The following is a 288,358-nucleotide window of genomic DNA, read 5'->3' as shown; positions in this document are numbered from 1 at the left end:
AGAGAAGAAGAAGAAGAAGAAGAAGAAGAAGAAGAAGAAGAAGAGGGAGAGAGAGAAGGGGAAGAAGAGAAGAAGAAGAGTGAGAGAGAGAAAGGAGAAGAGGAGAAGAGAAGAAAAGAAGAAGAAGAGGGAGAGAGAGAGAAGGAGAAGAAGAAGAAAAAGAAGAGGGAGAGAGAGAAGGAGAAGAAGAAGAAGAGGAGGAGGAGAGAGAGAGAAGGAGAAGAAAAGAAGAAGAAGAAGAAGAAGAAGAAGAAGAAGAAGAAGAGGGAGAGAGAGGAGGAGAAGAAGAAGAAGAAGAAGAGGAAGGGAGAGAAAGAAGGAGAAGAAGAGGGAGAGAGAGGAGAAAGAAGGAGAAGAAGAGGGAGAGAGAAGGAGAAGAGTTATGCATGTTTGAAGTCGCATTGATTGGCCTTAGATTCCTTGTGAACCCTCGTACCACTTCCTTCTGCCAAGGCAAGAGTTGTCGATTTACCTCAAGGGTTGCAAGACCAAGAATGCACAAGGATGGCACCCAAGAGATGAGTTATAAGGAGCACAAGTGTTGAAGTTGCAAATGGAGTTAGGAACATATCCAACACAAGTGGAGACATGAATACCACCAACCCTCCAGCAACTATAGCTCATATCCAGGTTGTACCAAGATTTAGATTCTTCTCGCGCATCTTGAATTCTTAAATAGAGGTAGAATTGCATGCATAAAATAAGTAAAAGTCATTAGTGTTACATTAGATGAGTAATAGGAAAGGAGATTGAAAAGCAAGTAACAATAGATGTTGCATTGAAAGGAAAACTAGGACTATGATGAATGACCTTTATATGGTACATGTATGAGAATAGAAAAGATAGGATCTTGCACGCATAAAATGATAGATTTTGTATGGTTTTTTGCACACATAAAATAATAGGTTTTACTCACAAGAAATGATGAATGGAAGTTAGGTTTTGTTACATGAAATAGTAGCTTTCATCTTAGAGGTTTAGTCGCATGATAATTAACAAAGCGTAATAGGTTCCAAGTTGAAATTTGCATGCATTGTCATAGAGTTGCATGATGAAACTATATTTAAGCCACATAGCATATATTGAAAAGCAAGAAAAGATAGGGTCGCGTTGGAGGTTGCATTGTAACTCATCCTATTACATAAAGGTTCACTAAAGGCTTAATTTTTGCCATCAAACTTGGATCTTGTTCGCAATATCATAGAAAAACATAGGAATGATATAGGTAAAATTCGTTATGTAGATTTATGTCAGGAAGTTAAACAAAATATGGCTTTTAGATTTCATACATAGAATAGGGGTCATGATACCCTTAGGACCCTACATGATATGAAAAGGGGGGAATGCATATCTCAAGGAATGCGTTAATGTTGTATGTGCTCCATGTGGAAGAGTGTTGAGTCTAACAAGAAAATTCTGCATAGTACCGCACTAAGAGAGATGGAAGGCACACATGCATCTAGACGATATCCTAAAGGCCTAGGTGAAAAGTCTTGCGTTGCCAAGTGTGTTAACTTTACTTGGTTAGAGAGAGATGAGTAAAGAACTGGAAGAATAAAAGGCTCTTGGATGGGTTGCGAATAAGGCTTGTCCATTGCCTTGGTTGACCAGTCAATGCTTTGAGTTAGGACTAAGTTACCACAAGGAAACGCCCAAGGGGAAGAGAGCTTCAGAAGAAGTTAAGAGGTCAAGTATAGTTGCGTGCGAATTGTTTTATCGATCTTGATGTAGACTATCGCAAATGGATACGTTCCTAGCTTAATAGAAGCTGGTGACCTAACTCTAAATGGATTGTTGACCCAAGTTATGCTTGGTTGTTTGAAAAGGGTATCTCCAAGTGAATATCGAACTGGTTGTGTTAGTAAGAGGAGAGAATCTTACTAAGGATAGGTGGATCATAAGCAAGGTGATTGCTTGATGTGGTTTTGGATGCTAATCCAAGTTGTTTGCGATTGATAATTTCATGGTGGGGTTTGTAAGGATAAATTGCCATGGGAACAAAAGGGATGTTTTCCCTAGTAAATGTTATTAGGCTGGTTGCTTCAGCTATGGATGATTTCCTAAAGGGATAATTAAGGAAGGATGGCGCTAGCTACCCCCGCGAACCGCCAAACCCTAACCAAGGGGGTTATGAATCCGCGCCGAGAATGTGGACCAAACCCACCGCGAGAGGTCTCTCTGTGGAAATTACTTGGCATAGGAGGACGCTTGGGTGCCAGGGGGGGCTCTGGCCGTAAATCCCAATGCCTCCGGACCCTACACAAGAGTTCTACGTGACTCGAGATGGGATCTCGAGGCCTTTATACTAGTTACAAGGCAGGATCTTGGTAGGATAAACCTTTGGGTTTTTATTGCTGGGAGATGAAAGGATTTTTTTCCGGAGGTAGAAAGGGACACTTAATTCTCCTGTATGGGCAGGAGACAAACATTAATCTGAGATAAGTTAAGGAAGTGCTTGATCTTCCTTTATCTTGTCTTCGTGTTTGTGCTCTAAATTACGTAAAGGAACCTATGATGAACGGGTTAGTTAAGGAAGCTGCTTTTATGTGTCAAACATAATGTGGTAGGGAATTAGATAACTAAAACAACCCCCGAGGGAAGCATGGTGGATGTGACCGTCGGGTCCATCCTACGGTAGGGTGGTCTTGGTTAGCCGAGAGCTTTCCTCAATGGAATTCATTTGATGCGAACATTAGATAGACAAGGACATTAGAACTTGTAAGTTAAAAACCTGATTCATGCCATTTTAGGGGACCGGAATGGGACTATGCCCTATGGGTAGAGAGGTCGAGCAATGCATCCCTCTTGTTTCCCGTTCTCTTTGAACCAAGTGTGGTATGAGTTTGCTTTGGTCCAGTTGTATTTGTGCAAGTTGGAGTAGTTGTAGACCAATGCTAGAAGGCTGTTAGGAAGACCCGACTATGAGGAACCCGGTCTTTAGGTCCGATCCTAGTGGGAACGGCCGGATACTTCCGCAGGGGGCAGACTCGGGAAGACGTAGATCGCAAACCCTGTGACATTCCTTGCGAGTGCCAGGCGGCGCTTTCTAGACTCTCTTCCCGATGGGCTGCTAAGACATGTCCCACAAGCGGACGAGCGGACACGTTACACAAACTAAAGATAAGAATCATTTTCTATAGAAGTCAGCTTGCTTTCTTCCTAACTTAGAATCATGATCATGAACAACTTTCTTCCCTTGCTATCCAATCATGTTTTGGATTTGAGAACAAGACTAAAAATGCAATAAGTAATGGGGTCCTTTGCAAGTCATGGATGTTGCTTGGTTTGATAGAGTAGCTAGGAATGAGACATCATCATGTGGTCATCTTGAACTTTTGACCTCAATAGTGCTACATGGCTTACGCTTTCAAGCTTCCTTTTAGGAGGTTCCCTCTCTTGTAATTTTTCTCCTTGTCTCTCTCTCTCCTCTCTCTCTCTCTCTCTCTCTCTCCAATAGCATCCAAGCCAATAGTCATCCCCCAGATCCTTACACATTAAGGCTTCTTATAGCCTTAATAAGGGGGTCTCCACCTCTCCATCATTATCAACAAGGCTATAGCATATCGTTGCATGGCCGGGTGATTCTAATCATCTTCTTCTCTTATTCTCTTCATTATCTCTCCCTCCTGTGGATCATCTCGCATGGTGGTTATGGTGGCATGATTGAAGTGGCTGGTAGAGACAACGAATTCTTGCATGTAAGTTCTTTTAAAAATAACTTTTATAACCCTTCTGATTGTCCCCCCTTAAGACCCTATTCATGTGGGGTGAGGGAGAGGATGTAATGTCCTCATCTTGAGGAAAGTTAGGGTTTATCATCTTTTAGGGTGAGTCATGATTATATTAGAGGACCTATAGATTAGCACCCCCATCATGCTTCTACTATGCTAATATGATTATGCAGAAGTATTTAGATTTTAAGATAACTTAATGAGATCAAGAAAAATTTTATTGCAACATTTTATAACTCAACTATTATTACAATAGTAGGGGATCATTACAAGTATGGGTCTTATTACAGTTCATGAATATCTTTCTAGGACTTCTAATTATCTTCAAATATTTCAATGGGCTCTAAGTATTCATCATTATCCGATCCTTGAGGGAAGTCGAATGCTGAACTTGTGCGGCTTCACTTTGTTTCCAGTTCCTCATCTTCTTGATCCAAATCAAGGAAGTCAACTTAGATATGTCCTAGCTCATTACAAAGGAAGCATCAAATGATTGGGACATCTCCTTCAAATGTGCCCTATCTCAAATGTGTACCAGAATACACGTCAAAATATGTGATAGTAATCATGAAAATCATCAACGTTTATTCCATGAAATATACTGACAAACTTTTTGGACTATAGGTTTATTTAATGATGCATATATTGACATTTTATACTTAAATAAAAATGAGTGCCTTGTAGTGTGACTTTGGATGTAGCCATGTCACAATACCAAAGACAACACCATTCATCCAACTATGTTATTATATGTTATTAAATCATTAGTCGATAGTGTGTAATGTGTGAATTTATTTTTTGTTTTCTAGGATTGGTTGCTCATCCTCATCACAATTATGAGCATGTATGATTTTTTGTTTTCTAGGACTCATCGATACTCCTCATTACAATCATTGCCACCATTTAAAGATGCCACCAGAGGTCCCATCTCTCCTACACCCATGATATGCACATATTCAAACTTGTAATGCCAGTTTGACATTGTTCATAGGATGACATACTCAAAAGGTGATCTTATTTTTCATCAGTGCATGTAAGATTTAGTGGACACATATATACCCTGGGCTCACGCATAGTGCATGCAAGTTTTGAATTGCTTATATGTAGTTTCTATTTATATATTTCTGCATTTTTATGAAGTGCCTTATGACTATAATGACTTGTGTTTTATATGTAGAGACCGTCACAAAAAATATATGATCGTATTTTTAAAGCATGAGTTTGGGATTAGATGGAGTGAGGTTTTCCTTCTTTAGGAGATTCGCACGATGCTAAAATCACATCATGACAATGCACCTACTAATAATATTACCTCATATTTTAATATTTAGCTAGAGAGAGACAAAGAGAAAGAGAGATAATGTTTTAGTTGACCACTTGAAAACATCATAGAAAGAATCCAAAAGAGGAATAAAGAAACAGTAAAATTACAACATCCAAGTTATACTTGTTTCACTTCTATATGTATAGAAAAATAAAGATTCACATAGGTAGGCTATGGATAAGGCTGCAAGGAAAATCTAGGATACTACTTTCTTTGCCAAAATTAAATTTTTTTGTGGAGATACTTCTTAAGAAGCTTCCTATTAGGGGTCAACTCCACAAAAAGTGCACTATAGGTTGCATTTTACACTATTTGGAATTCGTTTTTATGCAAATAATGGCAAAATTTTACATTAGCCCCAAAGCTTCAAACACATTATTTGATGACACATCAACTTCTAAAGAAACGATCGAATAGTGATTGCACTACAATCAAATGCTTTTTTATCCCAAGTTGCTCAAACAAAAGTTTTTGCTTTGATCTCTTGTGTTCTTTCATTCCTATAAGCACTTGCGTTTGAGCTTTCAGCTTGAATTAGCATGAAGCTTGCAAATTGAAATTAGATTTTATTTTTTTTAGAGGTCTTTTAATACCTTAAAATATTAGTTAAAATTAGAGGAGTTAAAATAATTAAATATTAAAATCAATACTAAGAAAGTACATCTACTCACCCAAATCCTTCATCTCAAATTTTTTCTTGAAAAGGCATTTACATCAGTAATTCCACTATCACTATCACTGATCATAACACTGTCATCTAGATAAATGACTATGATGACAAAACTTGCATCACTCTTCCACACATAAAGTGAGTGATATACATTAGAATTTTTTAAAAAAATTGAGTATATACTCTCTGATCTCATCAGACCATGCTCTATGTGGTTGCTTTAGCCCATCGAGTGCATTCTTTAATCTACACACATACATGGGATGCTCTAAATCCTCATTACCTACTACTTACTCCATATACACCTCTTCTTGTAAATCATTATGCAAGAAGGCATTCTTCGCATCCATTTATTGTAAACTCCAACATTTAATTGTTGTTAAAACAATCACACATCTAACACTCGTCATCCTAGTAGCTAAACTGAATATCTCTTTATAGTCCTTGCTATATGTCCATGCATCACCTTTCGCAGCCAACTAGGTTATACCCTGCTAATAGAACCATCTACATTATACATTATTTTATAGACCCACTTATAATCAATAACTCTCTTACCCTTAGTCTCCTAGACCAAGGATTGACTACACATCTACTACTAGATGATATCTCTAGTCCACTAAGGGTTTGTAATTACCAATTTTTCATTTGCACATGACTATTATGATCATCAACATCATCCAATGCACCTCCATAAGATGCAAGATTTCTAAAACCTAAGACCGAGAGTCTTTTTGCTTTTAAGTCATAAGTTTTCAAGGCCAAACAACTAAAACGAATCGATTATTACAAGAAAATGTGGCTTTGATGGAATTGAATTTGTTGTCTTTTATTATTACACATGCTTAGTAAATTAGTTCTAGGTAACTAAAACAAAAAAGTATGTCAAAATAACTTATATGGAAGCAATAAAAATATTTACTATCTTTGTTTTTCATAAAAAAATCATTGATTTTGATATCAGAGAAAAAAGTTATAGCCATTTTAGTGACATGAGGTTTATTAGCACTACATTGTAGTAGTGAACAAAATGGCTAGAAACAAAGGAAAGAACAAGGCTAATTATGATGTTTAGCAACAAATCAAGGAAGCACTTGAGGAAATACTTTGAGACACATCATGATGATGAAGAATCTCAAGAGTACGGTGCGTATAGCACTCTCAAGCCCATTCTTTGTAACCATGAGACTAGGCATTCTATCAGACACATGGAGTTAGTCTCTAAACTGGATCAAGTGATTGAGAAAATTTTTAGATCCAATATTTAAACCAAGAAATCCATTGAGCATATGGCCCACTCTACAAGGATTTATTGGAGAAGTTCACCTCTTCTACTAGAGATTCATTGGACAAACATAGTGCTCAAATCTCTATGCTTGTGATAACACAAATGGTAGACAAAGAGAGTAGAGAAAAACAGTCCTCTCAACCATTGAATAATAACCCTCAACCAAGTATTATTGGGAAGAAGGGTATAGCACATAACATTTATGAGATTGGGGAGACTTCTTTCAAGATTCATGAGCCTATTTTGAGTATTCATGCATCAGATCCTCCTCAAAGAGTTAGAAGTCGACCATCTATTTATGTTAGAACAACTAGGACAAAATATATCCTATCCCTAACAATTCATCTTGCATGATTGAATTACAACAATATAAAATTAAGAAGGAAAAACCAGGGTTTGGGGTGAGATATCCACATGGATACCGGGAGATGACCCTCCCGCAGCTACTCCTTGGACTTTCTTAGGAGGCATCGCAATTGTAGTCCTTCGAACGTGGAAGCAGCTTTACACTCTTTTTCGGAATTCCACCGTCGCTCCCTTGCACGTCAATACTCTTCTTCTCTTTTTCGAGTAGGGGAAAAAAAACCAAGTCCCAAGGGTATTTTGGAAATGCAAGGAACAGTTAAGGGTTTAACCACGAGGAGGGGGGTAATAAGACCTTTAAGGTCTTAGTTCTTTTGGGAGGGAAAGGCTTACAAAGCCCAAGGAAAAGGCCCTATAGGGGTTACATAGGGGGGGATTAACAAGCCCAAAAGAAAGGGGCTTAAGGGCTAAATACGGGGAAAAAAAGGTTTAAATTACGGGGTTCCAACACCCATGGGATGAGGGGGCTTAAAACACGGGAGGGGGGGTGTGTGTGTGGTTCCAAAGGCATGCCTTGGGAGATTTTTGGACACGGGAGTGAAAGGTATAGAAAGGGGGATCTTGGAGGGATTTTAGGACACGGGGGGGGGGGGGGGGGGGGGGTGGACACGGGGGTGAAAAGGGCTTAGGGGTTTTAAAACCTAGGGGGGAAAGATGAAGGGCAACACAAGGGGGTGAAGGGAACACAAGGGGGTGAAAGGAACACAAGGGGGATGAAAAGGGGCTTAGGAGGATTTAAAAACCCGGGGGTGAAAGGGGGAAAATTTTAAGCCCCAGGAAAGAAAAAGGGGTGAAAAGGGGCTTATTAAGCCCCTTTGGAAGCTTCCCCCAAGAAGCTTCCAAAGTTTCCCCACGTGGGGGAGACTTACTGGTGGCGTGAACGAACAGGTGGCTCTGCGCGACTAAGGTCGATGGTTGTAGGCGGCGGCTCCTCCCAGGCCGTGAGATGTGGCGACAGCCTTCCCCTCTTCCCCCTTGCGGCTTCAGCTCCTCCGTACGGCGAGTTTTGGGTAGCATAGTCTTCTCACCTTTCCTTCCCCTTCCCTTGGGTGGGGGTTTTTTATAGGGAGAGGGAAGGAAATCCTCCCTCCCCTCATGTCACCCTGCATGACCATGAGGCCGAGCAAGCTCCAGGGAGGAGCTTGCTAGCCTACTAGTTCCTTCTTCATCCTCCAGCATGACCGTCACCGAAAAAGAAAAAAAAAATTACCATAAATTTTTCAACGTTTGATATATTACAATTAGAGTAATCGCCTCCTCCCTTTTTGCCTCAGTCATTCTTTCTCCTCTTTTGGTGTTTGCTTGCGCTCTTCTTCTAATCTCTTTGATTCCTTATCCACCCTTTTCAGCTCTCTATTTTCTTTGGAGGTGGATCAAGTTCTTCTTATGGGGATTTTGAGAGTGTGATCTTTCCTTTCCACTTGACTTGGCAATTTTTTAGTCTTGCTACTCACGGATTGTCCTCTTGCTCTCTTGTTGTTGATATGGTTGGTCATTCTCCTTTTTATTAGTAACTCTCTCCATGTTTTCCTGTTGTTCCTTGTGGACTTTGTCTCCCTCTTGTTCTTGGATTGGTGATTGCTCACCCCCAGCATATTATACACATCCCTCCTTTGATGTTTCTCAATCCTGCTACTGGCTAATAAACCCAGGGCCTTCTCCACCATCGCACGCCTCAGCTCCACCTCTACTTGATAAGCTTCTTCTCATATTCTTACCATGACCATGCCACAGTTTCTTTCGGCATCGAAGTTCCTCGGAAATTCTGCGGACTTGTTGTAATCGATAGCCTACCCAACCTTCTCTACATACTTCTATAGACTGCAGTAGTCTAGAAGTTGTTTTATGGTTGGTTCCTCCATGATGGCATCTTTTAGGTTTAGGGTAAGCTTGAATGTAAACTAGCTGAAACCCCTCGTTTCCACCATTAAGCCGTACTTTGCTTGCTCTTCCGTCATGAATGGGAGCTTGCCACCTTAATCTTGCCCCGGATGTAGAGTCTGGTGGCCAAGAAAGAGAGAGTAGCCAATGACAATGCTTTGTGCCATGCTCAAATGCAATGTGTGCTTTCTACAGGGGTGATTTTCTCTTCCAGCAAGCGAGGCTTCTGTCATGGCTCTTTGTTCTTTGTATTTTTGTCGCTTTCTCCATAATGGTTCTTTGTGGGGCTGGTGGTCTTGTGGTGACTTGGACATTGAACGCTTCCATACAGAGACATGTGTTGTCCTACATTGACTTGGCAACTCGTGAGAATACATGCAAGTCATATGCTTCAATCATAATGAATGAGTGCAGCTCAAAGAGACATCACTTATCTGAATCCCATGGTGTTGACTTCGATGCATATCACCTGCACTTGATTATCATTGCTTATGTGTGTGCTGGCTTTGTTTTTTTTTTAATGTTATCTATACACAATCACAAAACACATTGTTTATTTATATACATGTTTATAAATCCATGTCACTTTGTGAGGATAAAAACCAATTGTAGAACTCAGGATTGTACTGGAGTGTGGCACACACATCTAGTACTCATGGCAGCCTACTCAATAACAACAAATATTTTGCAACATCGAGTAGCATGGTACCTTGTCCTAGTCTATTGGGCAACATGTAGCTCCTCCTCATTGAAAATTTTATCAACCAAAGATTTCTCTTGGCTAGTTTTGGCTAAGTCCATACCCAAATGGCAGCCAATACTCGAAAGGAAGTTAGCGCTTACATAGGTTGGGTCTCTTTGAGACCACCATTTGGCCAATCGCTCCTTTGAGACTGTCATAATCCAGGCTCCAAGTTTGGTCATTTTAGCGCGGTTTTCAAACCAATTTTTTCAAATTGACTTCAACTCTCTGATTGTTGCTTTAGTTGCTCTATCTCTAAAAGATTTGGTTGGCAAAGCGCATCGTTGAATGTCACAGTTAAGATGAGTTGCACGTGTTCATGTAGGAACTTGCCATAGTGCTCGTTAAGATATTCTTGCTCTTCCCAGGATAGCGAGTATGGCAAGTATTCCTTAAGCTACTCCCTAGGGAATGTGCCCATATCTACAAGGATGTACACACGTGCGAATAATTTGAGTTTAGCATCCAACTCAATCAAGCACTTTGTGACAGTTCTATGTTCAATGAGGGCTTGCTCGGTTGCTATATCATGCAAGGTTCTGGGAGTTTCCCTAGGCTTTAGCATAGCTAGGGGTTCATGCCTAGATGAGCAAGATTGGTCAATGCTAGGATTGCTTATTTCCTCGGGGTTTTCATGTTTCTCCTCCTGAGGCTTTGTTGCTATTGTGTCATGGTTTTCCTCAGATGTGACTAGTATAGTTTTGTCAACCTGTTGTGATAGTGTTGTATCTACTCTTGATTGGTCAATGTAAGTTTTGTTGTCGATGGATTGAGCATTGCAAGCAACCGTTGATGGTAATGGTTACATTGATTCATCAGAACACACGAATGTGTATGAGGTTTCACCGCTATTAGGAGAGATGACAATGGGTTCCTTGGTGGGTGGACTTGATGTGTAATTCCTCAACTCTTCAATGCTCTTGGTCTCAATCTTCTTGGCATCTACAATCACTTGTAACTATTGTTGTTGTTTTCGTTGTTTTCTACTCTTTTTCTTAGGCAATCGAGGTGTATCCCTTGAAGACTCGCGACCCTGAACTAGGACAGCCTTTGATGTGCTTGGTTGGGCCTCATCATTCTCTTTCTCTAGTGTGTCCTCGTGGGACATAGTTGCGGCCTACTCAACAATCTTACTAGGTTGTGAGGGTACAACTGCCTCTCTTTTTGGAGAGTCTAGCTCTTTAGCTAATTCCCCTCCGTTTAGCTCCTCATCCGATTGCATTGGAAGTTGCTCCTGGTCGGGAATTTGCTCTAGACTCTTATCCTTACCCATTGGAACATGCCTCCATTGCTTCTTATCAAAGTGGATGTTGTGTTTAGAGATTTTTTTTCTCTTGCTCTAGAGGTTTGGATGACTCTAGTGTAGAATCAAGAGACGGTTTAGGGTTCTTGTCATGTAGGCTTGGACGGAACTAGCTAAATAAGTCAAGGTTGTATTGATGGGAAGCATAGAGATCTAGGATTTTAGGGTCTTGATTAAGGCAATAGACATATGCACTAAAATCAAGAACAATGCTCCCTATTCCTAGCCTACTAGCCACCTGTAGATCTTCTTCTAGAAGTAGTTTATCATACAAGGGATGTTTTTGGACAATGGTAGAAAGCTGGACCTCATGGACTGCTATCAACATTCTTAATGAGGTCGGAGCAACATACATGGGATCATGTATTGATGTCCAAACAGCTTTCCTTTGCTCATCGAGTGCCATGTCGATGGCCAATTTTGGCTACCAAAATTTGGTTGGAGTACCATTTCTGCATAAAGTTGCACTGTCCTTTCCCTTGTCATTTGATTGCTTCAAGCTTTCCCTTGTTTATTTCACATTGAGTAGTATAGAGGGTATCAAATGCAATTCTCTAGTTGTGGCCTTTGGGATTTCCTCTATGACTTCTTCAGCAAAAACAGCTACATAGCGGGAGCAAACATGTTGTTGGTCATCCCAAGTTAGGGGTTCAGCTATGAGCTTTGTGCACTCTGGTGTTGGCCTTTTGATATCCACATGGACGTACGCAGGTGTGATGGTTGTCAGCTTGTGATCAAGGTTCATCATGCACTTCATCTATGGTTCATTGGTCAAATGCGCCATATCCTTGGCCAAATCTTCAAGATATTTCTCCTCAAGCCTAGGCTTTAGGTGCTTCGAAAGTGCTGGAGGTGTCAAGGATGTTGGTTGCGATACCTCTTCCACAAGTGAATTGCTAAGGACACGTTCTACAAGAAGGGACGTCATTATGGCCAAAGGCTTGACTGCTGTGATTCCTGATTGGAAGTATTAGTAGCTAGTTTACTGGACTGGCTATTATTGGTGGATTGTGGTGTCAAGTCCTTAGGCAGAGCACATGCATATCCCTATGTTAAGAATTAGGGATGTTGTCATGTCCCACACCTTTGACATTTGTAAGCTCAGATGGAGATAGAGATTGGGATTGAGCAACTGCACTTGACAACTATTGTTGTGCTTCCTATGTCCGTCTAGGGAAAGAGGGTGTAGGAGATTTGGGACTCCTAGGTGGACTTGGCACTGGCTGGAAGTTTTGCTCATTGCTGTTTGACAATTCTTCCATTTGCTTTGTTGAGCAATCGGTCTTATCATGAGCAACATTGCGCCTGTGGTGCTCATCATCCTCTTGGGAAGTCAAAGGCTCCTTGGGCAAGTGGTCTTTGTGCATACTAGACAGTTACATCTAATATCTGTTTTTTAAGCATGCTAGGATGAGGATCTACCTTTCAAGCAGTCATGTTTGGTTTCTTGATTTCAATCGTGAGGGGCTCAGCCACTTCAATGTTGTTAACTCGAGGCTTGGATTTTCGTTTAGATTTCCTCCTTTGCTTATTTGCTTTTGATATGATCTTGCCTTCAATTAATAGAGGTGGTTTAGCAGGAGGCTTGGTACCCAAATCCATTGGTTACCTGCGTAATACCCTTGAGCACATAGCAACACTTTGGATATCCATCGTGGCATTGTGTTGGCTCTCCATCGATACCTTCATCTGTAAGGCTTGGGCTTCTTTTGTGGTCTTCTACAATATTTGTAAGTCCAAAGCCTGAGTCCAAAGCCTGTCCTTGGCATTGTCTCCTGACCTTCTTGTTTCAAGCATGGCCTTGATCACTAGTTCTCTCTATTCAAGATGCGCTTGTATCAACTCTTTCAACAAGTCCTTGCTCTCGTTACTAGGCTTGCCTTGTACATCAGAATATTCCTTGTCTTTCCCTTGAGGTTTGATGAGGTCACCTTTGCTAAAGGTTGTGATTATCCTCACACCCAGTAGTGTCAAGTGTATCCTCTGTGCTACATAATTGGGCTTACACTTCATCTCCCTTTTGAAGGGTTGTCCTAGGAGGGTTTTCTTTCCACAATTAGCACTATTTGAAGGAACATCGAATAGGATAGGCAAGCTTTTAGTCTCAATAGTTACAAGGATTTTGCACTTCCCTATTGTATTCGATTTTTGTGCGTCCGATTCTGGGAGTCTGATTGTAGGAATCAGACGTTCGATTATGGGGTGTCCGATTTTCAAAATCGGATAGGATGGGTTGGTCCGAGTCTGAAAATCAGACTGTTTGATTCTGGGAATCGGACCATCCATGTCCGATTTTGGGAATCGGGCTCTGGTAACAGTGTCCGATTCCTATGGACGAGTTTCCAGGGATGATGAAAATTACTCACTTTTAACGATTTTGGTCATGAGGAGTTGCACAAACTTCCAGAATGTAAGAATAGACTCCAATGAATGAAAAGGTGGACAAAACTTAGGCCAAAAGGGGGTGCCCTTTCAAAAGATAAGGAAGGACACTTGGTTGCCATGTATCTACTCCTAGAGGCCTCAACTCCTTGTGTGATAAAAACTCATATAATTTAAATCCCTCCAAATTTCCAACCCCTACTCCATAAATTATCATTTGTCATTTTTTATTAATGTGGTTAAATCATTAATAAATATAAAATATTTGATAATAGTACCCTTTCCATTCCTCTCATTTAAATATATAGAAAATAGAGCAAAAAAATTTCATTTCAACTCTTATGGTACACACATAAATTCATTATAAAATCTCGAATTTATGCCCCCTAAATGAGGCATCTAATCCTACACGCTATCCATATTTTCTTGCTAAAAAATGGAGTTATATTTATTCTCAATGACTCTATTTTAAAATCCACCACTAGCATTGAGACTGACCCTCATTGCACCAAATGGCTTCTTACAACTAATTATTAAATATTGATACATAAATTCTTTAGTATGAGAATATGTCATTATTTCTCATTTCAAAAAGAGATGATTTAGCATAAAATAAAATTCATTTCATAATTTCCCCTTAATTTAGCACACATCGAAGTAATTGAAAATATTTCTATTGATGCAAACTAATTAATGGAAGGATTTTTGTATTAAATATGGCTTACAAATTTAATTATAATCATTCATTTCCTTTAAAAATCTAATAAATTGAAAAATTAAAAAATATTATCATTTTTAATAAATTTTTAAATTATTGTAAGTCTTTTTTATAACTTTAACTTAATAAAAACCAAAAGTTTTACAAAAAATACCTAGGTTTTATTTTTAGAAAATATATAATATATTCTAATTTTTTTTCAAAAACTCAATTAAATTAGTTTTAGTATATTAAATATTAAGAAGATATAATCTTTAAGTAATGTATATTATATCTTTTTTTATAAATTGTCAAAGCTCAATTGAAAACCATTTGAATGTATTTTAGATCTTTTCTATTTTTAGAAATTTCAATAGAAGCAATCAATCATGATAGCATATAGAAAATATCAAAAAAATAATTTTATGAGGTGATGACAAATTTCAAACATAAACAATGGTAACATTTTCACACTCATAATTAATAAACAGATATGATACTCACTTGGAAAATCTCGTGCACAAAGTCGTGCCTTTAAAGGGGTTTGTCTTGGAGTCCCCTTCTTCCCAATGACTTGATTCATTTTTCTTCCTTTCCTTAATCTTTTTTCAAAAAATCAAAATCCCCCCCCCCCCCCCTCGAGGCCCGCCACTTACCTAAAACCTTAGACCCTACTAATCTAAGTAAAAATTAAGCTACAATATCTCACTTGTCTAACATAGAAGAGGGCCGAGAGGTGAGAGAAAGAAGAGCAAAAGATAGAGAAAAGAGGAGAGATAATGAATGACAAGGAGAGAAAAAAACTAGAAAGATAGAAAAGAAGAGAAAGAAGCCATGAAAGTTGAGTACAAATAAGTTAGATGAGAGACAATAATTGTAATATGATAAAAGATGTCAAAAATTACATGTCTCACACCTTTTATGCTTATGTTAGTGTGACAAGGTATTATTAATAACTCTCTCACACTAAAACATATCTTCCCAGCTTCTTACAATCCATGACTACCTAAAGGTTTTTACCCACAAAAACGATTTTACAAACACAAAGAAGGATGGATGAAAGAGTACTACTGTGATATCAACTATACAAAAGATGAGAAGTGAATCAAGTATTTAAGTGTTACTTGCTAAAATGAAGGTATAAAGAAAATCATCTACCATATGCGTAATTTGGATGTCTTCAAAAGAAATTTGAGCTTTCAAATCTTTCAAAAATAGACTCTAGAAAAGATAGACAACTTGCTACAAAAAATAGGCCATGCTGAAGAAAACTACAATAACTTTTGATATAAGTATCGAAATAACGTGTGCCACATATCAAAACATAGCTATTAAATATTAATTTGACTCTACATAGGTGGGAGATTTCTAAAAATTAGATAGACTAAAATATGTTCTAATACAGATTGTTGTCCAGACCTTGTTCATAATACAAGTGGCTCCCATCTGACTATATCTCCACCACCAATGCTTCTCGTAGATAGGAAAACTCATCCAAAATAAAATCTCACCTCCATGAAGCTTCCTCAAGTGGTAAACCCTTCCACTTGATCAAATATTCAATGATAGAGTGAGAGCAAAGCTTCTTTTTATGATGACCTATGATCTCCTTAGGAATTTACTTAATAAGTCCTTCTTCATCCATAGGAGACAACTCATCAACTATTTCCACCTAGGTACCCAATGCTGACTAACATGAAATACATTATGAATATTAGTGGAAGAGGGAAGTTCTAATCTATATGCCAAGTCTCCAATATGCTTCAAGATCTTGTAGGGTCCATATAACCTGTGAACAAGTTTGTTGGCGGGATCCATCCTTTGAAGTAGAATATCGAGACTTGGGTACTTTCAGTAAAAATAACTCTCCCAAGGAGAGGGATGAGAGGTGAGAGAAAGAAGTGCAAAAGAGAGAGAAGAGAGAAGAGAGAATGAGTGACAAGGAGAGAGAATGACTAGAAAGATAGAAAGGAAGAGACACAGAAGCCATGAAAGCTAAGTACAAACATGTGAGATGAGAGACAATAATTGTATTATGATAAAATATGTCAAAAATTATGTCTCGCACCTTTTATACTTATGTCAGTGTGACAAAGTATTATTAATAACTCTCTCCCTAACTAAAACATGTCTTCCTAGCTTCTTATAGCATCTAAGGATTAGACCTTCATGCCTTAATTTACTCATACAATCATCATAAAAGTTTAGCTACCTCCACTACTTAAAGCTTACCTTCTACTTTTTAGTGAAGTAACAACTAATTCTTTGTCCAAGAAGGGCAATTTGTACAATTCTCCTTTAAAGCATCATGCTAAATATCACACCACTAAGAAACCGAATTTTGATCTAAGAAAAACACTACCATCTTTCCTTTCTAATAACTACCACTTATGTAACATGAATCTAAGTAGGCAATTGCTCCATCTTTCTATCATGTCAAGTAAACCATAAACAACCCCATATTCTTAAAGAATCACATTTTTGCCTTTGTAAATTTGAACATCATCTACGACAAATAAAATAACATCTAAGAAGTATATGGGATGGAAATCTTGTCATGAGACCATATGGGCCCATTCTTCAACTAAAAATAGGAAATTTCCTCCATGAAGATTTTATCATAGGTTTTGAATACACCTAAATGACCAAATTTTGAGGGAGAATTCATCTCCTTCTTCATAATCTCTTTACTTGAAATAAGAAGTATATGGGATGGAAATCTTGTCGAGACCATATGAGCCCATTCTTCAACTAGAAATAGGAGTTTTCCTCCATTAATAATTGTTATGAATTCTAAAACACATGGCCTTTCCAATGAAAACTCTTGAATAGATTTTGAATACACCTAAATGGCTAGTTGTTGATGAAGAATGCATCGCTTCCATAATCTTTTTGCTTGAAATAAGAAGTATATAGGATGTCAATCTTGCCATGAGACCATATGAACCCATTCTTCAACTAAAAATAGGAGTTTTCGTCCATTAATAGTTGTTGTGAATTCTAAAACACATGGCTGATTTCTTCATCTAAAAGGTAAGTCTCTTAGGGCTCCTTAATCCAATTGCTATGAAGCTCCATTATTGAAGATATAGTGCAAGCTCACATCCTTGATAATAAATCAGCCACTATGTTATCTTCTCCTCTTGTATGAGTGATGTTAAAATCATAATTGTGAAGTTTAGCCACCCATCTTCATTGCTCATGAGTTAGATTGAATTGTGAAATAAAGTATTTCACGACCAAATATTCACTCTTTACTCAACCATTTGCCAATAAAATAATGGTGCCACTTCTTGATTACATGAAGGATATCCAATATCTCTTAATCATATACATTCATCTCCATCTCCTTGCCACTCAACTTATGTCTTTCAAAGGTAATAACCCCATGATCTTGAAGTAGGATAGCACTTATGCCTCATCCACCACTAGCATTGCATTGGATAGTAAAATACTTAAAAAAAACAAGGCACACCAAAGTAGGGGATAAAGTAAATAGTTCTTTGAGTTGATTGAAGATCCATCAGCTATGGTATCCCATTAAAATAATGCTTCTGTATTTAGCATATCGGTTAATGGAACTGCAATTACTACATAATGCCTTACAAACCTCAAATAGAAAGATGAAAGCCTAAGAAAACCATAAAGAGAAGTGGTGTTGATTGTTGTTTGCAATTCTTTGATAGATTGCACTTTCTTTGGGTTAGCCTTTATACCTTCTTCACTCACAATATGTTCCAAAGACTCTATTTTGATTTGCATAAATGGACACTTGCTTTCCTTAGCAAACGATTTGTGCTCCCTTATGGTGAAATATTGAAGGGCTTTGAATTAGGCTCCAAGTCAATGGGATGATTAATTGCTCTTTTAGGTGGGAGAACTATACCAAGAGAGCTTTGATTGCTAACTCCTTTGCTGAGTTTGTGGAGTGTTGAGTAGTTTCATTTTCCATACATAAAAGAAAGATTTGTGACTTCTGTTTGAATTTCTTTTTAAGTTTTTTTGGTGTAATAAGCTAGAAATTTGCTTTTTTATAAACTCCTTCAAGGTGTATGAGGTGTCCTTCAGATAGATATTTAGTATACTTCTAAGAAAAATCTATACTAATATTTGCTAGCTACCTCAATCAATCACAAACCAAAACAATATCAATGGGGCCCATTTCCAATGCTATTAGGTCCATTAGTCCCACATAATTTTCAGCCAAGCATAGAGAAACTTCAACACACATTTGGGTGCTCATTTCTTCATCTTCATTAGCCACTTGTACACTGATATGTCATTGTAAATATGTGGAAAAACATCTCACTCTAGCCATTACTTGTTTGTTGATGAAGTTATGAATACCACTATCAACTAAAATATGAACAACCTTGCCATAGATTCTCCCTTGATTCCTAAGTATACTCATCCATCATGAACCTATCCAAGCATCCATTTATATGGAATATGTTGAAGTAGTAACCCTCAATATATTGTGCTATGATTGTTTCACCCACATCAAAGGGCATTTGACCACCTGGGTCAAAAGGAAATCCATCCAAGGGATCATAAAACTAATCTTGGCCATTGTCATCCTCAAGATCTTCATTTTCAACATGATTCATTAGAATTGGGGATTCATCTTCATCTCTTGATTCCTCAATGACACACATACTATTAACTTTAGCCTTCTTGTGAACACATTTTGTTGCATGATCAGCTGTATATTTCTCTCCACATCTAAAACATCAACCCTTTTCCTTTCACTCCTTGAAGAGATACATTGGTATGAAGTTTTGGCCACATTGAGGTGGAGAAGCTGTTGGTCTATTTTCAACTTTTTTGTTCTCCGAATCTAGGGCTAAATGCTATCCAAGAATTGCTTTGTTGCTCGGAGGCATTAAATGTAAAATAAGTTGGGAATCCTCAACTATTATTGAACATGTTATTTCCACCAAAAGTAACCCATTATTAGCCCTATCTTATAACAATCCTTTGTTGTCAAAAATCTTGTTGAAAATTGACATCTCTTCTATACTTCCTAGTGTATCTTTCAACCAACTCAATTATTTGGAAGAGAGTAGTGGTTTTTTGTGCCATCACATGAGCGAAAAGCTTGGATCCAACCCATAAATGTATTTTTGGAGCTTAATACTGACACTTTTCACATGCATAGTCAAATTCAAAAACGGATTGGTATACTCTCTAACCTAAGTGCCTTAAAGTTATCCCATCCATTTATCAACTAATTTTCCCCCTTAACATACCTCCACCAAATGTGGGAAAATTCTTCTAGATGGAGGGTAGTAAAATGAATCTTTTGGTCATGTGATCTTGGGTATATGTCAAAGTAATATTCTACTTTGCTATTCACTCGTCTACATCAAATGGTGATAATGAATGACTACTATACTTAGTAAAAACTATCTTATCCCAAATCTCTCTTTCATTGAAACCTTATTGTGTCCATTGATGACGAGGACTAATCCATATAACTTCCTTTTGGTCCCACACTATTTGAGAAACTCATTGTTGTGAAAGTTGCTGAAATCCATTCATAGGTGGTTGAAACATCATTGCAAACCTTTTGGGTAATATTTCCTCTTAGGGGAAACATTTGGAATCTTTTTAAAGATTCCTTGAAAATTTACCTATTTTTCATGTAATTTTTCAAAAACCCTTGTTTTTTATTCTATGCTTTGATAAATGATACAAAAACATCTAACTTTTTCAAATGGCATTAGATCTATCTTCTAAAAAAGTGACTGAATTTTGGAAGACAAAATACAAATGAGCCATAAGAGAAAAGTACAACTTTTATCCTTCATGTGAAACTTTCTAATTAAAATGAGACCCATGTAGGCTTGGTAATGAGATTTTGCAGTAGTCATTACATTTGCACTAATTTGTAAAAACAATGGGAATGTCAAAAAAGAAATTATGAAAAAGATTGAAAATTTTTTATTACAAAGAAATTTTGAAAAAGAACTGCATCAAGTTTCCCAAAGATATATAAAAATTTATGGCCAACTTGATGCATTACATTGCAAATAGAATTTGATAATTTTTAAACCAACTTGATGCAGTGCATCAAGTTGCTTAAAAAGTTTGATAATTTTTTACCCAACTTGATGCAATGCATCAAGTTTCCTATAAATTTTGTTAAATTTTAAGTCAACATGATGCATTGCATCAAGGGGAATGGAGCACCACTCCTCCCACTAATCATTGGTCACATCCAAGCATGTTAGGGTGAGTGGGGTTATCCAACCCCCCCGCTCACCCTAGTACATTGCCTCAAAGCATTGTGTTAGGAGTATGCTAGTAGCAAGGGTGAAGAGCATCCTTGCTCTCTAATTGGTTAGTCTTCGAATAAAAAAACAAAGTTTAGAATGTTTGCTCTAATGGCATTATTAGATTTTCAACCTTTATGATAATCCACATGTAGACCTACTCTTTGTACAATGCCACTGCAACCACAATGGAACACAAAAATAATCAACATGCACTTATCCCTGTGACTGGATGCGACCCAACTCTTAGGTGAAATTAAGAGTTAGACCTTCATTATAGTGGGTATTAACTCTTCATCATAGCTCTCTCTCTCTCTCTCTCTCTATATATATATATATACATATATATATATATATATATATATATATATCTCCATAATAACTCTTCATCATATCTCTCTCTCTCTCCAAATCACTCACTTGCTCTGTCTTCCTCTTTCAAAGAATCACACTTAAAAATGAATATATTTAGAAAACCCTCTTTCTCTTTCTCCCTATGTTCTCTCTCTCTCTCTCTCTCTCTCTCTCTCTCTCTCTCTCTCTCTCTCTCTCTCTCTCTCTCTCTCTCTCTCTCTCTCTCTCTCTCTCTCTCTCTCTCTCTCTCTCTCTCTCTCTCTCTCTCTCTCTCTCTCTCTCTCTCTCTTTCTTTGTGGGAGCTAGGGGAAGAAGGCCAAAGTTACTTGGAGCTCATAGGAGTTGGAGGATATGTCAAAGAGAGTTTGTTGTTGCTACTGCTCATGCTACTATGTTTGCTAATGGGAATGGGGTTAGGAAGTAATTTAGGGGACTTAAACAAGTCTACCCATGGCCTCGAGGAAGCCTACACAAGCTAGAAGAAGCAATATATCAAAGCTCACCTTGAATGGAAGAAGCCATGGTTGTCATTAAAACTATGAACTAAAGCTCACCTCGAATGGAATAAGCCATGGATGTCATTAAAACTATGAACTAAAGGTATTCTCCACAAGCTAAAGCAATGACGTAGGTCGATGGGCTCGAGCTTTTGGGAAAGATGGCTCTGATGCCAAGTTAAGGGAGTGAGCCTTGAAGTGGAAGCACTGAGCGAACACAAGAGCTATGGTGCAAGGAGCAAGGGCAAGAGAAGGAGAGAGAGACACAAGATGTGGGAACTCCAATAGTCATAATGTGCAATCAGCCTTCTCTTTATTCAAATATCAATCAAAGAATAAAGAATGAAGTGACAGTGATAGGCACCCACCACCTCCAAGATACATGTGTGCGGGTAACTAATACATGGTGTGAGTACTATTGGGGTAACTAATACACAAGTGGTTGGGCACATGTACCTTTACCCCCAACACGCTCAATACTCTTATGAATAACACGAGGTTTGCTATCTAGACTCTCTTGAGGCCATTTTGCAATGGAAGGTCTTCGTCCTTCCCATGAGAATCGACATGAATTTTTGTTTCTAAGTAAACAGATTACCCAAATTGCAACCGACTCATATCACACTTAGTTCAAGGAGAGTGAGAAACGAGGGGAAGTATGAGTACGTCAACCCCTTTGCCTATACGCAAAGTCTTACTCCATTCCCCTAGAATGAAATGGATTCAAGGTTCTAATTGATTCTAGGAGTCAATATTTCCTATACTTTAGCATATCAAATTTGTGAAGAAGCTCTCAACATACCAAGACCACCTTGCCTTAGGGCTTGCCTTAGGGCCAATTCAGCAGGAATGACACATTTTGCTTTCCTCAATTGGATAGTTTTAGTTGTCTACTTAGCACATTTAAGATATACAAATAAAGTTACTCTCTTAATTAATCTTTTTAATCACAGTGTTCGTTCACATAATGTAAATCGCAACACACAAACAACGAGAATAATCCTTTGAATAAACAACTTTTTTAAGTAAAACACTATATTAGAGATTTTGGGAATCTCCCAAGTTCCACTCTCAAATTAGAAATAAAGATTTGATCATGTGGCTAAATCTTAATCCCTTTTTTCAAGATGGAACTTGGTACTATCATTTATATAGTATCTAGAAAAAGCTTCAGCTTCAAAAAGAAGGGATTAACAATTTGACCATTGACCAAATATTGACCATCCGATAAATTTCCAAAATATATGAAAATTCCCAAACTTTCTAATATATTGTTGTAATAGAAATTCTTGTACAAGTGTTCACCATCCATCCATATGGAAGAACGACATGAATGCCTTTATTTTTTAAAGTTTTTTGTCGCTAACTAGTACCAAGGCCTCAAGAAGTCCATCTTGAGTCATGTAGGGGTTTGGACGATTCTTAGAAGTCTAAGAGTTTACCAACTAGAGCCCCTTAGCACCCTAAACTCCTCTTGCCCAAGGATCCCCTAGAGAGCAACCTCTTTCCATCGAGGTCAGTCCAAAACTCTCTGCATCGGTAGCTAATCTCCCTGGAAAATGGACCCGTAAACTAGCCTTGGGGCAGGTCTAGTATGCTCTCCTTTTTATCCTATTGCAGACTTAGCATATTAGGATTTTTTATTTAATTCAATAAACTTTCTAATTGCATCAAGTTAAATTTATGTGCACCATTACAAACACAAGTAATTCTTCTTTAGGCAATATTCCTACACAAATAAAGAGGCAATTTGAGCAAGATCTTAACTTGGAGGTAATTCTTTCAAACTTGGCCCTCACCTAACTTCTTGGAGTTCTCCTAGTTTCCCTTTGAATATGAATTTTCTAAAGCCCGTTTGTTGAGATCTAAATTCAGATTTAGCCTTCCTTCATTGGATCTTTACTTGGTTATCATTAGTCTTTATTCGTAATTTTTTTTTGTAATCCTTGTTAAAGGTTGGTCCCTTATCCTCATTTTATGAGTCTCAACCAATTAGAATTTATCCTAATTTGTGGGAACTAAGTTGGATCTTGGAATTACAATTTTTCCTTGGAAACTAGGTGAACCAATATTGCGAGTATTTTTCCTAAGTATTTTTAGACTTTTATTTTTCTCAAGGAGAATTATATACTCCCTTTTTATTATTTCATGTACTAGGGCTCATATTTCACCTTGTCATATTCGCAAGTGAATTGGTTTGAATATCTTACGTTTAAAAATAGTCACATATTTAATTTAATAATTTCCAATCAGCTATGTATGCCATAATTTTGACTTAATTAATAATGGTAAATTCTTATTTAAAGTGAGTATATCTAATCAATAATTTTTTATCACCTAACTTTAATTATCTTTATTTACCTTAAATAAATTATAAAGGAGAGCTCTAGGGTGAGAGAACAAGCACTGGAGAAAGCTGATAGACTAGGTATAATAGCCTTAGCCAATGGTTATAAAGGACTTGTTTTAAACCTTAGCTTAGGCTAATACCTTTGTGATTCCTACCAATTGCGTGTGTGCACACGCACACACACACACACACACACATAGAGGAAGAGAGGGTGGAGAAGAGGAGAAGGAGGAGAAGAGAAGAAGAGGAGACAGAAGTAGGTGGAGAAGAAGGGAAGTGGAGGAGGAGACGAGAGGAAGAGAAGAAGAGAAGAGGAGTGAAAGAGAAGAAGAGGAGAAGAAGGGAAGTGAAGGAGGAGAAGAGGGGAAGAAATGCGTTTGAGGTTGTCTGACAGCTATAGTATACTCTGCAATGGCTACAAGGTTCAATGATTGTGAGAGAGAGGTTGATGATAGTTTCGAAAGGGTAGTTGTTAACCCTAGTGCAAAGCAAGAAAAAAGAAAACTAAGAAGACGCAAGGCAAAGCGGAAAAGGCGGCCCCTGGCTTAAAAAATAAGAGAAAAAAAGGTCAAAAGTGCAAGGACAATCTTAAAAGTTCAAGGCAATTGCAAAAGAGGAAAGACTCATTTTAAATATAAAAGTATACTCTAAATCCTTATAAAAGAGTTCCAGGCTCCCTCTTGTGCAATTTGTAAATGTAGATGGGTATGGGTGAAGGCACAATGCAAATAGAAAGGGAACAGGGAAGAGGACCTAGGCTAAAATGGCCGGTCATGTAAAAAAGGGATGGGTGTCCAAAGGGGATTAGGATTAGGGTTTTGTATAAAATGAAAATGTGAATGAAGAAACTCATTCTTGTGTGTGGGGCCAAAGGTAGCTCTCCTCTTCTTCTTGTTCTTGTGTGCTTGAGCTTGTGCTTTGAGAGAGGGAGTGTGAGGGAGTGAGTGTGTGAGGGTGAGGGCCATGGTGGAGAAGCTCTCCATCTATCGGATAGCCAATTCTAAGAATTAGATAGAAAAACCTGCAAATCAAACGGGAATAGAACATCAAATTTTGACAGACTCTGACCTCATGGATCATGTAGAGGCCAAGCCCTAGCTATGGGACACCCTGGTGGATCCCTAGGTGAGTGAACAGGACAATAGAGCCAATTTACTCAAGAGCTAAGATTTGGCAGTCCAAAACATGACTGCAGCACTGACCCTTAAAACCCTATGTCCCGATGACCAAGCCTTCTACCTCTCAGACCACACGTCTAGGATGGTATAGAGACCAGAACAAGATAGCTAGAGTGGTTGCTAAATGCATGAAAGAATTAGGAAAAGTGTATGATGTACTCTATTGTTTTTATTGGATTCGCACGTTGCATTAATTAAACATCAGACATGCACAAAAAAGCTGAAAGCCTGATTTCACACACACACACACTTTGAGGAGCACACCACTAGCATCTAAATGCTTGTAACATTGAGGATTGTTTTTAATAACAAGGAATTAACCTAAGATAAGATGAGCTGAATGAACCCACTAGTAGGAGAAGACCCCAAACATTGAATAGGGGTTAAGTATCCCAATCATTGAACATTGCGAGACTTGAATTATTAAGCCATTTAGGAAACAACAACGACAGGCACGATTAGGGATGCAACTCTACTCAACTTGATCAATCCGATCAATGCCCTAGTTGCTCAAGAAGTCAACAATATATCAAAAACTAGCACCAACCCAAAAAATAACGAGCTTGACTTGGGAGAATTCCCAATAAACACTCAGCAAAAACTAATGACCGAGTATGAATTGCAAACCAAAATGGAGCATCATGGTAGACTAGTGGAGGACATCTTAGTTGATCTAGATGAGGAGAGAAGATTGGCAAGGAAAGTGCTACAAAGTATGGCTACCTATAAATTGAGAGCAGCGAGCTCAAAATCTAAGACAAGACATAGAAATGTGCAAGGTTCAAGTTGTGTTAGCTCTTGCCAATAGAGCCAGGACATGATCAAATGTTGAGAGGAAGGGAGCCTTAATAGAGGCTAATCTTATGCTAAGAAAGCTTTTTACGAAGTGACTCTTAGATAACACAGTTATGGAGCAAAGCAGAGCAACTCTAGTGACATGTTGTTAGTAGTGGGACTATGAATCACCCCAAACTCTAAGAGCTAGACTAAGATAACTATGTGGCAGCTAAGCAACTTGATAAGTATTATCTTGACAATTACCCGTATAGCTTTGTGGAGCAATTTGAGCAAGTATGCAAGGAAAATGGCATCACAGACCTTGCTTAGTGTGCACAAGCTTTTGGACTTTGCCTAGGAGACAAAGGACGGACATGGTACACTAGTCTAGGCATATACTGAATGCAATGACTTTAATAATCTCAAGAGTCTCTTTATCAAGAGATACTTTGAGGTGGGATACTTAGAAAACCTCATCATTAGATTGATGAACGTCACTCAAAAGGACAAGGAAGATATCACATACTATGTCACCCACGTGCGAAGTCTCTTTAAGAGAATCCCAGCTGCTGCTGCAAAATGACCTAGCAAACGAGTAGTCTCCATTGTGTTCATAAGTGGAATCCAAAGCAAAGAGATTTTCGAGGTCTTGGTGAGCAACTCAACATTGCAAAGGGATGTGCTAGCTAGACTCTTTGAAGAAGTCATTTGAGTGGATAACCTACTCAAGGAGAGGAGCTCAAGACCCACAACTCGAGACAACACTATCTCTAGAACTTCAGAAAGGGCTACGACCATTGGTGAAAGATCTAATTGGAGCACACAAGACAAGGAAAGACTCTTGATAAGATCCAAGAGTTGGCAGACATGAAGCTAGAGTTGGCTAGGCTGCAAGAGATGATAAGAAGGCCTACACAACCTCACATGTAATGCATGCATTACAGAGGAAACCACCTTCCTACCAAGTGCATGGATCCTAGATCTAGACCCTTTACCAATTGCGGTAGAGTTGGCCATGATATAATGCATTGCTTATTATCGAGGAGATTACCATACCCACATCCATACAATTAGCCTTACTACCTAGGGAATAGGCTGCCACATTATGGAAGGGGAGGTCCATTACCTCTTTTAGCACCTAATGATTCAAAGCCAATTGTTCCTCACTAGAGAGATGGACAATAGCTTGCACGATTTGAGCCCTCTATGGATTATGTTGTGGTGATTGATGCTTGTGAGTTTCTTACTTATGATGAGACCATGTGTAGAGGTAATACTTACTCTTGGAAGAGGGCCATGTAGTCAGAGTATGACTCACTACATAAAAATCATATGTGGGATTTGGTTCCTTTGCCTAGTGACAAGCATGCTTTGCCATGCAAGTGTGTGTACAAGTTGAAAAGTACCCTTGGCTTCAAGTAGGAACATGGTGTGGACTTTGATGAAGTCTTTTCTCTTATTGTGAAGATGACTACCCTACACTTGGTACTGGCTTTGGTTGCTCAACTTGACTTGGATCTTTACCAAATGGATGTCAAGATGACTTTTCTTCATGGAAACTTGTGTGATGAGATTTACACGGAGCAACCTAAGGGCTTTGTAGACCTTGGTAACTTAGTGTGTAGTTTACGAAATAGTCTTTATGGCCTTCACTTAGTAAAAAGATATCACAAGTTTGATGTCTTTATGCGTTCACAGGGATATTCTCGTAGCGATATGGATTTTTGTTTATACATGAAGAAGGCTCGTGATGGCAACCTTATGATTTTGATCCTCTATGTGGATGATATGTTGATTGCTGGGAGTGCTCATGATGAGTTGGATGCCTTGAAAGGTCAAATCAAGAAGAGCTATGAGATGAAGGTTAGGAGACGAGCCTCACATATTATTGGGATGCACATTATGCACGATTGCTCTAAGGGGCTCCTCTACTTGTCACAAAAGGAGTACATCCAGAAGGTCCTTAAGGGTTTCATCTACATGATGTTAAGCCTATTGTCTATCCTTTACCTTCTCATGTGAAGATTAGTCAAGCTGATTGTTCATATTTTGATGAGTAGAAGGCCAAGATGACCAAGATTCCTTATGCATCTATAGTGGGCAGTTTGATGTATGCCATGATAGCCACTTGTCCTAACATAGCATTTGTAGTGGGAGTTGTGGCTTGCTATATGGCTATACCTTGCCAATGGCATTGGGATGCCATCAAGGGTAAAATGAGGTACTTGAAGGGCACATTAGCTATGTATATCTGTTATGGTGGCCAGGATACAGAGTCATGGGATACACTAACTCTAATTATGTAGGACATATAGACAGTAAGAAGTCCACCTTTGGCTATGTCTTCACATTTGTTAGAGGTGAAGTTTCTTGGATGTTTAGAGTGTAAAAATGCATGACTCTATCAACTACAAAGGAAGAGTATGTTGTAGCCACAAAAGCTTGCAAGGAGGATCTTTGGTTAGGCTATTTGGTTAGAGCTTGGAATTATTGATGTGGTCCCTATACTACAAGGAGGCTCTCTGGTTAGACCTTGGCATTATTGATGTGGTCCCTACACTACATTCGAATTATATGAGTGCTATTCAATTGGCGAGAAATCCAGTCTTCCATAAAAAGATGAAGCACATTGAGGTGCGTTACCACTTTATACGAGAGGTCATTGTGGACAAGTTCCTTGAGCTTTTCAAGATCTTAACTAGCCAAAATCCTATAGATATGCTTACTAAAAGCCTCTTAGCGAGTGTTTTTCCTTCCTTATGAAGTTGATGGGTGTTGGATGAGATGATTTCTGTCCTCATCCTATTGTACTTATGTACATTTGTACTTTGTCACTTTTTTCTTATTTTCTCCTTACTAGGGGCACATTTGCCTTTAAGTGGGAGGTTGTTGGGGGTAAAAGCACATGTACACTGTAGGTGACAAGTGCCTATCACTGTCACTTCATTCTTTATTCTTTCAATGACATTTGAATAAAGGAATGGCCAATCACACATTGTGACTATTGGAGTTCCCACATCTTGTGTCTATCTCTCTCTTGCTCTTGCTCTTTCCATCATAGCTCTTGCTTCCATGCTTTCACTTGAAGGCTCACTCACTTCATCTTCAACTTGTACATCCACTTACATGGCAATGCATGCTTTCCATCAGTCAAGGAAACTAAGTCCCATGTATGGTTATTCTATAGGGTATCAAACTTAGACTACATAGGCCTCTCCCAAGAATGAGAGTCACCTCTATGCATATGCTCCTCATAGATAAGTGGCTTAGTAGAGTCTCACCATGACATAATCCATAAAGGGTTCATAGAAATCAAGAGTATGTGAAGCTATAGTGGAGCATCTCAAAACTAGATGTGGATCCTATAGATCATGTCCTCTTTGTCCAATATCATGATCCTACACATAGTATGTGGATCTTGGGCCACGACATCATCGACAACTTTAGTAGACTATTTTATTAGGACTAGTGGTATTGTGATAGGAGGCTCCTCTTGAAAGATCACCCTGCATACCTCGATCACTTGATCCATTCTCATATGCATCTTCTTTCATGGAAAATAACATCATAGTTATGAATGACCTTCCAAGCATGTGGAACCCAATGACAATATCCCATCTCACATGCATCATCATATCCAAGAAATATGCATTTGACGAACTTCGGATCCAACTTATTGCACTTGTCTTTGGAATATGGTAGAAAGTCTCACATCCAAAGACTCACAAGTGTGTATACAAGGGAGGTTTACCAAACCATAGCTCCTCTACAACTCTACCACCAAGAGCAGTGCATGGGATCTATTAATGAGATGCATGGAAATGCTAATTGCATCAACCCAAAAGTGTTGTGGTAAACCTACATGGCTAAGCATACTACATACTCTTTACTGAATAATCATGGTCATGTGCTCTACAATACCATTTTGGGGTGGGGTGTATGGGGTGGTTAATTGATGCTTTAGACTCCTCTCATCATAAAGTTGTTGAAAAGAGTTAGACACATATTCACCCCCATTGTTAGACCATAAGCATTTCACCTCATACCCAGATTGTTTCTCAATCATGGCAAGAAAGAGTTGAAATGTACACAAAACATCTGATTTATACTTTATAGGACCAAGCCCAAACCTTATGCAAATAATCCAATATGAATGTAACAAACTACTTCACGCGAACCCATGGGGGATACAAATATCTAAATGCACAAGAGCCAATGTCTCACCCACATGCATAGAACCAAACTTCTTATACAAGTTATGAGACATTTTACCACACAAAAAATAATCACATGAATTAAAACAAGAATAATCAAGAGGCAAAATATATTGCAAATGGATCAATAATTTCTTTCAAAGATATGTGCCCAAGATGAGATGTCAAAGAGTTACATATGGAAGATCGGTCACAACCAAAACATGGTCAACTGAACTAGAGATAAGCAAAGGGTAGAGGTTGCCAACCTTGGCACCTCTAAGGAAAATAATTTTTCCACGAATCACCAAAAGATACAGAGTACTTATCATTATCCAAATGTCTAGCTAAAATAAGGCTTTTTGTTAAAACACTAAGACATGATGTACATCATGAAGCACAAAAGGAGCACAAATACCAAATTGTAATCTAACATCACCTATACCAATGATATCCAATGTAGTATCATCTCCCAATCTAACAGACCCCACAATAGTACGGTAGCAATGAAACCAATGATGATACAGAGGTAACATGGAATGAAGCCCTTAAATCATGAAACCAACATTGAGAGTAAGAAGATGGAGCATTGGTCAACTAAGTAGTATCAATTAATAAAAAAACAAGAATGTAATCATTAGAGTTATACTCCAAGGCATTTATCTCATCTATCTTCACACCAGACTCAGTGGACTTTGCATTTTTCTACAATTTCCTCTTGCCATTTTCATCATGCCTATCATTGTGCATTTTATGGCATTGTGGCCTAATGTGACCCTATTGCCCACAATAATGATACGTTAAAGAGGACTTCTGGTTACATGACTTACTATGGGATTGTCCACAATATTGAGACTTTCCCTTGTTGGGCCATGAGTCTCTACAACAATGATTATTACCATTTCTGCCTCTAACTATAAGTGCATGAGAAGTGCGGGCTACATCAATATTCTCCTTGTTTACTTATTTTGTAAGTAAAGCACTCTCTACATCATTGTATTTAAAACCACCTTTAGGAGGCTTAACACTCATAGTAGTATTAAATGTATCCCATGACTCTAGTAGTGTGACAAGCAATAAAAAAGACCTTATGATATCCTCAAACTAAATGTGTTGTGAGATAAGCTAGTTGAAAATAGAATAGAACTTATTTAAATGAGTGGATATAGGGGTGCCTCCTCAAATTTGATGTCATGCGAGATAATATTGCTGTTGAAAATAGAGCGAAACTCATTCAATGAGTAGACATAGGGGTGCCCTCCTTCATGCGAATGCCCACAAGCTTCTGTAACTAATACAACTGATATGCAGGACTCTACTTGTTATAAATATCACATATCTTCTTCCATAAATCTTATGCACCACTAGTAGTAGAGATAACACTGAAATACATCTACTTAAATAAAGAGAGTATGATAGTAGACTTGCGTAACTCATCTAGTTCATCCCAATCATCACTATCAAAATGTTCTACCTTTATGCACTTGGTTTTCAATGGCTTAATCTACTTATTTTGCACCAATACCTACCATATTTGCATATTCCAATATTGGAAGTTGTTACCATCTAGCTTTTCAATGTTGAAAATAACACTATTGACTAATGTATTAGAAGCACATGTCATTATGTCTAACAATGACTACAAATTACAAGAGTATGGGCTCCTATAATTACACCAAAACAACCCCAATATTAAGCCAAAAGGGAGGGCAAGAGGTAGAAAACAAAAGAGTGTATAGCTGTCCACAAAAAATTGCTCATAAACACTATTCAGGATTACTATCTATAAAACTACAGTAAATGACCATACACTAGTAGGCAAATGACCAATGGAGTAAGATCCCACTGCTAGAATATTTGGGTAGCAATCCAAGATATAGAGAATGCAACTAGTAGTGTAACAACCAAGTATTAAGAACAATCAAAGCATATGGAGTATTAGATACATAGATGCATACAATCAATGCATGTCAAGCATCCACCATTGACAATGATAGGTATAGGGTATCCAAATACTCAAAAGCAAATCAATTGAGAATAGTGTATGTATATATCAACTAAGCATGTACATAGGTAAGAAACTCCCATTGTCTCTAAGGAACCAAGCTATGCAGGAAAATTTACAAGTGTCTCCCATTGAAAGGGAATTCGAGATGCCCTCAATACATAATGCTCATAACATCATGGAAACCAAGATACATAATAAGTACATTCGAGAGTATATACATTCTTTTTTAATCTGTAAGTAAAGAAGCACTGAAGCAAATGTCCAATGCCCAAATACATCCAACAACGGAGCACAAATATGAAGCTCAAATGTAATCATAATCATATCTAGGCACATACATTAATGTCAAGCATCAATGTATGCATGTAGAATCCTCAAAGCGCTTGTAGGCATTCAAAGCATAAAGCTTCACTGTTGTATGCTTATTATCTAAACTATTATTACAGCAATAAACCATGCTAAAATTGAGCTAAATGATCTCTATCCAATCCAATTAGCATCTCAAAGCATCCCCATAACACTTGGGTATCAAAGTAGCATCATCAAAGCATTGCATAAGCATTATGGAACTCATTATATACTATTCATAGTGTATACATTAGGTTTGTACCAAAGTATGAGTGTATAATTGAGCAAGAATATAATTGAGCAAGAAGTCCTCAAATGGAGCTCAAGAAGAAGCCCTTTAATTCTGGGGAGATTTCCAAGGGGTTTGCCAAGTGCTAGAAGCAACGGGAAGTGATCTAGAGTAGTTGGACGATGAAGGACAAATGGCTGTCTAGCAGGCACAAATCATGCTAAGTAGTCTAGGGGCTATGGCAATAGCTATTGACACAATGGGATTCAAGCAATTCACAAAAAATGAATAAGGCTTGAAAGCCCTAAAGCAAGCTAAGACTCAATAAATACCTCAGATGGATGAAGGGTGATTAGCCATAAAAGTTTGAAGTGAAGCTCTTTCTCTCGAGTTAAAGCAAGTGATGATAAAGCTCTTTGAATGTCCACTCTGATACCAATTGAAAGGTGGAGTAGAAGTGGAAGTATGAGCAGAAGCAAGAAGAGAGAAAGAGCTATGGAGATTCAAGCAAGAAGAGAGAGATTGGTATGTGGGAACTCCAATGGTCACAATATGTGACTTGCCTTCCCTTATTCTATTGCCACTAAAATAATAAAGAATAAAGTGACAATGATGGGTGCTCACTACTGCAATGTATATGTGTGGGGGTGCAATATACAAGTAAATATAAGTAGCTAGGCACAAGTAGCCTTTGACCCCTATAGTAATTCCCAAGTTTCACTACACAAGCAATCCATATAGCTTCCTTGCAAGCCTTAGTGGCTACAATAGCTCATCCTCAGTGTGGTAGATAAAGTCATACATGGTTGCAAGAGACCTAAAAGACTACACCACCTTTGAAAGTAAAGACGAAACCTTTAGTAGACCTCCTAGAGTTTATACTCCCTACAAAATCAACTAATGATGTACAATCTTTTAAAATTAATTGTATGTTTGCTTGTAAATGCAATGTGGAAGAATATTGAGCCCATGTGGTTAGAAAGGTGGCAATGTTGCGTGCATGCAACCTTGCCACCCAAATTTTTTTGGGTTTGAAACCATCCTTATTAGTGTAACAAATTTATTGCAACTATCATTATTACAATTGCTATTAGCATCACTATTGGCAATGCTAATAGTGACATTTTTAGCAACGATGGGGGAAATTTTTCCATAGAGTAAAGTCTTCACTACAAATGTCAGCTTGAGCCCTATATATTTTAGTGTCATAGTTAAGGGCCTTTGTATGATCATATATTTCACTTGAGTTAATATGATAACTTTGTATTAACTTGAGTGAAATGTTCTTATCACACCAAAGATAACTTAAGTGGAATATTGTGTGTCCATTATCAAATCTTTCAAGTCTTGGTGTGAGGCAAGAAGGTAAGCTTGCTTGAACTCATCATTGATCTCACACACCTTTTTTAAACATTATGTAGTTGTAGTAAATAAATAAAGGTATTTAAATCAAGAATCGACTATTACCAATGATACTTGTATAATGAGAGCCAAGTGACCCAAAAATGAGGGGGGAACATAAAAGCCTATCTAGAGACCATGGACATTAAAAAGGGACAACTATGATAACTAGAGGATAATTGGTGCAAGCGGCATGCTGCAACTGTAGAAACATGAGATTTAGTCAAAATTTTCTTGCATGTGGTAATGATCTCTTACTGGAAGTCATGAAACTCATCAATTTGGGAGCCTCCAAAAACCTTTTACAAATAACTAGATTCTTGATTCTCTAGATCCTCATGATTGTTAAACCTTTGACTAAATCACAAAGGTGTTTATAAGCCTCCTTGTTATGATTGCCCATGTCTTCTCATTATGATTGTCCATGTCTCCAAAAAGCATGGTTTTGAGTGTGATCCTTTCTTCAAAACCAACCTTCTCCAACCATTTGTTAAGCTTGTAACATTCCTTTTTTATCTATATGTAGTCCCCAAAAAGATGGGTAATTGATCCATATTTTCTCTTGCTACAAAGTGTGCATTGTAGGAATACATTCGTAAATATAGATAGTTTATCTTGTGTAGGTAGTCTCCTAGCAATGACTTGCCATATCAAAACATTGGTGTGGTGGGAAGGAGTACTTGACTATACATGCATAGACCTATGCTTCTATTGCCTCAAAGTGATATGACGGAAGAAGTGTTGCTAATCTACCATGGTTTTGTGAAAGATGTCATGCTTAGAAACTTTCAAGTCTTGTCTCTTCTTGCATTTGAGGATCAACTTACCTGATGGGCTAACCAAAATTTGGATAGGATTGGCATTTGATCAAAACTAAAGCATAGGTCAATTCTCATGCACTTGACTTGACAATCTAACATTCTTGCTTTCGTAGTTTGGAAGGGGAGTGTATGGTTGATGTAAGAGAGATATAGCTATGTGAGAGATAGTAATGCTCAGTAGAGTGATAACCCTGACCACACCAAAGACCATAGGTTGTGATTATGGTACTTGATCACACCATAGGATCATATGGTGGGAAGAAAAATAGAAAAAGGGAAAGTGCAAGAATGAGGGAAGAGGGGTAAGGAGGGAGAGTGAGTGTGTGAGCAAGAGAAACTAAGTAATATAGATAAAGAGAAAGTAAGAGTATGAGAGATCATGTTTGTTTTATTTTTAAAAACTGAAGTCGATATCACGAATGCTTAGACCAAATGCATCATTTATGTGATGTTTGCACAATTGTATCGCTTATGGGATACTTGCAACTGAGCATAAATCACACATCGCTTTAAACATCGCTTAAGCAATGAGAAGAAGCAATGCTTAGCAATGACACTTTGTGTCTTTGCTATTATGAAAATTGGCATTGCTATGACCTAAAAATTATAGTGGTAAAAATAGAAATTTCAAGAAAAGAAAGAGTTTATAATTATTTAATGTATTAGTTTTCCAATCTCATCCTAATGAGAAATATGTACTTTTAGATTTAAGGAGGAAAGAAAAGGAACTTAAAGGGCCCTCTTGTGGCTCTCCAAACTCATCCTAATGAGAAATATGATTGATTGAAAATGGAAAGGCTATGTTATTGAAAGTGTGCAAACTGATCAATTCCAAAAGCTATTTGTGATATTTAGCACCCACATATCATGCCTACGAAATTTGATTCATAAGAGCAACAACAAAGATGCCTAAATGTAAAACATGCTAGATTAGCACCATTTAGCATTTGTTATAGGCTAAACTAATGAAGCAAGAATAAAGTCCCATACCTTTACTTTAAGCATAATTTTTTTTTTGATACTATCATTTTTCATTTGGCCTTCTCAAAATTTGGAGGTCAAAATTTTCATCCTTGCAGAACTTGCTCCTTGGTGACATAAAGTGTAACTCATTAAAGGTTGGTGTTTGTACATGGACTTTAATCAAGCTCTTAATTGGAACAATCCTCTTATGTTTGAAGTACCTACAGTGCATGTCAAAGCATGCCCCAAGTTTAAACTTAGGTATTCTTTGATATTGATGGAGGTTTTCATGCAGTTGTCTCCTTGAGTTTGTGGGTAGACATTGTTGGTTTTCTACTTAACCATCCCTAAAATGGCCCTAGATAAATCTTCAAATGTACATGTAGACTTGGGATATATTTGGACACAATCTTCCCCAGTCAATGGCAATGCATGAAGGGTAATTGATGATACATGTCAATATCTATGTGTTTAAGCAACAAAGTAGGCCCTTGAAAGCCTCTAATAGGGTAGATGCATGTCTTGGCTCTATGTTTTGATAGAATGTAATGTGTGCAAAAGAAAAAAGTTGAATGGGTCCTAGTAGGGTACATTTGTTGGCCATGGTGGTTTATGTCACATTAGTAGAGTGTGTACATATACAATTCAATGGTACACTAGTGAAGTACTGTGACCATATCTACACACATTTTACATGTGAAATATTGTACACTTGTGCATCTTTTAATAATGGACATGTCCCTACCAAAGCCTAGTTCATACCTAGGATGGAAATTGGTATGCAAACTCTTTGGGCCATGGGGTGGGAGCATGCCACATGGTTGCAAAGAAATCAAAACAAGCATGCCACATGGGTGGATGCCCTATGGTGAGAAGGGTTAGGCCAACTAGGTGTGCTAATGGGCTAGCTGCTGATTCATTCATATGTGTCATTATCACATTGATTCACAGGTAGGCCAATTAGTATGCTATGTTGATTGGCATTTCACATTTCTTGTAGATAAGTCACATGTAATAGTGCAAGGATAAATCAAACCCTTATTCATGCTTAGTTCACTGCAATTCATATTAACATTAGTATATAGCTAATATTTGATCATGTTCCAATTACATAGCCATGATCGACAGCTAGCTTAATAATATAATTGCACTTCATATTAACATTAGACTATAGCTAATATTTGATCATGTTCCAATTACATAGCCACAGTCAATAGCTAGCTTAATAATATAACGATGATGATGGCAAGATCATGCATTGGGCACAATGATTATATGGAAGCAATGACATTTTTGGTCCTAGTAATGCTCACTATATTAGCACATGTGATGACTAATTATGATTCATGCACTGAGACTATTATGGAGGTTTCCAAGAATGACAATTGTGGAAAGAATGATGAGAATCACATCTTCTAGCAAAGCTACTACCATGACCTGGCTAATGGCTTCACCAAAATTGTCATCATCATTACGGTTTGTAGCCTCCTCCCCATCAACACTAGTGGCATTGCCATGAAATCTTATTGTTCTCAATGTTAACATATCAACCAAAACATACAATGATTTGATTATCAACCACAACACTATTTTTTCCAATGATCAACTAGAGCATATCAACACTACCTGATCTAATTATCAACCAAAACATATGATCTAATTATGTAGCTACCCCAACGGTTGCCCCAACATTTGTGCCCACCACCATCTTCCATATATATCTTTGTAGTAACTTTAAGGACACATAGCAGCATGAGATATCTAGAGTTCTCCAACTTCCAATATAGCATTATAATAATTATGACTCCTACATGTTGATTCTGCTTTGGCATAGCCACATTGAAGATCTAGAATTGGCTAGAGTTTGTTTGTTTTTCTTTTTCTATTTTGAGACACCTAATAGGGCTTCATCCCAATCTCTACACCATAGTTTGTAAGAGCACTACAAAAGCGTCACTCAATCACAAAACTTGAATCCATGACTTGCCATTGCTCAAGCACTTATCCTACCAGTTGATCTTTGCCATATCTAGACTTTGTTGAATAGAAAGTACTACTAAGTGTGAATATGTTGTGACAACTTCACAATCTTTCGATGTTATGTTAATGTATGTCCATCAATACTCCAATCCTTTATTAGCATGGTTTTCTTGTGTTCTTATCATTGTTTGTGATTTTTTCCATTAACACTCAAGCTTTGTTCATTCTTGTCATCAAATCAAAAGGAAAGTATTGCTCTCAAAGCTTTATTGCAATTCTTCTAAAGTTGTGATTCTTGTCTTTGTGAAACTAAATAAAGTTGCATATAATGTCAAAAGGAGTTGTTTATTTTTTTATTTATCTATTTTGAAGATATCATTAAGTTGTCTTAGAAAATAAAGGTAAATAGGTACATCAATAGTCCTTTTGGCATGAAGGCAACAATCAAGATTTAAACACTGTGAAGTTGATCTTCTATAGATTGCTTAGTACAATATTGTAGCTTAGTCTTTTTTGTAGGTTGTTCATATCCTTTTACCTACTATAGTTTTTTCTTGGCACAAGGTTTCCAGAATCGAGGTATGTGATGGTGAATATTGACTCTCGAACATGGCCTCTCTAGGTTCCACTTGCAATCTCTTTTCATCACAAGTTCTAAACTTTTTTATTTCTATGCTCTCTTCTTCTTTCTCTTCATGCTTTTTTATTTTTGCTTGATCCATTTCTTCTTGTCTTATTCCATTTGGTTTCCACCAGAATAACTTGCAACATAATTTTTGAATGAAAATCGTGATGGATAGGATCAGTCAAAGCATGATTGAATATGGATTTGTTGCTGTAGATCCACACATTCCACAAGTATAAACTCCAAATCTAGTTCCAAACTATAGTGGTATCTCATAAGTCTCCCCTAGCAATATTTCTCTCCATGATAGAGTGATTAGGTGGAAGGGAAGTAAATGGAATGGAGTAGCAACCTTAGATTGTTAGAGTAAGCTTTGCACTCACTACAACATATTAGGCCTATAGCGAGGTGCTTAACCATGCTTGTAGTCTAGTAGCCCCCCCCTCCCTCTTCCTCCTCCTAATTGTTGCTATTAACATCGCCATAGAAGTGTCACTATAGGCATTGCAATTAGTATTGCTATAATGATGATGATAATGTTACTAGTGACAATTGTAATAAATTAGCAATACAAATAGTGACAATTATAGAAAAATTAGAAATGCTAATACTAACGGTTACTTTTTTTTTGAGTGGATGGTAGGGCTAACATGACTAAATAAAACTCTATATTCTTCCATAATAAAGAAAGAGAAAACAAATTAATACCACTTTTGGAAAGGCCTGCTTGTCTTGTTCTCTATCTTCCTTCCTTCTTTGTACACATCTTTCTTGTTTCATGAAGACTCTCTCAACCACATTTCTCATACCAATCCTTATCTCTCAAGCATATCTCTCAACCAAGACTTGAGATAGTATAGAAACAATGTGAGTCACCGGCTGTGTGGGTATTGGGATTGGCTCCCTCTCTCCACAAGTACCTACTATGCATGTATGTAGATGAATGATTGACCCAAGAGGAGGGAGCTTGAATATATATACACAAAATAATGCCAAATATTCAGGAGGTTATCCAACTAAATAAAATAATAATAAATAGGTTAGCCTACATAAGAGGATGAAAACCTCATAAATGAAGCACCATTTCCATATCCTCCCCCATATCTCTCTAAGTCTCTCTTTCTTTCTCTCCTTGCTCTCTCACCTATGTGCTCTCTTCCTCTTATTTACTCTCTTTCTCTCCCTTATTAAATTCAAAGATGTCCAAGAAGGGCCTTGCATCTAGATGATAATTGTAAAGTTTACGGACTTGTTCAATCATGTATAGCAATCCTCTTCCAACAAGATAGGATCTCCCACAAGGAAATGATGGCACACATGTTCCAAAATGAGTATCCAAGTTCATTTAGATGACAACCTCATCTACAAGTTGAGTATTGAGAAAACATACTAGACTTTGAGTATTGTGATGAGAGTCTTGAAGCAAGACACAAATGTTGCTTATGTTGCATTATCATTACATTTCCAAACTCTACTTAAAGAGACATTTTGAAAAAAAAAAAGACGATAGTTTTAATCTACAACAAATAGTGATTTTTTAGCAAAATTCTCCTATATGTTTAATTAACTTTGAACACATGTGATAGCTTAAAGATAAGTATACATTGTAGGCTAGAACTATTTAATAAAAATTTCACCAAAACCTCTTTATATAGAGTCCTCTCTCAAAGATAATAATACAGCACAAGCTCCCTCTCTTTCTCTCTCCCCCCCCACACGCACACACACACACACACACACACACACTCTCTCTCTCTCTCTCTCTCTCTCCCCTCTTCCTCTCTCTTTTGATCTCTCTCTTTCTCTCTCTCTCATTCTCTCTTTTTCCATCTATCTCTCTCCCTCCCTCCCTTTCTCACCTCCTCTCTCTATCTCTCTCTTTCCTTCTCTCTCTCTTCTCTTAACAATACAAAGTTTCCAAGTAGACTCTCTAGGTATTTAAGGCTAGTATTAGCATGTTTCTAGCATGATAGGAAACGAATGCTTGATGGGATGATGACATGTTTCATGATAATATTCCTACTTGCAAAACAAAACTATGTCCTCTCTTGAATATGCACGTTTCTTATTGATTTTTTAAAGAATCCACTCCCACCTTTATTTCATTGTAACCTCAAATCTTATTGGAGTGCCTAGCAGCCTAAATACCTTACCTTCTTCTGTCTCCTAACAACCTTCATCTAGCAACCACTATCAAGAAGGAGGGTTAGTAGGGGTTTTAATCCCTCTTTTGGCCCAATTAACTATTAGGCCTAAAGCCAAGAAAAATATTTTAATGGATTGCCAAAAAGTTATGTTTGATGTGGGATCATTATTTACCATACCATTAGTGTCATTTGCAAATTGATTAAGAAACATGTCAAAATTTTTTGGAAGTTTATGAGCCAACCAAGGGTATCAATAGCAATTGTAAAGAGGTGTGGGGCTAAGGGGCACCCTTGCCTTATGGACTTGAACAAAGAAAAAGAGGATGATAATTCTCAATTCACAGTAACTTTGGCATTGGCATTGGCATTGCCAAAATGGGTACTCATATATTTAATGAATTTCTTACCTACTCCCATATCTTGAAGAGACTAAATTATAAAGCACTAATCTATTCTTGCTTTAATAGTCACACTACAACAATAGATGAGGTATTTGATGAAGACTTTTTTGACATAAATACATGAATAAACTTGACGCAAATGTTCACTTGCCACCATTGAAATAAATACCGGTATAAGATAGGTCTTGAGACACCGGTAAGATAATCAGAATATGTTGCAATAAGCATCAAAATATGTGTTGCAATATACAAACATATACTTATGGCTATTTTGATGATTGTACTATAGACAATTTATTCTAATGAGATTATTGCAAGAAACTATATCGAAACATATAATGATGTATACATCAATAATTGCAGAAAAATCTATTGATGCTTACATCGAGATGCATGGAGAAAAAACAATTACAAAGATGTGGGTCCCTAAAGAGGAGATCCCTTCTACCCATATTTACTATCTTGTCACATATGGATTATTGTTGAAAGCTATATAAAACCTCAAGTATAAAGACCTTAAATGTGTAATATAAGAAAGACACTACAAAATACTTGAAAGCAGGAAGAAAATACAATGATGTCTCATTGCATAGCACCAAATGAAAGTATATATCCAAATCACAAAGAGATAAAAAGACACAAAAATACATCTCCATAAAGTCATAACTCCTAATGCTAGAAGAAATTCCTAATCAAATATCCTATCCTTGAACAATCCATCATCAGCCCAATGCTACATGAAGACATAAAAGTAGAGCATAAAAACTCTAAAATAAAACATAAATTGAAATATTGTTAGTATAAAATAATGAGCTATCTCTCCTCCCCCCATGAAAATAGCTTGTCCACAAGCCACATAATCCCATGGCGCCATGCATACTCGTTTCAAACTTGGTCACTAAATGAGTAGTGAAGCTATTTTACAAAAATATAGATAGACAATATTGAATGTTAGGAAAATAGATAGAATATTGAAATGACATATTGAATCCAAACCTAAAATGTAAATAATTTGAAGCATAAAACTTACAAACTCTATCTCTTCCACTCCCAAGCTGTGATGATGAGCCTATTGCAACACAAGCACATTCTATCTCCTTTTGCTAGTTCCACTTATCAAGGTTGTTCTTTATCTCATCCTTGATCTTCTTTCATTGCCCCTTATAAAGCCACCCAAGTTGATCCATTATATAGGAATCATGTACCTCCAAGAAAAGATAGGCTAGGTGTTTGTAAATACATATGCATATGTCAGCATTAAAAAGTCGATCTCAATATCTAGTCTATGTACGATATAATCTTTGTGGGTTGGGTCTTCTTTTCTTTCCTTCTCGATGATGTTATGGTGGTATACCTACACAACAAGATCATGCAACCTTACAATAAATTTTTTCCCTTCGTCGTTCATGACTAATCGGGGCTGCCTTGGCCAAGAGGAGTCTTAGAGCAAGAGGGGTGACCCCCAAATCAGGGCTGCCTTGGACAAGTTGAGTGGAGACAAGGATGCAATCAGGTGTTTAGCCAAGAGTTTAGAAAAGGATGGGAGAAGGAGAGCTAAATGAGTGTCGTAGGTGGCAAATCCTAGAACCAACTCAATAGAATCAAAACTCTTAAAGCCATGTTCCTATAAATCTACTATCGGTCCCCCTAGTGTAGGTGAAGTTCGATGAGAAGTAGTAGGACTACAATGGATTTTTTCTCTATGGTATCTATGGAGGTTATATGGATTTCCTTCTATGATATGCATTTTGCAAGTTGGTTAAGCTTGTATATCATTGAGCAACCCTTTATTATAAAGTACAATTTATCAAAATGGAAACCTATAACATGCATGTCCTCTACCTATAAAGTATTTGCTAAAACACTAGCTAGAAGACTCGGCCCCCACCTAGATAGTTGGCTTAGGAAAGAATAAAAGGATTTCATCAAAGGGAGATATATACTAGATTCAATAATTGGATTGTTAGAAGGGTTTTTAGTTGCATCAGTGGACTCATTTGTAGAGACAATATGTTTATAAAAAAGTATATGAACTAAATTCCATGTGAAGTTCATGTATCTCGTCATGCATGGCTCTACACCATTCCTCTTTGTTAGGTCCTTCAAGGACTTGATAGACACTAGGAGTCTTGTCTTCTTCAATAATGAGAGTTTAGCATCGTGAAGTTCTCTAGCAGTAAGAAAAAGAAAGGCATAGATATTTTCAAGGGTGTGATGATGACGAGGTTAAGAGGATAGAAAGTAGCTACTTGAGACAATGAAAGTGTAAGTAGTGTGAAAAGGGAGGGAAGAGGAGATTTTGGGTGTAGAAGAAATGGAGATAATAGGAATGAGAACATGGGAGAGGATATGGACATTAGAATTGAAATGAGGGTATTGATTGAAGAGAGTGAGATGTGTTGTGAGGAAATGCCACAATGAACAAAGAAGAGTTTATGTAGTGAGGATATATAGTAGAGGCTTGCAAGGCACTCATGACTTTTGAAAGGTCATAATGAAGAAAGAAGAGTTTATGTGATGAGAATATAGAGGTCATGACTTTTGAAAGGTCATTAAGATTGATCATGATGGAAACATGAGGATTTTATGGATGTGATTGAGTTGAGGAATTTGGTGATTGTGATAGGGAATGAGACCTTTTGAGGTTATGATTTTATAGGAGATAAAGATATTAATGAGGAATGTTCTAATGTGTTGTCATATGTAGTAGATCAAATGTTCAAATGCTCTCATATGTTGTCATATGTGGTAGATCAAATTTTGGTAACGATTGGATGAGTATGACTAGTATTCCTAAAGGGGATGGAGTAATTGGTGACATTGACATTGTGGAGCCAAGACAATTAAGGTAGTGCGCTACAATGGGTGGCACTATATTGAGTGTACTAGGGGAGATATCATGTGGGGTATGTAGCTTTACGTCATTCCTAGTGGAACAAAGGGCATAGCATAAACATGGCCTAGAGGGTAGCCAGTGACAAGGGGATGGCTTAGTTAGGTCATTAAATGTGGGGCCCATGTGATACTCATCATGTTTGCATAGTTAGATGTTTTGGATATTGGCAGTCTTCACCCCCCTATCAAGTCTCCACCTAAGAAATCTATGGAAGATGTATCAAAAAGAAAGAAAAAGGATCAGGGGAAATCAAAAGGCCAGCAACTAGTTCACAAACTGCAGTCTGATATTGAGACTATACTGATTTAAAGAGAAGTCTTGGAAGAACAAATTTTGAATGGTAAAGTGGAATTCACCTTGGGTGAAATTCTTGGCATTGCCAAAGTAAAAATTTCATGAGGAGATTATTGATATTATAAAGAGAAACTAGTAGTTTGTTGGACACCCAATGCATGCTATTGTTCAAGGAGAAGAAAAGCCATGTTTGCAAGGCATATAAGCAATGGAGGAAGATGATGAGGATGTTGCAGGTGAAGATATGAAGAGACATGGTTTGCTTGAAGTTGAAGAATATATCTAAAAATCGTAGGATAGGCTATTCTATACTTATACCATAGATAAGCTCTTACTATGATGAATTTTGGGCTGAAATTTGAAAATAGAATGAGTAAAGTATGCTCATTGGATATATATTGGGTGATTGAAGATTTTGTAAAACAAGAATGTATATATTCAGATGAAAGGGATGAAGTAAGGGTTGGTACAAAAGTTTAAAGCTGTGGCAAAACAGGTTAAGCATGTTGCACTGTTGTTTCCTTCTGAGAATAGTGAGGAGAAGATTGAATTAGCTTCTCATAAGTCGAATAAAAGGGACCTAAAATAGCATGGATATTTTGTTTAGACATGGTAGAGCATTCGCATTTCAACTACTTGAAATTGGTTGTATTGATCAAGGTATTGTAGCATCTATGCTTATTTTTTATCTCTCTCATGTACCTTGAAATTCGCATCCAATTCTAGTGCTTAAAGCTCCTCTATCCAAGCTAATTGAGTTACTAAATGAGAAGATTGGAATGGGACTTTTGGAGCCTCCTTTACCTCCATATTCAAACTAGTGGTTATCAGTGCTTGCCGAAGAAAAATGGAACAAAGGTTTATTCAAGACATGTAACCCCAATAAAAAAAGTGACAATCGAAAATGTAGTGGCTAATCTAATTATATACAAATTTGCAAAAACTTCTACTAGGAGGACTATTTATTCTTTGGGTGATCTATATTCTAATTATGATCAGTTTTAATTGGCTATAAAAAATAGAGATCTTACTATGATGAAAACACCATTGGGTTTGGTGCAAACGTGTACTTCACCACAAAGAGCAATGAATTTTGTTGCTCATATGATGAATGCCATGAATAAGGTTTTGGGGGATTATATATCACAACTTACTATGCCTTTTCTAGATGACATACTGATAAAAGGGTGCATAGAAGAGGACAAAGATGAAGAAATGGATGAAAAGGGATGTAGGAAATTTGTTGTAGAGCACATAGTTGATTGTAAAAGGATCTTGACTAGATTGGAAGAGGTGAATCTCACTCTTTTAGGACATAAAGTCAATCTTTGGGGTAAATGAGGACTTGATTGTGGGTCACATGCGTGGTCCATATGGAAGATGTCCATCTCAACTAAGGTGTATGCTATTGAGAAAATGGATTGATTCCAAACTTTCCACATATTGCAAATGCCCTTCATTGATTGTTGAGAAAATGACAAAATTCAGTGGGATAAAATGCATACAAAGGCAATGAGAAATATAAAAAGGTTTCTGGGAATAGCATCCACATCGAGAAAGATTGATTATACACATGAAATACCTATCATTATTACCGATAATGAGTCTTATATGGATTGGTTGGGCCATTGGATAGGATGATGAAGAGGAAAATAGCTATGTTGTAAGATTTTGAGCTAAAGTGCTAGGTGAATGACAAATAAGGTATTTGTAGATCAAAAGAGAAATGTGGGGAGTGGTTACAACCTTGAAGTGCAATAAATAGTATTTTATTGGGGTGCGAGTTATTGAAGAGATGGATTTCTTATTGCTTCTTGCTATGATCACTTGTTGCACCACTCTTGACATTACTATGTTTCGATGGATTGCCTACATTGAGTCCTTAAATCCAAAGTTTTGACATATAGAAAATAAAGATAATCTAGTGGCTAATATGATTTCAAGAGAAAGGATGAAGAAGTTGAAAGTGCAAAGACAACACTTGACCATGTGTGTTATGTCTCTCTTATTGAAACTTTTTTAGAGGAGTTATAAGAGGGTGAGTGACTGCAAATTGAACAATACTTGAGCACTTTGATGCGAAGGGAAGGGTAAAAAGATTTGAGAAGATTCAAGTTTAAGAGGATATAGAGGTCAAGCCTTGCGGACAAAGGCTACTAATGCTGTATGCAGGTTCTTGTTGGAAGATGTGATGTGTTGATACGGATGTATGGGAAAGTTCACATGTGATAGAGGAGAGTTATGTTGATGAAGCTAGAGATTTCTTCTCTACAATGGGTTTTAAGCTTGCTCTCACATCAGAATACAATCCTGAAGGAAATGGGAAGAGTGAAAGATGTCACCCATTGACTATCAAGGACTTAGCAAAGGCATGCAAAAGGACATTATGGGAGTGGTTAAGGCTACTTCCATATGCTTTGTGAGCTGATCGTACTACTCATAGTGCTACTACAACTTATATTCTTGTACAGTTGATGTATGGGCAAAACCTAATCATGCAGACACAAGAAATTGTTCTTCTCATGAATGTGCATGAGTGTTTTTGGATTGTAGACACTTTTTTTTTTTTGTCTAAACTCATGTATGGTGATGCAAATGCATATGGGGGGCTGAATATAATCCGGTTTATGCCGAGCCCATAGTCTAAGATCTTGGTTTATATACTTATGTACATGCAATTTACAATTGTATTTCAACATATTTGGTTTCTTGTTGCTTCTTTTCAACTTATTCTATGAAGATTCTTCACTATATGTACTATGAGCTATTCTTCCTTGAGTCTCTACAAATTTTGGCCATTCATGCTAAATCCCCCAACTACGTTCTCTTGTAACCATCCAACTTTTACCACACAAGTAAACTAGTTACCAAGAATGTCATGTTAATCATACTATTCATGTGCTACACCATTCACATATATAAGAGCACGGGTGCATGCAAATCAATAAGGCGTCAAGCCACTTGAATGTAAACCCACCCTAAATAAGCCAAAAAGGTGAGGCCCCCCAAAACCAAAACATGCCGCATCCCATTGAGTAATAATCTTGAACAAAAGATGCATTCTTTAGCTACTTAAAGCTATGATACAAAATATTATATTACATATAAGCTTAATGTGAGTCAAGCAAGTGTGCGAAGCATATTTCCTTTTTATATTTTGGATTTCATGGAGCCTTGAAGTATGCATCTTTGAGTGACACTCTTTCACCCTCATTGTCACTATTTGTGAACCCTTCAATTATAACTAGGTCTACTTGATAAAAGTACCAAAATACCCCAATTATATTTTTGAATAGTGTATGATGCATATAGTTCAACTATTGAAATAAATTTATGTAACTCATTTGAAGAAAGCTATATAATTAGGAATTGTTAGATGTCACTATATTGGACCCTTCACCACATTTTTGGAAGATGGAGGTATCATAAAACAAATATAGATAATGAAAACTTAATAAAAACTAGTACCATCAATACATCCTTTTGGGCTTGCATCAATACCATCCTCTAATGAAGAGGCAAGCATGCCACAATGCGATAAATCAATAGATAAGAAGGATCATGTATTTTGTCTCCAAAATACTCTACATCAAACTTGCATCCCAAAATAGGCCAAGAAGCAAGAGGTATCAAAACAATTCACTTAAGTTCACAATGCAAGACAACCAAGTGCATCCTCAAATGTAGAATAGAGAGAGAGATCTATGGATAGGAACCAACCCCTTTTCAAATCATTCCATAATAGTCCAAACCTCATGCATTAGTTCACAACCACAAGTCTTACTTTTCTCCCTATCAACTTGCTTTTTTTGGCATTAACTCCCTTTTCACCATGCAAAATAGAGTGCTTTTGACCATGTCGTTCCCAATATTGTAGGCACCTCCATCCAACCAAAAATTCTTGCAAAATCATGGGTTGCTCCTACTTGTCCACATTACACACAACAAAATATATCTATACAACATGTGATCTCTTTCCCTTTAGGAACACCATGCATCCAAGTCCTCTAACATCACATGTTGTGCCACATGTGTGAATCCATGACTTTCTAAGATACACCATGGATTTGTAACCATTTGTGTAAGAGCCTTTCCCTTAAATGGCAATCCTAATAAGATAGACAACACAACTCAATCTTTATGAGAGTGATATGAGCCATATCTAGATTCATTGTACCATGAATTGAACAAACAACTATATGTTTGGAGAAAATTGTGCAATTGAGTTTATAACCTACACATGTTTAAATGCCACTATGAAACACATGGGAACTTTTGAAATTTTGTTATTAATGGAGAAATTTTCTAACAAGTAACAACGGCATCATAGAGTTAATGATTTGGAGGAGAAAGATATCATATACAATACTATATATTTCATAGGTAAGATGAACTTATATATGACTAATGAAGTTTGAACTAAGAAAGAATTCAATGTAGAACATGGCATGATGCATATACATGACTTGGAAGTATTGTTCATTATGTGTAAAGGCTTCTCACACTAGCTAGAGGTCTTGAGCTAATAGAAACCATACACATTGGGATTAGTTGTTGTTAACCCTAGTGATCCCAGTGCAAGGAAGGCAAAAAAAGAAAAGAAAAGGGAAGCAAAAGAAAATTTTAAAATATAGGGCAAAGTGGAAAAAGGCGGTCCTATAGCAGAAATAAGAGGAAAAAAGGCCAAAAGCACATAGACACCTTAAAAACCCAAGGCGAGTGAAAAATTGGAAGAGGTGCATTTTAAAATGCAAAGGGACCCCTAAATCTTTGAAAAGAGCATAAGGCTCCCTCCTGTGCAATTTGTAAAGAGTAAACATGAATGGATGAAGCCACAACGTAAATAGAAGGGAATAGAAAAGGAGGACCTAAAATGGCCAGTCATGTAAAACAGGGATGGGTGCCCAAAATTGATTAGGGCATGTATAAAAGCCAAAAGTGAATAGAGAAACTCATTCTTGTGTGTGGCCAAAAGTAGCTCTCCTCCTCTTCTTCTTTTTGCTTTTGCTTGCTTATGCTTGTGCTTGAGAGAGTGTGTGAGGGAGTGAGTGTGTGAGGGACTGTGGTGGAGAAGCTCTCCATCTTCTTCTCTTCTCTTCTCTTCTCTTCTCTTCTCTTTTCTTCTCTTCTCTTCTCTTCTCTCGCATGCATGGTGATAAAGCATGGAGCTTGGAGCTTGAGGAACCGAGCTCGCTTGAAGCTTACACTTGGATCGTGGAGCTATTAGAGTACTTGAGGGAGGAGGCAACTCGATCGAGCATGGAGGTAAGCTCACTACACTCATAGGTGTCAGAGTGCATACGACTATGTGAGAGGTTGCCATTGCGCTTGGCTTGAAACACTTTAAACAATAAGTGGTTCATGGGTCTTGGCGGTCGAGCATGAGCTTCCACATTTTGTTTCCATTGCCAAGACTAATGGATTCAATCTTTGAGTGCTTGCATGCTCCGAATTGAGCATTGAGGTATGCTTTTCCTCGAACCGGTATGTGAGGTAGAGAAGGAAGTTTGAAGAGGTATTCGATCTCCTTAGCAAGAAAGTTTTTAAATTTTTTGGATTTAGATAAGTAGGCTGGATTAGTGTATGCATTTGATTGTGATTTGAATGCATTAGGATAAAGAAAAAACAAGAAAAAGAAGGTTATACACAATAGGGTTTTTGTTGTTGTAAACATGCCAAACAGAGAAAAAGAGCATTAACGTGCAATGCTTCAAAAGGAAGAAAGGAGGAAAATCAGAATTGAGTAGAGAAGGGCTCTAATAGGCCAAGAATAGATGGAAGAGTTCATTTGCTCATTTGAGAGTGAGTGTGAGAGCTTGAGAGAGAGAGAGAGAGAGAGAGAGAGAGAGAGAGAGAGAGAGAGAGAGAGAGAGAGAGAGAGAGAGAGAGAGAGAGAGAGAGAGAGAGAGAGAGAGCTACAAGCAAGAGGGGAGATTTTGCTTGGTGATCTTCATCGCAGCGCGTTTTGTCCTTCCAGGTATCTTTTGGATGTTGTTTGATGCTTGTTGATCAGTGTCAGCACCTTCGTTGTAGTCATTAGCAAAGCCATGTAGGATTTCTTAAGATTTTTCATTGCTCTATAACTTGCTGCTGCAATCGAATATGCACCGCAAGGTCCGATTACCCTAATTGGACCATCCGATTTTCATCCATTCGGACACCCTTCTTGCATCCAAGCTACTAGACTCGGACCACCCTATTGGACCGTCCTACTCGAACTTGCCAATTGGACCATATGATGCGGATGATAGTCTCAGACCCAAAACACTTGGCCTTGGATAGTCCCCGACTTGACCACTTAGAGAGAGCCAGAATCAGAGAGTTTGATTTTGGAAATTGGATGATTGAAACTCGGACACCAAAAACAAATTTGAGAGTTGACAAAACCAACATACCCTAGACTAGAGAGAGGCCAACTCGAAGCTAAGCAACACCCTCGTAGGCCCCCAAACATGTCAAAAGGCTCATAGAGCCTCCAAACTTCAAAAATCATGACTTAGCGGCCTATAAAGAGACTGTGAACACAACCTCTCAGACCACCTATCTGAAATGTCTTAAAGGGCCCAAACGAAAATGTTAGAGTGATCACCACCTTCAAGAATAGACGAGAAAAGTGTGTGTTGCACCACATTGTTTTCATCACAGTCACACACTACGTAAATAATCACTTGAAGTGCACCTAGAAAGCTGAAAGCCTAATTTTGCACTGTGCCTAAAAGAAGCACCCCAAAAGCACCTAGGTGCACTTAAAATTGAGAATTGTTTAAAATAACAATGAACTCACACGCAAGATAAGAAAAATTGAACAAATCCACTAATAAAAGAAGACCCTCAGATCTTGTACGCACGATCGAGGATAGTAAGCCTCAAATCAAGCCTCTTGGTTGAGAGAAAAAGGAGTTGACATGATTAGGGACTCAACCTTACTGGAGTTGATCAACTTGATCAACACTCTAGTAGACCCAGGAGACCAACAAAATGTCAGGATCTAGCACCAATTTTGAAAGCGGTGAGCTCGACTTGGGAGATTTCCCAGTCGACATCCAATAAATGAAAAATGTATACGGTTTGCATATCAAAATGGAGCACCACGGTAGATGCTGTGAGGACATCATAGCAGACCTTCAAAGAGAGATGAGACTGGCAAGGAAAGCACTGCAAGGCATAGCCGCCTATAACCAAGAGTAGCAAGATCAAAGGCCGAGGCATGATATATAGAAATGTGAGAGGTCCAACGAGTTTTGGCGCTTGCCAATAGAAGCAGGACATGTCTCAATGCTGAGAGGGAAAGAGCGCTTGAAGCTAACCTCACGTTGAGTGATCTTCTCACGAAGTGACTCATAGATAACACGGTTGTGGAGCAGAGCGGAGTAGCCGTAGCAACTTCATTGCTAACAGGACTAGGTATTACTCCAAATTCAAAAAGCCAAACAAACATACCTGTAGTTGCCAAGCAACTTGATAAAGTATCATCCCGATAACGACCCATATAGTTTTGTAGAGTAGTGCAGGTATGCGAGGAAAACGGCCTAATGGACCCTGCTCATCAACGTGCACATGCTTTTGGTCTTTGCCTCTTGGGAATAAAGGATGGACGTGGTACACTAGTCTAAACAATGCCGAATGGAATAATTTCAATAATCTCAAGAGTCTCTTCATCAAGAGACCGTCTAAGGCAAGGTATGTAGATAACCTTATTGTTCAACTAATGAACGCCAGTCAAAAGGATAAGGAGGATATTCAAAATTATGTCACCCATATGCGGAGTCTCTTTAAGAGAATCCCAGTCACCACGAGTGACCTAGTGAGCAAGCGGTTTCTATCATGTTCATAAGCAGAATCAGGAGTGAAGAGCTTTAAAAGGCCTTGGTGAGCAACTCCCAAACTTTCAAAGGGACATAATAGCTAGGGTCTTTGAAAAAGCCATACGAGTGGACGATCTACTCAGAGAGATAAGCTCAAGGACCACAAGTCGAGATAGTGCAACCTTTAGAACCTCAAAGAGAGCCACGACCACTCTAGCAAGAGATTAAGCTAGAGCACCCAAGAGAAAGGAAAGAATGACTATCAAAGCCCAGAGTTGGTGGACATGAAGCTAGAGTTGGCTAAGCTTCAAGAGATGATGAGAAGGCATGCAAGGCCTCACGCGTGCAATGCGTGCATTGTAGAGGAAATCACATTTCCATCGAGTGCATGGATCCTAGATCCAGACCCTGTGCCAATTGTGGTAGGTTTGGCCATTATGCAAAGCATTATCAATTCCGAAGGCAGTTGCCATACCCACAACCATACAATCAGCCTTACTACCTAGGGAATAGATCGCTACTTTATGGAAGGGGAGCTCCATTAGCTCTTCCAGCACCCAATGATTCAAGGCCAGCTATCTCTAGAATGGACATCAAACCCACAAGGATACCTAGATCACCTAGAACACAATATTAGTGAGTTTGGGAATCTCCCAAATCCCATTTTTTGAATACTTAAAAGGTGGCACCCGGATAACATGCCCATAAGTTTCTCAAAACCATATGATGTGATCTATCATTGGAAAGTTTTTGAAAAATGGAATCTATTGAGCTATAGAGCGCTTGATTTGGAGTTATAGTGTTTAAGATATGACAAATCCAAAGACTTGACCACGTGTCCCAAACTTATGGAAAATTTCCATATTCCCCAATATGGTGTTCTAGACCCTTCGCATCCACCAAGCGATGCTTCAGTGCATTATGTCAAGGAGCCAAATGAGGAAGAGGCATATGTAAAACCTTACGTCTCCTATGACAAAGAGGGTAATCCCATTCTAATGGATTCTAGACCAGTACCGGTGATAACGTTAGGTTGGGAAAGGGGTAGAGGCCTAGAAGGTTAAAACCAAGAATCTATCACATGCGACCACCCATGACACATCTCATCTTGTTGCCCTAAACGAGAACAAGCTAATCGAGAAAAGGCCGACTTGAGATGCCCTAAGTGTGGAATCACTCATTTGTATGTCGAGTATCCTAGGCGAAAACCCATCCACTAGTTTAGCTATTGTGCCATTTGTACCTTTGGGGCTATTTGGAGTCAAGACACTTGATGGGGAGGCCACTCCCATCTCATTGAATGCCATGACCAGGGCGTAGATGAGGTAGGCTGGTATCTCATTACCTAGACCTAACAACCTTGACATAGCCTCCATAATAGGGAAGAGGAGTTGTAGGAGGAGAAGGAAGAGAGCTGAGACAAAAGTCGCACTCAAAACTGATAGTGCCACTACACTATCGAAGGGTAAGTAAGTCATGAATGCAGAAGTAGAAACATATACTCCTAAGATAGTGGAGAAGGGAAGTGCCAAGGTTGGGGAATATCCCGATTCAAGGCACCAATTGGAAGTGGTTGAGAAGGTCAAGGAGTGGGTGAGACATGCCCAAGAGCACTTAAAGAATGTTGATCCCATCCTAGAAGACTAGGTCAACGAGATCTCCAGTGTGAGTACGCTTGTCACACCTACTTGCATAGAATCTAGAGAAGCATCTATACTCCATGTAGCACCAAAAAGACAAAGCCTAGGCGCCACATGCAGGAAGACATCCCAAGAGCAGTGGTGGCAAGAGAGTGTAGAGCATAATGAAAGGCAAGCAGCTAGTAGGTTGCTTGCAATGTTGATATCATCCCCTCTTGTGACTCTGCCAATGGGGGATTTTCTTAGGCAAAGTTCATCATTATGGCGAGAGTTAAAGAAGTGAGTAGAGGGATCTAATGAGCCAAGAGCAGCCGATTTGCACAACCACGACATAGCCACACTGATATCAAGCCTAACAATGATTTCAATGCCCAAGTCCTTGCATGTAAATTCTTGCTAGGATGGCACATATATGCATGCAGTCCTATAAGTGGTAGCATTAGGAGACATCACAAGAAAGGGGATCGTAGACACAGGAGTGGAAGTCAATGTGCTTAGCCATGCAGTCCTATAGGCATGGGGTAGCGCACCGGTGGAGACCGCAAGGTTTAACATCACGCTAGCTAATGGCATGAAATTTGGGCCATTCAGAGTGTTGAAGCACTAGCCCTTGAAAATAGTAGGTGTCCAGCTCTTAGTGAACTTCATGGTTATGAAGGGAGCGGGACTATGACATTCTAGTAGGCTAACCCTAGATGTGGAACGTACGAGTAATCGAAGACTGGGGGTAATGGCCTTATATTCATAGGTAACATGTCAGAGGCAGTAAGAGTCAAGATGGACACCTGGAAGACCACACTGGCAATCAACTTGCATATCATCTCTATCTTGAAGGGAAACTCATAGGCTAGGAATTTATATGGGCCATTAACAAAGTATATTCCCTATCTTGAAGACGAGCGGGATTGGATTCATGTACTGGCCACCATCGACCTGCCATTTTTGGATGAAAAATAGGATTATAAGCAAGTAGCAAGGACAATAGGTGAGTCCCGTAAAGCCACCACATCCTAGCTATTGAATGATAAGAACCCACCTTTAGCTCGACTTTGCATGATGGCCAGAAGCCCTAGCACTCTTGCCCCTTTCCATATTCCTTCTAACAGACATGAGCTCCAAGATATTCTTGAGTACTTGATGAGGGAGCTAGCCGGTAACCCAACTGCCAATCTCAAGCCACTCCAGGAGAAGCAATGAAAAGAGGGTTGAGAACAGAGACCTAAAGTAGTCAGAAAATATAGTGGTTCGGACAGACAACAAGTACGCGGACTGCTATTCCTCGAATGAAGGAAGTAAAGAAGAGGTCAAGATGATAAAATACGACACAAAAGACAGTCAAGTGTTTGAGTAGACTCCAAGTTGTAGAGAACCAATACTTTTAGAATTGAAAAAGGGATCTTCAAAATTGAATGTGATCACACTTGGTTGGATCACTTAGGTGTGATAGACTATGAGCAAGCAAGGCTAATCTAGCCTAGTGTCGCATCTCTCTTCATAACAGAATCAGCCTCAGAGCTGCGACCACAAGGAGAGACTCCCTCCTCTCTAGCTAGGGTTGCAAGTTTAACTTGGAATCGAAAGTAAGCTTTAAGAATGACCTAGAAATACCCCGACCACCTAAAACCAGATGCACCAAGGGGAACTTGTCGCTCCATCTAAGGCGCAGACAGTTGAAGGAGAAAAAGAGGACAACCAAAGGGGTCGGAGGCCGAACAACAAAGAAAGCCCTAGGACCTGCCCAAAGGTTTTACTGCAATATACCCAATATACAAGATTTTCTTGAATTCCTTGTGTATTCTTAGAATCAATTTAATCAATTGCAAGAGGTTCATGTCTAGTTTAACTTCGCAAAGAGAACTTGCTAAATCAAAGTCATGGTAGTTAGCCAAAGCTCTCTTCTCTCACCAAACCATTCCCTCCTTTGGTCTTTGGACCCAGATTTGGTGCCTCTTTGTTAACTTTTGCCTTGTGCCTCTTTGTTAACTTTTGCCTTCTTTCTTGGCAATTCTTTATCCTTCTTGGGATCAACAGGCCTTAGAGGTTCACCTTCCATATCCTTCTTACTATCAATAGGCATTAGAGGTCCACCTTCCATATCAAGATTCAGGACTTGCTTTCACCTAGCATCTTGCTTAGGGTTTTCTTCGACAGGTTTTACATTTCCTTTGTCACCCTCTCTAGTCTTTTGACCTCTTGTTACGGCTCCCTTATCTTATGACAGAATATAGACATGTTTACGGAGTCCTTACAGATGAACTCAAAGGAGTCGATTTGAGAGTCGTAACACATAACATTCCGATCACTCTAGATGCAACACCCGTAAAGCAACAACCTTACCCAATGAATTCGAAGCATACTCATGCCATCCAAAAAGAGAGAAATAAACTATTGAAGGCCCATCGTGATTGTCCTGAAAAAAAACAGAAAAATTCAAGTGTGCATAAACTACAAAAAAGTTAATGATGTAACTAATAGAGACAATTATCCATTGCCCTACACGGAGCACATGCTTGAGAGACAATTATCCATTGTCCTACATAAAGCACATGCTCGAGAGAGTAGAGAGAAAAGAAGTTTACAGTTTCCTCGAGACGGCTTCTCGGGCTAGAACCAGGCTCAGGTGCACCTTGACTATAGACACAAGGCATTCGCCATGGAATGGAGCTGACTAATGCACTTGCCACCTTTCAACGTCTAATGTGCACTATCTTCAAGGACATGCTTAGGTGAGAACTAGAGGTATTTGTTGACAAGCTATGCGTACACTCTAGTTCGAAAAAACACCTAAATATGCTTCCCACAGTCTTTGAATGGTGTAGATGGTATAGTCTCTCTTTAAACCCTTTTAAGTGCTAGTTCTGGATAAAGCACGGATGTATCCTAGGGTACGTGGTGTCCAAGAATGGCATTGCTAGTGACTTCTCCAGAATCAAGGTTATTGTCGGCTTGCCACCACCAAGAAATTATAATCAACTTCAGTGCTGCATAGGACACACAGGCTACTATGGGTGCTTGTTCTTGAACTAGGCATTGATTGCTAGACCACTTTACAAGTTGTTGATCATATTCGAGTGGATCGAGGAGTGCCAACGCACTTATGAGGAATTGAAATAGGCTCTCACTACCACACCAATTCTATGAGCCCCACATTGGAGCATAATATTCCACATGCACATAAATGCATCAAAGTTTATTGTGGAAGTTGTTTTATGCTCTTTTGGTTATGCCTTTCACCTTCTTTGTGGACCATCAAGCTTTATCTTCTAAAATAAACCCTATGCTACATGACACATAGCTAGATGGCTGCTTCTGCTTTTAGAGTTTGACTTCTCTGTGGTTGTATGCAAGGGCAAGCAACATTACATGGCTGATCACGTGTTTTGCATACCCATAGGAGAAGCTATTGGACAGGGGATTGTAGATAACATACCCGATGCACACCTATTTAGCATGTCTAGCAAAAAATACTTGATTAGGGTAAACTTAAAGTCATATTGAGCAGATGACATAGTCTAGATCATCTTAGAAAACGGATTACATGAGAGACCTATCAAAAAGGCCAGGCTAAAGTGCCTTATCCTTAAGACTCAACCCTATGAGTTAATTGCTAGCTAGCTCTATAGATTGGGACATGATGGCTTATTGTGAAGATGCATGTGTGAGCATGAAATGCATGATGTGCTAACTGAAGCACATGTTGGAATCGTTGGAGGGGGCTTCAACAGAGATACCACAACCTCCAAGGTGCTACAATCTTAACTGTGGTGACCACCCTATTTCGTGATGCTACCAAATTTGTAAAGCATTGTGACAAAGTGCCAAAGGACCAAGGTTCCTATTTGTAAAGATAAGATGGATTTGACCCTGATTATAGCATGACAACCCTCTGAAAAATAGAGAATCAACTTCAATGGATTGATCAATCCCACAGCACAATACTCCCAGGCCAAGTACATCATAGTAGCCACTAACTATCTCACAAAAGGTGCCGAAGCTCGAGCCACTAGAAAGAACGATGCTAGGCCTACGACTTAGTTCTTTCGGGAGCATGTGATCTCACGAATTGGCTGCCCCATCGAGCTAGTTAGTGACCAAGGCACACACTTCAAGTGATTGCTCATTTGCTATCTACATTCTTGATCATCCATAGGAAATCATCATCTTACTATCCTCAAGCCAATGGTCAAGCAAAATCCACGGACAAAATCCTAGTGAATGTCCTGACTAACGTGGTCTCTGCCTCGTGTAGCAATTGGGATAATATGCATCGCTATGGGCCTATAGGACAGCCTACAAGATGCCAATGGGACAAACACCCTTCAAGCTAACCTACGTGACCAAATGATCCTGCCAGTAGAGTTTTTTATTCCAAGCTTGAGAGTAACAGTACAAGAGAGATGGGATGGAAATGAGGCATGGACGAAATGTCTAGTAGAGCTAGAATATCTTTCTGAGACCCGACTCTTAGCTACCCATGCAGTAGTCTGTGAAAAAACACAACGCAAGAGTTGGTTTGACAAGCATGTCAAACAATGTGATTTCGAGCAAGGCGACCTTGTGTTACTATACTTTGTGAAGGGTCATAAGCAAAAAATGAAGTTCAGAGAGTTGGGGCCTTTCAAATTTTGCAACATTAGTCGAATCAACAATGTCGAGCTCGATACCTAAGAGGGCGAGGGCATAGGCTTCTTCAATATTGATTGCCTCAAGAAGTACTACCCTCCAACCTATCCATTGCATGAGTCGCCAATGCTACAACTACCTATCACTGTGAGAGTGGCCACTATCACAGAGATTGAGGATAGAGATGAGGAAGCAATACCACCTACTTACTTGAGAATCACAATCATTGCTAAAAAAAATACACATCTTTGATGCGCTTATCGACGATGAGGGAGCTGACTTCAACATCCTTACCCATGAGCTCAAAAATTTTGGGAGGCAGTCCTACCCACTATTGGGAAACTACAAAGTAGCCTCACTATCAAGAATTCAAAGCCTCCCTATGATATTCTAATATGATACCTGACACGAAGGCCATTAGTAGAAAATTGTTACTCGGTCGTGCATTCAAGAAGCAAGCCCATTGCAATGTGTTGACTACGACTCGCAGCACATTCACCTTGTTGTTGGCAGTGTTCGCATAATGAAAAGCTTTCAGCAAGGGCAGCATGGCTCCATCTTAGCCCACAGAGCCACCACTAGGGGAACCTAGTGCACAGTTTGAGGGGAGTCCTGGACAAACCGACCGCAACTTGAAGAAGGCATGATCTAAAACATTGAGCCATGGCTCAAATGGGTACATAAACAACAATCACTGTCACCTAAAAGCCAATCGACACAGGCCCATGATGCTTGAACATCACGCCCTAAGCCTAGGAGACAAAGTTGGTGGTATAGAACCAAAGAAACGACCAAGCCGCAATGGGTGCCTAAAGCCATGTTGCGTGCTCAAGGCTAATATGAAAGCAATAACCAGATTTGGTTGCCTAAGATCATGAGTGGCATGTGCGCCCCTCAATAGCCAACTCCTAGCCCATCTCCAAAACCTTCTAAGCCGCTTAAAACTAAGAAGCTGCTTAAACTGAAGGTCACCAAATCCTTAGCACCTCAAAGGGTCTATCGACCAAAACTGCAGCTTGTTGCCCCTAAACCGACACTCCCAGTGTCCATGTCATTCCACAAACATGTAGTGCAAGCTCGAAGCCCCAAGACAAGCCCCTCACACAATTCGCTGATGAGAGCTCTACTGGCCAATCCACGCACCAGGCATCAATTGCTGAGTTATCTAGCCCAATCAAACCCCAACGTCCCGTAGGCCTTCGACCCTCTTACGAGCATCAATCTATTCTCACTTTGGCCTCCAATTTAGTCGAGAACACAGGGGATGACTTGGACACATGCATTAGACATTTGGATGCCACCTTTGCTATGCTTGTTGTTAGAAGCTACAAGCAGTTGGACTTAGGTCTCCTAGAAAAACCTTAAGCAATTGATGTACACACGATGCCATGAACCTAGAAAGGATCTAAATGCATATTCATTAAAGTTCCCATGGTAGCTGAGGAATTGATCGCCAACAATGAGATTTCTTGAGAGCAAGCTAGAGGAGGAGAGGTTGAAAAGAGAAGAGGAGGAGCAACTCACCCTGGCCATAAGGCTGTCAATTGAGGAGGCATCTCGCCCTCAAGAGCTAACTAAGAGAAGCTTGAGCGAAGAACTAAGATTAAGCACTACTGCAGAAGAGAGGGCTTAAGAACCTATCATGATGGGTAAGGGAAAGACCCCCGTGCACCCACCATCTCCACCCTTGATTGTCACACCTGCCACCACTCAAGAGACCTCAAAAATCCAAGTGGACCAAAGCAACATGGTGGCATGGGTGCAGTACATGTTGAGCTCAAAGTAGCTTGGCTCAGTGCAGAATGGTGGAGCTCCTGTGATAAGGACAATCGATGTTGTAGGGGATGTTGAATCTAGAAAGGACCCAAAGAAGCCCAAAGTAGAAACATCAATGGCATCCATGCTGCAAGCCTTGCTACCAGCAATATGAATATGAACAGGAGCTCCAAGGATAGCTAGAAAAAATGAAAGTGAAAAGGCAGAGCTGGAGATTGAAACCAAGGCATTTGTTGCTTATCAGCTCGAGAAGACGAGGCAGATGATAGTTTATCACAAGTAGTTGAATGACCTAAAGGAGTTAGTAGCAAATAAAAGAAGGCGAAGATGAGAAAGTAAGAAAAAGGCACATAAGAACTTTAGTTGCGAAGGATAGAAGAGTAGGCAAAGGAGCTTGAATTCGAGAAGGTGGAGAATGAAACGAGCTTGGAAATGTATTTTTTAAGTCTCATGCAAGGATAGGACATGAAAGAGGTCCTTGAGCAACTGAAGAAGACCACGAATAAGATCACAGAGAAGGTGAAAAGAGTAAAGACTCAAGCTCATGGTATGAGTTTTCCTTGATCTATAATCGCCTCCAGCCATGAAGAGTACCTCGTTTTGGAGCTCAAGATCTCCGATGTTTCATGAGTTCACAACATACCATGATCCTGCCTTCCTTACAACCTATAATTACCACCATCTCTTGTGAATCCTATTGAAATAGAAGCCAATATCACAGGAAGAGTGTCTGCTACCGCTATACTTTGATATCAATTCCCACATAGATAGTTGTACAATGACTCGCCTCATGCTAAGGGCCACTCTCTTGCCAACATTTAGCATGAGTCTCTTAGAAAATATAAGTGATAGTAGATTCTCAAAATGTAACCATCCCTTCCTATCTACTACTACACTTAATGTAAGGATTGATTAGAAGGGCTACACGATAAGCCTTGCATTCCTTAGCAAATCCCTTGGGCCCCCTCATCAAGCTCCTAAAGAGCATGAGAATGGCATCTAGCTTGTCTCCTCCTACTTGTATCAAAAAGAAAAAAAGAAAGGGAAAGAAAAAAAAATTGAAGAAAAAAAAAGAGAATATGAAAAAAGAAAAAGAATAAATAAAGCCCACTATAATAATCAAAGTGCCACAATCACTGCACCTAAGGGTTCTCAAGTTAGGTGCATTCAGTGGCCTCGGTCGACCGGTTCCATACCTAATCCCTTAGCCCCTTTTGTTGTCCCACTTCATAGTTAAGACTCATCAAGGGCAAGACACACTTAAGGAGCTCACTTTCCTATGGTTAGACATGTCTTCCTAAGCTACAAACACCCCACCTCCCCTTTGTACGAACTAGATCCTCGAGTATGAAACAACACTCTAACCTTGACCTAACTTCCAGTTCTACTGCCACACGAATACAATGCACTGCATGACAAGGTAAACACACCTATACAATACACATTTTCCTTTCCAAGAGAATTCGACTAATTGCGACAACGCATCAAGTTTGGAGGCCTCATTACTCACTCAATCCACTCCCGATCTCCATAACCTCAACCATTTTTATATGCTTCTTCTCCAGGGTTTGACACTGGACTAGGAGGGAAATAATGTTAACCATAGCGATCCTAGTGCAAGGAAGACAAAAAAAAAATAAATAAATAAAATACAAAGCAAAGTTAACAAAAGCAAACCGATAACAAAAATTTTAAAAAAAGTGCCAAAAATATAAATATACCTTAAAATCCCAAGCTAAGCGCAAAAATAAAAGAGACGCATTTAAAATCCAAAGGCGCCCCTAAATCTTTGTAAAAGAACGCCAGGCTACCTCTTATGCAATTTGTAAAGAGTAAATGGACATGGATAAAGCCACACTGTAAATAGAAAGAAATAGGAAAATATAACCTAAGCTAAAATGGCCGATCATGTAAAAAAAGATAGATGCGAAAAAAAAATTAAAATATATATAAAAGTCCGAAAGCGAATAGAGAAGCTCATTCTTATGTGTGGCCAAAAGTACATCTTCTTTATCTTACTCTTGTTTGCTTGTGATTATGCTTGAGAAAGAGAGTATGAGAGTATTAAGAACTGAGTGTGTGTGAGTGAGGGACTATGATGGAGAAGCTCTCCATCTTCTCTTCTCTTCTTCTCTTCTGACCTCTCCTCTTGTCTCACGTGTACGTGATGATGGAGCATGGAGCTTAGAGCTTACGGATCAAACTCGCTTAAAGCTTACACTTGGATTGTGAAGCTACCAAAGTGCTTAAGGAGGCAACTGGATTGAGCATGGAGATAAACTCACTACACTCGCATGTGTGAGCACGTAGAGCTATGTGAAAGGTAGTCATTGCACTTGGGATTGAAATGCTTGAAATACTTGAAACAATAAGCAACCCATGAATCTTGGCAATTGAGTATAAGCTCCCACAGTTGTGAATGTTGAAAGGCATGATATGCTTTGTAAATTGACACCCTTACATTCACAATATTGCACAATTTATCTATTCACTTATATAAATACACAAATATTTCTTTTTAGAAGGGAAGCGAAAGAAATATAAATAACCATGATAATAAATATAAATAGCCTTTAACTGTTATCAAAGAATAAGACAAAGCATAATGTAAAGTTGCATTTTATGACATGGAACCCTTCCATCTCCACTAACGGTTTTCTTAAGAGAGATGCATAGTAGATATTGTTGGTCCCACACAACTCCATTCTTGAGCTTGTTGTAGAATATGCATCATATATGCATGCATTCACCCCTCACTTGCCATTGCAAGATTCACTACAATTGGATTTGAGCTCATGGAAGGTAAACATGAAGTGACCTAATACATTGGTTTCTAATGTAAGATATTAATGTTTCCCTCAAATTTAGCATTAAAAATTTTCAAGGTGGGTACTTAAGTATCCAATGTTGAAACTTTGAATCTATTGTTTGATTCTCGTGGATATAATATTATTAAAAAATTTCAACTTATTCCTATTGCATCTTCATTATGGTTCACTTCCCTTGTAAGGGAATCACACACACACACACACACACACACACACACACACACACACACACACACATACGCACACACACACACACACACACACACACACGATTATGTAACCATAGAAAAAGCAATCTTAGATGGACTAATAAAGGCTAAGAGCAAAAAGACCTTAGATGGAGTGAACAAAGCATATTGCAAGGATAAGTTGGCTATTTCCTCATAATCAAAAGGTGAAAAAGGGAAGAAAACTTTCATTCCATGAACACAATGGAGGATGAAATTGTTAATCAATATTCTTTCTTGGAATACAAAATTGCACAACCTAAATTTCTCTTAAACAAGAAAACACAATTTTTGATCCCATAGGTAATACACGCTTCATAATGTCTTCAAAATTTGAACAATTTAGCACATCAAATGTACAAAAGTATCACTATAGCTACCCTATGCCAAGCCAAAAACTTATCCACACAACTTGAACCTCAAAGCACAATAGTGTATATTTGCAAATATGAAATAACCAAGGGTGAAAGAGTCCAAAGTAATGGTATGGTTGATTTGTGTTGAGCACCAAAAACTAAATCTAAACCTCAAGCAAATTAGTTGGTGAGATTCAAAGATGCTTGGCTTTGGATTACCCTAAGTGACAAAGAAATTGCATTAGCTTTTTCATTCTTAATGAACAAAGATCTTAATCAAGTCATGGGCACACTTGTTAATGAGGTTTCAAGAACACAAGTGGAAATCAATTGCACAATTACTTGCTCATGATTTTGTATTCGTGGCTCTTATTTGCTTCAAGATAGAAGCTATATTTTACTTAGTGCAATTTGTAGGACCCAATTTTACAAATATTTTGCAATGTTATTTACTAGTTTCAATGACTTTTTTTCACACATTTACAAAGGTCAACATTCTTTAGAGTACTTTCAATGGGAGATCATGTTAGCATTGTTTTCTAATATAAATTTTACATTGAACACTTGCGCTACAAATAGATAATACAAGTTGACTTCCCAAGCTCAATATAACAATGAAGGGCAACATGTCACATATGCCTCTTGCACACCTTTCAAGATTGTTGGTTTAATGTACCTAGCACTTCCATCACTTTCCCACATTGACTCCCATGATTAAATCGGCCAAGGATAATGCTAGGCTTAGGTTGACAAAGCATTATGGAACTTTTTGCTTTTATAGTTCTAAGCAAAATTTGGAAAGGTTATCCTTCTCTTCTTAAGCATGATCCACACAACTCTAATTATAGGTTCGTGGCTACCTCAACTCAATTATCCATGTAGTTAAACCTTAATATAACCATTGTGGGAGCCTCAAACAATGCATTTGGGACTACCACCAAACCATGCAGAGACATATGAGTAATGATAACTTAGGTAGCCTTTAGTTTTAGTGCATAACTTGGAAAGGTGGTCCTTTTCATCTTGATCATGGCCTAGAGAGCTCTAACTATAGGCTCATGGCTAGCTTCATTACCTTAAAAAAGCACATGTAGCACAATCTCATACTTGTATAAGACAAACAAGTGACAACTTTGGCATACAGACAAACACTGTAGTGAGATCTACCTTCGTACTTGAGGTCCGTTATCATTGTTTTAAAATAAGTGATTTAGTTGCATAATACCACCCATCAACTGGATGCCAATGATAGAAGGACACCCATTCATGAAGCCTGTAGGATCAAAAAGAATATTCATGATTTCAAACCTGCAACTTGAGGCTCACTACTCAACTGGATAGGTATTGCTCTTCCAAGATGAAGCTTGCAACTTAAAGGTTACTAGTCATGTGGGTTGGTATTGCTCTTCCAAGATGTGGGTTCATATTGCAGTTGGCCCATTTGACAACATTTATTACCCGCTTATCCATAGCTTGTATCCTCTTAGGGGAGTTAGTAAGTCTATAATAACTAAAAGAATCGATCTCCAAAGGCGATCATTCAAGCCTGCAACCTTGAAGATTACTAGATAAGCACAGACTAAGAGGCCTTGCAGATGATATACACCAGAAATTTATTTTTTGCGACTCTGCTATTACTTCCCTTCAGGTAAGAGGTTTCCTTCCAGAAAGAAAATGGTGACGTTCGGGAGAGAATCGTCTGCTCTCGCTTACCCTGTTTTGGGAGAAAGTCGTCTAATTCCTTTGGAAAAGAACCTAACCTCGCTACCTTGACCATCCCACAGAAGAGATTTCTGTTATGAAAACCTATCCTCCCCCGTCAATAGAGCTAGTAGAGATTCACCGAAATTACTCTACACGCAACGTGGCTGCCATGAGACCAGAGAGACTATGAACATCTTATCCAAATAAAGCCTACTGACGTAATGAGAGAGCATTCAATTACACATCAGGGAATATTAGAAACCACGCCCTCCCAAGGACAAGGGTTGTATGGCTATTGTTACATGAGAGAGATGGCCATTCAATACGAGCATTATGTTGATACCTTGTGGACTTCACTAGGTGCAATCAATTCATCATAATCACCGACTATAACCTGTGGTCAGATAGTGAAAATATCAGTCTCTCTCTCTCTCTCTCTCTCTCTCTCTCTCTCTCTCTCTCTCTCTGTCGTGAAGAAGTTTGAATTAGTGAACTGATATATTTACAAAGGGCCTTTTCAGTGACCAAACAAACTCAAAGACAGGTAGAAAACAACACATGGAGCCAAAAGGCTACAATATCTCGTCGGCCAGCTTCACACTCTTGTTTTTCTTTATTGTGAAGAGTATGCACACTAGCCACGACACAAGACAGGGTCACGGAAGAGACCGCTTGTTGACACCAAGAAACTAAACATATCTGGACAAGATATCAGCATGCTGAATAAGATCAAGCTGCCACTGAAGAAGTCCCTTAAGCTTCGCACCATGATGCTGGATGCCTGAGGCAGCATAAAAAATGTACGCATTGCAAGTGACCCAAACATGCCAAGAACCCCACAATCTCTCTCTATTTTTGGATTAGATAGGCCACACAAGTGGACAAGTCAATAAACCATTTGAATGCAAATGTGACAGCCCAACTACACCATTGGAGTGGATGTTTGCAGAACTGTACCACATTGCTTTCTCAAGGTCACAACGTACTAAGCCTACCAAAACTTAAACTACATTTCAGTTTAAGTTTGTCCTTACGACGTAGATGTCTCACTAACACACCAGCCTCTATGCATCTCACTATCACACCATTTCTATAGACAATCTAGTAGCAATTTTGGCTTACAAAAATATGCTGCACAAAGACACACATATAATGTTCCTAAAGTTGTTTGCGGGCTGAAATTGGCCACAAGCACCATTGCCCATACCATAGGCAAGTCCAAAAGAAATTGCGTGAACAAACGAATTGATCCTCTGGACCCAAAGAAAAGAGAGGTTTTTGTAAATGCATATGCTTGTGATTTCACAACTTGGAAGCATGGAACACTTCAGCAAGAGGTGGAATTCTGCAAACAGTCAATGTCACATGGAACGCACTTGTGAATGAGAAATCTAGGGCTCAATGCTTGGACAAATGAGTAGTCTTAATGGGCTCTACTTGAGAATGAAGACAGATGGACCATGCTCTGATGCACAAATATAATCAACCTGATCTACGTGGAAAGGATTACACATGTGATGCATATGGCAGTTATTTCATGGTAATAGACCAAGGACCCCAAGGATGCAATGGATGTAAAAAAGGCAAAAATGTTGAGAAGTTATGCCAGTTAGGCTTGGGGGGTCAGTTGGTGTCAATTTTGACCTTGGGATAGTTATTTGGCCAATAAGTGTCAATCGTGATACTAGGGACTACCATTGATTAATTAATTAATGTCAGTCTAAGAGTCAAGAGAGGTTGGGGACCACTCCAGGTTGCAAGTGGCCTAGCCAATTTAATTATGTATGGGCATATTTAATTTTGGGCAAGGTCCAAAGGGCTGAAATTAATTTACAGGATCATTTAAATTTAAAAATTAATTAAATGGATAAATAATGTTGAACAATGGATTAAGAAGATTGCCACTTGGCAAAAATGCCCATGCAAAGTGAAAAAACGTTTTTGGGAGTTGGGTCTCAACCATTCAGTTACTTTATAGCTTGGGGGAGAGAGAGAGAGAGAGAGAGAGAGAGAGAGAGAGAGAGAAAGAAAAAAAGAAAGTTATATTAACGTCTTCTAAAGACCAAAACTGGCCGATGAGACAAACTGTGATGCAACTGATGAGGTCCAGCTATCCAAAATAAAAGTGCTGAATGAAAAGCTAAAAACTGGAAACTGAAAATACGGTGCTGTGAGTGTGATAAGTGTCGTGTATGTGTATGTGCGTATGTAGCTCTGGTACTCCACAGAGAGAGAGAGAGAGAGAGAGAGAGAGAGAGAGAGAGAGAGAGGATGCACCCCAGCCACATAAAGTTCTGGATAAAGGTAACCTGCTTCGGGTTTGGATTCCTGTGGCAATGACTGGGTAGAGGCACATCCCAAAAAAGGTAAAAAGGTTGATGCTGGCCTAGCAGCTACTGGGCCTAATGTTTCACAAGGTTCCATGGGCACGTATATGCGCAGGAAAGAAATGCTGTCTTCAGAGCACGTTGCGCGTACTATGGTTCCTTCTGCTCCCCGTAATCAGTCTGCTAGGAAAGTATATACCGACGGTCCAAAGGGCCCACCTGCTAAGTTGGCTTTTGATACTCGAGGGAATGTGATTACGCCATGGGATCGTCGTTATCCCCGTTCCATCCCCAAGACAGTGGATATTCCGTGTACATCTAAAGCTAGCCGTCACAACTCTTTTGCCGTATTAGCTGATTTTTTGGATGAGGGTGTCCTTGATATTCTAGCAGAAAAGGTTAAATCGAGGCAAGTGGTGCCTCGTTCCTGATTTTCTTTTTCAATCCACATGAAGATAGCCACGTGGAATGTGCGAGGCATTTGTTCTCGCCCTAAGCAACATGCCATGTGGACTGTATTGCATGAGAATCAGTGGGATGTCTTGTGTGCGGTAGAGCACAAGAGTCACGGTGAAGCAAGAAAAGTTGTGGATTGCCATGGGTTTCGCCTATTTTATGCAGGGACACCCGCCGGGCATTATTCTGGTGTGCTTATAATTGTACATGAGAAATATCAACCGGTTCTTATTAAAAATAATGTACATGGCCGCTTTGTGGTGGTTGAAGTTTTATTTGAAGGAGAAATCTTATGGTTGCTGGGCCTATATGCTCCGAATGATCCTTTATCCCGTCGGGATCTTTGGAATACCTTGAAGACCTCCTTGTCACTTGGCAGACGGGGTTTTTTTATGGGGGATTTTAATATATGTGTTGATTCTTCACAATCCACTTCAGGGCATTTGATGATGGACGCTCCAGAAAGTCGGGTGTGGAATCTGTTTGCTCTTACCGTGCTTAAGCAAGATCTATGGTCCTGGCTACACCCTTCTTCTACAGGGTTTACTTTCCATTCGGCGCAGTATGCCACTACATGGTCGCGGTTGGACCGAATGTACATCATACAGGATGATGATTTTCTTCATGAGATGCTGGAAATGACAATCTTGCAGCAATATGCCTTGTCGGACCATTTCCCTCTCCAGCTTGAGATACTTGCACAACCCATTGCACCTTTTATGCAACTGCTGGATAGTCTCCCTTTACATTTAAACTCCTCTTATTTGAAGCATTCGCTCTTTCGAGGCTATATGCAGCAATTGATTGATAGATTTCTATTGGACTTCGCCTCTGAGGGCACTACTTCCTTTGAACGATTGCTCTCTAATGTGCAGCGGATAGCTCAGCAGTATGGGATCCACCATGTCTCTCTTTTTCGGCAGCGTTGACACACAGCGGAGGACTTACTGGCTTTGGTTCGTTCTCTGCTGGTAGATACTCCAGATGATGAATTTCTGTTGTCACTGACAATGCGTTTGGCTGCTCTTATTAAAGAGTTTCAGCTGAAATCTTATCAATAGGCCAAGTTACAAAAGTTGACTGAGAATTTGCAAGATAGTGCTTGTCAAACTCATACGTTCTTTCGCGCGCTGCATGCCTCTCTGGCTCGAGAAAATATGACTAGACTCCAGAATTCAGAGGGTCAAATGGTCACGGACACTCAGACTATTGTTAACATGTGCAGGAATTATTTTCTGGAGCTTCTTGGTTCTTCTCAGTCACCTTCTAACTAGGTTACGCATGCACGTTCAGTCTTCTATGATCTGGTCCGACATAAGGTTCCACTTGATATGCAAACTACTTTGGAGTCTGATATTTGTGAGGAGAAGGTTATGGATGTTTTGTTGCGCCTGCCTAAGGATAAAAATCATTGACGGCTACCCAACTGGTGAAGCCATTGACGGCTATGTTTCAGCAGGTTTGGGAAACAGGGTTCATGCCTTCCTCATGGAAAGAAGGGCTTATCAAATTGCTTCCAACGGTTCCTTCGCCGTAAATGTTGCAACATTGGAGACCAATCTCTTTGATGGGTTCGATGTATAAAATCTTTTCCAAAGTGCTGGCGAATCGGCTCCACAAACATCTTCCGGCCATTGTGCATCCTCTTCAACATGGTTTCATTAAGGGCCGCAACATTCTGCATAATATCTTAAATGTGCAAATGGCTATTGACTATGCAAGGCACTCTAGTCAGGAAGTGGTATTAATCCAATTGAATCTGGAAAAAGCGTTTGACTATTTAGACTGGTCTTTCATTGCAGAACTTATGTCTACAATGGGCTTTGCCACACGGATGTCCCGCTTGATCTACACCATTAGTGCAGCGGCCTCTTCGCGAGTTATGCTAAATGGTGGTGTTACAGAGCCCTTTGTCCTGGCACGTTCTGTGAGACAGGGTTGTCCTTTGACCCCTCTCTTCTTTGCCCTGGCCACTCATTCGGTTCTGTCGATGTAATCCTCTATGGCAGCTTCTGCTCAGTCGGCTGGATTGTCTCTTCCTTTTGGTCAGCACTTCGTTAGTCAATCTTTGGCAGATGACAGTTTTATGATTTTACGTGCGAACAAGGACAATATTCGCAAGGCATTAGATGTCTGGACGCTCTTTGGTCAGGCTTCTGGTCTTCGTATCAATACTTTCAAATCGGCCCTTCTCAGTTGTACGGAGTCCGATTTACAGTCATTGGGCTGGCAGGGACACGTTGTGCCCCGTGGTTCCATTGTCAGGCATCTTGGATACCCTTTGGGTTTTGATGTTTTGGTCAAAACAACTACTACAGTGGATGCCCTTCCATGTTCGCCTCAAAGTTGCTCAAACAATTATGCTGTCAATGCTCACATATTTCTTACCATTGTTGCCTTGGACTCCAACTACTTTGAATGCTCTCACCCGGCCCATTCATTTCATGTTATGGAAAAAGGATTCATTGCATGCCGGTATTTCGTGGATTTCGTGGTCGCATACATGTACCCCCAAACGCCTGGGTGGTGGGGCTATTTTGGATGCCGAAACTCATATGCTGGCACTTCGTTGGTCTCTTTTTCGTGCCATGTGTGTGGAGCATTATCCGTGGCCGCTATAGCCCGTTATTTTCTTGAGGACCGCGGGCGTCTGCATGGGAATACACAAATTCGAGGCTCCTGGTGGCATGTGCTTAATGCAGACTCTCGGTTTTCGAGTCCTTCCCCATCTCTGCTTGTTCATTTGGTCAACTCCTGGCAATTGGTTCTTCAGAAGGCGCATTGGTCTCCAGTGGAGGACCGCGTAAATACTAACTCTTTTCAACTGGAATTGTTGGCAGCCTCGAGATTACTTTCATGGAAAGGCAAACATGAGCTTAGGCCAAAATTTAACCGCATGGCCCGTTTGGGCTTGACTCCGGTTGCGGATGCCACCCTTGCCAGTCGTAATGTCTTCATATCGTTTCGTACTGCCAGGAGGGTTTTCCAAATCCCTCGTAGATACCATGATTTATGGGAACAACTTTTGTTAGTGCTCCAGAGCAGGCAACCCTTTCCTGCCCTTGCTGTGGATCGCCCTTGGCAGGACTGGGTCCTTGCAGGTTGGTTGAATTTGGAAAAAGCCTCCGCTAACCAGGTGTACCATCTTCCGATTAAAGATCATCAATGGCTGATTACTAAAGCTAATACTGTATGGGGGTTGCGGAAATCTCAGTCATGGTGGAAGGCAACTGTGATGGAGGGCTGGGTGAACAAGACACCTTTCAAATGCAAGGTCTTTCTTTGGAGGGTAATGATTGGTGGTCTTCCTCTTGTCTCGGCCCTTTCCAAGCGTCGAATCTCTAACAGCAATTGTTTCTTCTGCACCACTACTGTGGAATCGGCCCATCACCGATTTATCTCTTGCCCTCTCGCTAAGAAAATCTGGTCGCTTTTGTCAGCGGTTTGGCGAGCTGTGGGTGGTTCTCAATGAGCCCTTTCAATTGGGCTTTTATACGCCCAAAATACCCCGCACCGGCACAGTTGCATATGAAGACCTTGTTCCATTTTCTCAGATACTGGGGATGTTGGCATAGTTGGACTACTCGGAATGCCTTTCTTTTTGATTCGGCCTCTAATGTTTCGGGACACATTGCCAATCTTAAAGGCCTCTTGCTTGGCAAATAGATCTCCTTCGGCACTCTGACTTGCTCCCTCGGGAAGACTTGCTTCCCTGGCTTAGGGCAATTTCCTCTGTGTCTTTGCCATGACTTGTGTATCTCAGTCCGTGTTTTGTACTGACAAGTTCACACACGGTGGCTTAGAGCCATCGTGTATCTTGTAATCATGTAACTTTGTACCTTTTTTCGTAATTAATACAATTATCTTTTACGAAAAGAGAGAGAGAAAGAGAGAGAGAGAGAGCTCCTGATCCATTTTCTGATCAAAGAATGGCAATTTGTTGCAAAAGACAGCCATTTGGAGACCTCAACATGCAGGGGACAATAGGAGTCACCTTCCACGGGCTAGCAAGAGCATTGTTAATCAGGTAATAGCTTTTGGAGGTGCCTGGCAATAGGTGACTGCATTAAATGCAAGTTGGAGAAGGCAAAATGCAGATTTTAGGGTTTTCTCGCAAAGAAAATCAGATTTATCTCTCTTGCGTTCTCTCACATTTCTTAATCCAATCTCAAGAGATCTCGGCATTTCTCAGACGTTTTGAGTAAATCGCAGCCAAACGTGGTGGACAACACACAGAGATCTCTGATGTAAATCCTAAACTTTTGCAGAAATCAAAGTTTGACAACCACCTCGAGACCCGTGCCAATTGGTGAAGGCATCGTATACACAATTCAATACTTGAAATTTGTGTAATTGTCAAGGAATTCAAATGCTAGCGCATTCATTGTAATTAGAGGTGGCATTTGGCTAGTTGGTGGTTCCATTTGTGCAGGTCCTAGGCAATCAAGTTAAAGAAATACCAAAAGGGGTACTAGTTATGGGGCCTTACTACCCTTTCCGAGAAGGAAGGCTAGTTTCAAAGATCATACTAACATTACTCCTATACCATCTCCTCAAGGATGTCGGGGTGGCTTCTCTCTCGAGGTGGAGTCGCATTCTAGTGCTCATGTTGTCTTGGATCTCAAGAATCTTTTGCTCTTTCTCCTTACCTCTTTTGACTCCTCTTTCTTCATCCCTTTTTGGGCCTGAGAGAGGCTATTAAAAAACCACTTGTTTATTACGATCACTTCATTTAGGGTTTCAGATTGACAGCCCCAAAATGGGCTGAGTGCCATATTATGGATTAGTGGGGTGCCAACATTGTGGGAGGCACCGTAGACTAGCTAAGGTCTATTTATAGGCCACATCTCTACCCATTCATTCGTCAATCTCACACATTCATTCCTTCTGACACACTATCACTCTCTTCCATATTCTCTTCTCCTTTCTCCATCCTCTCCATTCCCATTCACACCTTGCAAGAAGGACATTATGATTCGTGGCTTCTACATCCATCTTTGTGATACCAAGCACAAACAAAACATCAAGAAGCATGAGATCTGAACCATCTACAACAGTGATTAACACTGAAACAATGCCACATACATCATAGTTACACTTGTTAGCACACGTAGTACGCTTCCCTACAAGGGCTGAATGCAAAGATGTGAACAAACACTTCTATGAAGTGATGTACTTAGATGCCCCAGTGTCAAAACACTAAGTATTCTACATTTCACCCGCATTAAATGCACTATCAAACATGGATATGTCAAACGTGCATGTCAAGAAAGCATAGTCCTCTACAAAGTTGATTGAAGCATCCCCATCTAAAGACTAAGTGGCAGATGTCTCCTCTTGAACAGCCAAACCAAAGTCCTTTTTATTCTTCCTGCCCAACTTTTTCTTGCATTTATTAATGTAATGTCTTGGTTTCTTGCAATAGCATCTTTTCCCTTTTCTCTTTGTCTTCTCTATCGCTTGGGCAACCTTGTTTTATTGTTGTCACGAGGACATGAAATTTTATATATCTAAAAATTAATTTAATAAGCTCAATAATGCAAGCTGCCACTTGGCAAAACTTGCCCATGCAAGTGGCAAAATCCTTTTTCAAGACTACTGGAAGTCTATTCCAGCCATTGCGATAGAGAAGGAGATTGTTAGAGAGGAAGGAGATGGTGTTGATGTGATCGGCGACCACATCGGACCAGTCTTGCAGTAGGTGACAGCTGTTTGGAGCCCTCGAGATGCAAGGGACAACAACCCAAGGTCCTTCTCATGCATGATGGCATGCACAATGAGGCAACAACATTTCTCGTCATCCTCAATTGTAGGTGACAGCTTTCATGGCTGCTTGAGCAGGGTAGCAACACTTTTTCAGCCATTCTCACAATGAAACTCTGAAATTCTTTCTCTAAAGCATTCTCTCGCATCCTATAGCTATCTTTCAAGGCATCTCAACAAAATCTAGCCCTTTGAGTCATTAGAAGAAGTTGATCTCTATTGTAAACCCTAATTTATAGCAAATTTTAGGTTTTGACAGCAATCTCCACATATATGCTCAAAATTGAGGACCTAGGACTTGAATTCCAGTAGCTGAAATTAAAGAATTTCAAGGAGATTCAAGAGGCTAATCAACCCATATCAGATTGGGGCTTAATTTGTCTTTGAAGGGGTGAAGACCAATCCCCAAGCAAACCAAGGGACAAATTGGTTTGAAGGCTTGTTGGTCAATTTTGGCAAGGGGTACTTGGATCAGTAGAGGAGATCATAGAATCTCAATAGTACTCTACCCATTTGCAGTAACAATTAAAGAAATATTGCAAGCGGTGCTAGTTTTGGGGTGCTGGCCTCGATTGTTCAAGGTTAAGTTGGTAAAGTGTGTATTTTCAATTTATGTGAATTTTATGCTTGTCGTAATTGTTCATTAATCAAGTCATTACCACTCTCTCTAAGAAGGAAGGCTGGTTTCAGTTGTTCTGAATTAGCCTTTTGCTAATTTCTGATAACTACATTTTGCCCTTACGCTTATATTTAAATTTTAGAGAGCATGGCACCATCCCTTGATTTCATAGCAACATTCTGCCTAGTCTATTCATCTTGTACCAAGAGGTCTTCCAACTCCACAAAAATAAGCGGCTCCTGCCCCGCCCTAAAATGATAAATTTTACAAGGTATTAAAACCAAGATAAGATTCGAGGAGAGAGTTTAGAGTGACATTCACCATTTCTGCATTCAAAATAACCTCATCAATGTTCAACAGCTACTTAGAGATAATCCTACAAGTGTGTGAGGTGATCACTCATGTTGTCACCCTCATCCGTATGTGCACTAGCCAATTCTCTCCATAAGTAGGAGATTCTGGCTTCATTATGAACTGCAAATATGCATTCCAAGACATCCCATGCTGCTTTAGAAGTCTTGCATGAGCCCATATGAGACATAATTGCTCTCTTAACTGAGAAGGGAATCAATGGCAAAGCCTATGCATCTTTGGAGACCCATCTTTTCTCATCTATTGTAGGAGGAGCAAGGGGAACAATACTAGGAGGAACTGGCTGTCCTCTAGCACCACGCTGAGGTGTCTAAGGAGCGAGCTCACCCTGTCTCGGTAAATCAATTGTACCATAATCACAAAGATCCTTTGCAATGAGAAGACTATGTATCATAAAACTCCATAGAGAATAGTTACATCTAGCTTATCCTCCTGAGTTAGGACTCCCAAAATGTTGGTCTAATCTCGAGTTTCGTGATTTGACATTGTTGCAACTTGTGCACAAAGTGAGTAGCCAAACACTTCTAAAACTAAAGTGTAAAATGTACTCAACTAAGTACCAAAATCCCAGCACCAGATACTAAAGTGAAAAACTGTCAAAACTCTCTCTTCTTGAAAATCATGCTCAAAACTTCATGAGCAGCACCCAAACTGCAATTTACAGCAATTTAGTGCTGTACAACTATGTGTGCCTCAATATGCATGTCCAACATTAAATGCAACAAATTAATGCTGTATGACGTGTCCAATGGTTTGGCATGCCCACCACGCAAAAGCCCCAAATCTCCATGAATAAATTTCGAGAAGTTTCAGAGATTTCTACTTACAGCCTGAAAATCCAATGGAATGTTGCCTCAGGATGTGTGTCCACAGCAACTAGCACCTCTGGGGCACCTTGGGGTGCGTGCCAAATGCAAGAATTACAAAAGCCCCAAATTTGTTATGCAACCCTCGAAGAAATTGCATAATGTTTGCACTTTGGGTGTCGAAATGCACAGAGCTCTTTGATTTAGGCAAGAGCCCCAAATTTATTCAATATGCATGCACAGAGGCCAAATGTGTTGGGCAAACTTTGAGTGGCACTAAACAACGTAGGCAGTAGTAGCAAGTAACCAGTAGAAAAAGGCTAAGGCAATAGAGTTGGAAGATGTGGCGAAGGCATTGTTGATAGGTGGAGCACCGCTGCTTTGACGCAAGCAAGGTGGGCAGAGGCAGCAAAGGCGCTAGAGTAGGGCATCACTATAGGGCATAGGAAGCATGGCAACCAGAGCACAAGCCATGTCAACCAACGCAAGAGACACGTTGGGTGGCATGTTGCAACCGCCTGCATGGGCAGCACTGGGGGCACAAAGCAGTGCTGTGACAACACAAGCAGAGGAGGCATTGAGGCTAATAGAGCTACACAAAGTTGGCGCAAAGCGGGTGAATAGGACCGACCAGCTAACAATGGCTGAACGGAACCCGCATGATGTGTGTTGTTTTGATACCAAATGTTGGAACTGACCAGGTATCGAGGAGAGAAAAATAAGAATCAAAGTAGACAATGAGTAGACAATGTGAGCTGAAAATGATTGATTTTACTAGCTGAATTGAAGGTGATAGAGTGAAAGTACAACCTTAGGTCTAAGGTAGACCAAACCCCTAACTTACCTCAAGTTAGCTAACTCTAGAACTAACTCTAGAAGTGGTGACACAACTTATTAACATAGTTGTGTTCACATGGCAAACCAACTAACTAAAACATTGGGCATTGCCCATAGAATTGGCAAATTTTGACACTAGGAACATCAAAGTAGCATTGAACTAATTTGAAAGACATAACAATCCCACTTGTAGGTAGGAGAGCATCAGCAACAGTGACCAGTCCCAAGCCCACCATTTTATTAAAAATATCAGTCTCTCTTTCTATTCGCCCTGCCAAGTGACAAGTTTCAAAACACCCAGTACTTCAGCTCTCAAGGAGTTTGCCGGCTTCTAATCCCGAGGTGGGTGCCAAGAAGATTTAGAAAGGATCGATTTCCAAGAATGGTCCAAATGATTCAAAAGAATAAAAGACTTAAGATGAAGAGGTTGTTCAACATTAACCTCATGCCACCATGAAGCAAAAATAATAGTGTTTCCATGCTCAATACCCTGAGTCTCAAGGAAGAACCTAGCAATAAAAGACCAAGGCTGTCGACCCTCACACAAAGCTTGAAACACTGACCAACGGAGAGCAATCATATATGTTTCCAAATCTAGAACGGCCCGACCTTGCATTCTTTTGGGAGTGTAAGCATGGTGCTAGGAGATTCAAGGTATGCCCATCCATGTAGAATCCTTCTTCCAAAGCAAGAATCCGATGGGTTGAGAGTAATTTCCCATTGATACAACTTTGGTGAAGAGAGCAAGGGTAGATAATATGAAACAATTGGTAACATGATTGTATGAGCTGTTTTCAATCTTATGTAGAAAGGCCAAGCTTGAGATTTCCAATATACAAACTTGTCTATAATGCATGAGGATATCCAATCCATTAGCATTTCCAACAAGGCATGCACCCCCAAAGGATAGCCCAAATGCCTGAAAGCCTTTAAGCACAACCTCACCTTGCAAGCCCAAGGTTTGAAGATCACTTTTAATGCAATTGTTGATGAGGGCTGATTTAGAGGAATTGATATGAAGCCTTGACACAAGGGCAAACAAGTCCCATGTATACATTGCTCTTCGTATATTATTACGGTCAACTTTAAAAAACATGAAAGTGCCACCAGCCAAGGCCAATGAACTACTCTTCTTAGCTGCCAGGCTTGACAACATTGTCAATATGGGATAAGTGGCCAAAGAATAAACAAAGGACTCAATGAACAACCCTATCTAACAAATGGGTGAAGAGAAAAGGGTTCCATGACGCTACCATTGAGAAAAACTCTGGAGTCGAAATCCAAACTAATGGTGTTAATAAGTCCGCATATTTCAAGATCAAATCCCATAGACTACATTAGCTGGCCAAAGAAAGACCATTCCAAGTAAACAAAGGCTTTTGCCAAATCCAACTGGAACATCACCATTTCTAGCTTTGTGTAGTGGTGAGCATAGTCTATCCCCATTTGGACATTCAAGATAGTGTAAAATATTCATTTTTAATGAATCCATATTGCACAGGGTGAAGAAGATTCCGAAGGTATTTGGACAATCTATTAGCCAAGACCTTTTGGTAAAAATCTTGTACACATAACCCATCAAGGAAATCGGTTGCATGTCCAGCATTAATACCATGAGTCCCAAACTAAGTGGGTTGCACATATGCATCACCAAACTTGCCACTTTGTGCCCTAGGATCATGCCAACATTATTATACATTGGGTTATGCATATTACCAACCATACTCAAATACATTGGGCCTTCCACACCACGCATTGATTGTTACATACCATAAGGAGTTGTGCCATACATCTCCGTATGCGGTTCCAAGCTCACCATAGCATGGAAAATAGTGCCACCACCAAAGTACCATGGTTGCCCCATCATTGCGTGTATGACCCACTCTCCAAAAAGCATTGGATTGGCACTTCCAAGTTGACCCTACATATGCATCAATTACCCCACAACATCATATGTTATGCTCACTAACTACATTTCAAATATCATGCTATTGTATATTGGCTCTTCCTTTGATGCATCTTTCTATCCCAGAGCTCTTGAAGACAATTTCATCTTCTTACCTTAGCTACCTTCCTTTAAGGGTTTACAAAGCGCATAAACTATGGATCATTTGCAAATTCCACAAACATTTCAGCTGTTGTCCTCAGCTAATCTTTACACTAGTCATCAAATTCCTCTTCCTCCTAGTGGTCATCAGCTTTAAGAGACTTAGAAGGATCCATATTTTGGTATAAACCAACATTATTAGATGATTGTCCATGTTGGGTGTTTTGTTCAAGATCAAGCATTGCATTTTTTATTCCATCTAACTATCTAAAGGCATTATTGATGTAATGCTTAACTGAAAACAAATTCAGCACTAGGACAACGAGACATCCACACTCAAGAAATTTCTCCTTCTCAGATAAGAGTGGTAAATAACCTAAATTAACAATAATTACAGCAAGCATAAAATTCACATAAACTGAAAATGCAAATATTACCACTTTAATCTTGGACATTGAACACCCTATTGCCTAAAATTAGCGCCCCTTGCGGTATTTCATTATCTCATATTGCAAATGGAACGAGTAAAACTGCAATCCTCTGATCTCCTCCACTATTCCAAGTGCCTCTTGCTATCAAAACTGACCAACAAGCCTCCAAACTAATTTTCCCCTTGGTTTGCTTGAGGATTCACCTTCACCCTACTCCTTAAAAGACAAATTCAACCCCAAATTTGATATTGGCTAGCTAGCCTCTTGAATCTCCTTGAAATTCCTCAATTTCAGCTGTTGGATTTCAAGCCCTAGACTCTCAATTCTAAGCATGCATCGTGGGGTAGCTGTTAAACCCTAATTTCTACTCCTAATTTCCACTGTAAATTAGGGTTCACAGCAAAGATTGACTGAAATCTCTTCCTCTGATGGCTTAAATTGCTGGAAAATACTGAGATAACTTGAGAAATGGCTGGGGAATGAGAGAGAATACTGTAGAGAGAGAAATTTCAGAGTTCCATTGCAAAAAACACTGAAAAACTACTACTGCTCTACTCAAACAGCCATGGAAGCTGTGACCTATAACTTAGGATCACCGAAAAGACTGCCAGCCCCTTTTATATGTTATCATCTGCACCAAAGGGACCTTGGGCTGCATTCACCTACTCCTGGAGGGCTTCAAACTGCTGTCACATGTTGTAGGACTAATCCTTGGCAGTTGCAAATCACATCAACAATCTCTCCCTGACCTTGATCAGAGGTTACTTGCTCCTGGAAGCCCCAAACTACTGTCATATGCAAATGACATCAACACCCTCTCCTTGCTCTCTAAGAGCCTTCTCCTCTCTCACAAAGGTCGAAATAGACTCCACCAACCCCTAAAAACGTTTTTTCCCACGTGCATGGGCAAGTTTTGCGAAGTGGGAGTTTCTAATCTCATTTTTTAGCATTACCTAGATTAATTCTAAAAATTAATTTAATAATTATTCTAGTACTCTAAAAATTAATTTCACCAACCAATAATTCAATTGACTAGGCCAATGTCTTTCAAGTATCCCTGAGCAGTTATTGACCCTTAGACTGGCATTAATTAACTAATTAATGTCTAGTCTCTAATATTACCACTTATATTAGTGGCAAATAAATTGGTCTACATCCAAATTTGACACCCAATACCACCTATACTAGCTGTCAAGCATAACTTATATCAACTTTTGTCTTGGACACCCACTAATCCAAGTGCCTCTTGTTGTCAACATTGACCAACAAACCTCCAAACCAACTTGCCCCTTGGTTTGCACGAGAATTGGCCTTCACTCTACTTGTTGAAAGATAAATCTAAATCCTAATTTAATATTAACTAGTTGTCTCTTGAATCTCCCTGAAATTCCTCGATTTCAACTGGATTTCAAGTCCTAGGCCGCCTAAATTCTAATTACGCATCGAGAGGCAATTGTTAAATCCTAATTTTTGCTGTAAATTAGAGTTTACAACAGAGATTGACTGAAATCTCTTCCTCTTATAGCTGAAACTGCTAAAAAATGTTGAGATAACTTTAAAAATGCCTAAGGAATTAGAGAATGCTATACAAAAAAAAAATTCAGAGTTTTATTGTAAGAAACATCGACAAGTTGCTACTACCTTGCTCAAACAACCATGAACTGTCCTATAACGTACAACCACCAGAAAGACTGCCGATCTCTCTTGTATGTTGCCAACTACACCAAAAAAACGTTGTGCTATAGTCACCTACTCTTGGAGGGCTTCAAACTGCTGTCACGTGCTGTAATATTCATCCTTGGTGGCTGCAAATCACATCAACAAACTCTCCTTGCTCTCTAACAACCTCCTTCTCTCTCACAATGGCTAGAACAGACTTCCACCTGTTAATTTCTGGATACATCCAACAGGGATTTGTTGATAAAGCACTTCAGTGTTTTGAACAGATGCAGCTTGAGGGGTTCTTTCCAGACAGAATCACTTTTGTTTGCATTTTGAAAGCTTGTGGAATGACAAGAGCTATAAACACGGGCCAAAAAGTACATGCTCAGATTATCAAAGCAGGTTTGCTAGTGAAAGATCTTTTTGTTGGCAATGCTATAGTCGACATATATGCTAAATGTGGTCATGTAGGAGCAACAACCAAGGGTGTAGAACTGCATTGTGAGATTGTTAGAGAGGGTTTACTAGAAAATGACATTATTCTTAGTGCTGCCCTCATAGGTATGTATGCCAGATGTGGCTTAGTTACAAAAGTACAAGAAGTCTTTGACAAACTTCTAGTCCGAGAAGTGGCTACATGGAGTGTGCTAATACTAGGATATGTACAACAAGGTTATGCTCTTGAGCGCTTTTCTGCAAATGCAGTTGTGTTTGCCTGCATGTTGACAGCCTGTGGTTCAGCATTTCAAAATATTAATTACTCTTATGCTCAAAAAATTAATTTCACCAACCAATAATTAAATTGGCTAGACCAATTTGTCTTCCAAGTATCCTGGAGCAATAATTGACCCTTAGACCGGTATTAATTACTTAATAATCTCTAATGTCACCACTAACATTACTGGCCAATAAATTGATCCAGTCCAAAATCTGACAACTTGTACCACCTAGTACATGTCAAGCATAACTTATTATAACTTTTGTCTTTGACACCCACTGCATCCCTAGGGTCATTGACCTGTTGCCATAAAATAATTGCCATGTGCATCACATGTGCTAAACAACCTTGCACATTTAATTAATAACTTAATCAAATGTTACCGGCAAGATTCAAGCATTACTTCACATCCTCCTGAGAGTAAGGCACTTATAAGAGAGTGTGGTAGTACATAAAAGGAAGCATGTCTCCATAAAGAAACAGGCTTTGTGGGTTCTTGGCTTCCATATGGGATTCATCATATCAAGAAGAGAAATAAAAGAAACAAGCTAAAGCAAGGAAGCAAAGTGAAAATATCGAAAAGCATGGCTTTTTTGAACCTTAGCTTTGCATGCTAAGTATTCTATAACCGTATTATTATTATTATCTTATCTTCATCTTCTCCTTCACTGATGCTCATAATTGGAAGGAAGGCGCTTGTTGTTGATCACAACCTATGTTGTCCACGATTATGGCTCCTATAGAATCCATGATTGATCCAAGCATCATCAATAATTGACTCTCATGCAGTTGATCACTTTGTGATGAGGTGCAAAACAGCTCGTGATTTCCCCTCCCTTGCTACCCACATTGCCCAGAAGGCGCCAATACCAAGCTTGGGCCAATTATTATTGTCTAGAAGAAGACTTCTTATTATTTATGATTTGGACAGGAGCCAGAGCAATCAACTCTTCCGCCTAGTTTGTCCATGATTGCTACAAGCAAAGAGATCAACAAATCCATATACCCTCCTACTGCCCACAGGCTCTAGCAACATCATCATCTAACCTTTTGAAAACATAGTTGAACTAGGAGAAAGTTTTGGAAGCATGTGACACTGCTTTAATAAATAGATAAGGGTACAGAGCAATTAACAAGGTGGTGGTAAAGAACCTCCGTCAACATCATCAAAGTGGTTTAGCTTTCCTAGACCATATATGAGTGCAAAAGAGAGGCAAAGGCAAAACATGGCAATCACAAAGCTCCTAGGTATCTACAAGCATATTAAAGATTCAATGAATTTTACAAATGGAAAGTAAACAGATATGTTGGTTTTTGAGTATAATCAATTCAACATTATATAGATGGATCTAAAGAGCGCGCATGTTGCAATAGTATATGCTTATACTAGAGAAGCAGTCTCTTGAAGCCTTGTTGGATCAGCAAGCTCTTCTTGTGAAGCCAGAAAGCTAAAGAAACCAAATTTGAATTCACAGAACTCACAACTCTTTTTATGAAATGGACAATCCAATATTTTTTCCAATCCTCTAGGAGGTGTTGGAGTCATTCCTTACAATCCTCTTAGGATTATACTTCTTTCCCTGGTATGGAAAATGTATGAAGTACTCCTTTGTATGCCTTGAACTCATCCTGGATGAAAACCATGTTGGTCAAAATGGCCTCATTTAGATTGAATGGAGCATGGAACATTCTTGAGCATAGACAGCTCATAGTGATAGTGATGATGATGATGATGATGACGACGACGACCACGACGATGACATTGAGTCTTACTGACTCGTGAGGGCTCAGTCTAGTATCTAGTCTTGTCTTGAGAGTCAATTTTATGTGTGTGTGTGTGTGTGTGTGTGAGCGCACGGGCATACATATACAAATATATGTGTGTATATATGTGTCTCAAAGTAGGGCAAATGTTGTGTGGCGATACAAGACTTAATCCAAGCCTTCTTTTCTACTTCCACACTCTTATGACTCCCGTTGCTTAATCATGAACAAACAACGACGATTTCTCAACTTGACAAGCCTTTGAGCTACCACCCACTCTCTTCTTGAGCATAGAGGAGCTCATATTGATAGTGATAATGATGATGATAATGGTGATGACAGGGTGGTTTCATATGTTTAGTATAATACGTTTTGTACGTGATAGGTGTCAGCTCAAAGGCTTGGCAAGTTGAGAAGTCACTCTTGTTTATACATGATTGAGCAACAAGAGTCATAGACGAGCTCATTGTGGTAGTGATGATGATGCTGATAATGGTGTTGACAGAATGGTTTTATACGTTCATATATATATATATATATATAGAGAGAGAGAGAGAGAGAGTGTGTGTGTGTGTGTGTGTGTGAAAAAGAATCAGCCTACACATAAAATGTGATACAGAAAGACATGAAGAGGCCTAGGCACTGTGGTGAACAGCTCATTGTTACTAGACAGAGCTCTATGTTTACACATAGCCATAGTTAGTTTCCTTTCTTATTTTGCTTTGTGCTACATATTTTACCCAGATAGATGTACCATCATACACATGATTGTAACTCATGGTCTCATAGGTCGTTTTGGCCTTTTGTAGATGTTAATATATCATTTCATTTCATTTTTATCTCTCTCTCTCTCTCTCTCTCTCTCTCTCTCTCTCTCTCTCTCTTTGTGACTAGGGCAAAGAAACGTATTTCTTTGGGTTTGAAACTTTTGAAACATTTTTATGAGTAAAAACGTAAAGTTTTTGTGACAAAAAAATAAGTGAAGCTTGACTTCAAGAAAATGTTGCGTGATCTACGAGACTTAATCCAAGCCTTCTTTTCTGCTTCCACACTCTTACAACTCCCATTGCTGAGTCATGTGCAAACAATAGGGGCTTCTCAACTTGCCAGGCCTTCGAGCTGCCACCTACTCAATTCTTGAGCATAGAGGAGCTCACAATGATAGTGATGATGATGATGAGGACAATGACGACGACGATATTGAGTCTTAGTGACTCATGTGCGCTTAGGATTTTGGATGAGAGACTTACTTTTTTGGAAACTTCTTTATTATTGGACTCTCTAGTATCTAGTCTTGTCTTGAGAATCAATTATATGACTCTAGTCTCATTTATGAGTTCTGTATGATACATCATGATCCATTTTGGATTTTACCACTTTGTTTTGGAATGAGAATCATGATGTTGCAACTTGACCCATTGCATGCAACGTGTTGCACAAGGTCTATATACATGCTTATTTCAATTATCTTTGTGTGATATGTATGAATCATGATATCTAAGATATAAATCATAGTATAGCTTCTCTAAAGACTAAACTTTGACATAAGTCAATAATGGATGTGTAATGTGTTATTCTTAGTTGTGTCTCATTTATTATTTATGGTTTATTGGCCTTTTTTATCCCTTTTAAAAACAAAACCATGTTTCTTATTGTACCACCTCTTGAAAGAACCTTGCAAAACATGTTGCTCACATTTCGTTTCTAAATGTTTCCCACATTTGTAGCTGATTCTCTCTCTCTCTCTCTCTCTCTCTCTCTCTCTCTCTCTCTCTCTCTCTCTCTCTCTCAAGAACTTGGTCACATGACAAGATCTCTATTAGCTACACATATACAGCACACATGGATCTCATGTAGATGTCCTACTACAAACACTTCTCGAGGACCACACAAAATGGTTTTATTGTGAGACCTAGATACTTGGATGTCTACATGCCATATGACATATAGGTAGCCATTAGCCAACTCAAGGTTCTCTCATCACCTCAAGATAGAGGCAGGGCAAGAAGAGCAACCATATTCCTTGAGCAAAGCAAATTTGTAGACTACGAGGAGCAGCAGCAGCACTATGTATGCAGATGCAGAGCCTACAATACAGTGCGAGACAAATACCCCACACTCTTCAAGGAGGACACCTCCCTTAGTTTAGTCATGGAGTCACCAAACCAACATCCCTTAGGTCAATTCTTGGTTGAGATTTAAACGCTCAATATATCATGTCTACATGCTGTCACCACAGAGGGGAGAGAAGTAATCATAGCTCACTAATTTCTTCCAAACTGTGACCAAACACAAAAATGCCTTCACAGAGAAGGGGGATAATCCAAAGAGCCGAGGAGACCAGAACAACACGCATACCACGGAGGCAGGGGTCACACAAGTTACATGAGAGACAAATAGGTGAGATTCACTAGTGTCAGGACCAATACTTAGCAGAGCTGTATATCAGACAAGATATTACCCCTACACTTATCCTCAGGGATATATGACATACTCTACCCACACCGATTCCAATTGGGTGGAGCTAGTGAATATTGTATCTTCAGCTGTACACATTCCCCCATTATCCCTTAATTGTATCCCTAGTATCCACTCTTTAAAACCACTTATCACCGTCATTCTTCAGATTTTCATATGTCACACTTTCATATTTACTGGCAATCATCATTGTACATGCTTATGTCTCATAGGCTGACTTTGGCCTCAGTAGACTCTCTTTTTTTTTCGTAGAAGGTAATTGTATTAATTACAAAAAAAGGTACAAGTTTACATGATTACAAGATACACGAGGGCTCTAAGCCAACGTGTGTAAAATCCCAGTACGAAGCCACGAAGAGTTACACAAGTCATGGCAAAGACGCAGAGGAAATTGCCATATGCCAGGGAAGTAAGTCCTCCCGAGGGAGCAAGTCCGAGTACCGAATGAGATCTATCTGCCAATGCAAGAGACCTTTAAGCCTGGCAATGTGTCCCGGTACATTAGAGGCCGAATCAAAAAGAAAGGCATTCCGAGTGGTCCAATTGTGCCAGCATCCCCAATATCTAAAAAAATGGAAAAATATCTTCATATGCAACTGTGTCGGTGGGGGGTATTTTGGTCGCACAAAAACCCAATCGAAAGGGGTTAGTGAGAACCCCACCACAACTCGCCAAACCTGTGACAAGAGCGACCAGATATTCCTAGCGAGCGGGCAAGACATAAATCGATGACGGGCCGATTCCAAAGTAGTGGTGCAGAAGAAACAATTGCCGTTCGAGATTCGACGCTTGGAAAGGGCCGAGGAAAGAGGAAGACCACCAATCATCACCCTCCAAACAAAGACCTTGCATTTGAAAGGTGTCTTATTCAACCAGCCCTCCATCACAGTTGCCTTCCACCATGACCGAGATTTCCGCAATCCCCATACCGTATTAGCTTTAACAACCAGCCATTGATGATCTTTAATCAGAAGATAGTACACCTGATTAGCAGAGGCCTTTTCCAAACTCAACCGGCCTCCAAGGTCCCAGTCCTGCCAAGGGCGATCCACAGCAAGGGCAGGAAAGGGTTGCCTGCTCTGGAGCACCAACAAAAGCTGTTCCCATAAAGCACGGTATCCACGCGGGATTCTGAAAAGTCTCCTGGCAATACGAAACGATATGAAGGCATTACGACCGGCAAGGGTCGCATCCGCAACTAAAGTCACACCTGAACAGACCATGCGATTAAATTTTGGTCTGAGCTCATGTTTGTCTTCCCATGAAAGTAATCTCAAGACTGCCAACAATTCCAGTTGAAAAGAGTTAGTATGCAAGCGGTCCTCCGCTGGCTGCCAACGCGCCTTTTCGAGCAACACTTTCCAGGAGCCGACCAAATGAAGTAACAGGGATGAGGACGGACTGGAAAACCGAGAGCCTGCATTAAGGACATGCCACCAGGAGCTACGAAGTTGTGTATTACCATGGGGAAGCCCACTGTCCTCAAGAAAATAATAGGCCGGTGACAAAGAGACGCTTGACCGATCCCATACTGCCGAGCAACCCGTTGCACATTAGAGAGTAGCCGTTCAAAGGAAGTCGTGCCCTTAGAGGCGAAGTCCAATAAAAACCTCTCAATCAATTGCTGCATATAGCCCTGAAAGATTGAATGCTTCAAATAAGACGAGTTGAAACGTAAACAGAGTCTATCCAGCAACTGCATAAAAGGTGCAATGGGTTGTGCTAGTATCTCAAGCTGGAGAGGGAAATGGTCCGACAAGACATATTGCTGCAAGACTTTCATTTCCAGGATGTCAGGAAGAAAATCATCATCCTGCATGATGTACATTCGGTCCAACTACGGCCATGTAGATGCATACTGTGCGGAATGGAAAGTAAACCCTGTAGAAGAAGGGTGTAGGCAAGACCATAGATCTGGCTTAAGTACCGCAAGATCAAAGGCATTCCACACCTGACTTTCCGGAGCATCCCTCACCAAATGCCCTGAAGTAGACTGTGAAGAGTCAACACACATATTGAAATCCCCCATAAAAAAACCCCTTCTGCCAAGTGACATGGAGCTCTGCAAAGTCTTCCAAAGATCTCGGCGGGATAAAGGGTCATTCGGAGCATAGAGGCCCAACAACCATAAGATCTCTCCTTCAAATAAAATTTCAATTACCACAAAGCGGCCCTGTACATCATTTTTAATAAGAACAGGCTGATATTTCTCATGGACAATCATAAGCACACCAGAATAATGCATAGCATGTATCCCTGCATAAAACAAGCGAAACCCATGGCAATCCACAACTTTTCCTGCTTCATCGTGACTCTTGTGCTCAACCGCACACAAGACATCCCACTGATTCTCATGCAAGACAGTCCACATGGCATGTTGCTTATGGCGAGAACAAATGCCTCGCACATTCGACGTGGCTATCTTCATATATCTTCAAAAAGAAAATCAGGAACGATGCACCGCTTGCCTCTATTTAACCTTGTCTGCTAGAATGTCAAGGACACCGTCATCCAAAAAATCAGCTAACACTGCAAAAGAATTCTGCCGGCAAGCTTTAGAGGTAGATGGGATATCCACTGTCTGTCTTGGGGATGGAACGGGGATAACGACGATCCCAGGGTGTAATCACATTACCTCTAGAATCGCCATATCCATACCAGCCATGCTTCTGTTCTCTCTCTCTGCCTCTCACTCTCTTGCTCTCTCACTCTCGCTCACTCGCTCTCTTGCTCCCTGTAACAGGGGCAGGTCAGTTCTGTACTTTGTGTCGAGTCTCCGTCGCGTGCTCCACGCTTATGTGTCTCTCGCGCGCGCGTCGCCAGAAGATGCTCCTTGCAGGCACCCACCGGCAGCAGACCGAGTACGAAGGGCAGAGGGGACAACAACGAGGACGTACTGGTTATCTGGATAGGTCGCGCAGCCTGTCAAGGCGACCTCGTGTGCAGCAGGCAACCAGGGGCGACACGACTGCCTGGCGACGAGCGCAGCAGACCAACGATAAGGCGGGCGAGGTGCAGCAAACAGGCGATAGGCGCAGGAGCAGGCGACGGGCGCAGGTGCAGGCGACGAGCGCAGAAGCCGGCGACAGCGCGCAGCAGACCAACGATGAGGCAGGCGGGGGGCGCAGGTCCAGAAGTCAACGGGGCGGCGGCATAGCAACAGCAGGGTTCGACGGCAGCACAGGGGCCAAAATCCGGTCGCTAGGTCACGAGGCGCTAGGTCCGCCATCGCGCGATCCAGATCTCTCTCCGATCTTCTCTCTCTCCTCCTCAGTACACTGTCTGTGTGTGTGTGTGTGTGTGTGTGTGCGTGTGCCCCAAACAAGCATGCATGCCCCCGCACAGATCACAATGTAGTATGTAACAGCCTAAATCATACATGGTACACATGCATGCACATGAGTATGCACATATGCACACGTGTCGACACACATACCCACACCCACCCACGATGTCACGTGCATGCATGCATGCATAGTGAATATAGAATGTACGTCAACCATGACCCCACCCCTTGTCCCTATCCCCTATAACCAACACTCCATTGCCTCCCCTCCCCTTGCAGGCCCTGTCCTTGTCTCCACCATATTACATATCTAGCCTACCTCCTCAACCATGTTTCCTTACCCTTGTGCACACGTGCACACATGCACTCACTCACTCACTCACTCACTCTCTCTCTCTCTCTCTCTCTCTCTCTCTCTCTCTCTCTCTCTCTCTCTCTCTCACTCAAAGGTACAAGTTTACATGATTACAAGATACACGATGGTGCTAAGCCACCGTGTGTAAACTGTCAGTACAAAACGCGGACAGAGATACACAAGTCATGGCAAAGACGCAGAGGAAATTGCCATATGCCAAGGAAGTAAGTCTTCCCGAGGGAGCAAGTCAAAGTGCCGAATGAGATCTATCTGCCAAAGCAAGAGGCCTTTAAGCCTGCCAATGTGTCCCGGAACATTAGAGGCCGAATCAAAAAGAAAGCCATTCCGAGTGGTCCAATTGTGCCAGCATCCCCAGTATCTAAGAAAATGGAACAAGATCTTCATATGCAACTGTGCCGGTGTGGGGTATTTTGGGCGTACAAAAACCCAATCAGAAGGGCTCATCGAGAAACCAACCACAGCTCGCCAAACCCCTGACAAAAGCAACCAGATTTTCTTATCAAGAGGGCAAGAGATAACTCAATGACGGGCCGATTCCACAGTAGTAGTGCAGAAGAAACAATTGCCGTTAGAGATTCGACGCTTGGAAAGGGCCGAGACAAGAGGAAGACCACCAATCATTACCCTCCAAAGAAAGACCTTGCATTTGAAAGGTGTCTTGTTCACCCAGCCCTCCATCACAGTTGCCTTCCACCATGACTGAGATTTCCGCAACCCCCATACAATATTAGCTTTAGTAACCAGCCATTGATGATCTTTAATCAAAAGATGGTACACCTGGTTAGCGGAGGCTTTTTCCAAATTCAACCGACCTACAAGGACCCAGTCGTGCCAACGGCGATCCACAGCAAGGGCAGGAAAGGGTTGCCTGCTCTGGAGCACTAACAGAAGCTGTTCCCATAAATCATGGTATCCACGAGGGATTCGGAAAAGCCTCCTGGCAATACGAAACGATATGAAGACATTACGACTGGCAAGGGTGGCATCCGCAACCGGAGTCAAGCCCAAATGGGCCATGCGGTTAAATTTTGGCCTAAGCTCATGTTTGCCTTCCCATGAAAGTAATCTCGAGACTGCTAAGAATTCCAGTTGAAAAGAGTTAGTATGTAAGCGGTCCTCCGCTGGATACCAACGCGCCTTCTGGAGAACCAACTGTCAGGAGCCGACCAAATGAACAAGCAGGGATGAGAAAGGACTCGAAAACCGAGAGTCTGCATTAAGAACATGCCACCAGGAGCTTCGAATTTGTGTATTCCCATGCAGAAGCCCGCGGTCCTCAAGAAAATAACAGGCTATAACAGCCCACAGGTGATGCTCCACACACTTGGCACGAAAAAGAGACCAACGAAGTGACAGCATATGAGTTTCTGCATCGAAAGTAGCTCCATCACCCAGGCGTTTACGGGTACATGTATGTGACCACGAAATCCACGAAATACCTGCATGCAATGAATTGTTCTTCCATAACATGAAACGAATGGGGCGAGTAAGAGCCTTCAAAGTAGTAGGCGTCCACGGCAGCAATGGCAAGAAATATGTGAGCATTGGCAGCATAATTGTCTGAGCCACTTTGAGGCGAACATCGAAGGGCCAAGTTTGCGACTTCAAATACATAAACTTAGCTGCCAGTTTCTGTGAAATCCACTCTAGTAGTTGCTTTGGCCGAACATCAACACCCAAAGGGTACCCAAGATGCCTGACAATGGAACCACCGGGAACGACCTGACCCTGCCAGCCCAATGACTGTAAATCAGACTCCGTGCAACTGAGAATGGCTGATTTTAAAGCATTGATATGAAGACCAGAAGCATGACCAAAGAGCGTCCAAACATCTCATGCCTTGCGAATGTTATCCTTGTCCGCACGCAAAATCATAAAGCTATCATCAGCCAAAGATTGGCTAATGAAGGGATGTCCCAAAGGAAGAGACAGGCCGGCTAGCTGAGTAGAAGCTACCATTGAATATAACATTGAAAGAACCGGATGAGTAGCCAGGGCAAAGAAGAGAGGACTCAAAGGGCAACCCTGTCTCACCGAGCGTGCAAGGACAAATGGCTCTGTAACAACCCCATTGAGCATAACTCGCGAAGAAGCCGCAGCACTAATGGTGTAGATCAATCGCGACATCCGAGAACCAAAACCCATAGTAGACATAAGTTCTGCAAGGAAAGACCAGTCTAAATAGTCAAAAGCCTTTTCCAGATCCAATTGAATCAATACCACTTCCTGACTAGAGTGCCTTGCGAATATTGTCCTTGTCCGCACGTAAAATCATAAAGCTGTCATCAGCCAAATATTGACTAACGAAGTGCTGACCAAAAGGAAGAGACAATCCGGCCAACTGAGCAGAAGCTGCCCTGGAAGATAACATCGAAAGAACCGGATGAGTCGCCAGGGCAAAGAAGAGAGGACTCATAGGACAACCCTGTCTCACAGAGCATGCAAGGACAAAGGGCTCTGTAACACCACCATTTAGCATAACTCGCGAAGAAGCCGCCACACTAATGGTGTAGATCAATCGGGACATCGGAGTACCAAAACCCATAGTAGACATAAGTTCTGCAAGGAAAGACCAGTCTAAATAGTCAAAAGCCTTTTCCAAATCCAATTGAATCAATGCCACTTCCTGACTAGAGTGCCTTACATAGTCAATAGCCATTTGCACATTTAAGATATTATGCAGAATGTTGTGGCTCTTAATGAAACCATATTGAAGAGGATGCACAATAGCTGGAAGGTGCTTGTGGAGCCGATTTGCCAGCACTTTGGAAAAGATTTTATACATCCAACCCATTAAGGAAATTGGTCTCCAATGTTGCAACATTGACGGCGAAGGAGCCTTTGGAAGCAGTTTGATAAGGCCTTCTTTCCATGAGGAAGACATGAACCCGGTTTCCCAAACCTGCTGAAACATACCCGCCAAAGGCTTCACCAGTTGGGTAGCAGAGCTCTCAAAGAGTTCATTGGTGAGACCATCCCAACCGGGACTTTTATCTTTAGGCACGTGTAACAAACATCCATAACCTCCTCGTCACAAATATCAGCCTCCAAAGTAGTTTGCATATAAAATAGAACCTGATGGCGGACCAGATCATAGAAGATTGAGCGTGCATGCGTAACCTGGTCAGAAGGCAACCGAGAAGAACCAAGAAGATCTAGAAAATAATTCCTACACATATTGACAATAGTCTGTAGATCAGTGACCATTCGACCTTCTGAATCCTGGAGTCTAGTCATATTTTCTCGAGCAGGAGAACCATGCAGCGCGCGAAAGAACTTATGAGTCTGACAAGCACTATCTTGCACATTCTCGGTCAAATTGTGCAGTTTGGCTTGCCGATAAGATTTCAACTGAAACTCTTTAATTCAAACAGATCGCCAGTGACAGCAGAAATTCATCCTCTGGAGTGTCCACCACCAGCAGAGAACAAACCAAAGCCAGTAAGTCCTGCGCTGCGTGTCGACGCCACCGACAAAGAGAGGCATGGTGGATCCCATACTGCCGAGCAATCCGCTACACATTACAGAGCAATTGTTCAAAGGAAACAGTGCCTTCAAAGGCGAAGTCCAATAAAAATCTATCAATCAATTGCTACATATAGCCCCGAAAGAGTGAATGCTTCAAATAAGAGAAGTTGAAACGTAACAGGAGTCTATCCAGCAATTACATAAAAGGTGCAATGGGTTATGTAAGTATCTCAAACTGGAGAGGGAAATGGTCCGACAAGGCATATTGCTGCAAGACTGTCATTTCCAGCATCTCTGGAAGAAAATCATCATCCTGCATGATGTGCATTCTGTCCAACCGCGACCATGTAGTTGCATACTGCGCCGAATGGAAAGTAAACCCTGTAGAAGAAGGGTGTAGCCAGGACCATAGATCTTGCTTAAGTACAGCAAGAGCAAACACATTCCACACCCGACTTTCCGGAGCGTCCATCACCGAATGCCCTGAAGTGGACTGTGAAGAATCAACACATATATTAAAATCCCCCATCAAAAAACCCCATCTGCCAAGTGACAAGGAGGTCTTCAAGGTATTCCAAAGATCGCGGTGGGATAAAGAGTCGTTCAGAGCATATAGGCCCAGCAACCATAAGATCTCGCCTTCAAATAAAACTTCCACCACCACAAAGCGGCCATGTACATCATTTTTAATAATAACTGGCTGATATTTCTCATGGACAATCATAAGCACACCAAAATAATGCCCGGCGTGTGTCCCTGCATAAAACAAGCGAAACCCATGGCAATCCACAACTTTTCCTGCTTCACCGTGACTCTTGCGCTCTACCTCACACAAGATATCCCACAGATTCTCATGCAATACAGTCCACATGGCATGTTTCTTATGGCAAGAACAAATCCCTCGCACATTCCACGTGGCTATCTTCATGTGTGTTCAAAAAGAAAATCAGGAACGAGGCACCACTTGCCTCGATTTAACCTTTTCTGCTAGAATATGAAGGTCACCCTCATCCAAAAAATCAGCTAACACGGCAAAAGAGTTCTGACGACCAGCTTTAGAGGTAGACGAAATATCCACTGCCTTGGGGATGGAACGGGGATAACGATGATCCCATGGTGTAATCACATTCCCTCGAGTATTAAAAACCAACTTAGCGGGTGGGCCCTTTGGACCGTCAGTATATACTTTCCGAGTAGACTGATTACGAGGAGCAGAAGGAACCATAGTACGCGCAGCATGCTCGAAAGACAACATTTCTTTCCTGCGTATATACGTCCACATGGAATCTTGTGAAACATTAGGCCCAATAGCCGCCAGGCCAGCATCCAACTTTTTAACTTTTTTGGGACGTGCCTCTACCCAGTCATTGCCACGGCAATCCAAACCCAAAGCAGGTTGTCTACCTTTATCCAGAACTTTAGGTGGCTGGGTTGTATCCTGTGATGGAGCATCAAGCACCATGTCTTCCATAGGCAGCACAACATGCTCATCATCTGAAGATGGTTGCTTCTCTGGACATTCGGCCATAAAATGCCCCAATTTTCCACACGAAAAGCAGTGTCCTGCAAAGTTGCTCCATTTCAAACGAAAGTGCAAAGGATGCATGCCAGAGTAATTAATACGAAGCCATGCAGGCCTTTTCCTAGCAGTGTCCCATAACATACACAAACGGTTGCGATTCATGGCCCTTAGGCTCGAGGGGACCAGAACAATTCCCACAACGGCCATGGCGTCCTTTAACAAAGGCCAATAGACAGTCGGGCAATTTTCCACTTCAACCCACACCGGACATTCACGTTGAAGCAGGCGCTGAAAGTCTGCCATCGTGCGCCATGGCACAACATGGACCACATGGGGATCAAAGAACAATGGCAGTTTAGACACAAGATCAGCCCGATGCTTCTCCGATTTCAACAGCACCTCATAGAAGCCTCGGGGCGCAACAAAAATCTGCTCAACACACTCCCCCTGTAGTAAATGGTGCAGCCACTGGTGAATATGGGAAAGCATTGGAATCCTGCCAATGAAGAAGAGTATAACAGCACGGTCATAAAACACCGCAAAAGGGCGCAGGACATTTTTCGGGTCCACCATGGCTTCCAGCACATCTTCAGTTCCAGAGTCAGAAAAAGCTTCATAATTATGTTGGACATACTTGCCAAGCAGAGTATTGGCAAACTCCAGTAAATGCTCCCATTCAATATCCTGCGAATCCACAGAGTCAGAGGCAACCTGAGCATAAGAACATTCTTGATGACCCATTGTCTCTTCTGACATATGCTTGGAGCGTTTGCCCGCAGGCTGGAAGTCCAGACCAGGGGGCATCTCCTCCGTACAAGGAACCATATCCTCTAGTTCCTCTGTATCAGAATCCGGACCAAGGGCTGCCACCGTTCGGTGGATAAAAGCCATATCCAGACCAGCCATATTGTATCACTACTTGTGCTGATCGGATGCAACACCCGGAGCTCACGGAGAACAGATCTCTCTCTCTCTGTCTCGGCCTGGCTGACATCTGTCAGACTGAGGGTTTACAGCAGCCGGGCGTCTCTCTTTTCTCTCTCTCTCTCTCTCTCTCTCTCTCTCTCTCGCTCTGCAGAATCCGCAGACCTGAAAAACCAGGGGACCACAGGGCTGCAGCCACAGGACCACAACCGGGCGCCGGTGCACAAGAGGACGGACTCGAGCAGGTGAGCCTGAGATCAACAGGGCAGGCAAAAGCCATGGCATCCACAGCGCGGCTCAGCAGGCGAGTGGCTGACGTCGCGACGGGATGGTCCGGCAGTAGGCGCACGAGGCGAAACTTCCAGGAGAAGGCGGTTGTCTCGTGCAGGAAACGGGGCGCCAGTGGACGGCGGGTCACATCCAGCAAGCAGCAGGGGGCGACGGGGTATTGACGGGTAGGCAGAAGCAGGGCACAGTGAGACGCGGGGGCAGAACGGACCCAGCACGAATCGGCGGGACGACGTCAGGCAGGGCGCAGGGCAGGAAAACACGTCCGCGCATCAGAAGGCAGCAAAACCGCTCTCTCTCTCTCTCTCTCTCTCTCTCTCTCTCTCTCTCTCTCTCTCTCTCTCTCTCTCTCTCTCTCTCTCTCTCTCTCTCTCTCTCTGTGTGTGTGTGTGTGTGTGTGTGTGTGTGTGTGAGAGAAGAGGGATCTAGGAGTCTAGCACTTGCCTCATATTTGTCATTCCTGTACGTGTAAATGACTTTCAACTGTTTTTCTTCACCAGGGCATGGATCACAGAAACCAAGCAGACCAGACTTCTTTACTCCTCTATGAAGCTGCAGTTTAAACAAGAAAGTAAGCACAATTAGTGAGATCTAAAAGTCTTAACTACAAACACAACAGAACAATCTCTCTCAAAGGATCTGATCAAACTCATTGAAACTTTTACATCAAATAGTTAAAAACTTTAAAACTTACGCAATCATTGAGAAGTTTTTAAAGTTCATATGCAGAAAACAGCATACATGTGGTTAGCTGTGTCGCTCATGCCTTTGTGCCTGAGCAAAGATGTTATAAAATAGGCAATGAAACACATTTCTGGAAGTTACAGTTGAGAACAAGGGCTTTGCCTCCACATTGAGGATTTCATCAATAGAGCTACTTTTACGCCAAATTGTATTCAACACAGGCAATAGCTGCTTGTGGTACACAGGATTCATTTGACAACTTACTCCCTCATGTACAATATGTATTTAACTTTAAGGTCAGTCATAGTGCCAGTTATAGCTCTGCGTTTGCCAACTGTTATGGTGTCACCACATGCCACCTGACCAATCGTGTGCAATCCTCATCATCATTGTCATACATATCGTCCATTGTCCATATGATCCTTGCCTCCTATCATGACTTCAGATAGCTGACTTTTTACAGTTTGATTGTTAGTTATAACTGGATTAATGTTTACAAGCTTAAGCTTTAAAAATCAACTGGGTGTATTCACATTGTTCCTTTCTTTGCCCTAATTTTCTTTCCTTTGACCTTCTCATTCATCCTTTGCCTCCAGAACCTGTCAACAAGAAGTATAGAATACCCTCTTCAATAGTCCATGCACCATGACCTTGATAAATGGACCTGAAGCCTCATCCGAGTACAAGGTGATTCCTATCATTATCCTATGTTCCTACCACACATTATTGCCGCAACACATTATAACTGCAAACTCTTTCAGCTCTAGATGTTCCATTTCAGCAGCAAGTGTTTCACCCTTCAGCAGCAGTGGGGAAATTGTCCGAGCTTACCGAGGACCCACAATTACTTGAATGTATTCTCTCTTTTGCAAGGTTTAGTATTTCAGTCGAGCTACCTTGCAAGTTTGCTTTGGTCCTTCCTGGGCTGGAGACGTGGGGATGCGCGGCTTTCATGGTTTCATCATCCTAGGAGTGTTTGCTCTTCTTCCAACATGGAGGCTTCCCCTCCCAAGACGGATCGTGCAGCATCTCTCTTGATGCTTTCATGGCGGTGACTTCTACCTTGCTCTTCCAACAGGGTGCTTCATCACTTTCATTATCATCTTCTTCCATTCATCATGGTTCTTGGTACCATACAAAGACTAGCATTTAGCTCCTCTTCCTCCTTTAGCATCTACATCTAGGTTGACAGGGGGTTCCTATCCTTTCTAATATTCTACAAGCTTCAACACTTTGTCTTTCACATCGGCTTCTCCCCCCTTGTTGTACCTTTCCCCTTTGCATTGTAGGATTTCATCATCTCTGTACTAGGGCGCTTGGGCAAGAGAACAATTTCCCCATGAGGGAGACTATCCAAGTGGCACCTCTTGCATGAGCATTCTCCAACATGTAGCATACTTTGTATGTCATTGTGCAAAGCACAACTTAAGCCAATCCTACGTTGTAGCTGTTGTCACCACACCACCATACTCCACCATCACATGGATACCTCATCACCTCTTTTTTCCCTCGTCATCGACACTATGTCATTGTGCAAAGCACAACTTAAGCCAATCCTACGTTGTAGCTGTTGTCACCACACCACCATACTCCACCATCACATGGATACCTCATCACCTCTTTTTTCCCTCGTCATCGACACTCTTGAGTGGATGGGTAAGCTTGTATTGTTTTGTGATGTGTTAAATATACACTCCCTACTTCCATCTTCTGGGTCATTGTTACTCAATCAACCGCATCCCATAAAATTTAACTCGCTTTTTTGAAAAGAAAGTTCAATGTGGTTCCATCCGCCTTTGTGGGGCTTGGGAGGCCACTAGGGTAGCCGACATGCACCCTTTGTACGATGCCTTGTCCTCTTTGGGTGACTACTTGGACCCCCTTAGTAACATAACCATCGCCTATGTAGTCTTGATAGGCCATTGGGCAGCCGACATGCACCCTTTGTCCGATGCCCTGGTTGCTTTGGGGTGGGACGCCTTGGATTAAGTAAAAATCAAAGTGGCTGGCCTAACCTTTCGGCTCAATTTTGGGCTTGAGAGGGTAGGGGGTATTGAGCTGAAACATGCTTTTTAGCTTATTAGCATTCTTAAACAACCCCAAACCACACTTAAGGGAGCGGTCGAAGAGAGTTTCAGGGGTCCCCCATAAACCCTAATTCTTTACGGCACCCTTCAATATCTATAAATAGACACGCTGCCCCCATTCAGCCTTATTCCTGTATGTGCAAGTTTCACACCCTTGAGTGCAAATTTCAGCCATCAGTCCACACATACGTGGATGTCAAGCCCCAAAGACCACTGCCACACCTTCTATTATTGTGTTTGCTCCTCCAGTATGTACGCAACAGATAGCAACCCATCTCCATCATCAGATGACCTTTTGCTGCTGCGTTTGGACCTATTCTACACCTCACGGCAACTAGCAACTGCATCCACAACTTGCTTTGATCTCATGTTTCCAAGTGAAAACTTCCTCCATCAGGTGACAGCTCCTCCACACCAAGTGACAACTGCCATCCCTCTTCGTCATCTGTCTTGCATTTGGTGCTCCAAGTCCTCCTCACACCTATGTTTTCTCCATCCTCTCCATCCTACACTCCAACTGGTGGTCACAGACTTGGGATCTCTCTCTGATGGAAGTCACTCTCCTACTTTACTCTACCCTTGAGTATCTGTACACTCTTACATTCATTTATAGTATTCATTCACTTCAAAGTTGTATTCCTCTCTTCCTTCTTCTGTTTGTGTTTGAGTTTTGAGTTTTGCATTTAGGGTTTGAGTTTTGCTTTCTGTGTCTCTATCTGTCTCTTTGTGTTTTTGTTGTGGTCCTACAGTTTCCTTAGTACAAACCCTAGCAGTTTTCTTCACACGTACTTGATCGGCATATCCTGTGCATACTGTTTCTATAACAACCAAATTCTTTGAGGCGTGGTCACTACCTCAATGCCAAGAAAATATTTCAGCTCTCCCAAGTCTTTCACTTTGAACTCCACCTCTAACATGGATCTAATTTCAGCAATACCATGGTCGTCATCTCCAATAATGATCAATTCATCTACATAAAAGGACCAAGACTACATACCCTGTCTCTATCTACTTAGTGAACAGACTATAATCTGCATTTCCCGAATGAAATCCGAGTTGCTATAAATACAAGTTGATCCGAGTATTCCATGCTCATGGTGCCTTTAACCCATAAAGTGTCTTTTTCAACCTACACACATGATTCGGGTATCCAAGGTGTACATAACCCTCAAGCTGTTTACATATTAGCCATCTTTAAGTCATTGGATATATTGCTTGTATACATGTGTTGGATGAGAAGAGAAAGATGTTAAATCCGAAGACTGCTAAGTGTGTCTTTATTGGCTATGCACAAGATAGAAAAGCCTACAAATGCTATAGTCCAACTATTCCTGAGATAATGGTTAGCAAGGATGTAGTGTTTGATAAACTCGATTCATGGTATGGTGGTCCAAATGTGGTTGTTTTTATTGGACCAATAGATGATACTCATGCTGAAATTCATACTATGGATACTACCACTGTTAATGGGCCTACAAGAGACACATTCTCTATTGTTAGTCCATGGACAGGTCGCTTGCGCAGTCCTGGTTCTATATCCATTATCACGGATATGTCAGTGAGGGGGAGATTAGATAAAGTCAAAGGAAAGATGTTTGAAGATGTTACTAGGCCACTTCTGGTTCTAAGGCACCTGGCAGTGAGAGTCTTAACAATGAACTTGGTATACCGTCTGTTACTATACTTGGAGTTAGGCTAAGCACGTACGCACCCCTCATGAAAGGGAATCACATAGTGCACCGTAGTTAAAAAGATCAGAGAGAGTCAGACAACTTGTTTATACGCTGAGTTAAAGTGGATATTCAGCCACACACTTTGCCTACATGACTAAAGTGATGGGTCACAAAGAGCCTTCAAAGTTCAATGAAGTAGTTGGTGAAGAGAATTGATGTGCAGCCATGGATGAGGAATATGCAGCATTGGCTGAAAATAACACTTGGGATTTGGTCAAGTTGCTTGAAGGCAGAACACCCATTGGTTGTGCATGGGTTTACAAAGTGAAATGCAAAGCAAATGGATCACTGCGAGATACAAATCACGACTGGTTCCTAAAGGTTATACACAATAGTATGGTCTTGAGTATGAGAAGACTTTCAATCCAATTGCAAAAATGGCAACCTTGAGAACTGTCATTGCTTTGGTAGCATCTAAGGCATGGAAGCTTTGGTAGATGGATGTCCAAAATGCATTTCTAAATGGAGATTCGATTCAGGAAGTGTATACCATACAATTTCTCATATGGTCTAAGATCATGAATACCAACTCTAGAAGTTCTGTTTAAGAGATAAGCTGGAATTACAACTACTTCAGCCCAATAATAGTTCTGTACATTCTTCTCATTTAGCATGGTTCTTATAGCTTCCATAAGTACCCTATTTTTCCTCTCTGCCACACCATTTTGTTGTGGTGTCTCACCACCTCCATCAAATCTCAAGCATGAGATGTAATATCCAAACTCTTTTTCAGCATATGTTCTAATATCCTTGAAAAACATCTAGGACTTCATCCTTGTGCTTCGGAATATACAGCCAAGTATATCTACTGAAATCATCAATAAATGAGAAATAACATCTTGCACCACTAAAGTATGCATTATGTGCCAGACCCAAAACATCTAATGTACCAATTGCAATGGTCTAGAACCATTTCTGACATGTTTGATAAACAAAAGTCTTGGTTGCTTCCCAAACTGACAAGCGGAGCCACTTTCATGAGCAAACATGGGTGCCTTTAACTCAAGAATAGTAACATCCAAGGTAAACATCTTACCATCCCCCTTTAGCAATTAGCTTGCATCCATTTCCAAACTCTTCAATAAAACAACCATCTCTATTAAATTTGACTTGTAGATTTTGCTCCATTTGTCCAACGGACAATAAATTTATAGTAATAGGCAATACATGCAATACATCATACAAACACTTTTTCTTCCCATCATGCATAACTAGTAGTAAAACACATGTATGCTTGATGTCATACTACGTGTCATCACCAGTACATACATAGCCATGAGAGCCTGTAGTCATCCCATCAAACCATTCACCATACGGAGTCATATGATTCGAGACACTTCTCCCTTTTCATCAACCTTGCTTTGCTTAGACATACCCTTCGATACATGAGTCATAGCAAATAGCCTATCTAACTTATCATCAATATCATTACTAGACCGTGCATAATTACTATGTTGTTTGTCTTTTGCTTTCATGTCAACCTGCTTTTTAAAACAACCTTTTGCTATATGTCCATACTTGCCACAATAATGATAGTCTATCTCTATTCGACTAATCATGAGACTGCCAAGGACCACCTCTGCCTCGGTGATCTCCTCGTGCCTCCAAAAGATCCCGATCCTCTTTCACCCTGTGCATTTTGATTATGCCAAGCATTTTGTTGTTGCTATCCATAAGCATTTTCAGTGTCACCAAGACCTTGAGAGGCTTCACGAGCCTTGCAACCTCTAGCTCTCTCACTAAAGTAAAAGACACTATCTCTACTCTAAAAGATACTCGAACCTGTATTCCAACCAAGTTTGACTTCTTCATGTAGCAACAATGCAAGTAACTTATCCTAATGAGGAGGGTTTGGTTGTATAGAACTCAATGTGTCAAAAGCTTTGTATTCCTTATTGAAGCCATTCAAAGTAGCTACAATCATGTCATCATCCTTGACCTTCAATCCAATAGAAGCAAGCTGATTTGCAATGGTTTTAATTTCCATGGTTTAAGCATGTATGCTCCTACCATTTCTTGACATGTTATTGAATTGTTGCTTCAGCTAAATTTCACGTACAAGCATGACATTGCCATAGTTTTTCATAAGAATTTGCCATACATCCTTTGGAGTTCGACACCTAGTGATTTGCATGGCCATAGCATCTAATATGCATAAGGAGAATCAATGCAAAACTTTACTAGCTCTTTCTATCCACTCCTTACCAGCTCTCTACTATTCAAGATAGCAACTCTATCAGGTAGTATCAATTCAACTTCATCTCGAGTATATAAATCCCAATAAACTCTTCCAATCAGGAAGTTTTGCATTCTGAACTTCCATAGAGCAAAGTTCTTATTGTCCAGTTTCTCCTCCATAATCTGAGTGATATTATCAGTTCTTGTTGCATTAGCAATAATGCTGCTAGTTCAAGACAATGCAATGTCTTTTCAATTAGGCAACAATAGTGCCTTCAAACTGTCTCCACAACCCTGTTACAATTTACTAGCTATAGCTGCAAATATCATCAACTACTCAAGACATAAACCAAGTGTATTTACCACAATCAGTGGTACTATAACCAAGCTTCAAGATAACAAATGCAGTTCAGATCTGCAGCTTAAGACTCTCATAAACATCTTCATATATGTACCTAACACCCATACATTCAATACATCCACTGAAAGTACTCAATCAGTATCAAACCGCTTTATGGATGATCTGTCCAGATGAGTGCTAGCTGTAAAGTATATTACAACAGAAAATTTGACAGTTAAACTAAGCTCAATTCAAGCCCAAATCAGCTTAAAAACATCTCAAGGCATCACCACAACACTCCAGCATTAAAACATGTTCATACGAGCACCAATAGATACATGAACTCATGCCAACATGCAATGAAACCTTTCACAGTCAATGACAAACAAGCAGTCTGTAATAACCAACAGTGAAAGATCTATAAGAATTGAGGCATTCTCAGCTCAGTAGCACCTCACTACATCTCAAACATTTGCCATAGCATCAAGGAGTTGGAACATATCCATATGAGCATCACGGATTGCATGTTCAACATGTATACATGAAGAAGGGCCTTCACTCTCTCAATAACCAGCCAATGGACCTATTATACCAGCAATAAAACACCTCTGACCTGAGCACCCAATGCTCAAAGCATCTCAAATAGCATTCCAAAACAGCCAAGCATCATCCACCCATGAGTGTTATCCACTACAGTAAACAACTAATTTGCAGGAGTCTATAAGAGAACCAACCGACTTTCACCAGTTGATTTTCGCTCCCGTTGCAGTATAGAATATCTGGAGAGCTAGTCTCACTCTCTCCAACATCAACTCATGGTCCTCTATGTAAAGTTTTGTATCATCTGCATACTCTGGGTCTAACAGCTCCGTCTCCTCTCTCACCGGAAGTCGAGGGCTGCGTAACCCACTCACACGTGATCAAGGGAAGTGAGATGTCGCCTCTGCAAAGAGTTGAAACAAATACAGGGCCAGTGGGCAGCCCTACCGTACCGATCTCTCCAACCAAAACTCCTCCCCTCGCTTGCCACCTATGAGAACCCTGCTGCTAGCCGATCTGTAAAGTGCGCAGACCTCGCGGATCCATGCCTAGGGGAAGCCCAACCTCACAATGGTGCCCTCCAGGAAGTCCCAACTCACCCTCTCATAGGCTTTCTCGAAGTCCAGGAGTAGTACAGCCAATCCCTGACCACTCTGCTGGGCCTACTCTGTCGCCTCAAAGAAGGTAAAGACATTATCAAGGATGCTCCTATCCTGGATGAAGCCTATTTGTGTGTCATGAATGATGTCCAGAAGCAGGGGTCGGAGTCGCCTACCAATCATCTTTGCCACTGCCTTATAGGCTACTGACAACAAGGTGATCGGTCTCTAGTGGGATAGCTCCAACCGGTCTCCCCCTTTGGGGAGGAGACTGACAAGACCTATTGATAAACTCCCTGGCATCCGTCCTGAGCTGAAAATCTCTTGGAAAGCCAGTAGTAAGGAGTCTTTCACTACCTCCCAGCAGGTGGTGAAGAAGGCCTTAAGAGAGGCCATCCTCTCCAAGGCATTTCTGCGCATCTTGTGTGTGGAAAGCCTCCTCTAATTCCTTCTCTGTGAAGGGGTCTAGGAGGGAGCGTCCCATCTCCTCTATGACAAGCAACGGGATGTGATCCCAGACCTACTCTCTGCATCACTGTCCTCCGGCTGAGTCTGTCTCCTGCTCGAAAAGGCGTCTGTAGTAGTCGGTAGCAATCTCCATCACCTCGTTTGGGCTAAAGCGGATCCTCCCATAGTCATCCTGAAGACCGTGTATTTGGTCTCTTGAGGTGCGGGGCTGATGTGCCTAGAAAAACTCCTTGCACATCGTGTCCCCTTCTGCACCCAGAAGGCCACTCAGGTGCCGAATGAGAACTCCGGTCGCCTGTCCTCTAGGCCAATGATGGCTGCTCGTGTGCGCGCCTCCTATGCATGGAGTATGGGATCCCTTAGTGTTTCCTGTAGTAATCTCTGCGTAGCTACTAGGTCCCGTCGGAGTGCTCTCTCCTCCCAACTCTGATGTCTGGCCTATAGAGCTGCCTCCTGGTAGATACTATTCGACCCGGCTAGGACCTCTACAACCTCCTCCGCGATCCAGTCCTCGCTCCCCCACTCCCTAGTCCAAATCTACTCAATCTGACTCTTCACCTCCTGCCTCCTATAGATCCAGTCAGGGATCCGATAGGTTCCTATGTCTAAGGAAGATGCTAGAAGATCAAGTGTCAGGAGAACCGGGCAGTGATTGGACAAAGTGGTGCCAGCCAACTGCCCTATATGGCCATCCCCACCCTCCCACATAAAACCTATCCAACCGCTCCAGCAAGACTCCACCTAGCCACCTGTATCCCCATGAGAAGTTCAACGACCTCTCCCTCCTGTGGAAAGCTGGGTCTCTCCAAGCATCGCGTGCTCCTATTGCCAGTAGGAAGACCTCCCATGCCTCCTGCTCCTCCCCAGCCATACCCTAGTAGTTTCTGCCTCTGCCCTCCTCGTCCTCTAAGGCCTCTAGGTTGTTGAAGTCTCCTCTAACAATCCATGAGTCCACCTCTGAAGTCTTGCTGCAATCTCCACCCAGAACCTATTGCGCATCCTGACCTCAATAGGGGAATAGACATTGAGGACTTCAAGGCACGAGTCTCCAATATACAATCTAATCCATAGAACCCTCCCTACCACAATCGTCCCATGGTCCCATACACAAGGGGTGAGGCTCGTACCAATCAAGGTGTACACAACTCCACTCCTACCGTGGGCACCGATGGAGTGCTCCCAATAAGTGTTTGAACTACCCGAGAGTACCTTTCCTACCCACTGACCTTGGGCAGGAGTGAGCGCTTGTGCTCCTTTAGCAGTAGGATGTCGGTCCATCCAACAAGGGCAGGCTGCAGCTCCTACCGAACAATCAACTTCCTAGAAAGACGTGCTCCACTATAGTGGAGGTTATTCACATTCTAGGATGCGAGATGTAAGCTCATATGGAAACATATGACTGACCGAACAAGCATCTGTTCGGTGTGGAAGCTGCTGACGAAGAAGAGGAGCTATATGGCATGAGGATATGCTTCACTGCGAGCCTGAACGGTGAACTCCATTCCCCCATGGTAGCCCTCGGGCCAACCATGGGAGTAACGGATGTGCCTGGTAGTACCACCAGGGCATCTATCAGCCAGCAGGTTGAGAGACGGAACTCTATGCACTGTCCCCTTGGCTACGAAGCATGTGCACTCTATTGCCTGATGCCCAAAGTCATGGCAACCCAGGCACTGCCCTGGCTGGCCAATCATAATAACTTGCTGCCTGAAAGAGTGACCGCCTGCCTCCATCTCTAGAAATTGTGGTATATTCTTTGTCTCCCTCACAGCCACCCGTACCTTTAAGACTCCTGCGGCTATCACTGCGTCCGCGAAAGAGGTGGGAGGACAGTGCCGAAGAGCCGTCCAAAGTCTTCCACTAACTAGCGATAGTCTATCACCAGTCCAAGGAAGAGTAGGGTGACCGAGTGTCTAAGGAAATTGTTGTGGAGCGCGAATGCCTCCACTATGAAACCACTATACCACGGAACCATGTAGATGACCCCCTTCGTGAAAGGATAGGGTAAATTGGCCAGTAGCTCACAAGCGGCATCTGCCAAGGTAAGTCGTACCCTGAAGATCCCTTGACCCATTAGGACCGCCTCCACAATCTGCATTGTGCCGATGTGCAGCATGGAGTGAAGCCAATCTCGAAACTAGGCCCTAGATGCGGAGTATCCAACTATCTAACCAAATATTGTTGTTTCTTTAAGCTCCAGCTCTATGGCCCGAACGGCTAAGAGCTGTTCCTTAGAGAGGATGACGCACAAGGTGTTTGACTGGAGGTCACTCCCAGAATGCACCAGCATCTAACCAGAGGTTTCCATTGCGCGTTCCTATTGGGAACCTACCTATCACGCTGTTGTGCTACCGGAGGGGGAAGTTGCTGTAGAGGAGCAAAGCAACTTGTGGGGGGGGGAGGGGGGGGAGGGAGGGGAACACGCGTGGCGGGGGCGAGAGGCCACAGGCAGAGAAGGCGGAACGGAAGCGAGCGAGACAGGTGCAAGAGCAAGCACGGCAGGCAAGGACAAGCGGACGTAAGCATAGCAAGCGGAGTAGTAGATCGGGCGCAGGCGTAGCAAGCCAATCAATAGGTCGAGCGCAGGCGGGCCGCGGCCAGGATCAAGCGGGGACGTGGCTTGATGGTACAAGCAGGGGTGGAGGCAATGGTCGCGACACGACGGGCAGGGAGCTCTCACTGGTTAGCAATGTTCTCTTTGAGCAAAATTGCAAATCTTTAGTCAAAAGAATCATAGCCATATCCTCTAAAGAGATCATCCTGCCAAGGGACGCAAGCTCATCCCTCATGTCCTCCAACCTGTTGATATGATCCTTCATGCAAGGAGAATCATCAATAAAAAGCATCCGTAATTTCTTCTTGAGAGTATTTCTATGGGTAAATATCTTCTAATGGTACAAAGAAGCAACCTTTGTCAAGACTTCTGATGCTTTCCACAACATGCACATATGCATTGGGATAAAATCCTGTAAGCTCATAAAGAGAAAAGATCGGGCTCTAGAGTTGAGCCAATCCCATAAGGCTACACAATCCATCGATGAACCAACAGTGGGATTCACTAGACGGGAAATAGGGTGGATAACAAACTCCCAAATATCGAAGGTATCAATGATACCGAAACCAGCCTTCCTTCTTAGATAGGGTGATTTAACCTGATTAAGCACTTAATTACAGCAATTAGCAAATGAACATAAACTGAAATGCTCACTTTACCTTCATAAACTTGGACAGTGGACACCCTATTGGCCCCAAAACTCATGCCCCTTTCAATATTTCTTTAATTTCAATTGCTGATGGATAAATTACAAGCCAAGATTTCACGATCTCCTTGGCTGATTCAAAAGCCCCTTGCTGTTCCAATAATCAGCAAAGCATTCGGGCAAATTGCCCCTTGATTTTCACCCAGGACTTGCTCTAATGGAACCCCAACTCGTCAAATGCTGCCCCATATTCACAATAGATGGGTTGGCATCTGAAATCCTCACAATTCCACGAATTTCCGGTGCTGATTTCAGTGTACAATGCCTTTGACTGATGGCACGGGCCCCAAGGTGGCTGGTAAACACTAATTACTGCTGTAATTTAGGGTTTACAGCAGCAAACTCTCTGCTGTCCACCAAATTTGGCTGTACTCTACTACAATGGCTGAGAATTGCTGAGAATGCTTGAGCATAGACTGGAGGAGATGAGAGAATGTTGTAGAAAGAGAGAAAATCAGCTGAAATGTATCTTTTGATTCGTAGCTCTGATGACAAATCTGATGGCACCAACAGCTTCAAAAGGGGTATAAAACATTAGCTCTGCTGGCCAGCCTTCCTCTTCTACCGCCGCCTCTCTTGAGGCGGAAGAGAAATCCTATTGCCCCCTATCCTGTCGCAGCGCGCAATCAGTCGTCGTCGCCTCTCTCAGAGCCAAATCTGATCACCTCTTCTCCCTCTACCAAGCTCCGAACGGCTACAATTCAGCTTCCACCACCCTCCAACAACCTTCTCCCTAGTTGCATGGGAAAGTTTTGCCACGTGGCAGCCATTAAATTAATTTTTCAAAGTTAATTAATTCTGAAAATTAATTTCAGCCCTTTTGACCCTGCCCAAAACTAAACATGCCCATCTATAATGAAATTGGCTAGGCCATTTGCAACTTGGAGTGGTTCCCAACCTCTGTTGACCCTTAGACTAGCATTAATTAATTAATTAATGCTAGTCCCTAGTGTCACCACTGACACTTAATGGCCAAACAATTGTCCTAGGGTCCAACCTGGCACCAATTGACCACCAAAACCCAGTTGGCATAACTTAACACAACTTTTGCCTTTAACACCCAGTGCATCCTCGGGGTCCTTGGCCCATTCCCATGAAATAACTGCCATGTGCATCACATGTGCTAAACAACCTTGCACATTTGATTAATAACTTAATCAAATGTTACTAGCAAGATCAAAGCATTTCAAAATTTCATGTCCTCGTGACAGATACACTCCACCTTACACAAGCAAAGCGAGTAGTTGGAATCATCAAGGCGGTTTTCTTTGGGAAAAGAAGGGAAACGGGCACCTGTATAGAAGGTCCCATGAACAACATATGAAGGCCAACAAAAGGGGACTTTTGTGAAACATGGAGAGAACGGGAACGAGAGGGATCCCATTCAAACGGACTAGGTCACCTCCGCTCTCACCTGAACTACCACAAAATCTCTCCGTCTCTAAGAGGAAGAAACAAAGACCTCAACCTCTGAATCAACAAAGAACTAGTGATAAGACATCTTTGATAGCCTGCAAGACACCCACAAAAAATCTCTGTTTTGGCGGTAGACGACCCCGAAACAAGAGAAAACGGCTATAAAATCACAAGAAAGTCGATGTACGCGATCCGCTTGGGGAAAATAAATCATTGCTTGCACAAGGACTATACGATTTGCTTAAGGAAAGCTCTCGCATTGACCAAGAAAACTACGTTTGCAGCAAAAGACTATCATTTGACTGAGGAACCTGTCGCCTCCAATAGGAGAAGAAGTAGGCAGCAAAACGAATACCTGTCACACAAGAAAAGCGAATGCCTCCAAGCACAAAGCTGCGTTTTCAGCAAAACGTTGATGTGGTAAGGCTGCCTACCAGTCTGGGGTGGTCTCCGCCGCAAGAAGTTAACTTTGTCTCTCTCGTAGACAATGATACCATGCTCTAATATTGAAGCCAGCCTTCTTACCGTGGATGGGTGGTAAATCCCTGATTACAACTTAATTACAGCAAAAAACAATAAATGCGAATCTACAAATACAAATTTACCTACTCATCTTGGACAATGCACACCCAATTGGCGCCCCTTTCGGTATTTCTTTAGCTTTATTGAAGAAGAAGTTGACTTACAATGGGATTCTCCAGATCCCCTTCGCAATCCAAACTCCCCTTGCTACCCAAAGTGGCCAACAAGTCTTCAATCTGTTTTGCCCCTTGATTCGGGCACTTAATTGGCCTTCACCCACTTCATAGACGATGGAAATACCCCAAATTCAAGGGCTAGCTAGTCCTCCACCTGAATTTAGCTTCAATTCATCTTCAGCCCTAAAAAATCCAAGTCTTGGAGCTTCCAATTTCTGGCATGCTTCTCGAGGCTGCTGCTAAACTCTAGTTTCTCCTGTAAATTAGGGTTTACAGCAAAAAAAAATTCAATTTCTCAGCCTCCAAGCGTCCAAATGCTAAGATCTTTAAAGCAAGGCTCTGAAATGGCTTGGAGATGAGAGAGAAAGTTGTAGAGAGAGAGAGAAAAAATTTAGAGTTTTGTCACAAAGAATGACTGAAAATCGGTCAAATGTAATTGTTGCCTTGCCACAACAGCATTAAATGTTGTCACCTACAACTGAGACATCCAAATCAATTGTGACCTTGTAGCTAGATGCAATCACCCAACTTGTGTGGTTGGCTGCAATGGCTGAAAATAGGCTGACCATGGCTGCTCACAACTCTCCCACATTTACTTCAACAAGAATGATCTCGTTTTTCCTCTTCTTCAACCTTTTACCAGCCTGTATGGGCAAGTTTACGAGTGCAAGCCTTCCCAAATAGTTTTTCTAACATTATCCATCATTAAATATTAATTATCAGTCTTTAATTACTAAAAATTAATCTAATAATTTTTCAGTTCCCAAAAAAATAATCAGTCTGGACAATAATTAAATTGGCTAGGCATATTCCACTCATGAGTCTCTCTATGTAATCTTTGGCCATTAGATCAATGTTAGGTACCATTAAACACCATGTCTCTAGTGTCACCAACTAACACTTATGGCCAAATGAATGACCTAGGCCAACAATTGACACCAGATACCACCAAGTACCTATGCAACATAACTTATAGCAACTTTTGCCTTTGACATCCCGTGATTTTGTAGCGTCCTGGGCTCGTAAATTAGGAGTTATGATCTCTATTCTTCATAGCAGTAGCTTCTTCCATACCTCCTCACCAAAAACGAGGGTGCTCCCACAATGAGCTTTACCATCAACACCCTACTCTAATGTCTAGGTCAATAACCCCCAAACCACCCCTATATTTGTGCTAAATCATAGCATCCCACGATATCTTAGCCCTTCGGGGCTACCATCTTGACCTAAAGAAAATGAAATTCTTGAAGAGTTGCATCATCTAGCTAATGCATGACCTCAAGAAGGCGCAACAAGAACAATATACCACATAGTGGCCGATAGGACCTGGTTTGCTACCCCACCCTCCCTACAAGTGATAATCTCGCACTACCTACTATAATCCTTTCTACCTTATGCTAAGTAGTGTGGGTTCCAACTACTCCTCTGAATAAATATCAATGTCTAGATGGCAGCTTAAGTATCTCACTAAAGTGCCACCGGGAACCCAAGTGAAATTCTTATGTGGCTTTCAATGTAACTACTCAGTGCCACAAACCCAAAATCCATAGGACTTGTGCCAATTAATCAGAGCTCTTGAAGCTCTACAAAATATCTCCATTGCAGCTACAAAGGCCCTAAAATCCTCCTCGCCCCCATCTAGGTAAAGAGTTGTGTCCTTGGCAAACTCAACATCCAGCAACTCCTCGAATGCTCAGATGGGAAGTCTGATGCCTTAAATGCCTATAGCTCTGTCCCTCAAGAAGGAGCTAGTACAAGCAATGCCTCAAACTGTCAAACCCAAAGGCATGCCTTTTCAAGAAGCATTACCAAGGAGACCATGTTGGAAGAATTTGTATGAGTAATTTAGGTAGTGACTTTTAAGGCTCAAAGTTAGCCGATCACCCAGTGCCGTGCATAGCAAAAGCTTGCTCTAAGAGCCACTACTTGTTTCTTACAGCAAGCTCAGTGTCTACAGCAAAGCAATGTCAGAGCAAAGGATTCGGGGCTTTTCTACTTGCTCTAGGGTTCCCTAGGGCTGAACGAGGACAGGAAAGTTTCCTAAGTTCAGATTTTCTCATTCCCACTGCATGAAGGGATTGTTCTCAAAGGTGCAAGTGAGGTAAAGATGGAAGATAGGTAGGGCAAGGCTAACGCAGGGCACAGGTCAGCAAGGGAAAGGTGGAGACAAAGGGAAGAAGAGTGGAAGGAGGAAGCAACAAGAAAACAGGAGAAAGACTGAGAAGTTCCAGCTGCAGGAGAAGAGTAGGGGGAGGAAGTAGGAAGGAGGGATGAAGGAAGCAAGAGAAAAAGTGACTAAACGAAAGAAGAGGAGCAAGAAGCAAGGAAAAAGAAGCTGCAGGGAGAGAGGAGCTGAACTGGGAGGAGTGAAGCGCCAGGGACTGCAGCAAACAGGTAGGAGGGGGGAGGAAAGAAGGCTGCTGAAGCAGCAGGGATTGCAGGCAGGGATTGCAAACCAGCTTCCAGAGGTGGCAACAAGTGAGGGGAGGAGGCCTGTCAAACATGCAACGCTATAGAGGCATGTCAGGAGCACCAAGTTCAGCCTCTCCATTGCTGAGGGCACAAGTGTTTATCCACTTAATGATTATGTTCAACCACTCCACAGATAATGTACATATGTAGGTTTTATTTTCAAGATAAGACACAATATCATCAAAAAGTATGCACTCATGTTGCATGCTTTTCACAAGTCAGAGGAAAAACCACAAGATATTTCAGTACAAAATAAACAATTTGAAAACTGGAAGAAAACAAGTTGTAAACCACAAACTCGAGCTCTACACCACACCATCACAACTTGTAACATCAAAACTCTATGCTACATTTGCCAATCAGCTTTCACACAATTAATCAAATTAAAAAACAAATTAAGAATATTCATCTTTGAGTTAGCAACAAAGGACAAAACGCAACATGAAAGAGCTCTCGAGACAACCACAACAATCAAAATAGTGACATTCCAGAGTCACTAACCAGAAGTTGACCAGCATCGTCCACCAAGAAATTCAATGCTATTGTGACATCTACCACAGGTGGTGGAAAACCCTCTTGATTTACAGTGTCTTCTGTAGAATTTTTCCAAGTCTCCCTACTGTTCAAGTGTGTTGGGTCATGATCTTTTAAATTTCCATACACTGCATGTACTATCACTAATCCCCCCTTTTCTGCTTGCTTAGCTCGCTTTCTTTCCACTGGATTTTTCAATAACGATTGAGCTTTATCTGCCTTTGCTCTTGATTCAAGAACCTGCCACCAATAAAACAAAGTGAATGGTTTCAGATGAAAACAAACATGTCGGAGCCATTTTGTAAAAAACGTGACGATGAAAACAAACACGTCAGAGCCATTTTGTGAAAAACATGAGGATGTACATAAAAAATACAAAACAAGAAAGGTTTTGATTTAGAAGGCAATCTACAACACGCTAAATGTATCCAGTGTATGGGAATTAAATTTCAGCCAGAAATGCCTTAAGACTATCTCAGAAATCCAACTCTTTAAGGCACCTATAGCTTGTTCCTGATCATGTCAATACACAAAACTTGGTTATTTTGCACCCACTTAAATCCAAGGAAGCCACGGTAACATGATTTAGCAGAAGTATCCAAACACTCCACCAAAAAAGCCTCCCGCTCCATGGCTATAGAAAATACCTAGGGCCTGGTAATTCACACATTGTCCATATGTAGTAATGGCACTGCAAAAGGTTCTCGCATCCTTGTGTAGCTTGTATGGTGGCCCATGAAGCAATGTGTACTACAAAGAATCTACACTATTGATCCATATGGGCGATCTGGCTTGCAATGATCTCCAAAAATCATTGTCTTGGTTTCCCATCCTTTCTGTAACTTTTCATGATAAAAGAAACTGGTAATACACAAGAAGTCCAGGTTCTCAACAAAGAGGGACACTATAACAAGCAGATTTTCATTGATCCAGCAACACCCCAGGTGATCCTGTGACTGCTAGTTGATCTTAGGATGTGTATGCCTGGATTAAAAGGAAGACACTCTTTAATGAAGCAGTACATCTAGTGAAAGAATATCTTGATTGGAAATAGGCAACCATGCAAAGACTGATATCAAGAGCATGAAAATCAAATTTTCTTGTACAAGGATGCAAAACGCAATGCCTCATGGAAGTATGCTTTGCGAGCATGTGTACAGTATATAGAAGCCTCGTATTCTCAGCTCTAAAGCAAATGACCATGCCTATCATCAGAATCCAATGTGCACATTTGTAGCTGTTGCTTCCATGCAAATTCAGAAGCCATCATATTCTACACATCACATTACCACTCCTTCACATTTCAAATGTCACTACAAACATATGGAAATCATCCTAGCCACCAAGGGGGCTAGCTGGCAGCTTGCCTCATGCATACAATGCCGCATGTAGTACTGAGATCCGCTTCTTCCTTCCCACCTCACCCTTCCCATGTAAGACCTCCGAGTTCTTTTCATGTCCATCTGCAGTTGCCAAGAATGCTTTCATTGATAAGACTCGCTTCAACGGGTCTAACTACATGACTTGGTCTAACTTGATCTGGCATATTCTAGACTCAGAAAACCTTTGGGACCTTGTTTAGGGGCTGGAACCCTAGCCAAACCCCCATTGGTCCTCAGCTTTCCACACTTGGAAAAGTTGTAATGCTACTCCAATTTGTGAGTTGATGCAAGGTTTTCTTCCCAAATTCGAATCTCAATTAAAACAATTTGACATAGCATTTGACCATTGGCATCATTCAATTGACCACTATGCAGCTCATGTTAGGACCCAACAGACAAACCTCGACCATCAGCTCCAGCAGTTGTAAATCACTTAAGGTCAAATTAGTTAAGTACCGTTATTTACTCGCTAGATTTGATTCACAAACTTTATTGTCAATATACAAGAGTTAGGCCTTGCCCTGAGGAGGTAATGGGGCCAGCCACAAATTACTGCAGATAACTTTTCAATAGAAAATGATTCAAATCCTACACTCTCCTACACAAAATGGAGGTGGGATCACACCCCATCTCTAGTGAAAAATGAGATGGGACGTTACATCCTCATATCCTTCATGAAGTAGCAACTGCTCCTAGCCTTCCAATCGTAGGATGGGGCAAAGTTCCCAAGAGAGGTTGGGCTCTTCAAAACATTCTTCTTCACTTACTAGGAGGAGGTCAATGACCCTCTACTACACAGCTTTCTCAATATCTTTAGCTCAAGGGTTTCCTTAGTTTTTGATAGAGGCATTTGAGGCAATCATAGAAGGGTGGAAGCGGGAGGAGCTCTACCTTGGGAGGTCAATGATGCATAGTTGCAAGCTCCTCACATCATCTTGTTCCTTGCAAAGGTCATGCCATACTTATTTGATCCAAAGATTCCCACATTGGAGATCTTAAATTGCCAGTTGCAATCAAGACAAAACTATCAGACTCCAAGCATGCAAAATGATACAACCATGTACAAAGGGATGACATACTGATGCTAGAGGGAGTATGTGAATGGTACAACCATGTACAAAGGGATTGACATAGTGATGCTAGAGGGAGTGTATGAATGGGCTTGGAGGTATTTTGCACACACATGGGCATAAAAATCAAGCTGCCTAAATCAATCAATTTTCTCACTAGCCCTCAGATCAGGAATCCACTTGACCTTTCAATCATTTGCTAGAAGTCACATGATCAGATAGCTTGACTTCCTAGTGTAGTTGGATATCACAACTCGTCAACAGTTTACCACAATGAGATGGACTCCATCGGACTTGAAAGCTCCCCCTTCCCTTTGGAGCCCAATGAGAGGTGGGCAGGCCAGTTCTCTCCCACAAGGGTCCCACTTCAAGAAACAAGTTGCTTCATTGACAACCCAACTATTTTATTCTTCATTGTCCAAGAGAATGTCAAACTAGTGGTGGACAAAGGACAGAGGAGCCTCACTTTTTCCTATTTCTCATGCAAGAGAATCCACATTGTGGTGTTCAAGGGGAAGGCTTGGCCCTTCACTCTGCACATCGCTAGGTAGGGCACCCATGAGTGGAGGATGTGGGTTTGCAAGGAATGTGCATTGGATGATCTTGACTGGATCCTAGAGAGCGATTTGAACCCACTTTGTCAGTCCACATGGTTAGTGGATTTCTTCCCCTAAAAGGACATGCAAATCCTTATGTAGGCAGAGGTGGATTGGTGGATTGGGCCCCTACCCACAATCAGTGCTAGGATGAGCACAACATCACACAACCTTTAGACAAATGTTACAAAAGCACCTCTAGGAAAATTGATGGTCAAGGAGGGTCTCTTTCTTTCTTTGGTGTGTTGCTCATAGCAAACTAACAATCAGCAGCATTATAGCACACACAGATCAGGAGGGGACATGTCAACGTCGCCCAATATTGTGCTTGGGATCCCAAATCTCAATTGGTGAAGAGGGGAGCCTACAAGATTGTACAACAAGCCAAGTCAAGCCTCAACTACATTGTCTAGGGTGCTGTCTATTGGCAGTCAACTAACCAAAGCCATCACCTACTCTATAAGGCAAATATGCAAGTCACTATCGTCAGATCTAGATCATGCAATTTGGTAGGCCTTGATGCCATTCCTAATCTTCAAATACTAAAGCACTCTACATTGAGATCACAATTCTCAAAGCTTATCGAGGGCTTTATAGGATGCTACATGTGCAACGCACACTATGAGCTAGTCCTCCACAAAGAGAGCCCTACAATATATGCTAACCTAACAGCTCTTTGACCCTCCATCGTCTACTCTGTGGGGCAAATGGAGCAGGATGGCCACTCTCAAAGGTGCTACACCCAACCAACCAACCCCCCTGGCTTTTCTCTCTCATCCCTCCCAAACTGCACTTTTTGGCTTCTCTCCCCATCCTTCCTAGACTACTTCCATATACTTTTTAAATGCAACCCTTACCTCAAGCCACATTGTTGAGCCCTTGTACTTCCTTGCCTTCTAGCAGTCCACTCAGACACAACTGTTTACCCAAAAAAGAAATGAAAAGAATGACATAACCAGACAACAAAACAGCATATAGAACACAGAGAGAAAAATCACCTTTATTCATTTCCAAAACAAGAACAAAACTATATATGCCTTATCAACACAAACGCATGCACAACCACTACTTTACTACCTCAAACCATACAAACCTGTGCAAGTGTCGACTGCCTTTGTTCCCATTTTCTCCATTCCCTTCTCCTCACAAAATAAGGTTTGATGACATAAGCCTGCTTCAATCATAGACGACCTTTAACACTTCAAATCATCAACAGAAGGAGAGGTGTCACATGAAGAATATTGTTATGGTATCTCATACAATTCACGTCTTTGCACTCAAAATGTTCAACATGTTGTCACATATATATTCAGAACAGCACAACTGTAAATGCACAGTTTGGAAGTTGATTATTTCTGCATTGCTATTGTTACATGCAAGGGTTTGCTTGTTTATCACCTTACCATTGGCATACTAGGAAGCCACTCAAAAGTTGTCTAGCCAAAAGAATAGCCTTGGGATTGGTAATTACATTAAAATATTCAATTGCTTTGACTCCAAAAACAACCTATTTAGAAATGTTTCATACATTCCTACATGAGCCAACTTGGAGATGTATTCTTCTTAAATTACCTTGGCAATCCACAAGGCTTGTACTCTAGATTACCTTAAATTTTGTCCTCTTAAGATTCTTTTTTCTGGACAAATAGAGGGTGCAAAAAGCATAGGACCATTTTTGAGGGCATGGCTTGGTCTCTTGTAATCTATGTGGTTTATGTGGATTATTGGCATACCCGTCCACAACTACTAGAGACCCTTTGTCATGAGCTCCATAGTGCACATCCAGTCTTGACTCTTTTTTGAGAAAGACCACAGCGTAACATAAACACAACTCAAATTCATTCAAATAGCAAGGAATTTACAGCTTCAAAACTTCTACATCTCATATCAAGAAAAAGCTAGGAGTTCTAATTCACTAGAGGACAAAGGGACCAAAACTAAACTTTAAAGTAGAATGCGAGGTAGAGGAGACCCATTGATGGTAGTAAAAGTACATGAAATATGGAATTGTCTATTTCACTTTTTAGTGAAACATACATACGTATGCTTTAGAAGTGAGGTTTGTCCTTTTGAAAAAGAATACAGGCCTAGCCAGATGCAAGAGATAGGATCTTGTTTTCTTGCTTCTCCATTTTGAGAACACCTATGGTGTGTGGACTGGGTGTTCTTGAAGGGCATGATGCAGAGGATTGCCTCTATTGAGTAGTAGCTCAAAGGTCTTTCAGCATTGTACTCTTCAGCTCAGCCATGTAATTCTCAAAGGTGCTAGGAGGGAGAGGCTCAAAGTGCACAGCTTGATTTGGCATGGATATCCATTAGCCCTTCCTCTTCTTTTTCATAGCAAAAGCTAGTAGTGCTCATTTTCAACATATACATGGAAAACCATTTGATAAGCATATCTATTAGTCCCCCCTCTTAATTTTCATGGCAGAAGCCAACATTACTCATTTTTTACATATAGATAAGCAACTATTTTAAGAGTGCAATGTCCATTCTAACTAGAATGTTTATGTGTTGAGATTGTAGGCAACAGGGATATTTATTTGGATGATACTAATCATTTCAAGGCCTTTGTAGCATCCATGGAGATATCTTCGCTACAATGCCCTCATCAATTGGCATAAGTCATGTGAATTCTCAGCACTGGACACACAACAACTGAATCAAAGATCTCATAAGCTCTTGATTTGGCTTCCTCACAAAACCTCGGTGAGGTGCATAGCCACATGGAACAAGGAATGTGAAATAGTAACGGGGAACGTGAAACAGTAACGGGAACAAGGAATGTGATTGAAACCGGAAAGGCCCCATTCTTGGAACAGGGGAAACAAGAAATTAAAACATAGATAATACTTAGGATTTTTTAAATAATTCTCCATTAGACAGCTTCACAACAAGTATTCAAAGACACTCAAAAAGCACACTTTAAACATCATATCGCATGAGTGGTGCAAGATATGTTAAGACCAATCGATGCTGCAAATAAGACTTGAGTACACAGTGCACACAATCAAAAAGTTAAAAGTCTAATGATTAAACTTTAAAGACTCAAGAACTGTAATTTATAAATGTTTGAAGGATGAGTAACATATCTAAGTATCAGGAAAGATGCCAAGGTCCAAGTGGCAAGGCCAACAGTACATACAAAAATAGAGTCACAAGTCAAGACTTCAGACTCATGAGTCATAACTAAGAACTCAAACTCAATACAAACTAATGTACCCAGAAGTGAGTACTCAATAAGCCATCAAAAAGACACATCATGCTAGACTCTAGTACATCAAAAAGATACATCATATATCATACTCCACCAACACCAAAGGAAAGGGACCAAACAATTCACCAACCCACACCAAAAAATAAAAACAAATAACTCTTACCCGGTGTGGGAAAGGCCATTCACCACATGGAATGGCTAGCTTGGAATCTTGTGGAATGGGGGCAAGGAACATTGGAACGGCCATTTCCCACATGGAACGGGCAGCTGGAACTTTGTGAAATAAGAGGCAAGGAACATTCCAGTCCCGCAAAATGCATCTCCCATCTGTGCTCGTTAGGGAACAACGTTCTCGCATTCCAAGGCCCCATTCCGCCCGTTCCATGTTGCTATGGTGAGGTGTCTTTACCATCAATTCAAATAGGCATTATTTTAGAGCATCGGTTTGCCCACAATTTATCAAGAGTTAGATAAAAGCTTCTTTTTTAGAGCTTAGCTAAATTTCCTTGTAGAGAAAGTCACAATGGCAAACCAGGTTACTTTGGCAACCATGTGGTACATAACCTCTTGTTGGCCCTTCTAAAGATCCCACATTCGCCAAGTGAAGCGTCTTATCTAGAACTTCATTTATTCAATAAATGGCATCCCAACTAAGCGAGGTTGCCTATTATGAGATTCAAAGGTGTGCTTGATATCAATGACCAATAGTACCCCAAAACGGAGTTTTGGGCAGCCCGAAATGGAATGGCCTGGAATGCTAAAATATTGTTTCGAGTGTTGGGGTTAAAGGTATCTATGCCCATGTTGCCCTATATTTACTTCACACATCGTGACCGCACACCTATACACTACAAGTGGCAAGCCTCCATCATTGTCACTTTATTCTTTATTTTTTCACTGACTATTAAATAAGGCCAATCACACATTGTGACTCTTGGAGTTCCCATATACATTGTCTCTCTTTCTTCCTCTCTTTCTCCATCCACCATAGCTCTTGCTTTGCTCTTGCTTCCACTCGGACTCTTGCTTCTGCTTGTGTGTTTCCATTCGGAGTCTACCTTTAAACTAGTATCAAAGCCAACCATTCGAGGAGCTTCTCCATCCTTTGTTTTATCCTGAATTCAAAGCTTCAGCTCAAGATTTCATTGTAGTCATTGTTTCTTCCTCCCAAGGTATGGATTGAGTCTTCCCTTCATCCAACTTGCTCCCAACTTGTCGAGGAGCTTCCTAGGGCTTAGTTAAGCCTTGTTGAGTGCTTATTGGGCTGAGGAGCAACCCTTCTATCCATTTTGAGTGGATACACAGTATGCTGTATACAAAAGTATCCATTTTGAGTGGATACTTTTGCATACAGTATCGAATTCAAGCATTCTATGGCTAGAAACGAAGAGCATAATGAGAGCTACAAATTTGAGCATTCAAAAAGTTGAAAGATTCATTTGACATTTATGCTCCCGGATGTATTTGTCATATGCTTGGGCTTCCTGGATGGTTTTATGTATATGTCTTGAGCTTTGCTTGCTCACTTTGCATTCCAAATTCACTTCCAGTAGAAGATGCTTATAATTACCGATTCTTTGAGACAATGGGACTTTTGGTTCATATATATGCTCTCTTGTATGCTATTGGACACAATGAATCTTCGCATGAAGAGACTAGTGTGTCCATGCATATCAATGAGTTTCTCTCGATTTTCAATCAGTTGACTTCGCAAGGCATTGAGTTTAACAATAATCTTTCTTCCTTGTTATTGCTTGACACTACTAGAGTAATGGAACAATTTCCATACTACCGTGTGTGCTAATATGCACAAGGATGGTTTGAAACTTCAAGATGTTGAAGTGCCTTACTCACAGAGGAGAAACAAAAAGAATGTGGTTGCAGTATACAATTCTCATACATTGACTATTAGGAGCAAACATGATAATACGAGTGGTAATAACTATTGTGATAGAGATTCACAGAGCTCTCAATCTCGTGGGCACTCTACGCGATGATAAGCATAAGGAGAAAGGCAAGGGCAAAGTGTAGGATAAGTCTACTGATCATAGCATTGTTCCTAGTAAGTCCAGAGTGAAATTTGAGATAAATGCCTTGGAGCCTAACTATGATGATGATTACATCTTGGTAACTTTTTCTCTTAATACTAGTCAGTTGATTAATGCCTCATCCACTTTTTCTCAGTGATGGCTACTTGATTCGGTAACTTTTTTTCATGGTATCCCGCATAAGAATTGGTTTCATTCCTATCACAACATCACCTGTTTTGTGAGACTAGAAAATGACTTGGCATTGGTGATATTCACTACAATTTCCTTCCAACAGCACTTTTATTTTGCACGATGTAAGTCATCTTCTAGCTTTGACCAAAAGTCTACTCTCTACTGGACAGTTGGATGATGCAAGGTATCATTTAATTTTTAGTGATTCCACGTAAAAGATTACCCTAGAAAATCTTGTCTTTGCTCGAGGTGCCAAGGCCGGCAATCTCTATCCCTTGCTTGTATCTGAATTTATTGACTATGTTTTAGCTGTGGCTCACGTACCACATGTATCTTTATGGCATCGTCGCCTTGGATACATGACCTTAAAAGGAATGAAAATGCTTTCTTATTTGCAATATCTTCCGTCCCTTGACTACAAATGTTTTGATTCATGTGATAATTATCTTTATGGCAATTAAATATGCCGATCTCATAAAAAGTCTAGCATTGCACACATGGGTAAGCCTCTCGCTCCTTTCTTCTTTATCCATGGCACATATAAAGCATCCTATAAATGGAGAGTAAAGCCATCAATGGCTTTCAAAACAATCCCTCCAATACCTCTAATAGGATAAGATACATTGTTGGCACATTGAACTGATTTGCCAATAGGAGCTATAACAACAGAAGTAAACACATTCCTGCAGGATGCAATGTGCTTAGAATTAGCATCCTCTGTAGAGTTGAATGCTCTATTTGCCCAAGAAGAATCATAAGTGCAAGTATAGAAACAATAGTCACAGTCAATGACGAACATTGAAAACTTTATAGCAGCAATAGTAGAAGGTGCATCTGAAACTGACATCCCAAACTCCTTTTTCTCCTTGGCAATGTGTTTCTTGCATTCTATGATATAATGTCCTGCCTTTTTACAGTAATGGCAATTACCCTTCTTGATTTGTGTGCCCCCTTGCTTCTTATTGTTTATAAAGTTCCAGAACTTCCAAAACTATGCGGGGCATTCCTGTACTGATTGCCCTTGCCCTTCTGTCTTGCCATGAAAGCTTATTAAAAAGCTACAGCATCCACCCCACTATTCTTTCTTGTTTGTTTTTCTTCCAAACAATAAGCTAACCAACTGAAGAAAAGCAAGTGGCTACATAGAAATCCGCATTGTAAGATTCAATGCCGTATAAAAGACCAAATAAGAAGGTGGCAAAGAGTTCAAAGTCATAGAGATCATCTAAGCATCAAAATAATATTCATCTACATTCATCAATTGCTCGCACAAGTCTTGAATTTATTAAGGTGATCTTGCATAGCATCATCTTTTTTCATCTTTACATTTTCAAGCTCCTTCCAAAAAAAAATACAAGTATCATTTTTTCAAGAGACGTATGCTCAAGTGTAAAGCATGCTACTCATGAAGTAGCAACAAAACGGATATGTGGGATTATAGACCGCTGAACTACCAATGCAATAAGTGACAATGCTTGGGCATTCCTAGTGTCCCAACCCTTCTGTGCAGTTGTTCTTTGGGGTGGTGGCTCAATAGGAGCTTGCCTTTAACCACAACCTCCCTGTGGACGAGTTGCAAGAGCCATATCACTAGGATGGACTTCTTCTCCACTGACATAATCCCAAAGATTTTTTGCAACAAGCACATTCTTCATCATGAAGGACCACAGAGAATAGTTGTTGTCATCCAATCTATACTCGTTTGAAACATAAGTGAAGACATCACTCTATCCTTGATTTGCCATGATAAATGTCACTCTTCCATATGCACAAGGGCAATAACAAAAGCTGGCCTGACCTGGAAATCTGCAAATTTCCAGAAATTACAGCAAATGCCAAGCTATAATGAACTAAATCATGTCACACTTCACCACTACTGCCTCAATGTGCTGAAATTTTTCAGATTCAACAAGCAATACACTGCCCAATGCAAAACGAGTGCTCAACAGCACTAAAAACCACAAAAGCCCCAAAATTTGACTGTCCAATGTGCATGATTTCAATCAATTTCAGACTGAAACCTCAATACATATGCCAATGTCTATCAAAAATACAAAAGCCCCAAATTTGCTAACCCAAATGCCTACCAATTTCTGCAATTTGTGCACTGAAGCACTTGCTGAAGCAAAAATTGACCTTTCTCAAGCATCAAAATTAAGTCATGCGTTCATAGTATGGGGGAGTTCTGGAAACAACAGAAACGGAAACGGAAAAAAAGGGAGTTTTGAAGTTTCAACTAATTTTGGAAATCTCGGGAGGAGTTTCGAATTTTAGCATAAAATCCATATGTACTTAAATATAGCAATGCCCACATCAACATTTACTCAAATTTTACAAGAAACTTCAATACTTCATGACACATGATTCATGAGGTTCTAACATGTTACAATTGAATGATGCATTATCATTACAAGATTGAAGAACATAAAATATTGAGTTACAAACAATAAGCTTTGAGGGCAATTAATAGAGCTGCAATCTATATACATATTAGACAACTTTAAAAATCATGAGGAATACATCATACATAATCACCAAATGAATGCCCACATGTTAGTGTCAAGACTCAAAACAAGTGAATACATCATAATGCAGAGTGGCAAGTCCAAGACGCATGATAGTAGAATCAAGATACAGAAAACATCATCTAATCAAAAGCCTATGTGCATCTACCATCATAGAAGGATAGGTCAAAGTCTATTGAGCATGGATGATTGCATTGGGCATATGTCTATGCATCATCCGAGGACCTGTGCACCAACTCATCTGAGGACTCCCTCCCTGACTGAGAGAGAAGAACAATAGAGACATAGAAAGACTGCTCCAAGTTTTGATTACGAAAGAAGAAAGTTGACCCCTTGAGCCTTTACTTCTCGTTGTGGGTCTTGTATGGATAGAGCACCAAGTCAAACCAACCCTAGAACCAAGTCATTAAACCCAACCAACACTTCTTAGTATCCCTCGACCATGCGTGCTTTTGTGAGCATGTCACAGTCTTCCTCTAATCGCATACATACCATTGCAGAAAGGTACAGCTTCTCCACATACAAACCAAACCGCCAAGTGAATAGGTAGTATCATCATGTATATGTCTCACCACATATAGACCAAACCACTGTTTAGATATCTTTCTAATAGTGCTATGCTGATTTTCTAAGTTGTTATAAATTAGCACCCAAGCACCTTCATGTATTGTGCTTGGCTTGAGTTTGTGTCTCTTATTAAAACTTTTTCTATTATAAGGCATCGCTTCCTTCAATCTTTGCATCACTATCTCAATATCTTATGGTCTCCTCTCTAGCTGTCTAGTGCATAAAGTCAGCAGTTCCTCTCTATTTAGCCCCTGCTCCCAAGGCAACATAGTCCAAGTAGCAATCATTTCTTCAATAGGTATGATAGGCTATTGTCTAGACATCAATTCAACAGGTATGTACCTAGCCACTACACTATCGGTCAAGGATGATCAGGTAGCCTCTACCTCCTTTAACACTGGCTCTAGCTCTCACTATACTACACATGTTGCTTGCTCTAGCCCTTCTCTATCCTTGAGTCTCATGGATTGGCACTAATAGCTCCTCATAGAGCATAGAGTAGATGTCACACTCTTGTGGAATCTCTAGGATGTCATGCACATTCTCGATATCAAATTTGTCCACATTCATATATGAAGGTGAAGGGGACAAAGATATGAAAAAAGTTACAATCAAAATAAAGATACGAGTTTTGAAAGCGTACTTGGAGCGCGTATGGTCAATACACCCAAACAATCCATGGCTAAACAATTGATCGCTTATTAAATCTCACGAAACAAAGTTGCCTTTTCAAGAAGCTAAAGGTTGCAATGACAATACACTAGATGCTCCAACTAGGTTGTTTCAATCCTATTTCATCTATTTCTATGAGAGGGAGCCATATGCTTCAATTCCTCTCACAAGGTCTTAAACTATGACCTTGTGAGAGCACACAAATAGTAATGCATTTCTGTAGAAACCATCAAGAGACTAAGGTTAGGGAAAAAACAACATTTGACTCACAAGATACTAAATATGGATTAAAATTTAGGCTGCATTATATTGTGAAACATCACATACCCAAGTAGAAACACAATTGGTACATTTCTCCCACCAATAGACAAGTTAAAGCTATACCTCTCAAAGTCAGCAGTAGTGGATTGGCCAAAATGAAGAGAATGACTGTGAAATGCTAGCAAATCATCTTGTATCCTCATCATCATGTCCTACTCATCACCTATGATTCACTACATATACTCATTGAAGCCCTCCTCAAGCTCCTCATTACTATGTTGCTCCTTATTGTGCCAAAGAGGATACTATATATGTGCAACGACATGGATTGGTTTCTGAAACCAATCCCATCATACATTCCACATTGCACAGATCTCATCAACTCTTAAAATTGATCAATCATAGACAAAAGATTAATGCGCAATGGATAAGAGAGAAACAATAGATAATTGATAACTCAAAATTGAACACACACACACACACACACACACACACAAGGGAACTTACTTATCTTGTGGACAAGTAGCTATTTCAAAGCAAAGCCTCCCCAATCTCATCTATGCACTCATAGGGAAGACCTAGAGTACTCCCTATTGAGCTAAAAATACATTACATACTAATTAGCTCTTTATAACAGCCCCAAAACATGTAAATTACCAAAACTTTCATTAAACAAGGGGCGATTCTACAAAATTTTGAGTTCCACATGCAAAACCGTAGTTTGGGAAGATCCTTCTATATCTATAAATAGATAAGCTACCCACCATTCAGCCTTATCCTTGTTTTGTGGGTTTTAGCCATCAGCCCTCTTCCACTAGCAATCCAGCCCCAAGTGACCGCATGCTACTACATGGTCTAAATTGTTGCCCAACCTTTCACTGCTGCCAGCAACAATCAGCTATCATCATCTTCAAGCAGGTACATTGTTGAATTTACCAATTCCAGCCCAAGAGACTGTTGTGTTTTAGTTTCCAGCCTGCTATCCTTCCATTTTCAGCATCGGCCTAATTTGCATTTGCATCTATAACAGGTCCTTTTTGTGATTTCAGCACTTTTCTTCATCAATCTCTGCACTAACTTGTGGTGGTTATTGCACTCGAGATCCATCTCTGGTGGACAACACACATCAACACCTTCCTCAGCCCACTCCCACAAGAGCCACCAGTTCTTAGAAGCTCTGCCCTTCAACATTCTGTACATTCTCTCATTCATGTAAAGGGTTGGCATCCCACCAGCCCAGTGTACAAATGCATTGGCCTACGGGCCAAGAGTCCAAGAGTAGGGATCACACAATGAATGTGCACAATAGGGGAGTCCTATAAATAGGACTCCGTTTCCCTAACCCCAAAGTGCTAACTCGCTTCATGACCACTAACCAATGCTATGCAAGACACACATGGCAAGTGGCTCACCCCAATCTCTAGCAATCCATGACAAGCTAACCACGAGCTGCCTTTCAATGATACTCATAGTTCAGATAGCCAAACCAAGCATGCCATAGCTTGGTCTGGGTCTAAGAAGAGACAAGAAAAGAAATCAAGGCTAATGAAGTCTGCACCTTGTAGACTCCATTCTCCTCATGACCTACACAAAGAACCTATTGAGAATCTCCATCAAGAACTTGAAAAGAGTCCTTATCAAACTCGACCATGAAACCAAGAGGACAAATCTTGATCAATGAAAGAAGATGATATCCCAAACCCAACATATAAAGAATTTCTTATGTGTGAGCACCACCTTGCCCATCCGACTCAATTGTATTTCACCTTTGTCTTTGATAGGGACCAAAGAGTTGTCACCTATGAGAATTAACCCATGCATCGGACACATGCAAGCAATATCATCTATAGGAGGAGTCATGTAGTGGGAAATACCCCCATCCACAATCCAATCACCAGGCAGGGAAACCAACATCACTATATCAAAGGCCATCACAGGAATTCTCAATCACCTCCAAATGGAGGAAGGTGACCTATGAAGGAGCAGCCACCACTCTTGAGTCTTGCATAGTTTTCTCCTTCTTGGTATCCTTCTTGTCCTTGTCAAGGCAATCCTTCTTCCAATTGCATGTCTTGTCACAAATGTGACAAATAGACTCCTTGGCTTTCTCTTACATGGTCTTCTTCTTCTTCTTCTTCTCCTCCTCTGGGGAAGATTGACCTATCAACGCCTCCAACATGGGAGCACCTTTGAATTGTTCCTCTTGATCCATGAACATCAGAACCACTCCTTCCACTTTCAGATATCCGGTCCTCTGAGATAATCACCTTCCCTGTGTTCTAGACCAACATTTGTGATTGCGAAAGCTTATTAACATGCTCCCGCATGGAAGCTAATTTGGACATGTTCAACGTTCATATTTGTACCTTCAAAGACACGCGCTTCATCAAGGTCATCCAAATGTACAACTAGCCTCATTCCAACCATATCTCTTCAACAACAATCAAATGCTCAGATGTGAGTTATCGCAGCCGGAGTGCAAGGGAGAAATAGGAAGGAGTGGATGCCAGCATTTAGTTTAACACAATGTGCATGTACCTTCACCAACTCAGCTTTCTCGTCTCAACAAAAAACTTAGAGACATCACAAGCTGTAGATTATCAATGGCATCCATCATGAGCTGTGCCAAATCATAGGACTCTTAGATGGCAAGCATCAATACCCACTAAATGCGGTAATTCTCCCCATCAAGCTTCTAATCGCAAGGAAGAGCCAATAACACACAAACCTTATGGTCCATAATAGCTTGAAACTCAGGGTTGATCTTGGAAGACATTAACACCCAAGTAACCTACACAAAAATAAGCGCAACCCCCTCTAACTCTAAAAACACAGCCTCCTAGGGCTTCCTCCAATCATCCTAAAATTGTTTCAACTACCGGTTTCAATGAAAACTCAAAATCTACTCCAAAAGGCTAAAAACACAATCTCCTTCAGGAACAGCAAAAACTTGCGAAAAACAACAACTTCACTTCTTTCCCATGCTTCACCCGTTCATCTAAACCTTGTGTCAATGCACAGCCCTTTTGCTCACCCTTGAATGCTGAAAATGCATACTTTCATCATGCTGAAATCTCCCATTCATGTTTTCTTACAATCAATCAGCCCTTCAATGCTACTCCAATACTATGTCAGAGTGCAGCAAATGTAGAAGCATATGACCAGACTAAAGGAAAATGAACATGGAGAAGAGAGAGAGAGAGAGAGAGAGAGAGAGAAGAGACAATAGAATGCCAAAATCTGCAGTGAATGAATGCTCAAATGAAGAAAGCACATATGCGCGTAGGCTGTCGAATGTATCCCCATGAGCCGATCACTCTCCCACCTAAAAAACCAAAGTGGAGATGGCACGAGGCTGGAGAGCCTATAAATAGGGAGGAAGAAAACAATTAAATAATCAGGTCAGCCAGTTTAAACTAGTGGACTGCTCCAAGAAATGTGTAACTCTGCCCAAGAGTGCTAACTATACAATAGTAAACTACCAATGCCTGTCCAAGGGATGAATAAATCTCTAACAATATGTGAGTGTACTTTTTAAAGTATACATCTAATGCCTTCACATACTTCTCAGCTTGGATGCATTTCGTGCAAATCACACAGGTCATCGTATGGGTACTATGAGAAGTGATAGTGGTGGAAGGTTGATCTCCTACGAGTTTTCCAAGTTCTTACAAAAGCACAAAGCTCACCTCTACCAATTCTCCCTCTCAGAGTCGACTCACAGAGCATAGAAACTCAAGTCATGAACATGGCATGCTTTACATTGTTCAGTACAAAGCTCCCCAAGTGCCACCTATGGAATCAAGCTATTAACACATTGGTGTACATCCTCAATCGGTGCATGACTCCAACAGTCTCTCAAAAGACCCCTTTCAAGGCATTATTTGGCACTTGACCTCTCATTTCCCACTTCAGAGTATTCGGGTGACGTGCTTACACATACACTCCCGATGATAAAATAAGAAAGCTCAATCGCCAAGCTCGTCTCTTGACTTTTGTAGGATTCTCCTCCAACGCAAAAGCCTATCACATGTTTGACTTGAACAAACAAGCTAATCACTAGAAGACATGTAGTTTTTCATGAGAGGGATATAGTACAAGCCATTGCACCAGCCTCTAAGCTGATTCCTCAACTTACTTCATCTAAGATAGTGCCATTCGAGCCTGATCTACTACCCTTCCATCAAATTCAATCCTGAAGGGATCTCAAAGATATGCTCGGCTAGCACCCTGGCCAGCACCTAGTCCTACATTCATGCATGTCTTTACAAAAAGTTACTCTAAGCTCAAGAGTTAGCAAGAGGCTTTAAAGCATCCCCAATGCCATGAGACCAAAAAAATAACTTGAAAGCATTGATCGATATAGAACTTGGACCTTGGTAGATCATCTAGGCTACAATAAGATCATTGGGACTAAGTGGATCTTTAGAACCAAAATGAAAGCTGATGAGACTTTGGATAAGTATAAGGCCCGTCTCATAGTGCAAGGTTTTTTCACATAAGCATAGCATTGACTATAAAAAGACCACACTCACTGCATGGCTGACATCATTCCGCAAGCTAGTTGCACTAGCCACTCACCATGGTTGGCCACTCTATTAAATTGATGTCAAAAGCGCCTTTTTGAACAATTACTTGTTGCAAGAGGACTATGTGGAGCAACTTTCCACATTTTCTCTTGTAGACCACAAAGATAAAGTCTTTCATTTGTGGAGAGCTCTTTAGAAGCTAAAGCAAAGACTAGAATCTTGGTTCCATAGGATGCAAATATTCCTTCAAACTCATGGCTACCATTCTATGCCATATGATGCAAATTTGTAGCTAAAATCCACTTCAAACGGGGCAAGCTACATCCTTCTTTATGTTGGTGACTTGTTTATCACAAGCTCAAATTCTACTACCATAGCAGATATAAAAGTCCAACTTACCACTACTTTTGAGATGATTGACCTCGATAAGATGTATTATTTTTCGGAGATGAAGGAGTCCAATCTAGGAATACTATTTTTGACCCACAACAAAAGTATGCTCTTCAATTACTTGAGCACTTTTCTACGAGTCAAACGCAACTTGTGGTCACTCCTCTTGATCGTGCTATGAAACTTTTGAAGGATCCTCAAGATTAGCCCTTTGATGAACACATTTATATAGCTATGGTAAGAAAAATCTTCTAGCTGATTCACACTAGGCCAAATTTAGCTTACTATGTTTCTTTGCTTAGTCAACATTTCAATGCATGTTTTGGGATATGTTAGATGTACCTATTGCTTGATTGCACGAGACCTTCACTCCTATCATTCCTATGGTGGATACATCTTCTCCTTGGGCACGGCTCCCATTTCATGGTTAAGCCGTAAGCAAGAGACAGTGGCTATTTCCACGGCCAAGGCAAAGTACAAGGCTTTGTACGATGGCACCATAAAGGCCATCTACTTAAGGAAATTGATGGCCACACTTCATTTTCCTTGTGACGTTCTAATGGTAAACTTCTACCATAACCAAAGTGCTATCGCACTAGCCGGCAAACCCATCATCAATCCGTAGACAAAGCATGTTGGAGTGCACTACCTTTTCACTACAAAACAGGTTGAGCAAGGGACCATTCATCTAGAGTTTGCACATTCATCAAATAACTTTGCAAAAGTAATGACCAAGCCAATCAACAACTTGATTCTACAATAGTTGCTACCTCAGATCGATTTCCATGCTTCCTCCCCTTCTACTTCAGCTTGATGTGAAGAGAGGGTTTCCTCTAGCTTTTCCTTCCACCGTCCAGTGGTAAAAAACAATGGCTTCTTCTTTTGATGAGTAGAGGGTTTTGAGTACCTTTCGCTTCATAGACATTATTATTGTACTTTTATCATTATCCACATCATCAAGATGACCGTAATTATAAAAGGACACTTCCGCAAGTGGACAATTTTCCTGCCAGGACATTGTCCAAGTAGCACCATTGCATAGCATTTTGCATGGGCATCACTTCTTGCATTGCCCCATGCTTTGGCATTCTGTTCTTGTAAACATGCATCTATGCACATTTATCCCTTTTCGGTCAAATAGTGGTCAGCTCTGGGTCCACCATATTTGCGATAGCTCACATAGCAATCTCATTGGGCAGTCTCTCTCGTAGTTTCTACACATACTCCCCATATTTTTCCTCTTCATCGATATCCCCACGGGAGATCAAGATAGCTTGTCTGCCTTCTATTGTGTTAGATTTGACCATTCCTTCTCATTCTTCCCCTACCATAGCTAATTTATGTAGGCCATCTCATGAGCTATGCGTTGATACCCTTTGATCCATGATCCCGGCTCCCTAGGCATTTGAATTGTCATTAAATGCAATTGTTGCCCCTAATCTCCTAGGCACTAAGTGATACTAGCTAGGAAACTAAGTGCACTAGGGTTAGCTTTTCCTACGACGATTAAGCCGGTAGGGTTTTATTTTTATTAAAAAAAGGCACTTTGTGCCTCATTAGCACCTAAGTGTGCCATTATTCATTTTGATCGCCTCTAGCATTGTATTCACTCTCACTCATTAATACATCACCTCTCTTTTGTGATTGAGCTATTGTGCATCAATTGATTCATTATTTATCTTTCATTCTCTATCAATTAAATGTACAATTGCTTCATGCTTGGGCCAACAATGGTATTAGAGACACTTACCTTCGTCACCTTTGCCAAATCACTCGAGATATCAACACCAACCATTGCCATTGAGCTCCTTCGGCTCGGTTCGCTGCCCACAACCCATTGCCCTCATGCTAGCTCTACTGTCTTATTGGCGATTGCACGATACTATGCCACCACTGTCACTGCCACAAGGTCTCGATTTTAGTATGCCAAGAGCTAATCCATCTCAAAATTTCATCGCTCACAAGTTTCACCATTACTATTCTTGAGCGCAACACCTTATAAATTCAAATGAGCCAACAAGCTCAAGTCATGCCCATCTAGGCTAATAGTGGTAATGTTCTTAATCTGCCAATCAGAAGTGTGGCTAATTTGCCACCCTATTTGTGTGTTGCACACATTCATCATCGCCTCCTCTTGATCAAGCTCCTTACACCACACCAGAAACTGCCACCGAAGCCAGTGTCACTAACTAGGCTTGCTTGCCTTCCATCAACCAGCAACAATCACACAATTGCAGCCACACACACCGCCTATCTATCGCCTCAATCAGCACACTACCCTAGTTGATCGCATTGTAATCGCCACTTCTTGTCGAGAGTCCACACGCAAAAGCTTTCCGACTGCCTGTCAACCAATATGAACCGACCACATCCTTGCCTCCTTTTCGCCACATCAATCAACAAGTTGCCGCCTAGAGCCTACCACTCAACACGAGACCATCTAACTTGTTTCGCTTTGGTTGATGGATCAATTTTAATCCAAGCTCGTTAAAAAGGTCACAATGTTCATTTACAAAATACTTAATATCTATTATTTAATACCACTAAGCCCTTATTAATACTCACTGCCTCTCCTAGAGAAAAATTTCAAGCTTTTCTCAAATTTCACACAATTTGTGTCCAATCTTTAGAAAAGAAATTCACCAAATTGAAGAAATTGTCACGAGTCATCGACAAATTTGGGGCTTTTCACCAAATTGGCCAAAATTTTGCCCAAGGTTCACCTAAAAATTTGGGAATTTTCAAGAATTTGGCATTCTTTAGCAACATTGAGGCTCAATTTATCAAGGAACGTGACATTTGGCATCATCTCGGTAAAATTTTACAAAAATGCTTTAAATTTATCTTCAATTTCCCGATAAGATTTAGGGCTTTTCATCATCCAAGCTCAATTTTACCCAAACTTCTTCGGGAATTTGGGGCTTTTCTGAAATTCATCAATTTTCTGCAAAATCAGGACTCAATTCACCTTGAAGCATACCATTCAACATTAATTCAGTAATAATTTTACCTAAATTCTTCAATTTCTCTTCAATTTTCGAGTCAAATTTGAGGCTTCTCGGAGGCACTTGAAATTTGGGGCTTTTGCCTCATTTCATTTTCTTTGGCCTCGGTGTGCTCAAAAATCATATTATTTGGCTGCTGGCCTCATTTTTTCCCAACATTGCAAACAAACTTTATTATTTTGGCACATTTATTAGGCGAATTTTCATCGAAATCTGCTGCCATTCGCAATATTGGAGCACTATCAAGTGTTAATCTCTGATTTCAGCATATTGCTGATTGCCGCCTTGATTGGGTAATATGTTATTTCTCAAAATAATTAGTTTTGGCATATTTTTCTCTCTCCTCAACAAGAAAACAGCAAGAAAGAAAGTTATTAGTCTTCATATTATTGGACTTCAGTGAGGCAGGCAGCATCTCTTCTATCAGCCGTTTATTATTATTCAAGAATCTATCTTCTCTCTCTTCACTTGGAAAATATTATTTTATTGCTGAATTCCACTTATGTCCAGCCATCATACGTTGGCTATCCTTGGTGTCGACGACAAGCTCGACAACACCAATTACCCAATGTGAGCTTACATGATGCAACATCCTCTTAAGTATTGCAACTTCAGGGTTTCACGTCATTTTTCATGGCCCCCGATGTGTGGTATATGATGATCAAGCTTTTTCTTTCATCATCTTGACAAGCACCCTCACTAAAGGTCTCTATCATCTTAATACACATGATCAGCACCTTGCTGAAAATCCTATTGACAATGCCTTATTAAGAAAGGAATCTTTATTAAGATTCCTTATTAAGAAAGGAATCTCTTCATGGTACACATTTATGGCACTTGTTGAAAATCCTATTGACAATGCCTTATTAAGAAAGAAACCTTTTCATGGTACACATTTATCGCATCACAAGCTTGGCCACATTAACTATCTAGCATTGACAAAGCTTCGACCAAAGGATTGCTGACAAATGTGCAATCACATCCACCATAGCCTCTCTGTAAGGAACAAACAAGGCAAAGAAACACATTGCAAATAAAGCCTTAGACTAGGTCATGTATGCATGGTTTATTAAAACCATAGTTGGTGAATACCATGGTCACTTTCCACCTTTCTACACCTACCAATACCACCTACTGTAAGCCTATAAAAGGCACTCATCCCCACACTCATTCCATCAGTCATACTCATCAATTGTACTTGCATTATGCTTGGATAATATCAACTGTTCTTCTTTGTCAATGTTTATGTCTCATTATGATTGTCTATTTGTTCATCACTGATCCTCCTTAGCATGCATCCTCAATATTTTAACATGGTATCAGAGCGGGTTTCAAGGTAATAAGTCATTAGCCCACTGATTGGGTCACTTCAATTTGAAATTTTGGCTCCCTCCACTTTCCCATGAATCTCTCACCTACCTCCATAGCTACCCACCTTCAGTGGAGGACATGAATCTCTCTTCCCAGGCCATTTCAGCTCGTGCTTCCTTCTGGGAAAATCTTCATCGACTCTAGGCGCTCCTCCTTGTCGCTTCAATTCCCAACATTGTTAACTCTATGCTCCAGCTTTGCGCCATTTCTCAATCGTTGTCCAAATCTACGTCGTTTCTCTTCGTGCTGCCTAATCCACCTACACACGCCACGATGTTGACGACCACCATCGAGCTTTCAAAGCCCAAGAGATAGGCTATCTATCCATATAAAAAGTTTTGAAAATGATCAAGTCTATGTGCTACAATCAACAAAAAATCAGACACTTGCTATAACCCTAACAGAGAAGCCATAGCTCCTTCAACATCAAGCTTCTATTTCCCTTCATTTTTTCAATTTTTTCAATCAATTGGAGTTTTTGCCACTTGGGTTAGAGTTATTACTCAGTTTCCAGTAACATTTGAACCATCAAACCAGTAAGAAGGGGACATTTTGGAAGATTCAAGTTCTCCAAGAAGATACAAGAACAGTGTCCATTGACACTCATCTAGTGCTTTAGCACCTATGTCATCTAACACAATCAGCTTTGCCTTTGATCAAATCTGATTTTTTTTGCTACTCCAGCATCAAATCAAGGAGAGGAAGACTCGGATCACAGACTTGCAAGACCCTTAAGATCCCAAGTTCAAAGGGCATACTGGTCACCAGTCACCTAGTATCTCTTGATACTAATCACCTAGTGCTTCTTGGCACTTGAGCTCAACTCTTCTGCTGCTAAAATCTAAATCTTTTGGAGCTGATTTGCTGCTGATCGTGCAACCTCAACATGGGCAAGGACTCACCGACAACTTGATTCCACGGTGTCGGATTCCATACATGGCAAACTAGGATCAAACTGATCCTAATGAAGAAAGGCTTGTGGTCAATCACAAGTGGTCAAGAGAAGAAACCAAGGGAAGCTGCACTTTCAATCATATGGGATAAAAATGATGATAAGGCTCAAGCTATTCTCAAGCTCGAACTTGATGACACCTACATTCATCACGTTGATGATTGTGAAACCTCTCATGCAACATGGGATCGATTAGAAACCTTGTTTGGAGCTCATTCAAAAACCTCCAAATATGGCTTACTAATTGAATTTTTTAGGCTTAACATCAAAAGTAGTACCTCACTTGCAACTCATTTGAATTATATGGAAAGCTTGTTGACACAACTTGTAGGAATCAACTTGAAGATGGATGAAGACATTTACATTGGAGTGCTTCTCAAGAGTCTTCCACCCGAGTTTGATAATGTGTCTACCACATTGATCAACATGCCAAAGCCAAAGCTTGTGGATATCAAAGCCTCTCTCCTGGAAGAGGAAAAGAAGATCAAAAGCAAGGGAGAAACAAGCATCCCCAACAACTCCTCTATGTGAAAGGAAAGAAGAGCATAGTCCGTGATTTTTGTAAGAAATCTGGGCATATTGAGAAGTTTTGCTATGCTAAGAAAAGGACTCAAAGAGCATATCTTGCTACAATAAAAGAAGATGAAGACAACAATGAAGAAGAAGAAGAAAAAGACACCCAAGAACAAAATGATAGGACTCACCAGTCCCTCTTTTGTAGCTCATTTTTTGATAGACCTTTTTAAAGTTTAAAATGTGGACTTGCCTAATGTTCCCACCATACGCTCCTAAACTCCTCATGTAACCTCTGTACACTACAACCTCTACACACTTAGTGAGGCCTTGTAACAACCTCTAGCTTTGTATGGTTGGTTCTTTCCATGTCTACACTTAGCAAGGTTCTACTCATGACAGCCTCTGTTTACTCAGTTTCTTTCTTGGTTGTGATTAAGAAGGGGTGTTGAGAAATGTGCAATCACATCCACCATAGCCTCTCTGTAAGGAACAAGCAAGGCAAAGAAACACATTGCAAATAAAGCCTTAGACTAGGTCATGTATGCATGGTTTATTAAAACCATAGTTGGTGAATACCATAGTCGCTTTCCACCTTTCTCCACCTACCAATACCACCTACTGTAAGCCTATAAAAGGCACTCATTCCCACACTCATTCCATCAATCATACTCATCAATTGTACTTGCATTATGCTTGGATAATATCAGTTGTTCTTCTTTGTCAATGTTTATGTCTCATTATGATTGTCTATTTGCTCATCAGTGATCCTCCTTAGCATGCATCCTCAATATTTTAACAAGGATATGGTCAAAGATCTTCCAAAAATTCACTTGCCATCAAATCACGTTTGTGAAGGATGTTTACTTAGTAAGATGCATCGATTCTCCCTTCTTAAGCACTCTCATATTCATTCTCCATCTATTTTGCATCTTCTTCACAATATGTTTGTGGTCCTATGTAGGCCAAATCCATTGATAGATTCCTATATTTTGTCACATTCATTGATGACAAATCCCAATTTACTTGGGTATATGGGTTGAAGCCTAAGTCTGAAGTCTTCTCTTCCTTCAAGACTTGTATTGCCATGCTGGAGAACCAAAGTGGCTTTCGCATTCGGACCCTTCGCACCAACAAGGGGGGTAAATATCTTTCCAAACAATTTTCAGAGTATATTGCATCTGAAGGTACTCATCATCAACGTACTAACCCTTACTCCCCACAACAAAATGGAGTAGCAGGGGTCACTCATGGAGATGGCAAGATGCGTACTGAAGGGTAGGAATTTACCTAATTCTTTTTGGTTCGATACTATTCTATGTGCTGCTTATGTTTTGAGCAGATGCCCCACAAGATCTTTATGCACGATCACTCCTTATGAGGCATGGATTGGCTCCAAGCCTTCTCTCCCAGATAATGTGCCTTATCAAAAAACGCACAAGCTCGATAATAAGGTTGTTCACTGCTTTTATTGGATATAGTGCTAAAAGTAAAGGGTACCACATTTATCAACCCTCTACAAGCAAGGTTATTGTCAGCCGAGATGTTATCTTTGCTGAAAATGCTTCTCACCCCTTGCTGGACTATCAAAAACAGCCTATTACTGATGCTTCAGACATCCTTGATGGCCTACTAACACTCTTCCACCATGATTCCATGGCTGATCCGTCCTCTCGGCCTTTATGTCCACCACTTACAGATACATTACAGCAACCTATTCAACCAGATTTTACAGCCATAACAGCATCATGATACCTTGTCCGATAAGTAACCCCCTATTCATGATCACTTGGAGCACACACGGACTGAATTTCACTAACCTTAAAGAGTCCCTCGCTGGCTGCTAGACACTCTTCAAGACAGCAAGCAGCCTCTTCCTTTGGCTGCCTGCACACAAGCCTCCGCTCATAAGGAACAAGGTAATCTTATTGCATGTGCATTTGTGGCTACAGCATGCAATGAAGAACCTCTATGTTATAAAGATGATTTTTCAAATGATCATTGGGTGGAAGCAATGAAGGCAGGGATTGATTCCATCCATCAAAACAACACTTGGTAGCTATGTAGCTTGCCTCATGGCAAGCGTGCAAACAGGTACCAAATGGGTTTATAAAAATTTTCAAAACTCCGATGGTTCTATTGATAGGTACAAAGTCTGCCTTATTGCCAAGGACTATACCCAACAGCAAGGAACACTTTAAAGAGACCTTCGCCCCTACCTGTCACATTACTAGCATCAAGAGTATTATGGCCCTTGCTGCCCACTTCCATAGGGAGATGCATCTGTTGGACATCAAGACAACATTTCTCCATGGATATCTCACTAAAGAGGTAAATGTTTCTTAGCCTCCAAGATTTGCAGTTAAAGACTCTGAGCACAAAGCCTGTCATCTCAAGAGGGCTTTGTATGGTTTAAAGCAAGCTCCACGGGCCCACATACATTCTCATCTATTGCATCCTGATTTGAGAATAGCCCTACTGAGGCAACTCCTTACATTCAACATCACAAATCTCATTTTATTATTTGTGTGCTTTATGTTGATTACGAGGACCAATGTTGGTAATATTGCACCATTTTAAGGCTGATTTACAGCTAAACTTTGCCATGACGAATCTTGGTCTACTTCACTATTATTTGGGGATCCGATTTGCCACCTTTGAGGGGGCCATCATCATGACATAGTCCAAGTATATTAAACAACTACTTCAATGCTTTCAGTTTGAGGATTGCAAGCCCATATCTACTCTCTCGGCATCTAGTTTCAAATTCACTTCTGATACTAGTAGTGGATCCTTTGATATTGCTTTATATCAGCAAGCTATTGGATGCTAGATTTATCTATGTCACACGAGGCCCAATCTTCAATTTGTTGTCTCCCGATTGAGTAGATTTATGCACAACCCTTTAGTATTTCATTGGCATTAGTGAAGTGTGTCTTTCGATATCTTAAAGCCACCCATTATCTTGGCCTTTTCTACAAGGCTGATTCTTCACTCTCTTTACATGGATGATGGATGTTCTTACAATGTATCGAAGAAGGGATAGAAGTATCAACTTGTGTATCATCCACGAGTGTAGATGAACTAGAATGCAAGGACATACATAATCAATGTTCCTATCTCTGATTGGGAGACCCATCCCAATTAGAGGCTCCAACAATCCTACAAGATCTTCAAACTTGTGCACATCATCTAAAGGGAAATGGACACTGTTACCTTCAAGAAGTTGTTGTGCTTAGTGCATGAGCATATCAAGTCATATTCAGCCTGAGAGATTTCATATGGTCGATAATATCCAAACTAGTTAGTTGGATCTCCACCTATGTCGGACTCCTTGCGAGCTAGTTGTGAATACAAATCCTATTTGATTCTCGCCATAAGTTGCCTTGGAGATTGAAGTGGTGATAAAGTGTTTGAAGTCATCTTCCCCTCTATATTCTTACTTGTCTCAAAGGTTGAGCTTTTGGATAAAGGCTTAAGTACCTATAGTACCTGCCCTCTCTTGCCCGCCCCCGCCCTGCCCTATAGTGCCCCGCCCCCATCCTATCCCTGCACCACTTCCCCTCCCTGCCTGTGCCCCACCCCCCATCTGTCCTTAACCCACCCGGACCTGCAATATCCCGCCCTACAACACCACCTCAACCTAAAATACCCCCTCCCTGACTTGCAACACATCTACCCCCACCCTCTCCCTAGTTTCATCTTCCCTCTACCTCACCGGGTCTTTTTCAATCTGGTCACATCCCACAAGGCTCATCCATGGCATTCCTTTGACCACCCGCGTGCGAAAACAAACAACCACAATGGGCTTCCTCAAGAAAAGCCAGGTATCCCCAACATCTAACAAGCACACAAGAAGGGAGAAGAGCAAAAATACTCGGTCATTTGGAGTAGCATCGACAAGGTGATAGACTTTCACATGAAGAAGAGCGTAGAGGTGCTCCGAGACGTGAACAAAAAACAAGATCACAGTACAGGAAATATGAAAGAGATGATGGCAACAATGTGTGACAAGGCCATACAGCAAATCAGAGAGAAGATGGCTTAGAAGGTGCAAGAATGGAAGAATGAAATATATGAGGAGAATACAGCACACTTCACCTCTCGGAAGGCAGACATTGAAGCCTCTCTCCAAGAGAGAAATAGGGTGATTGAAGAACTCCAGCATGAGATCACTGAATACCAAAACCAGCTTGACCTCCTCAAGAGGGAGGAGGGGGAAATCACTGAAGCAATGCCCAACATGCAAACTGAAATAGATGAGCTGAAGACACACATGACGAAGGAGATTAATACATGGGCGACCATAGTAAAACATATGCAAGCAAAGGTGGCTGAATTCTCCAAAATGGATTGAAGTGGCGAAGAAGACACTGACAAAGAAGAAAGAGCTTGTGAATGCAAAACTTAAAAATCTGAGCCTTGCACGTCCGGGTGGTTAGGTGGAAAGAGGGAGAGAGCTGAAAGATGGCTTCAGGAAAGACAGAGAAAAAACGATGAAACCTCTGAGCACAAGTGATTCTTCTCCTCCCAACCACGCCTAGATAAGTGCTGGCACCACTCCCCCCGTTTCCTCTGCCAGCCGTCTACTTTTGGTGAGTCCTACTATTCTTGGACTCTCTTACTCTCTAGGCTCCCCTTAACCCCGTTTGGGCGCCCAAGAGCCCGGACGGTCATTCTCGTGCATGTTTCCCTAGATTTACCTTAATGTCACATTAAATGTCACTTTAATGTCACATTCAATATTTGTGACCTTAACGTTACATTAAATGTCACTTTTAATGTCACATTAATGTCACATTTCCTTCCCCTTAAGAATTGGTTTCGTCCTCGAAAACGATACTTGGAAGATCTAACTGTAAATCGGGAAACCTTTTCTTTGAAGTACTTACTCGCTCCCATGTTGAGCTTTCTTCTGAACAATCTTTCCACTTAACCAAACATTCTTGATAAATAGTATTCCTTGTTCGTCTATTACGAACATTTAATATTATTTCTGGTTCATGTGGATTAGATTGGTCATTGAAGAGCTCCTCAATATCATCATTTAAGATTAGATTATCCAAATCACCCAGCTTCTTCCTTAATTTACTTACATGAAAAACTGGATGTATTTTACTCCCAGCAGGTAGTTGGAGCTTGTAAGCCAATTCTCCCACCTTTTTAAGTATTATGAAAGGACCACAATACCTTGGTGAAAGCTTTGGACATTGTCCCTTTTTCATAGTTTTAGTTTGTTCAAGCACCTTAAGATAGACCAATTCTCCTTCTTCAAAGGAGATGTCTCTGCGGTGAGGATCTGCATATGCTCTAGCTCGTTTTTGAGCTTTTTTAATATTTTCTTGAGCAAACTTTAACATACTATTCATATCCTCCAAAAAGTCTTTAGCTGCCTGAACCTTTTCCTTATGCAGTCCTACTGTAAAAGGAGCTCTGGGCTGAAACCCATACATTAACATAAATGGACTATATCCAGTGGAAGAGTGCTTGGCACTGTTATATGCAACCTCTGCTATCGGTAAATACTCTTTCCAATTAGTTTGCCTTTTACTTACATATGCCCTAAGCATATCTTCAAGAATTTGGTTAACTCTTTCAATTTGCCCATCTGTTTGGGGATGATCCACCGCACTCATGCTAAGTTTAGTATCCAATTTCCTAAATACCGCACGCCAAAAATGGCTATCAAATTTTCTATCCCAATCAGAAACTATATTTGCCGGAAGGCCATACAATCGATATATGTTCTCTACGAACAATCTAGCCAATTCTGGTGTTTTAACATCAGTTGAAGTTGAAATGAACCTAGCCATTTTGGTTAACCTATCCACAATCACCCACACAGAGTCGTGCCCCCTCTGTGTTCTAGGTAAAGCAACAATAAAGTCCATGGAGATACTCTCCCATTTTCCCGAAGGAATTTCTAGTGGATGGAGAAGTCCTCCCATTTTCAGTCTTTCAGCTTTATTAACCTGGCATTTATTACATTTGACCACATAGTCAAGAACGTCCTTATTCATTCCAGGCCAATAGAACTGTCTTTTAATAAGACTATAAGTCTTATTAACTCCTGGATGTCCCTCGCTAGGGGTATCATGACACTCAAAGAGTATTTGGCGTCTTATTTCTGTATCTTTCGGGATACATACCCTACCCTTGTAGAGTAAATAACCATTATCAATGGTAAAATTCTTCCACTTGAATCCAGTTTGAGCAACCCCTGATGCTCCATTTCCTTGTTGAACATCCTCAGATATTCCTTCCTCAGTAGAAGCACTTTCATTTGGATCCCCATTTTTTATTGCTTCCCATATGTTGGAATATGCCGGATCAACCTGGCATTTCCCTTTTAAAGATTCAAGCAAGTTGGAAGTGAACTGAGTAAAACTCAATTCATTAATGATGGGCATTCCGCTGAGTGCATCAGCTACTATATTATACTTTCCTTTTCTATATCTTATCTCATAGTCGAACTCTTGAAGGAGTTCGACCCATCTGGCTTTACGCCCGTGTAAATCCGGTTGATCATTAAGCCACTTAATGCTTTCATGATCCGATAAAATCAAAAGTTTGGCACCATACAAATAGTGCCTCCATTTCTTCATTGCATGTACTATTGCATACAGCTCCCTCTCATAAACAGAATAATTCTGTTTTGCACGATCTAATTTCTTGCTTTCAAAAGCAACTGGTCGACCTTCTTGTCATAAGACCGCGCCTATCGCCTTATCACTGGCATCAGCTTCAACCACAAATGGTTTATTGGGATCCACTATTAATAATACTGGAGTTGTAGCAATAGCTACCTTAAGTTTTTGAAAACTTTCATTTTGGTCTATTCCCCAATTAAAACTTTTCCCTTTCCCTTTAAGTTGGTCTGTCATTGGAACAGCTATTTTGGCATAATCTCGAATGAATCTACGATAAAATCCAGATAAACCTAGGAAGATCTGCAGCTCTTCCAGGTTCCTTGGAGGTGGCCATTCAATAATTGCCCTTACTTTTTCTGGATCCATGTTGATTCCCTCTTTCGAGATAATATGCCCCAAATATTTGACCTCTTGTGCAAAGAATTCACATTTAGTTTTCTTCGCATAAGGGGAATGTGTTCTTAACAGTTGGAATACTAATTGTAAGTGTTCCAAATGTTCTTCTCTTGATTTACTAAAGATCAAGATATCATCCAAGAAGACTACTACAAAATGTCCTAGATAGGGCCGTAAAACACTATTCATCAGCTTCATAAAGGTAGCTAGTGCATTAGTGAGGCCAAAAGGCATCACCAAAAAATCATAATGCCCGTATCTAGTACGAAATGCTGTCTTGGGATTTGTCGAACTCCACAAAAAACTTGGAAGGAATGCAAAAGCAAGTCATTAAGTGAGACAGTGGCATGAACACAATTAGCCACTAGCTTGGGGAGGTAGACAATCTTATGGGCAAACCCCATCTCTTTTAGCACCATCTCAATGTAGTGCTAACTGACCTAATCAAGGCTTTTTCTATGTCAAGCTAAAGTAGCACTACCTCCTACTTGGAGGCTCTTGCTCAATCCATTGCAATCATAAGATTGAGCACATTGCCAGTTAGGCCCTTGCCTTTGATGAATCCAAATCGATGCTTTTATATTGATGTGCTTCCCTAGGAGCCATGGCCTTTGCAAAAATTTTGTAGGCCAAGTTGAGCAAGGAGATTGGCCTCCAGTCCTTTAGTTGCAAGCATTGCTTTTGGTTTGGAATCAATGCGATAATGCTCTCCAACCATGAATCTGAGAATTACCCCTTCTATCGGTACAAGTTAATCATGGTGCTTATGCTTTACTTAAGTGCCCCCCAATTGTAATGAAGAAATTATATTGATCAGTGCACCTGGGGATTTCTTACTGCACAATAGTCAACACAAAGTCGCATAGAACCATCTTTTTTCTTTACCAATAAAATTGGTGAAGCCCAAGGTGAATTACTGGGTTGAATAAACCCTTTATCCAGGTAATCCTTAATTTGTCTTTCAACTTCTTGATGCTGTGTTTCACTTAACCTATACAGTGGTTTAGAAATAGGGTGTGTATCCTTATTTATGTCAATTGGGTGATTTATATCACCCCTATCTGGTGGAAGGCCACTTGGTAAATCAGAAGGAAACACATCTTTAAAATCATCTAACAAATTACTTAATTCATTATTAACATTCAACTCACAAACATAAAAAAATTGTTGCTTTATATTACAAAAAGTAAAAGTGTTCTGTACAGGAAGAGACCATAACATATATACCTCACAAACTTCCTTCTTTATCAGCTTCTGAACTTCAGTAGAACACAGCAAAGGATTATCAGATACTTCATGTTCACCTTGAATGACAAAAGTCTTACCATCCCTTTCAAATTCCAGTGTATTATGGTGATAACTACGTTTTAAGGATGGTTCCAATCCCCATAGCCACTCCCTCCCTAGAGCAATATCAGCTCTTTCCATGTTCATTATTTGGAAATCAAGTTTATCTTTATATCCTTGAATTTGAATTTCCAAATTGGATACCATTGTATCCCATATTTTATTCTCTTGGCCTTGCATCATACGAACAACATATTGATCCCCACTCTTTTGTTGGGGAAGTTTCAATTTTTTGACAAGTGCATAGTTTATAAAATTATGTGTGGCAGAGTCATCAATCATGACTCTAACCCTCTTTCCAGCTATCAATCCATGTACTCTAAGTAAATCATGTGGCCCAAAAGTAGGCTGCCACATAGAAGTTGACATACAACACTTATGTTGTACATCCATGTGCAAGACCTCTAAAGATTTGTACTTTTCATGGCCCTTTAATTCTAAGGTCTGCACTACATGAATTTGTTTTCTTTTCCCTTGCCCTTGTCCTTATTCTTTCCTTTGTCTTCCCCCTTTTTCTTTTGAGGGCAATTCCAAGCAGCATGATTAGGGGATAGGCAATTGAAACACAACTTTTCTTTTTTGGCCTTATCAAAGTCATCAGGACTTAACTTTGGCCTCATATATGGTTTCTTTTCAAAAGGTTGTTTTTTACCCTTAAAAAATGGCATTTTCCTTTTAAATTTGCCCACAAATTTTGAGGTTTCCAATTCCTTAGACTTGGGCTCCGTATCAGTGAGACTAGTGAGTGTACCTGGACGCATACTATCTTCATGAATTAATGCAAATTTAATTGCCTCTTCCAGCGTCTTAGGTAAACTCCGTTTTACTTCCTTTTTACAGGTTTTATCTAGTCCCCTAATGAATCCTCTTGTTTTTTGGAATTCATCTATTCCTTCCAGTTTGAGGATTATCTCACGATATTCCTCCAGATATGTCAGCAGGGGTCTTTCCTTTTGTCTGACATAATCCCAATCTTCCCAATTTCTTTCCATTTCATTTTCAGGAAGAAATTCTTTCTAAAAGACGGATTCAAATTGAGCCCAGGTTTCAGGTATTTTATTCGCCTCCTTTAAAGTTCGCCACCACTTATATGCTTTGGGCCCCAAAGTTAAACTAGCCTCCAGTGTTTGGAGATGTGGTGGGGTATTTTTTAGTTTATGTAAATCTTTCCATTTTTGGAGGAAATTAAAGATTGTGTCTTTATTTCTATCTTTTTCCTCCCCGTAAAATTGAGGTGGTTTCATATCCTTTAGAACTGGATTATCCCTCAATTTATGGTAAGGTTGGGGTTCCTTAGGATCTTGCATAGTCACATCTAAATCTTTCGATGAAGATGGGACATCCGAGGTTTCTATCTTATTTTTATCTCTTTCCAACAATAAAGTTAATTGAGATTTTATTTCAGTGAGTGTTTGAGTTAAAAATTCCATTTGAACCCCCTGAGCTTGCACACGAGCAGTAAGATCATCAAATTGCTCTCGTGTAGCAAAAAATTCTTCCCACTGTTCTTCTTGCATTTCTAGTTCCTAGGGATCTACCATAGGGTGGTCCCCAGAACTAGAACCTTCCATTACTTTCTCTTTCCCTCTTTCTGCCATTAATACACTGAATTGGAAAGCAAAGATAAGAAATTTGCATACAAAGTAAAGTACTTCCCTGATTTTAATGGCAGGCAATGGCTGCTGATTTGGAAAGAAACCCGAAGAGTAAGGAACAGATTTTATCTTCCCGGACAAAGTCGGTCACGCAGAAAATGGAGCTTCTTTGCAGAACGACTAGTATTCAGCTCCCTTCTTTAATAATCACGCAGACCATCAATGTCCTTTTCCTGAATTTACTTTCTGCTGAACCTGTACTTGTGATATAAATACAGTCGAGGCTGAAAAGAAGAATTCCGAACACACAGTCGACTGATCAAACACGTATCAGAAAATAACTTCAACTTCAGCCCGTGAAAAGGAGAAGGATGCGAGTTTTGTTGGTGTGTTCATGGAGGGCATTCACAGACAAGTGTGGCCAGGATTCGGTGGCCCACGATCAGCTTACGCATTTTCAAAACAGGCGTGAAAAAGTGGCTGCCCTTTCGATACGTTACGTGACCACAATTACACGTCACGTCAATTTTTTCGTGACATGTCACGTAACGTTTGACCAGTAGCTTACGGGTCCGTCGACCGTTGTCGACTAACTGAATAGCGGGGCACTTGACGTTTGACCAACGGCTTTACGGGTCCATCGACTGTCGACTGAACAGATCGCAGGGCACTTGAAAATCCATCACTGCCCTTTCGTTGAAGCTCCAGGAATCCACACGGCTCTGATACCAATGAAAGATGGCTTCAGGAAAGACAGAGAAAAAACGATGAAACCTCTAAGCACGAGTGATTCTTCTCCTCCCAACCACGCCTAGATAAGTGCTGGCACCACTCCCCCCGTTTCCTCTGCCAGCCGTCTACTTTTGGTGAGTCCTACTATTCTTGGACTCTCTTACTCTCTAGGCTCCCCTTAACCCCGTTCGGGCGCCCAAGAGCCCGGACGGTCATTCTCGTGCATGTTCCCCTAGATTTACCTTAATGTCACATTAAATGTCACTTTAATGTCACATTCAATATTTGTGACCTTAACGTTACATTAAATGTCACTTTTAATGTCACATTAATGTCACAAGAGCTCTCTAGAATATGCCAAGATCATACGCGAAAAAATGGGGGTGGAGGACCCCTCCAAGATGGGCAATGCGGCGTATGGAAGGATCTAGAAAAGGGTTGGCCCCTTATCATTAAATTTTCCGATTTAGAGTCACAACGAGCTTTTCTTTCCAAAAGGAAGCCTCTCAAAGGAGAAAAATTATACCTTGAGGATGATTTCACACCTGCCCAAGTAGCCCACTGCAAGGAGTGCATGCCGCACATTATGGAGGCCTACAAACTGGCAAATGGGCAGTATATAGAGACGGGTGCATCATTATCACACATAGGCACCAATGACGAGGCACGGCCTATGAGACATACTTGAAGTTCATATGGTGGAATTGTAATAGAGCGATGAGGACGGATGCAGGGCTATTCCAGGAGACCTTCACTGAGAGAAACATCATCCTATATACAAAGATACACCAGAGCCCGAGAACACACTTGCCAGAGGTGAGAGGATATAGATGGGAGACACCATGCCACCCTAGAACCGCGGATCATGAGGAGGAACCAAAGGGTCTAGAGGAGTAGCTATGTTGTATAGGGAGCAACCATAGCACATGGTACAAGTCATGCACAGAGATGATGAGGCTCGCTTCATGTGGATCTAGATACATACAAATTGCCCTCGTGATATATATGTGGATGTGTGCTATACTTTTCCCTTGCACATTTTCCATGTGCACCCTAGGGGAGGAGAGTCACCATATCTACCATTATATAAGGACATTAATCATTCTTTCAACATTGGAGATGTTTTGTTGTTGGGGGACTTCAATGCTCGCACAACACAGAGACAATTTTCCTTCTTTGAGAGTGAGAATCATATGTACAAAGAGAGTACCAAAGGAGATGTGACGCAGTCGGCAGACATCATAGGACACAACTGAGTGCACAAATTATGGTAACCACCTCCTAGCCTTGGGAGGTGCACGTGGATTAGCCATCCTTAACAGCTTGGCTACATGGCCTAGATCGGAGGCTCTTGAATGCTTTCCACATAAGCATGCATCTAGATGTACAGAAGGAAACCCCTTTGGAGGATCCACAAAAAGACTAGAAGCGAGCACCGTGGACTATCTCCTAGGGCCCTTATCCCTCATCCCTGACATACAATCCGTCATAGTGTCCCCTCATCCCCTAGCAAGGGTAGCCGACCACACCTACCTACAATTTACCATCACTTGCAGATATGAGGTGATCTCTCCAATGAGCAGCCACCCAAGATTCCCCAAATGCAACTTCACCAAATTGACGAGTGCTTACTCAAATCATCTCTATTGAAGCTTGCAGAGGTATGGACCCCCACACACCCCTGGAGAATTTTATGATAGCTCGCATGAGCACTTTTCACCTCAGTTGCTATGTATTTTTCCCACATACGCACTCATACCACCCCCCCAAATAAGAATGTCCCACAAAATAGCTAGTATGACAAGGAATGCAAGGAAACCTGTCTTTGTCTCTAGGAAGGAAAAGCACGAGGGACCTATACACATAGCCAAACATGCTCGATCTTTTGCCGCCTAGTGCGGCAGAAGAAGAGGGCATTTCTATCCAAATTGGAGCATGAGTTTTATAAGGTATTCTTGGGACAAGATAGCAAGGAGGCATGGAAAGCATTCCAAGCGCCCTAAGCCCATACACCCATCACCTACATGAACAAGTGGCATGCATATGCTACCTCATTTTACCAAGTTCATGGGCAGCCCCCATTGCTCCAACCACTAGAGGATAAACCCGCAACATCTACCTTCTTCAACACAACAATGGTTTGTGACACCATTGATAGACTCCAAAACGATGGGGCCCACGACCATGATGGACTAGTAGTAGAGCATCTATCACATGCCATGAACACCCTAGCACCCATTCTAGCCCACCTATTCAACACCGCCCTATGTGAAGGCTTCCTTGCTAGTTGGTCAACTAATACTATAGTACCAATCCTAAAAGCTGGAGACCCCATGGCTACTACGAACTATAGGACAGTCATGCTTGGCCATGTGCTAGCCAAGCTATATGGATTGATACTAGAGCATGAGCTCAGCAAATGTGCAAAGAAGCACCAACATTGAGCATGTGGACAGACAAGGTTTAGGAGGGGCTACTCCACTCTTAATCATATCCTAACACTTCGGGTCATCATCAAGGAGAACAAGGCACACAAGAGGCAGATATACTGCTGCTTTATGAATTTTCATAAGGCCTTTGACACAATACCACACGTGCTAGGCTCATGCAAAGACTACAAGAGCTAGGGATCCCGATGGAGATGAGGTGAGGGATATTAGCATTATATGAGTGTATTACAAGGCGAGTACAAGCACCAAGAGGGCTGTCGCAAGAGATCACCATCACCATTGGGGTAAAACAAGGATCCCTACTTTCATCTCCTCTATTTGGCCTCTATATTGGATGAGATATCAAACTACATTGATGGACTTGCAAGGGAGAGAGCTAACCTAGGGGGGACATTGATATCCATACTACTATATGCCGACGACATAGTTCTCATCTCTAGCAGATCAAAGGGATCACAACACCACCTAGATGCACTACAGGCCTTCTATCAAGACAAGGATCTCACAGTGAACCTTGGAAAAACCAAGATTATGGTGTCTAACAATTCCTCCAAGTGGATTCGACAATCAATACCTCATTTCATATATGGAGAAAAGATAGTGGAGGTGGTCCAGAGATATGTTTACTTAGGCATTACATTTTCACAACTGAGATTCAATTTGAGGTGAGCAAACAAAGGATAGACTGACATGAGACTATGCGGCTCTAGGGGCGATGGAGAGCCAATGTTCACGCATACAATTTCGAGAGCCTCGGACGAAGCTCTAGCTCTTTGATACTTTGGTCACACCAGCATCTCTTTATGGGGCTCCCATATGGAGGTCCAGCCTCTAACACAATAGAAAAGCCACACGTGTTGGGAATAAAGGGCCATTGTGCCTTTTATATGTGCAGGGGTGTGAACACACCCTTAGCACATTTGTACTTTCATATATATCTATCTAAAACCTAAAGAGGTACACTAGTTTTTGTACAGAACAAGAAAGGTGTCATGCTCGCTCTTCTTTCTACTCACTGCTCTCTCTACTGTGTGTGTGTGTGTTATCCGTCGTGTCAAATTTTGTGCCTGCAGGTGCATGAACAACGGAAATTGAGGCTAAATTTTGGGACTTCTTATATAATGTGATGTATTTGTTCTTGGAACAGCTGTAATCAGTTGTGGAGTGCTGTAGCACAAGGTTTAGTGCTTCTGAAAATTTATTTGCACGTCTGAAATTTCTGCTTTTACGTGGTCATCTATTGTTGTACTTTGCTTGTACCTTGGTCACTTGAGTGACAATTTGAGCCTGCATTTGCTCATCAATCATGAACTTCAAGGCAACGAGTTGACTGAAAATGGAGTTAAACTCACTCAAGTGAGTAGACATTGCTGTACCCTCTTTTATACGCAAATCCATAAGCTTTTTTAGCCAATAAACTTTGCTTGCAACACTCTTCTGTGCATACAGCTCTTCCAGTCAAGTCCAAATAGCTTAGGAAAATCCAAACCTTCTATGTTAAACAGCAAGGCATCAGAAATTGATAGCTTAATGGTTGAGCATGCAAGCTCATTTAACTCATCCCAATCTTCCTGTTCCATATCTGCGGGCTTTGCCTCTTTGGTCTTAATCGGCTTTGTGCAGTTCTTCTGCAACAGGATATTATAGCACTGTTTTTGCTAGACTACAAAGTCATGTGCTTCTTCAAGCTTCTTAATGTGCAAGAGATGACTGTTAAGGCTACGTTCTTGCTTTGCACTTTGCCAGAGAGTTGGGATACATTCAGGACTGCTATGAGCAATTCTAATGCGATCCTTTTGTATGCTCATCTAGAGAGTGCTCTACTCGTGGAAGAAATGAGTCGGCAAAACAATGCATCCAATAAGTCTTCCAGTGCTTTGCATACTAGGGGCAGATCACAACAGAAAGGAAAATCTGATAGCAAGGGAAGCAATAAGTCACATGGCAAGGATGTTGAATGCCATCATTGTGGCAAGAAGGGTCACTTTAAACGTGACTGCTACAAATGGAAGAAAGAGAAAGGAAAGGGCAAGAAGACAAATGATACCAAAGAAGAGAAGAAAGAGAGTCAACCTAAGAAGAGCAGTGTCAAAATTGAAGAGGTGAATGTAGTCACTCATGACAGTGACAGTGGGAATGACGTACTCTTTGTCTCTTCACACTTTAATACACATGCTTTACTTGCAGATACGTATAATGACATGCATACTTGGATTCTAGATTCAAGTGCTTCCTTTCATGTCACCCCTCATTGTGAGGTTTTCTAACTATACAGGGGGTCGACATGGTGTTATCCATCTTGGGGACAACTATACATGTGACATTGCAAGTATTGGCAATGTGCAGTTGCAGTTTCAGCACGGTTCTGTCTTCACACTTCAGCATGTACGGCATGTACCTCAGCTCAAGAAGAGCTTGATTAGCACAGGGCAACTAGATGACGATGGATTTCATACCATCTTTGGTAATGGGAAATGAAAGATCTGTAAGGGATCTAGAGTGATTGCCAGAGGTTGTAAAAGCGATACCTTGTATCCTCTCCATGTACCTAGTGTGTGTGACCATGTTGTTGCCGTGACCGAGCAGCCAAGTGTTTCTTTGTGGCATGGCTAGGTAGGACACATGAGTCAAATTGAAATGAAAGTATTTTCTCATTTGGGTTACTTGCCTTGTCTTCGTTATGCTAATTTTGAGCATTGTGATCATTGTATTTATGGTAAACATACACAGACATCTCATAAGAAGTCTCTTTCACTGAAATCATCTCCTCTAGAGTTAGTACATTCCGATGTATATCAGATGCCAAGGTTATCTTTAGGGGGAAGAAATACTTTGTCACCTTTGTCGATGATGCTACACGAAAGGTTTGGGTTTACCCTATTCTTAGCGCAGGCGAAGTGCTTGACAAGTTTCAAAAGTTCTTGGCATTGGTTGAGAATCAAACTGATAAGACACTTAAATGTCTTCATTCTAGCGATGGTGGAAAATATGTGTCCAAGGCCTTTCACGCATTTTGTGATAGCAAAGGATAAAGGGGGAGCTTACTACCCCTCATAATCCGCCCGAAAATGGTGTTGCAGAGCGTATGAATCGGACCATTCAAGACAAGGCCTGTACAATGTTGTTTCATGCTACTTTATGTCATGGTTTTTGGGCAGAGGCTATTATGACAACCTTACATTTGATTAATCAGTCATCAAATAGGTCTTTGGGGGGGGGGGGATGGGGGGATTTCCCAAGGAGCGTGGTTGGGTAAGCCATCTTCTTATGCACACTTGAAAGTGTTTGGCTGCGAAGCATTTATGCACATACGTAAGGAAGAACGCAGCAAACTTGAGCCAAAGTCCTGTAAATGTATTTTCCTAGGATATGGTGATGAAGGTAAAATGGGGTATAGATTATGGGATCCCGAGAAAAGAAAAGTAGTACACAGCAATGATGTTATCTCCTGGGAAGATCGCATGCACAAACAGCCCAAAAGAACAGAGGAAGTCTATAGGGTTATATTCCGGGAAGAAATACCTTTTGCACAACAAAATGTGCCCGTTGTACAGCAACAAATACCTGCTGTAAATGAACCTGCAAATGCAGAAAGTAATGCTGGAAATGATCAGCCAACCATTACCCTTAATGATGAGCCACTAGATGTGCATAAACAACCAGGACAGCAAGCTGTTAATGCTGATTTGCAGGCTGAAATGCCAAGATAGCATGCTGAAAATGCAAATTTGCAGGCTCAACAGCCAGCAAACAATGATCATTGGGTTAGGAGATCGTCTAGGACTACTAGACAATCTAAAAGATTCATTCCTGGTGCAAACAATGTGGCTGATTATGTCATGTTGACAGACTGTGGTGAATCGTTTTGCTTTAAGGAAGCAAAGGACAGACAGGACAACAAGAAATAATATAAAGCCAGGTTGTTAGAGATGGAATCTCTTGAGAAAAATGTCACTTGGGACTTGGTGCAGTTGCCTAAAGGGCAGAAAACCCTTCCATGCAAATGGGTTTACAAGATAAAGGTCACTTCTGGTTCCTCGCCAAAGTACAAAGCAAGATTGGTTACAAAGGGGTACAAGCAAGAACATGGAGTTGACTTTGATAAGATCTTCTCTTCTGTAGTCAAGATGACTACATTGAGAACCATTTTGGGCTTGGTTGCAGCTAAAGATATGGAGCTCATACAGATGGATATAAAGACTGCATTCTTACATGGTAATTTGCATGAAGACATATATATGCAACAGCCTGAAGGGTGTGTAGCAAAAGGGAAAGAGAAGATGGTATGTAAACTCAAAAGGAGTTTGTATGGGCTGAAACAAGCAACAAGAGAATGGTATCATAAGTTTAATACATTTATGTAGTCTCAAGGTTTTCATAGAAGTCAAGTGGATCACTGCTTGTACACCAAGAAGGTAGCATATGGCAGCCTAATTATCTTGGTTTTGTATATTGATGACATGCTGATTGCTGGCAGGGATACTTATGCCTTGGACTCACTGAAGCAAAGTCTTCATGGCAGCTTTGACATGAAGGATCTTGGTGATGCAAATCACATTCTTGGCATGCGAATACTCAGAGATACGTCAAAAGGATTACTCTATCTATCTTAGCAGGAGTATATCTCCAAGGAAGTGTTTCAATATGGAGGGGGGGAAAACAATTGGAGTTCCATTGCCTCCATATGTGAAACTCAGTGCAGAGGACAGCCCTACGTCTAATGATGAGAAGGTTGAAATGGCCAAGATACCATATGCTTCAGCTATTGGCAGTTTGATGTATGCTATGGTTGCGACACGTCCTGACATTGCCTTTATAGTGAAAGTGGTTAGAAAATACATGGCAAACCCTGGTAAAAAGCATTGAGAAGCAGTGAAAGATATTATGAGATACCTCAAAAGCACAAAAGATTTGTGCATCTGCTTTGAAAAGCAAAAGGCATCTATCATTGGCTTTACAAATGCAAACTATACTGGTCATGCCGATTGCAAAAAGTCCACTTCTGGGTATGTGTTTACCTTCACAGGAGGAGCGGTCATCTCCAGGCTACAAAAGTGTGTTGCATTGTCTACTACAGAGGCAGAGTATGTGGCTGCCACTGAGGCATGCAAGGAAGCTTTATGGCTTTCACGTCTTGTGGGAGAGCTTGGAATTACAGAGGTACCTGTTCTCCATTTTGATAGTCAGAGTACTATCGTGCTAGCACGAAATCCCGTCTTTCATGCAAAGATAAAGCACATACAGGTGAAGTATCACTTCATTAGAGATGTACTTGACAGCAAGAGCATTGAGCTTGTCAAAGTGCATACAGATGATAATCCTGCAGATCTTCTCACGAAGTGTCTTCCAACAGAGCAGTTCGCTCATTGCCGACAGATGATGGAAGTTGAATAGGTATATGTATTTCAGCTTTGTACATACCTAGACTTAGCTGATTCTTTTCTTCTCTTAAGGCACATTGCCTTTAGGTGGGAGGTTGTTGGGAATAAAGGGCCATCGTGCCTTTTATATGTGCACGGGTGTGAACACACCCTTAGCACATTTGTACTTTCATATATATCTATCTAAAACCTAAAGAGGTACACTAGTCTTTGTACCGAACAAGAAAGGTGTCGTGCTCACTCTCCTTTCTACTCACTGCTCTCTCTACTCTGTATGTGTGTGTTATCCGTCGCATTCACTCTCAGCTCCGCGTCCTCCAACAACATGATCAACCACTACCCAAGGAAGAGGAGAAATATGAGGGTGGGAAGCAAATGGAGAGATCCCTAGTACTAATGATTTCGCGGATGGTTTGAAGTAAGCCCTCTATACCACAAGAGATTATCTCTCTCTACTCTGTGTGTGTGTGTTATCCGTCGCATTCACTCTCACCTCCGCGTCCTCCAACAACATGATCAACCACTACCCAAGGAAGAGGAGAAATATGAGGGTGAGAAGCAAATGGAGAGACCCCTAATACTGATGATTTCGCGGATGGTTTGAAGTAAGCCCTCTATACCACAAGAGATTCTCTCTCTCTACTCTATGTGTGTGTGTGTGTTATCCGTCGCATTCACTCTCAGCTCCGCGTCCTCCAACAACATAATCAACCACTACCCAAGGAAGAGGAGAAATATGAGGGTGAGGAGTAAATGGAGAGACCCCTAGTACTGATGATTTCGCGGATGGTTTGAAGTAAGCCCTCTATACCACAAGAGATTATCAGAGTAAATATGGGAGCACCATCTCTAGTCACGGAGGCCCTCTTCCAATCAATGACTTTTCTACATAGGCTTTGGACCTTGCCAACAAAGAGATACTCCCAGCTCACACTAGAATCATCTTGACAGCTAGCATTACAAGGAGATACTGAGTGCTGGTATGCCCTGACAGAGGCATTGCTACAGCTACATGGATTACGCATGGATCACCTCCCACCGCTACAGTACAACTTGGATTGCCTCCACTTGGAGCTTGAACCACATCAGCAGGACATGGGCAACACCTACGGAGGAATTGAGGATGAAAATGGCTTTCTACCGAAAGCATCTTCTACATATATCCCTTGACGGCTTTGTTGTCCGGCCAAGTTATATGGATGCACACCTATCTCATGATGTACGATGTGCCATTGGGCAGCTCTGTACATCCTCACACCAGCTCCGAAAAGAGAAGTAGAAACGGCACACACTTCCTCCCCCTGAAGGATAGAATTTGCCAGATTTGTCAACTCGAGCCAGAGACAGAGGAGCACTACTTGTGTAAATACATGGTGTAGTATGAGATCTGAAGGTACTTCCATTGCTTGTTCAGAGAGGTATTTGGGCCACTATCCACGGTTATGGATTTCCCGGATTAGAGATATCTCAAGCTCTTCTTGCTAGAGCTATGCCGCCATGAAGAGCATCTCTTACAAACCCACCACCAGAGACATGGAGCCACATACCAGCATGCACTCACAAAGTTTTATAGAGCATCGACTACTCCCTCCATCACAACGCCCTCCCTATTCCGACCAACGGCCCCACCACGGGGGACGACCTTAGGCACAACCATGAAGAGATGCAAAGCCCGCCGCCCACGTCCAACCGGTCCACACCCTCACAGGAGGCATCATCTACAGATACAAACGATACTACGCTATCATAGAGGGACCCTACCTTGCCGCTTCAACCTCTCTATGCTAGACAAACCCATGAGAGAGATCCTGAGATGAGAGTGATTCCTGAGCAAATCCACACTATATCGGGGTTTGACATCATTTTGTACGCATTAGCTATGTATTGTTCACTATTTATTTTCCATTTAGATAGTTATAGTATTAGATGTCAGCTATTTTGGAGCATGGAAATTTTCCTAAATTTTCAGATATAACATTTTGGTCTCATAGGCCAATTTCGCCTTTTGTGGATGCTAATATAACTTTCTTTCTTTATTTCTTAAATGAGTACCTAGCAATGATGCCATGTAAAGAAATACTCAAGCAAAGAAGATAAACACAAAGTGTATGACAAAACAAAACAATAGAATATAGTAAAACTCAAAGGTGAAAAGTAACTCAAGAATGAAAGAAGAAGAACACAGTATGCAAGTGTGAATGCAAAACCTTGAACCTCCGTACTCAAAATGGACTGGGGCAAAAATCAACTCAAGAGTGTATCATACTCTGAATGAATCTTGAATCACATGAACCAGCCTTTGTATGCAATCACCTGCTGCAAACACAGACCAGAATGGAGAAACGATCTAGATCAGGCTGATTGGTGGCAGTGACAGCAGGGCGACCTGCACTAGAAGAAATGCCAGGTGGGACAGCTCCGAAACGGGGGCGACAGGCTGGAGATTTGTTGTATAATGCAGGCAGCTGCAGAATGCTGTAAACACTGCCTGCTCCTGCTTCGAATGATGCACACGACAGGGCTGATGCTAATGTCAGCTGTCATACAGCTCCGGACTGGTGTAAACACAACCTCTAGGGCTGGCAACTGCTCGCTGATGACGTGGACAGTCTGCAATGGAGGTTTCAGCAGCAAACGCAGCAATCTGGGTTGTCCAAACTGAGTGCCTCAAGCTGGGCAAGGGCTGGCTGCACCACGAACTGAGGTATCCACCAAAGGAGGGGTATAGACAGCACTAGATGTAGGCACTGGCTGGTGGAGAATTTGCAAAACAAGGATAGAGCAAGTGGCTGGGAAGCCCTCCTATTTATAGATGTGGATCCTCCCAAAAGTTTGGGTATTTGCTAATGGGACATAGAAACTTTTGTAATTTTAAGATTCGAGGCTGTTTTGAAAGAACTAATTAAGGTCTAACCAGTAATTCACCTTGTTTAACAAGTAACTGACCTTTTATAGCTTAAAATGGGACACCAGCTCTTGGGAAATGGCCATGACCTGGTATGCTACTCGCTCCCAAGCTCAAGGATGAGCCTGTTTGGCTCTATGGCTGGGAGGTGAGTCTAATGTCCACTCTTTTAGTGTTCTTTGCCATTGGTATGACTTATGTCATGCCTCATGTACAGGTTGGATTCCGAAGGTCATTTCAAGAAGCCTCATGTGGGAGGGGATGGGGAAGCGATATCAAGGGGTGGGGGTGGGTGTGGGTATTTGGCAAGCAAGACAATGGTCCACTCTGCTACAAGGCAAGTTGCGGAATGTGGAAGGAGATGGGGACGGAAATGGAGGCTATGCTTTTTTCTTTTCATTTTTTTGTTCGAGCAAGGGTCCGGCAGGGGGGGGTTGGTGGGATGGGTTTGTTTTTTGCTAAGACAAGAGGCCACACCTAAGGTGCCCTCTCTCAATTGGGGCTATGGAGGTCCAAGCTAGCCCTTGCAACGACAATGTTGGACTCCCCCTCTCATTAGTGCATCACAAATGAAGTAGGGAGTATCGTGCCAAAGAGCCGCCCAAAGTCGTCCACCAACTAGTAGTACTATACCGCAAGACCTAAGAAGACAAGGGTAACAAGACATCTCAAGAACCTATGAAAAGACCCAAAGGAAGAGATTGTAAAGTCGTTGTACGATGGAACTATGCAAATAATCCCCTTTGCACATGCAATGAAAGAGCTGTTAACAAGCTCCCCTGCAACCTCTACTGAAGTAAAGCAAACCATGAATATGCCTTGCCCCATCAATACCGCCTCTACTATGTGCAAGGTGCCGATATGGAAGGTGGAATGAAGCCGATCGCAAAGATATGCTCCTAGATGCGCAGTGACCCACGAACTGTCCAAAGACCAAAAACTCCTGCAGTTCTTTCTTCATAGCACGGACTATTTGAAGCTGTTCCCTCCGGAGGGAAACTCTCAAACCATATGACTGGCAAGCACCATGGCATGCATTGCCATCGGACAAGAGGTTTCCATTGCATGTGTACTCCAAAGACCTCCTGATTCCCAAGTGATTTGCTATTTGACTGTCAGGGGAATGCTTCTACAAAGAAAGGAAGCAACAGTTGTTCAGCCGAAAAAGAAAGAGCGGAGTTGGGGTGGGTAGCAGGCCTTGCAACAGAAAGCAGGCTAGAGGCTGTATATGCAGTGTAGGCAAACAAAGCTAGCGATTGGGTTAGGCGAAAGCAAGGGTGGCATCAGCAGCAGCAACAGACAGGAATGGTGGCAACCATGAAAGAGGTGGCAACTGGAGGAGGTGAAAAGTGGATGAGGGGGGCAGCAAGAGAGGAGGAAAGCTGTGATAAGAAGAGGACAGGCGGCAGCAGGGATGATGTGAGGATGCAGGGAGGTGCAAGGCTGCAGGGGAGTAGCAGGGCGGTAACAGGGAAGGCAGTGCCGGTGGCTGTGTTGGCAGTGATGGCAGCTGAGTCAGGAAGGGGCTTGTCATTTCACTTGTGTGTGTTCATGTTCCTTCAATACTCCTTAGATGCGCTCACATTTAGATGAGCATAAGTTGCAAGTTTGTGATTAGTAAACATTGCGAAGTTCTTGTTTTGAACGTCATGCCAAGTTTGGTAAGGCAGTGAGCTCACAATAACAATGTTTAAACATGATTAGTAGTGTCACATTTTTTATTGGTATCCTACCCTACCAAACATGTTTATTAGTGCCACATTCATAGTTGATGAGTATTTTGCCAAACATTTGGACGATCAATTCAAGATTTCTAGAATTAACCATAACATAGCTGAAATTGATACATATAAGAGAATTTTCTGATAAAAAGTAAAATATCATTCCCTTGCATGTCACTTATTGGCTACCGAAATTAAGAAATTTTGTAAAGTAAAGGGACTGAAAGCTTCTCTTTCAACTGTATACCAGCATGTATATATCAATTTAGAACAGAGGAAAGACCTTCAGTAACGCATATAGAGAAGAAGGAACAAACAATGCCCCAACAGCAGACCAAGGTGACCATTTTGATGATAGGAGAACCTGCAGAAAATAAGGAAGAGAACAAGCTCAGATGCCAGGCAAATTCTTTTTCAGCCTTGTAGACAAAACTGAGCCATTGCTCATCAAAAATCCATAGTAAATATGGTGATTCTTTTGTGTATTGCCCATATTACAATATAACTAATTTCCCAATCATCCATATTGCACATGGTTACATTTAAAAATAGCACACTGTAATATGCATCACAAAACTCAAGTGCTTGACCTTTTCTTTATCTACAAGAGCAAGCGCAAATGCATCTAGCTGAGGGCAACGCGGCTTGCTAAAGCAAGGTGGCATCAAAGTACTGTAATGCTGGATTCAGCCAGTCGATCCTGATAAGATTATACTTGCCAATACTCAAAAATGAAGGCACTGATGCAAAGGGCACCCTATGTTGTCAAATGACCTTATCTCCTTGCTCTTCTTTTTTTCAATTTTTGTGTGGTTGACAGTTTGTTATTGAACTCTTCCAGTGGCTGGTAGTCACTAGCTAAAATCACTGCACAATACACTCTCTTCCACGAGGTACCAAAGCTTAGCACGCTCTTGGCTACAAGAAAAATTTCATGGTGACACAAACAGTAAAGCGGAGCACAACTTACAGGTATATTAAACTCTTGCCCACCTCGAATGAACTGAAATTTCCAGATTATCCCCTGCATGGTATTTCCATGGCATCCTATTTTACAAGAATATACAAATAAAAGGCAAACCAACTTTCCAGTAAACAATGTATTGCAACATCTGCCTTCTAGGAATCTTACATTTGAGCCTAATGCGCAGAACATGCCAAAAGCACTGAGATCAGAAATAGTTCTTTGCCCACCAACCTCAATTTCAAGTCCAGACCTGCAATAAAAAGTAAACTTAGTTTTGTTTGCATTTGGCAACAATAAAGAAGGGGTTTACTTTTAAATAATGGCACCCACATCTAAAATTTTTGCAATCAGAAAATATGGTCAATGCTTAGCATGCTTTTTTTTTAACAGAAAAGAAAATTCTGTCGTTAAACATTTCGAAACAGACATTCCAGGTTAACATATGGATACAAAAGACCCTATAAAGGACTCCGTGGAATGAAATAAAAGTCTAATACAAGGGCTGAGTACACAGCTCAGGTGGTCTGCAATACCAAACCCTATGTGCCTTTAGATAGAAAGCAGATACCTCAGTTCCTGCTGCTGTCTACCAACCAGGCACCTGCATTTAGCCTCGTCCATTACCAGTGCATCCATTACCATCCAGTCTACGGCCAGGTGACACCTGATTAGACTCCTTTTTGCAGTCAGGACAGTCCGTATAGCTTCCTTGCCATCAAATCAGCTGCCTTTTGCAGCCTGGGCACATTCAGCAGTCACATCATCATCTTTGCTGCCACCAGGTGATTCCAGCCTTGTGTTTGCTGGTTGCAGTTGTCGCCCTGCTCTTCCACTGCTACCAAGAGCTGTCAACTGCTGTTCATGAGCTTTCATCTTCATCAGATCAGTCATCTTCAGTCTCAGCCATGTGTTTTTGGGACAGTACAGCCTGCACTGCTGTGTTTTCTTACAAAATATTCCAGATCTCACGGGCTGAATATGACTTGATTCTTATGCATCAAGCTTAGGGGCCATTGAAGGTAAATAAGACTCCTTCCCTTTAGATGTTCTGCATAAATCTGAAGATATTGTAGGAATGTCAAAGCCTCCAATTGGGATGGGTCCCCTTACTGGAGAAAGAAACACCAAGTATATTCCATTATTTCAGCCTGATCCATCTACTCCGATGCAAGGTGTCATGAGGACATGTATTTTTGAAACCTCACTTAACATGTGGATTAATTTTTAATCACATGATTAAGCAAATGTTGCACATGTGAGGTGCAATTGTGGTTAAAGTAAATTTACAAGCCCATGACCCGAGGAAATCACTGGATGTCAAAGGCAAAAGATGCAAGTCATGCCGCACAAGTACTTGGTGGAATCTGGTGCCAGTTGTTGGCCTAGTTCATTCATTTGGCCATAAGTGTCAGTTGGTAACACTAGAGAAGTAGCATTTAATGTTACCTAACGCCAATATCATGGTCAAAGATAGCACAAAGACACTCCGGAGTGGAAAATACCTAGCCAATTTAATTATTGGCCAGTCAGATTATTTTTCAAGGCACTGAAATAATTATTAGATTACCTTTCAGTATTTAAAGACTGAAAATTAATATTTAATTATGGATAATACTAGAAAAACCATTTGGGAAGGCTACCACTTGTCAAAAATGCCCATGCAAAACTGAAAAACATCTTTAGAGGCTAGAGAGAGGCATGTTTAGTACTTTCAACCTGCAAGAGAGAGGGAGGAGATGCTACTGGTCTGATTTGCAGCCATCGGAGGACCTTCTGAGGCATCCAGGGACAGGAGAAGACCAATCAACAACAGGTGACAGCATCTACAGGCTATTGAGACACGGCAACAGTAGTAAATGACTGATTTTCTTCAGTTCTTTGCATCTACAAGCTGTTGTGGCAGGGCAGCAGCTGCATTTGACAAATTTTCAATCATTCTTCGCAACAAAACTCAGAATTTTCTCTCTATAGCTTTCTCTCTCATCTCCCAGCCATTTCACAGTCTTGCTCCGAATATCTCAGCATTTGGACCCTTGGAGGCTAAGAAATTGCAATTTTTTCTGCTATAGATCCTAATTTACAATAGAAAGTAGAGTTTAGCAAGTAGCCTCAGGAAGCGTGCCAAAAATTGGAAGCTTTAAGACTTGGATTCAACTGGGCTAAATATGAATTTCAGCTAAAATTAGGTGGAGGACTAGTCAATCATTGAATTTGGGGCATTTCCATCGTCTATGAAGTGAGTAAAGGTCAATTAAGTGCCGGAATCAAGGAGCAAATCAGATTGAAGACTTGTCGGTCACTTTGGACAGCAAGGGGAGTTTGGATTGCGAAGGGGATCGGGAGAATCCCATTGTAAATCAACTTCTTCTTCAATTAAGTTAAATGAATACCGAAAGGGACGCTAATTTTGGGGTCAATCGGGTGTGCATTGTCCAAGATCAGTAGGTAAATTTGTATTTTCAAATTTGCATTCATTGTTTGCTGCTGTAATTAAGTTGTAATCAGAGATTTACCACCCATCCACAAAAGGAAGGCTGGTTACACAAGGTACCCAAGTTTCTACTTTTGGTCCTTCATTTGCTCCTACTTCAATGAAGATTCTGAAATAGGTTATGAAGAGGATAAATTTCAGTTTGTTAACAATGAAATAAGTCCTATGATGAAGAGGACGAATTTTTGTACATTGACACACGTAGAGGTGGTTATATATACTTCTTCTAGCTTTCCTTCTTTGAGTTTTCCTTTCTATCTAATGTTGTTGTGTCATCTTTATTTACACTTCAATTTCCACTGTTAACTTCTCAAATCCAATCTAATGCATTCACTTCCTTTTCATCTCCACCAATTTCAAGTCCCACCCATCCTACCTCTTCCTTCTGCTGCTTCCACACCTTCATTTACCACATCATTCACATCATCCTTTTGCTTTCAGGTCCTCATCTTTTCCTTGCCCAATTGGAAGTGCATCAATGGTGGAGGCTTGTCCTCCAAACTGAACACGTTCATGCTATTTTTTTGCACAGATTACGTACCCACACATTCCCCTCCCAAGTGTTGATTATTTTGTATCACAGTTTGCTAGCATGGCAATCCCTAGTGGACCCTTTTGTTATGTCCTTCTACCTTAGGCTACCAGAGTTGTCACGTCCAATGGCATCCGATTTATACCGTCCAATACTAGTACAATAGACTTAAAACATAAATTTAGAGACTTTACTCAAACAAAAGTGCAAAAGAGAGTTGAATTATTTCAAGACTCGAGAGTCCAGTATGAAACCAACAACTTTATTATGAGCCAAGTCGACAATCTCATACAAAAAGGTATACAAAAATGGATCATGTGACAAAGATGATCGATCTCACAGGCTCTAGAGTCTAGGTACTTATATCACTCTCAGCATTGAAGATAAAAGCATCCAAGTCAACACTTGCTCCTCAACAAAATCACCCTCACTAAGTACATTGCCCTCCTAATCATACTCAAGCTCTCTAAGCTCTACACGGGATAGTGATTGGTATATCCTCACATGCCGCACTAAGAGTGCTTGAGCCACTTCCACGCCTCACGTAGCACTTAAGGGCCCCACAACCACCACGAACAGCCAATGTCAATATCGAAGTAGGAGCTCCACCACTAGCCGCACGAGGGCAGAAAATGGCATGCCAACATGCACAAGTGCAAGAGACCTATTGGTCTTTCTCCTCAAACTCCAAAGAAGAAGCCTCCTCATCCACAATATGCATAAGTGCAAGAGACCTACTGGTCTATCTCCTCAAACTCCGAAGAAGATACCTCCTCATCCAAGATGGTCAATGCTTGTATCTCCACTATTGGCTCCACCATAAATGATAAGATAATAGAGGAGGCCGATAGTAGACCCCTCCATGTCGATTATGCAAAGCACTTGTATATGAAAGTGATAGCAATGACAATGCCTCTCACATCCATCTAAAAGTCCACCTTCAAGTAAAGCCATTGAACGGCCTTCACTTCTACTTGACTCAATGTGGGCTCTCCTAAGCCAACCCTTGAATTCATTAGACACAACTATCTTTTGGAGCTCGTTGCGAACATCATACGAATGCTCTCAAGGAGAAGCCATATGGCCTCAAAGTGTATCTTTGAAGGCTTCTTCACCTCCAAGTCCAAGTACATGCAATAAATCGCAAGAACTCGAACCTTGGCATTGATGAAACCAACAATCGTACAAGCGTCACTCACAATACTCTTCACCCACTCCAACTTGCCTATATCTTCCATAAGAAGATCTAGACAATGTGTAGCACAAGGTGTCCATACTATGGACGGAAACTCGGTCGTCTCAAGTTTTCGTCCCATAGAGGCACAATTAGAGGTGTTGTCTGTGACAACTTGCACAACGTTTGCAGACCGACCTATGAGACTACACACAATGAAGTTAAAATCAATAAACTTGGGAATTTGCAAGTAAACAAATTAAGGGAAACTTGCAAGCAAATAAATCAATTACTTCAATGCTCGTGGTTCTCCTTCCCCTTGTGCTAGCATCCAGGAAAGAGATGAGGATGTTGATAATCCTCATTTGTTTATGATTGCTCTATCCATCGGGTAGGATAGAGCACCCGTACTTTGCCCAACTGGCACCTCTCTGTCTCTCTCTCTCCTCATGAAGTTTCTTTATACACATGTCATGGTATAAGACACCATACCATCCCTCGCACAGATCGATGGCGGTAATAACATTCAGCATCCACTTTTATTGATCCACTTTAAGGATGTGGAAAGAGAGATTGCACTCAATTATGGTATGTGCAATCTCTATTTCGGCTTACCTTTGCCTCTCATTGAGAAAAGAGAGAGAACCAGATACTTCGCCCATTGCTTGGGAGAGTGTGGCTTGTCTCTTCAGCATAGGTGCACCACTTAAATGGCTTTTCCTCAACAAGATAGATGAGTCCCCTCAAACGGAGGAAACAGAGACGGTTGGATAGGGATCTTCTTCCACATCAGAGGTCTCATGATTGGGAGACACAACCTCCTCACTTGCCCTTGAAATGCCTTTGCACCACTTCAATGGCAAGTATTTCCGATGACATTCTTAGCAGACATCGTTGGAAATGTCAAGGCATGGTGTGGCCTCCCCTTTCAATTTGCATATGTGAATGAGGAGGCGGGTGAGAGATCAGGTTTGTATCTTGGATTTCTCCTTCACTCACTCAAATTAGGCAGGGGGTGCCATTGATGATTGGATGCATGGAGAGGGAGGGAGGGAGAGCTTGAAAGTAGAGAATAGAGACTAGAGAGGGTGGATTTGGAGAATCGAGAAGATGGAGGGTGGAGTGACTGAGAGTGTGTGTGTGTGAGAGAGAGAGAGAGAGTGTATGGGCAATCGGTATGGCCCATCATCCATGGGTAGGTTCTATGTTTTGGGTTTTTTTTTTTTGTGTGTGTGTGTGTGTGGGGGGGGGGGGGGAGGTTGGTGGCACGGAAACGGAGAGACTTTGTATAAGAGGGAGAATAGAATAGAGCTACTAAAGAAGAGTGGGTGGTAGAGAAGAGAGAGCAATTGCAGAAAAACAAGACAAAAAGGCATAGGCAACGGTCGTCGAACGGCAAGTTTGACCTTGAGCAAGGCGCAATTTTTAACTAGCACAATGATGCCATCGAATGGGTCGTACTAGACAAGACGGACCAAACAAGTTGACCCATCCGTCACACATGGATAACCCTAGCCTAAGCCAACAGTTGGGGCAAGGATATTGTGTTCCATTGCCACATCCTACAACACACCCTATGAAAGCCCTAATCCTATTTCTACCCATCTTACACTCTTTGCCTCTCCTACTCTTCTTATCACACACCACATAGTTTTAGCTCCTTGCTTCATTGAAAGATGTTTATTATGTTTTTCAGCTTGGGCTGAATTTATTATCCATCTAGCAACTTTGCCGATTGGGGCAAGCAATTTTCTTTACAACACGATCACAATCAAGGTCCTTGATGCCACAATTGGTTTAATGATTACTCACAGTGAGATACAACCTAGTTGCCTCTATATGATGACACAATTCCTCTCCCAACCAACATCAAAGGGCTTTGAGTTCCATCTGCTTCTTGCCCTAACCACTATTAGGGTCCCTACGAAACTTCAACTTCAAGCACCATGGGTATGACTCTAATTACAAGTTGTCATGTTGTTAGATGGTTAAAGGCCATCCACACCTGAAACTATCCAAGGATGTCTACAAAGCTTGTCACCTAGAGAAACAACACTACACACCATTTCCTCAACAGCCCACTTGGAGAAACAACACTACACACCATTTCCTCAGCAATCCACACCATTTCCTCAACAATCCGCCCATAGAGCTACAAGGTCCTCCTGGATTGATTTGTATTGAGTTTCGACCTAATGGCACATTGTACTTCTTTCTCATTGTGGATGATTTGTTTAAGATATATGTGGGTCTATTTCCAAAAGCATAAATCTAATGCCTTCGCATATTTCTCTACTTGTGTGCATCTTGTGCAAAACCAAATGGGTGTCCATATAGGGACGACGATGAGACTTGAGTCATAGCAATGGTGAGTTTGTCTCCCACCAATTTTCTAAGTTCTTATTTGAGCAAGGCATCTAGCAAGAGCTCACCTCTACAAACTCCCCTTCACAAAATGGAGTTGTAGAGCATAGAAACTAAACTATGATAAACATGGCATACTCTACTGAGACTATCACCACTTTGGTGTACATCCTCAATCAGTGCCCAACTATGATAGTCTCTCAAAAGACCCCCTTTGAGGCATTATTTGGTTCTCACCCTATCATCTCTCATGTTAGAGTCTTTGCGAGTCATGCGTACACATATACTCCTAATGATAAGATGGAAAAGCTAATGTCCCAAGCAAAACTCTTGATATTTGTGCGCTACTTTTTAAGACTAAAGTTTACCAGTTCTTTGATCCCAAAACAAACCAAGTTATTATACAAAAAGATGTTGCCTTTGACGAGAGGGATATTATGCAATATCCTATACCAGCTTCCAAGCCTATCTTCATCATACATTACCTAAAATAATGCCGCCTAAGCTTGGTCTGCTATCTACTCCTAAGCCATCTACAAATACTTCAGCTCCCAAGCCCCTCCCAGGGACTCATTACCGTATTGGTACCAATACACCATGTGGGATTCAAGGAACCTTCGAACCCAAAAGATCTATTAGGCTCATACCTAGTGCTTCATTTGTGTTTGTCTTTACCGTAGATTATACCACACAAGGTTATACAACATCCCCAATGGTGAGAGGCCATGGAAAAGAAGCTCAAGAGCATTGACCAAAACAAAACTTGGACCTTGGTTGTTTGGGGCAACAATAAGGTCATTTGGACTAAGTAAATTGTTATGACTAAAACGAAAGCTAATGGAACCTTGGATAAGTATAAGGCTCATCTTGTGGTAAAAGGGTTTTGATAGAAGCAAGAAATGGAGGAAGAAATCTTTGTGTTAACTATGCGGTTGACATCTTTTGTCCATTGATTGCATTGGACACTCATCACACCTGGTTTATCTATCAAATGGATATCAAAAGTGCCTTTTTGAATGGTTATTCGGAGGAGGAAGTCTATGTGGAGTAGCATCTAGATTTTCTCTTGCAAACCATAAAGACATGGTCTTTCACTTGCAGAAAGCTCTTTACAGACTAAGGCAAGCATCCCATTCCTAGTTTCATAGAATGGATAAGTTTCTTCAATCTCATGGATTCCATTCTATCACTTATGACCTACACCTATATGTCAAAACCACTTCAAAGGGGTTTAGCTATACCTTAATATATGTTGATGATCTCTTGATCATGAGCTCAAATTCTTCAACCATAGCAGATATATAAAGGCCAAGATTTACTCCACATTTGAAGATGACTAACCTCGCTTAGCTATCCTATTTCTTGGACATGGAAGTACTTAGACATGGGAAAGAGATCTTTATATCTCAACAGAAATATGCCATTCAATTTAGTGGATCAAAGTATGGTGTGTTCTACTAATCGTCATTGCATTCTTCTTTAGTTCTCTCTCTCTCTCTCTCTCTCTCTCTCTCTCTCTCTCTCTCTCTCTCTCTCTCTCTCTCTCTCTCTCTCTCTCTCTCTCTCTCTCTCTCTCTCTCTCTCTCTCTCTCTCTCTCTCTCTCTCTCTCATTGAATTCATGATAGTCGCAACCCATGGCAGCACTTTAGACTTTAAGTAGTTGATAAAAACCCAAAAAATGAAAAGAAAACTGTTAAATTGTAAATCTTTATACCTTTATTATCAATAGCCTTTGCTTTAGGAATGGGTCTTAATTCGACACAACCCATGGTATCAAGCTTACTAAGGATCCTCACGGCCAACCCTTTGATGAGCACACCTATTGATCTATGGTAGAAAAGCTTCTTTCATTGATTCACACTAGGCCAGATCTTGCTCTCTATTTCATTGATCAATGAATATTTCAATACACCTAAATTCTCACATTGATTTGCTATCGCTTGTTGAGATATGTTAAGTGCACTTATTTATTTGGCTTACATCACATAACAATTTGCTTTTGCACGGATACACTAACTCTAATCAAGCAAGAAATCCTGATGCCTCACATTCTCATGGTGGTTACATCTTTTCCTTGGGTACACCTCCCATTGTATGGTCCAATAGACGATATTTGCCTCCACTGCCTAGATTGAGTATTGGGCTCTCTACAATGATGCCACAAAGGCCATCTACTTGAGAAGCTGCTAGCGGAGCTACAGTTTTCATGTAGCATAACAACTATTGCCTTCCGTGTGACAACCCAAGTGCTACCACACTAATCGGTAACTTCATCATCAATCCAAAGATGAGATATGTTAGTGTATAATACTATTTCACCAAAGAACAAATTGAGCTGAGTACCATCAACCTACAATTTGTGCCTTTATCTGACAATTTTGCAAACATTTTAACCAAGCCGACCAACAAACCAATTCTTCAATATTTACTTCCATGGATCAACATGGGTACATCCCCCTTCTACTTCAACCTAATGGAAAGAGGGGGTTCCCTACAGCTTTCTATTCCATTGTTCAATAGTAAGAGAAGGTAGCTTCTTCTCTTGGTGCTTAAAGGTTTTCATTAAGATTTCTTCAGTGATATATATACTTAATAATATTATCCATTTGTGTCTTGATGATCATGATTGTAAAAGGGTGCTTGGGCAAGTGAACAATTCTGTAGCAAGGGAACTATCTAAGTTGCACCATTGCATAGCATTTTTCTTGTGCATGATATTTTGTGTCACCCCTTGTATTTTCCCATGAATTGGTATTCTATTCTTGTAAGCATGCATCTGTGCATATTTATCCATTTTCCTTCATCAAAGAGTAGTCGACTTGGATCCACCATATTCATGGCAACCCATATGGCAGTCTCTATGACAAGACCTACCAACATCCCATACATACATCCATATTTTCTTCATCACCAACCCACAAGTGATTGGAATAGCTTTTTGCTTTGTGATGTTGGATCTAACCATCCCTTGTTCTCTCCCGTGGACATATATACTTTTTAAAAAACAATAAACACAAAAGAAGTTCAAACTAGTTTCATCACCTTTGGATGTCTTGGTAGGCCACTAGGCAAGTACCCTTTGTCTAATGCCTTGGCCTCTCAACAGTGGCCTTTTTGGCTTCTCAGCTAAGATGACCATCACCTTTGTAGTCTTGGTAGGCCACTAGGCAACCAACATGCATCCATTGTCCGATACCCTAGCTACTTTGCGATGGGCACCTTAGGGTATTATGGGTTGAGCTATGCTTTGCAATCCCTCCTATGTTCCAGTTTTGGGACTAAGAAGGGGTGTTGAGCTTAAAAATGCATTACAAACTTTCAACGTTGAATTAGCTCTTCTAAACAACCCTAAAACATGCAATTACCAAACTTTCCTAAAGATTATCCATGTCCCATAAGCCAAAACCTAATTTCGGGAGGATCCACATCCATGAATAGAAGGCTACCCACCACTCAGCTTGAACCTTGTCTTGCACTTTGTTGGCACCTTGTCTATTGTTGTCTACACCCCTCTCCAAGCAGCTACCTCAATTGGTGCTACTATCTACCAGCTAGGCGCATGCATTCACCCTCCTCCATTGCTGTTTGCTGTAGCATATCCATTATCAGCCAATCTACAGCCAGATGACAACTGATCAGGGTGCATTTTGTAATCAGGACTACGGGTACAGCTGCCATGTCATCAGCTCAGGCTGCATTTTGCAGTCTCCGCAGTCCGCACAGATGCCACATTATCATCTCTGCTGCCATCAGGTGATTCCAGCCCTTTTTCCAGTTGCAGCTACCACCCTGCTCTTCCACTGCTGCTAGGAGCTGTCGATTGCTGTTCAAGAGCTTTGTCTTTATCAAATCAGTCATCTTCAGTCTCAGACCTGCAATTTTGGGACAATGCAGCCTGCATTGCTGTTTACAGCAGCTGGTCACTACTTGGAGGCTGCCTGCAGCAATTCAGGATGCATTCAAAGTACGACACATTCTCGAACTCATCTCTAACCAGTCTCTTCAGAGACACGGGAGTTCGAGGTTTCATATACACTCTTGCATAGTGTGTTTATCACTCTGTGCTTTGTCATACATTTGTATTTATCTTTCTGTTCGAGTATTTCTTTACATATATACTTGCTTGCATTACTTCAAATTCCACCTATGCACCAGCTAGCAAAACCGAGGTGGCATATCTTTTGGTTCATACATATTTCGTACCGGTTTTAGTCACGGTTATTTGGAATCCCCTTGGCTAGGGTTGGCAGCCAGACGGGGGTAGCTTAGTGCACCCTCCAGGAATTCAACTTGATTCATTATTCAAATTTCGTCTGTGAGTTTGGGTCATACATTCCTTTCACTGACAGTAATTCTAGATTTACAAGCACAAATAATAATGAAGGCGAGTGCTCACTTGGTTTTTACATACAAAAATGATCCAAGACAACCATTTACACCTATGCACCGCAGCAATACCTAAACGGTGAGAGGGGAATGAAGTTTGTGCGATGATCTAATTGCTGAAAAGATACAAATTCTGATTTTCCTCTTTGTGCATAGCATTTAGAGATCGTTCCATAATTAAATATAGGTAACTAGTAGCATGAAAGTTCCGGTGCTAGTCCCTAAAGCAGCGCGGCACGTAACGCTTAGTTAAGATTCATGAAAGAGTTGTTTTCCGCACCTCACATGGCTGGTTTTTTTAATCATAAAATGGTTGTGCACAATTGTCATATGACCAAAAGGGTTCAAAAAAGACAAGGGAGTAATAGTTTGGGGCGGCGGATGTGTGTCTATTCTCAAAGTATGATAAAGGGGAAAGTATATGATGAGCCATCAAAGTTTTTTCGCTTACACTAGACCTCTTTATTGTTCGATATAATAAAACTTAGGATTACACATGTTTCAAGCTCCAGCTAGAGACAGATGACCATACCTTTCCATACTCTCATTCATGTATGCTTATATACATCAAAAATTCAAATGTAGCTGGTAAAGGTTCATTTATCAACAAATAAATATTTTTCATCGCCTTAGTTCAAACTGAATCAGCATGCTTAACAAACCTTGACAAGAAATACAACGGTAGGGCAAGAAAGGCCCACCATGTAGTTGACCTAAGAAAACTTAGATCAAAAATTAATCCTCAATTATTGGCCAATTTATTCCAATCTATTCGGCTCTCGCACAACCTCAAAAAGGCAAGCGGCTGATAAAGAAAAGTGCTGAAAACACAAAAAGGACCTAATGTAGATGATGGAAGTTGATCACAAGCAATATTGGTAGACTGGGCAACAATTGTAGACCACATAGCAACAGTTGTTGGGGGCTAGATAGCTTGTGGAAGCAGGCTAATGGCTGAAAGCTGCAAGACAAGGATGGGGCTGAATGGTGGGCAGCAAGTTTATTTATAGATGTGGAAGGTGTAAAGAAATACCCTCACACAGAAACACAAATAACAATCATACGACAAAGCACAGACTAATAAAAGAACATAGTTAGGGTTAGGATGACTCAGAGACAATGAACACAGTGAATAAATGAAATGATATCACTACTAAATATACAATGCTAATGCAGTAAACACACTATGAAGTGAATGAATATTGAACCTCAAACTCCTCTATCTCAAGGATCAAGGCAAGGGTAATCAGCTGGAGAGTGTATTGTACTCCGAACAGATTCCGAATCGCAGCAAGGCAGCCTCCGGATGTCGAACACCAACAAACGCAACCAAGGAAGGCTGGATCTAATGCAGACGACATTGCAAGAGAGAGAAAGGCTAAAAACGCAGGCTGTAAGAGAGAGAAAACAACAAACACAGGCAATGGAAAGAGAAAATATGCTACGATAGGCTAAGAAGAGAGAAAACTGTCAAACGCAGCTGAGGAGAAAATGACGGCGACAGCAGACAGAAGAGAGAAAACTGCAGCGACGGAAGTCATGAGAGAGAAAACTGTGCTAACGGCAGCCATGGCCTGCAAACGGTGCAGTGTGCTGACGTGGCAGGCTATACAACAGCTGTGCAGGTGGTCAATAGTAGTCGCATGGCTGGAAACAGCAGCATATGGGAGGTGGAGGGCTGGAAACAAGCACCAAACTGTAGATGACAGCAAGGACAGCTAAGACTGTGATGTCCTCCGTGGAGGGGTGTGGGCAACAACCTAAAAACACCTGAAACCTGCAAAAACAAGATTAAGGGCTGAATGGAGGGAAGCATACTTATTTATAGAAAGTTTGGGCCCTCCCAAGTGGGTTTGTGCTTATGGGACACAGACACTCTCTAGGAACGCATTTCTTTTAAATAAACAAGGTTTCTTCATTAATTAAGCATGTTTTGGGGCTGTTTTAGTAAACCTAATGCATTTTTAGCTTAACAGAAGGATCCTCCCAAATTAGGGTTTTGCATGTGGGATACAAAAACTCTGTAGAATTGATCCCTATTTAATTTTTGGTAATTTGTTGTTTCTAGGCTGTTTAAAAGAGCTAATCAAGATATATGAAATTTTAGCTCAACACCCCCTCTTAGGCCCAAAACTGGAACCAAAAAGAGATTGTAAGAAAAGCTCAAGCCCATTTTTACCCCAAGCTATCCTACTTCAAAGCAGCCAAGGCATCGAACGAAGGGTGCATATCGACTGCCCAATGCCCTATCAAGACTACGAAGACAATGGTTATCTACCATGGGAGTCCAAGTAGTCACCCCATAGAAGACAAGGCATTTGACAAAGGGTGCTCATTGGCTGCTACCTAATGGCCTACCAAGTCCTGCAAAGGTGGATCGAACCACAAAAAACTTTCTTTCTTTCTTTTTGGTGAAGAATAAGTATGGTTTATCACCTTTCAAGTAATTATGTCTCGTGAAGAATAAAACGGGATGGGTAGATCCAACACATCACAAAAGAAAGGAGCTAACCCAACCACTCGAGACTGTCAATGACAAGGAACAAGAACATGGAGGAGTAACGTGGTGGTAAGGTAGTGAAAAACAACCGGTGGAGACAACTCAAGATCCGCTCAATTGTGCTCTACACAATGAGATCATAGACGCGCAGGGACGCGTCCCCACACTTAAAACCTTAGCAGGAATGGTAAATAGAACAACAAGGTCCTAAGACCACACATCAGACCAAGCACAAACATCCCCACACTTAAGACATGACCGTCACTGAGAAACAAAGGTGTAGGGTTACAAAAACTTGGCCCATATTGCCGAGGAGGAATGTCGACTATCGAGGTTGTGTCTTGTATCGTTATCAGCTGCATGAGGTACCCAGGTGTCTTCACAGCACATATTCTTTGTGGCAAGGACCACGGGGCGAGAATGCATATACAACAGGTGCCACTTGGATAGTGTCCCTCGTGGGAAAATTGTTCACTTGCCCAAGCACCCTTTACAAAGATGATGAAATCATGCAATACCAAAGGAGCAAGAGAAGCCTGATGTCGATCTACATATGGTGCTGAGAACCATGATGATAAAGAAAGATAAGGATGAAGCACCCTGACTAGAAGATCAAGATAGAAGTCACTATCATAATAGCATTGAGAGAGATGTTGCACGATCTGCCTTAGTAGGGGAAGCCTCCATGTTGGTAGAAAAGCAAATCTCCTCAGAAGATAAAACCACGAAAGAAATGGTGGACATCCCATGTCACCAACCCAGGAAGGACAGTCCAAACCTGCCTATTATCCCTACCCTAAAATGCAATACCCCACAAGAGAGATCAAAATCTAAAAACAGAGATCAGTACTAAGTAGTAAGATGCTCTAAAGCAAAACATAAACATAAAGTAAAGCGAAATGAAAAATGTGCAATGAGTGTGTGTATGTGTGAGTGAATGAGGAGAAGACTAAAGAAGGAAAAACTAAAGATTTAGCCATCAGAGATCAGAATCTAAAAACAGAGATTAATACTAAGTAGTGAGATGCTCCAAAGCAAAAGATAAACATAAAGTAAAGCGAAATGGAAAATGTGCAATGAGCGTGTGCATGTGTGAGTAAATGCAGCAGAAGACTAAAGAAGGAAAAACTAAAGATGGAGCCACCATCGCGTACATCCATCAGCAAGGTTCTACCAATGAGACGCCTTATGAGGTGGAGAAGTGATCCTAGATAAATGTGCAAAGGATGACCTAGGAATGGATGTAAAGAGTGCGATGGGTGAGGAGCTAGCAAACCAATTAGCTAATACTTTAAGGCTACTAAAAGACACATGTTCAACCGCCACTAGGACAAAAGGAGCAAATGGGGAAGCAGCAAGAGGTGTAGCCCCATTGGATTGTCTAGCACGAGTGGAGGCAATCGCAGTGGTCTACTGAGGTTTCTTAGAAGGAAGACATTGGCCTTGGTACAACACTCATCATTCACAAGGCCCGATCTCTAACAATGTTTGCAAAACCTATTCTTTTTAGAGAGTAGAGAGTTGTTGCAATATGGGTTTAGTATCTTTGTTTCCGTTGGAGAAAGGGGTGTCACCCTTGTTTTGGCTTGCCTTTGCATCTTATATGAGTTCTTGCCACCACCAATTTTCCCTTGCCAAAAACAAAGAATCATACCCCTCTCTAAATAAGACTATGTGGAGAACTTCTTGTAGACTTGATTTTCTAGCCTTGCGAAGAGCAAGAACTAACACTCCAACTCATGGAAGGTCTACAATTGGAGCAACGAGATAATGTGCTAAATAAAATGGAAATATTTTTCATATAGCTTATTCAACAAGAGTATAACCTGATTGTCATCTAACTCCAAGGAGCCAATGGTAGCAAAATCAGCAAGTAATCATCAATATTTGACCAACTTGACTTTCAGATCATCCCCTTTCCTAATGGCAAACTCATGAAGCTCAAAGTCAAGATTGATATACCCAGTGCAATCTCACAGCAAGTATCAATCAATGAGATGACTCCAATGCTCAGATGCAAGGGGAGAAGGTCATAACTGAGAGTGGAACTCAAGAAGTAATCCCTGCATTAACTGAACATCGGCTATGGCATTGCGGGCTCTCCATTGACGGATGTGCTCAAGTTGAGTAATGTGCTAAATAAAATGGAAATATTTTTCATATAGCTTATTCAACAAGAATATAACCTGATCGTCATCTAACTCCAAGGAGCCAATGGTAGCAAAATCAACAAGTAATCGCCAATATTTAACCAACTTGACTTTCAGATCATCCCCTTTCTTAATGGCAAACTCATGAAGCTCAAAGTCAAGATTGATATACCCAGTGCAATCTCATGGCATGTATCAATCAATGAGATGACTCCAATGCTCAAATGCAAGGGGAGAAGGTTGTAACTGAGAGTGAAACTCAAGAAGTAATCCTTGCATTAACTCAACATCGGCTATGGCATTCCGAGCTCTCCATTGACGGATGTGTGGGAGCTTTCGCTCAACCGCCAAGACCCACGGACCGCTTTTTGCTTCAAGCGTTCCAAGCGAGCTCTAATGGCTACCTCTCACATAGCCGACACACCCTCAATCCTACGAGTGTAGTGAGCTTACCTTGATACCGATATGAGTTGCCTCCTCTCTTGCGCACTCCAGTAGCTCCATGATCCTAGATGCTAGCTCAAGCATGCTCAAGCCTCCTCCATCTCCAAGCTCCAACCGCCATAGCCGCGTGCGCAAGAGAAGGAAAGAGAAGAGAAGAGAAGAGAAGATGGTGAGGAGCTTCACCCCCTTGATCCCTCACTCCCACTCACTCACTCCCTCACACTCACAATCACTCCCTCTCTCAAGAGCACACACAAGCAAGGAGAGGAGAAGAAGAGAAGAGCTCTTGTTGGGCACACACCAAAATAATCAGCTTCCATTCACTTTTTGAACTTTATATATACAAACCCTAAAACCCCATGGGCACCCATCCTTTTTTACATGACCGGCCATTGTGGCAAGGTCCCTTTTTCTAATTTCCTCTTTTGCTTCATGCCCTGGGCCTATATTCGACTATTCTTTTACAGGTGGCACAGAAGGGAGCCTGGCGCTTTTTTACAAGAGTTTTTTGAGTTTTTGAGGCGCCTTTTATTTAAATCTACGCTTTTGGTCTCGGCTTAGCTTTGGAGACCGCCTGCGTGTCCTTGGTCCTTTTCCATCTTCTTTCTGCTTTTTCATTCATCCTTCCGCCTTCTCGGCTTGGGGTTCTCCTCTTCTTGCTTGTGTATGCTCTTGAGAGAGGGAGTGATTGTGAGTGCGAGGGAGTAAGTGAGTGGGAGTGAGGGATCAAGGGGGTGAAGCTCCTCACCATCTCCTCTTCTCTTCTCTTCTCTTTCCTTCTCTTGTGCACGCGGCTATGGCGGTTGGATCTTAGAGATGGAGGAGGCTTGAGCATGCTTGAGCTAGCATCTAAGATCGTGGAGCTACCCGAGTGCGCAAGAGAGGAAGCAACTCATATCGGCATCAAGGTAAGCTCTCTATACTCGTAGGATTGAGGGCACGTCTAGCTATGTGAGAGGTAACCATTAGAGCTTGTATTCCCGCTACATTTGTACCAGTTCTTGATTTTCCTCCTCGAGCCGCTATTTGTAGCTTTCTTCCATGTCTTCCTTGGCCTTTGATTCCTACTTGAGGTCAAAGATTTGTCGTTGTTGCATGGCTATTGTGCGGGTTTTCTCAAGCTAGAAGGCGGCTACTGACTCCTTTTCCGCCACCAACTCAGCCACACCCATTCTCTTATCCTCCTTCGCCCTCTCCAATTGGGGGAGCAGCTCAGCGACGTACTCGCCGTAACTGGCTGGTGGCGTCATTGTTGTGGGGGTTGGGGTGGTCGAGGCCTACACTCTCGGACGCTTATGGTCCTATCTCGACTCAGCATCTGCGGCTGGCCTCTTTTGCCCCGTGGCCATGGTTTCTATACTCTTTCCCTTGGCCATTTCTTTACTGATAAAATATTGCATCCAAGCTAGGAAGTTGAAAACTTCCATGCTAGTGGGGATGCTAGGGGTGAGGATAGTTGGTTCGGTGGAGGGTGCTATGAGGGTGAGGATAGGATGGAGCAGGGCCTTGCCTTTGCCTTCCAGGACAGCGGGTGGCGCGACTTCTGGTATCTACGTGCTAGAGCTAGGCCCTTCTTCCCTCAGCTGGTTGCTCAATGGACCGACGTGTGGCTTTGGCCAAGTCCTCCTCCTCCTTCCTTCTTAGTTCCTCTTCTTCCTCCGCAGCTCTTCTTTGCCTTTCTTTTTCGGCCTTCCTGTACTCTTCCTCCAGTTTCTCCTTTTCCTCCTGCTTTTCTCTTTTTCTCTTCTCAGCCTCCTGTTTTGACGCCTTTTTAGCCCTCTTGACTTGTTCTGTTGTTTCTTCCTCTTCCTGTTTCCTCTTCTTCTCCCTCTCCTCGACCTCCTTAAGGGATTATCTTTTTGCTTTTTCCAAATCCTCTTTCTCCTTCCTGCGGCCTTCATCCGGTTTCTTTTTCTTCTATGTTATCTTCTTCTTGGGTTCCTTAACCTGCTTTTTGCTTGATTGCTCTTCTTGCCCCTGTCCTTCCTTATCAATCTCAGTCATGTCACTGGACCTCTCTTGGTCCTAATGAGGGGGTGACCTGTCGGGCATTTCTCCTTCCCCTTCTTCTGCATCCTACGTCTCTTTCACTACCTCCTAGATGAGCGCAGTTAAAATGCTTCCATAGGCGATGAACGAGACCTTGGACGAGGCTTTCTTCCTTTCTGTGGCCCTAGAAGCTGGAGACTCTCCTCCTATGGGTGTGCTTCCTAAAGCCAGTGCTTTAGCCGCCTGGTCGATAGTTTTACGCACATGGCCGTTCCAGTCGACTTCATGCAGGGTATGAGCCGCCACGTTCTCCAGCACAGGCACATTGATTTGGTGCATCAATGCGTTGTAGCGCTGGCTGGAGAAGAGCGCGTGTACCAGTTTTGCTTGCAATCTGGTTTCCGCATCAAGGATGTCCTGGATGCTGATGCCGTCATTTATCAGCACGTCCTCCTTTCTCATCTTCAACATGGGATACACATCTCTCTTCTGCTTCTTTTCTATTTTCGGCTCCAATCCCAACGCCTTCTCCACCAAGGCGAGGGTTAAGAAAACCTGCACCTGTTTGACGTTTTGTCCCCTTCCTATTGTGACAGTGCCGCACTCATTATCGAGGTCGCAAGACCTAAGAAATTCCACACACTTTGTGTGGTCAGATTCTTGCGCAAATTTTTCCAGGTACTTAGTGAAGTTGCATTTTTCAACGACTCTTCTGGCCGCCTCCTCCTTGGCCACCAAACCTTCTATGTTGTGAATGGTTCGGAACTTTAGCTGGTTGTAGGCGCGGCTCTCCAGAGTGATGCTGTACTGTACTCTTTCCTCTTCCGTGAATGAAGGTCGGTAGGCACGGTCTGGTTGCAACATCTTTCGTTCCTATCATAAACCCCAGTTTCCATTAGTGCTTCCAAATTAACAATTCACAAAAAAATCATAGACTAAAAAGGAAAGACTCTATGTGTTTATTGAATGAAAGCCTTAAAATCTTATCCAATGTGGAGCCTTCCCTTTCAGCTTTAACTTTTTGCATTTTATTTTAAAGTTCTCTTGACATCTTCCTACCTCGCTCATTGTCTACGCGCTTATGCATTTTGCTTGATTTACTGGTTTTAATTGATCTCTTGATTCACATTACTCCCCTTCCCTTCCCAGCTTGAGAAGAATCCTTACTAGAATTGAAGGTATGGGAGGTTGAGGACCTTCGGCAATGGGTATTAGGAGTCACCGACGTAGCAACCAAGTGTAAAAATCGAGGTTGTACTCTAACTGAGCTGCGCGATCGAGATCAAAAGGGCGAGTGCTAACGTGTGTTATGTAAGTGAGAGCATCTGTTAGGAAGTCACCGGAGGCACCGCGGCTAGCAATGTGTAGCTCCTCCTCAATCAGTAGTAGGCGATCGAGGTAAGGATATCTCTTGATGTGCTCTTCTAGGGGGCGGTTGCGAAGAGTGGTTAACACTCTGTATGAGGTTGACACGATATAAGTGGAGTCATACTCCGCTGTTTTGATTGCGCGGCGCTGCTCCACGTTGGTCATGACTCAACATCCCTCTACTTTCCATTGCAACCTAAGAGTGTACCAGTGCCGCAAGAATGGGGATTCAGTCCCAGCAAGTTGGGATAATTCTGCAATTTCTTGATCGGTGATGGCAAAAGTGGTTCGCTGATCGTATGACGTTATGAGGCGCTGTTTGAGGACTTGCTCTTTAGAGACTTTGCTGTCGAGCAATACAGCAACGGAGTTTGCTGCCTTTGCGAAGGCAAGTTCAAATGTCTCCCAATAACAAGGCATCGTGCGTATTTCGGTTGCAAAAGGCTCGGGCAACAAGCCTAAGTCCAAGCGGTCATAGCTCAGAGCTAGCTCTCTGAAGGTGGCATCGAGCCGTCTAATGCAATCAACCACGTCATCCCATGTATCTTTGGCTAGATCTGAGGCCAGTGTCAAAAATGACTTCCGCTCGGACGTGCTGGTAGTTGGGGTTTGATAGCACTAGAGCCTTTGACAGTGGATAGTTGTGGTTGCAGGTGTGCCTTAGGTTCTGGTTGGGCTTCCTGGCTTAGGGCTGGGGAAGCAACAGCTACTTCTGATGGACTGCTGCCTTCAGAGTGGATCATTGTAGTCGGATGGACTCTAGTGGGTGATGGATCATGCGACGGTGTCTATCGTTTGGGCCGGTAGGCTTGTTCGAGTCTCTCGGGCATATGTGTAGATGGGCTTGATGGATGTGGGCCTGGGGAGCACTGCCGCTCATGGTTTTGAGGTTTGATGGGGCTGGGGGTGATCAAGCTTGGGGGTAGCATACGAGTGGCGGTCTTGGCTATGTGGGCTTTAGGGATATATAACCAGGTCTTTTCCTCATAGTAGCCTTGCGCGTACAAGAGGGCTTTGGAGACCCACCTTCGCCGGATCATGCCCTGATTTCTGTAACTGCGCCTTGATGTCCTAGGTTTAGAGTTTTGGGTCTTATGAGGTCGTGTGCGACGACTCCTAGGCGGCAGTTGCGGCTGTTTAGACCTCCATTGGAAACTAGGCTATTGAGCATTAGCTTTTGTTACCACGAGTAGTGGTTCTTGAGAGGTGGTGGGTGGTGGCCGAGCACTACCCTTCTCCTTAGATTCGGATGCTAATAGTTCTATCGGTGGTCGTGCGGACTATTCCATCGCGCAACCCTTGCTGAAAGGTGTATCCATGCGGATGTTGCCTATGGCGAGGTGAATGCACTGCGACTCATAATCGACGTGGCAACGAGTTTGCTTCTTGAAGGTTCGCCCTAGCAACGTCTCCGTGCCTACGTCCTTGGTGTTCGGCAGCACGTAGAAGATCATTGGTATAGTTTCAGTCTCAATAGAAACGGCGGCCCTGCACTTGCCGAGGAGTGCATAGGAGCAACCCCCATATGGATTTAACCTGGCGTTAGTGGGTTGTAGTGGTGGTTTGCCAAGTTGGGTCCGATGATCATAAGTCAAGACATTGAAGTCCGCTCCCTCGTCAATTAAGGCATTGAAGATGCATGTTCGCTTGGCAGTGACCGTGATGTGCAGGTATGCAGGTTCCACGATTTCCGCATCTGCGTCATCGATTTTGGTGATGGTGGCTACCCGGACGTTGACTGGTGATTCCAACATTGGTGGTTCATGCAAAGGATGCGTGGGGGGATAGTATTTCTTGACACGACTGCCATTGAAGAAGCCTATTCCTTCGCCAGCTAGAGTCTCGAGCTCGACGTTGCCCGTTCGGCTGATCGCACGGACCCTGAAAGGTCCAAGACCCCGAAACTTCATTTTTTGCTTGTGCCCCTTGACTGAGTATAGGAGCACTAGGTCACCTTGTTCGAAGTCGCGTTGTTTGACATGCTTGTCAAACCAGCTCTTGCATCGTGCCTTCTCGCATATGAGTGCATGAGTGGCTAGAAGACGAGTCTCCGAGAGGCATTCAAGCTCTACTAGGCGTTGCGTCCATGCTTCCTCTCCTTCCCATCGCTCCTGAAGTACAATTCGTAGACTAGGCACGAAGAATTCTACAGGGAGAATTGCTCCGGTTCCGTAGGTCAGCTTAAAGGGGGTCTATCCGACGGCCGTTTTGCAAGCTGTGCGGTAAGTCCACAAGGCCGCCACCAGCTTGGTATCCCAGTCGCTGCATGAGGCCGAGACTACCTTGGTTAGGACGTTGACAAGAATCTTATTTGTGGATTCTACCTGGCCGTTTGCTTGAGGGTAGTATGGAGAGACTTTCCGATGGATAATTAGGAAGTTCATTGATGAAGTGTGTCCCCTGGTCACTGACTAGTTCGATGGGGCATCCGAATCGTGAGATCACCTGCTCCCACAAGAACTTGGCAGTCGTTCAAGCATCGTTCTTTTGGATTGCTCTCGCCTCTGCCCACTTCGTTAGGTATCCTGTGGCCACAATGATGTATTTGGCCTGAGAATACTGTGCAGCGGGGTTGATGGGTCCCATGAAGTCGATCCCCCATTTTTCGAAGGGTTGACACGCAATGATTGGGATCAACACCATCTGATCCTTGCGAATCGGGACCTTCATCCGCTGACATTCGTCACAATGCTTAACAAATCGTGCGGCATTACGAAACAGCGTTGGCCACCATAGTTGAGACTGCAACACCTTCCGCGCCGTTGTGTCTCCGCAAGTGTCCACCAACAATCCCACTGTGTGCCTCCGAGAGCACGTCGTGCATCTCATGTTCGCACACACATTTGCGCAGCAATCCATCTTGCCCTAAGCGATAGAGCTGGCCTGCTATCAACTAGTAGGGTTGGATTTTGAGAATAAGTCACCTTAGTCTTGCCTTCTCTATTGGTCGTTCAGGCAATCCGTGCTCAAGCAGTTGGACTATGTCATCTGCCCAATATGGTGTTAGATCGGCCTTGAATAAATCCCTCCCACTGGAGAGGTTAAAGAGGTGGGTGTCTGGCAATTCATCGGTAATGCCTTCTCCACCGGATTCCCCTGTGGGGATGCGTAACATATGATCAGCCATGTAGTGTTGTTTTCCCTTTCGTACAACCACGGAGAAGTCAAACTCCAAAAGCAGAAGGAGCCACCAAGCTATGCGTCCTGTAGCGCAAGGTTTGTTCACTAGGTATAGCAAGGCTTGATGGTCTACAAAGAAGGTAAAGGGCGTAGCCAATAGATAATGCCAGAACTTCTTCACAGCAAACACCATGGCCAAGCCCTCTCTTTCCGTCGTCGAGTATTCATTTCCGTCTCCGTGAGTTGTCTGCTAGCAAAGCTCACTGGATAATCTAGGTTGTGCTCACCAGGTTGGCACAATACTGCCCCCACAGCAATTTTAGAAGCATCGATATGCACGTGGAAGGTTATGGTCCAATCCGGGGCTCGTAGAATTGGTGTTGTGGTTAGAGCCCTCTTCAACTCTTCATATGGCGTTGACATGCTTCAGTCCATTCGAAGACAATCAGCAGCTTGTATAAAGGTCTTGCTATCAATGCGTAATTCAACACAAACCGTCGATAGTATCCCATATGGCCTAAGAAGCATTGAACTCCCTTGTAATTGGTTGGGGGTGGAAGGTCAAAAATAGCCCTGACCTTCGAGAAGTTAGTGGCAATGCCGTTCTTCGACACCACATGGCCGAGGATGCATCCATGCTTCACCCAAAACTGGCATTTCAAGGGGTTCAAGGAGAGACGATATAGACATCGGTCAAAGACTGCTTGGAGTTTGTTCAAGTGTTCCATCCACGTCGAGTGAACGCAGAGGTCATCAACAAAGACTTCTAACTCCTTGCGAAGCATGTCTTTAAATATGGTGCACATGAGACGTTGGAAGGTGGCAGGGGTATTAGTCAACCCGAAAGGCATGACTATGTATGCAAAGACGCCCCACTCGGTGTGTGCTCAATTTTGTAAATGAATCCTGCTTTCATCAGCTTATCAATTTCTTCCTTGACAGCATGAGCATGCTTAGGATTCATTGGGTACAGTCGGTGCTTCACCGGCATTGTGTCTGGTGTCGTGGGTATGTTATGAGTCACTACACTCAGATCTACCTCTTTAAGCTCTTTCAAGGACCATACGAACACGTCCACATACTCTCGCAAGAGAACAACCAAACTCGCTTCCTCTTCCTCAGCCAAGTCATCGGCAACGAAGGCTGGTCGGGGTGCCTCTCCTTCCCGAGCTAAGTTCACCTCTTTGACCCTGGCTGGTCCCTCGATCGGCTCCTCGTTTGCCCTTGTCGTTTGGCACCCATCAAGATCACTACCCTATCTCCTTTCTTGAATTTCGTAAATCGTTTTGGAAGGTCCCATGGTTTTCATTGCTCATCTGTTCGGGTGTCCTTGGGTTGGTTCGCCCTTCCTTGCTTCAATCATCTGCGCCTCAGGTGGACAGGTAAGTCCCCGGTTGTGCGTCGGGTCTTGGGCGGCCTAGGTATTTCCGGGTCGCTATCCGAGCTCACCTCTGACTCAGAGTCGAACTCGCCGTATTCGCTAGAAGAGGGGGTCTCCCCTGGTGGTCGCAGTTCAGATGGTGATTCTGCTCTAAGCACTGGTGTCGCTCCTGGTTGAGCTAGGCCTACTTGCTCAAGATCTATGGCTGCTACGTGTTCTAACCAGGCACGGTCACAATTTATGTGCATGAGTCCTCTCTCTGTCTTGTAGGCATTTCTTTTCTGCGGCTTGGAATCCGCCCGTATTTGTTCTATTTCATGTCCCTCCGTGTAGTATTCTACCGAATCCACCTCACCCTCACTTCCATGACTGAAGGGTTGGCAGTCTTCGTACTTGTCGTCAGAGTCCTCTGCGCCAGCTGGTTCGTCGTCCCGTAGGGCTTAGTAAATCTCTTGTCGCCGATCCGGAACTAAGGCCCAGTTGTACATAAGGTTCAAGTCATGCACCCTGGTCCATTGCCACTCGGATTCGCCTAAGAGATCCTGGAGTGGTGTGAGGTTTGCTGTTGAGTTGTCAGCCAGCTTGTATGTTAAGTATTCCATGGCTTTTTTGGAGTTCTCTCTTGTTGCCTGGCACTTGAAAGGTGACGGGCTTAGGTCTCTCAAGATGGGTTCCTTTCATCATGCACATTGGTATAGAGGGCGTGTCGTCGGTCATGCCCATCATCTTGATGGCTTGCTCATGCGCCTCTTGGTCCGAGAACGGCAGGTCGATTATAGCAAGGACATGCATCCAATCCTGCTCCTCTTCTGGACATGGGATATACTTGGTCAAGGGCCTATAAGACTTCTTGACCTGACTGTCACCCTTGAGCATCAAGGAGATGGCATCCAAGTTGACTCGTGAGGTTTTCCAAGTGTCCATCTCTACCCTCACAGCTTCCGTCTTGTTGCCTAAGAATATCAAGCCGTTGCCCCAATCTTCAATAACTCTGGCATTGCGCATCCAGGGCCGGCCTAACAGGACATCGTAGTCCACCCCCTTCATGACTATAAAGTCGACAAAGAACTGGACACCTGCAATTTTCACTGGCCAGTTTTTAAGTACCCCGAATGGCCTCACCTTCATGCCGTTTACTAATGTGACATTAAACCGAGCGGTCTCAATAAGTGGGTTTCCCCAGGTTTGCAGTACTACATGGCTTAGCACACTAACCCCGACTCCCGTGTCTACGATCTCCTTTCTTGTTGTGTCTCCTAAGGCTAGGACTGGTAACACTGCATGCATCTCGGTGCCTTCCCAGAAAAGCATTAATGTGCAAGGATTTTGGCACAGAATGTAGCGTTAGACTCGGTATTTGTGTTTCTGCGTCCTGATCCTATAGATCCGACGCATGTTCTCATGATTCCTCGACCCACTGCTTGAGGTTTTGCCATAGGGTGGGATGCTGCTTAAGCAAGTCTCCTAGGCTTAACTTCACTAGCATAGTGAGGAGGCTGTCGGCTGCTTGTCCTTCTCCTACGCCAAATTATCCTCGCCAATGGCCGTGACTGATTTGTGGGCCTGCAGCATCAAGGCTTGCCCTAAGGGGTACTATCTGTGGTGCAGTTGCCTTTGCTGACTTCGGTCAAGGGGGTGAGTCTGCCGTGCTCATACTGATGAGATCCTCACTCTCGTCCTCTAGGATGGGCTCAGCGTCTCTTAAGTGCTCTTGGGCCTCTTTTACCCAGTCCTTCACCTTCTCTTTGGCCTCGAGTTGGCGCTTCGGATGCGGGTACTCCCCTACCTTGGCACTTCCCTTTTCGGCCGTCTTGGGGGCTGAAGTTTCCATCTCTGCGTCCTCGACTTTTTTTCCAACAAGCAGAGTTGTAGCACTCTCAGCTTTCAGTGCGATCTTAGACTCCGGCCTCCTCTTCCTTCGCCTGCGGCTCTTTTTTCCCGTCGAGGCTGCATCAAGATTGCTGGGCCCTGGTAGTGATATGACGGCCTGCTTTGTCTGGGCACGGATCATGATCCACAACGGGATGGGTGTGGCCTCCCCACCAAGGTTCTCGACGCCGAACAGCCCCAATGGGACAGATGGTACTTCGGCTGAATTTGCAGAAGGTTTTTGCTTTGGGCAATCGACGAAGAGATGGGTGATTCCACACTCAACACACCTTAGGTCAGCTTTGTCTCTGTTCTACTGCTGCCTCTCGGGGCAACGTGATGAGACGTGGCCTGGGTGACCACAGATCCAACAGATGATTGGATCCTGCGTCTGCCCTCCTAGGCCTCTACCTCGTCCTCTCCCTAACGCCATCACTAGTACTGGTCGATAGTCCATAAGGACGGCATTGTCCTCTTCGTCGTGAGAGACATAAGGGTATAAGTAAGTCTCTTCCTCATTTGGCTTTTCCACGTAGTGGATTGGAGCGTCACTCGGTGGATGGGTCACATAGAGACCGGGCGGCCTAAGTATACCTATAGGGTTTATGTCCATCCTGGGGACAGTCGGCTTAACGTCGTTAGGCGCAGGAAGGGCCAATGGGACTCCCCTTCCGAAAAGTGGCTGCGGTTTGATTGCTAGGTAAGGCTGACCATATGGTTGGGGGTACGGAAGTCTCATGGACAATCTGCAGTGCATAGCGTTGTGACCGAACCTGCCGCAGTTAGCGCAAGGTCTCAAGCGAGGGTTTTGACACTCGGCTGGCAAATGATTTCTGCCACAGCACACACATTGGATGTGTGGCTGTGTTGGTCGTCTCCACAGGTCTTACAACTTGACTATCTCCATCTTGACATCGGCCAAGTCGTGGTTCGTCTCGGTAGCCTTCCCCTTATCTTGGGATGATAGGGCTGATCGCTCACCAGAGGTTGGTGCTCTTTCCAAACCTCGCGAGATGGTTTCTTTTAAGTTGGAGCTCTTGGAGCTCCTCTCTTTCAGTTGATCGTCAACTCTAATAGCTTCCTCAAAAACCCTAGCTAGCGTGTCTCGTTGCAAGCTCGAGTTGCAGTTCCTCGTTTCGAATTCCGCTGATGAACACAGTTGAAACTGCTCTTTCAGTTGGTCATTCACCTGTAGGGATTCTCTTGAAGAGGCTCCTTACGTGGGTTGCGTAATCATGAATGTCCTCTTTCTACTTCACATTGTCATACTAGCAGATTGTCGGAGTATCCAAGCTCAGCAATTCTCTTAATGAAGAGATTCTTGAGGCTATTGAAGTTTGCCCGCTCTGCAACGTCTAAGCTTGTATACCAGGTCCTGCCATTGTCACCGAAGCAGAGTCCGAACGCTTGAGAACGCTGAGTCAAATCGCTAAGGCCGTTGGCTTCGCAGACTTGCTCGAACTGCTCTACAAAGCTGTATGGGTCGTCATGAGGTTGGTACTTGTCGAGCTGCTTTGCGACTATCGGGATTTTAGACTGGCTCTTAGAGCCTTGGGTTGCTCCTAACCCTTCCAGCAGTGAGGTCGCTAATGCTGCAGCACTTTGCTCTGTTGCGATGTTGTCTAACAATCGCTTCATAAGAAGTTCGCTCAGCGTTAAGTCTCCTTCTAGGACTCTCTCATGATCCGTTCGGTTTTGCCAGCTAAGTTCAGCACTCATTGTACCTCACGCAACTCCATGCTTTGCCTTTGACTCCTCACCTACTGGTCTCTATTCTACGCGGCTATGCCTTGCAACGCCTTATGGGCTAGCTTCCTCTCTTCTTCTAAGTCTGTGATGATAACATCTGCTATCCGACTGCGGTGCTCATATTGGGCGTGCGCATCGTAGCTGCTGACCAATTGCTGAATAGCCTCTGGGAAGATGACCAAGTCGAGTACCTCGTTAGACCTGCGGTCCGAGCTTTCCTCCGTCATAGTCGAGTTCTTGTGCTTTGCCAAGCTATCGATTGGATTGAGTGGGTTTGTCAAATCCCCTTCGTTTGCGCCACTTGCTTGGTCCTACTTTGCGTGTTGATGGTTTGTCTCCGTCCGTGGGTTCTCTCCTATTCGTGGGTTCCTTTTGAGTAGCTTATCTGAGTGAATTCCTTGACTTATTAAATACAGTCCTCAAGTTATCTCCACTCCGTGCGTGTGTTCTTTCTGGTGCATGTATGTTCAATGAGGCTTACAGTTTTTCTTAAGTGCACTTCAAGTGCGAAAATTCAAGGTGAGTGTGGCAAACAATCTCTAAACGTCTCATGCACCCTCGGGCCTGATAGACTTTATAGATCAATTCTCTGGCCGTCTAGACGGGATTTAGGGCCTTTCGGCTACGTTGCCTTGCCGTTTCTTGGGCTCGATCAAGGTTTTATGGCTCGACAGGTTACCTCTAGGTCTCTGGGATTCTAGGTCTCGCAACAGCCCTCTCAAACTGTTAAGCAACCATACCTTACGATTTTGTCTACTCAGTGCGTCAGAATCAAGCTCTAAACGTCAGGAGGGCTTATGACAGGTTACGCCGCTGAGCTTCAGTTGGGTCAAGTCAAATCTCTGAGACTGAGTTAGGCGGCCCAACTGGTCCGAATTGCAGGAGCCGAGCCGATTGACTCGGACGGGCCGAAACGCGCATGTCCAAGTGCAAAAAGTTTTTCGTAGGCCGAGGTCCGAGTGGAGTAACTCAAACGGGCCGAGCTAGATGTTGGGCCGAGGGCCGAGTCGGGTCCTGGGTCGGGTGGACCTCGGGCCGATTGGACTTCGAGCCAAGTGTTGGTTTGGTCAAAGGACCGAGTGGAGTAACTCGAACGGGCCGAGTCGAGTATCGGGTCCGAGGGCCGATTAGGGTTTTCGGATCGAGGTCCGAATGGGCGGGTCCGAGGACCGAGTCTAATCTCCCTAGTCAAGCAATCATCCCCAGCACAAACTTCCAAGTCCTGGCTAAGGCACCAAGGGAAGTGATTGGTATACCTGGGGTGAGCGGTAGGCTCTCCGATGAAGCAATCCAATCGAATCTTTGCGGGGGCTCTCTCTCCCTCTCTCTCTCTCTCTCTGCAACGGTTGCAAATGAGCTCTTCCTTGGCCTCCTGGCCCTTAAACCCCTTCCCAGGCAGGACTTTGACACTCTCAATCACTCACTTGCCGACATTAAATATCCCAAGCTAGCTTTTTGTCATTTTTTGCATATTTTATGCTCTGTTTTGCTCTGTTTGCAACAGTAAACCCTATCCTTTCCCGGTTTGATTTCCTAATCCTATCCTATACTAAATGCAACGAGAATCGAAAGTAATAAACTGAAATGATTTCTCCCTATTTTCCAATCATCAAACTAACTAACTAACTAACCCAAAATACTTACTTGTTTCGAAGATCAAAACACCCAACCTTCCTACCTATCTCAAGCTCTGTTTCGGGGGAGAATCCCTTACTTCGATGCTTGATATGGGACGCGTAAGCACTCAAGCTTAAATCCGTTGGTCCCGGCAACGGAACCAAAATGTGAAAGCTTTCGATCAACCGCCAAGACCCACGGACCGCTTTTTGCTTCAAGCGTTCCAAGCGAGCTCTAATGGCTACCTCTCACATAGCCGATGCAAACCTCAATCCTACGAGTGTAGTGAGCTTACCTTGATGCCGATATGAGTAACCTCCTCTCTTGCGCACTCCGGTAGCTCCACGATCTTAGATGCTAGCTCAAGCATGCTCAAGCCTCCTCCATCTCCAAGCTCCAAACGCCATAGCCGCATGCGCAAGAGAAGGAAAGAGAAGAGAAGAGAAGAGGAGATGGTGAGGAGCTTCACCCCCTTGATCCCTCACTCCCACTCACTCACTCCCTCACACTCACAATCACTCCCTCTCTCAAGAGCACACACAATCAAGGAGAGGAGAAGAAGAGAAGAGCTCTTATTGGGCACACACCAAAAGAATCAGCTTCCATTCACTTTTTGAACTTTATATATACAAACCCTGAAACCCTATGGGCACCCATCCTTTTTTACATGACCGACCATTGTGACAAGGTCCCTTTTTCTAATTTCCTCTTTTTGCTTCATGCCCTAGGCCTATATTCGACTATTCTTTTACAGGTGGCATAGGAGGAAGCCTGGCGCTCTTTTACAATAGTTTTTGGAGTTTTTGAGGCGCCTTTTATTTAAAACTATGCTTTTGGCCTTGACTTAGCTTTGGAGACCGCCTGCATGTCCTTGCTCCTTTTCCATCTTCTTTCTGCTTTTTCATTCATCCTTCCGCCTTCTCGGCTTGGGGTTAACAGGATGTGCTTAAGTTGAGCTAATCAAGTATCCAAAATAGGCTCTAGATCAATGATCAGGTTCCAAAGTCCTTGAGATTCAAGCACTTGTTGCATGAAGTTTGACCAAGTAGTGAAATTCAAGCCATTAAAACAGGTCTTATCCGTAAGGCATTCTTGGCCGTTGCAACAAGGGTGGTAGTGCTAGGAGATGGATAATGTCCATAATGGGCATAGGGTGGATAGGGTAGGGGACTTTACATTTGGTAAGGAATCCCAAAGTGCCCAACATCCATGTGAGAAGTGTGTACAGTGGATCCAAACGTGGGTATGGATTGAATGGGCATGGACATGATGACTGCATAAGTAGCCCAGGGAGGAGAGAGAGACACATGAAGCAGAAGATGGAAATCCCTGCGTAGAAGTGACCCATGGAGTGTGTGATGATGCATCATAAGCAAAGGATGGACATCCTTGTGTTTAAGAGGCTGATAGATGACGAGGTAAGTGTTTGAGGAAACTAAGGGGAATACCCATCACCGCCATCGTAGGATGAAAAGAGGTACTCACTTGTGGGTATGTGGAAGGCGCAATGTTAAAGGGCGGTATTTCCCCTAACAATATACCAGGGTGCAAAGGGGTAGTGAAGTAAGGGTAGATAGAAGATGGTATGAATAAAGCGAATGTGCTAGGATCAGAGACAGAGAATCTAACTCCTAGTGCGCTAAATGCGAAAGTGGAGTGCAATCCGAGGTTTTGGAATGAAGAAGAGAGAAAATCGAGGTGTGAATTAGAAGAGGATGGGATAAAAAGAATTTGAAAAGAGTGTCTTACATGCTAAAATGAAACAAAAGATATCAATATACCTAATGAAGGATGTCTGCTTTGAGAGCCCCCTCTATTGAATTTTACATACTGAAAAGATCCTGATCCTACATACCAAAAGGAGAAACAAGAGAGGGTTTTGATTCATATGACTTAAAGGGTTTATACGAACTTGACGCTCGGCCTAGCTAAGATAAAGAAGATGGGACACCAATCATCCCAAATATCATATGTCCTCCATGATCGAAGAGGTAGCTAGTCTCACCAACCAGTCCGATGTAGCAGTAAAGCTAGTAGAGGAGGATGGGAAGAGTTTGAAAAGAATGTCTTACATGCTAAAATGAAACAAAAGATATCGATATACCTAATGAAGGATGTCTGCTTTGAGAGCCCCCTCTATTGAAGTTTACATACTAAAAAGATAATGATCCTACATATCAAAAGGAGAAACAAGAGAGGGTTTTGATTCATACGACTCAAAGGGGTTGTATGAACCTGATGCTCGGCCTAGTTGAGATAAAGAAGATGGGTCATCAGCCGTCTCAAATATCATATGTCCTCCATGATTGAAGAGGTAGCCATTCTCACCAACCACACCAGATGTAGTAGTAAAGCTGGTAGAAGGGGTATAAGCTTGACTATACGTGATGCACAAGTACTCTTCAAACTCCCCCTCTGTCAACTAACTAAAATCTGGAACAAAAAAAGATAAAGAAGATAAAGCTGAAGGTAGGGTGGCATCTTCCTCGCAGAGTTCATAATGTGTCCTCAAGGCCTCCAATGATGGAGAAGCCTATGTCCTCAAGGCCTCCAATAATGGAGAAGCTTGATAAGACATCGTGGGAGCCCGAGAAGAAGGTGGTTGAGACATTATGAATCAGTTACATGTCGTTTGTGTACCTCACACAAAACCAAGCCTCCACAATATCCGCAAGATAGTCTTTACAAGAGCACCAGCTGATGCCATGTGAAGATATACTGGGGTTTGCATTAAGGAAACACAGAAAGTGCGGCCACAATTGAAACACAAAGACTCGGACGATGACGTGAAAAACTCAAACCCTAAAAGCAAAACGTAAAAACACAAACACAAACAAAGAACAAAGAAAACTTTAAAGTGAATCAATGCTATAAATGAAAGAAAGAATGTACAAAATACCCAAGCGTAGAGCTGCCCAGCAGCCGGTGGCTCTCATGGGAGCAGGCTGAGGGAGGTATCAATGTGTATCATCCACCCGACACGAATCGCGAGTGCAGTATCCACCAGTGGGAGCAGAGGCTAATGAAGAAAAATGTTGAAAACACAAAAACGACCTGATGTAGATGACGGAAGCCGATCACTCGCAACAATGGGAGATTGGGCGACAGTTGTAGACCACATGCAACAGTTGTTGGGGGCTGGACAGCTAGGAGAAGAGGGTTGATGGTCGAAACTTACAAGACAAGGATGGGGCTGAATGGTAGTTAACCTGTCTATTTATAGACATTGAAGGATCCTCCCAAATTAGGGTTTTGCATATGGGACATAGAAACTCTCTAGAACCGCTCCTTGTTTAATGAAAAATTTGGTAATTTGCTGTTTTGGGGCTGTTTTAAAGAGCTAATCAAGATGTAATGAATTTTTAGCTCAGCAAACATCTCCAAGGCTGCTAATGGGTACTGCCTTGGTGAAAACACCTGCTGAAAGTGCCTCTAGGCTTCGTTTCTGCTAGATAAGGCTGTATTCAGCCAATTGCCACTTTTGGCTGTCTGTACACAAAAGCTATCTTCCAAAACTTGTCAATATTTGTATCTTGCCATCATCTAGACCTGCACTTTCATATCTATTCTGGATTTGGATGCTAAGAAGTCTTTAGGGAAGGACAATGATCTGCTAGCGATACAGATAATTAGAGCAGTCATCTTCATCAAATTTACTTATTTTCTCTTCGCCGAAATGTAGAGAAGTTTGACAAACATCCAGAGACTTAAGGGGTATGCAATATATCTCTTCCTGTAAGGCAGATGGACTCTTAGGACCTTAGTGTCTTGGTCCATGGTCTCTACTTTCCAAGAATTTTCTTTTTAGTTCTCTGACTTACTGGTTAAGCATCACTAAAAAGTAATAAATATCCATCATGCAGACCATTGCAAGCCACATTTACATTAGAATTTAGACCATAGGTTCTTTCTTATTTCAAGAGGAAAGCATATTGTGGGCATGATAACTGGACTCTCACAACATCACCAATCAATTCCATCCACAATATAACAAAGACATGTAGATCAAATGATGTCTCAAAAATGTATCAGAGCATAGAATCTTTCTCTTTTGAGAAGAAAATGAATCATGGGACAGACCTTTCTAATTGAAATACCAATAATCAATTTGATTCACAATCTAATGGAAATCAAAGAGCATAGAATCTTTCTTCTTTTGAGAAGAAAATGAATCATGGAAGTCTTCAGAAGGACAATGAGACCTAGCATGTCCTAGTATGAAAGTAAAATTGTGATTTGTCCTGATATGGCAAATGCCAATGAATGGATATCACAATAAAAGATCATATCTCTAACTACTAGGGCATGGTATTAATGTTGCCTCCAAACTTGAGAGAGAATCTCCAACAACAGAATCTTCATCTTGTACTCTGTTGTTCACTGAATTGTAGCTCTAGCAGGACTTGCCCTTAAACGAAGGTACACTCATAATTAGCCTTGATAGCATCCCACAAGTCTAGAAGTCTTGTCTCGCAAAGAAGAAAACTCGTCTGCAATTCTGTTTTGCAGTGACTTGAACATAATGGCATATAAAGTGTAGCTCCAGCAGGAATTACCTTTGATTGGAGATACACTCATAACGAGCCTTTATAGCATCTCACAAGTCTTACAAGTCTTCAAAAGACATTGGGACCCAGCAGGGAGAATGATAGGTTCTTGCATGAAAAAAGTAAATGAATGGATATCATATTAGAAGATCATATTTCTCTCTAATAGGGCATGATATCGATGATATTGATGTTCAGTTTATACTTGAGAGAGATTTCCAGTTGCAAGAATTTTTCATCTTGTATTCAATGTTCATTGAACTTTAGCTCCAGCAGGACTTTCCATTGATTGGACATATACTTGTAATGTAATGAGCCTTGATAGCATACCACAAGTCTTAGGGGCCTGGAAAGAAGAAAACTCGTTTGCAAATTTTATTTTGCAGAGATTTGAACCCAATGCATATGCATAAGCTTCCTTCCCATCCCATTCACCTTGTTAGGTTGACTCTTCTTCTTGCTGAGTAGGCTCTTGCTCACATTGGTTGACAGCAACAAGCAATTAGAGTACACTTTATCTTGTATTTCAGGCTGGAAAATTCTCTATACAGCTTTGATTCTCTGTCCAATGTACAGACGCCAGGGTTGTCCACATCTGACAGACAGGACGACTCATCTGACAGGTCCAGTCCAACTGCGCAGTATACTCAAGCTGCTTGTTTTTGCAGTTCCAAGCAATAACCATCACATGCAAGTAGGTGATTAATTCTGGATCCTATCTACAATGTAGTCAAATGGATGACTTACCTTGAGGCTACTTATCCCTATCTTTGGTACTTTCAACAGACAGAAATATGATCAAATACCTATACTGATCTTTACAAGAGGGATTTTAGCTTCACCAACTCTAAATTTGAAGGTCTATTAAAGTTGTTCCTTGTGATCTCTGAAAGTAACAAAAGAGACAAAAAATATGCAACAGAGCTATCTCATACTGTATGTTTCAACTCAGAAAGGGGTTTTTCTTCTGAGGTGTCACTAATCCCATTTTATTTTCTCCAGAAACCCAAGCAAAATAAATAAATTTTGAAAGTAGTACCCTCATCTTTCACCTCTGCTTTCATTCATTACTTGTCCCAAAATGAAGTAGGTGAATGAGATAGTGATTTGTTCTAAGACTTTACTTTCCTCATCATGAAGTGCTGAGATAGCATGTATATGTTTTATTGACCAAAGCACACACAACATACCCCCCTCCTAATTTTCCAGAGATTCGTCCATGCGATGATGATGAAAATTTCCGAATATATTGTGCATCCACTCCAAAACCAGACAATTCTAGCTGTCAACGCAATCAAGAAAGGCCAAATCAAATAAAATGCTTGATCAGAATATATGCTTACAAGGCACAGAAGTAGTTCTCAAGAGCAGTTCCTCTGTCAGTGGTACCTTAACCTCACCACTGCCTGAATTTCGCTCTCCTTGTCTCTGCCACCCCACAGCAACAGATGTAGCTGGACCTACTACAAGTTGTATCTGAAGCATAAAGTTTTAAAAATCTCATAAAACACAATCTACACAAGCATCTGCCTCGGTTAGCAACATATAAAAAGATCAATTTCCGTATATAACTTGTTGCAAATAAATAGTTTCCCACTTTGAAAGGATATAATCACAACAACAATGACCCACAACATTCAATTTTATGTAAGTAAGTTTGCAATGAAATAGCAGGTATAAACTATAGTCGTATCCAAGCAAACTACAGAAAAAAATAGGAATAACAAGGTTTTCAGACAAATCAAGCATTTCATCCTTATAAATGTACAGCAGACAACTGACTTTATGATGAGCAGCCACTGGGGGGTTGAACTTAATGAACTAGCAGTTAGCATTCTGATGGTAACGAGCCTTGATATTATTTAGTGGATAACCATTAGCCTTTCAGCAAAGCCAATGACTCTGCCTAGTGGGATAATACCAAAAGTAACTAGGTAGTTTGGTATCATCAAGAAAAAAACTGTCGTTGGTCATAAGAGGAGAGGATCAGGACTTTAAATTATTTATAAGTCCTTCCCTTATACAGTAAGAATAACTGCATATTAGAGGCCATGTTTATACTAAGGGTTGCTCAGAACTAATGAACGCACAATGGAGTTAGTAAGGGCTTTAGCCAAATTGTATTTCATAAGGAGAGCATATGTTATAAAAGAAGACATGCAAGCAAATTAACATTAAGAGGATTGTTCATCAAACTTGACAAGATCGAACAAGCGAAACTAGACCAGACTTTGTAAGAGAATCAGATGAAAGCTGCCAGCAGTCTGACATTGGCCTGATTATTTTGGCAAGGGCAGACAAAGTGTCGGGAAGGAGATCAAATACAACACTTTAGGGCAAAAATTTGATCGCTATGTGCATTATTTATCCCTACAGGATTTTGTCCCCAAAAGCAGTTAAAACTTGGGCTTATAACCGTGAGGTTGTAGGTTCAAGTCTTATCAGGTGCATAGCTTGGCTCGTCTTCTATGTTCACAAGGTATCTTTGTGTAAGCCAGGGCCTTTCATTTAGCCTAACAGCTACTTCAGACGATCACAACAGCAATCATTTTATCTAGCTGCTATGTCGGTGACAGGAATCTTGCCCATCTCAATGTGTTTTATCACTGTTATTGATTTTTTCTAATAGATGTTTTCATGGAGTCCATTCCCATTGTAGCTTTGTGAATTATGATATAATGAGCAGTTGTGTTATTGGAGCTTTTGCTACTCGGGCACTCAGTTCGTCCTCCTCACCAGGAGAATCATCTCAGTGAGATCAAGCAACCATTGTTCACACAATTTGGATCTATCCACCCTACCTTTGCATAGGTAACATGCCAATAGCAATTGCCCATTTTCTTGGCCACGCTTGAAAAGGAGGCACCCCTTTGTGCACATCCAGGTTTCAAAAGAAAACATTGTAGGATTTTAATTTGATTTGTGTTCATGTTTTTTTTTTTGGGAAGAAGCAAGCATGTGCAGATTGTGGGGCATGCCTCTACCCCTCTTATTTAACGTGAAAACAAATTCTCAGTGGGCTTTAGAATCTGCATTACACACATTACAAGCAACTAAATGATAAAGGGTTCACTGATTGTGTTTGTGGAGGAGACAAGGACAGTGGTCTCTAAAAGGTCACTCCTTGCACATAATGGCTTCCCAACATCATGATGCCAAGACTCGTAAAAATAATCAAGGCACTCTGTAGCAAGGCACACGAACATGGACATATGGAGTTACTTGCCTAAACCAACTTATGCTATCATTTAATCTGAGTAATTTGAATGAAATTTTAATCCTTCTACAGCATTTACCAAACATAAATTTTGGCTACTCTTTGAATTTTGATATTGGAGTGAGCAACAAGCTTGAGATATCATACATTGCCTTGTGTGTCTTCAGATAGCTGACGGATCCAAGTGTTTGCCAGATTGATGGAGCCATCCCTCAATGATACAGATACTCCCATTGTGCCAGTCACATGTGATGACAATTGTCTGCAATAACAAGGTCAAACAATCATCTCCCTTTTGGAAGATAAGCTTCTTTACAGTTATAAATTCTGTACCTTGAAGTTTCAATGCTCAGGATCGACCGCAAACCAACCATAGCAAGTACTTCTACATTAGATTCTGCAGATATCTGATGCCGCATCACGGCAGTTACAGAACCTGAACCAATTCCACGGCGATACAGAACATTCCCTCCAAGGATTAAAGTGTTCTTCTTTGAAATTTGTGCTTGTATTTCATTGGCAGATCTCATCCTGTGAGTGTAAAATTAACCAGGTGTTAACACAATTTTAAACAGATATGCTACAGCCTGTCATTAAAATTATGGTCACTAATATGAATTTGTATTTACCCTCTTACAATAGGACCAGCACCGATTGACTTCCACATCTCTGCTAAAGATATGTCCACAAACAATGACCCAGTATGATGAAGTCTATCATATGTCTGCTGTTGACGCTGGCGCTGTCGTGATTTCTCAGCTTCTTTCAATATTTCATCTGTCTTCAACTTTGGGCCAAGTTCCAATCCAGATTTGACACCCTCCATACCATAGATGTCATAAATTTGACGTTTGCGCCCATCACTTAAAATTTCATATGCCTCACGAATTCGCTGAAAATTCTCTGTAGCAACACCTTGCATCTATATACAAGAAAAACAGACTAAATGAAATTGAGATTGCATATATGAAAACCTTTCACTGTTGGATCCAAGGCAATAACAAGAAACCAAAACCATAGCACTATCAAGTTCTTGACCTTACCTCTGCTGGCCTTGACAATATAGAATTGTGAATATCAGTTCTACAGAAAACATGTCCTGATCAAAGGTTCTATGAATGAGCATGAAAGTAATATGCTGAAGCATAGGTTTCAATTTCTCTATGTATGTCTTCTATGAGTAGGAGTGAAGCAATGTGCAGAAAAGTACTGGTGATGTATTAAACAGGTGATGTGGACTAAGCAAGGATTTTTATAAGTGAGTGTGAGAGCAATGGAAGTTAATACATATCTTAGTTTTCACTCATTTGGAAGTATGATCTTAGCAGTTTGGCCACCTCCCCATGCCTATCTCCAGTTCTGCCATCCTACAAGTGCCATGCCAGCTAACTGCCGCCTCCTCCCACTGAAACCATCCTTTAGTAAACCCAAATAGCAGTGGGCATCACCTTTGCAAACGCAATACTTAAAAATCAGTATATCACCAAGCTAGATAGTCACAAACAATGGAGCTCAATACTCCTACTCAATGACAACAACACCGATTTGTCAGAAGTGGATGCAATGATGGAAGCGTGTGGAAAACTGTTGTAAGAGAAGACTGTTGTACACAAGATACAAAGAAAAGAGAAAGAGAAACACTGCAAAAGAAAAGAACATTGAAGGAACTCAGAAGCAAAGAGATACTCGGGAAATGGAATCCATATACCAAGATATGAGACAATACAGAACCAATGTGAGTCACCGGCTGTGAAGGCACTAGCACCTGCTCCTCTCCCTCCACCAAAACCAAGCAGGTGATGAATGATCATAATGATGAATGTGGAGGAGAAGCCTGAATAAATAGGCAAAAATAATGCCACAAATCATGTCAGGTAGGCCAGCATTTAATGCTTGTCAGCCAGCAATAAATGCTAAAATGACCATCATAAAATGCCAAGAAAAATCCCTCAATAATCAAGATAATATCCTGGTGCCCTAGCCCACTAAATCACATACACATACTCAACCATGAACCGACATATGTGCTAACACCCTCTCTCAGATCATGGGTGATCTGATACAATACAATATACAATGATAAGGTCCCATCATAGTGCATACAACAAGAGCCACCAAAGTAAAACCATGAATACCCAAGTAATGGGTGTGCAAGCCACCACCAAGGGGCCTCGGAGAGAACCTAATGTCGATGTTGATCATACAAGCACCAGAAAATAGAGAAGAAACATAGCAGTTCTCAATATCTGTCAACAATGTCTCGCAATAGTATACAAGACCAACCTGTCAAAAATGCCTTTGAACATATATGACCATGGATTTTATGGTGGACCCACACGGTAGGTTAGAGAAAAGATAGTTCACACTTCCACCTATATGGGCCGATTGGGAGCCTGTGATCAGAACTCACCCATATCAGGGTTAGACTCGGACACAGAAAGAATTGATGCCTTGAAGTGTGGGCTAGATCCGCCAGAACAGACAGTTACAATCAACAAGATGGCATGATTATGAAATGCTTGTACAATGTGCATGTGTGGGTTGAAAGCTTGAAATGCACATTTCTTTGCATAGGAAAGTCACATGAAGATTCTGATACCGTTTTTGCAATGTACACGGAAAAAGCTTTCATATGACACCCATATTGGGGGGGTCCCTAAATTTTAGGAGCCTCGAATTAGCCTAAAAATGCTAGTCCTAAAAAAAAGGGATGTCATTCTAAAAATAGTAAATTTTGTACTCTGACTGTGCTTACTAAACTTGGTTGTTTCTATTCTTGACAGTATTCAGCCCAAAAAGGAAGACCATAGAGTAGAGACAAGTGTCAAGACACTTGCCACACAAGTTTCCAAGTGTCCCACCACTTGTCACATCTCATGACATGTGGCTGGACACTTGTCTTGTGCTACTCCACTTTCCCCTTTTGTACTAGATCTTCCCTCTCTTATAAATAAGAGCTCGTTTTTCTTCATTCAGCATCATTTTTCTTTGCTGTAAACTCATGTACAGCACCCAAAGATAGCCAAAAATTGGCCCCATCCATCCCCATCATCATCCCCCACTTCTCCATTATCAAATTCCTCCATATTCCCTCTTCTATCACTGCTGTTTTACAGGATAGCAAGCCTGTAAATTCATTACAGCACCTCCTCATCAAAAGAAGATGAAGCCCTATGCACCTCCTAATGCTCCTAAATTTCGCTCCAATCTATACCCACAAGCAAAGCAACTTTCCGAAGAAGAAAAGCAGCGGTTCATGAAAGAAGGGAAGTGCTTTAAATGTGGACAAACATGCCACATAGCGAAGCAATGTCCAAACACAGGACAAAGCAAGGTTTCTGACAACAAGCCTAAGTCGCCAGTGAAAATCAATGCTATCATTGTCAGAAGTGGAGCAGCGGTGAAAGCATAAACATGTGCTGAAATAAACTGCTGAAACACGAGACAAAAAGAAAAAAGAACACGATACAGATGAGAACTCAGATGTATGCACGGGAAATGGAATCCATATATCTGAACACGAGACAGTCGCATACAACAGTGAGTCACTGGCTGCGTGGGCACTGGCACTGGCTCTGGCTCTGGCTCTGGCTCCTCTCTCCACAGAGTCTGCAGATGGTGAAGATGATACTGACTGAGGAGGAGCATTGAGTACAAATAGGCTGAAAAAGTGGGGAGCAATAATGCTGGTCGGACAGCATTAATGTTGGCCGACTGGTGCATAAAAATACTCCACTGGCATAAAATGCCACACCAGAAAAATACCTAAAATACCTAATAAAAATGTCCAGCCCAGATCAAGCTCAGACTCACACATGAGCCGGCAAATACTCTGATGCATGTGAACTCTCATTTTCTGCCGTCTGTGCTTGTGTTTTGGCTGTGTTTCCTCTCTACATTCCATCTCTTCTCTACTTCTCTTCTTATCTTCTCCGTATGGCTCCTCCGTGCACTTCCCCTGATCATAAATTACATGGACCTGATTCTCTCACATGGAGTGCTGTCATGAAAGCTTGGTTTGTGCAGAAGCAGTTATGGTACATCGTCTGTGGAGCTATTCCTCGACCTCTCCGTCCTTTTCCTCTTCCTGAACACTTTGATGAGGACAACCATGAGGAAGCGGTGCTCACATGGAACTTGGACGATGCCCGTGCTTACTCGGCATTGCTTCGATGTATTTCTAAAGCGGTCTTACCGGCGGTTACCTCCTGTAGGACATCTCCTCAAGTATGGCAGAAGTTGCAGCAGATGTACGAGGCACCTTCCACCATGCGGCCAGTCACACTTTATGGCCAGCTCCAGCAGATGAAGTTTGAGCCGAAAGATACTATTCAATCTTTTCTTCTTCGTGTTACGCAGGTACATGACCAGCTTCGGCACATGCAATCTGCTCTTCCCGAGGCGCATCTCGTCGGGACGGTCCTCTACAAGCTCCCCCCGGAGTTTGATGGAGTGGCCAATGCTTTGCGGGCGCAGATATCATCGACTCCTGTCAGTTTTACACATATGACCTCGATGCTTCTTGAGCATGAGACATCCTTGAGATTACAGGGGCGGCTTCCGGCACATTATGGAGGCGAGGCTTATGTAGCTTTAGAGAGGGGTGACGGGAAGAAGTCGAAGGCCCAGTGTTACCACTGTGGCAAGAAGGGACATTTGCGGAAGGACTGCAAGACGTTAGCGGCTTCCAGGAAGAAGGAGCACAAGACGAAGCGGGATGTTGACTCTACCGGTGAGTCCTCTCCTTCATCAGACTCCGACTCCGACTCCGATCCTCCGACCAAGGTGAAGTCCAAGGCGCGGAAGGGATCCTCTTCTTCGGATCGCGGGAAGGGCTTGGTGGCCCCTTCCTCGGCTGCTTTCTAGTGGTGGTGATGAGGTCATCCCTCACGACTCTCTTGAGCCAGAGAGGGAGTGTGAGCGGGTGTTCAAATGGGGCAGCCGCGCCTCATCTATACTTTTCTACAGGTGCACAGGTTCCAGAGAGGGACGTCCCTGACGCATCGACTTCAGTCTGGCGGAATCAAATCTTGGAGCTGGGATTGACATCCAGGTTCATGATGAGCTGGTTATCTAACAGAGAGTGGGAGGCTTTTGTCTGGAGCTCAGATGAGGGGACACTTTGGCGGTCTGGCCAAAGGCGGGGAATCCATGGTCACATATGTTCAGCGGCCTTTTTGACAGGATGGTCTTGTATGCTACTGCGAAACATTGGTGATGGACACAAAGACATGCTATGATCTTCTCTATTTTCAGGTGTTTGCTACGATCAACATCGACATCAGGTTCTCTCCGAGGCACCTTGGTGGTGGCTTGATCGCCCACTGCTTGGGTATCCATGGTTCTACTTGGTGGTTCTATGTTGCATACTTTCTGATCCCTTTTCATTGTACTATTGTATTGTATCAGATCACCCATGATCTGAGAGAGGGTGTTAGCAGAGTATTTGTCAGCTCATGTGTGAGTCTGAGCTTGATCTGGGCTGAGCATTTTTATTAGGTATTTTAGGTATTTTTCTGGTGTGGCATTTAATGCCAGTGAAGCATTTTTATGCACCATTCGGCCAGCATTAATGCTGTCCGACCAGCATTATTGCTCCCCACTTTTTCAGCCTATTTGTACTCAGTGCTCCTCCTCAGTCAATATCATCTTCACCATCTGCAGACTCTGTGGAGAGAGGAGCCAGAGCCAGAGCCAATGCAAGAGTCCACACAGCCAGTGCCTCACTGTTGTATGCGACTGTCTCGTGTTCAAATATATGGATTCCATTTCCCGTGCATACATCTGAGTTCTCATCTGTATCGTGTCAAAAGTGGAGCAGCCGTGAAGGCATAAACATGTGCTGAAATAAACTGCTGAAACACGAGACAAAAAGAGAAAAGAACACGATACAAATGAGAACTCAGATGTAAGCACGGGAAATGGAATCCATATATCTGAACACGAGACAGTCACATACAACAGTGAGTCACTGGCTGCGTGGGCACTGGCATTGGCTCTGGCTCTGGCTCCTCTCTCCACAGAGTCTGCAGATGGTGAAGATGATACTGACTGAGGAGGAGCACTGAGTACAAATAGGCTGAAAAAGTGGGGAGCAATAATGCTGGTCGGACAGCATTAATGCTGGCCTACTGGTGCATATAAATGCTCCACTGGCATAAAATGCCACACCAGAAAAAACCTAAAATATCTAATAAAAATGCCCAGCCCAGATCAAGCTCAGACTCACACATGAGCTGACAAATACTCTGCTAACACCCTCTCTCAAATCATGGGTGATCTGATACAATACAATAGTACAATGAAAAGGGATCAGAAACTATACAACATAGAACCACCAAGTAGAACCATGGATACCCAAGCAGTGGGCGATCAAGCCACCACCAAGGTGCCTCGGAGAGAACCTGATGTCGATGTCGATCGTACCAAACACCTGAAAATAGAGAAGATCATAGCATGTCTCTGTGTCCATCACCAATGTCTCGCAGTAGCATACAAGACCATCCTGTCAAAAAGGCCGCTCAACATATGTGACCATGGATTCCCCGCCTTTGGCCAGACCGCCAAAGTATCCCCTCATGTGAGCTCCAGATGAAAGCCTCCCGTTCTCTGTCAGATAACCAACTCATCATGAACCTCGATGTTAATCCCAGCTCCAGGATTTGATTCCGCCAGACTGAAGTCGATGCGGCAGGGACGTCCCTCTCTGGAACATGTGCACCTGTATAAAAGTATAGATGAGGCGCGGCTGCCCCATCTGAACACCCGCTTCACACTCCCTCTCTGGCACAAGAGAGTCGTGAGGGATGACCTCATCACCACCACTAGAAAGCAGCCGAGGAAGGGGCTACCAAGCCCTTCCCGCGATCCGAAGAAGAGGATCCCTTCTGCGCCTTGGACATCACCTTGGTCGGAGGATCGGAGTCGGAGTCTGATGAAGGAGAGGACTCATCGGTAGAGTCAACATCCCGCTTCGTCTTCTGCTCCTTCTTCCTGGAAGCCGCTAACGTCTTGCAGTCCTTCCGCAAATGTCCCTTCTTGCCACAATGGTAACACTGGGCCTTCGACTTCTTCTTCCCGTCACCCCTCTCTGAAGCTACATAAGCCTCGCCTCCATAATGTGCCGGAAGCCGCCCCTGTAATCTCAAGGATGTCTCATGCTCAAGAAGCATCGAGGTCATATGTGAAAAACTGACAGGAGTCGATGAGGTCTGCGTCCGCAAAGCATTGGCCACTCCATCAAACTCCGGGGGGAGCTTGTAGAGGACCGTCCCGACGAGATGCGCCTCGGGAAGAGCAGATTGCATGTGGCGAAGCTGGTCCTGTACCTGCGTAACACGAAGAAGAAAAGACTGAATAGTATCTTTCGGCTCAAACTTCATCTGCTGGAGCTGGCCATAAAGTGTGACTGCCCGCATGATGGAAGGTGCCTCGTACATCTGCTGCAACTTCTGCAATACTTCAAGAGATGTCCCACATGAGGTAACCGCCAGTAAGACCGCTTTAGAAATACACCGAAGCAACGCCGATTAAGCACGGGCATCGTCCGAGTCCCATGTGAGCACCGCTTCCTCATGTTGTCCTCATCAAAATCTTCAGGAAGAGAAAAAGGATGGAGAGGTCGAACAATAGCTCCACAGACGATGTACCATAACCGCTTCTGCACAAACCAAGCTTTCATGACAGCACTCCATGTGAGATAATCAGGTCCATGTAACTTATCATCAGGGGAAGTTCACGGAGGAGCCATATGGAGGGGATAAGAAGAGAAGTAGAGAAGAGATGGAATTGAGAGAGGAAACATAGCCAAAACACAAGCACAGACTGCAGAAAATGAGAGTTCACATGCAATAGAACCCAAAATCTGATCAATAGAAGACAAAATCTGCTGCAGAAAGTCAAAAAATCAGTCAAAAACTGCCAAAAACAGCAAAAACGGCCTGAAGTAACAGTCACCCAGCCATGAGAGACGCTGAATCAGCAAAACGCAGGCAGTAAACTGCAGAAAAACAGGGAGAAAACTGTCGCCAGCAGCTGCTGATGGAGAACGCAAGCAGCAGAGGGTGCGGAGGCAACAGGAGATGGTAAAACTGCAGAAAACGCAGGTCAAACTGGTCGCCTGTATGGAGCAGCAGCCGCCTGAGCAGAAAAGGGGAAAACAGTCTTGAAATCAGCAATAAAACCCAGCAGAAACACAAATCCTGAAAACTGATACCATGTCAGAAGTGGAGCAGCGGTGAAAGCATAAACATGTGCTGAAATAAACTGCTGAAACACGAGACAAAAAGAGAAAAGAACACGATACAGATGAGAACTCAGATGTATGCACGGGAAATGGAATCCATATATCTGAACACGAGACAGTCGCATACAACAGTGAGTCACTGGCTGCGTGGGCACTGGCACTGGCTCTGGCACTGGCTCCTCTTTCCACAGAGTCTGCAGATGGTGAAGATGATACTGACTGAGGAGGAGCACTAAGTACAAATAGGCTGAAAAAGTGGGAAGCAATAATGCTGGTCGGACAGCATTAATGCTGGCCGACTGGTGCATAAAAATACTCCACTGGCATAAAATGCCACGCCAGAAAAAACCTAAAATATCTAATAAAAATTCCCAGTCCAGATCAAGCTCAGACTCACACATGAGCTGACAAATACTCTGCTAACACTGGCATAAAATGCCACACCAGAAAAAACCTAAAATACCTAATAAAAATGCCCAGCCCAAATCAAGCTCAGACTCACACATGAGCTGACAAATACTCTGCGACGGCCAGCATTAATGCTGTTCGACCAGCATTATTGCTCCCCACTTTTTCAGCCTATTTATACTCAGTGCTCCTCCTCAATCATCATCATCATCTTCACCATCTGCAGACTCTGTGGAGAGAGGAGCCAGTGCCAGAGCCAGTGCCAGTGCCCACGCAGCCAGTGACTCACTGTTGTATGTGATTGTCTGGTGTTCAGATATATGGATTCCATTTCCCGTGCATACATCTGAGTTCTCATCTGTATTGTGTTCTTTTCTTTTCTCTTTTTGTCTTGTGTTTCAGCAGTTTATTTCAGCACATGTTTATGCTTCCACCGCTGCTCCACTTCTGACATGGTATCAGTTTTCAAGATGTGTTTCTGCTGTGTTTTATTGCTGATTTCAGGACTGTTTTGTACCCCTACTGATTAGACGATTGCTGTCGCAGCCAGGCGACCTGTTTTGGGGCTGTTTTCAGCCTGCGTTTTTTGCAGTCTTACCATCCCCTGCTGCCTACGCAACCTCTGCTGCCTGCGTTTTTCATCTCCAGCTGCTGGCGACAATTTTCTACCTGTTTTTCTCCAGTTTACAGCCTGCGTTTTGCTGATTCCGCATCTCTCGTGGCTGGGTGACTATTAATTCAGGCCTTTTTTGCTGTTTTTGGCAGTTTTCGACTGATTTTTTGACTTTCTGCAGCAGATTTTGTCTTCTATTGATCAGATTTTGGGTTATATTGCATGTGAACTCTCATTTTCTGCAGTCTGTGCTTGTGTTTTCGCTGTGTTTCCTCTCTAAATTCCATCTCTTCTCTACTTCTCTTCTTATCCTCTCCATATGGCTCCTCCGTGCACTTCCACTGATGATAAGTTACATGGACCTAATTATCTCACCTGGAGTGCTATCATGAAAGCTTGGCTTGTGCAGAAGCGGTTATGGTACATTATCTGTGGCGCTATTGCTCGACCTCTCCGTCCTTTTCCTCTTCCTGAAGACATTGATGAGGACAACCATGAGGAAGCGGTGCTCACATGGGACTCGAACGATGCCCGTGCTTACTCGGCGTTGCTTCGGTGTATTTCTAAAGCAGTCTTACCAGCGGTTACCTCCTGTAGGACATCTCCTGAAGTATGGCAGAAGTTGCAGCAAATGTACGAGGCACCTTCCACCATGCGGGCAGTCACACTTTATGGCCAGCTCCAACAGATGAAGTTTGAGCCAAAAGATACTATTCAGTCTTTTCTTCTTCGTGTTACGCAGGTACAGGACCAGCTTCGCCACATGCAATCTGCTCTTCCCGAGGCGCATCTCGTCGGGACGGTCCTCTACAAGCTCCCCCCGAAGTTTGATGCAGTGGCCAATGCTTTGCGGGCGCAAACATCATCGACTCCTGTCAGTTTTACACATATGACCTCGATGCTTCTTGAGCATGAGACATCCTTGAGATTACAAGGGCGGCTTCCGGCACATTATGGAGGCGAGGCTTATGTAGCTTCAGAGAGGGGTAATGGGAAGAAGAAGTCGAAGGCCCAATGTTACCACTGTGGCAAGAAGGGACATTTGCGGAAGGACTGCAAGACGTTAGCGGCTTCCAGGAAGAAGGAGCAGAAGACGAAGCGGGATGTTGACTTTACCGATGAGTCCTCTCCTTCATCAGACTCCGACTCCGATCCTCCGACCAAGGTGAAGTCCAAGGCGCGGAAGGGATCCTCTTCTTCGGATCGCGAGAAGAGCTTGGTGGCCCCTTCCTCGGCTGCTTTCTAGTGATGGTGATGAGGTCATCCCTCACGACTCTCTTGTGCCAGAGAGGGAGTGTGAGCGGGTGTTCAGATGGAGCAGCCGCGCCTCATCTATACTTTTATACAGGTGCATAGGTTCCAGAGGGGGACGTCCCTGACGCATCGACTTCAGTCTGGCGGAATCAAATCCTGGAGCTGGGATTGACATCCAGGTTCATGCTGAGCTTGTTATCTGACAGAAGAGCGAGAGGCTTTCGTCTGGCGCTCACATGAGGGGACACTTTGGCGGTCTGGCCAAAGGCCGGGAATCCATGGTCACATATGTTCAGCGGCATTTTTGCCAGGATGGTCTTGTATGCTACTGCGAGACATTGGTGATGGACACAGAGACATGCTATGATCTTTTCTATTTTGAGGTGTTTGGTACGATCGACATCGACATCAGGTTCTCTCCGAGGCACCTTGGTGGTGGCTTGATCACCCACTGCTTGGGTATCCATGGTTCTACTTGGTGGTTCTATGTTGTATAGTTTCTGATCCCTTTTCATTGTACTATTATATTGTATCAGATCACCCATGATCTGAGAGAGGGTGTTAGCAGAGTATTTGTCAGCTCATGTGTGAGTCTGAGCTTGATCTGGGCTAGGCATTTTTATTAGGTATTTTAGGTTTTTTCTGGTGTGGCATTTTATGCCAGTGGAGCATTTATATGCACCAGTAGGCCAGCATTAATGCTGTCCGACCAGCATTATTGCTCCCCACTTTTTCAGCCTATTTGTACTCAGTGCTCCTCCTCAGTCAGTATCATCTTCACCATCTGCAGACTCTGTGGAGAGAGGAGCCAGTGCCAGAGCCAATGCCAGTGCCCACGCAGCCAGTGACTCACTGTTGTATGCGACTGTCTCGTGTTCAGATATATGGATTCCATTTCCCGTGCATACATCTGAGTTCTCATTTGTATCGTGTTCTTTTCTCTTTTTGTCTCGTGTTTCAGCAGTTTATTTCAGCACATGTTTATGCTTCCACCGCTGCTCCACTTCTGACATATCAGTGATGTAGTTGCAAACACAACTCACACTCCAGAGATGCGCAAATTATTAAAAGCTTGGGGACAGTTGCGAGGTAAGCAAGCACTATTCTTGATAGATGTCATTTTCTTGTAATTAGCTAAAGAGCTTGGATTAAAGAAAGAAGAGATGGACACTCCGGCAGAAGTTCGCCAAGCTTTAAATGCCGATGAAGGTGACATAGTGAAGACTGTGACACCCTACAATGGCAAGCTCAAGTTTCAAATTCAAGGCTACAGTGACGAAGATACCTTCTGTATCGGAGACCTTGATGGTTGCGATGTGGTTCTTGGCATGCCCTGGAATCATAGAGTAGATTCAACCATCTTTTCTCAGAAAAAGAAGGTAGAACTCACCAACAAAGGCAAGAAGTACGAGATCCAAGCTGGAGTTTCTAGAGACACCATACCTATGGTAAGCCATATACAAGTCTCTAGAGCAATTAAGGATTGTGTTCATTGTTGTTTGCTTTATGTCACTGATGTAAAAGATAATATGAATGCTGAAAACCAAGAGCGACTTCAACTCTTGGAAAAGTATAAAGATTGTTTTTCAGAAGATCTTCCTTATCAGCTTCCCCCAGAAAGGCCAGAAGACCATCATATTGATCTTATTCCGGGCAGTTCTCCTCCTAATATAGCACCATACCGTGTGAGCCGTCCTCAACAAGAGGAAATCAGAAAGCAAGTCGAAGACCTACTCAACTGTGGGCTAATTAGGCCAAATAGCTCACCATTTTGTTCACCGGTTCTTCTTGTTCAAAACAAAGATGGCACATTCAGGATGTGCATTGATTATCGAGCCCTCAACAAAATCACTGTGAAGAATCGGTTTCCTATTCCCAAAATTGATGACATTTTGGATCATCTAGGAGGCTCAAAGGTTTTCAGCCGCATTGATCTAAAGAGTGGTTATCATCAAATTAGGGTAATACCACAAGATGTACACAAAACTGCTTTCCGCACTTCATACGGTCTTTATGAATTCTTGGTGGTTCCTTTTGGATTAACCAATGCACCAGCCACCTTTAATCGAATGATGGAGCGCATCTTTAGAGAGCATCGACAATATGTCGGTACTTTCTTTGATGATATTCTTGTCTTTAGCAAGAATGAAGAGGAGCATCATCAACACTTGGAAATTGTTCTACAATTACTTCAACAAAATCGACTCTTGGTAAATGGTAAAAAGAGTGAATTTTTCATGCATAAAATAAATTACCCTGGGCATGTCATCTCTTCTGAAGGGATTCAAATGGATCCTGAAAAGATCAGGATAATCCAAGAATGGCCTCATCTTCATGATGTACATGAGGTGCGATCGTTTATTAGCTTATGCTCTTATTACCGCCGCTTCATCAAGCATTTTGCACATATGGCTTCTCCACTTCATGACCTTACAAAGAAGAAAATCTCTTTCCAATGGAAGGAAAAAGAGAAGGCAACCTTCACAAGGCTGAAAACAGCTCTTACTTTTGGACCTGTTTTTATCATTCCAGATCTGGTAAAACCATTTGTGGTAGAGGCAGATGCTTGCGGTGATTGTATTGGTGCAGTGCTAAATCAAGAAGGCCATGACGTAGCCTTTGAAAGCCGCCGTCTAAATGATGTGGAGAAAAGGTATGACATTTATGAAAAGGAGCTCTTAGCAGTGGTTCATGCTTTAAAGATATGGAAACATTATCTTTTAGGCAATGAATTCCTTATTAAAACTGATCATCAAAGCTTGAAGTATTTCAAGACTCAAAAGCATTTGCAGGAGAAACATGCAAGATGGAAAAATTTCTTGTCTATGTTTCATTTTCAAATTATGTACACTCCAGGGAAACAAAATGTAGTTGCTGATGCACTTTCTAGAGTGCCTCGCATTGCAACTATTACAGTGGCTCATCATGAAGATTTTCAAATGATGAAGAATACTTATGATGAAGATACTGATTTTGCAGCAATTTGGTCAAATTTACAGCAAGGAGGTTCTCATCCAGATTATTCCATCAAAGACGGTTACCTTCTCATGAACAATCGCCTTTGTGTCACTCATCCTGTTCGACAAAAGGTGCTTAAAGAAAGTCATGAACCCCCTTATGCAGGGCATAGAGGGAGGGCGGCCACTCTAAGTGCAATTGAGCGCTACTTTTATTGGCCAACATTACGAAGAGATACACATAACTTCATTGAGGCTTGTCTGGTATGCCAAAAATCCAAGTATGATAGGCAGAAGATTCCAGGATTGTTGCAGTCTCTTCCAGTGCCCAAAGATCCATGGGAATCTATCACAATGGATTTCATCTCAGGTATTCCAAGAACACCTCAAGATCATGATATGATTTGGGTCATAATTGATCGATTCAGCAAGCAATCACATTTTATTCCATGTCATAAAACATTGAAATCCGCACAAGCAACAAGACTTTTCATTCAACATATCTTCAGATTACATGGTATGCCTTCTAAGATCATTTCAAATAGAGACTCCAAATTCACAAGTAACTTTTGGCATGCTTTATTTGAGAATTTGGAAACCGCTTTAAAGTTATCCTCAGCTTTTCATCCTCAAACTGACGGCCAAACAGAGATGATGAATCTCACTCTTTTGGATATGTTGAAAGCTTATGTTAGTGAACATAAGTCACAATGGGAGAAATATCTTCCATTATTGGAGTTTGCTTACAACAATACAGTGCACTCATCCACAGGGAAAGCTCCAAATGAAATAGTACAGGGTAAAGTGATTCCTCCTCCAATTATTCGCACTAAAGATAAGATTTTTGTTGCTAATGAGTTTGCTTCAAATTTAAAAACAGCAATGGATCAAGTTCGAGCTACTATCAAAGTTGCCCAAGAGCGACTAAAAAAAGCAAGCAGATAAACGAAGAAGACCTTTGGCTTTTGAAAAAGGTCAATATGTCTTGCTAAAGTTTAATAAAAGCGGGCTCAAACTAGGTTCCGGTCAAAATTCATCTTTTCCAAAGCTCTCCAGTAGATACTTTTGACCCTTCAAAGTGATTGAGAAAATAAATAAAGTTTTTTATCAACTTGAGCTTCCTGCTCATTGGAAAATACACAATGCTTTTCCTATAAGTTTGTTAAAACCTTACATAGGACCAGAACCAAAGGAACCCATTACTGAAGATCCCCCAGAAGTTGAAGAAACAAAGCAACTCCTGGAACCTGAATAGATTTTGTTTCACAAGGATCGAACCACGAGAAGTGGCCTTGTGACAAGAAAATTCTTACTAAAACCCAAGAATCTACCCACAACAGATGCACAGTGGGTAAATGAAAAATTCATGAAGAATTACCCGGACATTCTTCAGCCATATCAAGAAGCTTTTCAACTGAGGACAGCTAAATAAAAGCCAGAGGGCTGTCACAACTCTGTAGAAACAGAATTTGTATCCTTTTTTATTAATTTGTCTATATAATGATTTATTAAATTTGTTTCCTTTGCACTAATTAGCTATAAAGAAAAGTGCATTGGAGCTGGCCACTAATGAATGGTCAGATTATGGTGGACCCACGCGGTGGGTTAGAGAAAAGATAGTTCACACTTCCATCTATATGGGCCGATTGGGAGCCTGTGACCAGAACTCACGCATATCAGGGTTAGACTCGCACACAGAAAGAATTGATGCCTTGAAGTGTGGGCTAGATCCGCCAGAACAGACAGTTACAATCAACAAGATGGCATGATCATGAAATGCTTGTACAATGTGCATGTGTGGGCTGAAAGCCTGAAATACACATTTCTTTGCATAGGAAAGTCACATGAAGATTCTGATACCGTTTTTGCGATGTACACGGAAAAGCTTTCATATGACATCCATATTGGGGGGGTCCCTAAATTTTAGAAGGTCCCTAAATTTTAGGAGCCTCAAATTAGTCTAAAAATGCTAGTCCTAAAAAATAGGAATGTCATTCTAAAAATAGTAAATTTTGTACTCTGACTGTGCTTACTAAATTTGGTTGTTTCTATTCTTGACAGTATTCAGCCCAAAAAAGAAGGCCATAGAGTAGAGACAAGTGTCAAGACACTTGTCACACAAGTTTCCAAGTGTCCCACCACTTGTCACATCTCATGACATGTGGCTAGACACTTGTCTTGTGCTACTCCACTTTCCCCTTATGTACTAGCTCTTCCCTCTCTTATAAATAAGAGCTCGTTTTTCTTCATTCAACATCATTTTTCTTTGTTGTAAACTCATGTACAGCACCCACAGATAGCCAGAAATTGGCCCATCCATCCCCATCATCATCCCCTACTTCTCCATTATCAAATTCCTCCATATTCCCTCTTCTATCACTACTGTTTTACAGGACAGCAAGCCTGTAAATTCATTACAGCACCTCCTTCTCGAGCTCTTTCTTCCATTTTAGCAACAAGAAGCAAGCCCTATCCATGTACTGCTGATCAACGATGAAGAAAGGCTGATTTCCCCTCTTTCTTCTCTCATACTGTAAAGAAATCAATTATTATCATTGCATAATAGATAATGCATGTGTGTTTGCACATCTTTGCATGATCTTGTGAGAGTGAGAATTACTTCTCCTCGCTCTCAAGTTGATTGTAACTGAGCTCTTCCCTAAGGGACTTGGGTTGAGCAGAAATACATTCCTTCGGGGGGGAGGGAAGGGGGGTTGCCCATCTTCAACCCTCAATCTTGTCTCCATTACTTTTACATTTTCATGGCTGTAATTTTGTGAGTAATTTTCATTTTCAGATTTAAGTGTTCATTCTCTTTTATATTAAATCTCGAAAGCAAGCGAATATCATAATTGTTAAGCATACTATGTCGTTCGGGGCGTTTACAAACAGTAACCAGAGTGTAGGGACGAAAACACGACAACTGCATGCACATAAACCCCCTCTAAAGCTGAGCAGTGTACCACAAAGTGAGAAGGTAGACCAAAAGTAACCAGAACCTGTCTGAAAATATTATTACCCAGTCATACATAGGAGCAAACAGCCAAAACAGAAGTGCTGATCAGTAAAACGCAGGCAACAAACACCAAAACGCGGATTTGGAAGGGTCAATAACAAGTCCCCCACCCTGAAACAAACCCAAAAAGCTGAAAACGAAAGTGGCAGTCTACAAAATGCTGAGGAAACAGGCCGAAAATGATCAGAAGATGGTCTATCATGCTGGATATCAGTCACAGCAGTCAAAAACAGGTTCAATCAGCAACAGAAAAGCCAAAAATCGGACCAAGAAACATTGTAAAACAGCAGCAGGAACAATCATCCTGCAATCTCATACCATGTCAAAAGTGGATGTAGTGATGGAAGCGTGTGGAAAACTGCTGTAATAGACTACTGTACACGAGATAAAGAAAAGAGAGAGAGAAACACTGCTCAAGAAAAGAACACTGCACAAGGAGCTCAAAAGCAAAGAGATACTTGGGAAATGGAATCCATATACCAAGGTATGAGATAGTACAAAACCAATGGGAGTCATCGGCTGTGAAGGCATTGGCACCTGCTCCTCTCCCTCCACCAAAACCAAGCAAGTGATGAATGATCATAATGGTGAATGTGGAGGAGAAGCATAAATAAATAGGCAAAAATAATGCCATAAATCATGTCAGGTAGGCCAGCATTTAATGCTGCTCGGCCAGCAATAAATGCTAAAATGACCATCATAAAATGCCAATAAAAATGCCTAAATAATGAGGATAATATCCTAGTGCCCTAGCCCACTAAATCACATGCACAGACTCAGCCATGAACTGACATATCTATTAACACGATTGGCCCCAAAGCCTAGCACCCCTTGCACTATTTGTTTAAGATTATTGAAGATCTTACAAATACCGACTGCCTAGCTGATCAAGGTTCAAGACGGACTTTGCTACACAATAACTAATAAACCAAACAATGTCCCAATGCAAGCCCGATTGTAGCAATTTCAAATCAATCTAGCTTCACAATTCGTAGTGCATATGCTATAACTCTATTGCTGTCGATTGTTCCAAGGACAACTTGCTATAAGTCTCAAAGCTGTCAATTGTTCAAAAAACATCATTCCATGTTGAGCCCTAGTTGTAGGACAGCAAAACAATGTGAAAACCCTAAATTACAGCAGTAAATCAGTCCTCATCTTTAGCCACTCCCACATTAATTGTGTGATCCTCCTCAAGGCTCGCACTCATAATGAGCAGCTTGCGTGAACACATGGGCCCTCTAAGCTATAATAACTACTGAATAGCAATCCTCAATGGCACTAGGAGCTTGGATTTCCTGGTCGTTGCCACCTATAGCAGCTACACTCAGCTTGCAGCTTTCACCTCTCCACCTTGTCTTCAGCTTGGGAACCCCCTTGCAACTGCATTTAGTAGTCACATTGCCACACAAACATGACTTTTTAACTTTATTTCATTAGAACAATTAAGTCATTCACATGTAAGGTGCACATGTGAATATAATTTGAAATATGAGACATGGAGAAAAGAACACCTTAGTTTAGGGAGTGGGGTACATTTTTTCATGGAGAGGTGTCAATGGGTGCCCAATGTCAAATCTTGGTCCAATATGATATTAAATATGCCCTTGGAAATGACTTTTGGTGTCATGGGGGTTAGAGCACTAAAACATTTAATGCTTTGGACTAAGGCTAATGAATGCTTTCAACTTCAAAGAACTTAGGATTTTAAAATGAGGACAAGCAATGGACAATTCTTTGGCAGGGCTAAGGACTTTTAATTTCTGAGTTATGCATGGATAGGTTTTTTCCACTTGGCATACAGAGAGGAAATGTGTCATGCAAAGCTGCAGCAACCTATGGGGAGCCATATTGGGTTGGTTGAAGATCAAAAAGAGACCATTCAGGCTAGGCAACAGCTGCACATAGGGTTTGGACAGCAAAGGAGTACCAAGTACCAGCAAATGACAAGGTTTCTAATCATCTTGGCAGCCAGAAACAGGATTTCTGATCATCTTCAAAGCAAGCAACAGCAGTTTGGGCATCAAAGACAATAGGTGATCGTGATTCGCATTTGTTCTAGGCACAACCACTACTACAATTGATGATCTTCAGCAACAAATCTGCTAAATCAGACCTGATTTTCAGCAAAAATTAGGGTTCCACAACCAACTCGAAATGCATGCCAGCAAATCTGAGCCATGCATGAAGGTTTATTGTTATCGATTTGAAGATTTACAGCAGATCTGAACAGAATTGGTCATGTAAAGGAAGGACGGCTTACATGTAATTGATGAAGACCCAATTTGGGTCCCAAAGTTCCCAAAATCAAGGGGAAATTTGGGGGAGATAGCTATTGGTAATTTGGGGTAGCTAATGTTCCAAATTTTGAAAGAGATTGTGCTTGGTCAATAAAGGAAGTTGGAAACTCTGCTCCTAATCCATGAGTTTGTGGTGAGGCCATCCAACCTCTCAAGGATTCAACCATTCTCTTGGTTGTACAATAAGATCTTGGAATACAAATTAAAAAATACTCCAAGAGGCACCCGTTTTGGGGCCCATTGATGTCACTTGTCTCTTATGATTGGTAAAGTGTAAATTGTGCTTATTTGTTAAATCATTACTAGATGTATATTGTTGGTTAATCAAGTAGATCACCACCCTCTCCATAAAGAAGGGCCGGTTCCACGTTCCATTGCCACGATACATCGACTTCCATGAGTAGGTGGGCTTGAGACACCAGATTGCTATCAATGTGCTGAAATTTTTTTCATACGTGGTCTATTCAGCAAGCATGTCTTCATCTGGCATTGAAGAATCTTGCTTTAATGATGCATCACTTTAGAAAAGTTTCAAAGCAATGGAAATAATGCAATATTCGATCTTGAAATAGGCACTTGGCATGAGTAGCATGCTTTAAATGCTGGTTTTGATCATGAAACATGCGCTTCAAGACTGCATGATGTTGAAAGTATCAAAAAGAGGAACACTTTGATGCACAGTTCAAGGCAAAATTAATTGTGGCAATGTGTACTTTATCAAACCTCATTAACTAAAAAGACTCTACCAAAACCACTATGGATGCTTCCATCAACTTTATCTCAAAAGTGTAGTGACCAAACAACCATACTAAAGCATAAACTAAGCATAAACCATGTATTATCAATGGCATTACATCAATGTTATTGTCCATAAAGATTGGTTGAATATCACTGAAAATTGATGATCATACATTGAAAACTAGCAACTGATAACCAATCTCTGATGATCATAATCTGATGACCATATTTTAGTGATCATACACTAAGGTAAATGTATAATTTCAAGCTATAGTGAAAACCATACCCATCTGCATATTGACTACAATGACTAGCACACTAAAAAGTGACCTCTTGGTAAACATACTATCAGCAAACAGTACCCTAGATGCATGCTGAATACACCCAAGATCCACCATATACTAGAGCTCTCCATCAATAAAGGAGTGGAAGTGCTACCTCCCCCTTGAGCATCAAGCAAAGTTTTGGACCTTTTAAGCTCTACTAAGCATGATTGTGGCTCCAACTCAAAGGCTTCTATGTAAAGTTGCAGCTATCATGAGTGGAAGTGCTACCTCCCCCTTGAGCATCAGGCAAAGCTTTGGACCTTTTAAGCTCTACTAAGCCTGATTGTGGCTCCAACTCAAAGACTTCTATGTAAAGTTGCAACAGCTGAGAGTAGTTTGCCAAGTCACCCTTTTTCTCCATTTTGAAATTCCACCAAGTTCCTCTTAAAAACTTTACCTCTAGTCTTCCTTATTTTCAGCTTGCTTCCTATTGGGACAATCCCTTGCCATGTGCCCCTCCTATTCACATACAAAAAGCATTTATTTGCAGCCATTAACTCCTTGCATTGGACAAGTGTTTTCCAAGTTTTTCCATGTTGTTTTTGCCTTTTCTCAGCCCTATTTTCAAATCTGCCCCTCTTTTCAGCCTTTGAAAACTTCTTGGACGACAACTCATCATCATCTTGGAAGCTTGAATCCTTTCCATGCAGCAAAGCATCAACTAGACTAGCTATATCTATGAGTTGTGACATGCTAGTTATGGTGATCTTTATGGAAAAATCCTTGATTACTTAAGGCAACCCATAACAATACTTCTCAATTTGCTCAAGAAGGGGACGGCACGATAAGAAGTAATAGGCAGCAATGCATCTCAAAACTTCTTATTATATTGCTCCAAATTTTTACATTGTGATGCATCTAGCTTAATATTCACTTCAAAGGTGCTTGTCAACCAATTAGAAGCAAACATTTGCTCAAATTGTACCTATGTTGACGATGCTCTACCTTGCAACTATAATGCATTTCCCTTCAAAAAAGTGGCTACCTTTCGAATCTTAGAGGATTTCGTGAAGTTGCCTCTCGAATAGGCTGCATCAATCTGCTAAATGAAAGTCAAAGCTTTCAGCCTATCTTGTGCAATACTGAAGGTCTCAAACATCACCCCTTTTCCACCCTAGTCAAGGTATCATAAACTGGCTACTACAAAAAGAGTGCCCTTGCAGCATTTGCATCATAACCAACACCATAAGAAGCATTTGCATGACCAGCATTCATCCCTTGATCCCCATACATACCAAAAGGTCCAGATGCATTACCATACGTGCCATTTTGTGTCCCAAGCATTATGCAAATTCTAAGATGCATGGGATTTTGCATTCCACTAACCATACCAAATACTTTGGGTTTTGCATTCCATGCATTGGTCGCTGCATAGTAACTGTAAAGAATAGTGCCACGCATTCCCATATGTATCCTTGACCAACCATAGCTTGGAATATCATACCCCCACCAAAGTACCTTGGGTGCCCCATGTTGGGTGCATGCCTTACTATCAAAAATCCATTGGATTGGCAATATCAAGATGGCATTGCATTTGCGTCTCTTGCCCCACTGGCACTAGTTGCTTTTGCTCATTCACAACATTCGAAGCAACTTGATATGGTTTTGGCATTTCCTTCGATATAACCTGCTATCCCAAATCTCTAGAAGAAGGCCTCCTCTTCTTACCCTTGTTGTCCTTCTTGGAAGGATTCATAAACCAAGTAAATTGAGGATCCTTTGTCAATTGTGTAAACATATCAATTGTTGTCCTTAAACAATCTTTAAACGGTCATCAAATTCTTCATCTTTTTGCTAATCACCAACATTTGGTAACCAAGAGGATCCCGCTTCTTGCTCTAAACCCACATTCTCCTACCCAAATTGTGTTCCCGTTCCAAGATGAGGCATTGCATTTCCTCTACTACTTTGTGTACCTTCAGATGGTGAAATGTCATCATGGCTTGAACCCAAATCATCATACAATGATATGCTTGCTATAAATGCACTCAATTGATCACAATTTCAATAATATGCAACGTCACTAACTTGCATGCAAGTCCCTCGAGCCCGCCTACTCAAGGCAGTTGATGGTATCCCAACAATGGAGCCGTGAAACTAGCCTTCCTTCTTGGCTAGGGTGGTGATAACCTGATTTAACTCAAATCACCACAAGCATTAAATAAGTAAATCTGGAAATACACACTTTACCACTTAATCTAGGACAGTCAACACCCGATTGGCCCTAGCAACTAGCACCTCTTGCCGTATTTCTTTATCTTGTATTGCTCTAAGGTTGAAGTACAATGAGATATAGCCTGATCTCCTTCAATCTTCAATACATTGACTGTCATAAAATGGTTAGCACTCCTTGGGCACAATGATTGTACACCAATCTCAGCTCAAATTGGATCTTCAGTCTCTTGCATGCAGACCACGATAGTTGGTGAACAGGCTACCTCTTGGTTCAGCTACAAATATGTTTGCCTTAAGCTACAACACAAGTGTTGGGTCTTTCATAATTAGGCATTGATCTTGAGGTGGCTATGGAAACCCTAGTTTTGACTGTAAATTAGGGTTTCAACAGCGATTTCTACAATTGCTCTTCACCCCTAACTAGAAATTACTAAGAATGGCCGAGGGACTATCAAAGGTTGCAAGAGGAAGATGTAGAGAGAGAAAATCAGCTGAAAGGAGTATCTTTTGATCTGTAGCTCTAATGACTCGTGGTGCCCCAACAACTTTAAAAGGGGGGTAAAACCCTAGTGCAGCTACCGAGCCCTCCTCTTCTACTGGTAATCTCTCGCTAAGGCAAAAAAGGAAGCTCGTTGCCCTATCTTGTTGCCCTATGCAATCAATTACAATTTGCCACCTCTCTCAAAGCTCATCTAATAGCTCTTCCTTCCTTCTCCAACCTCAAAATACTTGAATGATCCCAAAATGCTAAAATGACCCCAGAATATTGGAATGATCCTCAACCAACCCCCAAACAGCCCTCCCCCTAGTTTGCATGGTAAGTTTTGATAAATGACAATCGGTTTTGCTACTTGGTAGTTTTCCAAAAGCAATTTCCAGCTTTAACTAATTACTTTTCAAAATTTATTTTTGAAAGTTAATTGATTATTCTTTTGACCCAAGCCAAGAATTGGTTAGTGCCCATCCACAATTAATATGCTAACCCCCATGGGACATTTAATGTCCCAACATTAATTGACCTTAGACAAAGCATTAATTTATTAATTAATGTCTAGTCCCTCTAATGTCACTACTAGACATTTAATGGCCCACTTAATGGCCTAGACCCAAACTGACATCAAGCACCCACAAGTACATATCTAGCATAACTTTGTACAACTTTTGCCAACGTCATCCACTGATTGCCAAGTTTGCTAAGGTCTCACTGTCACTTAACTAGCTTGCATTTCGCATGTGCATCTCACATGTACACAACTTAATAATGCCAAAGCTAAGCATTAAAAATACACATCCTCGTAATAACTCCAATGCACCAAAAGTAAAATCTCCAAAATTTACAAGTGAGTGAGAGGAGTTACTTGTTCATCTTGCTCTTGATCCATCTTTATTGACATGCACATATTGTTGTGGGTCAAGGTTATCATACATATTTATTTCCATTTCTTGCACATTAGACGAGTAAATAAAAGACTAGATGAATGTGGAAACAATGTACCTTGCATCATATCATGAGGAACTAAATAGACTAGATATGGCATTGTTCCCATGTCAATGTGTCATGAGGACATATATTTTTGCAAGTCTCACTTAACATGTGGATTAATTTTTAATCACATCTTTAGGTAATTGTTGCACACGTGAGGTGCAACTGAGGTTAGTGCAAATTAATAAGCCCGAGACCCAAGGGAATCAACGGATGTCAAAGGCAAAAGTTGAAGTTAGTTATGTCGCACATATACTAGGTGATATCTGGTGCTAGTTATTGGCCTAAGTAATTTATTTGGCCATACATGTCAGTTGGTGACATTAGAGATGTGGCATTTAACGGTGCTTAACCTTGGTCTAATGGTTAAAAATGGCACATGGACACTTAGGAGATGAAGTAGCCTAGCCATTTAATTACTTGCTAGCCTAACTACTTTTTTGGGCACCAAAATAATGATTATATTAATTTTCAATAATTTTAGACTGAAAATTAATAAAATAATGTGATTAATGTTGGAAATTCATTTGTAAAGGCTGCCACTCATTAAATTTTCTAAAGGGAAGCTAGAAAAACATGGAAAAGGCTAAGAGAGCAAAAAGGAAGGCTTAGAGAGAGAGAGAGAGAGAGAGAGAGGATCATTCATTCTTGCTTAAAACACATCGTGAGGAGCTAGAGCAACCATCATGAGCTAAGTTTCAACCATTACCAATAGGTATTTGCAGATTTGGAGTAGCCAACAGTTGCACAAGATTCTAGGTAGTTGGGTGACAGCCCCAAGTTGAAGGCATCAGCAAATTTAGTGTCTCCAGGTGCAAGTGACAGCAATTATTGCTGTTGGGATAGGGCAGCAACTGCATTTGACTGATTTTCAGTCATTTCTCGCGACAAAACTCTAAATTTTCTCTCTCCTCGGTATTCTCTCTCATTCCCCAACAATTTCACAACCTTTCGAAGATCTCAGCATTTTGACCATTGGAGGGTAAGGAATGTCAATTTTCTCTGTTGTAATTAATTTACAACAAAATTAGGATCTAGCTGCTACCTCGGGAAGCATGCCAGGCATTGAAGACTCCAAGACCTGAATTATTCAAGACTAAAGGTGATTTTCAGCTAGAATCAGGTGGAGGACCAAGTAACCATCAAATTTGGGGCATTTCTACTCTTCTCAAAGTGAATGAAGGCCAATTGATTGCCCAAATCAAGGGGTAAATTAGATTAAAGACTTTCTAGTTACTTTGGATAGCAAGGGGAGTTTGGATTGCGAAGGGGATTGGGAGAATCCCATTGTAAATCAACTTCTACTTCAATAAAGCTAAAGAAATACCAAAAGGGGAGCCAGTTTTGGGGCCAACTGGGTCTATCATCCAAAGATTAGTAGGTAAATTTGTATTTTTTTCAGTCTTGCAATAAATGCTTAATGCTGTAATTAAGTTGTAATCAAGGAATTACTACTTGTCTAGTGAACGCTAATTTGATGGATCCATTGCCACAATAACGTCAAATCCTTTGAATTGGTGGCCCTGTGGCACTTGATTGCATCTTGGGATCATTGCAATCTTACTGAAATTGTCCCCCCCTCCCCCCAAGTTAGCAACTAGATACTCAAAGTAGTAGAAGGAAAATCAATTTTAGCAAACAAGGAAAAATAATTACACAATACAAGAAGAAGATGCATAAGAAGATAGAGAGAGGAGAAGCAATAGAAAGGTGTCATCATGATTGAAGTTGATGCCATAATATCAAGCTATCATGGGATACTATTGCATACTGTTGGAAACACATAAAAAGGTGATGTCTAACTACGCTCTTGAGATTGTGGTTAAGTTTATTGAAGACGTGAGGTTTAGCTTCAAATAACTATTGAAGGTATAATTTGGGTGTTGAGATATTGGTAATCACACCCAGCTTAGCCACTTTGTATGGAGCAGTAAATTACAACAAGCATGTCAACATCAAGTGAAGAGGATGCATCACTCCTTGGTTATTCACCTGGTGAAGGGGAAAATGCAAAGACTGATGTTGGACATGGTTCTCAGCATGGACAGCAAGCTGAAAACATGGGAAATGACCCAAATGTTGGCACTTCTACGCATCAAGAGGCTGAAGATTTCGATGATAGCTTCAAGGATCAGATGCAAACAGCAACAAAACTCTTTGCTGAATTGGTAAAGGATCCCCAATTTTACTCGAATCTTGAACACTCCAAGGAATGACAAAGAGGCAAAGAGAAGAAGACCTGTTCTAAAGCTTCGGGACAGTCGAAAGAACCGAAGGAGATCCCTAAAGCCTTCTTTGGAAGAGCCCAAAAAGCTTGATGAGCACAAACAGTTGGTACCCATAGGACAACAAGTGCAAATGCATGCCACGTCGGTAGTGCCAATCCATGGGAGTATGGACAACAAGGTATTCGTGCAAATGTAAGTGTAAGCACGGGGAAGAATGTGAGAATGACAATACTTTGAGCTTAACCAACTTGATCAATTATCACCATGAAAATTAGGAGATTGCTTCCCCACTGAATTCCTCGCTAGTGGAAATTCCAGAGACTTCAGCAAAGGCAAAGCAACAAGGGGAGTATCAACCTCCTCCTCATTAGGCTCATGAGAAGATTTGGACAAGAGCATTGATGTGGAATATTACAAGACATAGGACAATCTCATAGATTTGTTCAATAAGGCTCTTCCTCAGGCCGTTTTTTGTCTACATCCAAGATCTAAGAGAGGGTGTTGGAGATTTGGTCACCTCTAGGACAATCATAGGCGTGTACAAGACCAATTAGGGCAATTTGTGCAACATTGCATTGTATAGGAGCAGGTAGGACAGCAATTTTGGGCAATCACCAGGTTTGGGCAACTGAATCAAGGCAAGTTTTTGTGGGGGGGGGGGATGGTTTACGTAATGGCGAGCTGCATTTTTTCTTTTTTCTTTTTTTTTAAATTCAATCAGCCTGTTTGCGCAGCAATCGGCCAGTTTCAACTAACCAACCTAATCAGATTATTGTATTATTTTTTGCCTACTCAGGCTGACTTGCCCCTGGGTCAAAGTCACTTCAATTTTTGTGCACACTTAAGAGAGACATCTTCAGCTGGTTATACTCATACAATCCTTGTACATATCTACCTTCAATATTCAGCATTCATTCTCTACAGTCTTCAACTTTCTACTCTCTCTCTCTCTCTCTCTCTCTCTCTCTCTCTCTCTCTCTCTCATACAGCCCTTGTACATATCTACCTTCAATATTCAGCATTCATTCTCTACAGTCTTCAACTTTCTACTATCTCTTTCTCTCTCTCTCATCTCCCTGTTCAATTCTTTCTTTCAATCCGGGCATATGCTTCCACATTTGCTGCATTTTCACAAGAGGTGTACCTTTGATCTCAAGAGGCTTTTGAGTTCAAGGTGGAGAATGATGGTATCAATTCCTCAAAGTCTCCATGGAGGGGCATATCAATGGAGAAGAGATAAGACGCCAAGGCAAACTGCTTTGATGAAGATGTCTTAAACATCTCTTCTTGATTTCACGTGCTCTTCAATGCCAAGCTTTCTCATCAAGACCTAGGTGTCAAAGTGAGCACCAAGCTTTGATACCATGTAAAGAAAATACTAGGGCACAGATAAAGAAACACAAAAAGTACAAAAATAGTGGAACACAAGCTATAGATATTTAGATGAATGAATGAATGCATGCATGAATATACTAAATATGATACGGCTGTCAGAAGTGGTGCAGCAATGGAAGCATAGACAAGTGTTGAAATAAACTACTGAAGATAAGACAGAAGGGAAAGAAAGCAAAAGAACACTGCAAAATAAGAGAACTCAAAGATGTGTTCAGCAAATGGAATCCATATACCAAACACAAGAATGATGCATACAAGAGTGAGTCTCTGGCTCCAAGGCACTGGCTCCGGCACCCACTCCCTCTCTCCATAGAACCTACAGGTGATGACATGACTGAATGAGGAGGGAGCCAAACATATATATAAAGAAGAAAATAATGACAAAATAGGGAGAGATCGGCCGGCATTTGATGCTAGTTGGCCAGTATAAAATGCCCCAAAAAAGTATCATAATAACCATAATAAATGCCTAAATAGCTTGGCTGTTACATTTATTGTTACATTTATGGTGTAATACTTTGGGGAACAAGTGCGAGAGAAGACCGTCCGGGTGCCTTGGGCACCCGAATGGGGTCAAGGGGAGCCTAGGAAGTGAGTGAGCGCAAAAATAGTATAGCTCACCTTAAGGAGACGGTTGACAGGAGACACACGAGGAGTGAGAGGTCGAGCCAACACTTCCTAGACGTGGCTGGGAGGAGAAACAAAAAAACAATCTCTTGTGCTTTTATGATGCTTAACAAAAGGGGGCACTTATTAGAAATCTCCCGCATCAAACATTGATGGGCACCTAATACTGGTATCAGAGTCGTCGGGCTACATTTTCTTAGAAAGAGTCGAAAGGGCTTTCGTCCTCGTCTGCAGCCGAAGCGTGAATGGGTCACGTCAGTGGTTGTCTTTTCGGAAAGAGCCATCGGGTCCAATCTTAGACGTTACCGTGTTGGCGAACGCTTTCGTGTTGGCGACGACTACAGGGTTGGCGTGGCGATAGCTGCAGGATTGGTCTGGATTCGAACATGAGTGGGCGTCGCCTGACAAATTCGAACCTGCGTGGGCGTCGCAGGCAGAGTTCATGTACTTGGCGTGGACAGCAGGATGGTGCAAGTTGTGCGAAGTTCCGTTTTAAATTACAATTGAGGTCACAGCTTGTTCACACGTGACCAAGGGGGGGGTGGGTGCGTTTGTTAATCCCCTCCTTATCGTTGGGGGGGGGTTAATCCCCTCCTTATCCTGTGTTCCTGCCTGACAGACCTTATTCCCACACGACCTGCACAGATTGGAGAAAGGTCAAACAGTTCCTCACATTTTTTGCTATCACTAAGCTGTAAAGGCCATCGATATCTGCCATATCACTGTAATCAGGGAAGTACCTCATCTTGTACGCAAATTTCTTATATTTGCTTTTTAATTCTAGTGAATTAATCGAGGGGAAAGAGAAAGAGGGGGTAACCAAAGGCTCTAGTTCCGAGGACCATCCTATGGTGGATCCCCATGAAACGGAAATTCAAGAAGAACAATGGGAAGAATTTTTTGCTACACGAGAACAATTTGATGATCTAACTCTTCGTGTGCAAGTATAGAGGGTTCAAATGGAGTTGCTAACTCAAGCACTCACCGAAATAAAATCCCAATTAGCCTTATTACTAGAAAGGAATAAAGGTAAGGTAGAAACCTCAAATATTCCATCTTCATCAAAAGATCTAGATGTGACCATGCGAGACCTTAGGGAACCCCACCAAAAGCTGAGGGATAACCCAGTGTTAAAAGATAGGAAACCCCCTCAGTTTCACGGGGAGGAAAAAGACAGAAATAAAGACACTATCTTTAATTTCCTCCAAAAATGGGAGGATTTGCACAAACTTGAAAATACTCCACCACATCTCCAAGCGCTGGTGGAGGCCAGTCTAACATTGAGGCCAAAGGCATATAAATGGTGGAGAACTTTAAAGGAGGCAAATAAAATACCTGAAACTTGGGCTCAATTTGAATCGGTCTTTTTAAAAGAATTCCTTCCTGAAAATGAAATGGAAAGAAATTGGGAAGATTGGGATTATGTCAGACAAAAGGGAAGACCTTTGCTGACAATTCTTGAGGAGTATCGTGAGATAATCCTCAAATTGGAAGGAATAGATGAGTTTCAAAAGACAAGAGGATTCATAAGGGAACTAGATAAGGCCTGTAAAAAGGAAGTGAAAAGAAGTCCACCCAAGACGCTTGAAGAGGCAATTAAATTTGCATTAATCAATGAAGATAATACGCGTCTAGGGTGCACTCACTAGTCTCACTGATACGGAGCCCAAGACTAAGGAATTTGAAGCCTCAAAATTTATAGGCAAATTTAAAAGGAAAATGTCATTCCTTAAGGGTAAGAAACAACCCTTTGAAAAGAAACAATATGTAAGGCCAAAGTTAAGTCAAGATGACTTTGATAAGGCCAAAAAAGAAAGGTTGTGTTTCAACTGCCTATCTCCTAACCATACTGCCTGGAATTGCCCTCAAAGGAAAAAGGGGGAAGATAAAGGAAAGGACAAGGACAAAGGCAAGGGAAAAGACAAGAAAATCCATGTAGTGCAGACCTTGGAATTAAAGAGGCATGAAAAGTATAAATCTTTAGAGGTCTTGCACAAGGATGTACAACACGGGTGTTGTAAGTCAACTTCTATGTGGCAGCCTACTTTCGGGCCACATTATTTAGTTAGAGTGCATAGATTGATAGCGAGAAAGAGGGTTAGAGTCATGATTGATGACTCTGCCACCCACAATTTCATAAATTATGCACTTGTCAAAAAATTGAAACTTCCCCAACAAAAGAGTGAGCATCAATATGTTGTTCGTATGATGCAAGGTCAGGATAATAAAATATGGGATACAATGGTATCCAATTTGGAAATAGAAATCCAAGGATATAAAGATAAGCTTGATTTCCAAATTATGAATATGAAAAGAGCTGATATTGCTTTAGGGAGGGAGTGGCTATGGGGATTGGAACCATCCTTAAAACGTAGTTATCATCATAATACACTAGAATTTGAAAGGGATGGTAAGACTTTTGTGATTCAAGGTAAACATGAAGTATCTAATAACCCTTTGATGTGTTCCATTGAAGTTCAGAAGCTGATAAAGAATGAAGCTTATGAGGTATATATGTTATGGTCCCTTCTTGTACAGGACACTTTTACTTTTTGTAATATAAAGCAACAATTTTCGTATGTTTGTGAGTTGAATGTAAGTAATGAATCAAGTGGTTTGTTAGATGAATTTAAAGATGCGTTTCCTTCTGATATACCAAGTGGCCTTCCACCAGATAGGGATGATGTAAATCACCCAATTGACATAGATAGGGATACACACCCTATTTCTAAACCACCTTATAAGTTAAGTGAAACACAGCATCAAGAAGTCGAAAGGCAAATTAAGGATTACCTTGATAAAGGGTTTATGCAACCCAACAATTCACCTTGGGCTTCGCCAATTTTATTGATAAAGAAAAAAGATGGTCCAGAATGGAGGATCTTTTTGATCAATTACAAGGGGCAAAATTCTTCACAAAGATAGACTTAAGATCAGGCTATCACCAAGTAAGAATTAAGGCACAGGATGTTCCTAAGACAGCATTTCGTACTAGATATGGGCATTATGATTTTTTGGTGATGCATTTTGGCCTCACTAATGCACCAGCTACTTTTATGAAGCTGATGAATAGTGTGTTACGGCCCTATCTAGGACACTTTGTAGTAGTTTCTTGGATGATGATCTTTAGTAAATCAAGATAAGAACATTTGGAACACTTACGATTAGTATTCCAATTGTTAAGAATGCATTCCCTTTATGCGAAGGAAACTAAATTTGAATTCTTCTCACAAGAGGTCAAATATTTGGGGCATATTATCTCGAAAGAGGGAATCAAGATGGATCCAGAAAAAGTAAGGGCAATTATTGAATGGCCATCTCCAAGGAACCTAGAAGAGCTGCAGATCTTCTTAGGTTTACCTGAATTTTATCGTAGATTCATTCGAGATTATGCCAAGATAGCTATTCCAATGACGGACCAACTTAAAGGGAAAGGGAAGAGCTTTAATTGGAGAATAGACCAAAATGAAAGTTTTCAAAAACTTAAGGTAGCTATTGCTACAGCCCCAGTACTATTAATTGTGGATCCCAATAAACCATTCGTGGTTGAAGCTGATGCCAGTGATAGGGCAGTAGGCGCGGTTTTATTACAAGAAGGTCGACCAGTTGCTTTTGAAAGCAAGAAATTAGACTGTGCAAAACGGAATTATTCTGTTTATGAGAGGGAGCTGTATGCAATAGTACATGCAATGAAGAAATGGAGGCACTATCTGTACGGTGCCAAGCTTTTGATCTTGTCGGATCATAAAAGCATTAAGCGGCTTAATGACCAACCGGATCTACAAGGGCGTAAAGCCAGATAGGCCGAACTCCTTCAAGAGTTCGACTATGAGATAAGATATAGAAAAGAAAAGTATAATATAGTGGCTAATGCACTCAGCAGAATGCCCATCATAAATGAATTGAGTTTTACTCAGTTCACTTCCAATTTGCTTGAATCCTTAAAAGGGTTCCAGGTTCATCTGGCATCCAACATATGGGAAGCAATAGAAAATGGGGATCCAAATGGAAGGGCCTCCACTGAGGAAGGAATATCTAAGGATGTTCAATAAGAAAATGAAGCATCAGGGGTTGCTCAAATGGGATTCAAGTGAAAGAATTTTACCATTGATAATGGTTATTTACTCTACAAGGGTAGGATATGTGTCCCGAAAGATGAAGAAATAAGGCGTCCGATACTCTTTGAGTGTCATGATACCCCTAGTGCGGGACATCCAGGAGTTAATAAGACTTATAGCCTTATTAAAAGGCAATTCTATTGGCCTGGAATGAATAAGGACGTCCTTGACTATGTGGTCAAATGTAATAAATATAAAGTTAATAAAGCTGAAAGATTGAAAATGGGAGGACTTCTACACCCATTAGAGATTCCTTCGAGAAAATGGGAGAGTATCTCCATGGACTTTATTGTCGCGTTACCCAGAACACAGAGGGGACACAACTCTGTGTGGGTGCTTGTGGATAGGTTAACCAAAATGGCTAGGTTTATTCCAACTTCAACTGATGTTAAAACACCAGAATTGGCTAGATTGTTCATAGAGAACATATACCGATTGTATGGCCTTCCAGCAAATATAGTTTCTGATCGAGATAGAAAATTTGATAGTCCATTTTGGCGTGCTGTATTTAGGAAGTTGGATACTAAACTTAGCATGAGTATGGCAGAGCACCCACAAACTGATGGGCAAACTGAAAGGGTTAATCAAATCCTTAAAGATATGCTCAGAGCATATGTAAGTAAAAGGCAAACTAATTGGGAAGAGTATCTACCGATAGCAGAGTTTGCATATAATAGTGCCAAGCACTCTTCCATTGGATATAGTCCATTTATGCTAATGTATGGGTTTCAGCCCAGAGCTCCTCATGCAGTAGGACTGCATAAGGAAAAGGTTCAAGCAGCCAAGGACTTTTTGGAGGATATGAATAACATGTTAAAATTTGCTCAAGAAAATATTAAGAAAGCTTAAAATCGAGCTAGAGGTTATGCAGATCCTCACCGAAGAGACATCTCCTTTGAAGAAGGGAAATTGGTCTATCTTAAGGTGCCTGAACAAACTAAAACTATGAAAACGGGACGATATCCAAAGTTGTCACCCAGGTATTGCGGTCCTTTCACAATACTTAAAAGGGTGGGAGAACAGGCTTACAAGCTCCAACTACCTGCAGGTAGTAAGATACATCCTGTTTTTCATGTAAGTAAGCTAAGAAAGAAGCTGGGTGATATGGATAATCTAATCTTAAATGATAATATTGAGGAGCTATTAGATGACCAATCTAGTCCACATGAACCAGAAAGAATTTTAAATGTTCGTAACAGACAAACAAGGAATACTATTTATCAAGAATATCTGGTCAAATGGAAAGATTGTTCGGAAGAAAGCTCAACATGGGAGCGAGTAAGTACTTTAAGGAAAAGGTTTCCCAATTTACAGTTGGACCTTCTAAGTATCGTTTTCGAGGACAAAACCAATTCTTAAGGGGGAGAAAATGTTACATTTATTGTTACATTTATGGTGTAATACTTTGGGGAACAAGTATGAGAGAAGACCGTCCGACGGCCTTGGGCATCCGAATGGGGTCAAGGGGAGCCTAGGAAGTGAGTGAGTGCAAAAATAGTATAACTCACCTTAAGGCGGGAGACACACAAGGAGTGAGAGGTCGAGCCAGCACTTCCTAGACGTGGCTGGGAGGAGAAACAGAAAAACAATCTCTCGTGCTTTTATGACCGTTAACAGAAGGGGGCACTTATTAGAAATCTCATGCATCAAACATTGACGGGCACCTAATACTGGGCACCTAATATTGGCCATGCCCAAACTCTCACATGAGCTATTTGGACTGTTGACACCCTCTATTAGATCATGGGTGATCTGATAAAATGCCCCAAATAAGTATCATAATAACCATAATAAAATGCCTAAATAACCTAGCCATGCCCGCAGACTCATGCATGAGCTGTCTAGACTGCTAACCCCCTCTCTCAATGTTAGCAAATATGTCAGCTCATGTGTGAGTCTATGCATGCAAAGGCTGGGCACATTATTTAGGATATTTTTTGGCATTTTTTATGGTCTTAATTTTGGTCATATTTAGCATTTATTGTTGGCCGGCCAACATTAAATGCTAGTCGACGTGATCATACTGAGGACATATGTCTGTCCTTTATATTCAAGCTGCTCCTCCTCACTCAATCACTCATCTGCCATCACACATGTGGAGACTCTGTGGAGAGAGGTGCTAGTGCCAATGCCCAAGCAGCCACTGACTCACTATTGTATGCAACTCTCTCGTGTTGGATATATGGATTCCATTTCCCGAGCATGCATCTGAGTTCCCATCCGTATTGTGTTCTTCATTGTTCTTTCTTTCTCTTTCTCTTTTGCCTTGTGTTTCAACAGTTTATTACAACAGATGTTTACGCTTCCCTTGCTGCTCCACTTCTAACATGGTATCAAATTTCAGGATTTGTCCTCCTGCTATGTTTTCTTTGCTGATTTCACGACTGTTTTGACCATTGCTAATCAGTCCATTGCTGCTCCAACCAAGAGACCTGTTTTTCCTGCGTTTTTTGCTGACGTCAACATCCGTACCGCCTACATCAACGCCCTCCTGCCTGTGTGTTAGTTCCATCCTGCGTTTTAGTGTCTTTGCATCTCCTCCTAGCCAGGCGACTGCATTATCATGACGTTTTTGCTGTTTCAGGCAGATTTTGGCCTTCTTTTTTTAACTTTTTAGCAACAATTTTCTTCTTGTTTTGGTCAGATTTTGGTGAATTCTGCAAATAAACCCTCATTTTGTGCAGTCTGTGCTTATGGTTTGGCTATGTTCCCCCTCCAAATACCTTCTTTTCTCTACTTCTCTTCTAAATCCTCTATAGATGGTTCCTCCTTGCACATCCACTAATGATAAGTTCCATGGAGATTCTAGTGAGGCTCTTGCAGCTTCAGAGAGGGGTTCGAAGAAGAAGTCAAAGACCCAGTGTTGCCACTATCATAATTTGCCTCTGATTTAGACTCTAATTATCCGACCAAGGAGAAGTCCAAGGCATGGAAAGGATCAGCTTCTTGGGATCGTGGGAAGAGCTTGATGACCCCTTCCTCAGCTACTTTCTAGTGGTGGTGATGACGACATCCCTCGCGACTCTCCAATGCCAAAGAGGGAGTGTGAGAGGGTGGTGAGATGGGGGCAGCCGCCCCTCATCTATACATCTATACAAATGCATAGGATCCAGAAAGGAACTTCCCTGACACATTGATTGAAGTTTGGTAGGTTCAAATCCTCGAGCTAGGATTGACATCCAAGTTTGTGATAGGCTATTTATTTGACAGAGAGCAGGCTTGGCTCCTAATCTTGAGCTCCCAGAGGGGACACTTTGGCAGTCTAGCCAAAGGCGGGGAATCCATGGTCACATATGTTCCAGAGGCACTTTTGACAAGCTGATCATGTATGCTACTAAGAGACATTGGAACAAACATAGAGATATGTTATGATCTTCTCTATTTTCAGGTGCTAGTACAATCGACCTTGACATCAGGTTCTCTCCAAGGCACCTTGGTGGTGGCTTGATCACCCACTACTTGGGTATCCATGGTTCTACTTGGTAGTTCTATGTTGTATGGTTTATGATTCATTCTCATTGTGCCATTGTATTGTGTCAGATCACCCATGATTTGAGAGTGTTACCAGATATGTCAACTCATGTGTGAGTCTGTGCATGCAAAGGCTGGGCACATTATTTAGGATATTTTAGGCATTTTTTATGGTCTTCATTTTGGTCATATTTAGCATTTATTGCTGCGCGACCAGCATTAAATGCTGGCCAACCTAATCATATTGGGGACATATTTTTGTCCTATATAATCAGGCTCCTCCTCCTCACTCAGTCACTCATCTGCCGTCACAGGTCTGGAGACTCCATGGAGAGAGGAACCAGTGTCGATGCCCACGCATCCAGTGACTCACTGTTGTATGCGACTGTCTCGTGTTGGATATATGGATTCCATTTCCCAAGCATACATCTGAGTTCTCATATGTATTGTGTTCTTCACTGTTCTTTCTTTCCCTTTCTCTTTTGTCTTGTGTTTCAACAATTTATTACAGCAGATGTTTACACTTCCATCATTACTCCACTTCTAACACTCAGATCATGGGTGATATGATACAATACAAGGATACGATGATAAAGGCTAATCATAACCCAACAACAAAGAACCACTACAGTAAAACCATGAATACCCAAGTAGTGGGTGATCAAGCCACTACCAAGGTGCCTCGCAGAGAACCTGATGTCAATGTCGATCGTACCAGCTCCTAAAAATAGAGAAGAGTCGTAACAGATCTCTGTGTCCGTCAACAATGTCTCGCAGTAGCATACAAGACCATCCTTTCAAAAATGCCTCTGAATATATGTGACCAAAGATTCCCTGCTTTTGGCTAAGACCGCCAAAGTGTCCTATCATGTGAGCTCAAACTAGGAGCCAATCCCCCTCTTTGTCAAATAATAGCCCATCATGAACCTAGATGTCAATCCCAACTCCAAGATTTGAACCCGCTAGAGTTCTACCGATGCATCATGAATGTCCCTCTCTTGAACCTGTGCACCTGTATACCTATATAGATGAGGTTCACCAACCCCGTCACACCACTCTCTCACACTCCCTCTCTAGAACTAGAGAGTCGTGAGGGATGACCCCATCACTTGGACTAGAAAGCAGCAGAGGAAGGGGCAGTCAAGCCCTTCCCTCATAACCTAGCCATGCCCAGCATAGGTCAAACTCACACATGAGCTATCTAGATTGCTAGCAACAAGGGCCTCAAACCTCCATGTCTCAAGGACATAGGATGAGGTGAGTTGAGAGATGTCAAAGACATTGGGAACAACTCCCAAAAAAGAAACAACAATTCATCATCCTAATGATGATGTGTTTAGCAATAGAGGAAGCAAAAGACAATCCTCAATGATGAATTAATGTGGAAGATCACGACAACAAATCACAAGCAGTAGACAAAAAAGGCAGGTGATCCCCATGGGTATGATCACATAAGCAAGTCACATGGTGACGCAATAGGTCAAGTAGTGTAGGTGATAGCTAAGCAACTTGCATCAGAATGGAACACAACACTAGCTAGCCAAAATGCAACAATAGCGACTTCTAGGTGATGGCATCATCTCATAGTTATCTCTGTATGTTGTACGCTACTAATCATACCGTACAGTACCGTATGTATCCATATGGATTCACACGATAAAACGGGTTGTTTCTAGCCACCGCGTCTGCGTGGCCTCCCGCATTCCGTTTGTGCTCTAATCCGGCGTGTTCCACCTGTGTGGCACTTTTGGGGGGTGGGAAGCCTTGGATACCTCATCTCACCCCCTTTTCCAACTATACACTTCCCCTCCCCCCCCCCCCAAAAAAAACCCTCCTTGGATTCCATCCAACTAATAGTCCTCTTTGATTGTTTAACCCTTCTCTCATCTACAAAAGATTCTCCTCTCCTCCATGCTTCCACACCAATTCAGCAAGCATTTTCCATTCTCATCTTCCTCTCTTAAATCTTGAATTGACTTGTGATTTGTCATTCTCATCTCCCATCCCCTCTTTCCCAGGTCCTTCAACTTTACTCCAACCCTCGGGCCTCTCCCTCTCTTTGAACTTTCAAGTTTCAAGAGTCAAGACTCAAGCATCTCACTCTCTCTCTCTCTCTCTCTCTCTCTCTCTCTCTCTCCCCCCAGGCCTCTTCATCCGTCATCGGCACCATGACTTGTGAGAAGTACAAGGCCTTCAATTTGCACACAATCCATTGTTAAGAAGATTGCTAGGGTTTGCACTGAGGACACACAGAGTGTACGACCACGACAGAAACACAAAGACACAGAGGGCAAAACTCAAACCCTAAACGCAAAACTCAAAACTCAAACACAAACAGAAGAGGGGAGAGAGAGAACACAACTCTGAAGTGAATGAATGTTGTAAATGAATGTAAGAGTATATAGTGTGCTCAAGGGTAGAGCAATGTCGGAATGTGACGTCCACCGAAGACGGATCCCAAGTCTGTGACCACCAGTTGGAGTGTAGGAGTGCTGAATAGTGAATGGCAGCAGGCTGGTCACCAAAACGCCGCAGTTTGGAGGCTGGAAACTGGTAAACGCAGCAATGTACCACCGATCGGGGGCTGGAAACTGTGCACGGTCTGCTGTAAACGGCAGACTAAAACAGTGTCTAAGAGTGTCAGGGCCTGCAATGCTGAAAACGCAAGCTAGCTGACCCTGGAGATGATGGACAGCAGTCTAGGACAGTTTGGAGCAGTCGCCAGCAGCTGAGAGTTGTCGCCTACAGCAATGGACAGGCTGAAGATGATGTGGCTGCAGTCGATGATGGCTCGACAGCAGATAGAGGCAAGCTGCATGCTCGAAACTGGGCACCAACAGCAGCAAAGGGTGTGTGGGCTGGTGTAACCTGCAAAACAAGGATGATTGCTGAATGGGGGCAACTTGTCTATTTATAGATGTGGAAGGGAGCCCCAAAAATTAGGGTTTCCACTAAACTTTCTCGAACCGCTCCCTGTTTTAGGGTTTCCACTGAACTCTCTCGAACCTCTCCCCATTTTAGGGTTTTACTCTAAAAGAGCATTTTTAGTGTGTTTTGGGGCTGTTTAAGAGGCTAATCAGCACGTAATGCATATTTTAGCTCAAAATCCATGTGGAGAGGGACACAAAGAAGTCCAACTCCCACCATTGGACATGCAAGTATTGCGGAAAGTACTACACAAGTGGTGCAACTCAGCTTCTCCAACATCTTTCCAAGACAAGGGGGTAAGTTGCTCCATGCAAGGAGATCCCTCAAAACATTGCAGAGGAGATTCTCGCCAAGATGAGAGGAGGATCCACAAGAGGAGGAGGAAGTAGCTTATCAACACCAACTCCTATGCCTACTCAAGAGGAAGCATTGAATGTGGGTGTATCTTCAACCGATGCAAGAGAGGCCTCTACCAATGGTAGTGGGGGCTCCACATCCATATCTAGCTCTGATAAAAGACAGAGTGGAGGCTCATGCAACACCGGAGAGACAATCCTCTCTCTCTCAAGCTCTCAGTCATGTGCGTAAATCTATTGCCTTTCTTAGAGAAAGGGAACGACTTGTGGACATTGAAATTGCACGCACGGTGATTGAGTGCAATCTTGCATTCAATGTCCTAAAGCAAGAGCAATGGAAGAAAATGGTAAAAGCCATTGCCAATGTAGTTCCATGTGAAGGATGGACCAGTGTCACATGCAACAACATGAGGATGAAAAAGATTGATGAAGTGGAGAGGATTGATAGAGCCCTTGATGCTATTCAAGCCACATGGATAAAATATGGTTGCTCCATTCTCACCAATAGATGGAGTGATCGTAAGAAACGAGGCATCATCAACATACTTGTCTCATGTCAACTCGGTACTTAGTTTTTGTGGGCCATAGATACCGGTAAGAGGGGGAGAAAAGTGACGGACGCATTCATCTACCGCCACATTTGGCAAGCTATCATTGAGTTATACATTGTCTTTTAAATTTGTTTCACTTTCTTTCATTATGATAATTGATTTATGCATAACTATCTATCTCCTATTCTAATTTCTCTCTAATATCTATCTCAATTCTCTCTTTTCCCCAGAACCCCAACCCCCATCTCTCTTCATTCTTGAATCTTGAAAGTTGAAACTTAAAAGGCTCAACTCTTTCTCTCTCTTTCTAACATCCAAGTACTATTAGTATACTTGTAATTTGTAAATTATAGTTGTAGGTGGGCCCCTCAAATGTGATGCAAGTTGTTACCGACAATGCATCGAGTTGTTGGCGCATAGGCCATTTGCTTAAGGGGAAGTTTCCCACGATTGTGTCAACTCCATGTGCAAGTCATTGTTTGGACTTGCTCATGGAGGACATTGGGAAGCTCAAGTGGATGAAGAGGGTGGTCCGCAAAGCTACACCAGTTGTCACCTTCTTCAAGGTAAAGGTAAAGGTGCTTTGCGATGTATCATTAGCAAAGCACACTGGTGAAGAAGCCTTATTCAACTCGCTTTGCTTACATGTAGTTATTGCTGGAGCGCCTTTATGAGGTGCAGTCCGCACTAGATAGTGGTGTCCCCTCTATGGAATGAGTGGGATAAGCATGAGAGAGGAAGCCAAAGCCATGCAACGCTTATGCCTTAATGAGTAATTTTGGCAAAAGGTCTGTGCCGTTGTCATTGTCGTGGCTCCCTTTTATAGGGTGTTACGTATGAGTGATTGCAAGGGATCCACCATGGACCTTCTCGTTCACTTCTTTAGAGCGGCATTGGTGGAGGCACGTGCTTGTACAATGATCACAAAGACACAATGTACATATGTTTTAGAGATAGCAGAGAGGAGATGGGCATGGATGCATAAGCCCATCCATGGTTTTGCCACATTGGTACATTTGGCCTACAAGTCGCCGGACGTCATGGATGATAGAGAGTTCCGTTCAAACTAGCTTGCTTATTTGACTCGTGTGGTCCCTGTAGATGACTACAATGCAATGCTAGAGGAGCTAGGATGCTATGTGGATAAGAGAGGATATATGGCTTTTGCTTCCTCCACTTGTTGGAGGAGAGAGTCATTTGTGAAGCCTTTATTTTAGCGGCAAAACTTTGGATTCGCATTGGAGACCCTTCAGCCCTTAGCAATGAGGGTCCTTGCCTAGGATTTCTCGTCGAGTGCATGTAAGAGAAACTGAAGTGCCTATTCTCTCATTCACACAAAGATTCGCAATCGACTTAGCACACGATAGTTAGAGCGGCTAGTCTATTGCCGCACTAACTTACGCATGATGAGGACTATGATGGGCATGGGTAGTCCGAAGCAAATAAAGTTTAAACACTTAACCATAAATTTTAAGTTTATTGTTTTAAACTTTGAACTTTAAAGTTTATACTTTACAATTTAGACTTTAGCATTTACAATCTTACATGCATTGTGTAAGTGAATGTTGATACATTCAAGTTGACAGGCAACACTCTTCCAAGTGTACATCAAGAGGTGGACAAGGAGAAAGAGATGATTTTTATAGAGCTCTATAAAGAGCTTATAGCAGCAAATAGTCGTGATACTCGTAGTCAGTGTGCTCGTGGGCTAGGAGTTCGAGTAGGTGGTAGTAGAGGCATGGTCATTCAACGAACTTCAACATCGAGGAGGGATGGTTCAAGTGGCTTGCAGACGTGTAAGGCAAGGCTCTAGTAGCTCACATCATGTGCCTTATCATGGCATCTCCCCTTGCCTACACAGCCGCCACCTAGGGAGCTATCATTTGATGATGATGGTAACCTCATCAATGAGGATGAGTATAAGTGTGTCTCATCATCCGATGCCAAGGAGTCATCTTCAGGCTCTCATCATCCATGTGGTTTTGATGATGATGATGATAGTGATGCCTCATCATAGATTCATACGTCTCTCTCTTTTTTGTATCTACTATCATTATATCCACATGCATAATGCCACTGCAATACACTAGACTGTAGTTGTATCGCATATTTTGCGCAGCCCATACGACCATGATAGTCACTCTCATGTATTCATCTTATTTTGTAATGAAATGGCTATTTCCACTTTAAACGTGTATTCTATCATTTAATTATTTATGTTTTTTTAAATCATGCTAATTTTTTTTTGTGCTAATATCGTACCGTACCTTATAAAATCATAGGTACCATTTAGTAACATATTTTATCGTACCATACCATAACGTACCTTTTGCCTAACAACTATACATCCGCTAGGCAGCACGTTGCTAATTGACTAGGACAAGTAGGGTGGTAGCTAGAAACACTCCTCCACTAATGGTCTACACAGGCAGTAGTAGGCTACACAACTCATGGGCGTGGGTAGCAACGTGAGGTCAGGTGGCTAATAGCTAACGCCTAAAGGTGGAAACAATGAACGGCCACAGGATGAAGGAATGCCCACAACTACGTCTCCTTATAGAAGATTTTAAAGCATTTGTCCTATTGTTTAAAAATAAAACCGTTTATCTTTTATAGTTAGAATTTAATGCTTTTTGGGACTGCTTTAAGAAGAATAAATTGGGGGTTCATGCATTGTAATTTCAGGTAAGTACTAATGCTAACTTTATTGGCTCAACACTATGATGATCTTTTGGGCAAACAAAGTCCTGCATCTTAGCTATATTGGTTAAAGAAACTTGTGGACCTTTACAAGAAGGAGAGTATAGCTATGTCTACTCATTTGAACAAGTTTCATTCCATTTTTAGCTAGCTTATATCACAAAGCATTTAGTTTGAAGATAATATCAAGTCTTGTTCTTGCTTGTTACATTGCTTGAGTCATGGGACACCTTTTGTACTACTACGAGTGCTCATTTGCCATAGCATGGTTTTAAATATAGTGATGTAGAGAGTACTCTACTGACCGAAGAGGTAACCAAGAAGAACATTGATTCAGCCCACACTTCTCATGCATTGAGAGTCAAAATTTATCTTGCAGTATCAAAGAAGTAAAAGTTGATGTAAGGCCAAATTGACAGATGTCCGGTCTAACCACCACCATCTAGAGAAAATTGGCCCTCTCCCTCTATTTCACACTTAATTGGATAGAGTTTAAATATATGCAACATTCATTTTTTAAGGTCAACCCAAAACTGGTTTGGAAGGCTACATATTTAGTGAAGGTCATTGGTTCAAATCTCTTTTCAAGCTATTTTTGCATTGGATTGAATTCGGGCGGCAAATAGAAATTTTTTGATTGGACAGATTATTCAGCAAACCTATACTCAACATAACATCCTTCCATCCCTACATGTTGGACCTGTCTAAAGAAGTGTGAACCTGCCTAAGGCCACCTTTCAAGTCTCTAGCAATAGGGCCTTGCAAGTCCAACACCTTGACACATAAGGATAAAGGACACACTCCACTTAAATTCCTCAATCAACTTCCCATACTTGAGAAGTGTTGATGGAAGTAAGTACCAATTATATGCATGTTCAATAAGATGCTTTGCTCTATGGATTTGATGGGGGTGGAATAATCCATGTTTGGAGCAATTTAGGCCCTGCATCTCCACCATGTCTACGAATGCAAAATTAGAGTTCTTAAAAGCTCTAACTTGCCACCTATCTTGGTATTGAGTCAAAATACATGTGCTTTCCAATAGTTAAATCAATGTCTAGAGAATCTACAACAAAATGTGCACACAAGACATTGTCACTGCTGAATTAAAGGCATGCCAAAGATTACTTCGGCACTGTGACAAAGTCCTAACTCCACAGTACAAATTCAGCAAACCAATACAGCAGTGGCATTGTAGGTGAGTGAGACTAGTCATAACAACTGTGCGGCTATCGTGTTTGCTTTAATGCATTTGGTTGAATGTGTCAGTACGTTATGTCCATAAATGTCATTCTGCAGCTGAAGTGTTCATGATGCATATCCACCAATTGCCATGCCGCTGATGGAAGCTAAAACAATTGTTGGATTGGTTAACTAGTCCGAGCCTCTCTCTCTCTCTCTCTCTCTCTCTCTCTCTCTCTCTCTCTCTCTCTCTCTCACCTGTGGACTCGTGTGTTTATCCGGGTGGTAAACCTGCGCCCACTGACGGTAGGCCCTTTTGATGTCTTCATCGGAAGCGTCAGGCGGCAGATGCAACCGGGCATACAACTCTCGATCGGGCTCGTCCTTCTCCATCATCCTTCCCCCGCCGCTGCTGCAACGACCACTTCAGCCCTTGTGTATATATGCGTAACGATACGATGTTGCAATGTTGTCGTCAGTGGTGTTCTCTTTCTTCTCTACTAGGTTTTCCTTAAGCGCCATCGATGCCTGTTTAAATCCTCCTAAATTTTGGCTTTGGTCCTTCCTAATGTCTTTAAGGTTAGTACCGATTAGCCTTTAGATGTTCAACACAATAATATTGTGATTAGTTGTGATACTAATGCTCGCATTTCTTAAGATTTGTGGCTCCGCTTTTTGTGAAATTTCGCTCAAGTTTCTTGCCATTTTACCTACTATGTAAATCAGTGATTCTTAACATTTAATGTATCTACATGTAGAGGTTTTATTTTGTCTTTTGATGCTTTTTACTAAGAGTATGAATGTTGTTAAGTGTAGATGTCTTTTTTCTATGCAAACTTGTAACAATGTTAGTAAGAAAATGTGTACATCCAAAAGAGATAAATGACCTAGCAAAGTCAAAACACTTTTCAGCATTTAGCTAAGTGCTTAAGGGAAACTTTCAATTCTCATTCTCTATTTCTAAGGGTCAAGAATAGTTAGCACCTCTCCCTTGCATTCTTTAAAGTTAGGAACTAAGGTCATTATGAGTTCCTTCCTAATGAAAACTTGTCTCTATACTATTAGACCATAGGCTCTTAAGTATTGTCGCTCTAATACTTTTAGACTCTCTTCATCAAGAACACCCTTATCTCGAAACAAAGATATATGCATCTTGATGATAGCATTAAAGCTTGTTTGATGGACCCTTTCCTTAGATCTTTTTTAAAGGCTTTTGACTTCTTTGTGGTGGCAAAGCAAATGCATGCTTGTCTCTTTGTGGGTCATGCACATGAAGCAAAGACCGCTCATCTTTTGAATTTAGTGATCCTCTCCTTGGTGAGCAATTTCCTGATCACCACCCCGCATAGCATCACATTCATTCACTGATTCAAGTGTTGGCTTGGTGTGGCTCTCCAAATCTATGGCATTCTCCTCCTCCATGTGTGAATCGTAGTATGGGGTATGTTGCCTTCCAAGTATCTTTAACTTGGCTAGTTACATGTCCAATTACTTCTTGGAAGTCCCCTCTCTTCTTCACTTTGTTGGTGAGCTCTCCTTTGTGGTTTACCAAACATTGCGAGAGGTCATCTAGGCATTCCTTTGAATTTAGTAGCCACTCCTCCCTTTTCTTCTATAGTATGACCCTTATCCATTCCCTTTTTGTCTAATCCAATGTCAATTTATCAAACACTTCCTCTAGTTCTATGAGGTTTTTAATTGAACATGTCCCACAAGTCAATCCATTTAACCAGTTCTTTGCTAGTAATTTACTTGAATGGCTTTAATTTATAGGTAATGGATGTAAAATCCTTACATTATGCTTGGGGGAATATCTATATGCATTGTAGTAGTGGAGTGCCTCCTCTTTAGTGTTCCTTTGGCCTCCACTATAGGTGGTTGATCACCTATTTCAATCGATCAACCAACACGTGCATAGTGATGGAACCCTATATTTTGCTGATGATGCCAATGGTAGTTGTCTTGTCCTCCTAGGTAAGACCTTTCCACACACCCCCTAGAACCTTTGCTCACCTAATCAAATGTCTCACTATTACAACCTAAGATCCATGTCCCCCCTCAGCACAACAACGATTTAGAGACCAGCTTTCATGCCTTGGAATTTAGTTCCTCAAGCTTAATGCCCCCCTTCCTTAGTAGTAGTTTCCAGCTCCCATGATATGGAGTACTACCTACCACTTGGCCCAAAAGTAGCTTCTCAGTTCTCTTCCATTGAATTTTGAAGAAAGGTATAGATATGATAGCAAGCATTAGAGTAGGAGAGAGGATCTTGTCTAGGACCGCCAACTAACCTTTGAATCTAAAGGTAAAGGTTGGGTTTGGCAAGCTTAAGTTATACCTTTGAGAGGGTAATACTACCTGATCCCAACCAAGCATCCCAAGTAGTGAATATACCTAGCTAGGTTTTAACACCTTGCATCTCCCAGTTATAAAGAGGGTCTTTAAGGCCTAAGAATAATTCACTCTTTAGCTAGCTAACCATTTTCTCTAGAGATAATTGCATGTTGATAATAGATGTCAAGGAGCTTTTCCATGTCCTCTTTGTTGGCAATGAGAAAGTTGGTGTCATCTTTGTGAGGCTAAAATAAAAGAGAAATAACACACTGCCCTAAAGAAACAATGCACTACCCTAAACTCACACACCCACCACACAATCAAAATCAAGCAAAACACCCAATGCACCAAGACAAAAGAATTGTCAAAATAGGGCAATGTATAGATGCCACTAAACATACCAGCACAATAAAATCACATTTCTAACTTCAAGAAGGCTCCAACTCTTATAGAACATGGTATATAAGGGTATGTGTACTTATCATCATTCCTTTAGAACTTGGCAGCAACAACCTCGTAGGGATATCTCAACAATATAGACAAAACATGTCCTCAAACCACAATTCTTGAACACTAGAACACTAGGAACACACTTGAGGGAGACCCAATGACTCTACACTTGCAATTCAAAGCAACAACAACTCACCTTCGAGTCCACAAACCACAAACCTTGAACTCATAGATTCACGAACTCACAAACATTAAGGAACACCCTCATGGTAGACAAGATTCTACACCTATAGTTCAACTTGGTTTTAAACATCAACTCCAAGATCGATCTCTTTGTTATATCCTCAAGTAACTTGATGGTAGACGTCCATTCACCTCACAACATCCTTGATATCAACTCCTCGCATGCTACCTCTCTCCATCTATACCACCGCTCCTTATATAGGTTTTTTGGGCTCGTAATACCCTTAAAATCGTAGCGTCTTTATATTTTTCCCCTTGAATCATCATTCTTATTGATGTAAGCCATGATGCTTATGTTGTTTTTTATATTATAGCATTAGTTGAAGGCTTCATGTGTTTTTCATTTTATTATCTTTGTGGCTCTAATTAATGAACCACAAAATCTCACATCATAATAGCACATGGTATGGTCCACTTTTTGCACCATTCATGACCATAATCAAAAGCATCCATGTCATTAGTACTAGCCAGTCCCACATCTTCCATGCTAACCACCTTTCATTCCACATAGCTTTGCCTTATAGGTAGTTGCCTTCTCATTGCAATCAATGTCCACATCATAGCTACTCTCTCTCTCTCTCTCCACCACATAAAGCCATCCGTGATGAGCACCAAAATGTTGGCTATCCAATGCAGCCTTAATATCCTTAGTCAATCCTAATGATCACCGTGATCATATATCCACTATATTTCCATCATGCTCACCCATAAGCGGTTGCCCCATTAGTATCTAGCACACATGTGACAAATGGACATGTGGGGTGAGATCGTGGAGTCGTTGTCTAATGCAAGGCCATACCTTTCATGAAGTAGGCACATCATGAGCCTCTTACTACATCAACACATGTTGCAAGCCTTGAAGATGCCCACTTTAATACTCCAAACAAAGTATATGCTCCTTAAGTTCCATGACCACATAGTCTTGATCGTTTCCTTTTGATGCTATCAATTCCTAGCTAGCAATGACACACATCTTGAGCTAGAGATGTCAAGTCTCAACATCCTTAGTGAATGTAGTCATTCTTCCATGTCACAATCCTAGGATATCATATATACATACCCGTGCATGCAAATAACACCCTACTAGTCACAAGGAAAACCTTGGAACACTCTCCTGATGAGGGCACAAATCTCAAGCTATCACAACCAACCTGATCTTGCCTACCACAAGCCACAAAACTCGCCCTATCCTTGATATTCATGGCTTTTCTATGAGCCAATTCTTCATCCCTAGTCAAGTTTCAAGCTTCCAAAAATATCCTCACATTTTTAATGAATAAGTATGCAAAAATCTAACACCCACTAGAATGGGCAAGCCATGAAAAAATCTTATTTGCAACTTGAATTCCACCACCTTAAGACAACATTAGTAAATAGTATATGATCCAACTAGCTATATTGTCTCACCAATCTTCATATGTAGAAAGGGTGAGAAGGGTAACCATGGATCCCAACTTTGGTCACTCACTAGTGAGCAATACAATAACCGTTTGATAGAATTGTCCTCCAAATCCAAGACTCGTCATGAAAGCAGTCCAAGAAATCCATATTTCTTTGCCACATGCTTTACTCATGTCCATGTTGATGGGCACACAATTCCCTCCACTTTTCGTTGCATATGTCTATAACCATCATTAACTTTAGAATTGCATCGTGGATTTTACATCCATGGAAAAAACCATATCGAGATCTATGAAGTGTCTTAGAAAGGAGAATTTGGACGTGCAAGCCTATCTTCTTTGCAAGTATCTTGTATGCGGGACCTCCACTGATTTGTCTTCTCTCAAATTGGGAATGTAGGTACAATACATTCATATTTGTGAGGGACCTCACTAATTTGTCTTCTCTCAAATTAGGGATGCAGGTAGTAGTTTGGCCCATCAATGTCAATACCAGCATAAGAGGAGTACAAACCAAGGCTTTGGCAAGAAGAGAAAATTTGATACTAGAATGCATGGTACCGATCATAATGACACCAGAGTAGCATGAGACTCTAAAAAACAAATGAACTCATTAAAATAATTGATATATACTACATGAATTGACTATTATCAAAGTCAAGGTACTCTAACAATATGTCAAGCCTAGGTTGGGGTACACCCACCACCACCCTAATCTATGTAAGGTTTGCCAAGTTTAGCAGCTCATTAGATTGCATCCTGAAGGGAGGAAGCCCTGAGTGGAAGTCTATGAGCAGAAGTAAGAGCTATGGTGGAAGAAGCAAGATCGCAAGAGAGAAAGAGCAAGAAACACTAGATGCAAGAACTCCAACCATCACAATATGTGATCAGCCTTTCCTTATTCAAATATCACTAAAAGAATGAAGGATAACATGACAATGATGGGCACTCGTCACCTACATTGTACAAGTGTGTGGATACTGTCAATGTAATGAATACATGGGCGGTTAGACATAAGCGCCTTTAACCCCAACAACCTCCCACTTAAAGGTGAATGTGCGCCCCTAGTGAAGAGAGAACAAGAAAAAGAAGTGACAGAGTACATGTACATAAAGTACAACAAGATGAGGAAATGTATCATCTCATCCAACGCCCATCAACTTCCTAAGAAGGAAGGCAAAATACTCTGCTAGAGACTTCAAGTGAGTAGATTTATAGGATTTTGGTCACTTGAGATCTTGACAAGCTTGATGGACTTCTCCTCAATGGCCTCTCTGATAAAGTGGTCACACACCTCAATGTGCTTTTGTCTTATGGAAGACCGGGATTCTTGGCCAACTTCTAAATAGCACTTATAGAATCCAAATGTAGTACAGGGACCGTATCAGTAATACCAAGGTCCACCACCTAGTGGCCTAACTAGAGAATCTCCTTGCAAGCCTTCGTGGCTACAACATACTCTACCTTTGTAGTGGAAAGGGCCATGCATTTTCGCACCCTTGATATCTAATAAATAGCACATCCAACAAAGGTAAAGACATAGCTATTGGAAAGGACCATGCATTTTGGTACCCTCGACATCCAAGAAATAACACCTCCAACAAAGGTGAAGACATAGCTAGAGGTGGACTTCCTACTATCTGCATGTCCTGCATAATCAGAATCAATGTACCCTACGACTCCTATATCCTAGCCACCATAACATATGCACATATATGTAGTGCCCTTAAGATACCTCATGATATCCTTATGGCATCCCAAGGCCACCATCCAGATGTAGCCATATAGCATGCCATAACTCCCACTACAAATGCTATGTCAAGACGAGTGGCTATTATGGTATACATCAAACTACTCACCACATATGCATAAGGGATCTTGGCTATCTTAGCCTTTTTCTCATCAAATTGTGGACAAACGGCTTGGCTAACCTTCACATGAGAAGGTAAAGGACATTCAATAGGCTTAACATCTTGCATATGAGATTGCTCAAGGATAAGTAAAGGAGCCCCTTAGAGCGATCGCGCGTGATGTGCATCCCAAGGACTATCCCAAGTCTTTTATCTCAAAGCTCTTCTTAAGTTGACCTTTTGAGGCATTCAACTCATCATGAATGCTTCTAGTAATAACATCATCCACATAGAGTACCAAAATCATAGGGCTACCATCACGGGCCTTCTTCATGTATAAACACATATCCATGTCACTACGGGTATGTCCCTACGATTGCATGAAATCATCAAACTTATGGTACCATTTCCTAGGTGCTTGCTCTTAAGGCCATAAAGGCTCATTCTCAACTTGCACACTAGGTGTTCCTTGCCATTTTCCTTAAAGCTCTTAAGCTACTACATATAAATCTCATCATGCAAGTCCCCATGTAAGAAATCCGTCTTGGCACCCATCTAATAGATGTCCAAATCTAGCTGCACAATCAAAGCCAATACAAAGCTTAGGGTTGTTATCTTGACCACAAGAGAGGAGCCTTTATCAACGTTAATACCATGCTCCTGTTTAAAACCCATAGTAACCAATCTATCCTTATAGGGTGGCTTGGGGCATCCAAGGGTACTTTTCAACTTGTACACCTAGTTGCATAGTAAAGCATGCTTTCTACTAGGCGAAGGAACAAAATCCAACATATGCTTTTTTAGTAGCGAGCCATACTCTGATTGCATGGCCCTCTCCCAATAGTAATTATCACCTTTGTGCATGGCCTCATCATAAGTAATAAGCTCACTAGCATCTATTACCATAACATAATCCATAGAGGGTGCAAACTGATTAGGCTGACATTCATCTCTAGTAAACCACTACAAAATAGGCTATGGGGCATGCACATCCGATCTAATATCAGGGTTCTGTGCCATAAGAGCATTAGCTGCTGCTACAAGTTGTTAAGTTGGTTGTACTGTAATAGGAGGCTCCTCCTACATACCTCAATAACTTACTCAAGTTGCTTACATATTTTTTTCTAATGGAAAATAACATCATGAATGTGGATGATCTTTTGAGCTTATGGATCCTAAAGGCAATAGCCCATCTCACCTACATCCCCATAATAAAAAAATATGCATTTTATGGACTTAGGATCTGGCTTATTGCGCTTGTCCTTAAGGAACATGGCACAAAGCCTCACAACCAAAGACACGCAAGTAGGCATATGATAGAGGTTTTCTAGACCATGCTCCTTTGCAACCTGATAGCCAAGTGGTGCGCAAATCTGGTGTTGTATGTGCACTTTTAGTGAACGTCGAAAGGTCCCCAAGAACAAATAACTCTACAAAAGCTTCATAAAGGTAAAAAGAGATTTTGCATGACAACAGACAAGAATACCAATTGGGTGCAATCTCCCCCCATGCCTTGTGTGAGCACTTCACAAGGCATGAATTTATAAATTTATTAATCCCCAAGCTAAAAAATAGCCCACTTTACAATTAGCATGCTTTTGGCTTTTGTGTTTGCTTTTGCCCAAATAAACAGTAAAGCGTTTGGGCGTCCAAAAATCGGGTTGCGCCCAAATACAATGTCCAATAATGAAATATTAAACCGAGCGCCTATATGTATACAAAAATAATAAATGTTTGTCAAGCGCTTTAATAAATAAGCGCGCCTAAATAAATATTGATGCCATGCCTTTAGTAATAAGATGCATGCCCATAAAAAATAATAATTCTTATAAGTAATTTGAATACATGCCATCGCTCCGTGCTTCCCAACGCCACCGCTGCCTACTCTACACATCAATTGAAGCATTCACAATTGTTAAAAAATAATAAAATAAAATCCACGAAAGTGAATACCTAGCTGTCTTCAGCTACAAAATAATTAAATAGGTTGGAACCCTGTCCTAACCTTAATTTAATTTGAGTGCACTCTAAACTCATAAACGTCCATTAATTTAAATATGTATTTTAAAAAATCACCCGTTGTGGAATCACCCACGTGTACATTAAATTAATCTGATGCCCGAAAAGGACATGCATCCCCGTCAACTTCTCACACAAGGAATCCACCTTGTGTACAAGCCTTGGTAAATACATATAGTTTTATGGAATCCACTGAAAAACCTCATGGAATCCACCATGGAATATATCTCTAGTTTTACGAAATCCACCGTGGAATATGCCTCTAGTTTTACAGAATCCACCGAAAAACCTCACGAAACCCACTGTGGAACATACCTTCTGGCATCACCAAGAGCAGTGCATGGGGATCGATTAATCAAATATACAACAGTAGTAACTACCTCTACCCAAAAGTATTGTAGTAAGCCTTGCTAGCTAAGCATACTATGAACTCACTCTTGAATCGTCCCATTCATGTGCTCAGTCACCATACCATTCTAGGGTGGGTATACATGGTGGTGAATTGATACTTAATACCCCTTTCATCACAAAACTACTCAAAGGCTTTAGATACATACTCACTCCCATTATTAGATTGTAGGCATTTCAACTTATACCTAGACTGATTCTCAACAAAAGTAAGCCAACACTAAAATGTAGTTAAGAATTTTGCTTTTTGCTTTATGGGGTATGCCTAGACCTTATGCGAGTAATCATCAATGAAAGTAATGAAATACTTCATGCCACCTAAAGATTTGTAGGACATAGGTTCACAAACATCAAAATGAACAAGAGCCAAAGGCACACCCACATGTATAATGCTAAACTTCTTATGTAAACTACGAGTCTACCTACCATAAAGACAATGATCACAATAATCAAAACACTTATAGTCAAGGGTTGGAAGATACTATAAACAGGTAAGCATTTTCATTTCCTTAATGACATGTACCATAATGATATGTATGGAACTATAGTCACTACCAAAACATGGTCGATATACCCGGATACAAGTAAGGATATAACATAATTTGCATCATCCGACTGCACAACTGAAAATAGGCTTTTAATCAAAGCCAAAATATGGTATACATCATGCAAAGTAAGCATATTGCTTGAAGAAAATTATAGTCAAACATCTCCAATACCAATAGTACCCAATTGCATCATTACCCAATTTGATATATCTTGTCATGCTACGATAAGAGTGGAACCACTCTCGATGAGGAGTGACATGGAATGAAGCCCCTAAATCAAGTAGTCAACACTGAGCATAGATAGATAAGGCATCAGTCAACTTTGAGACATCAAGAGAAGAAGCTAAAAATATATAATCATCATTAGAATCAGTATGCACGACATTAGTCTCTTCAATCTTGATGTTGGACTTGCTATGGACAATGCTACGATCATCATTCTTTTCCTCCACTTTATCCTTTCCCTTTTCTTTGTGTTTATCATCACGCATTTTATGACACTATGGCTGAATATGACCCTACTTCCCACAATAGTGACAAGTTAATGCAAACTTATGGCCATGGGACTTATTGCAAGACTATCCACATGACCGAGAATGAGACTTATGAGAGTCTCTCCCACATCAATCATTACCTTTGACTGTCAAAGCATGAGAGGTATGGGGAGCATGTACATTCTTTCTATTCTCATTAAGTAGGCAAACATGGAAGTCCTCTCCTTCATACGAAGGTCCACGAGTTGCTTCAACCAATATATTTGAGAGGTGAAGATCTACTTATCATAAGCACTGTGAATCTTATCCAATAATTCCCAAGCAATTTGTCCGTCAAAGACAACATTATAGTATACTTGCTTAGAGAGTGACATAATGATTGTAGATTTACATAACTCATGTAGTTCAACCCAATCCTCTACATCAAAATGTTCAAGCTTGACACCCTCATGTCTCAATGGCTTAATGTACAATTTCTAGACTAGAACCTACCATATTTGTGCCATCAAACTTCTCAATGTTAAAGATAAAGTGTCATTCGATCCACTAGTCATAATGCAACAAATCAAAGCATAGTCCAAGAAAAACAAGCTACTATAAATGATAGCAAAACAATTCAAAATCAAAGCCAATACAATGTCTAATAGAGGAGAAACAACAAATAGTAGGATTGTCCACTAACTACTTGTAGATGACCATCAAGTCAAAGCATCTACCCTCATAAAGGATACATAAACCTACAATTATAACAAGCTGAACATAATGACAACAATAAAACCCAAAGTCAAGTGTAAGCAATCAATCCATAAAATCCAATTTGCAATTGCTAGGTATATCCTACAAAAAATGGGATATGTATAAACCACTAGCAATCACTAAGCATGCAACCGATATCGAGAAGCGTCAAACTCAAGATAGTTCCAATAGGGATAAATGTCATGTATATAGTAGGTTAACACACAACGAACTGAGCAAGGATAGAGAAGCCCAATACATAATCAAGTGGGATGAATAAATCATTAACAAAAACCAAACATAGACAGGTGTTGGTTCAAAGCATGAATCAAATCAACACACTAGGCAACAACTCCATCCAAATAGCATCCGAAGAGCATGATCATAACTCAACTGAGTCCCACAATCTCACTAAAGTAAGCTCATTTCCATAAACACAAAGCTTTGCTTAAATGAAAAAATTTGAGGTAACGTAAGGGACTCCCACTGGAGCAAAATTGAATGACAAGTGAGCAATGCACGCTCAAAACATCAAGTTTGAACATCCAACATACATGAAGTATAAGCCAGGAGCATGAAACCCAATAGATTCTTCTAGCTCATAATTGTATAAGCCAGTGAAACGACCAAGGAATGAAACCATAGCTGAGATAAATGTCAAGAATCTCAAAATCAAAGTTGAAGAGCATTCCATAGCATATTCAAGTGTGTAGACGAATCCTAAGCATCAATACATTGATATGAAGCACCCAAATGACATCCAATAGGCATTTAGTATTCCTTGATAAAAGCTTGCTATCCACTATATTATAGTAGTGAAATATTTGCTAAAACTAAGCCAATGCAAGATAAATACATCCCATAAAGCATCTCAAGTTATATGTGAATGATATATAGAAGGTTCAATATCAAATGAGCTCTAAGAGATATCAGTAACTGCTCCAATACTTTAAGGAATGGGCTATCTCAGAGATATTATAGTAGACCTGCCATAAACAGTGAGACAATGGTTAATCCCAAGAGCTCCAAATGATGCCCAAAATCATGCCAAAGGTATTTGGTACTATGGGAGCTTTCACTTAACCGCCAAGGCCCACGGACCGCGTATTGTTCAAGCGTTCCAAGCCGAGCACTAATGGCTACCTCTCACATAACCGACGCGCCATCCACATCTATGGGTGTAGTGAGCTTACCTCCGTGCCGTTCGAGTTACCTCATCTCCCGCACACTCCGGTGGCTCCACGATCCAAGTGCAAGCTAAGCTCCATCCTCAAGCTCCACGCCCCAAGCTCCATTGCCGCGAGCAAAACAAGAGAAGAGAAGAGAAGAGAAGAAGAGAGGAGAAGATGGAGAGCTTCTCCTCCTCGGTCCCTCACCCTCACACACTCACTCCCTCACACTCTCACACTCCCTCTCTCAAGCACAAGCTCAAGCAAGCAAGAAGAAGAAGAAGAAGAAGAAGAGGAGAGCTACTTTTGGCCACACACAAGAATGAGCTTCTCATTCACTTTTCAACTTTATATTCAAAACCCTAAATCCCTTTTGGGCGGTCATCCCCTTTTCCCCTTTTTTACATGGCCGGCTGTAGCCTAGGCCCTTTTTCCCATTGTCCTTCTATCTTCCTAGCTTCCTTTCCACCGCCCGTCTGCATTTACAAATTGCACGGGTGAGAGCCCGACGCTCTTTTACAATATTTCAGGGTGCGCCTTTTCCATTTAAAATGCGCCTTTCCTCTTCGGCATTCGCCTTGGACTTTTAAGGTTGCCCTTGCGCTTTTGGTCTTTTTTCCTCTTCTTCCTTCAGTCGGGCTACCCGCCTTTGCCCTGCGTCTTTTCCGCTTTATTTTGCTTTCTTCGTGTTGGGGTTAACATTACCCCCCTCCTAGATGAGTGCCAGTCCCATGGCACTCACCGTCATAGGTAGCAGGCTATAGCATGCATCGAAGACGTGGGTGATAAGGACGCCGGTGGTTTCCGTGGAGGAGTGGTGGTGGTGGTAGTGTGGAAGAAGGTCTTGGGGGACTTGTTGGTGGCCAGGGTGGCTGGTGGAAGGTTGTTGGAGTTGGTGGTAGGGCTATTCTGTGTTGGGGATTGCATTGAGGGCTAGCACAAGTGGTGGTTTGTTAGGGATTCTGCACATGACAATGCTTTGCGGGCTTGTCGGATGGTAAGGGATAAGCATTCAGAGTTGGGTGTTGATGAAGAGCGAACGACACTTTCGTTGGAGTCTCCAATACCTGTGGTCTCTTCCTAAGGGTAGTGTTAGTCTTCTCTATTGTGCACAAGACAGAGTGCAATTAGTTTGGGAGACAGGTCGAACTCTGAGCAAGCTGAGAGTATTGTCCTGCACTTGAGGACCCAAACTGTGTATATACTTCGGTGCAGATATTATGTGAGTGCTCGTGCATACTTAGATATTACGTAGCTAGAAGACTGCTGACCTGGTTTCTTGTATAGCAATGGGTTAGTGTAGCAAGGGGCTAAGTTGATGGAAAAATTTGTCGATGAAGACGTGAAAAGTACACTTGAAGATTGCTTGAGACATCATTATGGTCTTGTCAAGGACATGTAGCATAATTGAGCTCCTTGATGTCTAGCTCTTGGTAGCTAGTGACTACCTATAGTGCTTGAAAGGTATAGTGTACTTTTCCATTGTCTTTCATGCCTTGCTTACCACTGTGGATTGTAATGGCATTGAGATGAGTGCAAAAGAATTGTGCAAGTGGTTCAGGGTGACAGGTCTAACCATAGGCGAGGCGAGCTCCCTAGGTATGTCCTGCCCTTAATGTGCCTTGAACAATTGTGGGGGATGTACAAAGGTCTAGGGGATTAGGGACGGAGCCAGCTGACCAAGGTGACTAGACGTACCTAATTTGAGGACCCCTAGGTGCGGTGCTGTGATCGTGTGTGCTTTTTTCTTTTCTTTTCTTTTCTTTTCCTTTTTTTCTTTTTTTTTCTTTTTTTTTCTCCCTTTTTTTGTTTCTTTCTTTCTTTCTTTCTCTTTTTTTTTTGGTGGGAAAAATGAATACAATCAATGCCATACATTGAGGCTGTTAGCCTTTCATTTGGATTGAGAAATGTTGGGATTCAAAGGCTATGAAGAATTAATATTACAGAGATGATTGTGTCACCAGCCTTGATGCTAGAGGAACTATTGTTGAGGTGAAGATAAACATTTGAGATTTTGCAAACCTCTTTGTAACATGTGAGATATCGAACAATTGAGGTAGCACTTGGAGTGAGCTGTGCATGGACAAGGGCAGAGCATCTTGCGAATTGAATCCTGGATGATGAAGAGACGTTCGCCCTTATTGAGAGCGTGGCTCCTGCCCGAACATAGAGTTTGGCCAAGAAGGAGGAGGTAATCGATGATTATGCTTTGGCCAGTCGCAATATGTGCTTTTTCTGCAGAGATGTCCTTGGGTTCTCATCTAGTGGCGTTTCCGTCATGGCTTTTGTTTCTTGGTATTCCTGTCACTTCCTCCATAATGGTTCTTTGTGGGGTTGGTGGTCTTGTGGTGACTTGGATGTTAAACGCTTCTAGACATTGGCCTGTGTCATTCTGCATCAACTTGTCACTTCGTGAGAGTACATGCTCGCTTGTGTTAAGTACATCGAACCAATGCAATCATGTTAAGACATAATTTTTCAGAATGCTATGATGTCTATTGGGATGCCTATTTCATTGCATGTTAAGGTCACATACATTAACGAGAGGTAACGGGAATGTGTACAAGTGGGGATCTTGCCCCTTTACTCATTAAAAAAAAAAACAAAATGTTCTGGTAGATGACTTGTCGAGCTACTTGTACATCATAGGGGTTTAGTCGATAGGTACGAGGCGGGGTGAGTCCGGTTGGCTAGGCGACCGGGGCGGTGCTAGTGCGGGGCTCCCGTGAGGCTGGGCAGGGAACATGTCGGCCATGACATGAATGGTGTAGTCCCAGGCCGCGACCGTTTCCAAAATGTCCTTAAACAGTTCATTAAATTCTTCCCTGTCCCGGGCCGCCTTTTCTACCCTTGAGCATCTGGTGCCCGAGCGTACATTGGGGGTTTGTGCCATTGGCGTTGCCACCTACTGCGCGTTTCTTTGAGTCTCGAGTTTCTTGACTCGAGGATTTTTTGGCCTTCGTCCGGGACAGTGTCGCTTAGGGCCTCGCTTCTTGGCATACCTCTTGAGGGTGGGCACATAGCGCTCCGGTGGAGGGGCATGTGTTGCATGTTCCCATCGGCTGCGGAGAGCGTCCTTGCAAGCTAGCTGCCCTTGGTTATCCATGTTTTCCTTGCGGGGGGCCTGTAAGATGCAAATCAAGGATTAGGATTTGTCACATGATAAGGCCATTCATATGTAAGGGATTATAGTGTGGGTTATCAAGTGCATAAGACGAGAAGGGGAGGGGTGGGGCATGCATTATTGTTGTAGAGGGATGGCCCCGTGATGTATATTTAGCCTCTTGCCATTAGCAGATCTTGGTTCACGCCGAGTTACATCGGCTGGCGGTCATGGATTTAGGTAGGGCTCCTCCTCGGAAGGATAGACCAGAAAGGGGGAAAGGTGTATAGAAAGGGACGGTACCCCATCTACACCATCAAAGTCGTTGGTCAAGGCTTCCTATGGCGGTAATGAGGGTTGCATGCCCTTCACTTGGAAGTGGGAATGGTCACACGACTTTTAAAAGTGTGATGAGAGGAGGACCTGAGGAGCTTAGCATGTCAAATCCAACTCTTCTCCCTGCGCTTGACTATCATTGCTTGTGTGTGTTGTTAGTATCTATACAGGGTGACACAAAAATCATTGTTTATATATACATCTATATATATACATATACGAATCCATGTCACCTCACGAGGATAGAAACCAATTGTAGAACTCAGGATTGTACTGGAGCGTGGCACACACATCTAGTATTCGTGGCAGCTTACTCAATACCAATAGATATTTTGCCACATCGAGTAGCATGGAACCTTGTCCGAGTCTACTGGCAATATGTAACTCCTCCTCAGTGAGAACCTTATCAAACAGAGCGTTCTCTTGGCTAGTTCCAGCTAACTCTGTACCCTGAATGGCAGTCAGCACTCGAAGGGAAGTTGGTGCCACATAGGTTGGGTCCCTTTGGGATCGCCATTTGGCCAATCGCTCCTCAGAGACTGTCATGATCTGAGCCCCTAGTTCGGCCATTACAACGCGGCTTTCGCACCAACGCTGCTCAAATTGACTCTGGCCTACTGACAGTCACTTTAGTTGCTCTATGTCTACGAGATTCGGTCGGCAGAGCACTTCATTGAACGTGATGGTTAAGTGCAGTTCGTCAGCCTTCTCGTCAGAGATGAGTCGCATGCATTCATGCAGGAGCCTGTCGTAGTGCTCGTTAAGATGTTCTTGCTCTTCCCATGATAGAGGAAAGGTCAAGTAATCTCCAAGCTGCTCCTTGGGGATTGTGCCCATGTCCGCAAGGACGTAGACACGTGCGACCACTTTGAGCTTAGCATCCAACTCAGTTAAGCATTCTGTGACACTTCTATGTTTAACGAGGGCTTGCTCGGTGCTATCTCATGCAAAGTTCTAAGAGTTTCCTTAGGCTTTAGCATGGCTGGGGGCTCATGCCTAGATGAGCAAGATTGGTCAACGCTAGGATTTCTTATGCTCTTGGGGTTCTCACGTTTCTCCTGAGGTTTTGCTGTTATTTTGTCATGGTTCTTCTCGGATGTGACTGGTATAGATTTGTCACCCCATTATGACGACATTGTATCCACTCTTGATTGGTCAATGCGAGTTCTATTGTCAGTGGATTGAGTTTTGAAAGCAACTGTTGATGGCAACAGCTGCTTTGATTTTTCAGAGCACACGGATGTGTCTGAGGTTTCACCGTTATTAGGAGAGGCATCAGTGGGGTCATTGGTGGATGGACTTGATGCTTTATTCATCAGCTCTCCAGCACTCTTCGTCCCAATGTCCTTGGGGTCCACAACCACCTGCAACTGTTGTTGTTTTCTCTGCTTTCTCCTCTTTGTCTTGGTCAATGAAGGTGCCTCCCTCAATGACTCAGGGCCTCAGCATTCTCTTTCTCTAATGTGTCCTTATGGGACATGGCCGTGGCCTACTGAATAGCCTTGCCAGGTTGAGTGGTTCGATGCGCCACCTCCCTGACCACAGCTTTGAGAGGTTTCTCCTCAAGCCTAGGCTTTAGGTACTTTGAAAGTGCTGGAGTTGTCGAGGGATTTGGTTGCGACACCTTCTCCATAGGTAAACTACTAAGGACACGTTCCACAAGGGGCATTGTCACAGCCAAGGGCTGTGACTGCTGTGGTCCCTGATTGGAAGTAGTAGCAGCTAGTTTAGTGGACTGGCTACCATTGGTAGACTGCAGTGTCAAGTCCTTGGGTAGATCAGAAGCGGTCATGCCTTTTGTTGCCCTTTGCACATTCACTTGTGTAGGTTGAGTAGCGGCACGAGGCTGCTGATGCCGTGCTTCCCGTGTCCATTTAGGTGAAGAGGATGTAGGAGATTTGGGACTCCTACGTGGGCTTGGCACTGACTGGAGAATTTGCTCGAGGCTATTATGCGATTGTGCCATTTGTTTTGTTGAGCCATTAGCCACCTTACAAGTAGCGTGGCGCCCCTTATCCTCTTGGGGAATCAAAGGCTCTTTGGGCACTAATGGCTTTTGTGCACGCTCAATGGCTACATATGTCATCTGCTTATTAAGCATGCTAGGTTGAGGCTCATTCTTTCGAACACTCATGTTTGCTTTCTTTCCTCGAGACCTAGAGTTTCTCTTAGATTTCCTCCTGTGCTTCATTGCTTTTGATGCACTCTGGCCTTCGATTGATAGAGGTGGTGTAGCAGGGGATTTTGGTACCCAAATCCATCGGTTACCTGCGTAGTACCCCTGAGCACGTAGCAACGCTTTGGATATCCATCGTGGCATTGTGCTGACCCTCCATCGATGCCTGCGTCTATAAGGCTTGGGCTTCTTTTGGGGTCTTCTATGATATTTGTAAGTCCAAAGCCCGTCCTTGGCATTGTCTCTTGACCTTCTTTTTTCAGGCCTGGCCTCACTCACTGCTTCTCGCTGTTCGACCTGTGCTTGCATCAGTTTTTCTAACAAGTCCTTGCTCTCGTTAGTAGGCTTGACTATTACGTCAGCACCTTCCTTGCCTTTCCCTTGAGGTTTGATGAGGTCACCCTTGTTAAAGGTTGTGACTATCCTCACACCTGGTAGTGTCAGGTGTATCCTATGTGCTACATAGTCGGCCTCACACTTGGTTGCCCTTTTGAAGGGTCTTCCTAGGAGGGTTTCTTTCCCGCAGTTAGCACTATTTGGAGGAACATGAAATAGGATAGGCAAGCTTTCCGTTTCAATTGTCGCAAGGATTTTGCACTTCCCTATGAGTGCTTATGGGTGTCCCCCATAAGGGCTAAGAGTTGCACTAGTCGGTGTGAGCTCTGGTTGGCCTAGTAGGGTCCATGATTCATAGGTTAAGATGTTAAAATCTGCTCCTTCATCAATCAGAGCATCAATAGTATGCTCTCTTTTCGCGGTGAGTTTGACCCTAAGATAAGCAAGTGGTACTATGTCTTCATCTTCCGGGTCCTGGCTTGTAAATTTAAGCCTTCTGACAGATGCCCTTGAGTCCCCACTTGCATGACCAGACGTGGATTCTCCACCAATGTCTTGGGTTGTCTGTGCAGTGTTGCTCAAGGCACATCCCTCGTCAAGAGTGTCATGTCTAGTCATCTTGGCATTTGCCGCTTTTGCTGATGTTGCATTTCGCTCTGACTAGACATGGTATGAACACAATGTCTTTGTGTTCTCGTAGTGTGGCCTTTTTGCCCTTGATGTCTAGATTGGCCCATTGATGTTCTAGGGTCTCTGTTTCTCTCTGTTCGGGTATGGGCTTTTGGTTGCTCTATTGCAAGTGAGACTCCATGCTCATGTAGAGCCATTGCTACACTAGGGTCTAATTTGGAGGACCTGTCACAGCGCGCATTTTCTCTCCAACCTACTCGGGGGAGGTGCGGAGGGGGCAGAGCCCCCTCTGCGGGGGTTCGGGGGGGCAGTCCCCCCCGGCCCGCAGGGCCGTTACGGTAAAATCCATGCACAATTTGGAGGACCGTTTATAGCCAAATTTGAACCACTTACTCTCAGTTTCAGCCCGGCAATGGATCTATGATATGGTTTCGGCTCTATATGGTTTCTCGGTTAATTTCACTGTCTTCAGGTTGAAATTTGAGAAAATCTAAATTCGGCCTAACAGGTCCGAATTGCAGGGTCCGAGTGGGTCACTCGGACGGGCCGAGGCGCATGGGCCGAGGGCTAAGGTCGGACGATTCGGACGAATTCGGGTGAGGTCACTTGGGCGGGCCGAGGGCGGAATGTGGGACGTGGCTGAGGGCCGAATTTGAGTCTCGAAAGGGTTTTTCCTCGGACGGTCCGAGGCCGACTAGAGTGGACCGGGTGGTCCGAGGGCCGAGTCTGGGCCTCGGACCAGAGTCGATGTGACTCGGATGCGTCGAACGTCGCGCGTGTTTTTGCCGCAGCTTGCAAAATTCGACGTGCAGGGCGCTAGGGGTCTTCCCCCTTGTCGTGCAACTCCAGATTGGTTCTACTACTGTAGGGGGAGGTGTAGAATCACCTGGGCTAGCCGAAGATCTCCCTGATGCCAAGATTGAAGCGGATTTCCTCGCCAAGCTTTCCTCTTCTCTCCTGCTCTCCTGAGACCCTGCAATGCACGATGTGGCCTTTCTTGCCACTTCTGGCCCTTATACCCTCTTCCAGGTATGGTATTGGTACCCCCAATCACTCACTTACCGACCTTAGGCATCACAAGTAAGTTTTTTACCACTTTTGCACAATTCTTGCCCTGTTTCTGCCCTGTTTTGCAACAATAACCCTAATGCTTATTTTCTTTGTTTTTCTTTGTTTTCTCCTACTCTAATGCATCCAAATCACAAAGTAAATACCTACACTACTCCATCTCACAACATAAATCTCAAGAAAAACAACAAACCTACTTGCCAAGGAGATCGAATAGCATCTTCAACCCCCTCGCTTCCTACCTATCTCAAGCACCGGTTCGGGGCAAACCCTACTCCAATGCTCGATTCGAAGTGCGCAAGCGCTCAAGGCTTGAATCTGTTGGTCCCGGCAACGGAACCAAAATGTGGGAGCTTTCACTCAACCGCCAAGACCCACGGATTGCTTATTGTTCAAGCGTTCCAAGCCGAGCACTAATGGCTACCTCTCACATAACCGACGCGCCATCCATATCTACGGATGTAGTGAGCTTACCTCCGTGCCGTTCGAGTTACCTCCTCTCCCGCGCACTCCGATGGCTCCACGATCCAAGTGCAAGCTTCAAGCAAGCTCCATCCTCAAGCTCCACGCCCCAAGCTCCATTGCCGCGAGCAAGACAAGAGAAGAGAAGAGAAGAGAAGAAGAGAGGAGAAGATGAAGAGCTTCTCCTCCTCGGTCCCTCACCCTCACACACTCACTCCCTCACACTCTCACACTCCCTCTCTCAAGCACAAGCTCAAGCAAGCAAGAAGAAGAAGAAGAAGAAGAAGAGGAGAGCTACTTTTGGCCACACACAAGAATGAGCTTCTCATTCACTTTTCAACTTTATATACAAAACCCTAAATCCTTTTTGGGCGGTCATCCCCTTTTCCCCTTTTTTACATGGCCGGCCGTAGCCTAGGCCGTAGCCTAGGCCCTTTTTCCCATTGTCCTTCTATCTTCCTAGCTTCCTTTCCACCGCCCGTCTACATTTACAAATTGCACGGGTGAGAGCCCGGTGCTCTTTTACAATATTTTAGGGTGCGCCTTTTCCATTTTAAAATGTGCATTTCCCCTTCGGCATTCGCCTTGGACTTCTAAGGTTGCCCTTGCGCTTTTGGTCTTTTTTCCTCTTCTTCCTTCAGTTGGGCTACCTTTTTTCCCGCCTTTGCCCTGCGTCTTTTCTGCTTTATTTTGCTTTCTTCGTGTTGGGGTTAACAGGTACAATTGCAAGTGATTGCCCAAGGCTGGAAGCAATGCCACAAGTTGGAGATGAGGTGGGATGGATCAAATCTGATCAGGAAGGGGGCTTTCCTATTAGTGCAAATTGCATATACTGGCTATATTAGCAAGTGACCACTCAAGAAGCTCAAGCAAGGCTCAATAGAGCCTTAGGGAGGTCCTAGATTGGGTGGGATAAGCTAGGAGAACATGGGAGTATCAAACTTTACCTCTTCAAGGTGAAGCCATGGTTGCCATTGAAGAATGGCTGAAGCTTTCAAACTTGGGCTGAAATAAAACTGAAGAAGAAGCTCCCTAAACCAATATTTTGATACCAATTGAAGGGAAGAAGCCCTGAGTGGAAGCCTATAGAGCTATGGTGGAAGAAGAGAGCAAGAGCAAGAGACATAGGATGTGGGAACGCCAATAGTCACAATGTGTGACCGGCCTTCCCTTATTCAAATATCACTGAAAGAATAAAGAATAAAGTGACAATGATGGGCGCTTACCACCTGCAATGTACACGTGTGCAGGTACTATCAGTGTAATGAATATACGGGTGGTTAGGCACAAGTGCCTTTATCCCCAACACAACCTCATGTTTGTTGTGCCACGTAAAGGAGCGGCCTTGTTTTATAGCAATCACATGGATGACATCCACTAGAGCATGCCTTCAACTCCAGCATTCCATATTTCTTTCTCATGTGCAACTTTTGCACTAGTCACATGCAATCTATTCATCCCATATGTCATATTTCAATCACCTACATGGATGCTACATTCCTATGTAATTTGACCCCTCAATTTTTCCCATAGTCTTGCCCTATTCATTGATGTAAGAGGGTCATACCCAAACCATAGGTTGCATGAGACTCTATTGAAACTTGTTGCAATAGTAGTTGTTATACCCCCTTTCTCACTCCATCTTAGAATCAGTATGTGATTCTCTTATGAGAATCACACCTCCTACCTATTCCTATTGTAGTGTAGAATCCAACATAGTTAGAGAATGATTACATGTCACTAATGTACATTTTACCTCTTGCACGGTGAGGGTGTTAGGTCTCCTTGGACATAGAAGTCTTTTGCATATTGCTTTCTTACTTCCAAGAGTGTAGCCCTCACATTCTAGGAGACCAAGTTAAATTTCTTTGTTATTTTTTCCATAGAACGAGTCATATTCTAGATCTAGAAACTCAACGTTCTCATTTGCTAGAGCAATATCTAATTTCCTATTAATGAGAGGGAATCTAGCCAAATTTTGAAGAAATACATTCCCTTTAGGCATAGAAGGATTGTTTTTCTAATTCTCCCTCAATTGTGGTAGGTTTTCTTGCAAGCTACCTTCTGCATTCCTTTGTAGTTTTGCTGAGGATGTTCTTTTCCTGGTTGATTCTTGGCCTTAGCAAACTAGAGCTTATTGTGGTGTCCACCCTCTTTTCTCCCATCCTTAAACTATTGGCTGCTCCTTCAGGTGGGGATTTTTGGTGGAAGATGTAGGAAGAGTTTGGAAAGGGGGAGAACTTGACCTCCACAACCATTTCAATCCCACGAGAGTCAAAAACCACAAGAAACTCATGGGTTTTCTTCCTTATGTCTTGAAGTACACCATTTGCCATAACATGTCATTTGTAGGCATGTGTAAACACAAAACATCGCCAAGGGCCTTGGTCAGAACATCCATCTCTCCATCTAGCCAATATAGATGTCCTAAAATGTGATCTAGACTAAGGAATCATGTAGAAGAGTAACCTATGTTGAGAAATGGGGTGACCTTAGTAGAGCATAAACATGGTTACCTTTGAAGACAGTTGAGGATGCCAATATTTAGTTCCATTCTTACTAAACACTGATCAAAACAATGTTGAATCCTTAATATATGAAATTGTATTGAACCTAGGCACGCTTGACCAATGAAAGAAGAGGATACACATACTAACAAGACCCATAAAATTATGGGAGTCCATGGTAATAGTTACCATAAGTGCATTCATAGTAGTTCAAAACATCATCCACACTTATGTATTGGTGTAAGGCACTTTCTAAATAAATATATAATAGTTTTGTCTCTATTTATATTATCATTTGCATACTTAGATGATCGCTTTAATTATACAATTAAAAGGAACATTTGGAGCATGAACAAGGACACCCGTTGAAAGGAGTACAAGGTCCTCAAACACACTATCATCAATGAAACCAATGCATGAGATTTTGATACCACATTTGTTTTTGGCAACTTTCTAGAAGATGTTCCTTCTCCTTTATTTTAGATATATTGCAATCCACTACCCTCTTTAAATCCAAAAATTCACAAGAGAGAGAGCAACAATTTACTTACTTTAATCCACACGTCTACATGTTGGACTACCACACCTTTTAAAAGCATCCAATAAATTTTCTTATTGAGTGATACGATGGCCAAATGACACATCTTTCCCATTGAGGAGTAACAAAATTGTACTTGTATGATTATAATTATGTAACTGTGAGCTTTAATAAAGTCAATTGTGACTATGCATGTGACAATGAATCAATGGGATGGCATTTCATGTGGATAAAATATAAAGTAGAAATGGAAGATAATGACAAAACTCTCTCTCTCTCTCTCTCTCTCTCTCTCTCTCTCTCTCTCTCTCTCTCTCTGTGTCTCTCTTCTAATTAGATTATGCATTTTGTCAAGTGAAGTGGAATGCACAAGTATGATGCATGTAATCTTGTCCTTTAGGTCAATTTTAGCCCCCATATTATATTATCTCTCTCTCTCTCTCTCTCATCATTTAATGCACCATTCACCCACCCCTTTTCCCTTTATTGACATTGCATTATATATCACTTTGCACTTTATATCACATATCACCACTTGCACCATACCCTTTATATCACATATCATTGTTTGCACCATACCCCCCTTGATATCTAGTGATTACTATCCATTGTACATGATTTGTTTCATATGCCATTTTTTACCTCAATAGACGTGAATATTTCTCTCTCTCTCTCATATTTGTATCAAAACAAATAATAAGAGTAGAAAATATGCTATCAATTGGAGATTGCAACTAGAGGAGCTACACAAATTGGGCCGAGGAGCTAAGTGTCACCCTTCCTTAAGGAGCCAAGCTACCCCCAATACATAGGATGTTGTAGATATCAAAGAACCCACCATCACCAAATGACTTTTTGGTTGTAATTGTCATTGGCCTCTTCAAAAGCAATGTATGCATAAGAGGAGATTTAGACTCCAGTTTGGGCCTTGTAAGAAATTCCACCTCAGCATAGAGAGAGTAAATTAAAAAAGTTTAAAAATGATACAAAATGAACAAATTAAAAATTTTCTCTTTTTCTCCAAAATATAAAAATTAGCTCGAGCCTTTAAGTTACCAATTAGCCTTAATTAAGGGTATAGATATCAGAATTTAGAATTGAGTGCCCAATGCTTAGAATTTGATGGCTCATATCTAGATTGATTGGGATTAAGAGTTTAGGTTCTTTTTATCAAAAGATGAGCCAAAAAGACTACTTAAAGCCTTGAGTTGTGCCTGCCAAATTATGTTTTGAAACATTCCATGTATGCTCTCTTATTTTTCAAAAGCAACTTCACAAGCAACATAAATAGGGATGGTTGAGACCAAAACAATATCACAAGTGGAGATGGCTGGTATGGAATCAATTATGATGGCTATGGCTAAATCAACGTCACAAATGGAGATGGCTAGGGTGGAATTAGTAGGGATGGCAAGGGTGGAATCAACATCACAAACGGACAAGGCAGCGCTCTACTCATCATCAAAGAGATATAGGAGAGAACTATATCACTTTCACATTGAGCTTGAGTGTGACTATGAGCCACTCTCTAAGAAAAACAAACCCTATCTAATGTCTTCCAAATCCAAAGATTTGTGTAGGTCACAAGGAAACAAGAATATAGATCTATGGATTGATGGAAAATTGTATCCAAAAGATCCTTTGATTAATTTAATGCCTTTATTCATGGATATTACATCTTTAGTGAGCTTTGTTGGAGATGGCTATAATGGCCTCTTAGGATATGCACAACATTTGGATGCCATTAGAAATGTACATAAGTTGGAAAGAGATTCGTTAGCGAAGGAAAATGCTTCCTTGAGGCTAACATTAGAGTAATGTGAGGACAAACTATAGCAAAACAAAGAGACTATTTTAGAGGTGGAGAAATGAAGAGATCAATTGAGGCTTAAAGAAATAGTATTGGAGTTCACAAACAATGTAGGAAATTTTGAAATATCCAAGATATGAAGCTACAAAGTGGTGGCATTAAAAAAAGGATACACGAGTGAAGTAAGTTGCTTGTTACATCTTTCTCTATTTCATAAGGTATTTGTGAAGAATTTTATAATAACTGAAAATGTTGGTTTTGAATGCAAAGGTATCCTACAGTCTAATGAAGAAAAGAATTCGAGAATGGAGGCATTACTTGTACATGTTAAAATGTTTCTCAATAAGGAAGCCATTAAAGCAATTCTAAAGGACCTAAAATATCAAACGATAACAAAATAAGAGATTGAGACCTTTTTAAAAGGAAACCAAGTTAGGTCAAGCAATATGTAGGCCTTGTTGGATGAGAGAGGTATATCTAGCAAGGGATACATAGCTATTTACAAAACCCTTCAATCAAAGATAAAGGAATCCAAGCTAAGTAGATCAACATTGCGAAAGCCAACATCACTCAAAAGAATGTGAAAATAAGTGAATGATGAAGTTTTACAAGTCCTAGGAGTAGATACATACTATGGAGTAAAAGGGGAGGCAATGGTTTATAACAAATATAACAATATATTTTACAACTTGGAGGTGTGGTTGTTTCACATGCTTGCAATAATATGTGTGTATTCTAGGGTATTTTTAAGAATTTCAAAACCTTACATTGGATTTTCCATAAGACAAGTATACCCCAAATCATTAGTGAAAAAAGGAATGGGAGAATCTTGGATGTTTAAAGGGTTCAAAAGATTCAATGTAGAGTGGCACTAGTAGGTGATTTGCCTAAAGGGCTTGTACAATATCTTAAAGATTCAATGTAGAGTGGCAACTAGTAGGTGATTTGCCTAAAGGGCTTGTACAATATCTAAAAAGGAGCCAATTCGAAGTGCCCATGCGTATGTTGCATGTTTGTTGCAAAGGAACTTAATAAAAAGATTTGGAAAAAGACACTTGACAAGCACCTCAAAGTTCCATATTTAAAAGTAAATTTAGATATTCCCTTATCTAGAGTCCATATTTGTACAATGCATGGTTTGTGTAGAATCATTGAGAAATTAGTTTTCTTGTACATATGTTTTGCTTGGACAAGGCAACCTAGGTCTACACAATTCAAGGCAAGTGTAATGCTTGAGAAGGCATTGTCAAACATTGATTTGCATTGTGTAAACATGAAGATTGAAAAGGACGAGAAAATGTCTAAAGAAAATTGAGACATGCCAAAGAAACTTTCCTTGTCAAGTAACATAGTTCACTTAGAGAATTCAATTTAACATGTGGAAGTGCATTCATAATGTGGTTGTTGACCATGCTAATAGTGGTGGACCATGATTGCACAAGGTGAATGTTTGAAAGTCTTTAGATGCAATCTTTAAGTATGGAACTCACATGACTACCAGGCCTTTAATACAACATTAGAGGAGTTTAAAAAGTCAATGGTGTGCATGGACATGTCAATACATTACCCCACCACTATATGGTAAGTTGTCTTTATAATGTTTGATAAAGAATAACTACTTAATTGAGAGTGCAATACAAATTTGGTGCGGCCCCTTAAGACACCCTTGGATAAATAGGCAAAATGGCTGTGTAAATCCATTGTGTTAATTAAGTATTAGAAGAGGACTAAAGAAATCTTACTATAATTAATCATATAAACAATAACTTCATCAGACACATGTAGTCCAACCTTAATTTAGCTCAACATGTTCACTTTAATCTCTCAAAATTCTATAATTTCACACATTAACTTTTTCATTTTGAACTAAAACCATCAATAATTTAACTTCAATTCTATCCATATTTAAATACAAGAAAATATACACAATAAAACTTTTAATCAACTCTTTAACTTTATAAATAATTTAATAAAGTATTTAATATTTATTAATCTTTATTTTTATCCTTCACATCATTTTACAAAGGAAGTATCCTCTAATAAATTTCATTATCCACAAAATTTTATTAGCATACTCTAATAAAAAAATTAAATATAATCTATTTTCAAACTTTTGATAATTTTCTTCATGATCTCAACTTATCAATATTTCTTTATTTTTATTTTAAAAAATAAAAATATTCATAATAATTACTCTCAAATCCAAAAATTCAAACCCTCCACCATAACAAATTCACATTGCATACTAATTCCCATAATTAAATAACATCATTTTCTCTTAATATTCACTAATTAGGTATTAAAAACACTAAAAAATTATCATTTTGGCCCTTAAATTTTATATGTCTTCAAATTCAAATATCCATAGTGTTTAAAAATTTAAAGACAAGTCCATCTAGTTATGTTTTACTTTTTTTTCAATAGTTTATCATTAATATCTTTCTAATTTTCTTAATTATCACTAATTATAACAAAAAACTATAATTTAAATAACTATACACTTGTATCTAGTAATAAATTCTTTATCTAAAGGTGAGGTTTCATTAGCAGGTGTATTTCATCACGTTTTAACTATATTTTAAATTATTTTCGTAAAAAAATCTCAAATTTCTTAATATCCACTAATTAGAGTCTAAAAATATAGTTTTTAACCTATTTTCTACAATTTCTTTATCATTTTTATTCATATGATGCAGCAACTAATCTCTATTTTATTGATTTAAAACTTAGAGATAAAAAGAATAATGTTGGTGCTTACTTCTCCTATTTCTTTAGATTTAACAGTCTTGAAACTCTTTAATCTCTTTCGTTGTTCACTAATATCTTCTAATCTATCCTTAATCTTGTTGAAAATCTCTCTTTGTCTCTTTACACTATGAAATAGTCTTCAAGAACGAGATGAGATGAAAGCATTGAGTGCAAGGACACAAAACACACTGATTAAGATATGCCTCGCGATCTTTAACATCACAACAGAGAAGACATGCTCATTTGCTGCTCATAGATGAGAAAGGATCTGTTATTTTTTGTATCAACTCATCAACATCCTCAAACAATGATAGCACTCATTTTTTGTGTGTTCCCTCTCTCTCTTGCTCAACCTCCCTATTTACAAGACATTCCCACTCAACTTCTTTATTATCCCTCTCTTCAAATTTTACAAGTTTCACACTTGAATTGGTTTTTTTTGGCACCCTTCTATATCTTTGGCCTATTTTTGACCCCGTCCATGGCTTCTTGACCCAAATTCTATGCATACATACTATATTATATCCGCATTTTCTTCTATCTCGAAAATGTCTACCACTTCTCTCCCCATATCTGCCTTCTACCACTTATTATTTTTTCACTCCCTAAGAGTTTCCGCCTAAAATATCCCAACTCTCTCCACTTATAACTCCATCTTAGCATTATTAAATACAACTTTACAATCTAATTTTTAAATAAATTTTATAAAAATATTACATAAGACATAGCCAAAGCCATCTAGGTTGCATGAAAAATAGTGTAAAAATAGCTCAAAATAAGGGGTTGTTATTCCTTCCTCACTAGCTTCAATGAGCTCCCACAAACTAGCAAATAGAAAACTTTTTCTAGCTACAAGAAGTGCTTTAATGGCTGCAACATCCGTGAAGGCTTTAGAGCCAATAACTATGAAATGTGAAAAAATAAATACTCTCCCTCTCCAAGCCGCAAGTGTCCCACTAGCACAACAACTTCTACATCACTTGTAAAAGGAAGACAAAGAAGACTAGTATATCCCAACAAATAATAGCCTCTTCCTTCTACAATGAAAACTAACTTAATGTGGCAATTAAGTTAGTATATCCCAACAAATAATAGCCTCTTCCTTCTACAATGAAAACTAACTTAATGTGGCAATTAAACTAGGTCAGGAACCACTTTGTCCATTGACCTGTATGACATTGCGATTCTCGAGTAAGATCACCATGCACAAAGAAGTCATCCATCCATTTGATCAAAAATCCTGAAAGATTGCCATCATTGCTCTCTAAAAAGTAGTTTGTGCATTGCACAAACCAAATGGCATTACCTGATAGGCAAAGGTCTCCCACTTTGTGGTGAAAATAGTTTTGGGCTAGTCATTGGGGTTCATTAGAATTTGGTTGTAGCCATAAACCCATCTATAAAAGAATATAACTAATGTCTGGCCACTTGATCTAATAATTGATCTTAAAAAGTGATCTTTACGAGTATGCTTGTTAAATGCCCGATAATCCACACATATGTGAAATTTATTGGAATCCTTCTCAATAACTATAGGTGAAATTTAGTCATTGTCTGCAAGATAGGATAGATAAAACCCACATCTAATAGTTTAGTAATTTTAGCATGCACTTTGTCCACATAATTAGGATTTGTGTACCATTGACGTTGGCATATAAGTCTAACACTAGGTTCAATATCAATGTAATATTGACACAATTTAGGTTTCATGCCTTTCAAATCCACATAGCTCCATGCAAATGCACGAGAATATTTCTTAAGGACCTTTTGTAACTTCTCCAAAGCAACACCTTGTAATTGACTACCCAATAATAAAAACTTATTAGGTGCCACTCCAAAACATGTCATTTCAATTTTTGAATTGCACACATAAGTTCTAATAGACTTGACAATTGGTACATCAGTAGATTTCATCACGAGTACATGACATAACCTATTATCCACTCTTGTAGGTTGCCCATCATTAATCTTAGATGGTGAATCTTGAGATGGAGGTTTACAAGACATCTGCTACATAACCAATGCTCTATAAGAAGACTCCTTTGGTTGTGAAAACTCAATGATATTGCCCATGTAATGATCTAACACATCTTGCTTCCCCATTAATGCTTGCATGTCCTTTAGACAATACAATGTACCTTTGTTTTTATTCTTACTTCATTCATACAAATCTTGGCGATAATGTCGCAGAATGTGATTATGACACTCAAGACATTGTTGATCATGATAAGTTCACCTCCATCTTTTTTGTTGCAGCTTAAGTATCAACAATAGTGAAGATTTTCATTTGCTTCTTCTTGTATACGACAATCTAAATAGTGAATAACTTTCTTAAGCTCTGTGAAATTTGTTGGAGCCACTAGTTCATGCCACAAGAGATGTGGTTTGACCCCAATCATCATAAATTGTAAAGTCCATAAAATTTTTAGTAGGATCTGATAAAATCTTTTTCTTGCCACACTCATCACTTACTTGTGAGGACAAATTTCCCATCCTAGATCTCAAAGACACTCCCATTTGGGATGATCTATTGGACGTAGTTAATGATAGAGCCAAGCGACATTTGTAGCCCCTTGCTCCCAATGAGTAGACACTATGACTCTTCCACCTTTTCTCCTTGAAGACAATTTGTTAATAAGTGTTAACATCCCTCCTACTTGCAAAACACTGATTATCACATCCCTCATACTTGCTCCCAATGAGTAGACAATATGACTCCTCCACCTTTTCTCCTTGAAGACTACCACATCCCTCATAGTTAGCTGTTCCATCAATTGAAATTGTACTTGTTATTCTCAGTTTGACTTATAATAACTTCTAAATGATTTATCTCCTCATTGTAGTATAGCTCTAAAGATTGAGCCAACTTCTTATTCTTTAATGCTTCATGCTTTGCAATAGCTTTATATATTTGAAGTTGAGTGATTTTATTTAGCAATGATTAAATGAGATCACTATCATTTGATACCTTGTCTTTATTACATAAAATTGCATCCTCCAATGCATCCATTGAATAAGATGCATTTCCTTGAGGCATAACCACTACTTTATTCTAATAACTAAGCTCATCCCCCATTTCTCTTCCCAATCTATCATTGTAACATAACACAAGACAATTCCACCATTTAGAAGATCATCATTATCTTCTTTACCATTTCATTAACGTCCAAAATCATTCTAAATTCTTTAATGTCTGTTTCATCACTTGTCTCCTCTATTTTGTCCTCTGATTCTTCTTCTTGTGTAATGATTCAAGAATTAAACTCAAAGAATAAGTTTTTGAAATGATCGTGCTCTTGTATTCCATTGACTTTTGGCATTGCACTCTCCCTCACCACTAAGCTTTCAGCATTTAAACTAGTAATCTCCCATTCGTCTCCAACATTTTGCTTGTCCATAAAAACTACTAATAGATTAGATAAACCACTATTAGAGGTAGTGAACAAGTTAGCTATATTGCTATCACTATCATCTTCAAAAGAATAATGCATAGAATAGAATATTCCCTCATTCCTATAGGTTTTGCAACATTATTTTGGTGCACCCTATTGATTGTTGTCTTATCCCCATCTAACAAGGCTCAATGATGTAGATCCCTATATAACCAAGAATAGTTGTGCTCAGTCTATGAGCTCTTGTTGAATTTATCCTCTATTCCAAGGGTATCATAGCGATTAGTGTCCATACTCTCCTCCATGGGTTCACCCAAAAACCCCCTACTCTCAAATGCATCCTATCATGGTTGGGTCCTATCATTATAATGTATTTGTGCTAGGTTTGGTCACACTAGGACTAAAACAACTAAGGTTTGCTTAAAATAATTGGGCATGAATTGGCTCTTTGGATAGGTCGCACTACCAAAAAGTTAATGCTAAAATCTAGCCCTACGATCACAGTTGGAGTTTGATGTAAGAAACCTAAGGGTGTCACTTTTCGTTGATTAGCTAAACATATAATTATACTTGTAATCTCCTTCTGATAATTCAACCCTGATTTAAGCATTGTTTCTTTTGTCATTAAATTCACTACACTGCTTTGCCATGTAGCTGAGCGCCAAATATCCGTGCTTCATCACTTCCATGTCTACAATTGGAGCCCTTGGATCTGAGAATAAATCAATGATTCTTATAGATTGAGCAACTTTATCCATATTATCAACCTTTGTATTTGGCAATATAGTCATAGTTATGCTCCTTTTAGACCTTCGCTACACTAGTCTATGATATAGCTTTCTTATACAAGTAGGAGCAATTTCTAGTAGTTGTCACAAGTTAATAGACAATTGTAAACTTTCAAATTCATCCCATACATAAAAAGATTTTCCATTATCATCATCATTATCTTTAGCTGCTTTTGATCCTCTTAGTCTTAGACAAAATGGAGCCACTTCCTTCTTAATCTTTGGTGAATTTAAAGGAATGGGCAAAGCAATTAGATCATCCGAATTAGGTTGCAAATCAGTCACTTCTTTTTCTATAGCATGATCTTCCGAGTGTTTTGGTAAGGGTTTCTCCTACTTTGGAGTCCCAATATTCACACTATTAGCTTTAGATCCTATTCATTCTCTAAAATAATCAATGGATTTGATTGTGAATGTGTGATTGCCCCAATCATTACATCCGAGTTAAAGGTGACTTGTTTTTTCTCAATTGGTATTATCTCCAAATCCTCTATGATTTCTACTAGGTTTGTGACCAAATCAGTAATGCCTTTACCCTTATCTTGGCTTTGTGAAGATGTACCTTCCCTTGAACACCCCTTTTCATAATGACCCTCACGATTGCACTTGTCACACAAAGGGACATAATACTTCCTCTTTTACTCATTTGGGCAAAATCTAGCCATGTGTCTAGGTAGCTCACATCTTCAACAAACTACACTTACTCCTACATTATTATTCCTTATGAAGTTAAGGTTTCTATATAGTGAGCATCTCCCCTCATTTCTAGAATATCCTCTATGTCCTTGATTCCTTAGCATTGGAGCTGTCCCCGGGGTCGATTTGCCTATTAGCATAAAGGGCCGGTTAGGGCTCCCTATTCGATAAGTCACATTTTGACTATAATCATAATTTGTTTGCATTTGGGTTGCTTGTTGTTGTAAATGAGTTTGCTTAACCTAGCATTGATCCTCCACATGATCGTTGGCTAATCAAGAACCACTTTGCTTGATGTGGGGGATTCTATTGCTAAATGACCAAAACCATGGCATTGCCCACACTAGGTGTTGGACCTTGGTGGTGTGGGATTCCTCTGACCAGACTGGGTTGGTCCTGTTGCACTAGTAGGTTGGTTAACAGGATAAACTCCCTTTACAATGGGCTTTACCTCAACTAAAATCTCTTTCTTCAATCTGCCATGGATTTGGCTATCAATTTAGCCACCTTAGACTCATCTAGACTCCATCCTATAGATGGAGTGATTGTTGATGGTGGTGGATATATCAAGGATATTAGATACAAATTTAATCCTAAATATGGCATTGATGATAGTGTCACACCCACACTTGTCATATACACAGCCTGAGGAGCTTTGGAGCTCCTATATATGATGTGCTTGCTACTATTGATGGTGACATACTTGAGGGAACTAATCTAGGGTTAATGTATAATCCTTTCCTCCTCAACTGTCCTAATTGTACTTTCTCCCACCACTGTGCTTCTATCTTTGCATCTGGCAAATTAGCTGGTCACTTAAGGCTTAGATGTTTCCTAATAGTTTCTTGCAATCCCTTAATAAAATTTTGTTTTTGCATATCCTCTGTGGGAGCATTTTGTACCATCTTCCTAATTAATATCTCAATCTTTTCAATGTAATGTTCCATAGTTTCTTATGGGTTTTGTGATAGATAGTCAAACTCTAAACCTAAATGGTCTTGAAACCCTTGGCACCTAAATTTAGTTAAGAATGCCTCTCTTAACACTATATAAGTCACCCTTGTAGCAATAAGAAGGTTACCATACCATAAGGTTGCTTCGTTCTTCAAAGTTGCTTGGAATATGTAAAGTTTTCGATTATCATCAATGATCTCATTCGCTATGCATGTCACTTCAAACCATTGGACATGCATGTCAAGATCGTCATTCCAATGACTAGAATATTGCGTGAAATCTGTAAGTCACGGAAGCACTCTCACAGCCATATATAACACTCTTAGTACTTCCTCTAGATCTTTGAAGATTAGAACCTACTCTTTTCAATCAACAAAGAATCTATTGAGACCCCAATATTGTGAAAGACTATCTACATTGTTGTTCTCTATTGTATGATCAATGGAGTTTTGTTTGTCCTATGTCCTACCCTTTTAGTGGAAACATTATCAGAACCCACAAGATTGTCACTATTTTGACCCTCTTCTTTTATAACTTCTTTTTTTTTTCTCACCAGTAGTTGAGTCCTTCTTTGAGCTACCCTTATTGGTACCACTTGTTCCCTCCGAGCTTCCTACTTGCCTCTCCCAATCATAATCTAACTCAATTCCAACGAAAGATGTCTCCCCAATGGCTTTCTAGTTTCTAATGACAAATTCAGCCCACCTTTTAAGGTATTTTGCAACTCAACGTTCAATTTTTCTAATTGATCTACTATTCGCTCAGCTCTCTTTTCCAATCTTCTTCTTGCTCTCTCGTCCTATGCTAACTTTTTGGCTTTCACTCATGGACTCTTGTACTTGGTAGCTTTCTCTATCTTCCACATCCCCCCTCACCCTTCAATTTTTCTAATTGATCTACTATTCACTCAGCTCTCTTTCCAATCTTCTTCTTGCTCTCTCATCCTGTGCTAACTTTTGACTTTCACTCATTCACTCTTGTACTTGGTAGCTTTCTCTATCTTGCACATTCCCCCTCACCCTCTACTGTAGGAGCCCTTGTTTATGTAGACTCAACTTATGAAGGATGTCACATAGTTCCTAATCTTCATCCCCATAGGATATATCGCCATTGAACTTTTTTACTAAACCTGATATCTCAATCACTTCCCTTCCTTTGTATCAAATGTTAATTTCATGCCAATAGTAATTGCTACCCATGGAGACACATGAGCCTAATCTATTCTCCTAAAAGACTTATACGCTTCTTTATAAAACTAGTCGTAATGGTGTTTCACGCCAATGGTTTTAAGTTAGATTCCTTCGACTAACTTAAAGTGCAACGCTAATTGCACAATCCCCTTTGCTTCATCTTAGAACATCCAATTCAAGTGCACAATTATTCGACATCAACCCATAGTTGGGGTACAAAGTATTTGCACCCATCCACCAACTTGGTGTCCCTTGCATGAAAGTATTCTATGACAATTTAGGAAAGAATCCTCGCATGAAAGCTTTGTTGTAACAGCTCATCGGAGTCTCATTCTCTGATATAGATAATTCTTTTACTAAGCCTTGAAAGAACCAATTAAGCCATGTGGGGAGGTCAAATAGGTGTAAAGTTATGATCCTAAGCTCTACAGCTTCTCCTCATCTCTTAGGGAAGACTCCTTATATGTTGCTCTTGCAATCCTTGTGGTAGTTTATAATTTGGCCCCCTCGAGATGTTGAACTTTGGATTATGTTTAATTTAGATAATTGGAAGATCTCATGGATCTTCCCTTCATTTCTATTCCTTCTTTATGTAACTTCTTTGCCATTAACAAGTTAATTCATTTGAATTATGTTTTATTTACTAAAGCAACCTAGACCATCTCCTATTCTCCTTAATTAACATGCTTGCCCCCTCTTGAAAAACACACAAAAAAATGACGCCTCCTTAAGAGACCCTTGATAAATATGTAAAATGGCTATATGTAAAACCATTATGTTAATTAAGGATTGGAAGTGGACTAAAAAAGTCTTATTGATCTCTAATTAATCATATAAACAACACCTTCATCACACACATGTGGTTCAACCTTACTTTAGTTCAACATGTTCACTTTAATATCTCAAAATTCTATAATTTTACACATCAACTTTTTCATTTTGAACTAAAACTATAAACCATTTAAATCCAATTCTCTCCATATTCAAATCAACGAAAATATATATTATAAAACTTCTAATGCACTCTTTTTAAGTGAATACTATGATAAAATGTTTAATATTCACTAATTATTATTATATACTCTTAACATCATTTTATAAAGGAAGTACCCTCTAATAAATTTCACTAACCACAAAATTTTAGCAACATACTCTAACAAAAAAATAAAACTATAATCTCTTTTCAAACTTTTGAAAAATTTATTGCTTATCTCAACTTATTATTTTTATTTTATTTTATCTAAAAAATAAAATATTCATAATAATTATTTAGATCCAAAAATTCAAACCGTTCCTTCAATGTTAGAAGAGGGAATCATGCATTGTCCCTTAAAAACTTATGATGGAAAACAATGAGCTTTGAAAAGTTAAGGTCTTTAATGTAGTGGCCCAAGGTAGAGTCCTTGCCTAAATCTCCCTTCCATTTATTGGCTGTATGATCAATGAATCCATCCTCATTTACAAAAAGCTAAAAATTAGCAAACACACCTATTGAATTATAGTGAAATTCTTATGGAAATCAATATGGTATCCAAATGATTATAGCTTGTAAAACAAATCTTTTCATTTTCATCTAAAATTAACAACTCCTTGCTCTACATTTGGATGCTTGATTGGCCAATTTGCAAGGACTTGGAAGTCAAGTCTTTATTTGATCTACCTCAATGAGATACATTCAAGTTTTTCTATGTTGCTTCGAACTCTTCCTCTGAAGGAAGGGTTGACTCGCAGCAGTGTGCATCCTTGTAGATCATGGTCAAAGTCTTTCCTATGGAGTAGTATTGTGTATCCTTGACATTTGAATCCACAAGCAAACACTTATCCCAGTCTAGAACAATAATTTATAATGTGTTTCAAGATTCTATACAATGATAGCTAGGCAATAGTCCTCCCTAATGTTAAAAAGGGCTTGGATATAAAATAGGAGAATATACTAGCTTTTGCTAATAAGGAAGGTGGACAATAGAGCCATAGGAATGTCACCATCCTCCTCCTCAACCTCTTATTACTCATTAACTAAAGCCCACATTTTTTTCTCTCTTCTCAAAGCTTCAACATCTAGTTGATCACTTTACTTCCTCTCAGTTGCCACATTTATTGGCTATGAAACCTCTTACACCTTGTACATCTTAGCTTCAACAAGCCGTGGTGTATCTCAAGGGTCTTGGACATGCTCTTTCCCTTTATCCCCTAGTAACACATATAGAAAACAAAAAAATCTATGAAAGTATTCCATGACATGAAACTTTTGATTGTGTACAACACATTGTAAATTTGCCTTCTTCATGTCCTCAGGAAACCTCAAAATTGCCTTGTTGAACCTTCTTCTTATGGGATTTTTGGGAAAGACATAGTTTATATGAATATACCGAAGAACCTCAATATGAAACTCTCCAATAGATATCTAGTCCACAAAAATGGCCTCTTGCTCTTCTAGGTACACTCATGAGGTCCCAATCTGTTCCTCCAAAGAGACATTAATGGAAAATACCTGGAACACTTGTTGTAACAGATGATTTGTTCCACTCGAGAAAGGAAACTTAAAGCATGTTACTAAGGGTGCCTTCACTCTTCGTAGGCTCTTCTAGAGGAGCATTAGGAGTGCCTTCACTCCTCGTAGGCTTTTGAGCCTCCTCTGCATGTTATAACTTGGTAACATCCATACACAAACACTTAACTACATAGGTGGACCTATAGAATGTGGGGGAGGGCCGGCATAATGCCTGAGGGGGAGGGTTTGTGGTGGTACAAAAATCTCAAGCCTTTCCCTTGCATTGTGTGGGTCACTTCTAGGGCCCACGCAACACAAGGGGAGAGGGAAGCAGTGTTAGCATTGTTTTGAGAAGTCTACAAAAGCGGAAGTGCCATGTATTATTTTTTGGTGATTATTATTTTTGTGGAGCTTTAACACCTTATTTTTTGGGCACTTGGATTATATTTTTACCTCACAGAAATCACCATATTTTCATGGATGTATTACTTTGTGAGAGTCAAACTCACTTCCATGTACATTGTATTTACCACTTGTAGTTGTATCTATCGCAACCACAAGTGTTGTATGGGTTGCACACATATATTTATGATTAGAATATCTTAGACTTGTTCTAATTAGTATGAGGTTGAAACATGCAATGATGATTGACCGACCTAGAGCTTACAAAGTGGGTAGGATACCCAAGAGAGAGGGCACACTAAACACAAAAGGGGTGCAAATCCTAAATGCAAAATGCAAAAGGGGTGCAAACCCTAACCCTAACCCTAATTCTTAGTCTATATAAGGGTGGGAGGTCTTAGTTGTATTTATCCCTTTTGGCACATTTATGTTGTGGAAGCTCTATTAATGTGACTACTCAAATTTTCTATTCAATATTTCTTGTCTATCATCTTGCTTCCATTGTGTTGAGAGTGATTGAGAGGGAGAGAGTGAGAGGTGTGTTGAGCGAGGGATTGAGGGAAAGTGAAGCTCTTTGCTATCATCTTGCTTTTCTTGTCTTCTCTACTAGCTCTTTGACTCATTGGTGTGCTTAGTAGTGGATGTGAAGGAGTGACGACATTGGATCGTGTTGATCATGGTCGTGGAACCATCTTCGAGCCTTCAAGTTATCAAACGCAAGAAGGTAAGTTAGGTGAGTTCACTACAGCTCGAGCTAGTCTTGTGTTCTTGCTTTCTTGGGTTGGAGAGGAGAATGCTTGGTTAGTTAGAGTGGAGTGTTGAGAGACAAGGTGAGTGATTGTTGCCAAAGTGAATTGTAGCTTTCAAAACAATAGAAGTCTGTTCAAAGTTCCGATTGTTGGTGCAATTGGCTCAACATTTTGGTTCTATTGCTAGGACATAGCACGGTGCGATTGTTGAGGTTCTGACACTTCTGCCATCATATGGAGGAATAGGAGGCTTGCATATGGACATGGATGGGATCAATGGGGTTCCAATCATCTGCATTTGTGGCTAGCATTCCGAAATTGATGCGGCTAGGTTAGGAAGGTCGAATTGGAAGGAACCGATTCGTTAGATTGAGATTGTGAAGATATGCATTGTTAGGGCAAGAAAAAACACAAAACAAAAACTTAAAAAACTCAAAACTCAAATCTTAAACACAAAATGCAAACTGAAGGTACTCTTCTTGTTGGGCATGTTGTGTAACAAGGTTGCTTGATTGCTTGCCTCATCGGTGGTTCCATATACTACATGTTCATGATTAAATGCAAATCAAATCTATTGCTTACCCTCATACTTGTCTCAGGAAGCTCTTGTCTTGTTGAGGTAGAGAAAGAAGTATAGAAGAAGGTATAGAAGGAGTAGATGAAGAGAGTAAGAAAAAGAATAGTAAGAAGAAGAAGAGGATAGAAGGGTAAGAAGAGGACAAGAAGAAAAAGGAGAAGAAAAGAAAGATAATGAGGTAGAAGAAAGATGAGAGAAGTAGAAGGTGAAGGAAATAAAGAAGGGTGAAGGAGATGGAAAGAGTAGGAAGAGAAGAAGAAGAAGCATAGGAAGGAGGAAGAGGAAGAGATAGAAGAAGAAGTGAAGGAGAAGTAGTAAGAAGAAGAAAGGAAAGAAGGAGAAGAAGAAGAAGCATAGGAAGGAGGAAGAGGAAGAGATAGAAGAAGAAGTGAAGGAGAAGTAGTAAGAAGAAGAAAGGAAAGAAGGAGAAGAAGATCGACGAGGAGAAGGTAAAAGAAGAGAAGAAGATGGAGTGAGAAAGAGGGAGAAGAGGTTGAAGAAGAAGAAGAAGAGAGAAGAAGAGGTAAGAAGAAGAAAGAGGTCGAGGAAGAGAGAAGGAGTAAGAAGGAGAAGAAGGGGAACTTGGAAGAGGATTTTTATTTTTATTTTAAAAGAAAAAAATATATTTCTCTCTCTCTCTCTCTCTCTCTCTCTCTACATTGGCTCTCTCTATGTGATGATGGCAGATCGGTGGACAACACACTTTGCGTTGGCTCTCTCTATGTTAGGTGGCAGGCTGTGGCGGCGGTTGTCAATGGTTGTGTGACGTCTGGTGGCGGCATGATGACACGAGAGCATGTAAGGTTTTCTTTTTAAAAATTCTATGTTCTCCCTTTCTTCTCACTCCCTACCACTAACACACACACACACAACTCACACACTAACACACATAAACACACTCATAATCACACACACACACACACACACACACACACACACACACACACACACACACACACACACACACACACACACACACACACACACACACACACACACACACACACACACACACACACACACACACACACACACACACACAACACATACCCAAACACTAACACACATATCGACACACTCATAACCACACAAATACACACACACACACACACACACATTAATACACACTCCTTCACCCATGCAACACCCATTCACACACAAGTTTTCACATACTCACTCACTCATACCACATCCACTCACTCATCCACACACTCATTCTCTCGTACTCATCCCTCACTTAGACCCAGTCACTCATCCTCACTCATTAGTCATTTCTCACTCACTCATACTGCACCCACACACTCATTCTCTCATACTCATCCCTCACTCAGAACCACTCACTCACCCTCACTCATTAGTTATCTTTCACTCACTCATATTGCATCCACTCACTCTCATTCTCTCATACTCATCCCTCACTCACCCTCACTCATTAGTCATCTCTCACTCACTCATACCACATCCACTCACTCATCCACACACCCTCATTTACACATACCTCTACTCACTCACTTATATCCACATTCACTTGTACCCATAACATACACACATCCATCACACCCACACTCCCACACATCCATAACATCCTCTTACTCATCTACCCATAACACTCACACACATCCATCACACTCACACTCACACACATCCATCACACCCACACTCCTACATATCCATAACATCCTCTTATCTACGCACTCATTCTCTTACTCATCCATCTCATCCATTACATCCTCTTACTCACACCTCACTTATCCCTCACTCATACTCACACATTCACACCAACCAATCACTCACACACTCACTCACACTCCCACTCACACGTACACACAATGCTTTAAGGCTCACTCATACTTGTTTTACTCACATTCTAAATTTGAACCTCTTGCTTTATGTATTTTCATCAAATTGTTGTCCTTACTTGCCATATTGTGAGCATGACATGGTTGTGATACTTTGAGGAATTGCTTGCACTCCTACATGCTACATTTGAAAGGAAGAAAGCTTGATTTCACACCTTGTGTTTCTTTGAACCTTGACAATGGAAACGATGAGGAGAATGTGTTGTATTTCACCAACATTGTGAGAACCCTTAAGGTACTTCCCAATTCCACTCAATAAGTAAACCAACAACACACAAGGAAATTTTGAAATATTTGACCTGTCACTCACTAAGGACCATAGCCAGTCCTGGGCTAACCTCTCACATTGATTTAGTTGTATGCACTTGCAAAACGGCAAGGTGATCCTGTCTCCTTCCACGGAGCACAACCTTAGCCCCAAAACTCTTCATGTCCAAACAACTTTCACCATGGATGAAGGAGCATTTCTCGACTCTCTTCCATGAGATGTTTGAGAGTCCTTAGATAGCTACCAAATAGCTACATGCTTTGATCGTGCTCAACACTCCCCAACAGACCTTGAGGAAAAACTTATGGCCCTTAAAGATCAAGGAACTAGTACATTTAGCAAGATCTTCTAACACACCATGGATATAAAGTAAGAACTTTTGAACATGAAATCTAAAGTAGATGGGATCAAGAACATGTTGTTGAATGTGGGAATGTCAAGATTATCCACTGACACCCTAACTGACCTCGTCCAATGCAAGCTCTTTGATCACATGGATCTAGTCAATGTAGGAGCTCATATGGCACAAATAGTGCTGATTGGGATGGGTAACACACTTGCCCAGTGAGACCAAGAAAAGTACCCCTAGTGGCCAAGCAAATCGACAAGTATCTTGCTAAAGATGACCCATATAGCTTCATAGAGCAGTTTGAGCAAGTTGTGAGGCCAATAACCTTCGGAGATGCCAAGCAGGCTCAAGCCTTTGGGCTTTGCATGGGCGAGAAGGGTCATACTTGGTTTACTGGCCTTGATGCTACTGAGAAGGCTTCCTTCATAGCCCTTAAGACTCTCTTCATTAAGCAATTTGTAGAGGTAGGAGGCTATGGGGACAATTTTATTGTTTGATTCATGAATATTGAGCAACACAACAAAGAGAGCATGTGAGACTATGTGTCTCGATTGAGAGGCCCCTATAAGAGAATCCCACTAGTCAAAAATCTAGCTGTGCTAAAGCAGTCATGAAGGTTTTCATCAAGGGTATCCATGATGAAAAGATTATGAGGCGCTGGCTAGCAATTTCATGTTAGATCGAGAAAATCTCAATGGAGTCTTAGATGAAGCAATCCACATAGAAGACCTACACAAGGAGAGAATCCGTGGATAAGAAAGGAAAAGGCCTCAAATCTGACTCCCAAACCAATAGAGGAAAACTCGAGATATGTAATACCCAAACTCAAAATCTCATGGCTGATGTTATGAACAACAACAAGAGCTCTTGAAAATCATCAACTCATTTAGGCAGACTTGGCCTTATCGACAAAATGTATAGTGCATCCGTTGTAGCGGCAATCACTTAACATTTGAATGCTCTTGACAGAGGAGGACCTGCACTAATTGTGGACGGTTTGGTCATGAGGCATCTACATGTTGAGCCATTAGATAGCTTCCCTATGTTATGCCATATGCCAATCATGGGCTCCCATACCCAAGACCTCAATAGATGGCTCTTCCTACTCCTTTCGAACAACGTCCTTGCAGCTTCTTGAGTTGAAATTAATCTAACAGGTATCTCACAACCTTGGGGGCCTATCATAACTCATCCACCTAGTGATGCCCCCATCCACTATATTGAAGAGCCTACTGAAGATGATGATTATACCCAACCATTTGTCTCTTATGATGAAGATGAAAATGTTGTGCTTATGGACTATAGACCGATCCCGATCATGATGTTAGGACGAGGTAGAGGCTTGATGCAACCCTGTGAGACTCTTGTTTGTTGGACTTGTGGCCAACCTAGTCACATATCCACACGGTGCCCGCAAAAACAAGAACAATCAAAGGAGAACGAAGTTGATCAAAGGTGTCTCGAGTGTGGAATCACTCACATGTATTGTGATTGCCGAAAGCGGAAAGCTAGCTCTAGAAAAGCTATAGTATCCACTATTCCCTTGACTCTCTTCGTAATAGAAATGCTGAAAGACGAGGATGCGATTCCCATCCCGATTAATGCCATTACCCAAGCACAAGCTCAACAAGGTGATGTCAGTATCCCTGGCCTATCTCTAGCTATTGGCTCTATAATTGGAAATAAGAATGCAAATAAGAAAACCAAGCATGCTACTCTCAATCTTAAGAGTGACGGGGAGTCCTCAGTTCCTACAGTTGCTTCTAGTGCTGAGCAAGCTACATTTGCTCCACACATTGAATTGGATACATTGGCCAAAGTAGGTGAATACCCTTATCCCAAGCATCAACTCAAGTTGATTAGCAAGGTGAAGAATTGGGTGGAAGAGGCACAAGTTGAAATTAGGTTTGAAGAAGCCACTAATAAATTACAGCCACTTGGCATCGATAGCACACTTCCCTTGGCCTCCACAATTGGCCCTAACATGGCAGCAAAAGCACAAGTGTCAGACACTATTTTTTGGTGGATAGTTATTTTGAGGACCTTCAGTATATTATTTTGGGCACTTGTGTATTATTGTATACTCATGGACATTATTGTATTATCATGGATGTATTCCTTTGTGAGAGCTAGGCTCACTCTCATCCACATTGTATTTATCTATTGTAGTTATATTTGTCACACCCACAAGTGTTGCATGGGTTGCACATATGGATTTGTGATTAGATTAGCATAGGTTTGGTCTATTTAGGCTAAGGTTGAAGCATGCTTCAAGAATTGACCAGCCTAAGTGGGTAGGATGCCTACGAGAGGGTGCAAACCCTAATTCATAGTTGTGGAAACCCTAAACTCAAAAGGGGCACAAACCCTGAATGCAAAATGCAAAAGGGATGCAAACCCTAAACACAAAAAGAAAACCCAAACCCTAATCCTAAATCTTGGTAAATATAAGTGTGGGAGATCTTAGTTGTATTTATCCTTTTGGCACATCCATGCTACGGAAGCTCGATCAGTGTGATTACTCAAGCTTTCTATTCTATGTCTCCATTCTATCATCTTGCTTCCATTGTGTTGAGAGTGTTTGAGAAGGAGAGAGTGAGAGGTGTGTTGAGCGAGGGATTGAGAGAAGGTGAAGCTCTTCACCATTGTCTTGCTTTTCTTGTCATCTCTATTAGCTCTTTGACTCGTTGGTGTGCTTGGTGGTGGATGCGAAGGAGTAACAACATTGGATCGTGTTGATTGTGGTCGTGGAACCATCTCTGACCTTCGAAAGGTAAGTTATGTGAGTTAGCTACAACTCAAGCTAGTCTTGTGTTCTCGATTTCTTGGGATGGAGAGGAGGATGCTTGGTTAGTTAGAGTGGGGTGTTGAGAGACAAGGTGAGAGATTGTCACTGAAGTGAGTTGCAGCTTCTGAAAAAATAGAAGTCCACCGTCCAAAGTCCCAATTTTTGATTTTTGGTTTCATCGCTAGGACCTAGGACGGTACAATCGTCGAGGTTCTCACACTCCTAGCATGTGGCAGAATAGGAGGCTTGTGCGTGGGCATGGATGTGATTGATGGGGTTTTGATGGTCCATGTTTGTGGGGCTAGCATTTCGAAACCCATTCAGTTAGGTTAGGAAGGCCGAATCAAAAGGAACCAGTTTTTTGGATTGAGATTACAAAGATAGGCATTGATAGGGTAGGAAAAAACACAAAGCACAAACTTTAGAAAAAACACACATAGAAAACTCAAACACAAAACACAAAACTCAAGCCCTTCTTGCTTGGACAACCGGTGTGGCAACATTGCTTTATTTTTCTTTCCCTTGTGATTGATTGCATATGTATTCATGATTGACAACTAACCAAACACATAGCTCACTCTTGTCACTATCTCTTGAAGCTTTTGTGTCATTGATGTGCGAAGGAAAGAGACAAACAAAGAAGGCAATGTAGAAGAGGGAAGGAACAAGGGGTATAGGCAAGAGAAGGTAGTGAAGGAAGAGGAGAGGAAAGAAGTATCATATCCCACACCCCATTCCCACTATCCCAAACATGCACACAACCACCAACTCTTTATCCACCCCCTTTTCACACGTCACTCACCTTAACACACACTAAACCCTAACAAGTTCACTCTCACTCACACCCATCACCCTAACTTGCACACCCCTATTTTTCTTTCACATCCAAGCCCTAACTCCCACACATATAAACCCTATCTTCCACACATCCATCCATCTCACTCCCACACACAAGAACTCATTTCCAGACATCAAACCCTAAAACCTCACTCCCACACTAAGCCACTTCCATAGATCACTCGCACACATAGGAGTTCACTCCCACACATAGATCACTTGCACACATTAGTTCACTCGCATACATAGGAGTTCACTCACACACATAGGAGTTCACTCACACACATAGGAGATCACTCGCACACATTAGTTCACTCACACACATAGGAGTTCACTCGCACACATAGGAGATCACTCACACACATAGGAGTTCACTCGCACACAAAGAGCTCACTCACACACTCCTCCACACACATGCACAGTACTCCTCTAGACACACACAATTCCATACATACACTTGTCTACCCTCGCACAACCTCCATTCCTTCTCATTGTATCTAGGTGCATCTAGATGTCTTATTTTGTCTACCTTTGCACAATCGCCTCTAGGAGTCTTATCTTTGCCTCTTGCATCAGTTGGGTCTTGATATTTTTCTATCCTTGTCATGAAAGTGTGGCTTTGTGGAATTGATTGCACAAGTGCACTTTGAATTATGAATTGCTTGCACAACTGCACTTTGAATTTTGGAGGGAAGAAAGTCCAATTTATTGCAAGTCATTAGGGGGAAAATCATCTAACCAAGCCACCATCATCATGTGCTCCATTCCAATCATTCCAAGGGCTCGATGAGTAAAATATTTTTGACCAAGCCACCATAATTCATAAGCCCCCTTCGAATAATTTTGAGCCATATTCAAAGAATGTGCCAAGACCATAGCAATCGAGAGGAGAAATCAACCTTTTAGCCCAGAATTTCACCACTTGCCCTTAGGTGCAAGATCACGAGACCGATTGACCAATGAGAGACAAATTTGAAGGATAGAAACTCCAAGAAATGAAGTTGCAAAATCCAAGAAGAACTGACAAGCCTAGAGAGTTGAATAAGAATACCCACACCAAGAACCACACAAGACCATTGCAAGAGGAGTTGAAGAGTTTGTCATATGGCTATTAAGAGCCTTATAATTTGTTGAGATGCCTCATAATGGACTCAACCTTAGGTCTCAAAGTCCTAAAACCTGATGATTCAACACAAATGAGTAAATATTCCCATCCATCTATCCATTCACATGTTGCTAGAGCTAGCAACACAAGAGCCTAGGTCAAAGCTAGTAGACCAGATGGTGATAGATAAATTTCCAAGGGCTGACCTTAGATGCATTGAGTGGAGCATCACTCACATGTATCATGGCTATCCAACATGCAAGGTTTCATGTAGTACCCTAACTAGGTCTACCATACATAATATACGAAAGGTCCAAGCCACAAACACTAACCGAGAAGATGAAGAGCTAATCCCTCTTGCATATCTTAGGGTCAAACTGACTACCAAGTGAGAGCTCATCATTGACACTCTCATAGATGAAGGTTCAAATTACAACATCTTGACCTATGAGGTATGGACTGAGATTGGACAACCTAAACTCATCCCAACCAATGCAACTATCAAGTTGTTTGGAGGATCAATCTATTCCCTCTTATGACGATGCAAAATTCTCTTGACTGTTGAGATTGAAAGTATGCCCACACTGTTTTATGTGCTTCCAAGTTGAGAAGATATGCAAAAGGAAGTCTTTCTGGGAAGATGTTTCAAGCATGCAACCACATGCATTGTGGACTAAGAAGCACACCATTTACACCTAAGCTTATGAAACATGGAGATAGTCACTACTTTCAGCAAAGGAAAGCTTGTCTCTTCTCTAGAGAGGGGCAAGAAGCTTGTCTCAGAGTCAAATCAAACACCTAGAGAGGATAACCAAAGAGTTCTTAATGAACTACTCATGGCACACAAGAACAAGAGAGAGCAACTCAATAGGAAGCCTCCTAGAACCAAAGAAAAGATCATAACTACTAGAAACACTATCACAACTTCTCAAGTTGTTGGGAATAGAACTACAGTTAGAAGGGGAAAGAGATTTAGGGCAAGTAATTGGAAGCATCGATGGAGAGCTAGCACAAGGCCGCGATGGGTGCCCAAAGCATTGCTATGTGCTCAAGGGTTTTATGCGGGAAATGATTGGATTTGGTTACCAAAATCTCCCGCAAAACCACCTCCAAATCCAAGAGAAAGCAAAAGAGATCCACACCAGATCTAGGTCATGGACCAAGATACTTGAGGAGACAACACCAGATAAGTTAGTGACTAACGAGCTAGTTCCTATGACAGTTGAGTTCACAGTTCCAAAAGAGCAACCACTTGAAGTTGTTGCTAATCCACAAGAGGAACTGGTAGTGTCTAAAAAGTCATTGAGTAAGGAGGAAAAGCTAAAGCCAAAGCAACCACTTCCATGTGAGGCTGCTCAAGGTGAAACGGAAAGTCCAAGGATAGTATGAGATAAAGTCCTCTAGTATTGATAAGCAACAACCCCAGGTTGTTGCTGGTTCTTCAAAACAACCAAAGTCTCCTCAATACCAAGAAGATTTGTCACCCAAACAAAAACAAAAAAATCTGGCAACAACAACCTAGTGTAGCTACTCAATCTAAGGAAAAGAATCCACAAGGGATAGCTATGAAAAAATCAAATGAGAGACGACCTCCCTCTATGAGTGTTGTCACAAACAAATCTAGAAATCCCAAGACCATGAATACTTCCACTCAGTCTGAGGATCCAAGTGCACAATCATCTTTGACTATCACGATTGAGCACTCCACTGTATTAAAAAGGTTACCACTTCCAATTTTGAGCTGGAACCCATACAGTCACAACCCTTGGTTGTGACCAAGACTCTCACTTCAGCTGAGGAACAAGCCTCTAGTCCTTTAGTCTCACACAAGGATATAGGATCTAGTGCAAAGAGCATAATGAATCCATTGATCCACAAGTCATGTTCTTCTAGACCAAAAGCTCCAATACACTTAAAACTGGCTAAACAATCGATCATGGAGCTATTAGGAAAGAGGGGGCAACACACATATCAATCAGAAGCCACGAGTTCTCTGGAACTAGATGAAACACTCTTGACTTCACTTGCTTGTGCATATGTTCATACCAACCTTGGAATTCATATTGTTGAGCACCATGCACTCTTAGAAAAGCCTTTGACATGGTTAGAGCAATCACAAATTTGTTGGATTTACCTAGCATTCATTGTGGGAGAAGTTATAAAGCAAATGACCAAGGTAGAGTAGGAGAAGCATTGCTTAATTCTTGTGTTCCACACTGGGAAGCACACAATAAGTAGGGAAGATATTGTTGCATTGGCCAAGAAAGCACAAGGAAAAAGTGAATTTGAATGGAAATAGTATTCTAGTCGAGGGTTAGCTACATGATATGGTAGCTGCCTAATGACTATTGCTGAGCAAAGAAAGGCACTTTGGACTTCCAATGCATGATCCTACATATGTTGCTTCAACATCTCTCCAAGTGCTTGCACTTGTCCGTGGTGTCAACATTTCTAAATTGGCTAAACTTGATTCCTTGTGTGACAAACTTCTTTCAGAGGAAGAGCTACACATTGCAAGTTGATTCGGACAACGAGACATGATGATTGATGTCACTAGATATATCTTTTGTCTCACCCATGACCCACAACTTCTTGGTGAGCATGCTTCATTAGACTACAATCCTAATTTCTATGAATGGTTTATTCCAAGGCTGCATGACATGACACCAAATCTTACCTCTGCTTCTAGTACTACAATGGTTGAATCTTCATCAAATGGTGTGACAGAGAGTGGTGTATATAAACATTCTACTAACCTAGACACAGTGGTTGGAAGAGGTATGCTTGTGACTCTAGATCCTAGGCCCAACGCCAATGATGTCCCTACTAACTCACCCCACTAGTTTGTCTCGATTGAGCTGGTTGAACCTTGAGATGCTTCCGAGGAGATTGTTGAGACACATCTTTAGATCAACCCTACTAAACATGACCCT

General features: G+C 41.4%; 1 protein-coding gene across 2 annotated transcripts; it reads right to left on the bottom strand.

Moving 5' to 3' along the window:
• Positions 1–63,871: 63,871 nt before the first annotated feature.
• On the bottom strand, positions 63,872–240,170 carry OWL1 (DNAJ heat shock N-terminal domain-containing protein). Of its 2 annotated transcripts, XM_087689716.1 has the most exons (14): positions 239,875–240,170; positions 197,175–197,467; positions 196,879–197,076; positions 196,693–196,807; positions 194,718–194,804; positions 194,519–194,610; positions 159,812–159,896; positions 159,650–159,703; positions 158,963–159,043; positions 116,372–116,449; positions 112,198–112,470; positions 95,666–95,773; positions 65,421–65,471; positions 63,872–65,241 (listed from the first exon to the last, which is right to left on the bottom strand). In XM_087689716.1, the coding sequence occupies exons 1-14, from the start codon at positions 240,010–240,012 to the stop codon at positions 65,227–65,229; spliced, it is 1,668 nt and encodes a 555-aa protein (XP_087545842.1). In that variant the 5' UTR covers positions 240,013–240,170; the 3' UTR covers positions 63,872–65,226. The 2 variants fall into 2 exon arrangements, with proteins under 2 accessions (XP_087545842.1, XP_087545843.1); XM_087689717.1 differs by lacking the exon at positions 63,872–65,241 and having other exon boundaries at positions 65,271–65,471.
• Between the last annotated feature and the right edge of the window lie 48,188 nt (positions 240,171–288,358).

This window comes from Lygodium microphyllum, chromosome 12 (genome assembly GCF_053477565.2).
Source record: "Lygodium microphyllum isolate KBCC chromosome 12, Lygodium_microphyllum_v1.1.10, whole genome shotgun sequence".
NCBI lineage: Eukaryota > Viridiplantae > Streptophyta > Polypodiopsida > Schizaeales > Lygodiaceae > Lygodium > Lygodium microphyllum.
This window is presented reverse-complemented; position numbering and strand designations above follow the sequence as displayed.

What these genes read in the sequence shown, in the direction of transcription:
- OWL1 (XM_087689716.1), bottom strand. Translation starts at nt 240,012, where the DNA reads ATGATGGAGAAGGACGAGCCCGATCGAGAGTTGTATGCCCGGTTGCAT. An exon ending in CAGGCAGTGGTGAGGTTAAG is followed by an intron (nt 194,611 to 194,717) that starts GTACCACTGACA and finishes TTGCGTTGACAG; the next exon opens with CTAGAATTGTCTGGTTTTGG. An exon ending in CTCTATATGCGTTACTGAAG is followed by an intron (nt 116,450 to 158,962) that starts GTCTTTCCTCTG and finishes TGATTGAAGCAG; the next exon opens with GCTTATGTCATCAAACCTTA.